This window comes from Phalacrocorax carbo, chromosome 7 (assembly GCF_963921805.1).
Source record: "Phalacrocorax carbo chromosome 7, bPhaCar2.1, whole genome shotgun sequence".
Taxonomy (NCBI): domain Eukaryota; kingdom Metazoa; phylum Chordata; class Aves; order Suliformes; family Phalacrocoracidae; genus Phalacrocorax; species Phalacrocorax carbo.
The window spans coordinates 15,346,527-15,603,313 of NC_087519.1; the positions used below are offsets into that span (position 1 = coordinate 15,346,527).

Genomic DNA, 256,787 nt, shown 5'->3' on the forward strand with positions numbered 1-256,787 from the left:
AATCAGTATAACTCAAAAGACATGCTCAAAATGGATGTGAAAAACAACATCAAGAATTTCTTATTTATCAGTTTGTCAACATTAAGGCAAAAATGTTTTAAATACCAGCATCTTTCAAACACTCTGCTTCCTTCATATCAGCCTACATGAAATTATGCCTTTGGTTCTTGAACTTCTTGATAAACAACCAGTATACCATGACAGATGAGTACCTAAACACGATGTGAAAGTTTCCCATAAAAACACTAAAAATGCATTACATACTTCAACGCTTAAACCATGCACCAGGTCTCCCCTCTGTCTGGAATTAGTGGCAAAGAGCACCATAGCAATTATTTCACATCTAACTCCTGGGGTGTAGTGTTTGCTGCTGCTGTCTGTCACCATCTGAGAGTGGCATTAAAACACCCAGATCATGCAACAACAGTAAGAAAGTTATCGGGTAGGATTTATTACCTATGCCCCCATAAAGACTTCTGGGATGCCGCTATGTGAGGTAACCAAGTAAGATGGCAAACATAGAAATACAGACAAGTAGAGCATTGTGTCCTTGCCCCCAGGGAAAGCCACACCCTGCCACTTTATGTCATTTTAGCTCATTCAGGAAGTTAGTATGTTTCCTTGGAACAAAAAATTCAAGTCAGGATTCATGGACTTGGGTTTCACTTGAGCACTCTTTATATGGAGCTTTCAAAATGCAGCTGAAGTATCCTGTGTTACTATTTCCCAAGACATGTTTATCGTAACAGCACATATGGACTAAGAAAGGATGAGACACCACCATGAAGGAGACAGAGGACAGGTGTGGAAGGAGCTCCTGTGGGGTAAAACAGCTGCAGGGCAGCAAGAAAGAACAAGGGAAACTTCTTATTTATTGAAAGCTCTTTCTCTAGCTGTTACGCAGCCTGCACAAAAGCCAGTCTAAGTTGAATTAGGGTCAGTCTAACTTGAATTAGGGATGCCCCCAGATCCAGTTTACTTCTTTCTAGCCCAAGGCACAAAACATCCAAGACAGACTGGGTGTTACCTTTGCAAATATTTAGCTTTAATTTTACAGATAGAAAAACAACAGCAGCAAGGAAGCCCCGTTGCACAGAAACTCTGCAGCTCTAGTGCTCAGGGTATCAAACAGTGTTTCCTCCCCTCTCCATGGCTCAGCATCCACACAAGCCCACTGATTCCACCCAAGATTACTACTGGTCTTCAGGATCTTGAAATTAGTTTCTGAAAACTGATGGTGCCCTTGAGGTAGTGTGATTAACCAGGCTACTCTGGCTTTCTCCTTAGGTCCATGCACTCTGAAGGATTTGGGTAAATTACCTTATACCTCCCCTGACCCCCCCGTCCAGATTCCTTCCATTCCCTCCCCAGGAAAGCCAACTGTCCCCAAAGGATCCTTCTAGAGTACTGTAAACTCAGTTAAACTGCAGGAGAACAAGTAATTGAAACAGATTCTGCACAGCATTAATTAAAAAAAAAAAAATAAAAAATCGATCCTTAATTACAAATTGGCAAGCTCAAAAAGGTCAGACTGAGGTAGGTAAAATAGCCTCACCAAAAACCCATAAAAATGGATTAAAAATTTGAAGGGTAAAAAAAAGATGGTTTAGTTCTCTTTCAACAGAACCTCTTCCACTCCCCCATCACATAAAATATAGGACAATTGGTGCTATAACTGTCTCAAGTTTACCAGGTACAATTTACTTTTTGGAGCTCTTCATCCCTACACCCACCCACACTATCTCCAGAATTAAATTTTTTTCTGTAAGCTCTAAATCCATAGAACAAAAGCTTTTTCAGGGCATTATCCCCAATGTATCATAGAGGTGTTTCGCATCCTCTCCCCAGCAGAAGCTGTAGAATATTACAGAGGAAAAACAACAGCAAAAAATAAATGTGACACTGATGAAAAAAAGGAGTAGAGTTCTTTGTTAACTCCCAAATTCAACAAAGCACCTAAATGTGTGTCTAACTTCAGGGAGGAAGAGGGATGTGAGTAGCTATTCCAAGCCTTTGCTGAATTGAGATCCTACATACAGATTTAGCTGTCTAGGACTTTAAGAGATTTTTCTGAAGTTACATGAGCATCTTTAAATAAGTATTCAGCAGAAAAGACTCAGATCACAAGATAACCTGAAATAGCATCAGTAAATTCAAGCTTTGGATAATATTTACCTCTATTTCATTTTCAAAGCACACAGAATGCTAAATCCTACTTCCTTTTCATATGCAATTAATTCCACCAAAATCCTGTGGGACTACTTCTGAAAGTAAAATGAGCAGGATTTAGTTTATAATCCAACAACGACAGGAACAGAAAATATTATATAGTGTTTTATCCCTAGCAAAGAACCCTGGCACTAAATCCTCATGAGTAAAGCGAGAGTGCATATTCTGCAGCTAATCTGGCAACGGGGCAATTTCCTGCTTGTAATTTATATTTTTGCCCAAATGACTGTATAGAGACAGATGGTCACACCAAAGGAGGACAGTTCTGGAACAAAATCTCCTTCCCTCAGGAATACTTCACAAGATCAGTCTGCGGACTGCCAAAGCAAGATTTTTTGCCAGGCAGCCAGATCACAGAACCTGAAGGTGATCAGTGTATTATCTTCTGTATCAAATTCTTACCATCTAATAAAAATAATGCTGAGCACAGAACAAAGACATTTCTGTGACAGGTTAGGGCTTTGAATGCTAATGACTGGATGTCGAGACTTACTTCAAGTTTTTATCATCCAAGAAAGGAAAGGTTTTCTGACTGCATTTTCTGCATCCTTAGAAGTATGCCCTAGGTTACTGATTATCTGGGATGCCATCATCAAGTTTTCAAGAAAGATACTTATTTCCTTTAGGCTGCAATGGTTCAAGCAGATCAAGTTTCTAAAACACAGGCCATACAAATATAATTTCAGCCAAGGTCTTTATTCTCCCTCATAATTTTCCACTGTTTTCTGACACCAATTAACGGGGCCTTCTTTGCTTTGTCTTAAAGAGAAAATGAGGAATTTTAAGAATTATCTACGAAAATACATTATATAGTTAGAATAGCAACCCATGTATTCTGTATTTGAATACTGAATTTGCCTTTCTCTGAATTTTCAACATGCCAGAAAGAATTTGATCATCACCAACAATTTCAGCTCAAAAACCTTCAGCATTGTCAGGTAGTAAGAGTGATTTTTGGACAGCAAGATGAAACCAAATGCTCCTGTGATCAACAAGCTGAAAAGTTGCCAGTTTTGATTTTGATCAACCCAAGTTTCAGAATTAAAACTGGATTTAGAATAGTGGAAATCTGCCTCAACTTTTATCTGTTTTGCTTGCCTGCAGACTAAGACATCACTTCTTTAAGGCATTCATACTTGGCTGAGATACATTCTTCATAAGCTTGAGGGCCAAGGAAAAAAGTTTTAAATTACATTTTAAAATACTGGATTACATTTCATGCTATAAATCATAAGATCTGCAACCTTGGAATCACTAAATACATGTGACTATATCCTACGTGAATAGTTTAGGAACATTTCAGCTCTTTTGTCCAGTCTCCCTAGTGGTAATAAATGTAGAGATTTCAGTACTAAATTTGGTTGCTTACTAGACCAGTAGGATTAGGATTTCCAAATTGTATAAGCAGAGTTTCTGAAGCACGGTTTAAGGGAAAAATCATATAGAATACAAAGTGTTGCTAGATATAAGATCTACTAGAATTTCCAATTATTTAATTTCAGCAGAAGAAGCAGAAATAACTAAGATGTCCCACACCCTAGGCATTCATCCAGTAAAACAACAGTAAACTTCTTGTTTGCACGGAAGCTTCTTTATTCCCAGTCGGGTGTTGGGGGTCAGTTCTACAGAGTCATTACTGAATGGCAACATGTCTGATTTCTGTTATGCTGATTTGTATCAGGCATGTACATTAACAGTCCCATCTGACCTCCACTGCAACCAGTAAAACTGTATCATGGCTGAACCTGACCCTAGAGGCCCCAGCTGGTGACACAAAGCTATCAAAAGAAAAGATGGAAAGGACTAATGAAAGGAACTCTGTTTCAGAACTGGGAAAGTAACACTGAAATGACATTTTTTAAAAAGTCTGTAGGCTTCTAAAATAAAATTAAGATTAATTGCTGGGGTAAGACCCACTTCAGTCCCTTACAATGCATGGAAAAGTTGGAAAAGAGGGAATGTACTCCTTGGCTTCAGGTAGACCATTTTAGACAAGACTCAGAAAAGCTGAGCAACTTGAATCGAGGAAAGCAGAGCCATGAATAAAATTCAGATCTGCTGACTTGTATCCATCTACTCACCACTCAGCTATTGCATGTAATGCATGGGAAGGGAGATGGCATACTGTATTTAGGATGTCAGAATTTACATCTAAAGAGGTAAATGATTCAAAAAACTCCATACCAGTGAACAATTCCCTGCCTCTATGATCAACTATGCTCAAGCATTTAAGCCAAGAGTACCACTCACTTCCAAGTCACAGTTCTCATGAACAAATAACATTCCTGGTGATATTCTTGGCTTGTTAAAAGCAGCAGATTCCCCTATGTTATGTTTTGACAGATTTTAATCCCTTTGCAGTTCTTTTTTGTGTGTCTCTATTTTTTTATCATGTTGTCTCTCTCACTTCTCTGAAAAGCAAAATCCTAACCATGATGTCTGACGCATTCAGGTAGTCATGGACTTGTCTGTTCACTAAAGATTTAGAAACAGAAAACATAGTGAATGACCTGGAGAATTCTAAATCAAATTAAATATTAACAAAGTTAGTTTCTTTCTGCAAAACCTGCAGGAAAAAGCTTGGGGTATTGGTTGAAAAGATAATTACAAAAGAAACAAAGAACAAAGGGGAAACAGTATAGAAGTCCAGGGCACATCCCTATCTTGAATGTTGTGAGAATTTCTCATCATTCCATCCTACAAACCAGAGAAGGAGAGTAGATGTAAGAAAGAGCAACAAAGATGCCTTCCTACAGAACAGGATAACACATTAGGACCTCTTGTTTAGAAAATAGATAACTGGAGATCCACAACTCTGGAAATGCTGCAGAGAGGGTGATAAGAGAATGATTATTCAGCTTCTTGCAATACCAGAACTACAGAAAACCCAGTGGTATCAAACCCAAATCACAAATAAGTTCTTCCTCACAATAAGCAATTAAACGGGAGTATTCATCACCACATTACTTTTGAGAAAAGAAAGTATAGAGGGGTTCAAAATTAGGTTACATGCAGTTGTAGAAGACTGGTTCACCAGCAATTTCCAAAGAAATCCCTAAATTACTGACTGTTTGACCTTGGGAAGATAAACGATGGAAAAAGTCACTCAGATGCATGCTTTTTTATACTTCTCTGAAAGGATCTGCCATACTGGTCACCATTGATAGTACCAGGTTAAATGGACTTTGGATATGAACCAGCACAAAACTTCCTCTATATTCAGTCTAAAGGCTTTAAAGATTTCCACAATTGGACTCAACATGATTGTCATGAAAAGTGCAAAAACTTAACGAATTTTGGACAAACACATGAAACCCATGTAATTAAAGCAGATTTAAATGACTGCCAAAAAACTACACAGTGTAGAAGTAGTTGTTCAGCAACAGTTGGCAAAGCCTTAGAAAATAGGGACAGTACAGTCTAGATGTTCCTCATATGACCGGGTTCCTGTAGATCATTACATATGATACAATAAGAAAACAAATAGAACAGAGTGAAGTGCAGATCATGATGATCACTGGAAAGGCTTGCAATATTGCTGTGTGCAGATACTATTTTACTATCAACAGAGGAAGTGAATAGATTTGTTATTAGAGGCCTACAGGTTTTTACACTGCTCAAGCACCTTTAGTTTGACCTAAGAATGCCTGCTGTGTTCACAGCTGTATGTTTTTAGGCAGAACCTGAAATGTATATATCTGCTGTAGAAAACCTTCAACAGCCAGTAAAAGCAATTTTCAGAGCGCCATCTCCTTCCCTTTTGAAACCAATGAATCTACATCAGCTGTGAAAAGTGAAGAATGCTTCCTGTCACTTTTTTATTACAGCTTTCTGACAGTGCCAGTGACAAAATCTGACACACAATCTCCTCCCAGGTCAACCCCAGACATGGAGGTAGACATCTATGGAGAAAAAGCAAAAGTTCTTTAAAAGCAGCATCACAGTATTCCCCAGATATTCTGGGGATCCTCTGTATGACGCATCCCAAGCAGTAGCAAGGCCATACCCTGAAGAAACCTGAATTAGAGCATGCTTTGTGCATAGATTGTTCTAAATTTATTCCTAGCTCAAGGATAAACACTATTTCTTTCTAAATATCACACATGACTTCAGATCACATTATGATATCTGTATCTTTTATTTCAAAAGATAGATTCTCCCCAGAGATTATTCACAAGCTGGGTAGAGCTAATCAAATTAACCTTGAACGACTTTCCATCTGTACCCAGGCACAACAAACCAAACAGAGAAGCTGGGAGCAGGCCAGGGGACCAGCCTGGCTGGTTCTTTCTGACTTCCAAACCCATCATCAATTTGTTAGGCTTGTTAGAAGAAAAAGCTGTCTTCACAGCTGCATCTGAAGACTGCTGGGTTCAGGTCTGTCACACTTATAAATCAAGCTAAACGTGTACAGCCTGCACTACTCCGTCCCCGAGTTTTGGGTCATGGAGTAGTATGTTAAGCCTGAATACATGAAGATTTGAAGCGCATTCTGAATTTGCTCAACGCTCAGTGGGAATGGCAAGCAATGGTTGTTTTATGAGAGAAAACCATTTGGTTTTTCCACTACTCACCTTACCCAGTACTGCTATTTAGAGTCCGTTTCTGCACTGAGGCTAGAAGAATGAAAACATTTCTTTTGGCAACATCTTGCATAAACAGAGATACTGTAACCAATGTTACCTTCAACACAAGAGAGAATTTCTGACAGCTTTTTATTTTGTTGAGTACTAAGAAATCTCTCAATTTCTCCACTCAGGAATCACTTCAGTCAAACTGGATTACCAAAGCAATTCTCTTAATCAGCAAGTTTAGTGTACAGTGGAGCTTTACAGAAAACAGCTTATATAACTGTAAATAAGAATTTCTTTTCAGTTATGCAGAGACCCCTGCCTTGATTCCAGGTGATAAATTACAGATGCACAGTATTATTGCCTTATAAATAACACATCTATATCCATTCAGGAGTCAGTAACCTGTACTGAAACAATGTCACTAATAAATCACACTGCTTGTAGAGCTAGAGCTGATATCCCCCTTTTCTCAGTACATACCTTTACTGCCATATGTATGTGTCTAAGATAAAATGTTCTCTAAGTACTTTTTAAAAGGTAAAGCAACAGCAGTTTAAGAAACAACAGTGACTTTACCAAGGTAAATATAATATGAAAAACCTGGGGGTATGGGGGTAGAACCCGAAAAAAACCCCAAACCCAAACAACCAAAACCAGCAAAGTATGTCTTCCAACTCAGCTATCTCCACAACTCCTTATTTCTCCCTCTATTCCTACCTGGTCTTAAGTAACGCTGCTTTTTCAAAACACTATGGTATAATCAGGTAAATTAGATCATAATTAGGAAAAAAACTTCTTTGTATTTATCAAACAACGAAAACTAACTATTACTGATGCCAATAAGGAAGTTATCCTATGCATTTCTCTGCATAAGGCCTTTTAAAATTGAGATCTAAAAATAGGCAGATGACAAGCAGACTTAATTTTATCAGTAGTTGATTTATTTTGGCTTTCTGCTCTCCCTGGTTGCGGTTCAGTGCAACCCATAAATAAGTTAGGCTGGTGAAGTAGATTGAATTTTTGAGACCAGAACAGTAATTGAGGAATTGAACAGCCTGCAGGTTGAAATATCGTCTCCTGGGACATGAGCCTCTGGACCTATTCACAGCTGTCTATTTTGCTTTTCCAGCCATTGACACATATGACCATATCAACGTATTGAACCAATTTATGTTTCTTTGTGTCGCAAAAGGACAGATCTTGTACACGTTCTGGGCTCCATCATGCTGTTACTCTACGAGTAGGAACATCTCAAGTCAGTTAGCTACATAAATTACAACACATGCCAACGTTTTCCTGCAAACTAAGTTTCCAGTCACCACCAAGTTTCTCTCAGGAACTGTTTTTCAATATTTAAAAGGCATCCAACCAAATCTAGTATTTAGGAGGTTAGAAAAAAAGGTCAAACAAAGTTTTTAAGCTGTGTGCTTTCACAGTATAGCTACAGGGAAAAAAATTTCTTCTTTCCAAAATGTGTTTACTGTATCTAACACCTTTTGTTTCTCAGCTAGTTTGCAAGATTACCGTTATCCACAGAATGTCGAAAGATTTTTCCCTTGCCATGTACTAACAAGTCAGATCTTTGAAAAAGATGGGAAAGCCCAATTTCTTATGAAGAAAATCTGCACCAATTCAGCACAATTTGATTATACAGAAGGCACTGTATTCTGTCAGCCCTTACAACAGAAAGACTAAAAGGGAAACCTGAGAATGTTTTTGCTTTTTTTCTTAAAAAACAAAACAAACAAGCAAAACAAAAAAACCCACCACATCGTTTTTCCAGTCATTCTCCCAGGATCAAAATTTCACAAAAGAACAAGAAACTCCACAGACAACCGAAGCAACAAGTGATAGATTGCAAAACCAACCCACAACCAAAGGCAAAAATAATTATCTTCAGGTCTTACTTTGTATGAAAACATGGAAGTGGCCTCAGCAAACGCACAGGCCCACAGATGACACCTGAGCAATCTGTGGGGCACCGCAGCTGTTTTGGGGAAGCCTCAGAGGCTTTTTTACCTCAGGAACACGCCTGCCCCACCCGCTGCCTGCCCAGCAGCTTGCTTGGTACTGTCACCACACCACTGCTCCTCTACCTTTGGCAGTTGATGGACATTTGATTCACAGCTCAATACACAGAAATATTTCTTTCTCTCTCTTACTAACTTAGCATCCCACAAAACCTAAAGCAAATGTTATTTCTAAGATGGCGTCATTGAGCATGGGCTGCAAGCTTCTCAGGCATGACAGAAATGGTTCCCCACACAGCACTCCTGAACTGTGCAGGTTTCCGATAGTTATGACAACAATCACATACTGAAAAAGAATGAAACTTGATACAAGATTCTAAAAGGCATCTCTGGGGTCTCAGGGCAGTGCTGTAAACCCCACAGGGGCCCCAGGCCTGCTCAATGCTCTGCAGCACAAGGAAGTGAGGCAGTAGCCAAAATGTGTTAGCACGAGGTTAGCCTTCTCTGGAAAACAAAGCCAGTGTTTAACTTGAAATCATTAAAGTGATGGATTAAAGAAGGAAAAGGGGAAATATGAGGAAAAAGTCACTTCATAAGTCACTATTAAAATCCACATTTCCACCTTTTGCACAGTCAAATCTGTAAAAACAAACATACATCTACTTTTGTTTTCTAAGATGACAGCAACTGAAACTAAAAAGCATTTCTTAAAAATAGAGTATCACATTTGTTCTGATCGAGCCCATCATACTTTGCAGAAAGGCTCCCAATGGCATAAAGTACAAACAAAAGCCAGCAAGAGTTTGGTGGATCTAGTAAATGCCAAGCAAGACAGAATGTACACTGGAATTAAGCACTACCAATTATTCATAAATTATTCCTCTGATTAAATATTCAATCAAATGGACACATCATCATCACCTGTCTTTAACAGACTGCACTCACAGCACCTTGTGCTCCGCTCCTACTAGATCCCAACACAGGCAGGATCAGCGATTTGGACACTACACTAAAACAGATATCTCTAATGAATAACTATGTGTGCTCATAAAATACCATCTCTCTAACTTGCTACTGATGGCAGGTTCTGCCTCCCCAAAGGATTGGGCACTGCTCAGCCCCACAGGCAGGAGGCAGACAAGGACTCCCCACTTGTACATCACCGCGCTCCTTTGCAAGCCAGCATCTGATCAAGAGCTGTTCAAGTGGAAAGAGGAATGCAATATTTCTCCACGATGACCAGAACAGTGCTCAGTTTGACATTTTCTCTCCAAGTCTTGTAAACAACATCCAAAAGCTAAAGGAATTTTCAGTCAGCTTTGGCTTAGTTGAAAATTTTCATCCTAAGCAAGCAAAGAAAATAACAGCTCTTCACCAAAATGTCTTTGAATAAGAAAAATTCCTATTAGAAACGTGGTTTGACAGCCAGCCCCCTAAAAGAAAGAAAAAGAAAACCCACCACTCCTCTGCAGCTCAGCAGCTCCTCAGGAAGGTCTCTGCATGCAGTTATGCAGAGATGTGCAGGATGGAGAATCAATAGCCCCATGTTCTTCAGCTACAGTTGTTCCCCCCTCACCATGTGCTGTCTCAGCAGCATCCTGCTCCAATTGACCCAGACAAGAGAACAGGACACCATAGCAATTAAATAAAAAAAAAGAAAAAAAAAATCACAGGTACACTTTCAGAATGGGTATAACTCATGATAGATTTTTAAACTCAACTACCTCCTATGTACTCACATGCTATACACAGCAGGCTACAAGTCCCTGCTTCTCAGGGAAACAGCACACCTGCACAATGATGGACAACTTAAGTATTAACTTTCAAAGCCCTTCCTTGCAGTTATACTATTATACAGGCTGTAATGAGGTACACAGGCAAAGCAACTCATACAACTGGCAGGATTTTTAGGCTTTATGGTTGTAGTGTACTCCCCAAACTGCTCTTCTCAGCTGCTGCACAATGATTACTTCACTTACAGGTCTTCACAGGAAAGGGTTAACAACCCCACAGAGACACTTTTATAGAGTACACAAGAATAAGTATTGCAGTTCATTTAAAGATATGTGGGCAGAAAAACTAGAGATTATGTAATATAAATAATTTAATGCTAAAAAAACCTCATATGAAGTAAAAGATTATATATAAATACTATATAACATTCAATGTGATTCATCGCCTTTCTCTGCTTTGCACAGATTTTCTATTTTTGGAGAATATTAAAACCTGACACTCACTGAACATCATACCTTTAAAACTCAGTAAAAAAAAATCTGCAATAAGATTTTTAAATAAAGTATCCCACTTCAAGGATTAAGGACATCAAATACTACACTAAAACAGGCCATGCAAAAAACACATTTCCCAAGCTAAAATATTAACTCGTATAGTCACACATAAACATACTAATTAACATTCTGTGAAGGTCTCCCTTCACTATGTCCAAGGATTACATTGTAGCATCTTAGTGATTTCACCCCATCGACACGTTTTCCAGCCAACTTACCATATGCTTTTCAGATGTTACAATTTACAGGGGAAATACTAATATTGTACATCTAAAACACTTACCATCTATTACCTTATCAGCAAATTTTGATTTATAACAAAATTTTAATTCCATGAAAATATGAAGGAATTACATGTTCTTATTACTAGAGTTCAGTTATTTTTATCTCACTAAAATACACCAGTTTTCTAAATATCTAAACATAAATCAAGAGATAAAAAAACCCATGTACGATGCCTGTTTATTTCACACACTCCCCATTGCCCCTTTTCATATTTTCAGATAAGATTCTTTTCTGAACTACACAATACACATGTAGGTGGTAAGGTTGAAGAAGTTTTCCAGTGCTTGATATAGCACATATTCAAGTCTGGAATAGAACTACAAATTACTATTTTTCAGGATAACTAGCACTGACAAGAAAGTAAATACTATTTTAAATGCCTTTAAAAGGCTTCTCTGATCACATCATTGTAGATAAACTGCTGACAGTTTAAAAAACAGAGTATTTATCTCTGTACTGATTACACACTGAGTAAATACCACCACGATATGCAAAATACCTACACTTCAACAATATCTTCTATCACAACAATCCTGAGTTTTAGGTAAAAACAGTCAAAAGTGTGATTTATTGAGCATCTCAATCAGCCTGATTACATGTCAGATTTGAATTTCAGTAGGTCAGGAGGATGGCAGGTCCAACTTCAGACTGGATGCTATCACCACTACTATTTTCCAAACAGCGGTTAAGTCCTACATCAGTGTTAGCTTTACCAGGCTTAGGTGTCAACTGCAATGTAATCCTGGGGAAGGTGACTTAAAAAGGAGATAAAACAAACACTATATGCATTCATAATAAACTGAAAAATTTTCCCAATGACAAGACTGAAAGCAAGTCTGGACTGCAATGGACTGATGAAAAGATAATACATCCTGCGTCACCTTGTAACCATTAAGATAGATCTTTACCTCCTTTTATCACTTCGAAAGAATAACAAACAAAATAAGGAAAGCCCAGAGCCAACATCATTTATTCCTTGAATTATTACGGAAAAGTTATCCAGAAAGAAAGTGTAACTGTCTAAAGAGCACATTGTATCCTCAAACAATATGCCTTATTCTCCATCCTGCTGACAAGGTTTTCTCAAACTACACAATTGTAAGTACTGCCCAAACCCATATCCATCTTATTTTATATATATATATATAAAAAAATCATTCAAACCATAACTGACTCATTAAAATGTATTTTTCTTCAACTGTAAGCACAGTTCTGAATTATATCAGGTGAGGCAATAAGGAACTGTTAACTGCTGAAGAGATATAAATAGAAAATAAAAGCATCTTAAGAGTCTTCTTCCATAGCCACATCCTCTTGTAGCCTCTGCGCCATTTTGTCCTCCAGCTGTTTCAGTGTGCCTTCAAAGCAAAGAAAAAATTAAACGCAAGATATGTCTCTAAAACCAAATAACTGTTCTTCGTTGAATAATATATGTGCTCATTCTTTGTTAAACAGCCTAAATATACTGCTTAAAGAGTTGTTTAGGAGTAAACCCATCAAGTTTACAAGTATTTCTTGCTAACCTCCATCACCACCTAAAACTACTGAAGAGCTGTTCTAACAGAAAAAGGCTGATGCTGTTTTTATTCAAACTCCACAATGCAGTCAAATATGTGTGTTCATCTAGTATGACAAACTTTGATATAGTTGGCAATACCTAGCAGAACGTTGCAAAGGACTATAAAAATGCACTACTTTAACAGAACGATGGCCTTCACACATTAGTTTTTATATAGATTTAAGCCATCCTGAATACTGTGTTAGATGGGAACAGTGTTAACTCTCAATAATACTACAAAAAACAGAAAAAAACCACAAGGCTGACATTTGATTCTGCTCTCTTTAAGGCCCAGCAGTAATTGCAAAACACTGCTGCTGTTTGACAAACAGATATACTACACCCTATTGTGCATCATTCATTTAACATAAGCAAAGCCAAACAAAAGAAATAAACACTCAGGTTTTATTCTTCTGAATTCAGATCTTTTTCTTCCCTCAAAAAACAAGGGACAGATTAAACCGAAGTTTAAATATATCCTGACTAGACTATAGTTAGTGCGAACTGGAAGAAAAAAAACACAGAACAGACTTCTACTTAACATCTAATATGTCACACCTACATCCGTGGAGACAAAATCACTGGTAATTTTTGTAAAACAATAACTAATGGAAATGCTTTTAACTACTCTCCATTACCCTAATCCATTAACTGTATTTTAAAAAATAGAAGTGGATTGTAAAAATTATTTATAAACATCTAACACCAGCTAGTACTTGCAATAGTTTAGAACCAGAAAATTGTTTAGGAGATACAGGTTTCTCCAACTGAAAAACTCACTTCACTAACTAAGAATATACATTATTATATCTGAACTAGGCATAGATTTTAGTGAAAATTTGTAAAATTACCATGATATTTTAATAAAATGTTAGGCTTACACTGAAGGAACAGTATTTTCATGTAAGTTTTTTTATATGCGGTGAACTACAAAAAAACCTACTCTCACAATTAGCTAACAATTTCAAAAAGCAGAGTTTAACTACTTTATTTTATATCAATCAGTGGTATAGTCTGTGGAGTTCAAATAATCAATTCAAAGGGAAGACTTAGATAAATGTATTAGTTAACAAACATGCAGTTCATAGAGCACCAGGTATTGAGTACAGTTTAAAATACTCAAATAAGAAAAAGAAAGAATGAATGAATGCAGGACTAGGTAAGTAAAAAGGTATGTTTGATTCAGAACAAAAATACTATTTGTATTTGGTGGCAAGAGCTATTCTCCATATTCAACAGTCAAATTAATTGTAAGAAAAATGCACAGGATTATTGATCTGTAGAATTAGTCATACCAAAAAAACCCACAATACTCATCACAAAATTGTGTATACAAGTTAACCTAAGCAAGCAAGGTAAAGCAAGTTCTCACCTGCATGTGGAGCACGAAGAAGGTGGATATTCTGTTTGACTTCTTTGATGTCTTCCGCCTTCTGCAACTCTTTGCTCTTCTTTAATCTGAGGAGGGGGAAAATTACATTTGCTTTCAAAGAGGAGACTTTTTTTTTGTTTTAACACATGACACATCTTTAGCTACATATATGTAAACTGTAAATAACTATGCTTATGCAGAAATACAGGTAAAAAGTATTTGAAAACCAATTCAAGCATATACTGGATACAAAACCAGAATAAAAAAGCCAGCACTGTATCAACTCTTCTAAGAAATTTGTTTAAATGTAAGACTCCATATTACAAACCAGGAAATACAACTATTATCACCAAGTGTCCAGAAGTTACATTTCACTGGACAGCCAGTAAAGTGTTTGGTAGTGCAGTAGCGCCCAATTGAACTATTTTACCCCATCACTTGGATGACTGAGTACGTACAAAGCAAATAACCATTTAAAACTTTTGATCATCATTTCTCTGGAAAGACTGTCTAACACAGATTTACAAGAGCTACCATAATACAAATACTTCTCACCTGTTTATAATAAATCTAGCTTGGCGTTTTTGCTTTATTTCCTCCACTCTCTTCATTGCATCAACTGAAACAAAGCAAAAGTTGTTTTATATGGGCTAACATACCTACAGTTGAAAACACATGCTATTTTGCAGAGCAGCACTACCAGTATTCCGTAATACCCCTGTATCATAGGCAACTCTTATACTATATAGAGGAAGTTATGCATTCTTCAAAGAGCAGGATAGGGGAATATTCTCTGTACTAACTATGATGAACTGTATTTTAAAACTTATTTATTCTTCCACTTTTGTGCCTACACACACCTTCTACAACTACCCACCACTACAAAAGACTCTTACTCTACTTGAAATCAGATGTAAGTTACCTCCTTCTCTTTTGTGGCGTTCATTCATGGCATAAGTAACTCTTCCATTTTATAGCAATTGATTTATTGAACAAACTGAAGCAGAACGAGGGAACAAAGAAACAACTGCATCAGTATAAAAGGCTTAGACTGGGATTCTCTTAAAAAGCTGGAGAACCACTAAGGTTTTTTGAAAATAATAATACAAAATAGAGGAAACTGCACCTCATTTTCTAATCAGTTGCTGAAAAAAAATCAAATCAAGTGAAATGCTACACCTCTTCACAACTCAAACTTCCTCCACACCTAAGAATTTGGTCATGATTCCAGTAATTTCAAACACAATCACTACAAAGTGTCAATAGTTTATGAAGTCTTCTGAAAATATGTTCATGTAGAGTAAAAGTTCAATCCCCATAGCTCATATTTTGTTTTTTTCTAAAATGACTCACCAGTCTTGTTCCACAACTCTCTCTGGTATTTCACTGGTTCATTTCTACGTTTTTCAAACTCAAATGAATTATCCTATATTAAGAAAAAGTAAACAGAGATTATATACAAAAGCATATTTAGATCAATATATTCTAACTATAGCATTCACTCATACAACAATATTGTATGTGGTATTTTTTTCCCTTTCAGAATCTCAGATCCTACCCTTTAGAAAATAGAGTGGAGTGTTTAACCTCAAAGTGTCAGAAGCCACAGTGGTTTGTCTGAAGAGAACTATTTACCAAAACATCTCCCTCAGCCATTTTATTTTAGCAAGACAAAAAGTAACAGAGAACACCACTGTGCAGTAGGAAATAGACTAGCCTAGACAGGCGGAAGGCAAAACTGAAAACATGGGGAGTCAAAAGCATTTCATGCAGGTCAAATAAATTCTACTCAATAGCCTGTAATTTTGGAAAGGTTACTACAAAAAAGGCAAACAAACACACACAACAAAGCCCCCAACTACACCCCAAACAAACAAAAAACCACACACTATTTCATTTTAAGAATACCAAAGCAATATAAAATAATTTGAAATTGTGAAATATTTCAATTGATGACATTGTGGTGTTTGGGGCAGCTGTGGGGTTTCTTTTTGCTGTTTTGTTTGGGGTTTTTTTCCCCCTCCAAGAGTTTAAGATGGAAAAACAGCTTCCTTTTTTTTTTTTTTTTTTGCCAGGCATACTTAGCTTTTCCTTGCCCAAAGGTTCTTTTTTGTAGTGGTAAAGCAGAGTTATTAGACCAGCTGCTAATCTTGACTTGAGCTAAAGACAGCGCCAATGAGAGAAAAACTACACAGAATAGCAACAAATGGCACATACACACACTCACAAGCCACACTCCACTGGCAGACAAATGTTAGTTTTCACCATGGGATAGCATCATGTAAAATATCCAAAATACAAGCTGTAGAGCACACCACACGCTAACATCTACAGGCCATTCTTATTCTCAAAAGGGTTTTTTTTAAATTACCTAAAATTCGTTTTTAGACAAGCGTGACACAGTACCATGTCAATTCACTGCAGTTTATCCTAAATTGTGTCAGCTTTTACATATTTATAATATACATCGCTTTGTATCATGAGAACACACCACAAAGTCAAAAGAAGTCTTATAAGAGTACAGATATTCAAAGGGCCATGGTCTTCTAACGTACATGCGCAGAGGTCAACTACAGCAAAAAGAGCATTCCTAAAAAGGAATTTTAAATTCTTTTCAAAAGGTAATTCAACTTAGCCAGAAAAAACCTGAAAGCAAGAAATACAATTAAAGAGGATGCTAATTAATCATGGCTTCTCAGAGTCACATTAAAAAAAAAAAAAAAAAAATCACGCTCTTCCCCTTGGAAGGTCCACAGAAGGCAGCAAATCACTATGTCAAAATACTTAATAAAGTATTCTGTCAAAAAACAGGTAATTAAGTCACAGTAAATCTTGACTTATTTAAGGACTCTCCCACCAAATATGAGTGTTTATTATTTTTACCGCTGAAGTAACTTTGTTTTGAAATGATTTTTAAGATTTCATATGCTGTTTTTGAAACATTCCTATCTATGCAAAAACTTATGTATTGTATGCTTTAAGGGGACTTCAAAAGGTAATCTTATCTGTCTACACAGAGAGACTTCCTGCAGTACCCAGTAACCCAGATCACTTGATTGTACAGAAACACAACTACCAAATGTATATGTACAGAGAGTAGGAGATTTAAAGATGGAACCAAAATGCCCTGGGCTTGAGAACCACAATGTGTTACTGACACAGACACCATACATGCTAGCTTCCACACTGACACTGAAACAGGAAGTTCCAAGCTCTACTCAAGCTAAATGAATAGTTCACTCTCAAGAAAACTCTCACATCCTCTTCCACAAACCCTCTTTTCTCCACTTGCTCCACTCCTTTTGTTCATCTCATTAAATGATAATGCATCAAGCTAGCTAAGCTAACCTGTTTGCAGCTGAAGAAGCCAGATTTCTGCCCTTTCAGTGAGCTAACGTAAAGTGTGAACCAGTTCAGCTTCTTACCACTGTCAATTCTTTGCCAGCTGCTTTCCGGAATGCTTTGGTCCATCTCATCTTTCTGGGATTTCGCTTCTTTTTAAAGTTTCTGTGGCATTTTGATTTGCAGAATCTAAATATCTTAAAGAAGAAAGGAAAGATGGGGAAGCTTACAGTCAAATCATATTATTCATGCCACACTGCAAGTCTGATATCAAACATTGAAGTTTCTCTAACAATACCGCTCATTGGAAATTACATTTATCTTTCAAATTTCAATATTTTTAGTTCAAATATAGCTATTAACAAAAAGAAGTTCAAGCACTATTCTTGTTTTTCATTCTAGTCATTTTCACAGCTGTCAGGGACATGCACAAATACTTACAATTAAGTTGACTCTAAATAAAATATACTGGAGTTGTGGGAATTATCATCTGCAAAAACAACTATAAAAACAAACCTGTACTATGAATAAACGATTTCCTTTACCTGTCAGCACTTTTCAGATACAGTCCCATGCTGACAACAACAGAAAATCCTCACACCTCACACTTTTGAATGCAATACACATACACACATATCACAAAAAAAGTCTGCCTTCTGGAATGTAGCTTTAAGCCTTAAAGATCGCCCTGCAGTAGGAGTTCTAATTAAGTCCTGGACTGAATTTACTGAAAGCTGTTAAAGTATATGCCAAAACATTCTTACTGACCTTCCCCTCCTCCCCGCTCCATTTTCTCTACAGAATGCTACACTCATTTTAGGCGCTAGCCACAGAAGCACCTTATAGTCATTCAGGTGATGTTTTCAGGCCCATTAAAGATGCATAGAATAAACTTCACTATCCATACCTGAAATTTCCCTTTTATTACTATTGAAACTATGTAGGTAATGCCCAAGATGAAAAACAATCCTCCATCTTAAACTGTACCAAATCCAACAGACATTTTCCAGTCAAAAAGAGTACACAGCAAGATGGATGTAAGATTGGGGGGGGAAGATATGAACCACATAATCATATCCATATTTACAGTTCTTAATCTCCCCTAAAATTGTAAAAATTGTACTTCACTTTGAGCTATCTACTCTATGTACTTCACTTTGATGCTGTCTAGCATCCAGAGCAGAGCTGAAATTTTACTTAGGAATACTCAAAATGACATGTTTTATTAATGAGTTTTTGAAAACCCTGTTTTTCTTCAGCTGTGCTCTTCTTCCCATCTAATAGCCACTTCTAAAGCAAACTAATAGAAAATATGAATAGAAATAGAAAGTATTAAAAAAAAAACAAACCCAAACACACACCTTGTGGCTATTTTCTACTAAATGGGACTGTGTCAATCCACATCTACCTCTAAATTCCCAAAAGCTGTGACTCAGATGAGCAATACAGTTGAGCCAGTATCTGTCTGGACATCTGCGCATGAGAAAAAAGTTATTTTCATAAGCTTCATTTTACACTGGGGTCTCCAACGCCCTATAGGAGCAATAAGGAGCACAGCAGAGGCCATGAAACTATACATGGTGTTTTATATACAGAATTCTCACCATAAAGTAAAGCCCAAAGCGCTATGCACATCCTGTTATGACAGCCTCAACTGCGTAAGTCACACCAGATATCGAGTGAGTTACAACTTCGAGTGCCATAAGAGAGACACAAACCACTAGCTTTAGTGCACATTCTCTGTCATCTGGATTGTCCAAAGCTTCAGAACCACCGGCTATTAATCTGAAGCCTCCACTTCTCCAAAATCAGAAAATAAACGGATAAAGATTTTTTTGTATTGCTCTGCAAAGTACATATCTTCTTAGTAAAAACTGAAAACAAGTAATTCAGCCCCCACTCTTCTGACAACCACAAAAGCTGCTGAATTGCAGCACCGCTCCACGTGACGGCTCACGAATCGCACGTGAACCCGGGCGGCGGGTGATGCCACCTAGCACCACCGAACCATCGCCAGCACGGAGGGTGCTGCCGGGGGCAGAGACTGGGTGGGGCACCGGCACGGAGAGGGAAACGCTGCCTGCCGTCCCCGGGACTCTCCGCATGGCGGGTGAGGCTCGGCAGAGGCGCAAGCAGCCGCACCCCGCGCCAGGAGAGGGGCACCCGGAGCGCCTGGAGCGGACACGGCGGGGGGGGGGAGGGCCCCCCACCCCCGGCCCAGGCCCCGCCGGGCAGCCTGCGAGGCGGAGGGGGCCCTGCCCCGGGAGACACCGCTGACAGGCAGCAGGCGCGCCCTCCCCGCGGCGGGCGGTACCTTGCAGTCGTTGCGCACGAACATGACGCCGTGGCCCGGGTAGATGGGCCCCGAGCAGAAGTAGCACTTCTCGATCCGCATCGCCGGGCCGGGCCCTACCGCACCGCTCCGTTCCGCGCGCAGGCCCCGCCGGAAGGGCGCACGCAGCTGACCGGAGGCGGCGGGGCGCCACCCCCGAGAGTGGACACAGCGTCCCCTGACGGCCCCGGGCCGTCACAGCGCCGCCTGCGGGAGCACGCGCATGCGCAGACGCTGCCCGCCCCCCACAAGCCCCGGAGTGCGGGAACGGCACTTGGTCCGCGGTGTTTTACCGTTAAACCACGCAGCCGCTGCTCGTCAGGAGCTTTAACAGCCCCGATGGTACCTCAAACGTGTGTGTGTATATATATGTATTATTCTTGGATGAAATGGAAATAGCATAGGAGTTAAGAAAGGGTCACAGGAGTAGAAACTAGCACCTGAAAAATTTAATAAGGTAGTAAATAATGCTTAGGCCAAATAAGAGGGTATTAGCAATGCATGCCTCACAAAAGGCTACCTCCTCAAAAGAATACAAATCAGTAGAACTTCAAGGACTGACGGGAGACAACCTGCTGTGGAGATAAGGATCGGACAATTGCTAAAGCACTCCCACACACTCCTCTTGAGCATGCACAGTGAATTAAAATCAGAGCGTAGCTTAAAAATTAAGTGGAAAAGATACCAATGGAAGATGAGGATGCTTAGTCAGGTCAATGATTATGTATTAGATAGGTGTGGTGTGGTAACTGTCATGCATAAACGTCAAAACAAACTCTGGTGGGTGTGCTTCATTTGTAGAAATATTCCACTTTGTTTTATTCTGCGCAGGGTGCAATGTCTCCTCTCTAAACATACTTCATTTGGTTCAGGAGTTATTTTAAATTACAGGTAACACCGACACAGGCACCTGGCTGGGAACAAGCAAGTGCTCACTCTGGGTTTCCAGCCAAGCCAGACGACAGGAGTTACTGGGGGTGACAGAGCGACAGCCGGCCATGATGCGGGCAGTGACAACCGCAAACTGTGTCCTCAGCAGGCACAGGCACAACCCACCACAGAGCCACCAGAATATGAAATACAAGGAGGACCGTGAGACTTATATGTCTTAGCAAGATCTCTTAATAAAACAGATCAGTCATATATAAAATGTGGTAGAGATCATTGCTCCAAAGATGAGAAATGGCCACAAGGCCACCACACGAACAACGCTGAGACTATGCTGATCTCCAGAGGTCCCTTCCAACCCCTATCATTCTGTGATTCTGTGATAGTTTGTGTGGAAGTTCTCATTACTGTGCTTTCTTTGAAAGCTCCATTCATTGGCTGATTGGAGCCAATTCTAAATCCACTTCTAAAGCCAATTTCTAAACCATTACACTAAGGTTACTGGGGGGAAAAGGGTGAGAAAAGTATCTACCAAAGCAGCAATATTCACTCACCAGATATACACATCAGCCACATGCATGCCAACCACAATCCATTACATCAAGAGTGTGGTCCGTCCTTTGATTTCACCAGGGAGAATCCTGTTGAAAGCTGAGAGTTACTTGTCCTAATTAAAGTATTAAAAAACCAACCAAACAAAACACCCCTCATACACAGAAACAAAGTTGGGATTAACTATGAAACAATACTGCATCTTGAAAGCAAGCTAACTTTTCTCTTTCCCAGTGACTCTCTGTAGGAGATGAATTTGCAAGTAACTTAGCACTGTTTGACATGTCCTTGGGCTGAAGCAGCGCAGCAGTAAAAAACAGAGACAGGAGTGTGGGAATGTCAAGAAAGAATTAAGTAAGCTAAAACAAATGAGGTAACGCGAATAGAACAGCCTATTAGAATGTAGCATAAGGCGCATGCTTAGAGCTAGAGATAATAGAACAGCCTATTAGAATATAGTATAAGGCGCATGCTTAGAGCTAGCTGACGAATAACAAACTGTGCGCATGATCGCATGGAGAATGTGTCAAGAAAATATATAAGCAGTGAAAAGCTGGCAATAAAGGTCTTCTGTGGACCATCTGTCAGGAGTCCGTGACATTCATCCCTGCAAATGGTGACCCTTGATGTGGGAGAGCAATGCTGAGGAGCAGTGTCCACAGGGACCCCAGCCGGACGAATCAAGCTGACGGTGGGACCACAGCTTTAATCCCGGGACATCACCTTAATATTACAGGTGAGCAGCTGGGGCAGTAACCATGGGAGCTAATCTCTCTGCCAAAGAAGAGGCGATTGTTAAATTACCGATTCAGTTATTGAGCAAACGAGGCATTAAATATGATACTTTTAAAGTAAAGTTATTACTGAAATTCCTGCAACAGCATGGGGCTCCATCAACAGTCTCAGCAGTGTTCGATGTTAAAACCTGGGAAGAAGCAGGGACAATAGTATGGGAGGCCGCCTCCCGGGGGATGAGACTGCCAAGGAGGTGATGACCACCTGGTGGCTCGTGTTGGAAACATTAAAGTCCTGGCAAGCAGAGAAAAGGGTAGAAACCATAGCTGCACAGACAGTGACCGGAGGCATGGACAGGGGTGGTGAGACTCCCTGTAGGGAGTCCCTGCCAGAAAATGATGCAGTAGATTTAGACGCAGACACCCAGCTGTTGCCGTCGCCCCTGTTAAAGCTGACGGCGCTGCCATCCATACCGCCCGTGACAGCTGTTTTACAGCTGCCAGCATCCTTTGATCCTTGGGACCAATGGAAACAACTGCAACGAGATGCAATAAAGGAGGAAGGGGCAGCAGGACTAGTCTTTCCAGTATTGATCAGAGATGGAGGACCCGATGACTGGGGCCCTTTTCAATGGGATCTAATAAAAGAATTAAGAAAAAACAGTAACTACATAGGGGCTTGCAGCTCCATTTTCCCAATCTTTGCTTGAAAATGTGATGACAGGGCAGTTATTGTGTCCCTATGATTTATGCACAATAGCGGCTACGATATTAACCCCAACGCAGAAGTTGTTGCAGGAGCAAAAATGGAGGGAACTTTGTGAACAAGCTGCCCTTCAAAATTTAGAACGATGGCAAGGAGACCCTCTTTTAGGGGCAGGCATATCACAGTTAATGGGCACGGATCCCATAGCAGACCCGTGCCTACAGGCGCAGTTGGATGACAATATACTCCGACAGTCTACCACTCTCGCTCTTCAAGCTATGTTAAAAATTCCGGAAGCCAGAAAGCCATCTCTATCATTTACTCGAGTCCAACAGCAGCCAACCGAACCCTATATGCAGTTTGTGGATCACTTGCAGGATGCATTAGACAAGCAGGTAGACAACAGAGAAGCAAAAGCAGCATTGCTGTTGAAATTAGCGGTAAAAAATGCAAATACCAATCGTAAAAAGATATTACAAACGCTGCCAATCAATGCTAACCTAGTGCAAATGATAGAGGCTTGCAACCATGTAGGCTCTATTGCTCAAACGGAGTCCTTAGCATCAGCCTTTGCAGCAGCTTTAACAATGAAGAGGGACACAAAGAAGCAGTGCTACCACTGTGGAAGCCCAGACCACTTAGTTATTGAGCGCCCTCAACAAAGACGAGGAGGAGCCCATTAGCACACCCGCCATACCATCCACGCTTTGCCAAAGGACACTATTGGGTGAGCCAGTGCAGATCCAAATATGATGCAGATGGACAGCCCCTACCAGCAGGGAAACGGGAGGTGGAGCACAGGGTGAGGTCGTGCAATGACACAAGCTCCCTCGTCACAAGAACCAAAGCAGGGCCCCCCGATGGGAACAGTGTCACATGTGATGGTTGCACAATCTCCAACTCCACCTGGAATACAACCACTCCGCTTACCACCTTGGGCACCCTCCCCGCCAGCACCTGAGGGAGTGCCAGCCTGCATGTCGCCACAGTAGAAGACTCAACTCTCTGGGGCACACGTATACATCGCATTCCATTGAATGTGAAGGGCCCAATTGGGGGAGGCTGCAGTGCACGGTTGCTAGGTCGTTCCAGTACCACCATGACAGGCCTGTTTGTCCTCCCCGGAGTAATTGATGCTGATTATAGCGGCCAAATACAAGCTATGGTCTGGACACTGGCCCGACTGCTGTCAGTTCCAAAAGGAACCCAGATTGTGCAATTAATACTTTTTTGAGCAATAGTACTGACAGCCAGTGAAACAAGCCGCGGCTCTGCTGGGTTTGGATTGACAAGGCAACCACCTGTTTTTTGGACATCAGATATCACGCAACATCGTCCAACCATACATGTAACCCTGTGGAATCCTACCAAGCAGACACAGACGAGCCAATGCACAATGCTAGTAGATACAGGCGCAGATGTTACAGTTATCACGGCCAAAGATTGGCCTTCCACGTGGCCTACAACATCCCAGCTAGCAGATTAGTAGGAGTCGGAGGCCTGTCCAGCACATTTCAAAGTCCTACAATCCTCACGATAAAGACCCAAGAGGGAATGACACGTTCTGTTCGTCCTTACATCACACCGATTCCCATTAGCCTGCTGGGACGTGATGTGATGGGACAGTGCAGATTTACCATCTCCACCCCTGAATATTTTCGGTAGCAGCCATTGAGGCGTGACCACCACTCCACCTCAAATGGACAAGAGAGACCCCCGTATGGGTGGATCAATGGCCGCTCACCCAGGAAAAGGTCGCAGCCCTACAGGAGCTAGTCCAGGACCAGCTTGTGCAAGGACACATAGTACCAACCAACAGTCCATGGAATTCCCCAGTATTTGTAATCAAAAAGAAAAGTGGAAAAAGGAGATTGTTGCATGATTTACGGCAAATAAATGCAGTCATAGAGGATATGGGCTCGTTACAACCCGGCCTACCATCACCTACAATGATTCCATCCAATTGGAATATAATCACTGTCAATCTGAAAGACTGCTTTTTTACCATCCCGTTGCACCCAGACGATGCTCCAAAATTTGCTTTTTCAGGGCCAAATCTTAATAAGGGGGAGCCAATGGATTGGTATCACTGGACTGTACTCCCTCAGGGAATTAAAAACTCCCCAACAATGTGTCAGTCATATGTTGCAAAGGCAATTCACCAATTAGACAATGTTATCCAAAAGTTTACATTTACCATTACATGGATGATCTATTGTTAGCAGGGCCAACTCGTACTGTGCTCAAAGAGGCCCTTCAGGCCTTAAAGCAAGCACTGCAGGATGCAGGACTTCAGATAGCCCCTGAAAAGATACATACAGAATCTCCACGGAGGTATTTAGGATGGAAAATTTTGGAACAAACCATCCAGCCTCAAAACTTGGGAATAACCACCAATATTTGGACCTTAAATGATGTACAGAAACTATTAGGTAATATTAACTGGATTCAAACCCAATGCGGCATTGACAACGCCACTCTTACTCCTGTTTGACCTGGTAAAAGGAGACACCAATATAAACGCACCACAAAGTTGGACACCAGAGGCACAACAAGCACTACAGATAATCAACCACAAACTGTCGAATCAACAATGCCATCGTCACAGTGAAGACATCCCACTCACACTGTTTGTTTGTAACCAAGAAGAGCAGCCTCTTGCTATAATTGGACAGTGGGATCCACAACGTAATGACCCTTTTGTTATTCTAGAATGGGTCTTTTTACCCCACTAACCTACCAAGACCATTGCCACACAAATAGAAATGTTTGTCGACCTTATTAAAAAGGGACAGGAGAGAATAGTAGAGCTTGCAGGGGAAGAACCAACACTTATTGTGTTACCTATCATAAAAACTCATCTGAATTGGAGTATTTAAAATAGCCTTGAACTACACTTAGCCTTAGTGGGTTTTAGCGGAAAGCTAGATACCCATCTTCCCCCACACAAGATGTTTACCTTTTATTATAATGTTAAAATAGAAAATCGACCATTGTTTCAAAGAGCGGCCGTACGGTATTTACTGATGGATCAGGGAAGTCAGGCAAAGCAGTGGTAACATGGGAAGAGAACGGAGTCTGAAAGCATGAAGTCAAGATTCTCCACGGCTCACCACAAATAGCGGAGTTGCACGCAGTCATAATGGCCTTTTGATTCTGGCCTACTGCCCCTCTTTATATAATTTCTGACTCCCAATACGTAGTAGGCGTGGTTCAACAAATAGAAAGAGCTGCTCTTAAACATAACAAAGCAAACCCTGTTTTTAAAATTTAAAGAACTACTTTTTTTAATTGAACAGCGGAAACACCCCTATTGTTTAATTCATATTCAGAGTCACACACAATTACCGGGTTTTCTTACACACGGTAATGCCCGTGCTGACATTTTAACTAATGTAACCCTTGCTGCTCCCATACCAAATGTATTGGAGCAAGCATGACACTCTCACGATTTTTTCCACCAATCAGCAAAGGCTTTAGCGAAACAATTCTGTATCACCATTGCTGACGCCAAGTTAATCGTGCAAACTTGCCCAGACTGTCAGGCCTGTGTATCTACCCCTGCCTTAGTGGTGAACCCTCGAGGTTTACATTCCCTCCACCTGTGGCAAACAGATGTCACTCACATTCCTGAGTTTGGACTACTTAAATATGTTCACGTATCCGTTGATACGTTCTCTCATGCAATATGGGCAATGGCCACCACTGGTGAAACTAGCAGACATGTACAGGCCCATTTCTGAGTTGCTTTTGCTGCACTCAGAATCCCAAGTGAAGTTAAAACTGACAATGGCCCAGCCTATAGCAGTAGCTCACTTAAAACCTTTTTTCACAAATGGGGTATTTGCCACGTTACTGTCATTCCCCACTCCCCTACCAGTCAAGCTATAGTAGAATGAACCCACCACACAGTCAAACAACTGCTCCAAAAACAAAAAGGGGGAGAGAGCCAAGAAACCCCGCAAAAATATTATACGTGATGAACCACTTGTCATTACCATTTCAAAACAATGATACCCCACCTATAGTAAAACATTATAAATCCATGAGCAAAGCCCTAACGTCTATTGAACATTCAGAACAGCCCTTAGTAATGGTAAAAGATCTAAACACGGGCCTGTGGGAAGGCCCTCATCCGTTAATAACTTGGGGGAGAGGGTATGCTTGTGTCTCCGCAGGTTGTGGTCCCAAATGGATTCCGGCAAAAGGAGTGAAACCATGGCTTGTGCCTTCATCACCTTCCTCGCCATCGTCAACCTCTGCCATTCGTGGGTCTCCATCCAACCATGAAGAAATGTGTGGGCTACCCTCGCAAGCTTATCGGGACAGGAGTCGACACGCCTGTCCTCAGCCAGCGCGGATAATCCCTTTACAACATGTCTTGTGGGGACTCATGGTTGACTGGATGGGGAATCACAGGATGGTTCAAGGAAATAACAAAAACGGCTATAGTATTTCTAATAATATTCCTAATTTTACTTTTAATTTTGCCATTCTTTTGTCAGTGCTTGCAGCGATTAATAGAGAGAACAGTAAAAAATGTCTAGCTAATACAAAATAAAAACTGGGGAGATGTAGGAGATGAATTTGCAAGTAACTTAGCACTGTTTGACATGTCCTTGGGCTGAAGCAGCGCAGCAGTAAAAAACAGAGACAGGAGTGTGGGAATGTCAAGAAAGAATTAAGTAAGCTAAAACAAATGAGGTAACGCGAATAGAACAGCCTATTAGAATGTAGCATAAGGCGCATGCTTAGAGCTAGCTGACAAATAACAAACTGTGCGCGTGATCGCGTGGAGAATGTGTCAAGAAAATATATAAGCAGTGAAAAGCTGGCAATAAAGGTCTTCTGTGGACCATCTGTCAGGAGTCCGTGACATTCATCCCTGCAACTCTCTACTTCCCTGAAACATACATTCATATCTTAGCACGGAAATTAAATACAAATTAAAAGATTTAGTGACCAGCTTGTGGTTGAGGCCCTCTGGCTTCTCACTATAAATGTGAAATTTTGTTCTAAGTGTGAAAAATGAATGAAGCTGAAATTGCTCAGTATTAACATAAGGATAGAGACAGTAACCCAAGGAAAGTAAAGGGAATCAGACATAAATTTTAACATCTACAGTTGATTTACTCTAGAATTCAGGCAAATCACTTTCTGCTCCATTTCAAGATTTGTAAGATCCAAGTCTTCTACAGGGGAATTAATTTTTAAAGCAAAATTTGAAGTACTGTCTAAAATCGATGGCTATGCATGCATTGCTCTAAGGAACCTATTACTCCTCCTCTTCCCCCTCCTTCAGAGTTGCCTGTTTATTGTGAAAGGACCTAAATGTTAGGCCCTGTACCTTCCTAAATTGTTTGGAATTGGAGATGATCTCTGTTCTTCAATCTTAGGATGCCATCCCAGCTCAGAGTCTGAAATCTTCCTCACTGTGTAACACACTACCACCACAATCCTGCTCCTCCATTTAAAAGAAATTAACCATCAGAGTATGTTAATGATAAATCCACGTGTTGAATTGCACATACCTTTAGGGCATTTGTTGCTTTCTGGTTTCTAGGACAACAAAAAAAGGCAGTCAACCTGAGGCTATATTAAGAAAGATGGAAGGAAGAAAAAAAAATGCTTTAGCACAGTACAGTCACTAACCTTATCAGCACAGAGCTTGTCTCCAATCTTTTTCAAAACCAGACCTCAGCCATATCCTATTGCAGGAGACACAGGCTAGAGCATATGACTGGTGACTAGTACACACCCTCAGTCTTAAGGAACAATAGCTCTGAACTGACTCACAGAGAGCAAGATAGGACTGTACAGGATATTAGTCGCATGCTGCACGCCAGAGGGAAGGCTCTGTGGCTGTGACAGAAGATGGCTGATAAGAGGAAGTAGTAGAGACACATACACAAAGCAACTTTATGAGGGAAACTATGAAGACACGAAGTTTACATGTAAAGGCAAAACCAAATAATAATCAAGTTTGCTCACGTCTAAGGCTGCTGTGCTTTCGCATATGCAATTGCAATCCTTTTTCAGTTTGATTACTTTGAGTCTCCTGCCCATGTGACTTTTTTTTTCCCCCATGGCTGTATTTATTTCACTGAAGACAGCTTTTTCCAGGCAGAGTACTCTATTGTGAAGTCTTTGGTGGCTTCTACAATTTAAACACTGTGGATTACAGACAGTCACCAACACCTCCAGCAGACAGATGGGATGTGACAGCACAGTGATAATACAATGATTTACAATTGAATTTTCCCCCCCTCCTTTTTTCATATCAAGGCACTGATATTCTCTTCAAGTACAAGTAACTATGTTGTGGATTGGAAGTGCTTACTCCTGATATAAAGACTGGAGGTTGCTGGAGCAAGAATTCAGATTAATTATTAAAAAAATACAAAATGCATACTTCTACTCCATTAAGAGTTACGCACAGACAGAATTAGAGATCCAGCTGAAAAAGAGCCTCACTGGAAGAGGTTTTGCAGCAAACTGAGTGGCTCATTTGTTTGATTTTTGACACAGATTACCAGAACAAGGCTTTTTTCACTAAACATCTCAATACCTTAAACTCATATCAAAGCTCTGGTCTGCAAATATTTACATACTTGTCCAAGTTTCCTAATACAAATAAAAGAACTGTCATATACAGTCATATAAAAGAACTAACAACTGTCAGGCACATCTACTTGTAGAATGAGGTTCATAGAGCACATAATCACGTCAGCTGGAAGACACTTTTGGAGCTCATCTAGGCCAAAGTCCTACTCAAAGCAGGAAAAATTACACCAGGGCCACATCCAGTTGAGCTTTTAGTATCTTCAAGGATGGAGATTCTGTTACATCCCTCAGCTCCTGTTCCAATTTCTGACTACTTGTATGGCGACAATTTTTTCCTAATGTCTAATGAGAATTTTCTATATACCAACTTTTCTCTATTGCCTCTTTCCTGTCCCTGTGCCCTCTGAGAAGGGTCTGGCTCCATCTTCTGTATACCTTCCCATTAGATAGTTCAAGACAGTAGAAAGGTCTGCCTTAGCTTTCTCTTCTCAACACTAAGCAAACCCAGTTCTCTCTCTTCCTACCCCATGTGCTCCAGCCCCCAATACTGGTGGTATCTGCTGGGACTCACCCCAGTGTGTCAGTGTCTTTCTTCTACTGGGGTGTCCAATACAGGACACAGAACTCCAAATGCAGTCTTATAATTACTGACTATAAGGTCAGTATACTGACCTTATATATATATATATATATATATATATAGTATACTGACTATAAAGTCAGCCGGCTGGCTTCATTTTACTAATGCAGGCCCAGGTGCAGTTGGTTGCCTTTGCCACAAGGGCACACTTGTGGCTCCTGGTCAACCTGCTTTTTAACAGAATGCCCATCACCTTTTCTACAGAATGTTTTTTCAGCCAGTACTACGGCACGGGGTTATTCCAACCCAGATGGAATACCCAGTCACACTTGCCCTTGTTAAACTTAACGAGGCTTAGTTCAGCTCATTTCTCTTGCCTGTCAAAGAAGCTCTGAATAGCAGCTATACCCTCCCAGCTATCATAACCTACCTGGTAATCTACACTGCTGTTGATGGAAACAGCTATTCTGAAATATCAAGCTCCTTACCTTTGTAGAAGCAGTAGATTTTACAAAATGTATGGCTTGATTCCCTGTGCTCTCAACATGCTACATGCTCACATTAGCAGCTTTCTGAATGTCTTATGAATATAGAATTGTTGCCTCTATTTTCTTCTATGGGTTTGAGCTCCTTCTGGCATCACCCAGGATGCATCAGCCCCCAATCCAACTGGTTCAGTCAGTGCCAGAGGGTAACATCAAGAAGTACCTAGGCCACAGAAGAGAACTTAGATGCATTTGAACTAAAAAAAACCAAAACCAAACGTAATGCAACGTCCTTCTGCATGGTCCCTAATGCGGAAGGACACAGACTGATATTGAACTGAGATAACAGGAAATATTACAATTCAGCTCAACAAATGCTGACAAGGTTCAAATCAGGAATGTTCAGCTATTTTATATTAATAAGAAAATCCCAAGACAAAGCATCATAGTGGAAATCCTTTCCAGAACTTTGTTCCACTACAGATCAACATTTTTGCCTGACACTGGATGGAAACAACTTTTCTTGAAATAACAGTTTCTAAACACATCAGAATTCTTCTTTGTTTGGTTGAGTTTTTTTTTTAAAACCAGTACTAGACTGATAAGTAAGAATAGTGTAATTCACTGTCAAGAAACATTTACCATGATTTCTTATGAGAGCTAAAAAGGGGACAAAAGTTTTGTCACAGAATAATTCAAACAGATAAATCTTATGGCACATTTCAAAGGCTGACATCAAAGCAATTTTATGTAGGCTCTCTTTACACAGTAAATAGTTACATATAATATGCATGACAAAAATATGACAGTTTCAGTATTTAAGATTCAATCTCCAATCTAAACATAAGCATTCAAAATAAAGTATTTTTACGCCATTTCAGTAGTCACTTAGCTCAGCAGTTGGCTGCAATAATCCTTCAAGTTTTCACAAACTGGATGGAGCTATAAGCACAAAAACCCCCATTAAAGTTAATGCATGGCAAAGTTCCACCGCAACCCTCTGAAAAGCAGAGAATTACATGAAAAGAAATTCAGACACTGAAGTGCATTGAAATGTATTGTGTCCTACAGTAGAGTTTGATACTCTACTAGTCAGAAACATGATGGTAACTTCAAAAGGCACTCTGACTTAAGCTATAGTAACTCTGGTCCACAAGCATTTCAGAATCTTGGTATTGTATAGTAGAAAAAAACCCTATATTTATTCAATATAAATTGCTTTAATCTCTGTCCTAGCCCCAGAGCAGTCAAATTTTATTGCACTTTTAAAATATTCTGTGTAGGCTGTGATAAAAATCTAATATTTACACATTGTGTGTGTTAAAGAACAATGCATTACTTTGTAAAATATTTTAAGAACCAAGTTTTAGCACTTATTCTTGCATTATTAATATAACCAGAGGCTACACCAAATATATATATATTTTTAATTAGGTCCTGTTCTAGAAACATTTTTGGTCCTTCAAAAAATTTGTTATGATGCCAGCTGTGAACATGAATTGCAGCAATGTTCACCTGAAATTGCAGTAGTTAGAACACTTAAATAAATAAATACATAATTCCTAAACAAGCAATAGTTTTGGAGTTTTGTAAATAAACTGCTGTGGAAAGTCTGTAAAAAGACTCAATTTGGCATGTTATGACTTAATTAGCAATAACTTCAGAGAGTTATACAACCTCTGCCAGGGTAGAAAACAGTTTGGTAGGCACATCTTATAAATCAGCCTGGAAAAAAGACCCAAAAAATACTGATTATTCCTTAGGTTGTATTAATAAATAAAAATTATCAAAAAGTAACATGATTCACTGAAACCAAAACTGATATTCATGTGATTCATGAGGGGGGGAAAAGCAACTCTACTCTTTTTTAAATAAAACCTAAAGGAAATTAACAAGCCATAAATGAATATATGATAACCAAGATGTACAAGATACAAAGGTTGGCAGAATAAAATGAGCGTTATAAATTTATAGAAATACTGATCTAGACAGAAAAAAATCATCTTTCATTTTTCAATTCAAATTTGAAGAAACGTTCAGAATCTGTGGTTGGTAAAACAAATTCAGTGCAAAGCACTAGCTCTGATGAAATTTTGCTGACATCTAGGTTGCCCTACATTCCTATTAAAACATGAGTGGTAACATAAACAAAACATAACAATAGATGTACAGTTATGTCATTTACATATAAATATATGTATATGCATGTTCTAGAAATTCAAATTATGAGGAGGCCTCATAGGCTGTGTTGGATATATTTTATATAGTACAGTTGTAGTTTCCATGTTCATGGCATACGCAAAGTGCTCTACGTATGCAGCCCTGTGTTCCTCTGCAGTTTTTTATTCTCTATAGAATAGCTTTCTTTTGGTTTTCTTCACTAAAAACTTTTGGTTTGAGAGAGCAAGGAGAGGCTACTCACAGGCTTTTGTGGAAAACACAGGATATGCTCTTTAAGATTGCTATTGATTGATAAAGTGATTACATGTTTCTGTTCAAAACCAAGAACCATGTTGGTAAGCTTGCTGTTAGTACAGACAAAGAGCTGTCACAATATCTAATGTAAATGCCTAGTCTATGTAGTTCATGGAGCCTTCAAAGGGTAATTGAAACTCTTTCAATTCAGAAGCCTACTCTTTCTCATTGCCCACACAGAGAGATGTTTCTGAATTTGGTAATGAAAATTCCACTCCTTCCCTCCAAAATAGAGAGAGTAATATCCAGTGCTACACCAAATTTAAACCTCTGTCCCATCACTAATAAACTGTATACCTTGCAAGTAAAGGTCAATGTTGTTTGAGAGGAAAAAGACAAAACTTAGTATCAAGAATTAATATAGCTCATTAAATAACTACATAATGTGATTTTTCCATAAGTTAAACAGTTAAGCTGCAACTGTACTATATTCTAGCATATACATTAAACTTAATTGTAACTAGGTTAACAGCCACATTTGCCTTTTTCTTGCTCCTCATTCAGGTGTTCTGTAGAGCTGTGCCCATTGGAGCGCACTACCCCTTCTGGGATCCAGGATTTATCCACACACCGTTCCATGCGCTTCATAATGAGGTCAAGCAGAGTTTCAATGGCTTTGCTTACATTATTCCCATTAGCTGCACTGGTTTCAAAATATGGTATTCTGCAGAAGACAAAACCCACAAACTTACATCACACAGTTTATATTCATAGGAGCAAAAGCAATACATGACTACTGCCACGTACTTAGAAATCACACACTGTTACTGCTACTCCATAGCAGAAAGACACTAAGTAGACAGTGGTCTGAAATACAAAATTAATGAAATGGCTGCAACTGTAAGTAGGGCAGAAGAATAAGCTTTAATCTACATCATGGAGTCCACAATTTTACAGAGGCACTGGTCAGTATGAGTTCCCAAAGTTATGCTCCCAAGGTCTGTTTTTTTCAGTTCTGTTCCCCACAAAAGATGCAATTGCTTTGTATGGCCTCGTGTGCATAAGTGGTCTCCTTACTGATTTCCATCTACGTCAGCTAGGGTGTCATTTCAAGAGGGAAAGCTAGTACAGGCATTCCCCTGCAGGCAAGGCAGTAAAGACTCCTAATGTGGTACTCTAATCACTACAAGTCGTTTGTTCTGTTGACATCTCTCTTACAGACAAAAAAAAACCCAAACCCATAAAATCCCTCTGCTCAGACCACCTGTGACTTTGTGGGTGGGGAACTGGCTGACAGGCTGCACCCAAAGAGTGGTGATAAATAGCTCCTTTTCCAAGTGGCAACCTGTCGTAAGTGGAGTCCCCCAGGGATCAATATTGGGCCCAATGTTATTCAGTATCTTTAGAAGTGATCTGGATAACGGCATCAACTGTAGCCTGATGAAGCTTGCTGATGGCACCAAGTTGAGTGGGGAAGTAGACACTCCAGAAGGGAGAGCTGCTCTGCAGGAAGATCTGGATAGGCTGGAGGAGTGGGCCAACAAGAAGCTTATGAAGTTTAACAAGGACAAGTGTAAGGTCATGCACCTGGGAAAACATAATCTGGGAGTGCAGCACAGACTGGGATCCACCTGGCTGGAGAGCAGCTCTGTGGAAAGGGACCTGGGGGTCCTGGTGGACAGAAAGCTCAACATGAGCGAACAGTGTGCTGCTGCGGCCAAGAAGGCCAACAGGATGCTGGGTTGCATCAAAAAGGGCATCGCCAGCAGAGAGAAAGAAGTCATTATACTGCTCTACTCAGCGCTTGCCAGGCCACACCTGGAGTACTGTGTAATGTTCTGGTCCCCACTATACAAAAAGGATGTGGACAGGCTGGAAGGGGTCCAGAGAAGGGCCACCAAGATGATCAAAGGATTAGGCAGCCTGCCATATGAGGATAGGCTGGGAGAACTGGGTTTGTTCACCCTTGAGAAAAGGAGGCTTAGAGGGGATCTCATCACCGTGTACCAGTACTTCAGGGGTACCTACAAAGAAGATGGAGACTCCCTTTTTACAAGGAGTCACATGGAGAGGACAAGGGGGAATGGACACAAGTTGCTCTTGGGGAGATTCCAATTGGACTCCAGAGGGAAATTTTTCACAGTGAGGACAGTCAACCATTGGAATAATCGCCCCAGGGAAGTGGCTGACTTGCCATGTTGGATACCTTCAAGAATTGCCTGGAGAGGGTGCTGGGCCATCTTGTCTAGACTCTGCTCTTCCCAGAAAGGTTGGACTAGATGATCTCTGAGGTCCCTTCCAACCTCTGATTCTGTGATTTGTTAAAAAGGGTTTCTGGGCATTTTAGTTCATTATCATTGTGGGCCAGGATGTTTCAGTGGCAGGTCTGTAGGCTTTTGACTTTCTGTACTCAGTGCTCCCTACAGGGTGGTGCTGGGTGGCTACATTAGCATACTCCCCAATAATGACTGAAACAATCACTTTGTAATTTTAAGTCTTTCTTAACTTGCAAGATTCCATGAGTGGTCAAAAACAATAAATTACTGTCTCAGCATGTAGGCCTCCTGCAGTTGTTTTCAAAATACATCACTTAGAAGTACATGAACTTCCCACAGAAAGAGGATATTCACTATCTCACATTTTTGTTACCAGAAGACTGGTGCAGCAGGATTTATCTTGCTTCCCCTCAGGAGCATTTGGGAAACTGACTCCTAGCAGCTATCCTGTCTCACTTCTACAGGACAGAGAACTTTGTAACTATCTACAGATTAGACATGATCTACAACTTTGACTTAGTTCCCTATTCCTAAATTAAGTTGACATTTTCAGCCACAAAGATAAACGTTTCATAAATTATTTCCAGAAGGTGAAGTCTCATCCAAAGAGATCTCTTTCAAATCTTTAAGGAATGGCTACATGCCACCTGCTGCTGTTAAAAAGTTCTTGCTCCTTCATAAGCAGCTGGTTAAAGTACCAAATGCACTTGCTGTTGCATGTGACATGGACTTCAACCAAGCATTTTCACAGAAGAAAAAACTAAGAAAGTAATATTGCACTAAACCCATTTGTCTCTAATAGACAGTTTCTTCTGATTTGCCTCCAATGACTCTTCAAGGCCAAGGAAAGCTAATTTGTGACTATGTGATAGGAAACACAACAGGACTTGACCTGCAGAACAAGGCAGGTAGCACTGAGGACCTAGCATTCACACTATGCATGTTTTGCAGGCTTTGCTTTGGACCAGCTCTAATCTAGTCCCTCAGACTGAATACAGATTACTGGTTGGAGCACATCATCTAGTTAAGTTTTCAACTGAGAAGAAATCCAGTTCACATGCTAGAAAGCTGCTCCACTGTGTGACTCAAACCACAATAAAAGGACCAGAAGATTTGCTGCAGAAGTGCACTTCTGATCCACACTGAAATGCAAATGTAATCCAGAGATGAGACCCATGGAAGAGTTAGGGGAGTATAAGAGTGCTATGGGATTAATTAGTATCCAATAGGAACAAAGATTTCACATAGTTCCTTTAGGAACACATGACCTGTACCTGTAGGGAAGGGGAAGAGCAATGCTACCCTGTCTTCCTGCTGGTCTGACTTGATTTTTAGACTCTTTGGGAGTCTCAGAGTGCAGATGCCTGCAGAAAGACACTGCTGTCCCCTTTGAGGCTAAGTGACCAAGGATTCAACCAAGGTACAGTCCTAACAAAATTGCTTGAACAGTTGGAATATTGAATGGGGAGGAGATAGAGTACAGAACCATGGTCTGGACCAGAACTACTCTTCTGTGGGCACCCAGCACTCTGTAAGCAGACTGTCCAAATGCCAATGAGTGGGTCCTGAGGCTCTCAGAGAAACTGAAGCTGCTTGTTTCCATGGCCATGCCAGAGACAATGGCTAACCTACAACAAACTTCTGTAAAACAAATCGGCTTGTAAATTAGGATACCATCGCTAGGTATTATTTTTGTTTTCCTTAACATCTGACGTGACTCTCATCACCTCACCAAATGCTCTTTCAGATTTCACTTTGTAAGAGACCTCAGTTTTCTGTGCCCAATAGAAAGCCTCAGCACAGGCAAGAGCAAAGAATTAGACCCCCATCGTTTACCTGCCTCTCCAGCTAAATTCTATCTCTTTTCCAGAACGTTGGTGAAAATTTACTTTGTTTACTGCCAAGGAAATAAGATTAACTAATCTCCAATGCAAGATTTTTGCAATACTAAGTAGGTAACGCAGAAATCATTAATCTCTGACAGAAAAAAAAAAAAACATACCAGTGAATTAAGCATTCCAAAATGCTTATTCTTTCAGTAACCTTTCAGTATACAGAAAAGGCATTACAGAAAACATTTCATTCTGCTTTAAACACGGCAATAACTGGAAGGAAGTTACTTACTCATATTTTTCTGCAAGTTCCTTAGCCTCCTCTTCTTTCACCATTCTCTGGTCTTCCAGATCGCTCTTGTTTCCACATAATACAATGTCAGGGTTTTCACAATATGCATGCATTTGTAGCTGACCTAACAGCAACAACACGAATAGGGGTCACAACTTACCATCACACATAAAGCTCACTAAGAACACTACTACATTTCAACAAGGACAAAAAGTCCTTCAGGAACATTACTCTGAAAGACAGAAAACAAGTATGTTCTCTGTTATCTCACAGGACTTCTGCTATTGCACTGAGGAGCTGGAGAACAGGTGGATATCCACTGTAATGTACTCAGTGAAAAAGCCAGGGAACAAGCCAGGGGAGCAGAAGCCTGACAAAGTCAGCATAGAGGCTGCGTATTCGTAGCTTAGGGAGTTATGCTCACCAAGCATCTTCAGTGAGCTGCCAGGAGATGATATACTTCCCTCTCCTGATGGATGACACAGTTTGGGAGCTCCTTCACCTACATACACCAGCCTAGTAATTTGCCTTCCATTAAGTTTTACTGACAAAGCTTCAGGTGAGTCAGAAAGAGTTTTGCATAGGCTTTCTACCTATACACCAGAGTCAGGGATACGACATTCTCTCAGCTTGCTTTTATATAGGTTTAAGATTCAAGTTCAGTAGGTAAAGCTGAATTTCAGGTAAGCGCTAGAAGCCACCACTAGCAGCTATTACAGTTATGAATGCAACATTTACTTTCCCTTACTGAGACTGCTATAAAAACCAGGTTTTTGATAGTATTTTTCAGCTCTATTTCTCCGTGAGACTCCATATTCACAAAGATATCTCCCTCCCCACCTGTGCAAAGAAAAAAAGAAGGAATAAAGAAAAGCCATACTTATCCAGTTCCTGACATTGAGAAAGCTTTGCTCATTTGTCATATCAAAGAGTAGAAGAAACCCCATGGCATCTCTGAAGAAAGCCGTTGTCAAGCTACGAAACCTAGACCAGCAAAGTGAAATTAGTTGGCTCATCTGACAAGTTACTTTGAAAATATAACTGCATACAGTCATAAAACTGAGGTAACTTAAGACTGAATTAACTAGGATGAAGTATTAATCATAATTGTTTTGCTGATGTAGAGACGGGATAACAAGAATTACTAACATTACTACAGCTTAATCAAGGCCTAAGGAAGTCAAAGAGACATTTCACTCGAGCATGAGAACTTTAGATAGTGTCTTCTACTATAAAGCACAATTGATCCAGATTCAGAAATTAAAATAAGAATGAAATTCAACCTCTGGACAGGAATTTGTCTCCTATACACACCAGTTCTTGATTTTAAGACTATCAACCACTAGGATGCTAGTCTATTGAAAGACAAATAGAAAATAATCTTTTGAGGTGATTTCACCTGACTTTCCCAAGACCTCAACATATTTACAGAAATTTAAGGAAAACTGAAAAAATAAAAGCTTTAAAAATATCTATATGCATTGGCCATGAAAAAATAAACAGAATGTTTCCAAAAGACAAGAAGCAACAATTACAGTTTTAATGTTCTACAGTTGTAAGTTACAGTTGCAATTTAATGAGTATTCATAGGAAACTTTCCATCAATGTTAAAATTAAAGTAAGTACACTTTCCCATCTTGAGTCATACAACTAAAATGTAACAATCAATAAAGAGAATTCATGTACTCAGTTCCATTTGCATCTAGCTTGATGACAGTTGCCTTACTTGCTAGGTGGGGGAACAGTACATACCTTTCCTGCCCTGCAGTATCCCAGAGCTGAAGATGTATCCTCTGTCCTCTGCCACCAACGCCATCTGGCCCATTGGGTCTATACACCTGTAGAAGGTAGATTTGCAAGACTGAGTGTTAGTGGCCCAGCCTCTACAGAACACAAAATAACTGACATTTAAAGTCATTAAATGCAGCAAAACTAGCACTGCTGATACAAAGATCCCAACTACAACTCAATCCCTCTGCATTATAAGGCAAAACTAACATGGGTTGCATTTTAATTTTGCATCCAATTGAATATTTAAAAATAAGGGTAAAAAGTGAAACTGAAAAAACAGTATCCAATAAACTATGGACTCCAAAAGCTATTTAGAACAGCCATTAAGTTTCATTAGGCAAGCTTAATTTAGTATTTTGATTTTCTGGTTTTTGCTATTATCTTGCATCATGTTCAAATTAAAATGTAATTTTAAGAAAGCAAGTAATCATGTAAGACCAAAAAAGCAAGATCATGTAAGCTGGCAATAAATTTCTACTGCTAACAGAACCTCACTAGCAAACAGAATATACTCATAAACACATCTTTTGTTAGCTGCCAAAAGATTGCTGAAAAAGACCTGAAGGTAGACCTTACCATATCACAGCTTAAAAGAAATTGGATTATAATAATAAAAGCTGAGAGTTTACTCAGCATGGAAGTATAAATAAGGGCATCTGTTAGCTTTGGAAGGATCAGATAAGAATAGATTCATTTCTTGTTTAGAACACTTCATGTTAGGTCATCTTCTTTACCTTCAACTGTCATCATACCTAAGATCACCAGAGTTACAAACATTACCTTTAGAGACACATAAACTTGCTGAATTTGTGGATTATATGACCCAGGTTGCAAAACCTAAATCTTATCCTGAGTTATCAAATATGGTGATCAATTAAACATACCATGTTTACTATCCCACAAAAGGAATACTAATTTATGCAAGAGACCAGTTTTGCATTTCACCAAGATATTTACTCCTTCTGCTACCATGGTGCGTATCATCCATCAAAAGCCGGTCTGCACAATGCCCGTTAAAACATCCAGATTTCTGGACACTTGGGAAATCATCAGACTCCACTGAAAGGCATTTAATACTTCTACAATAAGGAGGAAAAAAACTTGTGCCAACTCAATTTCTCAGTGCAGTAAAGACTAGCATCCAAATGGTCATCATAATGCAGCACTCGGCTTCACGTCAAAAGTATGTTTGCCTAGTTTAATAACAATTCAGGGGGTAAAAAAAAAACCAAACCAACCAACCAAAACAAAACAGCAAAAAACCTAACGTATTTTTCACAATTCTCTGGTAGCAGTAACTGCTTAGGAAGCCAGATCAGCTCCATTATCAGGTTATGTCATTCCATTCACATGCTTTAAAGCAGTTTAAAAAGCATCATTGCAGTCATTATTCAGTAGCCATTTCAGTTCACAAACAGCAAAAACATTTTTACTACAGCCCGATCCTTCCTCATGAAGTGAGTTCAACAGTAAAAGTGCTACTCCAGGTACTACGTGCACAACTCACGGAGTAAATACGCTCATCAACACTTGCTGAGCAGTAAGAAGGGGTTGCTTAGAATCAGCTCTTCTTACTTTAAGGAAAATGACAAAATAACCCAACAATGACAAAAATAACCAGGTAAAATGAGATCATTCCTTGTCACAAGATTAAGTACACAGTAACTGTTGATTGCATGCCTACGCATAAGGATCGGTAGGTTAGATTTTTATAAAATAGATTCTAGCCATCACCAAGACAGATACCATTTTAAAGTAGCACGTGGTTTGTGAAAACTCACCACTCTCTTTTCCCGAAAGTCAATGCCCACTGTTGTGATAAATTTGGAATTAAATTTGCCATCTGTATATTGGTAAAGAAGGCTGGTCTTTCCTACTCCAGAATCACCAAGTGCTAGAAATTTTATGAGGTAATCATAGTCCCCATCAGACATAGTGAGAATTCAGGAGGCACCTTAAAAACAAAGCAAAAAGGATTAGGTTAGTAAACAACTCTGCTAAGGCTTCTTTTGACAAATGTTTAAAATACAAATCATTATTTGAACTACAAAGCATCCAGCAGTGAGACCAGTTCTGTATTCTTTTACACTGGTTTCACTTTAAACCCTGAGTTATGCCAATTTTCAATATCAAATTCAGCTGAGACTGAAAAAAAAGCATAGTTAATTTTATTGCATTCCTCTTATTACAAAGATAAGGCAACACAATTTTAACTTCTTGAGGAAAGACTGAAAAATCAAGGTCAACGAATTCAATATATCTGGAACATGAACTGCAGAACTGTTTTTGATCCGTATGGAAGCTAGCAAAAGCTACTTAAGCATGCCAGCAATGCAATTCTGACCTCACGTTCACTGTGACATTATAAACGTATGCAAAAAAAAATCCGGACCGCCCACTATAATTAAGTAAAACTGTCAATCATTTTCTATTAATAGTTACTTTTCAGTCTTGAAAAGTATTTTCATACCAGGAGGAAAAATAACGAAGCAATATTTTGTTGTTGTTTGGTTTTGGGGGTTTTTTGTTTTGTTTAGAGGACCAATTTTCAAAGGTTTTAAAGTTTTTATCATAATGATAGTTAATCATTTAAACTAAATCTTGATACTGAATTGCCATTAAACATCACACACACTTTCTCATGGCCCATACACTTGTAAGAAATTTCTCTCTATCATTTTTGTGCCTTTGAAAAAATAACCATATTAGATATAGTCTGATCAAACTGCAGCAACAGCTAGAACATACAACAAAAATCACTGGCAAATTTCATATATCTAGAAAGACCGATGTCAGCACACTAGTACTTTCCTGTTGAGTAGCTACTGAGCCTCTCTTCCCCCAAAACAAACAGCAGAGAGCTGCCTTATGTTGTTTTCAGAAAAATTAACATGAAATGATAAGCCCAAAATAACTATTCTAAAAGCAACATAAAACTGGCATTAAATTGCCTCTTATCAAGGAGGGAAATAGATACCAAAATAAAAATAATAAGAGAGATGATGAAATAAAATACAAAACAAACAAAAAATCTGTTTCAACTGTAAATAAGTATTTTTGGAACTATCTGTAGCTTGAACTAGATAAAATTATACATTTCAAGTCAAACACTGCAGTAGTTTGCATCAATGGCAAAAACCAATTCATTTCTTGAATAGCAGCTCACAGCTTGAGGTTTGGAACAAACTCCATGTCTCAAGTATGTGGGCACCAATTGCCATCATTGACCTAAACCACAACTATCTTTAAAGCTTCAACTTTGCATTAGTACTGCTCTTGGTTACAAGACAGAACTAGAATTAGTCGACTTTGCCATGACTGGACTTACCATGATCAAATGCAGAGACAACAGTCAGATTCACACGCAGATACTCTCCAACTGAAGAGTCAGTGGAAAGCATCTGACACCTTTTTGCTGTTTCCAGTTTTGAAGTCTCCCTTCCCCCAGCCAAGGCATATTTTACATTATGCTCTCAATGACAGTAAAACCTTGCAGGAAAGGGATATTAAGGGACAGAGTTCACACTCACTACCACACCACAGCCAGCTAATTCACTTTCCACTGCTGTGTTTTAACACAAAGTTTTGCAATAGAGTTTACAAAAAAAAAAACCTCACAGTAATAGTTATCAGTGAACTTTTTACGTAAATACACCGCAACTGGAGGCCTGCATCCACCACACAGGTCTGAAGGAGTGGCATGTTCAAGTGAGCAAGTGGAACATGCAGCTACACAACAACATAAGAACATTTTGAGAAGAATTTAAAAGCCATGATCCATTAGACACACTCACACACACCAGCAAAAGGGGGGTTTGGGTTTGGTTTTGATTTTTAAATCCTGGCCCTTGTTGGGGAAGGAAAAAAAGTGTAAAGTCAGATCACCTACCTTGTAGCTCTGCAAAGGGTCTTTTCATTCAAATGCTCTAGAAGAAAGGGAAGAGTATTTTAAAAAGCAGACAAGAAGGTTTACTAAAGACTGGATTTCATTTAGACTTCCATCTCTTACATGGTGTTTCTTTTGCCCTCAAATGTCTTCCAAGGGCAAAGGGCTGTGTAAGCTCCCCCTCTATGCAAGTGTATGTTCTTTCAGCTTCAATATCCCTAAATTAATTGTTACTTAAAATGGCTTGAATGCAAAGCTTTGGACCAGTGTGTTATACGAAGACAAGCTAGCTTCATGTCTTTTACTATGCTATCCCACTTGTACAGTATTTGCCTTGACTTCTTGGTATTTTGATAGCTAGCTATCGGGATACAGAACATGCTTTTAATAAAAGATACAAATGGTAGTATCACCTAATCACTGCTAATTTATGTTGTAAGAAAGCTAATTTAGCTTGCGCCCTGCACAATGCCTTTCAGAGGAAGAAAGGGAGCTACAGCTCTTACCTGGAGCTGTATGAAACTGTTATGGTTCAGCTGCACCCTTCCACTGGACAGAGCTGGGTGAAAGCTCTGGTTAAAACAGAAAGGTCAAGGTTAGACCTTGGGGAAGTAAAACCTAAAGGTATTCCTAGTGTCACATCTGATTTGTAGAGTATCTGTTCGGACAAACACACCACACCGTTTGGACCACTTAAACCTCAATTCTCCATACAGCTGGTAACAAAAACAATTTGTGAATGACTGATAGAGGACTAGAAGCTCTTCAGAGGAAGGGCATAAAAATGGATTTGCTTGAGAAGGAAATTTTCTCCTTAGTCTTTTGAAATGCACACACCTTTCACTGCACCCCATAATGTCACTCTATTATTCAAGTATCTCCAGGGAGTGGTTCTTGTGAAACCCTGCGCAGTTAACCTATCCCTGGAGACATGCAAAGAGCTATTTTCATAAAAGTTTCAAGCCTTGTCCTCCTCCCTGTACAAATATTTAAAAAGTGATCTCCACCCTCTACTTCTGAGACCTGCAGTCTCAGGGCCCAGACACAACCAGCTCCTCACAACAGAAATAAGAATATTTTCACAGCAAAATATATTCATAGCAAAAACTGCTGTGGAGTTTTTAAAAGTCATGGCCCTGTTACTATAAACCCATCCCATATTTTCCTTCCAGTTTTGCTTCTTTTTTTAAATTAGGCTTTATAGCTTCACACCTTCCAGTCTTTTCTTCCACATTTCCATACTTTGTATATCAAGACAGTGGGAGGTAGAAAAGGAAGAATCAGAAAAAAATGATAATACAGTTATATCGGGTCACCAAAAAAAAAAAACTGAACAAAAAAAACAACCCAACTTAATTCGTTTTAGAATGATCCATTCCAAATCTCGCTTCTAAGAGTAAGAACTCCTTGGCTGAAAAAAACTCACTGATGGACACAGTTTTAGACTCCACATCAAGCTCTCCAGGATTTTTGCGTTTTGTAAACCCCTCCTTGCATCCCATTCAGCTCTGGCTTTGCACTTTGCCTAGCATGCAGATGGGTAGGGGCTATGAACAAATGCTGCGAAAACTCCACTGGCCTTTTCCATTGCTGAGAGGACCCCCACAGCCATCCCTTTAGCTGTGCCCATACATACAGCTGCCACTCTGAAGCCTATACACACATCCAGATCGTGACTTGCCAAGAAGGCATGCTCTGCAAAGCAAGTACTGCTTTTGTTCAGTGGATTTCCTAGTCCAAGGTAGTTTCATATTAACAGGCATTGCTGTTAACAGGCTCGTACTTTTGCCTCCAGGACACGAATATCACAACGCTATTGGGTGATAAAACATCCAAGGCTATGGCAGTGTTGTTCCTGAACAAATTAAGGAAATTTGCTTGGCATGCAGGATTCCCCCTGTGCAGTATGGTGACAGGGAATATGCTTTCTGAACAAACTGGCCTTGCACAAAACATGCAACTCCCGTGCTGCTACAGAGCTGATGGAGGGAAGAAGGAATACTGCAAAAAGGCACAAAGTGATGAATAAATAAACACTGAGCTGCAAACAAAAATGTGTATACACATACACACAGTGTAAAATTTGGGAAATCTGAACATGCTCTTAATTAGACAGTCCTCAAGCACATCAATTTAAAGTAAAGTATACCACTTACCCCAAACTCTGGTAAAGGAACAGTTAGGGCACACTGGAGATAGTACTTCCAGTAGAAGTATTTTTCTAGCACCACCTCTTTAGCACACAGCCAAGAGGCTTACGTCACCTGTTTGCATTCACATTGATGAGTGCTGAGATAAAGAGGTGTGCCTCATGTCTCCCTGTCTAAGGAAGGTGCTGCCCGACAGCATGGCTGGGAAGCAATTACACAGTTCACATGTCCTGCTTATTCCTAGAGGCAAACAGCATTTCAGAAGAGTTTGGCCATGACCTACCTAGAAGCAGATGTAAAGTACCTGCTAAATCACCTACACACCTTAATACAATTACATTGCTCCTAACGAGTGTTTACATGGAAAAAGGAAGTAACAATGGAGTATATAGATCACAGCTGTTCAGTTCCATTCACAGCTTTACCTCCTTCTCTCTCAGGTGCGAGGAGGATACAGTAGTCTCTAATGCAACCTGCTGTTTTCTTTCTTGCTCTTGTACAGACTCAAGGACACTGTGCTACCCCATGGATACCATGGTGAAAGCCATCTTTACCAATGAAGAGAAAAAATTTTCTTTGGTAAAGACTAGAACATAAGGTATTACATCTGACATGACTTCAGACCACAACTGAAGCACCACCCCGTTTCACAGAGAAGCAATACATATTTACCAGAGGAAGCTGTTTGGCGTTGGGGGAAAGGTCCTCCCCACACTATACCACCTAGCCAGCCCTCCCAAGAGCAAAAATGCCACTGTTCTGTATGAAACTATTCAAATAAAACCATTTGTTTGAGTCAACCCACTCTTCCCCATAATACTAAGAGAAATGACTCTCTGTACACAGGCTCACACATCACCCCAGCAGCCCAGATCTGCAGTGCAGCCAGACACTAACATGGTAGGATATACCACACAACTATACAGAGACAAACTATTTCAAATTTGCCAAAACACAGCTATTAGACCAATAATTAATTCATATTTTAAGATAACACACATCACATTATCCATTTGGGGATGGACAGCAGACACTCAAGAGGTACAGTTAACTTTTAACAGTGTCACCTTCTGCAAGCACCACTCAGCTTTCTGGTCGATCTTACAGGCAAAGACAGGCAAGTTGTGTCTTGGCCTTCCCTTCTTTGTTTGGGAGAACCAGACCCCACTGGAACAGTGGGACATTCACTAGGCTGCGTCCTAGAGGTAGAAGCCAAACTGCAGTGAAGTCTGCATATTCCCCCTGCAATGGAGATCCAGCCCTTGATGGACAGAGGGAGCACAGCAAAGGTTTATATCCCTTGGCATCTATCACAGCAAGAGCACTGTGCTATAGGCAAAAAAGCTGGAGTCTGCTGAAGAAGGTTCCACTGTATTCATATATAATCAAGTAATATTTGTAAATATACCATGGAAAAGTCAACACTACTTAGAGTTCAAAATGCTTTGCAAATGAAGCTTTCCCCAAATACAGCTTTATTCTTAAAAAGCAGTTGAGGCTGCTTGCTTATGATTAGAGTTGACATGGGCATTGGGGGAAGAAAAGTCCAAATCCCACAGAGACAGGAAAACACTGCAGGTGTCTCAATGGACAATGTGGAAATAAAATACATGGTAATAATGCATTTCTACAGGTTTGATCATTCTGCGAGTACGAGTAAATTCATACTGGAAAAGCTTCTCACCCAGGCACTACACAGAGTTAAACTTCAATAGCTGTTTTATGCATCACCTGATCTGTTACAGCAGAAGCAATGAGAAAGTGATCTGGACCTCAAAGGAATACATTCGTTAATCCTGTCATACCAGCACTTCCATCACACTACAGCAAAGCAATAACCAAATTCTCGCCTAGTGTGGGTGAAGCATAGCCAACAGCCTCACCCTGCTATAAGGCTTCAGTAACACCTTAATGCTTGCAAAACTCGTCACCATCAGACACTTGGCAGCTCTGTCGAAACAAGGGACAGTGTCAAACAATGTTCCTACTTAATCAACACTATTAGAAGTGCCTTTGGCTAAAAGCTGCCAGATAAGTTCAAATGTAATATAAACAAATTATGACAACAATTATTTATAACTGCTGAGCTGGGGGAAGAGAGTTAATAAACACTTTACTGAAATATTCTGAGCTATTTTTTTCTTAGGAAAGCATATGACTGGCTTGCTTTAATTTTGACCAAAATGACAATTTCTGTGACTTCTGCGACTTTTCTGTAAAATAAATACGAAAAAGGAAAACACCCCTTCTCACAAATGAAGGGAAGAGAATCAGTTGCTCTGAGCATTTATCTTTCAGTTACTCTCAATTGCTTTACTTGACATTTCACTGTTATGACCTTTTTAGTTTCAACTATAGAGCAATTCTAAGGAATTGTAGGATCAATGTCTAAGAATTGTCTCTTTTTTTTGAAGAACCTAAGTAATTTTAAGGGTGCTTAGGTTACACATAGAAGTCTGCAAAAATACATGCAAACAAATAGGCTACGAGGCTTTAGCTCCCAAATGCTGTTGTCACTTCTGTCTCAGCTGAAGATGCTCTAGGACACTTGGTCAGCTATCAGCATTGCTATAACTGCTGAATTCTGCAGAGCAAGAACTGAGAGGCACACAAAACACTCTGAGAATGAGCTATAAGAGATGCCAAGCATAAAATCATGATCCTACCCAGAAAGGGGGCATAAAAGGGGTAAGTGAAATAACAGGTCTGCAGATGTGGTGAGAACCTTGCACAACAGGCTGTGCAAAGAAACAGCAGGTTCTGGATTTCATTTCCAGGCAGCCAAGGGAAACTGGGAATAGAGAAGCCAGGAAAGGAAACAACAGTTAGTTTTGCAACTACATCTGCATTTCAGCATAACCAAACCAACGAAAAGGTGGCTGAATTTCAAAGAATGGCTCAGTTACATAAAGGAATGAAAGGCAGCATGGAACTGGCAACAATGGAAAATAAAACCAGGAATGTTACAGGTGATAACTCCAACATTACCCACACAGAAGGATGTCTGTCCAGTTTCAACTTCTCTGCAAAAAGTACAGCACCATCTCTCTTCCCTAATCAGTTTCTAAATTTTTATGCTTCATGGTGAGAAAACACTATAGATAAATAAAGATTTGCAAGAGTATCTGATGAAGACAGTTGAACTCCCTGAGAGGACCTGTCCCTCTCCTGGGAACAAGAGCTGTTCCCTCCCAAGTTCCATCTTTGAACTCTCATCAGAAGTTGCTTTCAAGTTGTAGCAATGAAGCAAACAGCTTTACCATGTGAATAAACCCCAGACTAGACTGAGAAAAATAAAGCAAATAATTTTTTTTGTTTAAAACAGCTCCATACTACTTGCTCCTTCCTCAACCATTCAGCCGTTCCTCTAATAAATACATTAAGCCACAATGCCTTACAAGTTAACACGCCATTCTTTTTCACTAACTTACAAACAGGAAATTCAGAGTGATGCCCAGCATCCTTCCTTGATGTGACAATTCTGACCGCTTTGGGACCCAGCTCATAGCTTACCCACAGCCTAACCTTAACATTTGTAATGCATCACTACACTGTACCTGCTCTTGACAGTATCAAGGAATTATGAATGACAGTCTTACATAAATTTATACAGTTTCGAACTCTTTCAGTCAACACAGGAACCACCATGATATCACCCACAAAGGTAGTCATATTCACAGAAGGAGAGAAGTATCCAGAATTTTGCCCACCCAGCCATTCAGCAACAATTCCAACTCCAGAAAGGCAAGGAAAAAGACAACACTAATTCTGCCCTCAGAAACAGCCACTGAAAGATAAAGGAGAATACAATATGAATCACACAGGACCATAAGAATTAAGCATTTCTTTAAGGAGTGGTTGGGTTTTCCTGGAGACAACAAAAATCTCCAGCAGCCAGCTAGAATAAGCAGACAAATGAAAAAGCAGAATAAAAGGCAAAAGAAAGGGTAAAAAAATCTAAAAGCTGAAAAAGGAAGCAGTTTCCTCTGTGCAATTAGAATATGAATGAAGCAGCATCTCAGGGAAAACATGTGCAAATGCTCATGCTAAAGGAAGTACTATCTTTTATCCTCTGTCTATGCGGGTGATTCAGTAGGCTGCAATACATAACAGTCAGGCCAGGTTCTTCATTTAAGCCTGTTAAAGCACATACAGTAAACAGCCAGAGGAAAATACTTGCATCTTTTTTAAAAAGATACATTTTTTTTTTCCTCCTCCAGAGCAGGAAAGTTCTCAGCTGCCTTCCACCTTGTTTTGTAGGACAGATAGCTGGAATACAGATAATGCTTCTCCAAAAGTCACACCACCAAGCTCATGAAGGACACAAGACACACGCTGCAGTAGAGGAAAATAATCTGGCAAAAATAAATTATCATGATTAGGTCATTTAAAAGTCTATGAGGAAGGTCAGGCAACAGACAACCTGAAGATACCTCCTAGTCACTCTTAGATAACAGTGAAACCCACACAAATATGATACAAATGGGACTATAAAATAAAACTGCATCATTCATCTAACATAACATGGGGAATTGTTCAAAGGGATGAGGCAGGACAATTTAATCCACCTTTTCATTCTTTGGATTGGGAAATATCTGCTTCTCTTGTTTTTCATAGGAGGTAAACTCTGTTCCTTGCTAACTCTGTTTTTTTATTGGAAGATGCAACAAAAGTTACTCTTTTTTGCAGCTGCTACCATTCTTTAGCATTATTGCTTTTCTACAATATTGTGATCTGTTCTTATTTTTGGTGCAAGTTACTTGATTTACTTCAGCAATAAATAACGGGGGGCACGGTATCTAACACTTCCTAAATTTTGTTCTGGCTATTCCTCGGGAAGTTAAAAGTTTAATGATTACTTAGATGTCATGGAAAAGGGAAACTGGCAGTGGAGAAAAACCCTGTCTAGTAACTAGAAAAGGTTATTCCTTCTATTCCTTCATCTCAAATCCAATGCAGTTGGACTTGAAACACATGGGACAGTCAGAGATGCTAAGCAGGGAAGTGGTGCACGTGGACAGAGATGGAAAGACATATCTAGATTGATAAAACTGAGGCTCACAGCTAGCATTCACTTCTCCCAAACTTTTAAAAATCATAAAATCTTGACAGAAGCATCCCTCCAGGTGCCAAGCTCACTGGGTCTTCTCCAGATCATATTGGCAACCACTGCAATGTGGAGACAGTCAGAGCACTGCAGGCTGGCAGCATGACACTTCAAAGAAATGGAGAGATGGGTCAGTCGTGAATAATCTGCTCTTAAGAGATCTCAGAAAGAAACTGAGCCTTTGATTTCAGCATCTGTAATAGCTACAGTCTGAGAGAGATATTTTCAGCTAGTCTTGGGCAGAATTTTTAGTAAACATGTCCGGAAATGATGCTTCCATGTTTCATAAATGCTATGAAAAGGTTAGAAATAACTTCCTGAGGATACTCTGGGCATAATTTAACTTGTCCATTACATAACAAAACACCACTTCTGCCCGAAACAGAGCCAGGCAGCATTCAGTGGGCCACAACCTGTTCTTTTCAGGAAGTTACTAAAGTGCAACAGCAAAGCAGAAATCTCGATCTGTGACAGTAAGACAGCCATTTTGGAGCATGCTTGTGGCTCAGAAGTATCACTCTTAAACTCTTCTAAAAAAGCAAAGCTAAAACTACAGGTTTGTTTGTTGGGTTTTGTTTGAGTTTTTTTGTCCCACAAGAATTGAAAAATAAGCTCATACTTTCAACAAGTCACTGAATCTTCCACTTGAACAGCTCCAGAACTGCAGCATGTATTAACACTGTTCAAGCTTTCTATTGGGGCTCTGCAGTCTGCCAAAACATTCAGACAGTGCTTTGGCAAAATGTTTGCTTCAATTCATATCCTAGCATAGTTTCTTTTCTAGAGCCTCAGGGAAGGGATAATTCAAAAGAAGTGCTGATTAAGTGGGCTGAACTGCACAACACAGTTTCCATTCAAAAAGCCTACTGTTTTTCAACCTAGGTTGCCAACACTATTTATATCTTGCTACTCTGATGAGAATTCTGTATTATGGCATGAATGATGGTTAAATCTTGATATACAGCAAAGACCACTCAGATAAATGGCACAGCAAACTAGAATTTCTTACGCTAATTCTTGTCATGGAGGTATGCATGAGCCCTGCAAGGAAAGCAAAAAAATAACAAGTCTAATGCCACAGTTTGCCCACACTGTTAATTTTATTTATTTGTAGATTGAGGGAGGGCCCCCAGATGGCTGTAGAGTATCACCCCTGGCTGAAAACTGGCAGCTGTTGTCAGCTTTTCATGCTGTAGATGCCTTCCTGCAGAATTCTTTAACATTTCAGACAGACATACAGTGTACTCAAGTTTCACTTTAACCAACCTACAATAACAGGCAATCTCCTACCTCTTCCCTCAGAAGTCTTCAATTAAGATTATTATTCAGAATGTTTCTGCTATAGCTAAGAAATGGCTTAGCAGCAGCAAGCTTACAGAACAATCACCTCTATAACCCAAGTTCCAGAATATATAAAGTTATTCTAAGAAAATAAATTGCCAGTCAAACTTCTCTAATTGATCCAAGCAGTGCAAGTTCCCTCTAGAAAACTGCACCAAGAAAATGCATATGTAGTTTTCATACCACAGTGGATTCCAACTGCTCTCTTAACTTAACACTAAGTATAAAACTTTGCATACTTATGAAGAATCCAAAAATCTCATGCAAACTGACAAACCAACTTCATGTAACAATTTGCAATTTTTCACATTCTACACTGTGACTGAGAACGGCATCAAGCCTCTGAAATGAAAAACAGGATATAAAGGGTAAGTAGATATGAAAGAATCTATTCAGCTACACACTTCTGTGCAGAAGTCACAAGAAACTGGGAGCATGCAGTGGTACAGTCCAACAGGAGTTTCTGTTTGAAAAGACTCACTAAAGTAGGCGCTGCTGTTTCACCTTCTATTAAAAGACTGATTTTGGCTTGCAGTGTTTGGTTTGATTTTAAACCAGTGCATATGATTTCCTATAGAAGAAAATAAAAATAGTAATAGTAAAAAAATAGTAATGAGATTCCAGTAAAAACAAATTCAGTATGTGAAAAGTACTATGTAACAATAAATTACAACAAAGCAACTACAACCACCAATCCATCCAGCACAGCACAGGAAAATACCACTAGGTCAAGTATTAATGTTTACAAAAATCCCTTCTCCCAGTTATTTTATATAAGCTTTTTCATGCACTGAGGATGTCTATAAGGAAACAGCATGTAAACATATTTATTTAACTACATTTATGAATTTGTCACTCCTTTCTCATAAACACAAGTCAAGGGGTGATAATCAGGACTAGAAAAATCATCTTAAGATACCCTATGCTAGAAATCAATTAAAACCCTGGGAAATACTTGTGACCTTCCCACACAACTGGAGGAGAATACTGTTTTCTATTCCCTCAACAACTCCTCCTCAGTTACTTACAGTCTGCAAAAACTGGAGGTTTGGTCCATGATTAGAAAAACGCTGGCAAACACATTGGCTAGAAAAGATGCCTGATTACAAATTCATGTTTGGGGTGGCAAGTAATGACCTAGTAAGATGGACACATATATTCTGAGCTTCTTCCAGAGAAGAAACAAAACACAGTAATAACATCCCACTCCCACACTGCCTTTACCATAATTAATTTTAAGGTTGAAACCATTACTATAGGATTGAACAAGGAATGTGAACTAAATGAGCTCTCATGGTTCCTTACAGTCCAATTTCTTTTGCTAATTAAAAATAACAGACTGTGCAACACACCATTTTTATACCTTTTATCATCAATACATTTAGTATACACAAGGTCAAACATGTTGGTGTGCGACCCAGTTAAAAAACCACCATTCTAAAGGACTGTTTTATTAAGTATAATTTATCTTTATATGTTAGGGAGAACACAGGAATAAATAGAGAAGGAAAAAGTTCAAGCAGCGCAGCATGTAACAATACTGAGTTATTTTGTTCTGTATTATGTAAGGTTATTTGCGCAGTACACTTTACTATCAAAGGTCTAATTCCACCTTCTAGCTGTAGAACAAGTTTGACTTAATGCAGAAGGAAATGTAGGCTGATGACTTGGGAATAAAAAGGGCATTTTATGGTTACTGAATCCAGACACTGGTCAGTACAGTCATTTATTTTAATCTTACTGATAAACTCACCCATGTTTGTCTTTAAATCTGACTGATTTCTTTGCAAAAAGTAATTACCAAAGAAGTACCAAACAGCTGAAGTTTTGTCATTTAAACCCAAAGCCTATGTTTTACATAAGCCAGTATACTTCCCAGTTTTAAGATTACGTTCCTCTCTAAGAACATAAGGATGCAGCAATGCTGAACTGCCTCTCAAAATCAAAATATTTCGGAGTGTTTGTCAAAAGTACAGCAACATTGTTTCAAAGCTCTTAACAGAGGAACAGTTGGCATGCAACAACTGTCAGCTCAAGGAAAACAATATAATAAATCTAGTTAAAACAAATAAAAAAGAGAAAGTGTTTACATACCGAGCCTTAACAGCTGCAAATGGATTTGTAGTTTTCCAAATGTACTTCAGCAACGAGTTTCCTGACACAGTTCAGATCTCTTGAATACCACAGTCATGCAAAAAGAGCCATTTCTCATCTACAGGTGCTATCAGCAGAGAAAGAAAATAAAACCAAAATAGTGTAGTTAAGAATAATAGCTCTAAAATACACACTGACATGCAAAGCTGCCAGCCCCACACAACCACCCCACCCACCTAATTACATTCAGCTGCTTGTCATGTGGTCTTGCTGACGGATCAAGCGATCCCTTTTCCTCCTTTTAAAACTAAGCAAGATAGTTACCTAGATCTCCCTAAACCAAGTAACAAACATTGGGCCTTTGCTTGAACTACTGACCCTCCCCCTCCTTGTCATAGTTAGGGGAAGTTGCAGTACTTTTCATTAAAAAAATAAATAGAATAAAATACAGCAAACACGGTAGCCTACTATAATGAAACGCAGTGAGCACCAAATGCTCATTTAATGGAAAATTTCAGGTTTGAGCCTGCTTTAATTTTATGCCTTTACAGATGGCAGAAAAAAGTTATGGATAACAAAACTGACCAAGACACTTAGTGAGACCACGTGAGAAGGTGTTGGAAGGATTCAGGTGGGTAGTGGCAGCAGTACCCATGGCTTTGTGGGCATCCACATCCAGCCCCTTCTGCTGAACCACTTCTGACAGCAACAAGCTCCAACAGAAGACCAGAGTTAAAATGTTGCCAGAAACTTTCTGAACCACTGCAGCTAAATCTGCAAGCCCTCCCTCAATCCTAAGAGACATATGAGGACATTTTACACATCTACATAATTTCAAGGAAATAAAGTTACTGATTTAACATGTAAGCCAACTCTTCCTCAACAATGAGTCCATTCATCAGGGCCTGTTAACACAGACACCCAACAAGCAAGATTAATCCATCTGGCCACATTATGGCACTGGTGTCTGCACCAAGGCACTCACTAGACAGAGGTCCCTGTGCTGGGTCCAAGGGATAAGAGAGAAACTACACAGCCACCTGCGGTCACCACAAGGCCTCATCCCCTCTCACAAACACTCTTGGCATTACAGGTGCTAACAGAAGAGGACTGAAAGGTGTGGACAAAGTGAGTTTTGCACTCACCATGTAAGATTCAGCAGATGTGAGCTTTTACAGAAGATGGGTCACCTTGCACAACCCTTTCTTGTCTCAGTTTCTTTCCTCACAGTGTTTCAAAAGCAGAGAAATAAGAAAGCAAATTAAGGTTTCTAAGACCACTCTCCAGTGTTATAATTTAAGAAGTGTTGTAGACAGCTTGCTACAACATTTAATGTATCCTTAATGCATTTGCCTACCAGTAACAAAAACAGATCCACAAGCTCCTTAATTCATTTGTCTCAACTATCCTGCCTTTGCTCCTGCAAATCATGGTTTAATGGTGGACTTGGCAGTGCCAGGTTAACAGTTGGACTTGATGATCTTAAATGTCGTTTCCAAACTAAACGATTTTGTGATTCTAAATCAAGACAACTTTTATTTCCCTTTCCCCGGTGAACACCTAAGTTCTGTTACACAGAACTGCCATCCAACTATCTGTGGTGGAACACTTTTTCATGCCGTGCCTTACCGTTCTTCCAGATTTATGGAAAGCCCATTTATCTGACATTTTGTTAAAGGTTATACTTTATAAAACTCTACCCATTCTTGACTCATTCCAATATTCTATAAATTTCACCACAGTTTCAGAAGAATACAGAAGTCCCTTTTTTGCTCCCACATGCAATAAAAAAGTTTGGTTCACTTTTCAGTAACAAGAACATTTTTAATCTTTAACTGCTTCCCTGATCAATACCAGCACATTTGCTTACTGTGAAGAAATATTCAGACCACAAGCACCCGAGAATTTCTGGTAACTGCTGTATAGCACAAAAGGAGGAACAGGATAAGGAGTGTTGACAGACAAAGCAACAACTTTTTTGCCATGTTGCAAACAGCCCTGGCGGGTGGTGACACATGCTGAACACAAACTGCTGTCTGGAAGTCTCAACCAGCAATGTAAACAGAGTTCAAGCTCTGCAACGCAGTAAGATTTTTGCCATCTTTGAGGGGAAAGCAATTCATAAATAATTTCCAGACTTCAACTTTTGGTTCCAGGACAAAACGAGGCTTCTTAACTTTCCTCTTACCAACCTGGTGTGAGGAATACCAACCAATTTCCACTTCCCTCTTCCACGAAAGGGATAAAACCAAACCAGTAAGATTTGCTAGGAAGGTACAGCTGAAATAAAGCTTATTTTCTGAGGGTGAAGTAACATTGATTTCAAACTGCAGAGTTGGTACCAAAATAGGGCCCCAGTTATGAGCTGGGAGGACATCAATGTTTGGTTATTTAAAGTATGGTTTTAAACAAATACATTTGCAGCAAAATACTGCACAAACAGCTGAGCCAACTCTACTGTGGTGGCAGGAAGTGCACGCAAATGGTACAGCAGCAGCTGGAACAGGAACCACTGCAGCCAGCCCACGGTAAGCTGCCTCTCACTGCTACAAAAATCTTAGGGGGTTATAAGAGCTTGAACCTTTTCTAAGTTTATGTAGGGGATCAAAATTATACCAGCAATGTCCTGAAAATGTGAAAGGTAGTTTAAAGCTACAGCTTTATCTAGTTATTAAATATTCCCACCATTTTTATGAAGAAGTTTTATGAATGGGTTGTATGAACAAGATGACCTGAACGCATGGCATTTATGGCCTTCTTTTAAAAATGATCTATGCTATACAGGCCTAGGAATTTAGGAAGAAATTTGGGAGTCAAACACAGTGGACAGTTTGGAGTATTCTTCAAGAGAAGCATCAGAATATCTGCCTTCATACATTCCATGCTCTTAAGACAAGCTGCAAGTGTCTGAACTGTCCTGCAGCACATGTTTCTTCTAGAAGAAAATGCTGGATTGCTACCTGTCTGACCATGGTTCATGCAGGAATTAAAACAACTGCCACTGGAGACAGAAATAGGGGAAGAAGATGATCTAGCAACAGTCCATTTCAGATAATGGTCCAGAATAACTCATCTCTGTTTTCAAAATCAAAAGCTGTGAACTTGCCTAACATCAGCGTCAACCACCTCCACTCTCACCACCCCCCAGTTAACCAATTCTCTTGGCAGTCTCCTCTTCAGCACTCTGATGAGTTAATGGCTTTTTCCAACACGCACTAAAAATTCACCATGCTCTTACCAACAGCCATAGTTTTTACACATGCATTCAACAGAAGATCTGCAAGACTATGGAATGAAAACCAACCAGCAGGCAGCCAAGGGTAACATTATTTGTTAGCATCCACAAATCTTATCTGTGCCACAAAACCTCTACTGGCAATCAGAGAAGAAACTTAAAAAGTGCAAGAGGGTAAAAGTAGCCACTGGGACACACTGCCTATGAACTGATTCATATATATGCCGGCAAACTTAAAGAAGAGCCAGAGCACAGGCTATACATCAATTACTTCACAGGAGAGAAACACCCCACAAAACACAAAAAGAAGATATGAGAAAAAAGTAAATAGGCAAAATAAAAACATATTAATTGGTACAGGCAGATTCCTACAACTGTAAAACAGAATTATAGTTGTTTCCTTGGAAGAAAGTCAGCTTCTCATGAAAAGACACTCTGCAACAAATTAGAGGGGCTGATGGGATGCACTGCAAAGGAAAACAGACCAGCCGTCACGTGAACGAGCTTGCTAGTTATTGCCACAGCAGCCCATAAATGCAATAACATGCCAATACCTCAAGACAGAACTAAAAAGACCTGAAAGGAGGACACAAAATCCTTTATATTGAATTTTTTCTGCTTTCCTCCCACCAATATCCCTCCAAGAAAAAAAGAAAGGCAACCCACACTCAGAAGATCAGCTTTCACACCAGAAATGTAATAGCTGACCTTTGCTAGCATCAAATCATGAAACACCCCTTTAGTGATTAAAATGAAAGCAGGTCAGGCAGGCCTTCCTGCTATCCAGAAGGCACATCTGCTAAATATTTAGTAATACTATATATTAAATTAAAACTTCAATGTTTTGTTCTTTCACCTATAGGCAAATCTAGGCAGTTTCTAGTAATGGTGATGGAGCTTTCTTTTAGCATTGCAAGAGAAAAAGTATTAGTATATTTAAGGTCAGTAGCATTTTACACAGAAAAAAGCTTCTTAAAAATAGTCCCCTCCAAGAGAGGCTCTAGATGACTAACTCCCAGAGTAACCAGGGTCTCTTCAAGAATAAAAAAAAAAGTTAAGACTAAAATAATTGACAAATTAAAAGCACCAGTTTTGTTTTCAAGGAACATAATACTGCCTAAAGATAAGAATCCTTCCCAGCAATTGGGCACGCAACATCAGCACTTCGGAAAACTTTAGACCAAACTCTGTAATCTTTTTCACAGGAAAAACATCAAAAGATTGCTTCCCAAAATAAAATTTGCTTATTTTTGAAGAACCCGTTAGTATCTCAGAAAAGACTAGTAAAATTATCCCAAACAAGCAGATCTAATTTATTTGTCAATTCTGTGAACTACAAGTTTACTGCCTCCACATCACTTTCTATTAATGTCAGTGTAGGCACAGCTTATCATGAGGCAAAGCGAAGAGTGTAGGTGCTTGCTCCAGACCTGAAAGACAAGGGAAAGAGAAAAAAGATTTTTAATTCCTGGATCAGGTTCTCTCTTTCCTATTAGAGTTCTGAAATATTATAAAGAAAATAATAGAAAACAGTACAGTGTCCATGTACAAGGTGGTAAGACACCATAAAATGGTGAATAAAAAGTTCCATATTTAAAATAAAATGTACTGATTTAAGAATGAACATGATTATTCATTTTGACTGAAATGAACAAATTTGATCCTTTTGCATGTAGGAAACGATATTTTGGCAACATTCACGCTATTCAAATTGCATCATCTGTACTCAAAAGAAGAATACTTAACCTAACAATGGATTAGTTACTCAACATGCTACAGCACTTCTGTGAGACTTACGTTGGTTCCACATTTTGTAGGACTTAGGAGGTGAGTGCCTGATCGCATGAAGAGGGCACCTAATACAGTAATGCACACAGACAGAAGCGTCCCTGCATTTTGGTAAGAAGCTATAAAAGCAGGCTAATAATCTGATGTCTCTACCTTCAGACTGAAGCGTTACAAATCTCATTTTAGATCAATTATCTTTATCTACATATTAAAAGGGTTGATGACTAAGTGTATTTTTTTAATTAGAAAAACACAGTAGCTTTACAGGAAGATGATGTTCCAACGTAAAGAAACAAGTGCACTACAGCTTCCTTAGAAATGATTTTCAATGTTTTACAATCCTATAATATTAATGCAGTTCTGAAAGTTGCTTTGATATTTTTTTTCTCATGCTTAACCTCAATCGATATGCATTTGTTCTAGCGCTACATCATCCAGTATGTCATTAACAAGTTAAAAACACTGCTTTTTAAAACTGATCTCAGCAGAGTTCCAGTTTGGACACAGCTGGGCTTTCTTTCCAGCACAAGACGACTCTGTTCACATCTTTTGCAAATCCACTTTGTAGGACAAGTGGCCTTCATTCTTCCCATAAGCTGACAACAGTGTCTTTTCTACTTTAAATTTGCTCACAGGAAGAAAATTTCAAAGTGTAGTTATTTGCACTGTTTGACAGATATAAAGCATGCCTCTTCTGAGCTACAGAAAAGTATTCCTTTTATCCTATATTATTGTTTGATCTTCCATGCAATGAAGCACATGAAACCTAACTAAACACCTGTGATGCCTACTTTTCTTCTCTACCCTTCCTTAAACCATGCATGTTATTAATGTTAGAGCTCCTTCATTTCCACATCTGTCCAGTGACTCTCTCAGTTAAGTACGACTAACCTGACTGGTTGATCTTATTTCCTTCAGAGACTGCAAGAGGAATGGGTGGGCTTGTAAAGGTGATGCTTCTGGATTACATTAGCAAAGTAGGTCTTTCAGTTCCACTGGCCCTATTCCACCCCCTGTGCAACTCCCAATTAACAAGAATGTTAGTGCTCCCATTCCTTGTGATCCCCTCAGGATAGTAGGCTGAAGATAAATTCCCTAAGGCTCAAAACACCACAGTGGAGACTGTGAATGCAATAAGGACTTCTTGGAACAAAGCTCCACACTTGCAACATGAAAAACAAAGCTGCAATGAGGACATGGCTCAGCCTGGTTTCCTAAGGAGACAAAGCTTATTAGAGAAAGGGGCAGAGACATTGAATTTCTCTCATTTCTGCCTTCTCCCCCAACACTTGAATCTGTTGATCAGTTTTAACACTCCTTCACAGAGGGGAAGAAGGCACAAAAATAAGAAATTCCTGTACACTCTATGGAAAATTAGCAGCTGGACAAAGGGAAGAGTCAGATGCATGCCTCCACTGAAAGCTGGCAGTTACAGTTTTTCAGTTCTAAAAGGGGCACCCACTAGCTGGCCAAGTTATGCCCACATTGCTTCAGACTAGCTGCAGCACATACTGCCACAATCATTCAATTTTATATTTACTTTCAATGTGGATTAAAAGACATTTTCTATTTAAAAGCAAACTAAATTTAAGCACTTCTGTTAATAAAAAGTTAATAGAATAAAACTAGTTGAGTTTCACTGTATTAGCAATTCACATTTTTTGGATCTTTTGTGGTTTATTTTGTTTTTAAACCTACTAGAAGGCATGATTCTACTTTTGCAGCACGGTCTTTTCATAGGTCTTCAATGCCTGCTTCTACCACACACAGCAGAATCTCAGGCCCTGTCCTGTGCATTGGGTGCTATATTCAAACTGACAACTACAGAAAACTATCAAATAAAGATTTATAGTGACCTCTTCTACTTCATAGGTAAAGAACATTTAAAAAACTACTACTTTAACTACTCCAGCTTAGGGCTACATTTATCCAAACTAAAATTATGAGAGTTTTACTATCAAATTCAGAAGAAGTACAATCAGACAGCACTCTCTTCAAATTTGGAGGACACCATCTCTGTACAGAGATGTCTATCCTGACACTATTCTGATGCAAGAAAGAATATGGAAAAATTAAGTACAGCCAGATAGTTCATGCCCCAGCAGAAAAGACCTGTCAAGTCGAATCATTGTTAGAGGAGAAAGTCAGTGAACCATGTGCTGTTACATGCACAGATCTTAAAAGTGCTGATGAGAAACAATCTGTTGAAAATGGATGACACCAGCAGGGCTGGAATCTAACCGGATACTTGTAGTTTGGGTCACATTCAGTCATGCATAAAGTCTGGTCTCGAACCAAACAAATAGGGGGAGAGGAATTATGATTAACATTTGCAATTTAAAAAACAAACAAACAAAAAAACCCAACCACAACTATCACACTTTCTGCTATCATCCACATTCTGAATGTCAGCTAGGCTTCTAAGTAAACTTGGAAAGCACTACCCATTGGCACTAACTGTAACAGCGATTCATCTCTTGTGTAAACCTTGCATAAAACAGTTTCACAGTACAAGCAATTCCCACAACTGCTAGCTTTGAATGATATCCTGAAGTTCTCAAAATGCATTAAACTCCACATTAGTCATGCAATTATCAGCAGGGATTTGGAAGAGGAATGTAATTTCCCTCAGCAGCTACTAGTGTGAAACATTATACTGGCAGAGACACACAAGGAAACCAGAAAACTCGCATTTTTATCATAAAATGAACTTTTCTTTTCCTCCTACCCAACATATATGCTTTATTAGTCCTTATCACTGATAGCAGCCTTCAGCCTAGTCCAAATATTCCTAACCCCCAAGGATGTTATTGAAAAGAATTGTTTTCTTCCTTTTCAGTTCATAGAGCAACCTGTTTCCTTATAGCTCTTTGAGCAGCTAACAGAACCAAATGAAATATCCAACAGTTATGAAAATAATGAGATAGGCCCTCAAAGTGATACTTGGTTGACTTTGGAGAGCACATGCTGTTCACTTTCATGCAGCTACTGTGACAGCACTGCCATTTTGAAGTGTTTAATTAGAAATGAGAGGATGCTTTTAAAGCTGTAGTACTGCTGTAAGAGAACATTCATCACCACCTAATGACATATGCTGCCCCATGGGTTAATATGCTTAACAGAAGTACTATAAAAATAGTGTATCAATTGTTCTCAATTTTGTTTTGTATTCTGCTGTTTCTAATTCAAACCTGAAAGAGGCTTATATACCTCAAAACTCACCTAGACCCTTCCAATGCCATAAGCTGGTTTAATAAAAGGCATTACTTCTACCCATGGAGCTCACCTTACCTGAAAGGCAAAATCTGAATCTTGAGTAATACTTAACTCTTTTGCTATTTATTCCTTTATCCTTTTATCACCTTTTCAACTAATAGCTGTATACTCAAGCAGTAAGATGTCCAGCTGCAAATCTGCAATCGCAAACTCCAAAATTAATCTAGAATCAGCTGCTTGATTTGTGTAGCAGTTGTCCTTATATCCACCCACTGTTTTATTTGCACATAAAATATTTCAGCTAGGTATACTCCTTACAGTCCTTTCATTCACATAACTTTTGCACAAAGAATCACTGCAGAAGCATAGAGTGATTTTCAAAATACTATTTACAAGTGCCCACAACTTAACTTTTAATATAAAAACACTGTTCATATATCTACCAACTCCTTTTTTCCACTGCAAACCACAAATTTGTAGAAAAGCTGTATTCCTCCTATTAAGCCTGTATCTTCATTGCTGCTTCCTGTCCCTTTCCTACCTTAGTACCAATCTTCACATTGTCTTCCAGAAGCGCCTTTATCTAATATGGTTTAGTCTTACCCATTTCTCATCAGCAAAAGTATCAGACACAGAGAAAGAAAACAGCTATGGGAAATGGGTTTGCAAACCCAGGAAAATAGCACTGCATTGGTTTATACTTTGATATTATCTTCACAGCTATAAAAGCAAGGACACTTCCTTTCCGCCCCTGCAGTAGTTGAAAATACTGAAGAACTTGTCAGGTCAGCTCCAAGGTGCTGGCCAGTACGTGAAAAGGATTCCAATGCCTGGTACTATGCAAAACAGTTATATATATACCAGAGTATTTTCAAGCCCTTGAAGCCACAGCAACATCACAGGAAAAATTATTCTGATTACGTCATATTTTAATCTATATGCCATAACTTAATCTTTGGAGTTCATTAGATTGGAAAATAAACCACAGATGTTGAGAGTACTTACTACAATAATCAAAAGTAAATTCTGTTGTATTATGTATGGAAACAAAACAATACAAGGACGTTCCAGGAAACAAATTAGGGGCTAGGACTTCTCACTCACTATGGTTGTACCTCCACTGGAGATAAAAGGGTATGATCTCAGTCGATTTAATGTGGTTCAAGTTAGCCTTGCCTCCGGATAGGGGTGCAGTTTTCAGACTAAGACAACCAAAAAAGAAATGAGGAAAAGAAATCTCATAACAAGTGCTATTCCCAGAGGAAGACTGGTTGGAAATATATTTATATAACTACAAAAAAAAGTGTTTCTGCTCTAAAAAAGCTGCCTTTTAGGTAAGTATTTCTTAAACCATGCTGTACTTAAACAACTTTTCAGCCATGTTTGAAGTCAGTTCTGTAAACATGATTGTATCTCCAGCATAAGTGGTATTTGCAAGACAAGAGGAGCAAAAGCAAGTCCTTGAGCACTTGACACACCCAGCCCAGCAAATGCTTAGCCATAAATATGGCTAAGATCAGATCACATGTGCAATGGAGACAGTAACATAGCTTTAATACAGAAAAGATTATTTGATGATTAACTATTTAAATCATAAGGTTAGTACATTTAAAATACGTACCTTGTTATAATTACTTGCTGAGACATTAACAGGAGAGAAAAGAATTGTCATTCCTGACTTCCATCTCTAGTGCTAATTTTGCCTCTTCCTACACTAAATTCTTACTAGTCCTCTGTTGACTATGACAGACTGCTCTTAGTAATGGCTTTGGTCTACAAGTCCAGGGTTATGCTGAAAACTGACAGACTAATGAGTGGTCATTATGCCAGCACAGCAGACACCTGGCAGCAACAGAACAAGTAGGAATCCAAAGAAGACATACAAGGATTACTGCTCATAATACTTGTTTCTGTAAATGCCAAAAGCTACGTAAAAATTCTTTTATCTCACCAATCTTCTCTTTGAAAGAAAAGGAAATGTGTAGTCAAGTGATAAAATAATGTGTTCCCATGTTTAATGATAGTGATGAAAACAAACTTACAGTCTGGTTTTAGATATCTGGTTGCAGATGAGGATTTTTATTAAGTAAGTGTAAAACTAAAGCAGTGTAAGTTGCAGCACACTTCCCCCACCCAGAACTCCTTTGCGCAAGAGATTAAGTAGATGTAAAATTAGAACCCTGAACTAGAAACACAGGAACATGATGGTTTTTTTCCCATCTTTTTAACAATGTTTTTGAGACATCCATTTAGTATTACAAATACTATGCCTACAACTACGTATGAACATTTGAAATGCATATTTTATTATATGCATTTCCCTGGCTGAAAAATACTTGGAACAGTCACAAAAGTAGTACAAGTCTATGAAAAGAAACAAGGGCTGAGAAGACAAGTCTACATAAGAATAAATTTCCAAGAAACAGCAGGCAGAATACATTTCGGAGACTGATTAGTCCTGCTAATGCATTTTATGTATGGAAATCAATAAACATTTTGTAGCGTTTCAATAAAAACTGTAAGTATAGAGAAACATCACCTTGCCAATAACACCTAGCAAAACTCCTAATTCCAAGCACACATGTGTTTTCCTGATGAAAAACTCATAAGCACTAATCATTAGGGAAAGTGAGGAGTCACATGATCACAAAGTGCAAATTACATCTGATGCATCTCTAAGGTGAGGTAAAAATTAAAGTTGGGTGTTTTCGACAGTTCTAGGCATGTCCTTTATAGTCTGTTACCACCATAAAAAAATACTACTTATATATTAATATAATCTGGTTACTTACAGAGAGAAAAACCAAGATGTTGTTCTGATGGATTTAGCTTTCTTTAGATCCAAGATGATCAAAGCGTTAGTTTAGCCCAAGCATTGCAAATCAGGTTGAAGAGACCTCCTGAACCCTCTCAGCAAGCAGACTCTGTCAGGCAAACATGCAGTGTTCAGAAAGAAGCAGCAGATCTGTTGATGCTCAAATACAAGATTTAAGTTCTGACTAAACAAATAAAACACACTTATATTGCTTCCTCAACAATTTACCATTTTTAAAGGCTTTTTTTTTTCTTTTAATCAGACATGCAATCCACTTCAATTTTTTTACAAAGGAAACGCACGTCTTGATCTGTGGGAAAACTTGCAGGTCCTAGAGCTGCTACATGTGAAGGCCTGAGAGAATTATTTGTGCAGTTGTGTGCACGGCAGCAGTTGTAAAGTTAAGCACACACACGGGCAGTCGAAAGGCCGAGGCTTCAGAGTTCTTCCTTTAATCTAACGAATGAGGGCCCCTTGTTAAAATCCCACGCGGCTAGTTTCGAGAAGCGGCCAGCCCCACCGGTCGAAGATGCATAGCTAGACGGGTATGCTTCGCTCCCCAGGCTCTGCAGCAGCGGGAAATCACTGTTTTCCCTCCAGTATTTCGAGTTCCCTGCCCAAAATCACGTGCCCTGAGATTATTTATTAACTCTTTTTGCAGCAGAGGCGTTTCTCTGAAGCCCCCCCCCGCGTTCCCTGACGCTGCAGCGACACCGTCGGACAGTGACCGGCCGGCGAAAGCCCCGCGCCCCCCAGCCCAGCCCCGCCGCCCCCCTACCTGCTCGCCGCCACCGGGGCTCCCGCAGCGCCGCGTCCCTCCGCACCTGCCCTTTTTTGGGCTGCAAGCGTGCGTTTTCCGTCAAGGCAACATCACTTCCCGTAAGGCCCGACGTAGGGGCGGGAACGGCCCCTCCCGACCGCGAGGCAGCCGCGGGAAGGGCAGGGCAGGGCAGCCCCGGCGTTGATCGGCTCGGACCCCCGCCCCCGGCACGCACCGAAACGGGCGGCCGCTCCAGGGAAGCGCCCGGCGCGCAGGGCCCGGCCGAGAGCAGCACCGCCCGGCAGGGATGCGATGGCTCCGGCGCTGCCGCCCGCCCCTCGCTCTGCCTCGATTGCCGAGGCCATCGCTAAACAAACAGGCTGGCTCTTCTGTCGCACGCCTCCTCACCTTCCTGAAAGATCGCACGGCGTTTAATAAAAATACATGAGAGACAAAAAAAGGTTTCGAAGAGAAAATACGTGGAGCCAGGTAATGTCCACCGCTGTGGATTTACTGAGTTGTTCCTACCGCCTGCTGGCAAGAGGAACGTCCTTCCTCTTTGCTCTCTCGACAGCTGCTCGATACACCCACTTTAAATCCAGCGGCCTCCAGAATTCAGCAAGCACAGCCTGAAGCTCGGTTGCACCAATAACACTCTCTGTTTCCATCAGTTCAGACGTCCTCTTTCTGGAGACTTTTTAAAACTAACTGCCATCTTTATGGGCAAACTTCCTTGCTTACAAAGAAAGTGCCTACTCGACTTCAGTTATGCTTTTTTTTTTAAAAAGCCTTTCAACATATAACAGTCTTGTATACAAAGGAAGCTGCTGGAGTTACCACAGCAGTTCTCCATGTTTACACTCATCACAGACTTGTGGCATTTCCTCACGTCCAAACTAGATTTATTGTACACTCAACTGTGCCTCCCAGCCCACCTTCTACTGCCGCCCTCTCATCCTAGCTTCTGTAAAGGCCATCCGCTGCCTCCAGCTGTTACATCATTCCTGGCTTTAAATAAAAGCATATCCAGGGAAAAGATTTCTTCCCTCATGCTGTCCAAACAGGAAACTGTGTTAAAACAAAAATCTGAAAGAAGTTCCTCCCAAGATCTGCAGATTTTGGTTTCTTTTTAGATTTACTGAAGTCTTGAAATATCTAGTGACCTCGTTTTCTTGAGTCTCAGATTCTGTTCCCTTCGCCAGACTGAGCCACACCTATTGCAAGATTAATGCTGTCCCACTGAGCTACATGCTGAAGTACTTCTCCAAGTGCAACCTTATCTGTCAAATAGCCACTCTAGCCTCATTCCTTCAGGGATGAAAGATACGTATATACACGTGTAGTACATGTGTGTATGTAGAGATATACAGGTGTGAATATAAGCCAGGACACCGATGTCGGGCGCAGGTCCCTTCTCAGCCCTCAGTACAACTCCATTCCCAACAGAACTGAAGCATTAAGAACTGAAACCATGACAAGTATATTAAAATAGTATTTATCGCTTGGAGGATCAGATCAGAGGCAAGCCAAAAAAAAAACCATTAAGTGTAACCGTACAACAGTGACTTTCTTTTTCCAGTTCTCTGGTAGTTATTTAAACTCAGACATGAAGGCACAGCTTTAAACATTCAGAATTTTACACAGATGTCCACATGCACGTCCCTACAGGCCGGTACCGAACAGACACGTATGCGGCAACATCTTCTGGTGGCGGACTGCCTCAGAGCACGGCCAGGCTGCAGAGGAGGCCGCTCGGCACCGCCACGGCTGGCGCGGGGCGCAGAAGGGACGTTCCCCAGCAGGCGACGAACTGCTCCGGCTGGGTGAGGGGCTTGGGCGCCATTTCCTCGGACGGGAGGCTGCCGGGCGGCGCCGGGGAAGGGCGCCAGGGTGGCGGCGCGGCTCGCACGACTTCTTCAGGGCCTCTTCTCCAGTGGGGCGTCCGACGGCGGCTCCGCCGTGCCCTCAGGGGGCTGCCGGGGCACGGGGGGCTGGAAGAGGGGCCAGTAGATGTAGAGCCCGCTGGCCACGCCGAGCGCCACGGCCAGCGCCACCTGGGGCAGCGGGAGCCGCCCCCACATGCCGGCAGGGGGCGTTGCAACACCCGCGCCCACACACCCAGACACGCGCGGGAGGCGCCTCGGCCTCTCCGCGCTCCTCGGCAGCACCTTCGGCCCCCGGAGGGGAGAGAAAAGGTGAGGGCGGCAGGACGCTCGGCGCTCCCCGCCCCGGACTGCCTCGCCCCACAGCCTCGAGCGGCGCCTGCCGGACCCGGTGCCCCTCACCTGAAGGACGGGGAAACCACAGAGCGGAAGGCCTCCCTTCGCTAGAGTGACCGGAAGGGTGTACCGGCGTGTCGTGAGCTGACGCATGCGCCGCCGCCGGTGGAGGCCCGCCCCCACGGATGGAGGCGGCAGGTGGTCTGTTGGCGCGAGCTCGGGCGCGGCGGACTGAGGCGGTGCGGCTCCGCCAGCGGCGGTCGGTGCTGTACGGCGCTCCCGGCGGGCAGCGAGGCACCGGTAAGCCGGGCGGGGTGGCTCCGCCAGCGGCGGTCGGTGCTGTATGGCGTACGGCGTCCCCGGCGAGCAGCGAGGCACCGGTAAGCAGGGACGGGGTGCGGCGTCCCGCTGACGGCCACCTTGCCTCCCACAGGCCCTGCCAGCGGTCCGGCCCCGCCGCCGCTGCTGGCGCTGACGGTGACGCTGCGGATACTGAACTGCTTCCTGGTGCGGACCAGCTTCGTCCCGGACGAGTACTGGCAGTCGCTGGAAGTAGCGCATCGCATGGTCTTCAAATATCCTTGGCGGTACCGGCCTCGCGGGGCACGGCCCAGCTCCCCGGGCGCCCCACCGCCCCTGCCCGACCGAGGGATACGGCCGAGCGCCCCAAGGGGCAGCGGCGCTCGGGAGAGAGACTTCTATGGCAGTAAGGCGCTAGCCTGACCGGTCACAGAACCCCGCTGCTTTTGGCCACGAGGGTATTGTCTCGGCCCGGGCACGTCGGGGAGTAACATAGCTCGAATGAAGCGCCTTGTTTCAGTTGATCATGATCTATCCTTAATATTAATAATTATGGCTACCTGACTTGGGAGTGGGCCAACGGCTTAAGAGGCTATTCCTACCCACTGATCTTTGCGATCATCTACAAAGCGTTGCAGCTACTGGCCAAGGATGATGTCCAACTGCTGGTGAGTATTGTCAAAACACACATCCGCTACTAAAATTCAATTTAAAAGTATTGTATTCAAATTCAGTGTGTTTTTATCACTGTCTAGGAGAAATACAAAGCCTTGAATCTGGCAATTAGAGATGTATGAGCACAGACATCTCACTGAAGTGTTTCACGTGGGTGCATAACTTGTTCATAGATCTCCAGTCACAGTACTGATGCCTGTGACTGCAGAGTATTATTCTTGGCCTCCATCACTCTCCTTGAGTTTCATACTGATACGAAACCGTATGCCACTACAGCATATTTGCTCAGTTTTCCAAAGTGTTTAATAATATATATATTTGTACTAAATTCAGTAACAACAGCCCCTTTTGACTTATATTGGAGATGAATGGCAAAGAATTCTACTTTCAATTTCTGAATACTTACAGTTGGACTTTAGACTGTGTTTTAGCAGAAATACTAGTCTTAACAAAGGACCTTACTTTCTCTTTAAAAAAAAAAACACATTAAAAGCTGTAGAGAATATAACACTAATTCACTATTTTCACACCTGAAGAGTCATTCACTAATTCAGTAGTAATCTCTTCGAACTTGGAATTTAACAGGTTTGTTATAAGTAAAACTTTCTCTCTGCTTACACAGATATGGGTCCCTAGAGTTGTACAGGCAGTCCTGGCTGCTTTTGCTGATGTGAAGCTTTACTCATTAGTGCGACACCTTGAAAATGCAGAAACAGCAAAGTGCGTGGTAAGTCTCAGCCTTTAAAACCATTTTATGCATGTTAATAACGACCATTTGTCACAGTGTAAATGACAGCAAAAAGATAAGTCATACCTTGAACTATTATCACCTTCATTTAAAACTACAGAAACTGTTTTAACATTTCTCTCTGTGCATCCTGTTGTTCCTAATTATTTTCAGTGCTTCTGCCAGCTGTGTTCCTGGTTTACATGGTATTCCTGTACCAGAACCCTAACAAATACCATGGAAACTCTTCTTACCATGTTTGCTCTTTCCTACTATCCGATCAAAGGTTCCAAGACAGGGAGCAGGTGAGAAACCTTCTACTAAGAGTACTCATAATTTTTGGCTTGGGATAACAATCTACTGATACTGTATAAAATGATAATGCTTATCTTAAAATATAAGGCAACCAAAACCACCTGATTCATGTAGCAGGAGCTCTAGATCACAGAAGGAACAGCAATTGCAGTATTTCCTCTAAAATTTTTTTAAGCGGTGATATAGCTGGTATGTAAAATTCTCCAGTGTCTGTATGCAAAGTATCACTTTATGGGAAATTTTCATTTAAACTTTAGAAGACTGGAGTTTGATAAACTTTTTTCTTATGTTCCCTCATTCTAGTTGCAAATATTTAGCTTTGATAGCATTTGCAGTTGTTATTCGTCCCACTGCTATTATCCCATGGATACCTTTGGTCTTCAGTCATTTTTTGCAAGAACAGAGGAAAGCAGACTTTATCCTACACAACTGCATTCCAGTTGGGTAAGTTCTTTCTGAATTTAAACTATGACTGTGCACAGCTATATCTTGATTGATTTTACCACTGCAAAGGCAGACAACCAAAAAAGTGGATTTTGGGGGGGGGGGGGAAGTCCTTTTGAAAAAGTGTAAAGAAGGGGCAATCTTCCTTTAAATTAATGTATATACTGCAAGGAAGCACTAGGAGAGATTTCATGAGTATGAGACACACACAGCATTCCAGCTTAATCTGGGATTGTGCCAAGGATACCAGGTGACAGCAACTGGCCACGAGTATGGATCATCTCAAAAAAGATAAGGAACCAGGGAGCTTTCACAGCTATTTGGAGAACAGTAGAATCTGATACAAAAGCAATTCAGGCAGTATCAGTGCAACCAACTTTCCATTTTTGCAGATTGGTCACAATAGGAACCTCTTTAATAATTGACCGTGTGTTTTTTGGTGAGGTAAGTTGTTTTAAACTTATAAGATTGGGGTTTAGCATTTTAATGCGGATGGCTGTTTCAGACTCCCCTAGCTTCTGTTATTTCTGTGACTGTGTCTAGCCTATGATCTCTAAATATATCCTAAACCGTAAACCCTTGAACACTGACTTCTCAGTTATTTTAAATGACAGACTGTTACTTAAAATCAGTATCATCAGCCCTCAATAAATCAATAGTTACCAAAAAACTACAAAACTTAGAACTATTTGTAAGTATAACTTACACAGAAGTGTGTAAGTTAACTGCTTAAGAGAGGAAGACTGTGACAAGTCTTAATAGGAAAAAACCCCGAAAGTAAAAATGAAAACGCTGTATCATTTAAGGCCTGTGATGACTGTAATTCAATTTAGATGTTGGTTTTCACTTTGGATTTGTATCTAACTCTTCACGCTGCCCCAAATCTCCCAGTGGGTACTGGTTCAGCTGAACTTCCTGAAATTCAACGTGCTACAGAATTTGGGAACATTTTACGGATCTCAACCTTGGCACTGGTACTTCACTCAGGGACTACCAGTCATCTTGGGTACCCATCTGCCTTTCTTTATTCATGGCTGTGTGGTGGCACCACAACGGTATCGCATCCTTCTAATGGCAGTGATTTGGACAGTGTTGGTATACAGGTAATTTCTCCTAAGTGTAACTACTAACTTTCACTGGTTGTGTTCTTTTCAAAGCTCATGTCCTCTAGAACAAAAAAAGCATAGTAATCAGGTTAAGTGATAGGAAGCTTTGAACTATTCAAACATTCCAAGAAATGCCATCAATTATACGATAGTTTCTAGAATTTTATGTAATACTACTTCTTGTATCGTTACTGAACACGTATTTTTAGAATTGCTTAGACCCTTAAAGAATAAAATAATTCAGCATGAAATTCAATGGAAAATAGGGAAAAAAGAAAACACACCACCCCAATGCTCTATCACCTAACAGCGTTTAGGCAACAACAGAACTAGTTAGAAAACTGTTTAATAGAAGCCTGTTAACAAAAATACAATTTCATTTGGTTCTTTAATACATCCCCAGTGAGATGAGATGTTCTCAGCCTATAAAACTTAGTCCATTCACAACTCTACACACAGCTCTTAACATTTATCATAGGACTGTATGTCTCATTTTAAATTGAAAAGTAGAAGAAAAGATAAGCTGTTTCTAAAGCATCAGAATTAAATATAAACGAGAGACACATTTTCAGACAAGAAAAGATACAGCTAAGTAATAAATGGTATTAGACAACAGTAGTAACAGAATACAGCAAAACAGCAGTCAGGCTGCACGTGCCATCTCTTCTTTCAGTCCAGCTCGAAACTGGATGTAGCTCTAGTGGTTTTAGGCCTTTCTTATCTCCCTTAGTCTTGCAAGAACCTGTTTGGTTCCCATGACACTAGTCTTGCAGTAGTCCCCAAAAAAGCCCCAAAGTTGCCATGGGAAATTGTGTAAAGTTGTATTAGCAGAGGTGAATGTTACTTTGTTAGATACAAATGTGTACTCGAATATTAGCTTCTCATCAACACTTTTTATTGTGTTTTATTACAGAAAGTGAATTGGTGAAGTACTAGCTAAGTTATATCTAGTAATCATAGAATGAGACTGCTTAATTGGTAGTGTAGTAGCCAGGTACTTCTATTAGTGCTTGGTTTAAACTGACCAAATAATCTTAATTTGAATGTACTAGTTATGTTCTTAAGAAGTAACAATTTGGATTTTTACTTTAAACTGCTTCAATGCCAAAAGCTTTTTAGTATATGCAAGTGCTTTTCTTCCAGTCTCCCATGCTCTAAAACACATTTTGTCAAAAGAACCAATGTATTTAATTTTCTCGCTGTAGTATTATATCTGTTTTATTACAGCATGCTGAGCCATAAAGAATTCAGATTCATCTATCCAGTACTGCCATTTTGCATGGTCTTTTGCGGTAAGCATTGGTTTCAAATGTCTTGCAACCTATGCTGTACATAATTTTTGCCTAAAGAGAGACTGTTAATAGTCAATTTAGGTATTTGACAAAGGATTCTTAGAACTAGCCTAACCTTTTCTTACAGCTAGGAAAAGAAAAAAAAATGAGGAACACAGCAAGTGACTGAAACACAGATGGAGAATCCTTAGCATGGATAAAAAATTTGAAAAAATATGAAAATTGCCTCAGCAACTCCTAACTTTTTAGCAATGTCACCCTTACAGTGAACTTTGCTCCTTGGCTCCTTTCTAGTACTTTTCCACCTGTTCTCTCAAATATACCCTGACAAATGCCTTTGAGTATGCAACAAAAAGCTGAAGTAATCAAAACCTAAAATTTTCCTTTTCTAGATTCAGGTGTGTTAGTAGATGATGCTAGTTTTCTGTCTGCTCTTGACTAAATACCAGCTGGAGGCTACTTCCCACGGAAGTTCGAGAGCAGTTAATGTGATAGGTTTTTCCTTCAGGCCTAGCAAGGTCAATTTGTTAAAACAGGAATAGGGTCCTTAAACTAATGTGGTTAACTTAAAAATTAATTAAAGAGAATCTGTCCACAATTCACACTGAAAGCATATTGCTTTTGCTATGAAGATTTTGCTGATACTTAAATGGATACTTTATAAGTTACTGTTAGTTTTTTTCCTGTTTTGTGTGTTTTGGTTTGTTTTTTTTTTAAAACACAGAAGAGACCCTTATAAGGAAGTGTTTTATATTTTACAAAAACTAGGTATGAACTACAGTAGTGAATCTGTAGAAGATAAAAGTAACGATGTAAAGTCTAGTATGCTGAAAAGTTACAAAAGGAAGATGAATAGTTCTTTAGTTTAAATACAAGTTCAAAACGGATGAATCAATGAACATTGTCATTTTCTTCAACCTGTTTTGCTAGTCTAAACAAGAATACATCTTATTTCAATAATTTTGCTCTCAGCTGAGATCAGATACATCATAGGTATTGGCTTTGTTCAATAGCATATTTCGGATGACCCAGATATTTCAGATGATGCAGATAAATTCCAATCAGATCACTTTTTTTGTTAATATCCCTCTTAACAATCATGTCTAAAGGCGTGGGATCATTACACAATTTATCAAGAGAGATTTATCATCTGTGTGGATACTTCAGTAAAGAAAAAACTTACAAAAGTTATTTCTGATAACTCAGTGATTACAAAGAGGTCCTTAAATTACTCAAAATAATATAAATAAAAGCAGAAAAACCCCCACATAAATATCATGCTTGGAAATTACTACTTAAAGAGCAATTCACAAAAGCTGTAAAAAAAATGCCTATAATAGAATGTTTTCCACCCATGTTTAAACCAGAGACTAATTAGTGTACTTTGTTTTCCTCTGAGATAATGATCTGCAATTTGTCAGAACAGACCAACTGAAGACTAATATAACTTACTTGTTACTAACTTCTGAAACAGGCCTGTCCAACTTGTTTCTTGTGATTCAGTAAAGGTGGTCACAGAGCTAGGCTGCCTAAAATATTTTTATCTCCTAATACTGGCAAGTACATGACTTAGTAAGGGTTTCCAGACTGGCTGCAACATGAAGCTGTCTTCTGTGCCAGGTTCATTTAAGTTGTGGTTGTGAGATATAGGTTTATACAGCTACCTCCCACCAGGAGAAGTGTCTTTTCCTATTATTAGCTTCTTCAAGGAAAGCAGGGATCGGAGACGGGAAAGATGGAAGAGTGAGCTTTTCCAAGGATAGTAGCTCAAAATGAATAACAGAATGCTGTAGCTTTCAGCATGTTGGAGAAAAAGAATACTAGAGCTGTACCAAAATACATGTAGTTACTGTTTATTCTGGCTCTACTTGGACATGCGTGAATCAGAACACATCAGTAAGTTGCAACATACCATTCATCCAAACTACCAAATGGAGTATTTTTCCCCACAAGAAATTAAAATTAAGCTCTAAAGAGATAAAGCACTGGCTTTGAAATAGTACTTCTGTACTTGAAAAGTCAGGTATGGGCTTAGCATTTACACTGTTAAATCCAAGAGTTTATAGTAAGGGCAATAACGTCTAACCTTTGAATTACCATTCAAAGAGTAAAGACTGGAAGAACACCGTATCAAAATACCTCAAAGCAAGGTGGTGTTATCAGCTGAATAATAGATTTCCAGTAAGCTACAGTACTTTCAGAAATACTGTGTGGAACTGTTAGTGTTTGTGTATATCTAAAACTTACTCAGATGTTTCTTTAGGACAATCTTTGAAACACCTGAAAGCATGGAAGAAATCTGCAGCAAGTTTCCTGCTTCTATCAAACTTATTCCCAGCCCTGTATACAGGCTTGATTCACCAGCGAGGCTCTCTTGATGTTATGAGTCACATACAGCAGCTCTGCAATAGCTCTTACCAGTCACAAGCTTTTGTCTTCATCATGATGCCATGCCACTCTACTCCATTTTACAGGTATTAAAATAGTTAAGTGTGCTACATTAAAATCTATACACTTAAGCAGAAATTAAGATTTGGGGGTTTTGCCCTAAACTTAATAAATTAAGATGGATGAACATTTACAGGAAGAGTTTTGGTTTTTCATACAGTCAGTACAGTATGAATAGGGGAAATAAGCCAAATGCTTATACCAAAGAAAATTCAGCATCTAAGCTTTATTCAGTTTTTGTAATAGCTTTGTATGAGGATATGCACTAAGTCTTACGACTTCTGAAAGTAAGGTTTACTACTTCATTATGGTAACTTCTGTACCAAAACTAAAGACTAATTGTTACAGTCAAACTGTATTAATTTTACTTATATTTCTGCTGAAGAGTAAAGAAATGTAAATACATTGACTGAGGTCACTATTCCAAAAAGGTTGCAATAGATCCTGGCAAGTAAACAAAATGTTGATCTAAACAGTGAAGCCGATATGGAAAAGTACCTTTTAAAGAAACTGATGTTAGGCAGATGGTATTTTTACTAAGATAAATCTGCCTTCTGTAAATGGCTAACATCAGTCACAGCAGTTTGGAGCTGAATCCACTTGTACTACTTCTGCTTTCGTATGAAGTACAGAAGGGAAGGAAATATGCCTCGGGGGGAAAAACCTAATTATTTAAAAATAACTTAATTTTGGTTTTGACTAAGTTATGAGCCATTTCAAATCTTAGATATTGGTCAGTTTATCCTGAAGTGTTTGTTTTGTTTTTCTCCCTAGTCATGTTCACTGTCCTCTAAAAATGAGATTCCTTCAGTGTCCCCCAGACCTAACTGGAAATGAGAGCTATATTGATGAAGCAGATGTATTTTACTCTAATACACTTGCCTGGCTTAATAAGGAGTTTTACAATGATACATTATTACCCAGTCACTTGATCTTCTTCAGTGTGCTAGAACAGGTATGGTAAGTGCAAGACGAAACAAACTAGTTTTGAGATCAAGTTAAAAAATAAATTAGTGGAGAGTTATAGTTAAGATTTTTGAAAATTGTTGTTCTCAACTTTTTAGAACACAGCTTCAATTGAAATTGAACTCTTTGAACTCTGTAGTCCATAATATAGTACAAATACTATTCCAGTGATACATACTTAACATTCACATACACCCTCTCCTCTGCAAATTTTATATGCCATAAAGTAATGTTATATGGAATTCCCCCTCAAGCCATATTAAAAAAAATGTTCCCAGAACGACATACTTTTAAGTAAGCAACAATGACAAGCAAAACTGCCTGCAGTCATAGTACCTTTTCCCCCTCCATTCTTATATGAAGCCCATGTACTTAAGAGTGTCTGGTGAATATCCACTCTGGACAGGATGAAGCAGGATAGGTACCGCTTTTTCTAGCAGTCTTTCCTAAAGTAAAGGATAAAACTTCCAGGGGACAGTTGAATTGATGGTTTTCAGAAGGCTTTGGAACACTGTTCTAATACTCCAAACTACATTTTCTGGCTGTGGAAACTAACGTATGTTCATTTACAGGAAATATCACCATTTCTAGCTTTAAGGGGCTATGAGAAAATGGCTACTGTCTTTCATACTCATGTACCTCAAGGACGAGTTGGAAGCCACATCTATGTCTACAGGAAAAAAACTGAAATTAATTATACCTGAAGATCACTTTCTAGACTTAAGACCTAAGGAGATCACTTTTGCATAGCAGTACTATGCTTAGAAGATCTTGTACTACAGAAAGGAGAGAGTAGTGAGTCTGAAACTGGGTAAGTCAAATGGGGAAGTCTGATTAGGCAGCCATTTGCTGTCTGGAAACACCTAAACCTCTTCCTGAAGGGAACCCCAATAGCAGTATGGCAGGGTGGGGGTGTTGACATATCTTACAATACTAGAAAACATCAGGAAGACCAAACTTGCCATATTACTACTTAAACAATAAGAAATTAGATAAGACAGGACCGTTTTTATAGAAATATACAGCTATGCTAGATTTATTTTATAAAGACAGACTTTTACCCACAGTGTCTCTTTATTTTTCTTCTACAATATGCAGATAGGCAAGACATTTCAAGTACTTAAATCAGCAAGCTGATTAGAATGCAGCACAGCAAATTCCTCACAATTGAACAGGCTCTTGAACACCACCACCCACCACCACCCCCAAAGACAAGAAGCAAGTGTAAGATTACAAAACACTAGCAAATACATAATGTAGACCTATTTTTTGAAGGATGAGATGAAGTTAGTACAGCAAACATTGGAGTTAATTATTGATGCATTATGCATGACTCAAGCTTGAACTACACTACTGGAATGCCAATTAAGCATATTTTTCATACACAAGTCATTGCATGCCTGGTTTCTGCAACAACTCTGCTGGCACCCAAACTATCATCCCTTCCAAAGAACAGTTAAAGCCAAATATGCAAATTAGAAATCTTGACTTCTGTCTTCTAACAAAAATGTGTAAAAATCAAATTATTCACAGAAAAATCTTTCATCTTGCTGCTTTGTTGAAAAAACATTAGTTTCCAGAGGATGCGAATTATTAATTCTAATGTTATTTTTACCATAAATTACTCAATATTTTGGATCAAAGGGTAATTGCCCCAATTCTATTTCAAGATTTGCCATGTGTCTTCCATTAGTGCGACCATGTTTATGCCATTTACCTTCTCGTTTATTACGGTGGTGGTGCTTCTGAGCTTGTTTTTCATGTCTAGAATTTTCAGTTTGTGTAAAAGAAGGCCTTTTAGGTCGACTGCAAGGAGTAAACAAAAGCTTATTACTACTTTTATGAAAGTATTTAAAAACACTCTGAAACACAGTTACATTGTCAATAACAGCTTTTAACATGCCGAGGTTGATAGAAACCAAAATTAGTATTAAGAGGTAGTCCTTTCTCTTGTAATCAAAGTGGGGGTGGCATTTACTTGTTTGTTTAAATCACCAGTAAGTTTGTGTATTTGAAATAAATCCTTTCTAAAAATAAAAGTGCTCTGCAGCTGGTTGCCCAGAATTCTTTTATAGACTGAAGCCATGTAAACAGCTGTTTGATTATCCCTACTGTGATGCTTGAGTGAGGGCTCAAAAATAGATTATTTTTCAGTTATTCTGTTACATTCTGCTCTATAAAAATAGTGAAAACTTTACGGTCCTTTAGGAAGGTATGCTTTGTGGAAACATAGACACTTCAGAGGTTTTCATATACAGAAAGTGCATTAATACAGAGAGGGGGCACTGACAAAACACACTCGCTCACAGTGATGCAAACATCCCCATTATACTACATGGTATTACATGACTAGCCTCTCTAGCCTTCTGCTAAGGCTGTTTTCATCCTCAGTATCATACAAATGTCTGTGTAATACTATCAGGACATGAATTTGAAGTTAATTTTTAAGTACTTCAATTCATTTTGCAGAAAAACAACTATTTAAACCATTTAAAAATTAAAGATAATTTTAGTAATAAATTAGTAATAGTACTTGGACTATAAAAACAAACATAAAACTTATGTCATGCGTTTGCCAAAACTACACATTAAAAGGCTACTCGGTAGCTGATAATAGAAGTATCATCCTCATGGCTCAGCTTTTAATAAGAGATAGTACCTCACATAATATTTAATAACCCTGAAGTAGTTAAGTATTCAGGCTTCCTGCTGCAATAAAACACATGAAATAAACAATACCAGTCCAAAAGAAAAACCTGACTAAAGAACTGCACATTGGTCTAAATACTAAATATGCATTGCACTGAATAGCAGCACAGGAAGAAGTTCTGTTATATCTACAAGGACTTCTTGTGTATTATAAATATATTTTTTCCTTACCTTGTAAGAAAAAAAAATTAGTAAAAGAGACTATATAGCCAAATAGCAATGTATTAAAAGCCACATAAAATATATACATAAGCATTCCAGAAAGAGCAAGTTCCCCACAATATATTAAGGCTGCTTTCTTAATTTTCTTTCACCAAGGTCTATGTGGTAGCAACAGTCCACCATATCTAGCTCCATTGGGCCAGCCAGGCAGCATACCGCAACCGCTCTGTAGAAGCCCTGAGAATACCATTAGATACAGGGAACAATTCACACCAAGGACCTTTGTAAACAAGTCTGAACAAAATGTAGTCAGGGTCAGGATCTGAACTAAAGCCTGCAATTTGAGTAGCTCTGCTCTGGGCATACAGTAGTCTGGGCATACAGACTAACTCAGTACTATACTAAGCTACAAGAGAGTAGTGAAATTCCTGAAAAGCCAGCAGGGAATATACCTGCCAGAACAGGACCTTGAGATTGCTCAAATATATCCAAAAACCTTCTCGTCTGGAGAAAGAACAAGGAAGTCCTAGTTAATGCTTCTGAGATAATTATTAATTCCATCTGACAGGCAGTCTTAGCTGTTCAGTCTAAAGTAATCCTACTTGCAGTTACAGAGTTTTCTAAAGAACTCAGTAGAAATACTAGATTGTGCTATGTACAGTGGATCTGTAGTGCCTTGCAAACTAACATCCCACACACACAAAATTTATATATAAGGTACTACAGATCTACTTCATGTAACACAATCTACTATGTCCATTGAGTCCTTCAGAAAGTCTTCTAGCGTGGATACATGTATATATATACACACTATAAGACCACCTACTGTAACAAGGACAGCAGCTGCCTTACAAAGACTACTTCATTGCATTAACAAGTTCAGGAAATATGGAAACAAACCTGGGTCCATACTGGGGTAAATTATCATAATGAAAGTAGTATCTGTAGATGTATTTGTCCAAATCCTCAAAAACCTTTTCATTATTATTTTGGTATTCCTTCATATCTTCCAGGTAATCCTTGACATCATTAACAAAATCAGTGAACAACATCTGGTCATGTATAAATAGCCCATTATGAAAAAACTGATCGATGAAATTTTCTAGTTCTCTCCAGTGATGAAAGTTACGTACAACTTGTTGCAAATACTTTTTCATTAGCCGATTAAATTCATCCACCCTGATAGGATCTGATACTCTGTTAAAGAGACTAATGAATTCTTGATGAGCACATTCAAAAATACCAGAGCAGCCCTTTAGGACAAAGTGATGTTTTCTATTACACAAAGGATCATTGGGACATTTCTGTGAATCTGTATCTTTTTCAAATGTTGTAAACTGATGTTTTCTTCCATCTTTGAATTCTTTTGGCATGTTAGGTCCCCTGTAATGCATGTGCTTCAGATTCTCGTAAGAGTTATGTTCTCGGTAAAATGAGCGAGCTTTCTTGTTTGCCTCACGTCTTTTATCATCATTTGACTTCTTTTCAAAGATGTTTTTTGTGCTATCTTTGAAGTGTCTGAATGTAGACTTTACAGAATCAGAGAATTTTTTCAGGTTTTCTTTCACTGCTTCTTTAGCCTGCTTAATCTTTTCTTTATGGTGTCTTACAAACTCTTTTGTGGAATTTTTCATTGCATCAAAAGTTTCTTTAACCGAACCAAAAAATGATTCCTTTGATTTCTTTTTAGCCTTAATTTGGCCTTTAGCACCTTTCTTCTGTTGTCCCTTTTCAATAATTTCTTGTTTTTCAGTTTGGTCTTTTGCTTCAACATACAGCTTCTCCCATAAGTCAGAGCGCTGTTGCTCAAAGTTTAGCTTTTTTTCTAGTTCTGCTAGTCTTCCTCGCAGAATTTCTATTTCTTGATTTTCTCTTAATGTATCATCATCAGCATTGTCAGGTGCTTGATGAGAACTTAACTGTTCCAGTTCTTTTTTTAAAGCTTCTGTAACATGACGTTCTTTGTCCAGTTCTCTCCTTAACATCTGTGCCTCTGCAAAGAGTGTTTCCTTTTGCCTAAGAAAATTGTGGTTTCTTTGCTTTTCCTCTTCCAGATGTTCCCTTAGTTTCTGATTTTCCATTACAATAGACTCAGTGCTAGTACCTTTATCTTCTAAGTTTCGAATTTGTTGTCTTAGCTTCCTTAATTCTTCCTGAAGTGAGGCCAAAGCTTTTTCTTCCTTCTCTAGAGATTGTCTTAAGTGCTGATTTTCTGCAGCAAGACTTTTTTTTTGAGATTCAAAGGATTTCTTCTCCACCTCAGTAGAGGTCGAACATGTGACAAGATCTCCGTTGGGTGACTAACGCAAATAAAAAGAAAACAAGCAAAAATATTACAGTTAGAATTGTTACAATTTCAGCTAGAAAGATGGAAGACCAAGGTAGCCCAGACAGAGTTTACTTATTTTGGATGCAGTAACACATGTTGCAGCAAGATGCAAAAATAGAGCTAGTTTGTTTATCTCAGATATACACACAAACACTTTCTTGGCAACAAAGACCATGCAAGCAGCTCCCCCTTCCAACCAGCAGTCATCACCCCTCACTTGTATTGGTTTAACTAGCTGAAGGATAGCAAACTGGGTACGTGAGTTGATCCATCTTAAAAGGAAATTAAAACCTGTGTGTTTGCTGTTGATTTATGTTCAGCAAACTGGGTTTACAGATTATGAAACCAAATATGTAAGCAGAAGCAAGGGCATTCAACAGCTGGGGCAGAAATTCAGGAGCAGATTTTGAACCAAATTTGCTACTGAAAATACGTGTTTATGTAACTATATCCTAACACAAATGGATTTCCCCAGCCTCTTGGCATCCTTGACAAACTCTGTAACTAAACATATTGAATTATGTATAAATGCCGTTATCAGCAACATAAAAGAAAACTTAGGAAAAAAAAAAATACATGGATACACAAAGCATTCCCTAATCTTCTCTCTGAATGGTCTAACAGTAAAAACCTATAAGTACAGGTTAAGTATTTTAAAAAATTAATAACCATTGCCAATTTAGAAAGCAAATTCACAAAACCTGTAGGTTCAACCTGTAATAGGTTTTTACCAGCATGTTCTACTTCAGCTGTCTTCATTAATGACAGCCTGGCATTATGTCATAAGGCAAGAGACAGTCTGTGTCCAGATAACTCCTAAACTATATACATAAAAACCAGTATGTTTAAACATCAAATAACAAATTTGATCAAAATACAAAGTCTTTGTCAAGAATTCAGGGGAAAGAGAAAATTACATTCTCATAAAAAACTTAAAGAAAAAAATGTAATGGATTTGTGTGATAATTTCCCTTTGTGAAAGTTACACACAAAGACAGAATAACCTAATGACTTCCAGCTAAACTCATACCAACCCCCACTTTATGATGCACTTTATCTCCTTGCTCTTGTTGGCACTGGTAAAGGTCATCTTTCATATCCTTTAATTCACGTGTCTTTGTCACCAGCTGCTGACGTTTCTGGATCTGTATTGTACCTACAAAGATAAACTTTTTTTTGATAGTCTGACTTACATTAAGTAGTCAGAGGAACAGATGAGCCTAAACATCATCTTCATTTTCTCTGCAAATTCAAAAGCATTCTTACCTTGCATTTTCTGCCCAGTACTTACTAGTAACTGTTTAGCTGTAACAAAATATAGATTATAAAAACAGACTGTTACATACTGATTCTGTTTCTTCCAATGATAAGCAATTTCTCAAACAGATTAAAAAATATGCTGTCTTTTATTTGATGATAACAAATGAAGGAATTTTGGAACACTACACAGAAATAAGTTAGATACAAACCAACAGAAGTTACGCAGGAAAGGATATGTGTGGGTTTTCGGTCTTTTTTTTTAGTAACATGGAAGCCAATCAGGATAGAAGGGAGACCATTAGCCCATGGTATTATCCATTTCAGAACTACAACTTTTACTGTTAAGTAGTTACACAGTAGTTACACAGGTAAGAGGTTCTTAACACAGTATTTAAATTTTCATGCCCAAACACAGTTATTATACACTGCTCATGAAGCAGCAGGTATGTGCAGGCGCTGCCTTGTCCACGAGTGAAAGCTGAAGAGTAAGCAAATACCCTGTCTTTCAATTTTCAGATAAAGGCTGAGACACACTACTTTTCTGAAAAACATTTTTAATGTACTAGCCAGCAATTTTTTCTGTCAAGTAAAGCTTCTTTACTGGTACTTCCCTACTTACATACACATTCTGTAAGTCCTAACACTCATGTAGTTTTTATTTCTTTGCTTTTGAGATTCTCTTGAATTGACTCTACAGCAGATGGCAACAGCAAGTTTTAGGTACTTCTTTCAAAACCAATGCAGCATATGCAGAGTTCTATTTCTATATTTAAAGGGGGGGGGTGTATTATTGAACAGAAGAAATTCTATAAATACTATTACACTGAGAAATTTTTTGTGCTCTCAATTTCTATTTAACATTGTCAAGTATGAACTTAAAAACAGACAATGTTCTATTAAACCAAGTTGAACTCAGTAGATCGATTCAGCTGAAGTAAAGCAATGTCTTTACAGCAATGGTTTTAAGTTTGCAGAGTCCCAATAAACACTTAGTGGGAGCATAGTTCCCTGTATAAGGGAATTTTAAGTATACTGACAGTATACTTAACAGACAGATTTGTTTTTCTTAGTTATGTTTTATAGATACTTTTGAAGAAGTCCATTCCTAAGAATCTGAGGACTGCCTCTGAAAAATCATTTAATTTAAAGGGTTCACGTTAAGAGGAAGCTGAATTACAGAACAACACAAACTGTTTCTCTCCTTACCAAGAATCATAATTTAGATACAGTAAGCAAAACTGACATTTAGCAGCCAGAAAGGGCAGCAAAGATGCTGAAAATGCACATAATGAGGTAACATTCATCAGTGATTGATTTGTGTTTCCAGCTGGTACTCTGAATCACAGTATCCTTCAGATTAATTAATCTGTCCACATCACTAGAATTACAGCAATATTCCCTTTTGCAGATTCTGGTTAAAGAAAAAAAAAAAATCTGGCTGTCCATAAGGAGACACTCCTCTGGCAAGGGCTTCCTGACTTTAGCTTTTATAGTTACCTATTTTCCTGGAAAGCTTGCCCTCCTCCAGATCTCCTTCACAGAGCATCATAAAGCCAGCTAACTCAGTTTAATACTGATTAGGATACAGTTACCAATTAATACCTAATTCTAGTTGCTTTCTACATCTTTGAAAGTCTTAAAGGAGCGCTGGAGCTCTAGCTAAAGGGAAAACGCTATCGTAATACTGACATCCCATCCCATCCCACCCCCACCACCACCCCCACCCCCCCGCAAAAAAAAAAAGTCATTTCATAAAAAGTAACCCTTTTCAATCCTCTTACACAAATTAGATTAGCATTACAAGACTGCTGTGGAAAACATGCATTCCAAGCTGAATCACAAAAATGCAAAGTAGTCCTCCAGGGAGACGGACTTTTCTTTGCAAGTTTGTGTTCAAAAAAACCCAAACAAAAAAAAAAACACCACCACAAAAAAAAAAAAGGAAGATGGAAAGCAGGGTTTGATTTCCTTTCTAGTGGTAGAAAGATTAGTTATCACATAACTGTGAAGAATTTTCACTTGAAGAAGCAAAAACTAAAGCCACACAGCGTTGCCTTCTTTCTGCTGAGAGTGCTATCAGCACTGTCATCAGTGACAATTTTTATTCAGAAGTACAGATTCAATGAATGAACAAGTCAAAGTGAATCCCTTAAAGATATGACCCTGAGTACATTTCCAAATCCTCATACTTCTATATCTCAAAGTTCTTTAAAAGGATAGTATTTATCATTAACCCCCATTTAAACACAGTAAAATGATTTACAGAAGTGAAACCTCAAGTTACCACCACAAAGCACTACCAAAGATTGGTCTAGCCATTGAGCTCCTCTCTGCTTCCAGCATGCCAATATACATCAGTTTTTACACCAGCTACTGCTAGCTGCAACTGCTAAATAAAAAAATATTTTACACAACTGGATTAGTTATTTCTATAATCCTGCATACACTAGTAATTCTTAAGACCTGATTTTTTTTTTAATATAAGTATGCATACGTATATGGATGTGTGTGTACACATAGGCACAATTTAAAAAGGAAATCTGAATGCAAGCATCCACAACACACCACTCATGACTCTTACCTTCAGGATTACCTAAGAACAAAAAAAGTCAGGGTCAAGTGAAAATAAGTATAAATCTCAAAATAAATGTCAAAATTTAGACCTCTAACAATCAGTCAAAATCAAATCCAGTTAGAATCATATTCCCAGTCTCAAACTGAATCACAAGTCTTCTTATGAAGGCACGTTTTCATATAAAACTAGAACTACTCAGGAAAAATTACTATTAAAAATAAATGCCCTTTATTATTTTTATCATAGCACATGTATCTTAGAAGATCCGGATTGCACTACATAGATTTAGATCTGTAATGAGTTATGCTGTTTTATTAAATGTAGTAACAATCTCTGTAATGCTTAACTTTGGGCAATGCACTGAACACAGAGAAATTGCTGCTGCCCTGGATTCCTTAAACCATTCTGGAATTGCAAGGACAACCACAGTCATTTTTTTTTTTCTCTCCACTGGAGAAAGAAAAATATTGATACTATGAACTCCTGTAAAAAACACACCTTGCTCTTACATTTACCAGATGAGCACATACGGGACAAAAGCCTGAAATAACTCTGTGGATGCTGTTAGGAATGATAAGCACTACCACAAATTTATCGCTAAAGAAAAGATGTGAAATATGAAGGGTACATAAAGAATTATGAGAAGAACAAGAAATTTCTGTCTGGAAGGGCAACCAAAAATCAATTTCTTTTTATCTACTTTAGTTTTAAAGTAGTGTATATTAAACACAATTGCACTGCTGAAGGGCCTCCCTATATTTTACATACATTAGCAGTTGCTTTTTCTCATTCTTAGGTTTAGATTGTTAGCAGAGAACAAGACAAAAAAAAAAATCAGAGTCACAATAAATGCTATTTGTTATATAAGATGTGGATTCTATGTATTTTGTTTTCTATAAACTCACCATAGAAGTGTCCAAAGCCCATGCTGATTGCAATTACCAAAGCTAGTATGATGCATTTGTTAAGGCCACTACTGAACTGGCGTTTGTGCTGTTGTTCTCTGGGAGGTTCAGACTCCAGTTCAGCACGTGACCCACCCTCAGCCTCAGAGCTAGAGGTCAGCCTCTTCTTAGCCCGACGTTTTCGTACTGTGGGACTGGACTGATTGCTAGTTTCATCACTACTTGATTCATCATCGCTAGCCTGAGACGAAAAAACTGAAAACACACACAGAACAGTCTTTAAAACACATTAATTTTTGGAGTTTTTGTTTTGTTTTTGTTAGTACCCACAATCTGAGTATCAAAATCCATCATATTTATGCAAAATGTATTTGGCATTTATCTTAGAGAACATTAATAAAACAAAAATTCTCCATGTGATAGTTTATGCTGGATATCATGCAGGGAATGCTTGATCTCCAAAGTTAAAAATTCATTTTTTAGGAGGAAAAGATAGAGAATCAAGAAATCATCACCAAAACACTGTATGGCACTTCCCCATACTTATCACTCATTCATTAGAAAGTGTTTCTTTCAGACAGACCTGCCTCTTAAAGCACCTACATGTACTGCCTCTGCAAATTCTTGTGAAGTAGAAAGATTATGATTTCAGTTCTCCTCTTCTTACAGATCTTGAGATTGAACTATTTTAAGAAGAAAGCCTTCTAGAAGACACACATAGTTTTACTATATTCTCTGAAAAAAACTTAATTCTGTGACCTACATGTAGCTGTGGACAAAATTCTGTTAAAGTTCCATTAATGTAGGTATTATCCAAGCAAAGCTTTGCATTACAAATTTAAATATGTAATTTTGTTTACTTTTAATATCTACCATACACTACCTACCAACATCTTCACCTACCTTTCAAAAAGGTCATTTTCAACCACTACTGCACAGGAAAAGAACCACTCAGGTCCTTCTGTGTTTGTCCCTCCCTAACACTCAATCTAAAACACTTCCATTACCTGACTGAAGGTTTGGAAGACTGAATCAGCCAAGATTTGAAGAACAAATTCTAACCATAACATTTTTGTCAAACAGTATTTATGATAGCATTTGTATGTCCATGTTCCTATGGCCCAAAACCCATATATGCTAAATGGGGAAATAAAAAACAGAGTTGTAATTGCTTGTTGCTATTAGTGGTACAAATGCTTGCTGCATGTACTGTAAAGAAATTTATATAATCCAGTATATAAGTAATGGTTATTTAATCTCCCTCCTTTGAAAGTATCATTTTTCAAGTGTAAGACAAATACCAAGGGGAAGCAGTAGAAGGGTGAAAAAGAAACTTTCAAATATCTATGTTCATGTACCTAATTCACATGCCTGAAATATCTATGTTCATGTACCTAATTCACATGCCTGAAATAGATTCAATGTGATCAATGAAGCCTCCAGCACATGACAAAGTGCTCCTGCTCGGACAGTTCTAATGCTAATACCCCTTCTGGAAAGATGGTTGTTCATTCTTGTATCAGAAATCATCACTCAAATGTGAAAATATAAATACAGAGTTACTGTCCTTGAACATTTCACAACTGAAAATCATTGTCTGAGCAAAGCCATGCACAAATCACTGAACAGAAAAGAATGCCAAGCAGCGTTAGCCATTACCTATAAAAAGCATTACCAGTTAAGATTCTTCACTGAAAATAAATTCCAACGTCACAGAAGTGATTGCATCAACCTCAGAAAAGATTACCAACTAGTATCTGGAATACATGTCTAATTTCTGACTCATGGTCAGATAATGAAAGATAACTTCCCCTCTTACTAAAAAAAAAAAATCCATTTTAGTCAATTAGTCAAACCAGACTGACCAAACAGACATTGCAATAAAGACCTATCAATTAAACAGCTACTTAACATGCAAATTCTTAAATTACTTTATATAGCTTGGCAGAAGAGGACTCTATTTTAGAATCAGTCGTTTAAGTAGATGCATACTTCCCTAATCCTGGACAATAAAGAGAAGCATTCAGAAATTAGTCAGGAGAGAGGTATTCTTCCTAGAATACAGAGGTCAGACATTATAAAGGATTATACAGGATATATTTAGTAAGGCAGGTGTTGCTGGTTATTGAAAAAAACCTAAAAAACAAATAAGCAAAGAAGTTTACACATATGGAATACAAAAGTGCTTCTAGCCAAATACAAAAGCTGCTTCTAGCCAAATGGGAAATTCTTTGATATACACTGGACAGCAAAGTACAGGAAAGAAAATAGAAAAAAAAGAAAATCAGAAAGCAAAGAGAAAAAGCTGTAAGACACTTAAGAACCATTCATAAGCACTTACTGGCTAGTTGTCAACAGCATTACGCTTTCAGGCATGAATGATGTTGCCTTACAGCTGCACTAAGAATTCAGTACAAAGCTGTACTCTAACACTCACAGGATGAAAAGGAGTAGAAGTGAAACAAAGTGTGACCACAGTAGCAGTCCAAAATTCTAGCTTCTGCTATGATTTTGAAGTGTCAGATCTACACTAGAAACCAGATGAAGTAACAATATCAGTCAACATGATTGTCTTTGACATTTCTGCACAGACTCGTCTCAAGCCTAGATGCAGTTCATTTCAATATACGAGCACTTCTGCTAGTTAACTTCATTCATGAAGCAATACTAAAACATTTCTGTTTGCATGGTGAAGACAGCCTAAACAGGAATTGGTTTGCACATAAAAGTGGCAGAAAATCATTGTAGAACGTTTTAGAATCTACATTAGGAAATTCTGAAGCTCATCCTTTTCCAGCACAGTAGAAAACTCAACAAGAAGTGGACAGCAAAGATTTCCATTGCCAAAAAGTATCATGAAAATTTTGGCTGCTAAAACTTTGGCATTTAAAATAAATGCTAAAGTACTCAGATATTTTCTATAATACTTGGTCAATCAAATGCACAGCACTAAACACCATGCTGAAATCAGCTTAAGTTAGAAGGAAGAAATTCTTTTTGCCAGTCACACACAGATTTGGAATCCAGCAAGAACCATTCATTTAAATGGTCAAGCATACATATTAAAATGTATTACAAAGCTGACTGATGCCCATTCCAAATCTACATGTAAGTTTAACATTTTTTTAAAAAAAGCAAATAAACCAGTGACAGCTTCGCCAAATTCTTCAGTGAGGACTGGCTTTCAGCATCTGATTGGAATATCACTACTATAAGATCAAGTCAGATCGCTACTGATAATTTTAAGAACGCTTCATGCAAGCCATAAGCAATCAGCTTTATACAAGTGGATCAAATTTAATCACACCACCTTGGAAAGGAAGACTGCAAGAGGCATGCTCTTTCACCTCATTTCCCCCTCCCCTTACATAATAAGGAATCTTCCTCAGCTTCTCCAGCCAACTGACTTTTGTGTACAAAAACATGGGAGGGGAGGGGGGACGGGGGACAATTTTAGAACTCAGCCCTAAAAGAAAAAAGAAAGTCAACTAAATTTTAAATTTAAAATTAAGTCATCCAGAAGACTTAAATAAGGTGACAGCTTTGTTATGAATCATCACTGGTCATAATGAGATTTTCTGATTCCAAAGAATACTATACAAATACATGAACCTTTAAGAATGCTTTACTCTACTTCTAAGATAAAACAGTATTTTAAGAAAAAAACTGCTCTTTAAATAAACTTACTTTGAAAGGTAAAACTCAATAACACAAAAATGTTACAGAGAATAAAGAGAGCAGAATCAGTTACAAATAAGAAACCAAAAAGAATTAAAAAGGAAGACTAGAAAACTAGAGAAGAGTAACACAGCAGTAAGTTTTTATGTTTGGGTTTGTTGGGTTTTGTTCCTCCTGAATATCATGCGCTGCATTTCTGACAAGTACTGGGAGTATCTTTAAAGAATATACATATTCTATGTAGCTATGAAGGTAAGCAAAAAGTTTTTGTAGTCATGCTGCTATTAGTCCTCATGGCCCCAAAAATCAATTCTCTCCCAGCTGCTAGTTATTTCTGCCAACTCTATAAAAGCCAAAAAAATTACCAAGAGAAAACCTACAATTCTATGAACTAAAAGTAATTTTAATTCTCCAATATATGCTAGAAATTTACTTTCTATTTAATATAGTGAACACAATGGGAGAGAACACTTTCAAATAAAAAAAACTGCAGACGCACATTTGGACAAAGTTTTAGAATTAGGGCAACTAGAGTTATCCTAGAGACTGCAAATACTTGGATATGTACTCATCAAGAGCAACTTTTTTCCCTCTCCACAGAAAGAAAGTTTCCTAAGCAAAGATGTTTTTCTTCCCCCCCCCCCCCCATGACATTTTTGCACACAGTTGCTTAGTAACTTGTTGCTCTTACCAGTTTCTAGAGGGGAAAATGCATACTGACTACTAGAGGAGGAACCCATGTTAAAATTCTCTGAACTTTGACCTTCTTCACCATCAGCTGGAGCTTCCTCCTGACTTTGAGTTTCATCTGGTTTTGGAGCTTCAAGTGTAACAATGTCAGAATCATCACTAATAGCTCCAAAGCAGGACCCATCATCAGGGATTTTTTCTTTCTTTCCCTAGGGAAATGGGACAATGTAAAAATTATTCAGATACATACAATATATAGTAATTTTTAAAAATATCAAGAATTCTTAATGCTTTAAGAAAGGAAAATTCAGTATCTTTATTTTAATGTCTTCAAAACATTGCTTGGCATTGTTAGATGGGGCTTACAGAACCTTCTGAATAGCATAACATAATTTACCTCTGGAACCATCTGAGTTTCCTCAAAAGCAGGGAGAGTATTATCTACCACTGGTATCTCTCTATCGTTGTTGCACTGAGCTATATAAATAAGAGGAAAAAACAAACAAACATGGGATTAAAACCAGTAACTCCACAAATCATGCACACTCCCATATAATACTAAAATACTTATAATTGTGACAGATTTCTATTATCTACTCATTTCAGGGAAGGTTTTCTAAAAATACACTAAGTCTCATTTTTACTATCTCTCTAACAAACATCAGAATCCAATTTGTCATGATGCAATGTTCGTGTTCCAAAAACATGTAGACGCAGCATTTTCAGGGCATGAGTAAGGAGGCATGGTAGGGTTGGGCTGATGGTTGGACTTGATGGTCCTAGAGGTCTTCCAACCTTAATGATTCTATAATACAATGTTTTGGAGGATACTTGAATTCAAATGATCATACTGATCTTAATGCAGGTAACCTATAAATGAAAAGTACAGTTAGATAAAACCAACTCTACACTGTAAGTTGATACCACAGTACATTTGCACACTAGGATAATGAAAATATTTTCTAGATAGTCATTGGCGTGTGAGTCCTGTTTCTACATGGAGAAGTTATGAATCTGGAAACATGGCCAAGCTCAAATTTAGTCCACTGCACACTGAACCTGTCACATTTGTGTTCTCATACCAACATTAAACAACCTGAGTATTAAATTCAGTAATTAAAATATGTGGAAGGATTTTCATTAATGTGCACCAGACTTACATTTCCCACTCAAGAAGTGCTAGCACAGTGCCATAATGTTATTTTTCAGGTGTAAAAGAATTGATGGTTCCTACCAAATCTATAACATTACTAAGGAATATTTAATACAGTAATTTTATTTTATCAATAGCACTTCTATAAACTATTACGCAGCAACACGAGTGCGTACTATTCTATAACACATCTAAGTATTGACGAAATGAAAGATATTATACGATTTCAGACTGAATATTTTCCATAACACTGATGAAACAACTACTTTGACAGAGGCCCACAAAGCATACAAACTCTATTAAAAATACCAATTTTGTACCAAAGCTACAACAGATACCTATTTTATGGCACTGCTCCTCTTAATATCTTACCTTGCAAATCAATTGGTTGCTCCTCTTCTTGCAAAGAAACGTATTCTTCTGAAACAAGCTCATGGTTATCAGTTGTACTTCCATTTTCTGAAGTCACTGTCTCTATGTCAGAACCCTAGAGGTGAAAAGTTTTAAATGAGCTTACCATTATGGGGGTTTCCATCAGTAAAGCAGAAGGAAAGGGTTACAAAAAAAACAGAACATTAATAATAAAAACAGAAGAGAAGAATAACAACCTTTAAAATTGAAGAATATTTTAAGCAAAGAAAAGCAAGAGAAATACCAAGTAACTAGAGGGAAACAACTGCTAGTGTGTAATACTTACTACCTTGACTGAAAAAAGGCAGAGAGGACAATGGGGGGGTGGGGGTGGTGGAGGTGTGTGTAAGCATCAATTTAGGAATCAATTAACAACCATGCTCATTATTTTAAATAACTATTTTTATTAGCTTTATTAGACCTATTTATTCAATAGAATTTAGAGAAACAGAGGAGGTTGTAAAACAATTTCTGAATATGGGATCTAATTTTTGCACACATATCCATGTGTTTTATGTAAATACCCGCACCCTCCGCAAAATGGAACTTCAAGTGTACCACCATGAACTCTAATAAGTACTATTACCAGGAGAAAAATATGTTTACCTCTACTCCATCTCAATTCCTGTCAGCAAATTTGAATGTGTGTTTTAATAGTACATCCCTGCTACCAGGAAAACAAGTATTTATACGATCTCTAAATTAGATTTCTCTCTTTAAGCCAGAAAGGCGCCCTAGTTATTAGTCAGCTGCCAGTCAGCAACAACCTCAGAGCAAAACAGTAACTGAAGATAAACAATGCCCAGAGACTGCAGGGCATTAAAGGCAAGGAATATGAATGGCAACTCTAAATATTTAATCTTCATATCATAATTTTTGTTTAAAAGAACCGATGAAACACAGTAAGGTTATGTGCTGGTTTTAGATGGGATAGAGTTAATGTTCTTCCTAGTAACCTGTATGGGGCTGTTTCAGATTTGTACTAGAAACAGTGTGATCATACAGGGATGTTTTAGTTACTGCTGAGCAGGGCTTACATAGAGTCAAGGCCTTTTCTGCTCCTCACCCCATCCCACCAGCAAGCGGGCCAGGGGTGCACAAGGAGCTGGGGGGGAACACAAAGATTGGACAGCTAACCCCAACTGACCAAAGGTATGTCCCACACTGTATGATGTCATGCTCAGCATATAACGCTGGGGGAAGAAACGAGGGCGGGGGAGCGATGGCGTTTGTCTTCCCAAGTAACCGTTACATGTGATGGAGCCCTGCTTTCCTAAAGACAGCTGAACACCTCTCTGCAGATGGGAAGTGGTGAATGAATTCCTTGTTTTGCTCTGCTTGCACGTGCAGCTTTTGCTTTACTTATTAAACTGTCTTTATCTCAACCCACGAGTTTTCTCACTTTACTCTTCTGATTCTCTCCTCCATCCCACCAGGGGGGAAGGGTGAGTGAACATCTGTTTGGGGCTTCCTTGCCAGCTGGAGTTAAACCATAACAGGTTGTTAGAAAACTATAAACATGCAAAACATAACTGAAAAATACTAAGTCACTCTGATGCATAAATAACCTGAGCTGTTTTTGTAAACAGAGACAGTTATTTTTGCAACAGCAGGTGTGAAATTACAGTAGTAGTAGTACTTGGAGATCAGTTTCCCTAGATGCCTCGTTTCAGGACTCAAACAAACATATATATTTTTGTTTTTAAAAGGAGACTGTACTTCAAGATTAGATACCTTAAAAAGAGTTGCATAAGATACATTCTACAATCACATTACAAAGTTATGTTCCTCTCTAAAAGACTTCAAAAATTAACTGCTTCAGTAATTCGACAAATACTTTGTATTTTTTTCTTTTGCCTACAAAATTATCAGAATTTTAATCTCAAATGTTTTGCAGAAATTCACCACTCAATTCTAAGTAACTTAATAAAATCTGAGTGAAATATCAGGAAAGAAAATACTAAGTTATTTGGGGCTTTTTGCTTGTTTGGGTTTTATAGATAAGTATATAGATTTATTATGTGAAAATTGTTCTCTGGTGTAATAAAACCATTACTTTCATTTCCCAAGTTGTGAAGAAGAAAAAGAGTAACAAAAAATCTAGTTTGCCCAGGCTCCACAACAAGGCAAACATCAGGAAGACTGCGTAAAACAGATTAAAATTTTAGCTAAAATACCAAGAAACTGGGCTAGCTGAGTACAAGGTAAGCCATCCTTTTTTAAACATGTGCGGTCTGGTGTGGATGTCTGAACCCTCCAATTCACTTAATCTGTTGCTAGGCCACCATCACCATTCCACTGTAACAGCAAAGAGGCTAAGAAGGGATGTCTCCTCACTACAGTCCTTTTCCCACACTCCTACACAAAATCAGCAAGTCCTTTCTTAAGAGTAGTCCGACGATAAACATCATCACTTCTCTGCTCAAAGCAGATATTAAATTCAGCATACACTGCTGTCAGGTCAGCTCTCTGCAACACAATCTAGCCATTTGCCATTTCTTGCCCCTTTTACCTTGGTGTCTTTGTAAATGGCAAAACAAATCCAGAAACTGATTCTGTTGTGTCATCATCAATACAAGTAACAATAATACATGAGGAAGCAATACTGTAGTATTCCAAATTTGTCTAATCCTTCGCTCTAACCCTTTCCTAAATAACCAAATAATTTCTCCAAAGTATACAGTAGTCCACATCCCACCCCTTCCCTGATAACTAGTGTGTAAAGGGTATCTAGCCACCCCATTCATTCTACTTTCTTCATGCTCAGATTCAAAGCTGTCTTGCTGGGAGAATGCCAATAAGGGAGCTCTTAAACATGAGTGTTTTCCCACCCTGAACAGAATGATTTTATGCCTGTTAATCAGGGAAAAATAACCGGGAACACAAAATTTCTACATCACAGAAATCTGTTCTGCTTTGGCTAGACAAATCCCTGCCTTCCAATTAAGGTTGGAACCTTGTATTATGTTAATTTATTCAGACTGCATAATTAGTTTTCAGTTACAGGGTAAAATAACCACTCCAAGTATGAAAATACAGCCTGTAATTCACAGCTGAGTAACCCAACTGTTGTAGCCAACTCCTAAATCCTTTCACTTTCATTAGTAGTCTGTAAAGTCCAGCAGCCGATGCACTCCTGCATGCCACATGGTCTTGAGAACTGGAGTGAATGAGTTTTCCGTTTCTCTTTTGGTGAGAGGCTTCCCAACTTGTCATCCAACCCAAAACAAGGAAAAGATGTTTCAACCATCTCTTAAATAGCACCTGGCTGCCAACAGAAATGAAACCATGGCCCAACATTTATAAGCCACAAACCTCATCTCTTGCTTTTGAAACTGAACTAAGTTTTTAAAACTTGAGTACAGTCACAAGCTTGTAGTGGCTTGCCTTTCGTACTACCCAGATTTTCATTATAATCTGCAAATAGGGGAGTTTGAAGTAAAGGAGAAACAGCTGATCATCACCCATGATCTCTTCCCATTGTTTCTTATTTTCGTCCTATGAATGAAATATCTCAAGTACTGTTCCTTGAAAATGTTTGGAGGCAGGCAAAAGAAGATACAGACAATATATAAGTGTCATTCCAGGAAAACAGTTAACCCATTTGCTCTGAGGATTTTGGCTCTAAACTGAGCAGGTTATAGAAGACAATACTAAGTACTGAAAAAAAACAAAACCAAAACCCTCTACTACACCCACACACCAGCCAAGATCTGAAGAGATCTCAGGACTAAATGAGAGAAGTATCTTGGAGGTCCACATATCAGAGGTAGGGCCTCTCAAAGTTTCTGAGCAAGTTAGGCCTGCCTTGTTCACTGCTAGGAGAAAGTAAGATAAAACATTAATTTTACCTAACTTCAATTGTCTACATGTGAGCAAATTGTTGAAGGCACCCTTGACAATCAATACAGCCAGTGGAGTCAAGATAGCAAGTCATTTGATCAAATATAAGTGTTGACCTTAGCATAAGACTTACCACTCTCTAAACTCCACTGATTGTATTGATTTAATCTATACAAGGCAAACTAAAACACCAACATCAGATTGAGATGCCTACCCTGTAGACACACGGGCAACAGTGAATCCCATCCCAACAGACCTTTAATTGCTTCACTTTTTTGTCTCAAGCTTTATTCCACCAGGAATTAAAAATTACTTTTGTTTTAATAAAGCCACTGTGTATTTTACAATTTATACTATACACTGTATACTATATACTTTATACAACTAGTCAAACATCAGGACATAGGAAACAAACACACAAATTAAACCAGGGCTACACAGATATACTAGCAATTTTACAAATAGCTATACCCCAAGACTTGATCAAAGAATGAGGGAATTCTAGATTTAATCCCAAATAAAAGTATTCCTAATAAATTAAGATATAGCAGATATCAAAAGATGGACAGCTGAAGCCATACAAATTTGACAGAGCTCCACACATCAACTGAATAGGTCTTAAAAGACAACAAGTATTTTGAACCAAGAACAGTTCTTTGCCTTGTGCAGTCTGTTAGCTCTTTCCACCTGCTGCCACACGATCTACCATCGCAACTTCCTTACACAATAATTAGATTGCTTTTGGGAATTTCCTCATGGAAGATACCTCTTCAGTGACAGTTTGCCTAATGGGGGGGGGAAAGAAGAAAGAAAAAGAAAAAAACCACCCAACACCATTCTTATAGCTGCTGTCACTAGCTCAGTCCTGCACTGCTATATGAAGTCCTCCTCCACAAGGTGCCAACATCATTTCTACGTATTTTATGCCTTGCACTCTCCTGCCTGAATAACAGGGCCAAGGAAACCCAGAATTCCAACATGAATTGCAAAGAACTTGTGCTAAAAGCTGCTGTGAGTCCCTGGAAAACACAAAGGAAAGCTACTTCGCAACTCAATCCTCCTCACAGAATTTCTTACTATCTCCAAGACTTGTAGGCTGTTACAAGTTTTCAAGACACTCCAAGAGTAGGTACGGCACACCCTCAGCAGTCATCATATGAGGCTCTGAGAAGGCTATACTTCTCATTTTTGACCTTAAAGTACAGATGTAAGGACAGCTGCCCTGCCCTCCCATCACCTTTATTTCCCAATAAATGTAATAAAATGTTAGCATTCACTGTAGCTTCCCCTAGGTTCCACTTGCGGCAAGAAAGCCTGTGAAAATTTCACCATCTTTGGTATGGAATAAATAATTACATACTCCCTGTAACGTAACCCTCTCCAAGGGATTTCCAACCAGTCTTTGCAATATTGTTGATTTCGAGACCCCAGACCCTCCAAACTCCCGACACATTTCCTTCTCAACACAGAACAGCATTCCACACACATGAAACTGCTTAAAATTGTGCAAATAAGATCCAACAGGCCTATGCGCATCTTTCTCCAAACTGCCTATGCATTCTGTAAGCAGAGTGAGGCAATACAAAAGATTAGAGGCAGCACATCTCACAGAAGTCTTTATGACAGTCCTCGACTTCCTGAGCTCAGAAGCTCAAGTCAAAGACAGAGACTGTTTCACTCAGGAACAAAAGCAGTGAGTGATGCAAAAAACTTTAACATTCACATGAGCCTTGAAAATGCCTTCTTCTAAAATTCTAGTCATTGAGCATAAGCTTGTTTCTATCCTGTTTTTCCATAATAGGAAAGATAGTATGTTAGGACAGAGGGCTGTTCCTAAACAGCAAATGTTGAAGCTAGGATCAGATACCTTAGTGGTAGAAAAGACTTGGAGAAATCATGGAATCATTCCCTTCGGCATGAGATTTTTCCAGCCCATTATTTCCCTCCCCACCTTTTTTTTTTTTTTTTTGGGGGGGGGGTGGGGGGTGGGGGGGGCGGAGTCGGAGGGAACAGCACACAGAGAGCAGATTTGGAAGGAAAAGAAGTATGTTAGTAACATCAGACAAGTTACAGAGAATTACAATGTTTTCAGGAAAGATAGAACAGAGGAGAGCACCTCACTAAAATTCTAGCAATTCTTCGTAGCAAAACTTTGGCAGAAAAAAAATTATTATTTCAAATATCAAAATTTACATCAGCTCTAGAGCTGCAGTAAAAGTATACACATTTTAAACAGTAGTTTTGTGTTTCCTAACTTATAAGTCTCTCTCCTATGTTCTCTGTTGATATGCAAGATCCATGCAAAACAAAACCTACAAAGTTGAAATAATATTTTACTGCATATAGCTAGTCTTAAACTGACAGAACTTTATTAATTTGACATTGGGTACCTCATGATTGATGACAGTCCAGCCACAAGATGAATCACTGTCACTGGAATTTTCAGACATTTTCAAAGCACACTGCAAGTAAAAGTAGATTCTTTTAACACGCAAGACACATAATTTCACTGCTCTCTTAAAAAAAGAGACAGACAACAGAAGAATCCAAATCATGATGTTACAGAACAGTACACTAACTCAAAAATTGTTATTCCAGAATTGAAAAGAAAATAGAATAAAAGTTCAGAAAGAAAATATAGTCTTTTGTACATATTTCCTACTATCTTTTTTATACTTGGAGAAAATATGACTTTCCTAGGTACATACCTACTTTAGCCATCCAAAAAGCTCTTAGACTAGCTAAAAACTCATATAAGGCTAGCCAATAAATCAATGATCAAATTTAAAATTTGTCTGTAAAATCATTGTTTAAGGCATGTTTCACTTAAGGTGAAGTAATTTTTGAATTGTTAAATGGACAGTAACTACAGTTTATTCAAGAAAAAACATGGGGGTTTTGAGAAGACTCAAATTAGGATCTTTTGGAACCAATGCTCTTCAACTACTGGGCAAAACAATGTTTCATGTTTCTTTCACTCCTTTCAAGTACTCTCAAATATCCTGATTCTGAGGAAAGTTGAGAGAGTTCCTGGAGAGTACAAAAACAGAACATAAAACCTCAAGTACAAATTTTATTTGTTACAATATCACCAGATAACTGTGGTATTTATTTTCAGAAGAGAGCTGTCTGGCTGCAGCTGCCTGTTTATTTTCTCTCCTGTACCAGGAACACATAGTATTCATTATTGTTACATATTCGGATTTTTTTTCAAAGTTCTTTACAGAAAGACTTTAAAAGGAAATTTAATGCATTTCTTGTTCCTTAAAAATATATCAAGCTGTTAAATAAAATTTACTACAGATTTATCTTGGGGGAAAAAAACCCAAACTTCCCAAAACCAAAACAATTTCCAATCAACTGCATATAATGTTAGGCATCCAATGTAATAAAACAGCAAAAGAAATCTTGGTTCAATAAAGCTTCTATAAAGTGACGATTATATTGACAGAGCAGAGAGTTCTGAGAACTTGAGATTTGCTTAATTTCCCACACCTATTTATTCTGGTAAGAAAACAAAGAAAAGCACCTGTTTGTTTATATTTATTTTCTCTGTACTTTATTATCAATCCTGTCTTTCCTCCCAGTTTGTTAACACAGAAAAGATACACAAACCTTGAATTAGAATATCTAAATATGCCAGTGTGGCTAGAAATTTGCACAATAAAGTAAGAAACTTCCAATTCCATTTAGGTTTCTTACAAAACACAGCAAACATTTGTCTCATATCTCTGCAATACAGTAGTTATCATACTTTTTTTAATATAACACTTTTTCCTCATGAACTTCAACTAATATATTTGAGGTTTCTCTGTAAAAAAGGCAATGGTAACAATCGCAATTACAGTTTATAAAGCAAAAATATTCACCAACAATCAACTTGGGTATCAAACTTTGTTGTTGTTTTTTAAATCATACTGTATTCAATCAACAACATTTTAGTTGTCTTTTCTTTTTTTAAAGTCATACTACTTCAATCGTCAAAATAACAAATGCCCAAATGGCAAAGACCGCGTTCCAGAGTTCTCATGAAACAATAAGATCTGTTTGCTGTCATTAAATTATTTCGAATTTGACCAAGCATTCAGTAGCAGCATTCCTTTCAGAGGAAGGTAACTACCAGCACCAGAACTTGCCACCCATCAGAAACACTGGTGGCTATGATGCAAAAACTGTACTGATGATCTGAAATTATCTTTTAAGAATTCTCCTCAGTACAAAAACATTCTCATTTAATTATTCTACAGTTCAGTGAATAGCACGATCATAAGAGTACCAAATTTACTGTCACCAAAAACCAAGCCCTTTACATAACCACAAAACACACTGATCAGGGCAAATATAGTTCAGGCAGCTACCCAGTCCTCACTAGTGATCTGACCTCCACTGCAGAAGAAATTCAGGCTGTGTTTTCATAACACGGCAATTCGTTTCAGTGCATCTCGGTGACAGATGAAAAACAATGAAGTCACATAATGCAAATCCTTAAATAGACAAAAAAAAATCTGCTGATACAAGTGCATTTACAAATTTTCAACGAGCAAGTTTTAACAGCAGACTGTGCTGGGCATTGTAATGTCTGTCTTCCTCTAGCTAACTCAGCATGTTATCATGGGCCCTGGCTAACTCAACATAAATGCTATCCCTGTTCCCTTTTCCTTCCAGATCACACATGGACAGGTAATTGAGCACTACATAAAACCAGTTCTACTGAATATACAACCATGGCCTCAGGCTCCACAGAGCATTAAACATCTGTCTTCCCTTCCCAAACAAACGCTTCAGGACCTAACTATGTGGGTATTGGCATAATCAAAAACAAAGAGAGGAACAAGCAGACAAACAATCATCATTTTCTATTACTTGCTGGCCTTGAGCTACTAGTTATTTATCTTGTATTCAACCAGAATATGTTACTAATACTGCATATTTAATTGCATACAGGTGATCAATCTGTAAAACAAAAAAAGTTTTTGGAATCAAGTAAAAGAATGGAACAGAAAAGAATAATTACTATATCTTTGAGGTTTATAGGTAGAACTACTAAATTTATCAAAATGGTGACAGATAGATAGATAGCATGACATCAGACTGAAGGGCACCTCCAGAGTTGCTACAGTCCTATAAGCACATTCAGCAAACATACATGACTAAAACAGTTATCAAAAGTAAATAATTTTATTAATTAAAATTAGTTAGCTCTGAAAGAGCAAAACAGCCTAAAAAGCTTTAATAAAAATGTACCCAAGTACAGTGTTCCTAAACTTCAATCAACAGCTAGAGTAAACAGCTTACTTCTATAAAAGATTAAAAAAAACACACACAGTCATAACTAAATCTGAGGTCAAATCCAGTCCCTTAAGGAAACTGAACGCCAGAAGACTAATCTGACCCCAATGGCTAAACTGACCTACTCATAAAATCGTCACCAGCTTGTATTCTCCACCACCAAATGACAAAGACCCACTAAGAACCAGGAGGCCCTTCCTACCCACCGAAAGGTGCTGGATATGGTTAGCACTTTCCTCCTGAATGCAAGCTATTAAAAAAAAAAAAAATAATAGAAGTAGCTTTGGGAGGAATTAAACAGACACAAAGCCTGCAAACTTCCTAACAAACCAAGATGATGCCAATAACAGCGGAGGTAACTGGAGGATACAGTAGAGTATTCCACATCTCCTGTATGTCAGGCCAAGCCAGAAGGAAAGACTGAAAAACTCACTGCCCACACACAGCTTCACTGGTTTGGCTTCTCATTAAGTACCTTCATTGCCACTATTCTTCAAAAGACAGTTATAGTTCAAGTTCTTCTATACTCCAGTTTAAACTGCAAAGCTGATTCTAGGCTACAGGTGTCCTATGCTCTCAGTGACATTGCTCTTAAAACTTCTATCTAGACAAAATAAATATCCGTTATATTCAGAGTTCAACCTCTATGTATTTTTGTTGGGGGAAAGGGGAGGGAAAGGGGAAAAGGGGTGGGAAATCCAAAGCATGAACCACTTCCTTAACCTTAGCAAAATGCAAACAGGAAGCATAAGGTGTAAAAGTTTACAGCCATATGTATTGTTGCTAATGTAATACCAAGTTATCCCACGTATCTCTATAAAAATAAGAGATACCACAGCCTACTTATCCACTGTAAAGCAAAACAAATACCAGTCTTAGAAAGAATAACCATTCCAGTCTAAACAAACCCCTGGTCTTCTTCCATCTTAAAAGAGGATTTCCTAGACTGAAAAAAAACTCAATAAGGGTTGACAAAGATTAATAATAAGGCATTGATAGGAATCGCTGTTCTTTAGAGTTTGCTGTGCTGACATTCCAAGTAAAAACTTGTGGTTCTCTTCTACAGTAGCTTCTTTGCTGCACAGCAGAAATAAAAACATGTTACAGTGGTATTATACTGCAGGGTTTTCATGCAAGTTTATTATTTCCATCAAGTGGTGAAACTTCTTCCCCAAAGTAACGTTCTTTGCGAGTGTATCTGACAGCCCATAAAGGCTATTTCCTTGCTAAGATTTCCCGCAAGAAAAACGGGGCTTCTACAAGCCAGCCCCGCCAGGGTCGGGCGCTCCCTGCTCTGCACCCGCTGCTGCCCTCCCACAGGTGCTGCATCACACCTGCAACAGGATGCGGCACCGTGCCTGAACGGTTACGGCAACAATAACACGGTTTATAAACAGGACACCTTGCATCAGCCGGAGAGACACAGGCAGATGATGAAAGAGAAGGAAGTTAGCAAACGCCGGCGGGCCGGGCCGGGGCCACCGCCCACGGGGCCCGCTCGGCCGCCCCGCATCGCCGCGGGTACTCGCCCCCTGCGACCGACTGCGGCCGCCCCAGCGCCCACGGGCTTCGCCCCGCTCCGGGCAGCCCCTCCGCGCCGCCGGCCGGCCGCCGCGCTCCCCAGCAGGCTGCGCCCCGCAGCCGGGCCGGGAGGAGGCAGCCCAGCCCCCAGCAGGTCCCGCCGCCTACCTGAGAGCGACCCCGCGCAGGGGCCCGGCAGGGACGAGGGGCCGCCACCGCCAGTGACGCCGTCAAAAACACCGACCGCGCGGGCTGGGCCGCGCCTGCGCAGGGGCGGCGGCGCCCCGCGGCACCCTGGCGAGTGTAGTCCGCGCCCCACTGCGGCCCCTCGGCCTGCGCTCCGCACCAACAGCGGCGCCCAGCGTGCACCGCGCGGGCCACTGCCCCGCCCCGCCCGGCGCCGCTGCTATGGCAACGCCGCGCCGCGGAGCTGCCGGACAGCGGCGGCGGGCAGGGCCGGGGCCTGGCAGAGCCGGGCGGGAACTCCATGCCGAGGAGGCTCGGGAGGGCCTGCGGACTGCCCGGGAACGGCGCTTGTCCCTGGTGGGGGAGCTGTTCCTTAGGTGTCATGGCAGGATAACCAGGCAAAGGGACAAGCGGCTCTGAAGGGACGCGCTCCATTACATGCGAATAACGATTGTACTAAGGGAACGAAAAAAAAAAAACACCAAAGAGCACACCCACCCCCAATCAAATCAAAAGTGCAGTAAATGAAGGATCAAGTGTTTCTAGTCCTAGTCTTGGACAGATGGAAAAACTGTGTTGACTGTGAATTAACCCATCTGGAACATCTCCCAGGAGCACAGACTTGGAACCAGGCTTCTGCAGCCATGCTGCTTCAGGAAAAGCTGTCCTTCTCTGAGAGCCACTCGTGACAGGGGTATGGCAGATCCTACACCCACCACACACCTGGACCACATCTCATCAATGTGCACAGCACAAGCAGAGTAGATCTTAAAGCCCAGAGATTTAGGCCTCAGCAGTGCTCTAACACTGGTGCAAAGAATAAACAGGAGACAAAACCAGGCCTCACTGATACACAAAGTAAAAGTCAGAGTTTCTTACCTGAGTTTTACCTAAGCTAGCAACGTAAATGTTTCTTTCCTCGCTTACATGATTGAGAAACAAAGAAAAAAATATTTCATTGCACCTCTGAAGAACAGCATGTTTTTGAGTGGCTTGCTCAGCAGAACTAGGGGAGGTACCTTCTTCAGTGCAGTTTAACTGCATGCTCATCAACATCTATGTTCATAGAGTGCTTTCCATTAACATACTAAGAAGTATCTGTTAATTTGCTCCCTACAGAGAAAAAAAATGCATGTACGTGAACATGAGTGAGGAAGTACAGTCATTTACAGGTTTGATTAGGGCTCTATTTTAGCATACATATTTCTACAGAAAAGTCAAAACCAAAACAAACCATCCATAAAGCTTCACTCTATTCTTATTCTCATTCATATTTTTATTGTCCATACTAATTATTTCTGCGACACATACTATTTTCTATGCTCAAGATCCCTCATGCAGAAATTGACACAAATTCCATTTTTTACTACACTTCAGAGTCAGCATGAGTCCATTTATCACTGTCCACAGTTTACTAAATAAGGTCAAAAGTCAGCAGTGTTAAGTTCCTCACTCTCCACCATGCACATATTTCAATACACATCTTGAGCAACATTTGCTTTGACCACAAACATTTAACAAATTTGAAATACTTTGCCCTGTTATTTGAAAGACTGAATTAAAACCTGTCTCCTTAGTAAGGAAAGATGAATTCTGCCAAGAAACTGCCATCAAGTCTGAACATCGAGCAAAAACAATCTCCTCATCTGTCTCTCTGTGCAAATCCTGGCAATCTGGTGTTTTGCTGTATGCCAGACCCCAAAATACTCATGACCAATAGTTCTTTGGCAAAGCCTGAGGTTCTGCTGTTCAAAACAACTTCAAGTGAACACAGTGCTATACCACCTGTCTCACAGATGGTACCCTGTAGTTATCATCCAGTGGATCAAACCTTTCCAAAACACTTACTTGTGGGTCATTTCAAGATAGTTATATAAACAGCACCACTGACAGAAGTAGAGTGGATGACCATCCCAATTTACAGCATACTCTGTAAAAATGCATCTCCATCTTTTTGTCATAGACTTAGACTAGACATTTAGCTTTAAGAAAACAAATCTGATTTATTTCAGTCATGCTGGGAATAACTGTCAATATCTTATTTTGGTTTTGCTGGGTTGGGTAAGATGTATCAAAAAGGACATAGCCCATTTGATGATACACTTCTCTCAATCAGACCTAAACCCATAAAAATAAAACTTTCTAAACTGGTATCGTAAATGTGGAACGATAATTTTACAGAAAGTGTTAAGTGCAAGAGACGATGACCTGAAGGTTTATTTGCTTTAATGAAAGCATTTTCTGTTTTTAAAACTTGAAAGTCAGTTTCAATGTTCCTACATCTCAGGACACCAATACCAATGTAACGCATGTGATTTTGACCTGGTGTATACACCGTCAGCTCAGGTATTGAAGTCAGAAGTTTAATGTCCATTTGGCTCCCAATACAATGAGATGAAACAGGCAGATATTGTTTACGCCACCAAGCACATTTGCTTCCCTAACTTTTAAAGAGGGCACTATTTCTATTTCATAGCAGTAGAAAAAGGTGCCTGTCTACATCAAAAATAGCCTTGAGCAGCTGTAACAGATCACTGCAATACAAATAGCCTGTACAGGTGTATACTGGTTGTTCTGATAGGCTCTGTAACTAAAAAGAAAATGAAGAACTTTGAACCAGTGTCTGCTCCTTGGCATTTTTTTTTCCCATTGCCAGTGTCTCTCTTCCTTAGCCCCCGCTTCCCCCAGAACACAGCTGTATTTTGGCCATTACACTCAACTGAGGCACTAAAACTCCTCCACTGCCCTCCTTCCAACTGCTATAAGTAAAGTATTCTCACCCCCTTCCTTCTGTAGGAAAGAAGGAACAGCAGCTACCCTGGACATTTCTGACTTGCCTCAGCACTGCTCTCAAGGCTCTAAGTAAAGCAACTGGAAGCAACATCTGCCACCTTCTCCCTGTTCCAAGAGTATAAAATTCACACAGAGTAACATATATCTGCATAATAAATATTTTGTTCTAAAGGCAGAAATCAGTCATAAATGGTATTCAGGAAACAGACTGATGTGGAAAATTCAGAAGTCTGCTAAAACTGCTACTGAAAGGAGCATAGTTGAATGGTCACAATTTGGGTAGAATGCCGAACAGAACAGAACCACTTCAAGTCCAGTGTTTCAGGTTGCCACAGTAATACAAATGCTAACATAAATATATATAAACACAATACAATTCTATATTACATTCTTCCACTACCTAAAACAACAGGTGCAGGACTTCAAAGCACAGCGTCACACTTCATGTAATTTTACAACACTTGTAACCTCACCAGGATGGTCCCTTTTTTGAGAATCTTTAATCACACCAATATTCCTGAGATACTGGCCAATGTCAACAGAGTACAAATTAAAATACCAGCTCAAGAAATACATGTATTCTCACATAAATAACAATGTTTCTGATTTAGAATATGCTTTACAGCTACACTGTAAGTTACTAATTGTAGTAGGATGGAGGAAGTAAGTCATATTCATTGATAGGACAATTTATCACAGGATTAATTTACCACTACACTACAATACCACACTACAGGTTTATAATTTTTCCAATTACCTTGTTTGTTCAGCCCAAACAAATATTTCAAAATAGTCTGAAAATATTCAATGTACACATGTAATGTTAAAAAGAGTGTAAAAAGAGTGTTCTACATGACATAAAATCTACCTCTGTGCATCCAGGTGGAGGTTTTCCAAAACAGATGCCTGACAGAGTATCTAAATTCACTGTCTTAGTTTCAGATGTGCCAAACACTATGAAGAATAAGAAAAGAGGAAAGCACATAACCATAACCATGTAACACAACCATTTCAGCTTTGATGGAGAACAGAAAGATAAGAAGTTAACAGATGTTGACCATATGGAGCTACTGAAGTTGTTTAAAAACCCATCTTCTAGATTCAGTAGGTACTTCCAGACAAATATTTCATTTAGTTAGGAGTAACTTTAAATCAAGTACCAAAAGCATGTTTTAACATTCAGGCCACCAATATTTCACAGAAAGCAAAAATGACAACTTGTATCAAAATGATATAAAAATATATCTAATCATATTTGTTGTAATACTATCAAAAAATAATAATTCATATATCCAATCTTTTAGCAATTCCATAGATGTTCTGAGTGAAACAGAAAAATGTCTGGTTAATAATATATTGAAGAGAACTAAGATTCCTGCTGATGCCCTCAAAACACATCCCTCTGAGGAAGTTCTGAAAAAGTTCCTTTTTTTTTTGTTAAGAATCTTGCATTGTTCCTTGCACCAGGTGTCGAATCTTCTCAGCATCTTTTTCTATAGTTTTATTTTTAGGATCAATCTTGAGAGCTGCTTCATAATCCTGGAGACCTAATATAGATACATTAATAAGAATGTCAATCAGTAATGCAAGAGCATCCTCTTTAGCAACTCACTGGAAATAACAGCTCCCTAGTCATATGCATAAAGTATTCATCTTGAGTTTTGCTATTGAGCAAGACGGAATCAGAACATTATATTTAACTTTTGTCAGTAAATAAATTTATATTTTGTTTATATTATTTTAAAAAACATTTTAGTGGAAACACTCTACCACATAAACATTTTTAGGTATTGAAACATGAAAACAGAGCCTCTTTGTTCACATAAATACACATACTTGCGCATGTGCATGAGGGGAGTGTTCAAAACTGTTCTGCTGAAGAGAGAAAAATTGAATGAAAGAGCATGAAAACAAAAACAAACAAATGAAGAGAGACATGAACTGTGAATACTGGAGCTTGGGGACAAAAAAGCGAACCATGAGTCAGCAAGTAAAATAAAATCTTGTTTAATTCTCTTTTTTGTAAGGTTTCCACATGCAAATGAAGCTGTAAGGAAATGACAAGGTAGAAAAAGGTAACCAATGTGAAAAAATTAGTATCAACATTTTGAATATTCTTGACTTTCTATTATCGACTTCCACTTGTAAATTTGCCTTACAAAGCTAAACTGATTCTCTTAGACAACTCCATAGGGACACTTAATTCAGATATTTTCACAAAAATCACACGTACTTGATGAAACATTTTGCTTATCAATATGGGTTTCCTACAGCATTGTACAAAGATATGTTACTAAGCGCTTCTCAAGCAAATATTTTAGAACTATTTCAGGTTATTTTAAGTTCATTTGTCCTATAGTTGAAAATACTGTAAATATAATCTCAAAACCAATAAAACATCTGCTTCATGAACAGCAAAACTAGTGCAACCTAGTTTCATGTCAATTTGCATCCTACATTTGAATGCTTCCCAATGCAAATACCTCGTCTCTGACATCTCATTTGTTACTCACTAATACCTTCCATGGCCACCAAGCTGCTATGGCCATTACGCACAGAAAGACACATTACCCAATAGACCAAACAGAGGATACACAACTCACTAAAGCCTTTTCTTCAAAGGAGAAACTGATTTGTACTCCTTAAATTAGGAGTACAATCAATTTGCTTAAAACTCGTAAAGATTTTTCAAGTGCAATTGCAATTATCCAGTAAATTAAAAAAAAAATATCCCAAATGTAAGGAATGTGATATAAAGGTTCATAACAAAAAGTGACATAGATTGTATAGGCCTCCTTTAAAGTCCCTCCTGAAAAAATATAGGTGTGGGCAGTCTCACTGAGCTAAACAGAAGTACTTGCATGTCACTATAAATCCATGTGCATGTTTTCACAAAATCAAGGTCTCACCTTCAGTATATAATTCCAGCTGACAAAACGCTGTGCCACGTCTCACATACGCTTTTACTCGAGCATTCTCATTATCAGGAACAGGCGGTGTCAGCAGTTCTAGTGCCTTTAAAATTAAAACACGGAAAATATTTATAAGTAGATTTTCCATCATTTGGGGATTTTTTTCCTCACTTCAACACACTTCTCCCACCTAATTACTATTATTATACGGTAACAAAACTATTCAAATAGAAATAGAAAATAACTATTCAAATTTAACTATATTACTTGTGAATCCAGTCATTAAGATTTGTATCTGTCACCCTACAGTTTGCTAAATACAGTTTCATTGCCATGGCTAAACACTGACAAATAGCGTGTTAAATGTTTATTACATTTAAATAATGTCTTCTATTTTCATACATAATATTACATACCATACTACTAAAAAAAAAGCACATGTGTTAAAGCAGAAAAAAGAAGTTTCAAGCCTCAAGTAATTATTAGTTCAAAAAATAACAACTCTGGGACAACTGTCTTCAAATTATTCAGGTGTCATTTGATATCACTCCCCTTTCATTGCGCAAATAATGGCTGCTAAAACATCGAGATGATACAGCCCTTCTTTAAAAATGTCTTGTTTGTTGCGGGTTTTTTTGAGGTATCCTCCTCATCACCACCACCTTTTTTTTTCTTCCCGCCAAAAGAAGAAAACCACAACATAATACCAAAGGTATTGTTGTGGTTCAGCCTCAGTCGGCAACTAAACACCACGCAGCCGCTCGCTCACTCCCCCCACCCCTGTGGGACGGGGGAGAGAATCGGAAGAGCAAAAGCACCAAAAAAAACCCACTTGTGGGTTGAGAGAAGAACAGTTTAATAATTACAATAAAATAATAAATATAATAATAATGATTATGATAATAATAACAATAATGATAATATAATAAAAAGGAAAAGGGAAAAAGGGAAAGAAACAGAAACACAAACGATACAACTGCTCACCACCTGCCGACCACTGCTGCCTGTCCTGAAGCTGCGATTGCCGCCTCCCTCCCCCTGCCAGCTCTCCCCAGTTAACATACTGGGCATGACGTTATATGATATGGAATACCCCTTTGGCTAGTTTGAATCGCTCTCTTAGCTGTGCCACCTCCTCTCCCGGCTTCTTGTGGACCCAGCAGAGCATGGGAAGCTGGGAAAGTCCTTGACTAGTACAAGCACTACCAGCAACAATGAAAATATCGGTGTGTTATCAACATTGTTTTCATACTAAGTCCAAAGCACAGCACTATGCCAGCTGCAGTGAAGAAAATTAACACTATCCCAGCTAAAACCATGACAGGTATCTTCTTTTTTCTGCTCAAAGTTGTCCCTTTTTTCAAGTGTATATGTTGCTACAATATTTTACCTGTAAATAAACATGTACTGAGTCAACACATGGCCATTCAGCCCAAACATGTGGAAGTACAGTTTCAGGATTTTTCTTTGTTGTTGCTTTGTTTTAAATTTCTGAAAGTTCATTAATCAACCACTATCAAATTGTAATATTTCACCATGGCTTCATTATATCCATTTTGAATCACACTAATAAGTATTTACAGGTCTGCTTGGAAAAGAAGCATCACAGTAATAGATCACAGTCATGTATAAGATGGCAGTCTGAGAACCTATATATTTATACCTTAGAGGAATCTTCAATAGCTTTATGTAAATTACTCAGTTTCAGGTGGCAAGCAGCACGATTCAGGTACAGTAGGGGAAGCTTATTATTTAGTCGCACTGCGAAGTTATATGCATTTACAGCTGCAAGATAGTTTCCCGTTGCAAACATTTTGCTAAGTATAAAACAAAAGGTGAAACATGCACTTTAAACAAGGTGATACATCACAAAATAAATACCTACTTATTGTTAACAATCTGCTTTCAAAAATTTGAAGTTTTAGCAGCTTTTCCTTGGAAATGGCCATTTACAGCCTTTCCTGAGAACAACATAGGTGAAGTTCAGTCAAACTTGATGCTGACAATATAGCATATAGACACATAACAAAAATAGTCACTGCTTAAAAGCAATGACGAACAGTAAGAGGTAGACACATCTATGCAGACACAGGATTAATTCTGAATGCTATGTATCTGATTATGATTGCCTAATCAAACAGTTCTGTATAACACAGAGCTATAAAACATTCCAATTTTTTTATCTAATTCCAGGAGTTTGTTTTAGACAGATGTTTAACCTCTCAATAAAAAGTACAAATGAAAGGAAATCCACCAAGGTATAATATTGCACTGACTTCACTGTCCTCATAGAAAAATACACATTATGTGTCCACAATGATTTTGATCATCATGAGCTTCAGGAATTGCATCTTGTTACTTTATCAGATTCAAACCCCATAAGCTGTCAATAAATTCGCTACTATGTAGACATTCACCATCTGTGCCTAGGATAAATAGAAAATAGCAAAACTAAACAATAGACACACACTATAAAACTAATATTTCACTTTAAATACATGTTCAAATGGAATCTAACTTACTTTCCTTTGTCCTTTAACCAGTCTGCATTCTTCTCCTCTTCTTTTAAATCGTCCAGCTCAGACAAATCAGCACTTACTGTTCTTCGAGCTTCTGCTTGTTTACGTAGCCACTGTAAATATACAATGTGCAAATATTATTTCTGAAGGCAAATTCTAATCCACAAAAGGATTTTGCTTTCGTCTATTCACTCAATGCTATCAAAAGAATTCTATTTGCCACATATTTTGGACAGAGAGAAATATTTAGTAATGTCAGGTATGAAACACTTCCAAGTTTCCCTAAATATTTTATTACTATGTGAGAAGTAAGGTTACTGCATCACTAATACATTTTTGTTTGCTTGTTTGTTTTGGAACTTCCAAAATTACTCTTTGTGTTCATTCAATAGAGCTCAAAAGGGCTAACTGTGACCTTCTTTTTAGGAAGGCAGAACTTAAAGAATCTTAAATATAAGAGTAAAGACATTTCAGATTTTGTATTTCAAGGAATTCATTAATATTGCTGCCTTTTTCCTCCCAAAAGAAGGAACATGCTATTTATTAATCTGCACAATCATGTTTGGTGAAAATAATTTTTATATTAAAGTGTTTCTTTAAATCTAAGTGTCATGGTTTTAGCTGGGATATAATTAATTTTCTTCACTGTAGCTGGCATAGTGCTGTGCTTTGGACTTAGTATGAAAACGATGTTGATAACACACCGATGTTTTCATTGTTGCTGGTAGTACTTATGCTAGTCAAGGACTTTCCCAGCTTCCCATGCTCTGCCGGGTGCACAAGAGGCTGGGAGGGGAGGGGGCACAGCTAAGAGAGCGATTCAAACGGGCCAAAGGGATATTCCATATCATGTGATGTCATGCCCAGTGTGTTAACTGGGGGCAGCTGGCTGGGGGGGGCAGTTATCACGACTCAGGGACTGGTGGCATCAGTCGGCAGGTGGTGAGTGGTTGCATCATTTGTTGTTTGGGTTTTTTCCTTCCTCCCGATGTTTCATATATATATCTCTCTCTCTCTCTCATCATTTTCTTTTTCATTATATTACTATTGTTGTTATTACTTTTTTACTTTAATTATTAAACTGTTCTTATCTCAACCCATGAGTTTTCTTACTTCAGTCCTTCCAATTCTCTATCCTATTTAACAGGGGTGAGGGGAGTGAGCGAGTGGCTGTGTGGTGTTTAGTTGCCGACTGAGGCTAAACCACAACAGTAAGAGTGCCTTCCTTGGAAGATAAGAATATTGCACATGTAACATTCCTTGGAACAGGTAACATTTTTGTCAACTTACTGAATAAATGGTAAATAATTGAACACCTTGGAAGACAGGAGAAGCACCATACTAAAACGGAGAGCAATCCTTACCTCCTCCTCTTCTGCGACATGAGATTCTCGCAGAGCTGTGGGAAAAACTCGTGATGTAAAGTTGATTTTAATTGTAGCAGCAGATCGAGGAGCTGGTAACTGTTCTTCCTTTAGGTTTTCTGAAAACATACTATAGGAACCATGACCTATGAAGAGAATTGGAGTACTGGAAATAAAAAATTAAGCAAACGAGACCTTTTCTGGTCTTCTACCAAAGGCCAAAGTACACCTAATTTAAAAATTCTGCACATTAGAACTAAACCTCTAATAGCTTAAGAAAGGTTTAGACTTGTTCTTTTGAAGGGAAGGTTCATAAATGTTTGTTCTTCATGTATCATGCCATCTAGCTCCATTATCTGTCACAAATGAACTTAAACTCCTCTTACACCACTATCTCTGTCCCTTATATACTTCTCTGACAGGGCAATTGCAAGAGCTAAAACTAACCTTACCAAAACAAACACACAAACAAAACAAAAATGAAATATTTTCTGTTGGTTTAGTTACCTGCATTGGCTGTCTGTGAGGCCAAGACATGGGATAGAGAGAGTGAAAGGAGACTGCCTATTTCTATGAAAACCAGCAGTTAGGTAACTTAAGGTTACATGAACTCCACCCTCAGAAAGTCTGCATTACACTGTCAGAAAAGCTTTCTGGTTTACTTTTTTAAAGCTTAGAACAAAACCTGCCTTTGTATTTCCAAAGACTTAAACAAGAGCTAAGAACTCATATGCTTTAGCTCAAAAAATAGCCTGAACATAGAGACACTGAAATAGCTGCAAACTGAAAGAATTAGTTCAGTATGGTAGAGACAGAGATAAATGATGAATTAGAAATATCTAGGAATAAAGTTATACCCACACTGTAAAGAATGATAAAATACACTTCAAATAATACAACCTTTAGTAGGTTTGAGTCTGGTCTTAGAAGTTCCTTCGTTAGGAATCCTAGTTTTGTCCATTTTTTCCTTTTCATTCTCCTTTAATTGCTCTGCTTGATGTAGTTCCCCTTCTTTTTGTACTCTGTTTTGTTTCTCAGCGTCTTTTTGCTGCTTTTTCCATAACTGCAACTCTTCAGTGACCTTCCACCGCTCCTTTTGTTTCAGATCTTCAATTCTTCTTCTTTCTGCTTCTTCTAGCTGTTTGAATGATAAACTTATGAGATACGTAACATCTGATAATAGTAAGATGATTTATTAAAAGTTACCATTATTTTCCCAGTTTCATATCCCAAGCATAGTGTCATCATTATCTCTGATAGTACAAGCAGAGTTATGAAAGATGCTTAAAAATTACTGGGAGAGTAAAGATTTCTGATTAGCTTTTAAAAGTAATATATTTTAACTATTTTACTACCAATACTAAGGTATGATCAGAAACATCCAGAAGTAAGTTTTACTTTTAAACAATGAAAATCCTAGCCATATTCCAACATAAATCTCTGGATTATACAGAAGTGTAAAGTATATGGCTTCATTTTAATACATTATTTCTTATTTCTTCTCTTCTCTTTGAGATCATTACATAGGCAGAATAGGTACAACATTGCTACTGAGAAAGTCACTAACTTCAGTTCATGTTGGTCAAAATTGCATACACTATCTTAAAATTTTGTTGTATACTTTAAAAAAATCCTTTTAAAAACAAATGAAGTGACCAGACTTTTTATATACATAAAAATGTTGAAGAACATAGCTTAAAATACACATAAAACACAGAATGACAGATGCACACACACAAAATGCAATGAACAGCAAGTCTGATATAAAAAAGTAACAATGAATAAATAAGATTTTTTTTTAAATCAGTATTTTTGACAGTGCTAAATGACTAAACACTTGTGCTGATGCAGAGGCCACAAAAATTACAGTTTTGCCACATTACTGTAGTCTCCTTTCAATTGACAAAAACCTGAGCACCTCACCAATTTTTTTCATTTGCATTACAAATGGAAAATGGCAACTTCTAAGTTTTTTTCTGTATCATTTCAATATTTGATAATAGTTATGTTTTTAAGTACAAAGAAATAACAAGATTCACCATCACTATAATAAAAATGAGACCTTTTCATACATTTTAATGTTTATTTAACCAAACAACTGCCAGATTAGTTGGTAACTGTTTACATGTGTCTTGTAGAGTTCCTTTTAAGCTTACCTTCATTGTGGCCTCCAAAGCATGTTTTTTGTGTTTCTGTTTTGTAACTTTTTTTGTGTCTGTCTCCTCTTTTGCCTTTTCATGGGCTTTTAAAACAGCATTCTCTCTTAGGTATTGCAGTTTCTCCTTGCTAGCTTAAAAAACAAATAAAAACTATTTTAGTAATTTAGGCCTTAAGTTTTACTGTTATGTACCATATTTATAAAACCAGGATTCCTTTTGCTACTTGGTCTGGGAAGACACAACATGGTTCATATTCCACAAAGCAGTCTCTATCAAGCCCAGCTCTAAAAATGAAAAACTAAGATTTGCTTACACACAAAATATGTTTTACATGAAACATTGTTTTGTCTTGCATGCACTAGAGTCAGATGATGTCCTTTGTCTGTTTTCCTATACTTTGTATTTTTAACAATGAACAACAAGGTTTAACTTAGTTGATATCTAGCAGCAGAAGTTTCACATTGCTTATTATAGTCTCTAAAATTCTGGCATAGTTTGGTTTTCTTACATGCTATCCACTTTTCACAGAAAATAACTTACCATTTTCTAGAGTTAGGGAATCCCACATGGCCACCTCTTTTTTATACAAAGTGAAGAAAATGATTCCATTTCCAATCTTTGCTGTGCTATTTGTGTCATCAATAGGAGCATACAAAATGGCTTCAAATAAGAAGGGAGGGATGCTAACCTATAAAAATATAATTCATATCTACTAATATTTACAATCTTTAATTAAATCTCACATATTCAACATACTCAGTAGAAGCATACAGTAAACCACAAGAAACACGTTATTGACAAAACTAATTTGCCTGGTATCCAGTATGGAGGTTAAATATTTTACTAGATCAGATAAAAGAGGTTGAAAAAGTTGGTTCTTCAGCACTGCAACAGAAGCCGTGGACCTCAAATTTAGAATTATTATTACTCCCGGTATAAGCAGTTTTGCATAATTCAGGCCATTTGTGAGAGAAAAAGCAGCTGGCACCTACTGAGTAGCAAGATCAGAGAAGAATGAAAAGTGGCAAAGCCATTATCTCTAGGGGGACTGGTATTTAACAGCCTGCAGCATACAAAGGGGGATTATAGGTTAAATACAATAAAAGATTGTAAACTTGACAGCGCTGCGGTGGTACATTAAGCGTGTGCTTTTTAACAGCGCTACAAAGTAAGGCCAGGCCCTAGGCAGTGGGAGTGCAGTGCATTTCAAGGCGGCGAGGCTGCACGACTGTCAGACAAGCGAGGGCGCGGCCGCCCCACCTTCAAGTACTGGTCAGTGCAGAAGATGTTGGCGGCGGTGGCCCGAACGCCGCTCAACGGCAAGGAGAGGTAGACGGCGGCGGCTGTCTGCCGCCAGATGTACTCCCGCAGCCACACCGGCATGGCGGCGCTCGTTGCTAGGGGCCGGAGGGCTTCCGGTGCTCTCCAACACTTCCGGTCCCCTCCGCGCTGCCCCCGGAAGGCGGTGGCAGACCCAACCCCCGGCCATCGCCAATGGCGCCCCGCGCGGGGCACGCTGGGAGTTGTGGTCCCCAGGGGCGGCCGGGCCTACCGCGAGCCGGGCCTAGCCTACCGCGAGTCCTCCCCCGACACCACCGCCCCGGAGGGGCGTCCCCGGGGCCTCTGCGGCTCACCTTCCGCGCTCCTGCCGAGGAACGCGGGGCGGTGGAGCGGGGCAGGCCGCCCAGGCGAAGCACTCTTTCTGCAAGCCCTGCACGCAGCTTAAAACACAAAAACCGTCCCTGGGGCTCACGGTAACACTGCAGAAGTCAAGCAAACGTCGAGTGCCTCCGACTTCCTAAAGCTTGGCGAGCTCAGCTGACAAAACCCCACTGGAGATACCGGCCCACTGACTGACCGAGGGGCAGCCAACACAAGGCTCTGTCCTGGTTTTTGTCACTCACACCGAAGCAGAGTAGGAAGGAATGCAGCTGTGATTATCCAAATACATTTCCATGAAGAAACAAACTGCTGTTAGTTTGAGAATTTCTGGTAACAACTATTAAAAGCTGAGGGCTGATTTAGCAATACACTGAAACTTCCAGATGTCCTCAAAAAATAATTAGGTCATACTGGCTGCTCTGTGCTGTTGCCTTGTAATACTGCCTATTGTGCTGTCTTTGCCAAAAGCTCAGGAGGCAATTTGCACATTGTTGCTCAACCTTCCTCAAACAAACAGTAACGCTGTATCTGCCAAAATAAAGTCTACTACTTACAAAGCAACTGCTTGGGAATATGGGTTGAAAGGCAAGCCAAACACATTTGGATAAGCATTCAGGTATGTTTAAGTTCCTGAAAAGTATACAACTACTTAGAACTATTTGGAAGAAAATCCAGAACCAAAAAGTCTAGTTTCCCCCCTTTTCTTTATTTTAAGATATGACCATGAAAAATTGAGTTCCACATTGCACACATTAGCTGTGTATTACTGAACACTTAATTTTTATGTTCTACTATCTATATTCCAAAGCAATGTTCAAATGGTAGTGGTTACTATGTAGAGAGTGTGTATATATATATATATATATATATATATATATATATAAAGTAGATATCTGAGAGGTTTAAAACTGCTTCAGAGCAAGAAATCCATCCTAATTTATATGATTTCTGGGTTATTCTCCACCCTTACCCACATCAATATCATCTGGATGAATGCTTGCATGGACTGGAATCCAAGAACTGAACTAAATTCCTCATTCCAGCAGCATTCAAAAGTTCAAGAGGAAAGAGAATTAACTGAAAGTCAAAATGCTTTAGGTATTTTTGGCACATGTGACTTTTTCTTTATTTAAACCTTGCATGACATATTTTCAGACTTACTGTCAGGTCTGTACCATGGCATAAAGAGCCTTGCTGTCAGCTGCAGCAGCAGAAAGTGAGACTTCTGTAGTTTACAGTTCCAAACCTAGACTTAAACCATGACATGTCCATAAACACACATTCAGTCTAAGAAACTGTAAGAGAAAATAAATAAGCAAATAAAAGCTGAGGAAAGATTCCTCCTGTGTGAAGAAAACTCCTCCTGTTTGTTTTAAACCTGTCTCGTGTTACCATTTAATATCTCTTAGTTGTCTGTATTGCAAGACAAACTTCAGGCAAGTGCATACAAGGATGAAACAAGGAAGATCTAAACACCCCTTCTGTGCCATGCATTTTTTATAGACCTTACTCCATTCTAAGAGATGTTCTTTTTTTCTAGAAAGATTCTTAGCTTATTTACATTTCTTTTACATAGCTTTATCTTCCTTGCTGACCTCTGAAGCTTTCCCAGTTCTACTAGACTGAAAATAGATAGGTCAGAACTGCACACAGTAGCCAAAATCCTATTTCCCTGCTTCCTAGATGAAGTAATGGAAGAGTTGGGGGTTACAGGGGATGGTGTTTTCTTTTGAATCAGGGTGTTCCAATAGCAGCATTGGCTAAAATGATTGTAACGTCATAATAACTCAAGATCTCCTACCACTCCAGAACGCAGCTGTAGTCATCCAGAATGCATCCTTCACTTCTGGAGAGTTCGCTCACAGTCTTAGATTTGCTGAGTGCTGGTCTTCTGCCGTGTCATCCAGATGTCATTTTTAGTTTGATCACAGACAATATACTGAAATGAAGTAGCTTATTATCTATCCCTGCCAGGAACAATATACTGTGTATACACACTTCACATAGTTATGGTTACCTGTATTTGGTGTTCTCAAGTTACACAAAATAGCTCCAATACAAAAAAGTCTATTTACTTAAAAGCTAGATCTCCAACGCAAAGCTATGTATTTCACTCATAGAAGACACAGGAAACGTCACTAACACATTTCTAAGCCAAAGCAGTAGGTTTAGCTGCTAAAAGACACAAAAGGGACTGAGCAAGGTCTTGGATCAACCTTAGAAGACTTGTATTGATGTGTATCTGCAGAAACACCACCCATGTTATACACGTTCCACATTGCTAGCTTACTTGGACAAATGACTGAGCTCTCGCTATGATGCTATTGTGAAACAAACCAAAAAAGAGGTCCATTCAGGATCTTTCTTCTCTTGGTACTAATCAGATAAAAGTGCAAGGAGATAAAATTTTCCCTGGAAAATTTATATTCCAGTCAAATTTTAATACCATTACTAATACTCTGGACCTTCCAGTTGCCAATACATGCACACATCTCTCCCAGGGGTTATTTCACTTCTAATGGCTTCAGAGGCTTTAATTATTGGGGGGGGATAATGTAAGTATTTTATATTTTCTTATATTTAATAACTAACCTTTTCTTCTCCCATCCTATCTAAATTCTCTCTCATTTCTGTCACCCCATCATATTTTTATAAGAGGAGCATGAACATTTTATGAGATGCTATTTATTCCAACAAACTGTTTTGCACGTGTGCCTTGGGACCACCCATATCAGTTGCTTTTAAAGATTATTGGTAAGGTACTGGTTTGGTATGTGTTAGTTCTGGCATTTCAACAAACAGGAATATCTTAGTAATATTTTTATTAATTAGGATAAATAATTCTTTGCATAACCTCTTCAAAAGCACAGAAAGCTCTAGAAAAAAACTATTCAGCCAAATGGTGTCTGAGCCTTCCCCCCACCCTGTAAGAAAGAAATGGGGCTTATGGTGCAAGACCTCTTCTAATCTGCTTTGAAGTTACCTCAGATCAATGCCTCTACAGAACAGCAGACCTCTCCAAGAGAGGCAGGCACTGTTTTTTCTGATCAATAGACCTCATACTGTTTCTTGCAGGATTATGCCTAATCCAAATGCATTCTCACAGGCAAAACATTAGAAGACTTAATCTAGGCATTATATCATCTTCATAAAAATCAACAGCCAACTTCCCCGCAAAAATTATCTTTATTTTAAAAGAAACTGAAACCAGACAACAGAAAGGAACAAAGTTACATACAGTGCTAGACAAAAACTACTATATACATCTTCCAAGAACGCTTGAATCAGATTCTGATATATGTTCTTCTAAAAGGTAAAATATCACATCATTATTAACAAAAAAAATTAAATGTCAACAATCTTTATAAGCTTATATTTTGCACTGTTTGGATGGCATTAGATTGGTAACTCGCCTTTTTCAACTCATCTTTAACACTGAAAGGAGAATGTGGACAAAAAAATTCCAAGTCAGAAGGCCCTAAAGAACGCAATGTCTGCTTTAAGGGCCACTATCAAAAGCTTGGAGGAAAGGCCGTCTTTTAAGTAAAAATCCCTCAACAACTCCCTGTTATTTCACTTTTCGGAAAAAAAAACTATGAAGGCAGGCAAAAAAAAAAAAAAAAAAGGAAGAAATATATTAAAAGGTTGCCCTCCTTAAGTTACATGGAAGTTCAGATTAAATAATCCTTTAGAAGATGAGTGTCTAGGAGTAGACACTATCTCATGACTCCAATCCCAAACTGTCTCCCACACAGCAATTCCTGAAGTACAGTGCACAAACCTCCGAGTAAAAAGGTGCGGTTGGATCAAAAATTATTCTGAGGCAGTTTGTTTAGCATGAGAAGGAAAATTAATCATATATGGCAAACAATACAAAAATGGGTATTCCTTATGATGTTGGGGTAAGCCATTTCTGAACCAGGAAACTAAGGGTGACGTTGAATACTTTAAGCTATAGACAGCACCTCTAAGGAGCTGAACACCATTCAGAATTAATTACCTCAGAACTGATGACACACAACACTAGGGCACTAAAGGGACCCTTTATTTCCATATAAAGCATAAACCAACAAGAAATCAGAGGAGTTCCATACAAAGAAGTGAATGTGCATAACTCATAGTGTAGTGTAGGATAGTTCTATTGCCTTAAAAGTTCTGCTAAGTACACTTTATTTTCCAATTTTAAGGAAGAGTCTATTCTAATATAGAAAGCTTCAGACAGAACTGAGTAGTTGCAGAGTAACTTCAAAATACATCCAGTCCTACATCCTCCTGCATATATCTAATCACACAACAGATTAAAAAATTACATGTTTTGTAAACCAAGTAGAGTGTTAGAATTTTTGCACCTGTGAGCTTATTACCAAATGTTCACCCATTTGTCAGTGGATAATATTAAGAAATCCATACTAACATTTACGGCAATAAGATGACAATGCACGTAAGTGCTGCATGTTCTGAAAGGTAGTCAGTTTTAATTACCATGAATTGCTACCATCTATCATACCTCATCCTATGCAAGATACCACACCAGCTACCAATCCATAAACAATAATGTTTCACATACTTCATAGAGTAGCTTAAAACACATCATGATATGAAATAATTTGTATTACATAGTAATTTAATCCCTGGCCACAGGGTTAATGTTGGACAAAGTCTGGAAACTTTTTTCCAATTTGAATTACATACATTAACTTTGCCACACACCACAGCACTAATGCATGTATTACTTCAGACATGCTCTAATTTAAAATTGAAACAAAAAAGTTGTTGCAAAAATACATGTCACCAATGTGGAACACATTCAAGATTGTATCAAAAGTACTGAACTGATATCCCAAAACAGGTATATTTAAGCAGTACATAAGGAAAGATTAGTTTTAATATGAAACAGTCATTTAAGTCACATACAACATGATAAGAAGCATGACTTCCTTTCTTTAAAAATGTTACACCAATACTTTTACTGCCAGGCAATGTTTATTTATAAAATGAAAGGGATATATTTAATGCAGATGTGTTATTGTGTTAAGTTGGAATAAAGACAAACGTTTAAAAGGTGCTACATTTGAACACCACTGATTTTGTGAAAATCTCAAACCATAAAGAGCATTTCACTTGCAAATATCATAGGCCCTGAACTCCAAACACTTTGAAACATTCTTGACTGCATACATGCAGTTCCACTGACTTTGAAGTTCAGCCTGAAAGATGTGATTATAAAGCCAGTTCTTAGATTAAAAACTTCAGAAGTCACAAAGTATACTATTCTTTGAGCAGCCCCCAAAATTATATTTTTCTTTAAGTAGAGCAAACTTTATTACTTTTCTGTAGTCTCTTTCATCTGAAGATCTCAAATAATAAATAGGCTTCTGAACACCCTTTTGGATGTAAGCATTAGCCCGATCTTCTGAAAGAAGAGATTGAAGCACAAACAGTTAACCTGCTTGTCTCAAATTGTAGAATGGATTAGTAAAACAGCCAGAAACAGGATTTTTTTTATATCTGCCCTCTAGCTTATATGCAGCACTGTTACTTACCCTGACACCAATAAAACAAATATTTTAAAGAGCAAATGATATATTTTCTCATTTAAAACTGGTCTCTGACAAAAAATCTAAGTGTTAAGGACAGTTCAATCCAGTTTACACCTGTTTACTTCAGCCAGGTTGGCGGGGGGCACAGGGGACACGGGACACCCCATGACACATTTTGGGCAATATAGGCTGCATTTCTGACCATGACAAGGAGCTATTTAAAAAGGACACAGGCATTTCCCACAAAAATGTTAAGGTTTGTAAGATTTACAAAATCTCTGCAATATTTTTGGTGTACAGCACCAGTACAGTCTAAATCACTAGTAATGAAAGAAGCACATGATAGTTCAATACAAATTGTTTTGTGTAGAGTATTACAAAAAACCTCACCTATTCTAACCAGCCCTCCCTCCCACCCACCCTTCTATAACTAATTTCTAATTCTAATCAGCTGACATTTTCCTAGTACCTTACTAACAAAACATGATTGTTGTTTTTCCTGTGCATACTTGAATGACTACTAGTCAATACGCGCAGAGAAAAACAAAGTAGAACCCTCTCTCTAGATAAAGAGCCCAGGTATGCCAAGAGAGTATCAGCAGGGCAGCATATTGGCTGGATGACTTTTGGAGATCCTAATCAGTCGTATCTCTATGATCAGCATGATAACAAGTTTGGTTTTGTTGCTCATTCATTTTTATTTGAAACAATTGAATTTGCAAGTTAAGGAATGCAGAAAATTTACTGGGTTACAAACCCAACATAGTACCACTTCAGAAAAACTGAATTAAATTGTTAGAATAAGTTTCACAAATATCCAATTTAAGGCCTTATAAGATGATACTTCAGTTGATTTTAAGTTTGTAAGAACACTATATTTAAATTCTAATGTTTTGCTAGCTAATATAGAAAACACTTGCCAAACTTCTTGTAGGGTTGAAGAAGAGGTTAAGAAATACATGGCTATTTTAAATACAATGTCTGCTCAAAAATGTTAAAACTTTAATTGGACTTCTGAGAACAAATGCCCCAAACACCTTCTCACAACAGGAATGGGGTATGGGAGTGGGAAAGCTATGGTGAGCAGCATGCTTGGGTAACAATATCATCACTGGAGCTTTTGCTGAATTTTTCACGGAGCAAAATTTTTTATTTCATTTACATTGCTGTAGGTCTGAACCAGCTCCACTACCTTCACAGTGCAAATTGTAGCAGAGATTAAATAGACTCCCAGAGGAACAAATCTATCTAAACAAGGTTTGGTTTAATTTCTGCTTTAGATACCAAAAGCAAGTTCTAGCATTCAGTCAGTCATTAGGAAAACTACTGAAGAATAAATCTCCCTAATAACCATTGTGCTTGGTTGTTTTTTTTTAAATATGACACGACTAACAAAATAAGATAACATTTAGTCTCTGTACTAAATAAAGAAAATAGTGATAAATACAGAAGTTCTGGATCTGCCTTACACTTTCTTTACATCTCCATACAGGAAATCCTCAATATATGAATTGTGTCATTTACACTTTAGACATTATTTCCTTTTTCCTGATGTGAGGCAAGACAAAAAAGGAGGGCAATACTGCACGTTCCCCGTAAAACAGTATATAAAACTTAGCACTTTTAAAATAAAACAAGGACAGTTATGTAGATCTGCACAGTATCTTCCAGGAAGGTACCACAGTAGAGCCCATTTAAAAATCAAACACAATGGTGACTTTAGCAAACAGGCCTTACTTTTCACTCATTAGCATAGCTTACCATAAAAACTACCTCTATATATAGATGGCTGTATTCTATATAGGCTCCTACATCACTCATCACCACAGACCTGAACAATTGATCACATTAAGGAACACGACTAGTACCTGTAATGCATGACATATTATTTAATTGCTGACTGTTTAAAGACCAAGTTTCCAGCACAGTGGTGAGTATTAAAGGCAGTCTGTTATTACAGTGCCACCTTTTATTAAGTTAAAACACCACTCTACAGAAACACTCATGTTTCAGCTGCATATCCAACTTTATCACACTGCTAAGGCTGAAGTCTTCAAGGTTAGATGTTTCCCCCCATTATAAAAATAAAGCGGGGGGTATTTTTGTGATCAAGAATAAAATCAAATTACCCATATTAAAACAGAATTCTTAGCACCACACACGAAGCTCTAATGCCATTCACACTTGTCAGTAGGATATCAAGTTTAGCTAAGAAGCTCCCAATGTGAGCTAAACTCACCTGATGTGAAAGCTGTATTTTTCTTCACCCTAGATTTCCCACCCCCTCACTGCAAGACTGCCTGAGGCAGTGGTGGGAATTCAGTTTTAACACTTTGCTGGCCAAATTATCTTGTGATTCAGAGCCTGTGCTGAGCACACCCCATTGCCTTGCACCCTCCTTCAATGCCAAGTGGACTGTGTAAGCTCAGGATGATTGAGCAGGCTCTAGCTGAAAGCCGTAGAAGACAGGCAGGACTTTTCCTGCACTAGTTCATTCACATTTCTCAGGCAGTACTGTGGTGGGATACTAGAACCGTCAATGAGAAAGGATGAGAGAGAGGTGCTTGACTGCACAACTGTGACAGATGCAGAGACTGTATCCTTATGTATGTGCTTAAGATAAATGAATTGAGGTTACATATGCAACCCTAGTTTTGGTATTCTCTAGCTTTAAAGCACTGGATGTCATAAACTTGATATGCTCTTTTTCTGACGTAATCATATTTTGTAACTATTTCCAAATACTGCAAGACCTAGCAAGAGTCTTCAGCAAGTATTTGCTGAGAAGTCAAAAGAGATCATTGCCTCTTCAAGGAAATATAAATGTGTAAGAGTTAGCAGATTTCGTTGTGTTACTAAGCACAAAGCCACAAATTTCTATATAGTGTGTTAATACTTTACTTCAAAAATAGGAAAAAGCACATACAAAATTCTCTGTATTTACCCTAAAATAAAAACTATTAGTACTGCACATTCATTCCTCCATGTCATCTCCACTATATTCAAAGAAATAAAATCTATGGTTACTTGCAAATAAAGTACCACTAAAACCAAGCAATAAATGCTAGTGTTAGTTAACACATTAACGCTAGCAAATTAGGGGCTATTCATACAGGCACATTTTTGCCTCTGATAAAATTGCCAATGCACATCTTACTTCTGATCAGTTGTCAGTTATGTTTTACAGTTTAATCAGAAACAAAAAAATACTCCATCCTGTAAAATATTTGTACACATAAAACTAAGAGTACAAAAGCTGAGATGGAAGTTTATGAATGAAAACAATTACGGAAAAAAAGATGACAGCAATCAACTACAACTGATTGTCTGCAAAAAGTGAAATACCCAATTTGTAACCAAATCTTCATAGCAAGTATTTCAACCACTACCACCAATTCACATGATTAGCCATCTGTATTCAATGCAGGTGGACCTGCGGTCTCTCTTGTACGCATTAACTGGACATCTTTGTCAGCCATGCAAGTATCACAACCCCACACTGCTGATGCTTCTGCTGTAAGAAGGCCGTAAGCTGACTCAGTCATACCTGTACAGATCCGATGAAACCATTTTTGACAAGAGGCTTCACACAGGATGGCATCCTGGTCATCATTAACTTCATGTGTACAAATTCCACATGGATAGACAGGTTCAGAGGATGAGTGACCATGACGACTGGGATGAAGGGGTGTTTTGCTGCTTTTTTCAGAGTTGCATCCTTCAGCAGTACCTCGAGGCTGGCGGGACTTACTCTGAGTCCCATTTGAATGACCAGCATTAGTGTTATCAGCACTATTAGAATGGCTATTATCCTGATTTACCACATTGTTTCGAGTAACATTTTTTAAGTCGCTGTTACCTTGACTTACAATGTCCTCTGTCCTGTGATGATGCTGATGAGCAGCGGTGTTCTGGATGGATGCTTTGCTTGCACCTTGACTCAATTCTTGCTTTTGTGCTGATGATTTTGTCTGGTTGTATGTGTTTGGTGGAGGAACAAAAGAATGGTTTGACTCTAGCTGAGAATTTGGGAAATTTGGATTGTTTCCAGGACCAAAGTTAGATGGCATATCAGGGTGAGGTATCTGACCAGAATGGCCAAAGTTCTCACCAGGATTTGGTCTGAAATGCTGACCAGGTATACTGACATTTTGATTTATCTGACCACTACTATAAGGTGGTTGATTCCCAAAACCTGGGTTATCATGTGGACCAAAGCTGAAAGAATGGGGTCGACTAAAACCCATTCCCACAGGGTTTTGAGGAAGGGGATGTGGTTGGTTTCTGAGGGAGTAAGAACCACCATACGGCGAGGACACTCTGGGCAGCACATGAGGTGGCATTCTGAAAGTGTTATAGCCTCCAAAGCCAGGATAACCAGGATTACTGAAATACGGATTTCCTGAAGGAAGTGGTTTATAAGACACAGTATTGTAGTTGTCATCAAATGGATTTGCAGCTACAAGGTGGTCTGAGCTTGGATTCGGCGGTGGAGCATATTCAGATGGAGGAGGAAATGATGATCCCTAAAAATATTTTAAATACAATATTTAAATTAGTTTTAGTATTTCCCTGCAAGACAGACCAATCACAAAGGTCCTGGATTAGCAGCACTACTGCTAAAAGAACTGTTCAGCTATTCTGTAAAGCTCACCCACTGTACCCTGCCAGTCTGTCTGAAATTTCAGTACAGAGGCAAGAAAGGGGTTTGGGCTCCAAATAACATGGTGATTTGCAGTAATCTCAGTGTTTTAAGAATTATGCAGTTGCACAATCATGCTTCTGAAAATACTACTTGATATGACTTCTATTTCTTAATCTTTTAGATAAGAAAAGCAACAATACAGAAAGCCATCTGTCACTTAAACACATGCACAAAATATTTCCAAATTTGAAAAGCATATTTGAAGCATTTCCTGAGTTTTATTTTGGGTTCGTTCTACTGAAAAGACACCCTGCTTCTGTGAGGATATACAAACCTGATGTTACTATAACCCTAAAAAAAGGTGTATAGAGGTCTGCACATAGAATATAGAATATTTCTATATACTGAACAGAGGTGTCCCTTTTGAGCATTCAGTGATTGTGGACAGTCTACAAAGCCTAGTCAGTAGGTATAAAATACAAGGATTTCTGGTTGCAGAGCATAATCAATTGTTTAATGGAGCCCAGAGGCTGTTTAGATGTCACCAGAGTGGCTATACAATTGAATTTCATTCTAGACTAGCCTATGGGGAATGTCTAGCTGATTCACCCTCACGCTAACTGTGCTCACAGAAAGCATTTCCTCCTAAATACTAATAAACTAAGACTGAACATCTTACACCCCCACTCCCCCCCTAAAAAAAAATAATTCTACTGCACTGCAAAATTTGAACCTGGTAAGAAGAGAGGAAACTAATCTGCACGCCCTCTACAGTTATCACTGTTCCAGAACACAAGGAAGGCTCCAGCAAGAAAAGAGTCTGAAATCCTTACATTAACTGAACATTTCTCAGAGCAGGTTTCGCCATGACTACTTTAAAACAAAACAAAAATTGAGAAAACAGATCCACATCTCAATGGAATCTGGACAGACCTAACAGAAAGTGGTTGGTTTTTGACCTACATAAACAAAATCACTCTCACTAGGCAGTACCAAATTAACAGATACTCTCACTCAAAGCTGAATGAACACACAAAGGAAAATTCTGCACTACAGATATCTAATTGCTTTAGATGTTTTGTATTCAGGCTTCCTTTTCTGGAAACAGAAACTTTATAGAAATGCCAAATTGCAGGGATTCACTGGAAAGGAGCTGAACCCGCCTCACAGCTTTTGCTTGAAAATCACTTGGGGAATATGCCAAGAGTTTGGTCAAAGCATTAACAAACTGTACTGATCGATTAGCTCACAAACCTACAAATATAAGGAATAAAGGTAAGAAGAAAAGTAGTCTCACAGCAACTACTCATGTTCTACAGATTTCCAGCAATGGCTACAAAGTAATTAAAAGCAAGTCTGTCTCAGAATCAAATACATATGGTAAAATACAAGTTGTTGCAGTCTCACTGTGCTTCTCTCTTTATAGGTCTTTGGAAACCTACAGAGATTAAAATAACTTCAGTAAGAATAACTAGTATTATGAAGATTTCGACTTCACAGAATGAGTGAAATATTTTGTATGTAACTGCTATTTCAGAGAAGAGGCTTATATTCTGAACAATGTGAGATAGTCATACCAGCAAACAACATCTCAGTGCGCTCTTTATTAAAGAAGAAGAACCAAAGGGAATTTACCTGTGTATTTGCTTTGCGCTTTTTCTTATCAGGGCTTCCAAGTTGCACTCCTGGTCCTCCTAGCCCATCCAATCCACTGTCACCACCTACAAAATTTCAATCAGTGCAGTACTGCATTAGTTTTATTACAGACTGTATTTTAAGTTTGCTTCTGTCTGTCATAGCAACAGATAGATATCTGTTACAAATACTGAACTTGCATTAATTCTGGTGCCTTATGTTGCAAGTCCTTAAGGAGCAAACATCTGGAGGTAAAAGTCAGCATACCTTGTATACAGCTATCTTGCTCTATTACCACTTCAATGACCAATTCATGCTAATTACAGTTGGAATAAACATCTCCATTTATTATATGTTTATCTGTCCCTTGGTTCTTAACATCTCTACCAGTTAGAAGTATTTCTTGTTTGCATAACGTATAACACTTAAAAGGACTGCTTAAAACCATGCCTAAGATTCACCTATTTAACTTACACAGAGACAGCATTTATCAAACTCACTATACCAACATACAACAGTACATTACAATATGCCATGAAAGAAAAAGCAAACAGTAGTATATCAACAAATGAAAACCACTGAAAACCTGCCGTGTTGTTTAGACAGATCTCCAAATTTCCCTAAATGCAAGACTTGATCAAACAAAAAGACACCTGCCAAAAATGACAGGGGCTCTAAATGAACCTGCCCTACTCTGCAGAAACCTCATAGAATAATTGAGTGTGGCTGCTCTGGCACAAAAAGAAGTAAAGAACATTCATTTCACTGATGACTCGGACAACTCTGAGCAATAAAAAAAAAGGTACTTCACCTGGGATTCTTCTCCTTTCATAACAGTGGGAGAAGTTATCAGTCGTACAAATCGTGGGTTTCATTTTTAAGACTCTAGTTAGACCATAGGCAAAAAAAAAAAAATCTAGCACATTCCTTATGATGCCAGTCAGGCTGACTTTATGGGGCTCAAGTGGATTTGCCATCATATGGGAATGCAACCCTGAGCTGAGGTATGAAAATCACTTTTGGGTGACATGAGACCAACACATGCTAAGATGCTACCATCATTACATTAAGAAACTGTACGTTAATTCATTTTTTTCCCAGGCCCATTAAGATAATAGCTTATTTGCTCTTTAAAATTAAAAAAACCCCAACATATATACATAGTAACTGTAGAGAACAGTAAGAAGTGGGCAATCCAACCTAAAAATTTTACTGTTGTAGCAAGGTGGGGGTTGGTCTCTTCTCCCTAGTAACAAGCGATAGGGTGAGAGGAAATGACCTCAAGCTGCGCATGGGGAAGTTTAGGTTGGGTATTAGGAAAAAATTCTTCACCGAAAGGGTTGCCAGGCATTGGAATAGGCTGCCCAGGGAGGTGGTTGAGTCTCCATCCCTGAAGGTATTTAAAAGAAGGGTAGACGTGGTGCTTGAGGATATGGTTTAATGGTGGACTTGGCAGTGATAGGTTAGCAGCTGGACTCAATGATCTTAAGGGTCTTTTCCAACCTTAACGATTCTGTGATTCTATGATTTGTTTAAAACTTAAATTCAGTATACAAGTCAAAGTTTATCAAGATGGAAGCATAGAGCTGAACACACAGGTTTGTCTTTATTACCAAAGGCAACGTGAAGGTAACTGTGAATTATCAATAGTATTATGCAACAAAGCAAATGTATGACATTACACCACTCTATGTTAGACAAGTATTCCCAGCAGACAGCTAAACCAGCTTTAGGACTATTCAGTAAAGTAACACAAAATCTCTTCTCACACTGAAGAAATAGACCTGCTGTATACAGACTGAAATATCCAACAGGTATTTCAAATACTCCTCATCAAAGGAGGCCTGACAAATTTTCACTCCTAGCACTTCCTTCCTCCCCCTCCAACCCTTTTTTGAGGTTTCAGGGAATCTACCTCAAGTAAGAATCCAGTTCTGCCTCTGCTTTAATAAGTTCCTTTTGGCTTTGGCTGTCATTGTTGACATTTAGTTTTATTTTTCATTATACATAAGGAAGATAGGTGGACACCCCCAATCAACACCTATCAAGTTTTAAATCTGTGAATTTCAAAGACTAGGGCATGAAGTCATGATCACATTCTCAAAATAAACTCATGCTTGAGCATAGCATATCACAGTATAACCTACCATCAGAGTAACTAGGGATTACTCTTAAAAAAAAAAAAAAAAGCCCTTTTTGCCCTGATTTAGAATATAAAATCCTGCCAATACTTAATGTGCTACGAAGCACTGCCACTGCCGTGTAGATACTAAATAATTACAGCACAAAATTTTACATAAAGGATGACAAATCTCCATTAAATTCCAGCTCTATAAATCATCATCTTGATAAACCATTTACTCAAAACTGTCCCTGCACTTTCCGTTAGCTTCTTCTCCAGCATTCCTAGACATTTATCATAAATTCAGTGGGAGATTGTACTGTGAACACCATTCCTCAAAGCTTCATAAAATACATTCCTGCTCACGGTCCTTTACTCTTAATACATAAATGACATTAACCACTGATAGCAAAATATTACAAATATCCAGATTTCTTTTAATAAATTCAACAACTAGCAGCACAGATATTAGTAAATCTGTGATCAAGTAGAATAGTGAGGATCGCATGCAAGTGCTGTTTTACAGTAGCATAAGATAAAACGTTATAAAATGTGTTGGTCTCTTCTCCCAAGTAACAAGCGATAGGACAAGAGGAAACAGCCTCAAGTTGTGCCAGGGGAGGTTTAGATTGGATATTAGGAAAAATTTCTTCACCAAAAGGGTTGTAGAGCACTAGAACAGGCTGCCCAGGGAAGTGGTTGAGTCACCATCCCTGGAGGTATTTAAAAGTCACATAGATGTAGTGCTTAGGGACATGGTTTAGTCATGGACCGGGCAGTGCTAGGTTAATGGTTGGACTTGATGATCTTAAGGGTCTTTTCCAACCTAAATGATTATATGAAAATAATGTACAAATTCCCACTTTGGGATATCATTATTCAGAGCATACACATATTCTTCATAAGCATACGAATATTAGAATTCCGGTGACAACTTCCACCAATTTCTACATTAACTACTTATATGGGTGAAGCCATTCATATGCCTAAGTTTGCAGAACCGAGTCCGACATCTTGGAAAGGTACAAACCTTTTGTATTTTCAGCTCTCACTGTGTGAGGCCAATGATTTAGTTTAGCCATATGACTTTATATTCTCCATGTGGATCTTATAATGATTTAATTTATACATGAAAGGAAACAGAATGTTAGTCCTAGCATACCTCCAAAAAAAAAAAAAAAAGAGTGAATAAGGGTCATTTTCATGCAGCCAAAATAAACTTTCCAGAAAGTCACTTTTGGTACCTACCACATAGACTTTCATTAAAAGGTCTACCAAGCATTTTGGAATATTGCACTAAGGGTGCAAAAAATTATTTTATCATCTGAGACTAATTTGCCAGGACAAAATACAATCCTTTTGACTGGGACATCATATATGTAATGGATCTAGAGATGTAAATACACATCTGATAACTATTCCGTTAATAAATAATGGATAAAATGTATTTCAGCCATTTACATTTGGGAAAAGGAGAAGAGATAAGTCCTGTATTCTTTTTTACTTCGCACATACACAAGACAGACATTTTCAGTGTTAGTCCGGAGAACTGCAACTTGTAGTTTTGTTTACATATTAAGAGATTGTAACTTTGGATGTAACTTATGCCATACTTCGCATACTGCAAATACACTATGGAGTATTTTCATACTCACTGACACATCTCTGCCTAGGTTTTTACAGGATGGATGCCAAACTCTTTTTAAACAGCGTTTTATCTCAGTAAGAATGTTTTCCCAGGAAACATAAATGGCTGAAAAAACTTTTCATTATAGACAGAAAACTAAAGAGAGTCTAAGTTCAACCAGATTAGGTGAGCCTATGCTGTGGTCCTGACACTGTAAACAGTTTTGATATTAAGCGGTAATCGCATGGACTTCGGTGGGTAACTCAGGCACGTGAAACTGTATGCGCTTAAATATTTGCAGATTCAGGGCCTGAGAGTAGAGGGGTCTAATGAATCCCAGTCTCCTTTGTATCATTCCTGCATATTTTCATTCTCAAGGTTACAATCCAGCTGTTACTAGAATAGTCTTAGAAAAGCAAACTGTAAATCAATGACAATATGCATAGCAGAATCCACACCTTCCCCCACTTACCCAACCATAAAACAACACTTAAAACATCAAGAACAATAGAATTCCAGGGGCAAAACAGGAGGCGAGGAAAAGAGGAGGAAATGAGAAGCAATAAATTGCAGATCTTATCATTTTGCCATGATTTGCACGCAACTCAGTCACCTTACTGCCTTTCATTATTTCATTCAGAAACGCATTTCTGTTTTTACGGACTACAGGGACACAACTACCGCTATGTAGGCTGATGTGCTATTGCCATTGAAGTCAGTTGCACAACCGGAGTCGGAAGAGATACCGTATTTCTAGCCTTCTTACACATTTCAAAGAAATGCATGCTTCAAACCTCACTAGAGCAATTCGACACTGCGATTAACAAAGAACAATATTTCGAGAAATTTTTCGTTTCCCGAAAAGAGAAAAAAAAAAACCCAACTAGAATCAAGCACAAGAGCAAGAGCAGGGTTAGAAGAGCGAACACTTAAGTGTAATTTATGGGCTCTGCATCAACACTAACTCGGACATGTGGCACTGCCGACGTATTCCCTTGCACCAACAGTATGCACGCTGCATACTAATGGGCAGCACACACAGAAAAACACAACAGACACGACCACGTACCCGCACGCCTCCACTCGCGGGTGACATCCGCGCGCAGAGCGAGCCCCGAATTTTGTATTTCCAGGCCCGGAGGCTGCGGAAGCCCGCGGGGCCCGCCCGGGCCCGACGTGCAAACTTAGCGCGGCTCCCTGAGCTCCCGCGGCTACCGGCCCCGCCGGCAGCCGCAAAGAGGGACCGCGGCGAGGGCGCGAGGGGTCCGACCCGGCTCGGCGTCCAGCGGGCAGCGGCGGTCGACTCCGGCGGTCGGCTCCGGCCGGTGCGCACATCCCTCAGCACCTCCAACTCTCCTCGCGGGAGTTAGGCCCCGGCTGCGGCCCCCATCCCGGCCCAGCTCCCCCACGTACCTCGAGATCTCTTCAGCGCGATGGGGTCCTTCTCCTGTTCCGCTGACATTACAGACAGCAGCGCATGGCTCCCAGGGCGGCAAGAATCGGAGCTCTTTGATGCTGATGCTGCCGCCGCCGCCGGCGGCCCGCACCCCGCCCCCTCTACCCCCGCCTCCTCCGCCGCCGCCCCCGCCCGCTGCTGCCGTAGCCGCCGCCGCCCCAGCGGCGGAGCTGCCAGACTTTGCAAAGTTTGGGAGCGGGAGGGCTCTGCGGCAGCCCGCGGTGGGGGCCCGACGAGGCGAGCCCCGGTCAGCGGAAGGCCGCTGGCCGGGAGCTGCGCGTGGGTCTGCGGAGCGCCGAGCCGCGCCGAGCAGGGCCCCTGCGGGCGCTCGCCTCGCCTGGTCCCTGCCGCTGGGGCTGCCAGGCCTCGCGGCCCCGCGCAGCGCCCCCGCCGGCCACCGGCGCCGCTCACCGCGCCGTGCCCCAGCCGCCGCTGCCGACCGGCTCCCGGGCCCTCAGGGGCAGCAGCGGCGGCAGCTCCCGCAGCGGCGGAGGGTCGCTCCGCGGGGCTCCCCTCGCTCCTGCCATGAGCGCGGCAGCGCGCGGCCCTTTCCGCGGGGCTGCCGGCCCCGGCCCGCGCCTCCGCCCGGGAGGCTGCCGCTTAGAACAAAGGCGCCGCGCCGGGGCTGGCTCCGCCGTCGCCGGCACCGCCACCCTCCGCTCAGCCGCCGCGGGCTTACGGCCGCCGGGACGCGCTGGGCTCGGCTGGGGCCGGCCCCGGGGCATCGGCTAGTGGGGTGGTGAGGCCGGCGCGCTGCCGTGCGGGCCGTTGGTGCGCGTGAGGGCGGGTGCCGGGGCACGAGCCGCCGCTGCCCTCACAGGAGCGGGCGGAACGGACGGGCGGGCGCGGCCACCCCAGGCAAGCGGCACAGGGTGACCGCCGCTGGGATGCGGGTGTGGGCGATGCGCTCCGCGTTTGTAACGGTTGCAACGCGTGCCTCTCACGCGGCGCGTGCTTAACGCGTTCTTCTGGCCTTCGGGCCCGCTGCCGGGGGGGTCCCTCCACGCAGGTATCGCCCTCCAGCCCAGCCTCTGGCCTGAGGGTAGTGCAGAGGAGGCGTGACCCACTGGGCCCAACTGGTGGCCCTCAGACTGACAGGAAACCCTTGATCATCTGTTAATCAACTGCATTAAAATAATTATCGTTTGTATAAGGATTTATCCTCCCTTAACCGGGATAAAGTTGTCCAGCTGAAAAATATGGGGTTTGTGTTGTTTCATGTTTCAATGTGCCTTATTTCACAATACCTAGCAGTGCTTTTTCTTTATACACCACCTTCTTAGATGGATAGTTGGGACTTATCCAGCATTTAGAACACTTTTTCTGAGGGGAAAAAAGTGATGTTGTTGTAAAGGTTAAAGTACTACTATGTCTTTGCTTTTATGTCTTTTGCATGTCTAACTAAATAAAATGGAGAAAGTAATTCCATTCTTTATGTTGATTTCTATCCTTCCCTAGACATCGTGTTATTTGTCCCCAGTCTTTTTCTTACTTTGCAGCAATCCCAGAATGTGTGTACCTCAAAGTATAGCATATTGCTGGTATTCCTGTGGATCTGCTGGTTAATTTTGTGTAATCTTGCTGAGAAGTATAGCCTGTTATTAGCAAGGTGGGTGTGAGCTAGTCCATATTTGGAGGAAGATGTGTCGTGTCTGTGAAGAGATTTGCATTTGCTGTGATGGAGCTCACTGTAGGCCGAGATGATTCTCCCAGGACTGCATGAGCTTTTGTGCAAGGCTGTCTTGAAACAGCACGTAGACTGTAATTATGGATGCTCAGATTGAAGTCATTGAGTCTATAAAGGTTCCTAGGGGGAGACTGTCTGCATTAGAAATGTGAGCAGGGAATTCAGATTTAACCCAGTGCTCTAGTTGCAAAAAATTATGTCTGGCTTTTTTGCTCATCCAAATTCAGCTTTAATGTGTACTCAGGTCTTTAGTGAGTGGTCTCTGAGAATCCTGTTGGACCAAGTTTGCACTTCTAAACCTACATTGGAAATGGCTGACTCAGTGTCTGAAGGGAATTAATTCACTTGCTTGGGTGCCTACACGAGCATCTCAAATATTCCCAAAAAGCCTATGAAAGTTCTCATCACACACCATTCATCACCTGAGAGCCTCACTGCTCATTGGTTGCACTTAAAATTACTCTCGTTTTCTTCCTTTCAAAAATTGGCCTTAATTAAGAAAGCTTATGGGTATGTAGTAGCAACCTTCCAACACCTAAGTGGAAGTTACCAAGGAGAGAGAGACAGGCTCTTTACTGAAGCACAGAACAGGAAAATGAGACTCACTGGTCATAATTTGAAACAAGGTTCCAACCTGCTATGGGGTGTCAGGAATTGTTTTGAGGCTAAGGAACCATTGGAACAAGAAACTAAAGAAATTGTAGAATCTCCATCCTGGGAGGTTTTCAAGACCTAACAGGGCAAAGCCCAGAATAGCCTGGCCCAAGTTCAGCGTTAACTCTGCTTTGTGCAGGAGGTTGGGCTCAAAGTCAAAACCTCCGAAGTTCCCTTTGAACTGTAATGATTCTGTAACTCTGAAATTTTTTTCTTTTTAACAATAACCAACCACACAGAAAGCTCTTGCTCCCTGCCAGAGTGCTCAGTTGTGAACAAATACTATTTAAGTTTAATACTTTATAAATCACTCAGAGTGTTGAGAAGGGTGGCTTTGGTGAGATAACAGTAACTTCAATCACATGCGACACATCAAGCCTAAAAATGTGAAGTATAGAAGAGCTGGTTTTGGTAACTTCTGGGTTCCTTCCCTTCTGAATTCAGGCTAAAACAAAGGCTACTGAAAGAGCCTTTCTGTACAAACTACCAGTAGGTAAAGGCAGTTCTTTTGCTAATCATTGTCATAGCACCTGAACATTTAACAATGCATTATAATATCAGGAGAGAAGTATCAATGAGACATGGGTCCACAACAGGGCATTAACATTTAAAGGGTTTTCACTGCATCCTTTCACATGTATCACACTATCTCAGGAGCAGAGAGTAGCATAGAAGCCCATTCTGACAACATATGAACGTGGGCAAATGTGCTAATGGAAAAAATATAAGCACCTCAGAGAAATTTATAGACATTTAAGGACTTCAGAAAAGGAAGAAGTGAAAGATTTGCCTGTTTGCTTTTGATGGGGCTAAGATTTCATCCCAGAGGAATAGAATTAGGAAAGAAAAAAGAAAGCATGACATGAGAAGGAAAAAAGCTGAAAGCTGGCTGAACTGTAACTCTGCCATGTCCAGTACCAGGGAAAAATGCAAAAGTTTTCCTCTCATGCAAAGCATCTATGTTCTAAAATAAAGCACACCGATTTAACCTATCAAGTTACTGTGATTTATCAACACATTACAGAGCAAGACATAAATGGACTCCTGTGCAACAGACATGGCCCTGGGAATCCAGCAGGCTCACACAGAAGAGCAGTATGTCCACCCTGCATCAGCAGTGTCAAGGTATGGCATGTGCATGGCAAGATCTGGCAGCACCTGCACAGGTTTTTGTGCACATGGACACAGAAGCCAAGCAACCAGTAGCCTTTCTCACACCTGGACAGAAAGTGTTGAGCTGAAAAAAAGGGGCACATTTAAGGAAATTTGGATTGTGATAGCCTTAGCTTGTAATAGTCTTCCAGCATCAGTAGATTTGATTCCCCACCTACTATGAGGAAAAAAAATAAAATCAATATTTCATTTTCCTAAAAGGTCCTTTTTCATGTTATACAAATTGAAGTGCTAGTTTTACAAACTTGTACATGTTTCGCAACACCACTGTGATAAATAGGACTATTTATCAAGGCTGGTGGGAGTTTCTGTCAGACTTAAGACCACACTAAAAATGTTATTAACGCTGGAGTTACACCTCTCCCTCCAGACTTATCTGTTCTCCTCCTCCACATCTCCCTTTTACAGGGTAGTAAGACTAAACACATGCACATTTGTAAGTTATACGAAGATGTGCTTTTTACACCTGTTTAGTCTAGCCAGTTATGCAGCTGGTATTGCCCTGGAAAAATGTGTTAACCAGGTCCCTCCTGGGTCTATCAGATGTAGAGCATCTCTCTGCCAGTCTCAGGGATTGTAACTGTAGCTGAAACAGTTTGAACATAAGTCATTGAAGCTATTTTAGTGCAAATTGCTCACCTACTGGTGAATGTTACATCTGTTTGTAGGGAAAAAGTGCAGAACAGATAGCTTTACGAGTTGGTCCATGAAAGAATGTAAGAGTTTTTCAGTAGTCCATTGCATTAGTTTTCTTCCATATAATGCATGATATATCTTGAAGTCAAGTAAAAAGCCTGAGAATGATCACACCTTTGTATAATCACATAGCAAATCAGTGGCTGATGAAACACATTTTTCTAAGCTTTGCAAAACAAGTTACTAGGGGATGGATCAAAAAATGTCTCAGGAATGTGTACAAAGGGTACTCTAGAGTCATATCTATACTGGAACAAAATTTTTAAAATTCAAAGCAAGCTCTTAGTCCTGAAACACAGCAAGACTAATTGATTTCTTCTTTTGAGTGCACACTTACCTTTTCAACTTACAGTTAAAATATAGCCACACTCAGGTATTTCAGGAAGAAAAAACTTTTATGCACTCATACTCTTGCCAACGATGCTTATGACATATAAAGTTAAAATCTACAATTTACCAACAGTTTTAAATGATAAAATTTTATAGCCAATATGTAAAAATTAGTAATTATAGTATCTAAACACATAAAATATGAAGATGTTGATTATCTAGGAACTTAAGTTTCATTATTGTATTTATTTATGTATCAAAGTACAAAAGCTTTGACAAGAAATACAGTGTGTGTGTGTGTATATATATGAATTAAGAAACACTCATTTGATCTTCAAGTCACCAAGGAACATAAGATTTCTTTCCCTTTTACCTCTAGGATAAATGAAAGGGAACTTTCAGTTTGCCATGTTAACTTTATCAATATAATAAATTTTAATAAGGGACAAATAGGTGTTTAACAAACCTTTGTGGGCTCCTCTGCAAGATGGAGTACTGCCTACTCAAATTAGTGGTCGCCTGTTGAGCAATGAATAGTGAAACGGGGACACTCTGTGGGGAAGTGAAAGAAATGCAATTTCTTATGCTTTCTGGATTATCATCTTTAATCGTTTACATTTTGCTATTTATAATGATTTGATGAAAAGAGAGGCAAGCATTTAATTCCTGCACTTATTCAGTTCTCTCAAGAGGCCTTGCTAGTTTCCTGCTAAGGCCACGCTGATCTTTGCAATAATTGGTTATGAATCTGCTCTTGGATCCAAACTCTATTGATGACTTTGCTGAGAGTCAAAGTTATAGAGTTTGTGTGCTGTAAAAACCTGAAGAAACCCTGTCCTAGTCCATCAGTGCATTTGGAATTAATTAAATTTAGGCAACGACTCTTCTGGGATTTGCATTGCAGAATTGCCAAAGTGAAATCTTTGCCATAAAACTAAGAGTGGTAACACTAACTCTAGAGGTAGCAGAGCCTCTTGCATAAGAAGCTCTCCAGCCTTAGCACAGTTGGGTGGGTATTCTGTCATCTCAGCCCTCTGCCTCAGTGAGAGCCCTGGACAGGCACAGTGCTTCCCAACCCATGGATATCTGTCTGCTTGCACTGGAGAGAACCCTCCTGGATATGCTGCCTCTTTTTTCTTACACACCAACAACTTCTTTAAAGTTTTGCAAGTTATATTCATTTGACAAGATCTATGTATTACAGAAACTTCCATGCACAAAATGCATTTGTTTTGGTTTATGGCCTGCTTTTGTGGTTTTGGAGAGTGCAGTTCACAGGGCGCTGCGTCTGGGATGGATCAGACCCACTGAACATTGCTGACTGAAATCCTTGAATTTCAAGCATAGGACTGCTTGTCCAGTCAGAGTTAAGTACATACAGAAACTGCAGCTCAGAATATCAGGCAGAGTCACTGAGAGAATAGCAGAGCTTCCTCTCAGTACCTCTGTAGACTGTTCTGGATTATGTGATACCACTATAATCAACTTCTAGCCACACCACGGTTGCTCTAACCCTAGTTACAGATGAGTAAATATTGGCTTTCTGCACTGAGGAAGAGAATCAGCACCTCACTGCTATGGTCAAAGAAAACACGAATGAATAGATTTAATCCATGCATTTGTGATTCACTGTCTTGAGTTAAAACTGACATGTATTAGTAGTGAGACAAAATACCAATGCTCAGCTCATGGTTACAAAACTCCAAGTCAGATTTAGAGGCCAGCTGTTTTTGATGTTACTGTACTAGTTTCTCTTTTGAGGACTCTACTGGCGCTTATGGGGTACATCTGATCTCTCTGGGAAGGACGTGGATAGTCAAGAATGGGAACAGATTTTAGCAAGAACACGTGTGTCAAGAGGAACAATTAATTTTACAGCCACTTCAGTTAAATTATATCACTTGCCCTTCCCTCCATCCAGATCAGTAGTTGAATTTTTCAACTACAAATATGTTTCTTTGAAATTAAGAGCAGAATGTTCAGAAGCCAGCTCTATATTAAACAGCACATGGGACCAAAATCTTAGTACAAAAATATGATTAATGTTTGTATTGGGTGTAGGTGGCATGATTTTGGTAGCAAGGGGCTGTTGTGGCCTTGTAAGTAGAGACCAGGAGCAATAAATAAATCTTCCCCAAGTCAAGTCTGTTTTGCCTGTGATGGTAATTGGTAGGCAATCTCCCTGTCTTTATCTTGACCCCTGTGCTTTTTCATTTTATTTTCTCCCCATTCTGTTGAGGAGTGAGAGAGCAGCTTGGTGGGTTTCTAGCAATCAGCCAAGGTTGACCCATCATAATGGTACAGACCTTCTTGTGGTAAGACCTCATGTAGTTGCAGTAATTACCAAATATTCCCACAATTAGCAAGTAACACAAATGTAGTTAGTAGACAATCAAGGGGACTGGAGACTGCTACATGATAGCATGTGCTGTGGCTTTTTTTTTTTGGCAACTATAGCTTAGTCTTAATTTTTAAGGAAAATATTTACTGGAATGCAGTAACAAAACCTCTGTTTTGAACAAGTAGCTATGTCTGATTAATAGAAGATCTGCCGGGAAGCAGGAACCAACTAGTGTCTGAATTTGGGGGTTTGTAGACTACAAAAGGAAAATGTAGCTAAAGCAGAAAAAAAAAGGTATCACAAACATACCATTGTTAGAAAAATGCAGTAAAAAAACCCCACTATGAAATCTCAGAATTCTGCCACCCTTTAAAAGGAGATTATGAATCAAACTTAACTACCTCTTTTATTTATTGTGCAACAAAAGTAGGGAAGAACACAAGAACAGGTAACTAAATATGCCTAAGTACACTGTGACCTAGTTACATTGATGCTGTACTCACCCATTTATATCTGAGAGCAGCTTCCCTAATCCCCAGGCTAAAATTCACATTTCAATCCAGGATTTCAAGAAAAGAATGTGGAACTAATTATTTAAAATATATGCACTATCTGTAAGCAAACACTAAACTGGATTACATTGCTTGACATGTATTTTGGCTGTGGGTACAATTCAAAATCTGAAATTTACAGACAGATGCTTTAGGGTGCTATGAATCTGTTCCTATGGGAATCCTGTCATTTAGTTATCTGCAACTGCAGGGCTGGGCTGTAAGTTTTGGCCCAGCTGAGCTACAGAAGAGAAACATCATCACAAACCCTTAAAACCTTGTTGAACGCTAAACCAGCTTGTGGAGTGCTCCTATTAAAAGGTTGTTCCCAGTCAACCCCACTACAAATGGCAACCTCGGCATTCGGGCTGAGGCTTCTAAATCAAAGAATACGATACAAGCTAGCACACTCTGCTGGGTGCCAGAGTGCTTATCCCACCTCTAGCCAGTGCTCAAAAGCTAATCACAGAGGTAGCCCAGGCTCATGTAAATCTCTGAGCCTTTACAATGGCAGAACTGGACTCTTGGGTATTTGCGATTCTAAGGCTGTGCTACGATGGCTTCTAATACACAGATATTCTTCACTGATTTTATCTTACCATAAAGCTAGAGATGCAGTATATAAAAAAAATGAGCGTGCTTTCCTCTTTAACAGTCATTTTTCTGTAGTGTTGTAAAAGCCAGTATCAGCATTCCTTCCTATTATGAACTACAGGCTGTCTTGCTTTTGATTTTGCGGAATAATTTTAATGGAAATACTTAGAACTCAAGTCTGGAGTTCACTTATCCTTTGAAGCTGGAAATCTTGATCTCAGGGGATTCATTCTGCCTTGACTGGGTTTTGTGTAAAGCAAAGCCATATTGTTTTATTTGGTAGAGACTGAGCAAGCTGTTACTGACTTTTAAATATTCAGGATCTGTTCCAAAGCAGGATGATTGCTAACGTGAATGATATAATTTTTAATGGAAATTAATAATATTTTTATTTTACAGTCTGTGCTGTAAACTATCTTACTTCCAACTTCAGTTGCATGACCTAATACAGGGAAGGCTATAAGCAAGTAGTTCAGTTGCATTGTTTTAAGCTAGTAGGACTGTAAACTGCAAAAAGTGAGGAGGCAGCATATATTAAGTCTGCCACTTACCCCCTGGTCATAGCTTTCAGCAAACCAGAGCAGTTAATTTCCTAGACCAGGACACCAAAATGCAAGTTGTTAAAGGCTGTAGTGAGAGTAACATTTTTCCTGCTTTAATGTGGTGCGACTGCCTGGTAGCCTAGCCAGAAATCTGCTGCTTTACTCATGAAAATCTTTTTTCCCCGAGAGTATTGCCATGCAGATAAAAGGAAATTCAAAACCATTCTATTAGCATGACCTCTGGCCAGTCCCCAGTCTATTTGCAGCTAAAGCAGAATCCAGTGTTTTGGGTACTCATTTAAAACTTCCCATGGAGCAGTATAACAGGAAATGTATCTTCAGTCACCCACAGAAATTCACTTTCATCCTTCAAAACTGCAGGTAATTACAGTATCGCATCCCCCGGACCCACCTGGAATTTTGGGCAACTTCCAGTCATTCTTGATCCATCTCTGCAGAGAAACCCTGAGGAACTTGGACCACTTTGCAGCACTGCCAGAAAACCATCTCAGCTGGTTCTTGCAGGCCAAATGGGGATTCACACCTGACAGAAAGGGCACAAGTCTCTCAGAGTAGCTGGCATCCCAACGATTGCCAATCCCCAGACCTCAGTTGCCAGCCAAGGAAGATCCTACGGACTAGGGATAGCCGTACATGATATACCTTTTAGTGAGGCACAGCTAGATTAATTAGCTGCATTTTCTGTATGTCTGAGTGGTGCACTCCTGTGTAAATAGAATTTAAATTATGGGATTTAAATAAAGCTTACACTCCACTTTCAGGTAGAAACAATATGGTATCTCTGTCAAATCTGCACCACTTTACCTGGGGCTCTAGCATGCAGATATGTGCAGAAAGGAGGGTTCAAATCCCATACTCTTCACTGTGTGGGGAGGAAAAGGTGAAGCCAAGTCTTTCTTTAATTAAGAGTAGGGCACTGCAACATGGACAGCAACAGCATTAGCACCTACAGCTTCCCTCTTACTGACAGAGGATATGCTTTACTGTCCAGCATGAAGCAAAAAGGGGAGACAGGCTGGGCTGCACAGTGCCAACACGTTAGAAGTAGGATACTGCATAGGTTAATCCCACTGATAACAAATGCTTATGCATCCCTAAGCAGAAAACCCAGCGGGATATACTTGTAAATATTCATGGAATAACTTAAGGAAGACATGAAAGGAAAGCAGATGTCTTTTTTTTCATATATAACAAAAATGCACAGTCTATCTTTAGGTGCAAAGGAGGTTACAAACCTGCAGTCACCAGAGCTCCAGATTTGGTGGAGAACTGGGCTGGTTTTCAAGATATATGTACCCAATTTAGACCTTGGGGCAGCTAGTTCCATTAACGTGTGGTGCTCTGCACAATATTAGCAGCCAAATACAGGCAGAGACTCTGCTTCTTAACAGAGGTGCCAATTTTACCTGCTAAGTGAAAAGATAAGCACATGGAGAAGAATCAATCCATAAAGAACTGCTGCTCACCTGTTGTAGTGCAAGGGATGTTTCACAAAGCGCAATCTGGAGGTGTAGCCACAATTGCAGGTAGAGGCCTGTCCCTCCCTATTCCCTGCTTTCCTGCTTGCTGGGTGTAGAGCAACCTGCAAAGCATGGCAGAAAGCTAGCCTCTGTATTCCAAGGTATTGGTCCTTTCGTCCAAAAACCAAGTAAGCAAAGGCTGTAGACTGGTGTCACTGATAAACTAAACAAAGAAACAGCAATGTTGTCGTTTCAATTAATGTGGCCGTTCAATGTGAGAGGCCCACAGAGCTCACCTGTCTGAAGCTTGGATGTTCAGGTCGGTGGCAGACTGCAGGCAGGTAGCACAGCATTCCATCACAAACCAGGGCTGTTTTAAAGCTTTCTTTTGCAATAATAACTCCTTGAAAGATGGGGCCTTAATATTTATTTATTGCTATTGAGAATGAGGATTCTGGACTGTAAAATGCACCTATACTAACCAGCAGTAACATGATCAGGGACTGCAGATGGTTCCTGCTCTCACCTAGAGAAAGAACAGCATCTCTGGTGGGCTACACTGGACAGTTCAAGACTGACTGCTCCCTAGCTATTCAAAATTCTTTGTTATCTTTTAAAATTTAATTTATTTACTGTATTTTAAGGTTTATTCATTCTTTACAAATACTCTTTTAAAATATTTTATTATTTTTTCACCATTGGTCTAATTTTCTCAATTACTTCTGAATAACAATATTTCAGTGTTCCTATATTTGAACATAAAGAATAAAGAATTTTGGACTAGAGTTTGTTTTATAAATAGTCACCACAGCTGCTGCTTTAATACTCCCAGCAATAAACATCATATAAGCTACCTAGCTAGGCAGAACTGCTCTATAAGCAGACTCTGCAGGTAAGAACAGCTGTGATTCATAAAGAAGCATGATAAGGCTTTTTGGGTTTTGTTTGTTTTCTGAGAATTCAAAAGGAAAGACAGACATAATGCTTCTGCTGTAGAATCCAAGCAGCCCAACTCATCAGCACAAGATGCTGGCACAGCATAAAGGCTCTGTCTCCTAGGGGCGCCCGTAAGTGACAGGGCATGTGCCTCTTAGAGAGTGTCAAACTAAGTGAAAATAAATGTATTCAGAAGCAGTCATTTCCTGGACATAGAAGAAAGTTAGTGAGCATTTATTTCAAATCTTCAACTCCCAACCCTGTGATTTCAAAGCTTTGAAATACCTGTGAAATGTCTTTTCTTTCCCATTAAGTATATCCAGTGCCAGTGAACAGTTCCAGTCATAGGGAGCAATATAGATGAACAACAAAAGTCAAACCTACCTAAGTATTGCAAGAGTTCAGATTCCATTGCTGTTGTGTTTTTATTCTCCCTAGAGACCCTGTAAATAACAGCAGTAATTACTGTGGTTTCATTTCCAGTAGTTTAAGGTTTGCCTGGGCACTGCTACTCTAAATCCAACTCTGTACCTAACTCTCTAAACCACGTGGCCAATTCTTCAGTTGCTTTCAAGTGCCAATCAGTAATCAACCTGTTAGCAATAGAAACCTTTTAATCCCTACAGAACATAATCTCCTTGCTCATTTAACTTGACCGACCTCCATCTAGAACGTAGTCCTTTGGAAAAAATACCAGTTTGCCTTTTGACAAACAGCATCGACTCCATGTTCATAGTCACGTCATACATTGAAATACCAGGTTCAGCAGTTAGCCGGTATCAAAATGCTGGGAAAAACTCAGTAGCGCACCTTTGTCAGCAGCTTTCCAGACTTTTGAGAACAACTGCACTGAGAACCACATCTTCCATGCCCATTGAAAATAAACTAAAACAGAGATCTTGCATGGGAGTTTGACACTAGTGGGACACAGAGGCAGTTTTTAGGTGGGAAATAATTCCAGGTACATAAATGATACATGAGTACATGTTTGGGAAAGTTCTATGAATTTCAGTGATAAGGCATGTGCAGTTTGTTGTCTACCTCTTCTTATGACTTTAAGCACCAATATCTCCCTAGGTGCTCTGCCTAAAATGAGGCACTGTATTTACATCTTCCTTGTTTTGAGCCACTCAGAGACACTGAAGATAAAATATTTATCAAATAGCATTTTTACTAAGGAAAACTTTTATTTCAACTGTGCAATCAATCAGTATTTAGACAGCAGTTTCATAAACATTTGGCATTTAAACCTCTATTACTTTTTTGGCATGACCTTGGGTAGTATATAAACAACCCTGGAAGGGAAAAATGAACCAACACACTAGGTAACATTTACTAGAATGCTAGAAAAAGAAAAACAAATCCACATTATTAAACAAAATAGTTTTAAAAAGACATTAAAAAGTTACATTCAAATCAGGGCAAACATTAGCTTCCCTCATGCAATGGAATTCACAGAGCTGATCCCCTGAGACAAATATAAAATGAATACAATTCAGCTCCGTCCTCCATTAGCCAGTCAGCCATTGCTGCCCTTAGAAGAAAATGGCACACAGTGAAAGGATCCAGAACACCACAATATGAGATACATACCTGGCTCCTACACTGGCAATTCATTCACGACTTTAAAAAAAACCCAAAAGCCAAACAATCAAAAAGCAACATTTGTATAAGTCAGTTTTTCATATACAGTCAGTCTTTACTGAAAACACACCAGGCAGATGCAACGTGGGTATTTGCAACCATGAAAAGCTGAAAACTTCCAGAAGAAGCACAGCTTGCAATGGAACCAGAGGGCCCAATGCCACAAAACCTTAAGCATGTATTTACATGCCTTTTCAGTCAATTAGGACCAGTCTCAGTGTAAATCTAGAGGGATTCAAAGAAATAAGCTTACTCACATTTGAGCCAAATCAAATTTGTGTTCTTTTCATATGGGCCTCTATTAACAGAAAGTGATTTGGTTTTGGACTTGTACTAAAGACTAGTATTTTTTGAAACACATGTTCCAAAATATACCGTTACAGAAATAATATATTTTTAACTTATGTTATTAAATAAAGGCTCTCAGTACTTCCTGCAGACAGGCAAATTCCTCCGCTTTAGAAACTCTTGCTATTAGCAGAGCTGCGGTTGCAGCAACAAGCGTTCAACAATTTTTCAAGCTAAGAATTACCTCTTTAGCAATTACTAGGTGTAATTCTGCTTTCAGTTTTACCAAAATAACTTCAGTAAATTGATTTCTGTGAAATACCACCAGAGTTTACGCCTGTGCAGCTCTCTTCAGTTGGTGTGAATGAGATTTTTGGCTAAATATGGATTGCTCTAGAAAACCTACCAACATTCCCCATGGTAGGAGATGGGACTTTTCCCTGCGTGAACTTCATTCTGTAACAAATAAAATCAGCAAGAGCTCCTGGACTTAGGGCTTACAAATCTGCGCAGAGTAACATGTTACTGAGACCCAGCAGCCCATGGTAACTATTCTTGTGCACACTCAGGTTGCAACAAAGGGTACATCATTCCACTGGACTTAGTTTGCAATGAAAAAGAGGTAAACTGACTTGAAATACTCAGTCTTCACTGCAGGCTGAGACCAGATGCATGGAGACTTACAGTGGGCCTCTTGTACATGGTAATTTGTTATCTTACAAAAATCCATTTGCCAATGGGAGTTTTAACCACAAAGGAATTCTGTCCTTTAAAAATAATAATACTGTGATGGTTTAAAAAACAAACAAAGAGCTGATTTTGTCTCTCCCAGACCATGCAAACTTAAATCAAAATCAATTCTCCCATTGGCTTAAAAAGAAACAGGGTAAGGACCATGATTTGAATAAGGCAAACAAGACTTAGCTCATAGTCTAAAGCAAGGGGATATAACCACAGAGGGAATGAGCTATGAAAAATAATTAAAAACAGGTAAAGAACTCTTTTGATAGTCTTTTCTGTTAAAATCTCCTAAGTTACAGAGAAGATGCACAGCTAATACAGGAAATGAGTAAAAGTATATGGAGACTTTTCGCGTTTCTCTTACAAAAGCAGAGATATTTAAAAAAAAATCAACTGATAGGCCCTATTCTACATAGCATACACATTCCCAGTTCTCATTAGATAACATATAAAAAGTATTCTCATCATTCAGGAGTTAAATATGAAGAAACTACACAGTTGTAACTGTGGGCAGATTGAGGGTTAGGTTTTGGATCCAGGTCCTGCAGAACAGGCATTGCTGTTGCAATTGAAGGGCAGAGTCCTCACTTGGAAACACAATTAGCACAGTAAGCCAGTTTCAAGATGCTTTTCAAGTCACAGCAACTTTAAACATTTTTGCTTTCTTTTTAAAGTACAAGGGTTGCATATACACTCATTACACCAGCCATGGCTCTTTAGTTCTTAATATACTTAAACAAAATCAATTAGCATAGTGTAACACTAAATTCCACATTTATGTTCATCTTCCAGAACATATTTAGTAAAATTCATAATTAAACAATGATTTTTTTTTCCCTCCAGGACCCAGTTTCTACAGACATAACCAAGGAAAAAAATACTGGAAAACCTGAAACCATTCTGCCTGCAAATGGATTGAACAAAATCTGCGTATGAAAAATTGATTTCCTTAGACAGCCACAGGTATAAACATTTAAGAAAATTACTATCTGTAATATCATATCTGTAATTACATGCCTTGGTTTCAAGGATATGAAGCATTTCAACTTTGAGCCCAATTTTGCACTGTTCCAATCACAAAGGATTGAGTCTGCTATTGAGTTCAATAGAGAAAGTATCAACTTCTGCACAATTTTTCTGGAGACTCCTTTGCTTACATTGGTGGAGCTTCCAATCATAGGACAAATTTTCCCTCACAAAATCTTGTGCTATATTAGTAATAGGTCATGATTTTTGAGGATAACATTTTTTGTTCTGTGGTAATCATGACTTTGTGACAAAGTAAAGGGAAGCACATGAATGTAGACTGGGTTCTGGAGAAACTTATTCTATTTGGTTAACATAAAAATAAGGAAAAAGACAGAATAATTAACATCTAACTAAGCTTGCCTATATGCTGAGGTAACCTTAAATATCTTTGGTTTTCTTTATTTGCTGATAAAAAGTACCTTAATAAAACCTTAAGTGATGAACAGAGGTCTGGATGGACTGCTTTCTAATCACTGAATACTTTCACCTCTGGCTATTGAAGTTAGAGCATCTATATTAGACTGACAAGTTTTATAAGTCTCTTTTTCTCATATTATCCATGGGTTAAACTACACAGTGGATGTCTGGAAGAAAAAGTTTAGGACTTAAAGTATTTACCTCTAATGAAGGTCATAAAATTACATCCGATTATCAATACTTACAGCAAACAAGTCTTTGGAGGAGCAAACAGTTACCATCTGCATATCAACTCTTTCTGAATGAAACTAACAAAAGAGGCTACTCTGAAAGATGGAGCGTGAAACTTCATGCTACAGTTACACATTCTTAATCTAGTTTTGATTAATTCACACTTTTCCTAACTAAAAAGAGTACTCTGCTGTACACTAAACATTCTGCCTGACAAGACCAAAAATAAATCTTTGGTGAAAACGTTTTCTTTTTCTTCAGCAAGTAGATTAAACAACTATTTAAAAATTTTTTTTTTACTACTGTATTGTTGATCAACTACATGCTGGAGAAAAAAAAATTACACTAGGAAGTCTTTGGAGATATCTGCTGGTATTATAATAACTTTCTTTAAAGGCTCTTGTTTCAACAAGGTAGTTAAAATTGTAGAAGAATACAACTCATCTATGCAATCAACTACTACACTCAAGAAGCCCTATTGTTTTTTGTTAGTAACTACTTATACAATAAGATGTATTCAGCTCTTCAAACCTACAGCTTTTAACTAGTTCAATTATTTTTGGACAATATGTGGCTTCCTTCTCTTCTACAGAAAAGTCTTTGGTACAAGATTAGTTTTAAAGCATTTGAATCACACTGTTATAAAAAGGTGAATGTGTACTGTCTGGTTCAGAACTAGCAAACAGTTACAACGTAAAGAACTACAGTAACTAGAGGCCAATTCATCAACACAAAACAGACATAAGAGTAGGGCTTATTGACGACTTCTGACCACCTTTTGATACATGAGGAATGATACAAAAGTCAGCCTGGCCTACTGTAAGGGTGACACCTTACTTGGCCCCAGTGAAGTCAATGGGAGTTCTGACAGACTTAAATAGAGCCAGGAGTTCCTATGGTTGCTTTCTCACAACATTACATTTTAAACTTTTTTATTTTTTAAGTAAAAACATATGCTTTTTTTTTTTTTTTTTTTCTAAAGTAAAACATGTAAAGAGGAGGACTGGAGAAGAGGACTGGATATAGATACAGGCAAGTTCATAACATTGGATGATTCCAACCTCCTCCTTCTCTCTCCCTCTCTCCTATTAAAAAACAAAACATGATACCCTGTCAGTTTGCTCCACGTTTCTGTGAGGCAGCTCAAAAGTAACAAACTGTTCCCTGAGTACAGGAAAAAACAACAACAAACAACCCCAAAAAATACTAGAAGAACTCTTAATAGAGGTAGTATAAAACAGGAATTGCATGGGTTCAAGGCAGTAGCAGTACTCACCTCTTCCAACAGACTCTTCAGCTAAAGCTCTGGCTTTTTTTTCTCTCTCATGGTAGCCTAATCAGAGTTTTAGACTGGCATGTGGGTAAAGTCACTCCCTGAGCTAAAATTCCTGGCTAACAGCACACTAGGTGAAGGCAAGGAGCAGGGTTGCGTTCTAACAGCAGCTCATACTATGATCCCAGCAGTGCTTTTCAGCACTCAAAGCTGGGTAAAAAGAACTACTAACTCATGATACAGTTTACTTAAAACATCCAAGAAGGATTTAAGGCATCTTTCTGTACTCAAAGCAACTTTATGAATACTAAAAAGGCATAAGGCAAATCAGTAATTTCATAATATATAATGCAAGGCACCATTACTAAGAAGTACTGCAATACTCAGCATTATTGTCTATTCCATGATGCACAGGCAGAGCCAAACTGTTTAGAAATGCTGAATATGTTTTCATCTTGCCATGCTTTTTAGCATTAACTGTCAATAAAGGGGCAACATCTGTCACTGTGGGGAACCTACCACATCCCAGAGCCTACATCCTGTCAGCAGTTGTTGGCACAAATTTCTGGGGGAAAGGCACTGTCCTAGGCATACTGGGGTCATAAGAAATCAAGAGGTACAAAAGATGTCATGTGGCTGTATACGTGGAAGCACCAACTCCAGTTTTCCCCGTTTTTAACATCCTCTATGTCAACCACATTAAATACTACATTTTATACTCTGAGGCTTCCTTCTTTTTAAAGACAGAGCTTCAGCTAAACAATCTTGTTCACCTACCTATACAACTCCCTGATCACTGAGTGCACACGTGTGCATGCACACACACACACACTCTACACACAACTGAAAACAACAAAAAAAGAAACAAAAAATAAAACAAGACTATTAGGAAGTATCATCAGTTCCATAGCTGAGACCAGCTAGAACACAAATGAGGTAAAGCAGTCATCATTCAGAGTTCACCTCTCGGCAAACTGAGGTAGATAGTCAGCAAAAGGGCCAAGCCTTCCCTTTGCTCCAGTGACATATTTTTTAACTTTACTCAGAAATCTTCACTGTCCTTTCACATTTGTTAACCACTAAACATTCAAAATGAGTGAGTTTTAAAAAACAAACAGAAACCCAAAACAAACAAAAAAAGAAAAAAAAGAGAAAAAACATTCAACAGAAATATGGGATCACCTGCTAGGTTAGTCAGGCTTTCCACAGTAGAACTTTGGCTCCCTGTTCATTGTCCTTCGAACAGACAAACACTGCATACGCTGTGTGGCCCTAAGGATGTCAGTTTTGCACCGCAGAGTGTATCTGAAGAGGTGAGGTAGGAGTCTGGTCAGTAGCAAATGGCAGAGGAGACTTTGTGCAGTTATTTATGACAGGGCTCATTATGCTTGTACCCAAGTCACTGCTTACAAAAGGGCTGGTAGTGGGAGGGGTGGCACTTGTCACAGAGGAGAGATGTATCTCGTTGTTGGACTCATGAGAAAATCTTCCAGAGTCACCAGTCTCGTGGCTTCCTTCACTGTTGGCTGAATGCTCCGTATCAGCAACAATACTGAATGGCACCTGGAAATTACACTGCTGGCCAGGAGAGCTGGGGGAGTCATCCTCACTGATCAGCACAGTGGTGCCTGGCTGATACAGACACACCGCCTGGACAAATCTTCTCTGAGGCTACACAGAAAGCAGAGAGAAAAAGGTTGATCAGCCTCTGAAAAGCTGAGCCATAATTCAACTTTTTACCACATTTCCTATCTCCTATTCCGCTGGAGTGCCTCTAACAACATTGGCTCTAACAATCTGGGCTTTCCTACAGGAGGTTAAAAAGACTCAATCTCAAGTCTTGCTCATATTTTTCCATAATAGATGTAATAATCCCTTCTAGCTAAGCATGGCTTCTCAAGAATGATTTAACTGGAGAGACCTGAATGGTATTTTAAAAACATACTTGAAAGAGTTCTTTCCTATCTCTTCATGCATATTCTTTAAGAATTACTCCTTGGGTGGTAGCAAATATTTTGCTTAGAGACATCAGAAATATGCAGCTGCTTCTGGAAAAGTTTTGGAATACGAATTTACCACACAGATATCAATACTTCCTATTCCTTAAACATACAAGAGCACAATACAAGTTACAATTCCATGAACATTAGTTAGATGCCCCATAGGTGTGAATTTGCATTATAATGTTCAGGATTTGGTTTAACACTTCAGTTTTAAACTGTTACTTTTCTCATCCGAAGAGCAAATGTGTCCAGAGCAACAATTTCAGAAGGCGGATCATTCTACTCAGATTCTCAATTTCTTCAGTACTTTGGGTAAATAATTTCATTTCCTTCCTTTGGCTTCTCTTCAGCAAACAAAGTTTTAGCTGCCAAGGTAGGAGGGGATTTCTTTATATTTTTATATTTTTTCATTTATAAATACATATTTAATTTGTATTTATATGAAGCCTCTGCAGATGTAGTACTGTAGATGCTATGCACAGACCCAGTACACAGGAATCCTTCTGCTCACAGATATGAGAACACAGGCAAAGCAAGAAAGCAACCAATTACAATATCTGACAACTTGGGCCAGGAAATGAAACTTCTATAAGACTTTACTACAAGGTAGAACACTACCAACCTTAACACAACTGAAACTATCCAATTAGAACTTAGACCTCTAATTATGCTTTTCCATAAATGGTAAACTACATATCTTTGCAAACACAGGATCTTACAGTAAAGATTGCGCATCTCAACCCATTAGACCAATTACCTCCTCAGTCTTCACCTTCTTAGTGTCTTGGAAGAACAGCCACCTTTTCTTGCAGTTAGCCTTTGTGACAGGCCCATAGCTGTTAATAATCAGATCAGATCCCCCCTACAATAGAGGGAGACACACAGACATTTATTTTGGCAAACTAAATTTCTAAGATATTTGAAAATATTTTTCTATACCTACCTATTGGCTCCATACTGAAAAGGAAGACAAATGAAGTCTCTGTGCTCAGTCCTATGTTTGTGGTCTGGTACTCATCTACTGTGCGAGACAAGTCAAGACCAGATCCACTCTGATCTGGCAAGCACAGAGGCCAGACCCAACAGCTATAATACTCCAAACACACAGCAAAATATTCCAGCCACTCCTCTTGCTCTACTATTTTGAGTGTGACCATTCATAGAAAACATGTCTGTGCCTGTACTGGGGTCCATATCCATTTCCTGGCTCTTGCATATATCCTCAGCAAGCAGCTCCATTCGAGTCTGCAGTGTGTACAGACCAAGCCTTAAATCAGCATGTCTGCATGCAAAAGTAAGGCCAATGTGGTTTTGTCACACTAGACTCCTGGACTGTAAGATCCTACATATCCACTAATACACCCTGCCATCTAGATTAATTTATATTTTGACCAAATATGAGTTCATAATATGTAACATTGTCTTACCAGTAAATACACAGAAAGATAATATTTTCTTTAATACCTCCTTAGTGCCATATTCGACTAGATCATGCACAGGCACTTGCTGAGCTAGGTGCTGACAAGGACTCTCTCAACTATCTCCTTGGACTAGCAGAGGCCATCTATCAGTCCTAAGTCTATGGAGCTTTTATCCTTGGATGCTGTGCCACAGCCAAACTCTGCAGTCTGCAGAGTACAGTATAAGACAAGCGTATCGAATCAGATCTCTAGCTGAACTTTAAGAGGAGTCTTGAAAATTTTACCCTGGATTGCCAAACTTGTGCTTACCCCATTTAAAAAAAATCCTGCTGTGGATTTGTAGTGTACATATTTTACTTCTGATAAGGACTCAGATGTTATAGCAGTGAATTCTAAAGAAAGGTCTCTGGTCTGAGAGTGAGTAAAGCTCACAGTACCTTAGCATCAATGAAGCTGTTTCCCACTATCATCGGCAATAGGGATTCTTCATTCTCTGCCATTCCTTCAATACTCTTCTCCACCTCATTAGCACTGGCTAATGAGATGCTGGTATGTGACAGCTGGTCAGTGCTTTGCTGCACAGGTTTAGGAGCAGATGTTTTCCTACACAATGTTAAGCAGGAATAAAATTGACCCACAGGAAGGAAATACAAAAAAATCAAGGATGAACTTCACAGCTATTATTAATCAGGTAACACTGGTATATTCTTGGCATTTACATTTTGCTATATGATACTCTTAACTCTCATGGAATTTAAATGTTATTGCTTGTGACAAAATAACATCTGCTTCCAGTTAATCATACACAGTACAAGCAGACAGAAATTGCCATGATTAGTAATATTACTTGGAGGAAGTAACCACTAATGATATTAAGACCTTTCTACCATGCTATACAGAGACTATCTCCCAATCCATATTTTTTCCTGTATGTATGCTAAAAAGCCCTTGTTACTAAAACACACTTTCAGACAGTTTTTTAATTTGTTATTCCAATTAACTTATATTTGTTCCAATCCCAAAGTTACAGGCAGAGCCACTGGGACAGTTTATGCCCCATAGCAGCCGATAACAAGACCAACAGATGGTGGCTTGCACTACTGCAAAGAAATTGCATTACGGAACTGCTTTATGTCAGAGTTCCTCTTGTCCAGCAACACCAGAGGGATAAAGCCTTGCAAACCAGGTCTGGGCAGGCTGGAGTGTTAAGCAGGAGGAGCAGATGATGTAAAGCAGCATGCTTATCTGACTCAAAAGGGTTTTCTAATTTGGAAACATGCCTCAGCTAGTTGTCAAAGCACCACTGACTCACTCTGTGGGTTCTCCCTTCTTTACATAGGAGAAGGGACTCAGGTAGAGTAGGAAGAGCCAACAAAGTGCTTTGTTTCCACTGCAGGTAAGAATAGGTGAAGAGGCAGAATATTTCCGAGAACTTAGCACTTGTGGAGAAGGTGGCATGTCCCAAGAATCAGTGCACTGAGAAAGAGCTCAGTCTTCAAGAATAAAAACATACCTGGCTTTACTGCGATAAATTAAGATCAGGATGCAGATAAGGATGCAGGTCAAGGCTATACAAACCCCAACAACAATGCCAGTCATTGATTTCTGGTCCAGATGGTAATAGTCAGAATATGCTATAGCAGAAAAGATAGAAAGGCTGAGTAAATAAGAAGACTCACCCTCTGCTCCCTGTCAGGAAATTAATAGGGTTACAGTCACAACCACAGAGACAAATGCTTCCTTTTAATCAGATTTCCAGACCTTCTCTGTCATACATTTTTGACACTTTTGAAAATAAAACTTGTAGACCAAAGAGAAGTATATGCTGTCCTGGTGTGGGAAGGGACAGCCTCTTTGGTGACCTACAACATAGACCAGAGGAGCTCTCTCCAACCCCTTCCTTACAGGGTGCTACTGTAAGGGAAGCTTACAAAGGCAAAAGGCTTGGAGAATTCCACCTATTGTCACCTAGGAGGGTTCACTTTGGTTTATGCTTTGATGTGTACCATATGTCTATACCATATGTCTATTAATGTAATCCTGAGGGCATGACTCTATTTGCTTATTCAGGCCTAAAATAAAACTGAATTCCAGGAAAAAAGAAAACCCAAGCAAGAAAAATCCCTGTGTTTTAATCATAATCCAATGTGTAGCAATCAAGGAAAGGTTAAAAGGTTCATTTACCTGCATAATTACTAGCCCTTGTCTCCCCAAATAGCTTTAAAATCTGTAACAAGTCAGCAAGATAAATGCTCTTCTATGTCAAAGGCAATGTGCTCTTCTATACTTGTATGGAGAAACCACTGATGTTACCTTAATTTCCACAAGGTAACGCGTAGTTTTCGCCAAAAAGCTGCAGGTGGGGCTGACTGCTTTGGTGAAAACAGATGCTGGTATATTCCTGATTGACAGGTTGATTTGTGTTGCTGGAATACCAGGAACCAGCAAATTTCAACATTTTTATCTGAGATGCCATCTTATCTCTGCTGGGCTGTCTGATTCTATCTGACCCATTACTACTGGTATCTCAAGCCAATAAAGGACTTAAAGGAAGTGCCTTAAAAGAGTGGGTGCAAAGTTGACATTGATGTAAAATTCAAAACAGTAATGTATTCTCATTTGAAAGGCAAGCTTACAACTTCCGAGCAAAAGAATTAAACTAGTTCTGAGGTGAACTGAGATAAAAATTACAACTGCCTCACATAAAACACAACAGTTTACCCAGAAAGCAGTTACAAGCTAAAACAAACAGGGATCTTTTTTCCTGATACTTGTGACAGCAGTAATCAAAACATTGCTACTGACTTGTGGAATCTCCCAAATCCAAGCGTTTGGGTCTCTGATTGGACTCTGATGTCTCCTTTGGCAGGACAGCAAGTTCTACTGCATTTGAGAAGGGACCTTCTCCCACTTCATTGGAGGCTGCTATTTTGACCAAGTAGATGTTTCCCGCTACAAGGTTTTCCAGCAAAGCCATGGTCATTGCTCCTATAAAAAGATTTGATACACAGTTCCAGTTAGACAAAATCTATTGGAACAGACTGAGGTTTAGGCAGTAGGACTGACACTTCCTTTCCAATACCACCTCCAAGTTTTGTTTGAGGACTGTGATCACCTTCATACATTCTACCCTGCACATACAGGGTACAGAATGAATGCTGGGGTTTCCTGCTGGCCCATTCTATCCTTTCCCTCCATACTACTTGAACACAGCACACTGTGAAGAGCCAGTATAGTTTAAAACCAAGAGTCAAGTATTGTCTACAATACACAGCATACTAACCCTAAATCTAGCGCTAGCTGCATGTCAGTGTGACAGCGTGTACGTTGTGATCCTACCTTTGAGGAGATGCTCCAAGCATTAACCAGACTTTCAGGCAGAGAAAGCAAAATGTTAGACATCTCTCATACACTTACCTATGTGCCTCTCCTAGATCCACATACCTAGATCCTAGTACCATGAATGTGAATGAAAATTGTCATAACAAAATAATTCAGGTTCAGTTTATCAAGTTTCAGGTCTAGTTGGTAAAATGAACAGGACAGATTTGGAAGAGTACGTTATACCATGCTTTATAAAATAAAATTAAATCCTATTGAGATGTGTGTAGGCTTCCTTGATTACTGGGCACCTAAGCTGTGCTACCAAAAATATTACAGAAAATCTCTCTCTCACATGTTAAGGATTCACTTCCTAAAATCCCTAAAGGTAGGAAAAACAGATTAAGAACATAAATAGGATTCACTTGCATTGTCCTTAGACAGGCAAAACTCCTATCGAAGTCACTAAGAGCTTTGCAGACTGCAGTCTGCTGCTTAAAATTCCGATTCCTTTCAAAAATGCCTGTGCTTCTTCCTACCATAGAAATATATTGCTTTTCTTTCCCTAAATAGTGGCAATTACAGGACCAAGTCTATCACTTGTTCTCTTTCATATATTCTGTTCACTCTCTCAGACTTAAGTCTAAATTTCAACCTTTCAAGTCTGTTTCTGAAGTCAGAATTTAGAATATCATGGGAGTATACAAAATATAAGGTTGTTTTGTTGAGAGAAAAGATTATACATTTGGCAAAAAGGGAAGCTACTTCAAAAGCTGTTTCAGCTCTTCCATAAAAACCACCCATTAGCTGAAAGTATTTGAAGTAAAATGTAAGGTATCTGTAACCAAAGGAGCTGTAATACTTAGCACCAGCAAGGGCGAAAGGTCACATCTCAATATTACAGGCTCTTTCCCACCAAATCCTTTCAAATCTACTGCATTGCTAAAGCAAGTAAGCACTTTGTACTGATTTACTGCACACCAAGTGCATAAAGGCTGTAACTTCTGATCCACTTTAAGAGAAGGAAGAAAAAGGGAGGAGGTGGCTGGAAGATAACTCACATCATGAATCAGCAACAAACTGCAGTTACATTTTCTAATTCTGCCATGCCTAACACAAGCTCAGTCAAATTAGAGGGATTTGGTTTTTAAGTTGGTGGATTGGTAGAAATTTTAATGCATAAACTAAAACCCATGCTAGGACTTTTATAGGTGGTAGGGCTGGTTTGTGGGATTTTTATTTTGTTTTGGTCGGGTTTTAAATTTTTTTTTGGGGGTGGGGGGTTGTCTTTGGAGGTATGGGAAAGGAATGGGGTTAAAATTTCACAAATAATCTGCAGAACAAGTTTAGCATCAAGACAAAGCAATGCTATTTATTGTATAGAGTTAGCTGATCTTATCAGAATAAATGCAATAAAAAACCCAAACCCTGCTTCTACTACCTATGAAGGGACTGTCACGGGACTATCACAATATTAGCCCAATTTACTTCTACATACTAATTTTCTTCCACAAACTTTTTCATCTGCACTTTAACTAAGAGCATTATAGATTGTCCTAAGGTGTCAAGATGCCCAAATTCCATGCCATGCCTCAAACCCTAATATATCTGTCAAAATACAAAATTAGCTACTCTAACATTGATGGACATAGTAATACACCAAGATTTATAGCTCTCCATTTGCTCATTCCCTCCAGCACTTTCAGTATGGGAACACAAGAAAATGTTTATTGCTGTTGCCACCCCCTTATCCAAAATATCCAGGATAAAATCCTATCTGAGATGCCATTCAGTTTCACAGCCACAGCTGAGCTGAAGTATGTACCTGAAAGCAATTCAGCCACTTTGCTGCACAGAACAAATACAGCATATCATCACCAGAATTACAAGATTTATTCTTCAAATATATGCTCTCTGTGAATTTAAGTCTACTGGGCTTTTTACTGAGTAAAAATAATATTAAATTGGTCCTTTAACATGGCAACTTTACATCACTGTTTCTTTCAACAATTTAATGGGACAACTTTATATCACTGTTTCTTTGAACAATTTTAATAGTGAAAAACCATGGGCTTCATCTTCCACCATAGTTAGACCTCACTGATATTTCAAAGACTAGTTCTTTTTCACAAGTTTTGCTTAAGATTAATAGTAATTTTACTGTTATTCTTCACAGCTGACCATTCTATTGGAGGCCAGCCTGACAAACACCATTCTGCTCCAGCAAAGACAAAGCGGCCCTGCCACCTTGCAAAACAGCTGTTGGTCCTTCATCCTCTCTTCAGGAGCGGCGCAAAGGGCAACCATCACCTTTGAAATAAAACAGTTCACTCTCACTGATGGCAAAACCAATTGTCCTCTGTGAGTGTATACTCATTAAGTTTTATGAATTTTCTTCACAGAGAATGTAAAGCCTTACTCTGCTGACAACCAAGGTTTCAACCATGAAACAGCACAGAACAACAAAATGACGACTCTTCCTGGACAATCCTTTTAAATAAGCTACTCAAGCACATGACATTACTCTGTAACACTGGGCCTCCCTCTCAGTTTAATATGTTATTAGAATATTACCTATTCTGAACTGCATCTGTCTATTTTGAATACCAACTGAACAGTAAACGCCTTTTTCTTTTTTTTCTGCCAATAGCAGAAATCTATTCTTGGTGCAGCTCTTCAAATTGTAGTATTGTTCTGGAAAGTGCCTATAAAAATTTAGACTGTATCTACATCTAATCACACAGATGTGACTGCAGTTCATATACACCCTACCTGAGTTACTGTCTGATTAGCTAGCTGGGGCTCAGCAGCAGAATAGAGCCAGAGAGTTCAACTGAATTTGTAGAGCAATTTACTGGGAGTAGGGGACAGTTCATTAAGCAAACTGAGCTAACTGGATTGGCAGTGATCAAGAGAAACATAAACCCGCACGGCCGCATTTATAAGTTTATTTCTGGAGAGTAAGGCATCTCAGAGACTTCAAATTTGAAAGAATGAGTTTACCATCACAATCACGGTTACAACAGAACTAAGATGGATGTAATAGGATTTATGAGACTTTTTGGTTCACATGCACACACTGAGCTCTGAAGCAACACAGACAGCCCCTCTCCCCTCACCTTCTGAGTATTAATTGGTTTTTAATAGTTTCATCACAGCCATAGGAATAATTCTAAACTAATTATAATTTTTATGTGAACATTTACATTAATTCCTTTCTTATTGCAGTCCAAGGGACCTGAAAGCAACAAAGCATTTTATAAGTAGCATCATTGTTTGTCCAGTTCATATGTTTATGATTTTAGTTTACCTTCTCTGTGCAACACTTGCCATTCCCCAGCAATCCAAGACTTCCTGGATGCATAGAGGATAGTATATCGTGTAACAACTGTTTCAGGATCATCAGGTGGCTTCCAGGAAACCAAAGCAGTATCATCCTCTATCAAAGTCACCTTCACTCCTATTGGAGGGCCAGATGGTGCTGTGAGAACAGTAACACAATGCTATTAGGCTAACTGTCCTGGTTTCAACTGGGATAGAGTTAAATTTCTTCGTAGTAGCTAGTATGGGGCTATGTTTTGGAGTTTTGCTGGAAACAGCAGTGATAATGTGGAGATGTTTTAGTTGTTGCTAAGTAGCAGTTACACTGGTCAAGGACTTTTTCAGCTCCCCGTGCTCTGCCAGGTGCACAAGAAGCTGGGAGGGGACACAGATGGGACAGGTGACCCAAACTGACCAATGGGATATTCCATACCATATGACGTCATGCTCAGTATATAAAGCTGGGGAAGAAGAAGGAAGGGGGGACATTGGGAGTGATGGTGGTTGTCTTCCCAAGCAACCGTTATGTGTGATGGAGGCCTGTTTTCCTGGAGATGGCTGAACTCCTGCCTACCCATGGGAAGGAGTGAATGAATTCCTTGTTTTGCTTTGCTTCTGCGTGCAGTTTTTGCTTTACCTATTAAACTGTCCTTATCTCAAACCATGAGTTACCTCACTTTTACTCTTCCAATTCTCTCCCCAGTCCCACCAGGGGGGAGTGAGCAAGCGGCTGCGTGGTGCTTGGTTGCTGACTGGGGCTAAACCACGACACTAACCTAATCTACATGCAATTAAATTGCTCAGAGAGAAACTGATGTGTAGACCTAATGGCTACTGCTACATCCCAGATAAACAACATACAAAAAACCCCACATACTGCTCCTCAAAAGAAACTCTCCCATTACCTCTGATCTGGTCAACAGCTTAGATTTTGTAACAGCAAATTTCATACTTTTCCTTCAACTCCAGAAGGAAACAAGTTACTGACAAACATATCATTACCCTGTGAACAGCTACATCCCAAACATTGCAGTGCTGAGAACATCAAACCGAAGTTTTTGATTTTCACTGACCAAGGTGACAGAAAAGCAAGCCAGCAGCTAGGGTAGGAGATGTGTAATATTCTTAGTTTCTAAAACTTCTGGGGTTTAAAATACATTTTCCATAATGCCTATGAATCAGCCATGCCTCTTAAATTTTTTCTTCGAGTTATTCCCATTCAGTGGTTGATAATGGTGTAAGTATATCACATTCTATATAAAAATTGTTGCTGATTTAGGTAGATTTTGAAAAATAATTTCACAGTTCCAAAACAAGGATTTTCCTGACAGCATTTTTCTCTCTCTCACTGAGAAGAGCAATCTCAGAGGAAAGTATTTCTCTCTCCTACAGACAGCTTAAAATTAATAGGTAATTTTTCAGGCCATTTGGTTTACAGAGTTTTCTTTTTAGAGCCATGTGGCCCCCTCCTAGTGCCTTACCTTCTGGAAGGGTAGTATGGTAGACTACTGGACTCCAGGGACTGGAGAGCTGGTCCACATGCAGCCGAACTGCAAATTCATACATGGTTTTTGGCTCAAGACCTTGAACTAACATATGAGTCTCTGACCTGTACAGATGAAGGAAAAAAATAAATTTAACAACAGCAGTTGACTCAAAGATCCCAAACTCATATGATATCTCTTAGTTATTTTGAGTAGATTCTCACTGTCAGTTCAACAGAGGACAAACCAGTTCAAGTCCAGACATGCGGTCCATCTGCACTGTCTAGCTGAAAGTGTAATTGTACTAACCCTGGAGGTCTCTGGAGGATATTATGTCTGCTGTCAGTTGACTTGAGCTCAAGTTTTTATAAAGGTTGTTTGGACAGCTGATACACAAGCAAGTCCAAGAATACTGTTGCCCAGATCACCAGTAGGTATCCCAAACCTAGCTCTTTCCCCATTTGTCCATACGACACCATGCTTCAAGCTGGAGTAACTCAAACTACAATCAGCACCACAGCTGAAAAGCCACATGCTGTTGGCTCCATCAGCTATTCCTGGATCTGCTTCTCAGTTCACACGGCAGACATAGGCTATGTGTGCAACTTCCCCTTCCACTTATGGCCTCTATCACCTCATGTTTAGAGGATCTCTGTAGAATATGAATGTTCCCTACTTATCTTGTAGTCATATTTGGTAATTTCTTAACTGTAAAATTGATTATATTAATTGTAATATTGCAGTTTAATATTTGATCACACAGTCAATTGTAGACATTCTGCTTCATTTTGATTCTGGGTGCGGGGGGAAATCTTTCATATACACCAGGGTTATTCTGGGTGTTAATATCCAAGTCAAGACTAAATCTCAATTTAAAATGTTGTTACTCTACAGATATTGCTTTATCTCATTTAGTATTTTCACCTTCCATACTGCAAAGGCAGTCACTGATATTTGCAATAGTCTCATCCTATCACAAAAAGCAGCATTCATTGCTATGCTCCATATTACTCCCTAAGAATTTTACATGGTGATTATACATGGTGTCTAATTGTCAAGTACAGAATTATACAGCAGGGGATGTGCTCTTTGAAGGGAAAACCATCAACATTAGGATGGAAACTATCTTTTAAGACAGCATTTTTCTTATTTAGAAGGCTTGAGTGAACCCAAGTATCCAGGGAACTGTGCACATATGGATTCCCTCAACAGCACCATGGTGCCCAGTACAGGCAGTCCCAATGGAGCAAAGACTTATGCTCTCACATCACCTGGGCAAAGAGTTGAACACCAAGCCTAGGCAGAATTTCTTCCCCATTCTACCTTTCTGTGGCTCATGCATTGCTCCTCTGAAAAGCAAGCTGTAGCTTCTACTCAGCATTCTCCTGGCAGGGTGCCACACACTCAGGGATGTGGCGTTCCCACAATAACATGATCAACCGCTCAAAACTCAAAAAATCTTGTTTCTAGTCTTAAAATCAGCCACTGGACTAAGTCCCATCTTTACCCAGACAAGCTACCTACAAAATAGGTATTCTCTTTTGTTTGGTTGAAGAAGAGCTTAAAATTAAATTCAACTTGGACAGCTATTAAAAATTCAAGAGCTCATCCAGGGATCCAACACAAGGATCACAGGTAGAGAATTAAGCTGTTCTACAAACACACCTTAAATAACCCAAGAAACAGAACTAGCAGCCACTAGGCAAACACACAGTCCTCTAAGGGAGATAAAAGTTATTAGAGTAAAAGGTAGTTAAGAGAGAGCAGGAAGAGTAGAATTCGAGTGGGAAGGATCTGGAAATGGGAAACCAAGACTTATTAGTAGCACTGCACTTACGTTTGAAGGTAGAGAACCAGAGAAGCGTTCTGCAGCCCCACTGGGTTGCAGCGGATTGTGTAGTTAATGACCTGTGCAGATGTAAAGGCAGGCTTTCCCCAGTGAAGGTAGATAGAAGATGAAGTGTTAGCTTTGGCATAGAGGTGGTGAGGAGGTGGTGGCGGTGGCACCATACGATCACGGACAGCTGTTTAAACAAAAAAAGACCATGAATTATTTAATGAACTTGATACAGATACTGGTAAGCTTAAGAAACAGGTCTGAGTCCACAGGTTTTGATTCAAATCTGCCGCTACCCAGTACTACCTGGTATTCAGAGCCACGAATCTGGTTCAAGCTATTAAGGATCCCTTCTAACCCAATACATGTTGCATATTACTTCTATAGTCCCACTTGTTTAGTCAAAAAAAAGTCAAAACTATAAACAGAGACAAGGGAGAGAGGGAAATCTCTCATAAGATACATGATACGTCACTGGCTAGTTGGATTATCTGGATCACCAGGGGAGGAAATGGTGCTTAGTAGCTATCTTGTTTCCTCCTGAACACAGAAGACTGTCTCAGGTGCAGGATGACTAGGACAGTATTTGTCACAGATATGATCTTTCTGGTTCTCTGTTTGACACTGATTGATTATTTATAGGTTAAAAAACACAGAGCTGCTGGGACCTTGACACAGCTCAGCTCTTAATAAATTCTTCATGCACCTACAACACTTACAGACACATCCTGGAGTGCTGACTGTTTGATCTGCTTGATAACCTTCTTCCATAATGTTATATGCCAGCAGCCTTACATGATACTTTCTTCTAGGATCTGCACAAAGAAAAGGAATAATTAGACTCAAGAAAAAAAAAAAGGAATTTCAGATTTCTACAGATAGTGAGATAATTCCATTCTCCTGCAAGTTTGGTTCAAAACTTGCCTGCTACAATCAGCAGACTAATGAACTGGCTGGATGCCTGGAAGCCTGTCTTTTCTCCAGCTCTGCAAATTTCACTGAATCTTTGCCCAGACTGTGCTAGAATCAGTCACATATCTCCCAGTCTTGCTTCCAACAGCCTGAAACCAAAGTTTGTAACAGAAATCAGCAGGAGTAGGATATATATCACGTTTCTATCTGTAACAAAATCATACCTTCACAGCTACAGAGCTAGATTTAATAGTATTATTCAGCATATTGAAAGTGCTTTCAGTCTATAATAAAAATTTGTTAAAACAAATAGCATGAGATCCACAGAAACCAACATTTATTTCTGGATAAGCAGGCTGTAATGAAAAAGGGCAATGAAAGCAAAGGCAGGAAGACAGGACCCAGCAAAGAAATGGGACATGTTTTGGTTCCAGGTTCTGAGAGAAGATACACTGAAACAGAAGTGACTGTTAATAATGCCTTTGACCCACAACTTCCTCTTCCATGTGTTTGCTTGAAAGCTGCTTCTGGCATTCTTAAAGGGTCACTGTTCCGAGTTTGAAGGGTCTCCCTGTTTCCCTTTCTCTGGCCATGTCTTTGGGTACCCATATTGCAGTTTGCTGCTTCTCTCAGTTTTGTTAGTGATACACTCGCCTTGATGCAAGTGAAAGTTACTACAGAGAAATGAGTTTGAAAGGGCCCTTGAGCCTTCTGTAAGTGGAGATGGTGTGGGGTACCCACAGGTGGTTAGGAGTGCAAACCAACAGGATGGCTACACTGCTTCTCTGCAGCATACTCCCTTGTGATGGTATTTGCAAGAAATCCTGTCCATATAATGATGATTTGCAAGGTGGTGGCACCTGCTGCTAGTACATACAAGCTCTTCTGTGTTCAGCTAAACTTCACCCCAGTACTGATGTAGATATTAGGACATCCTCCTCTTCTATTGACATGAACTCTTTCTATTCAGATTTTCAGAAAGTCTAGGCAGATGGTATATAACTGCGCTCATCTTGTTTCTTTCCTCCTTGCCCTAAAATACCATCATATTATTCCTCTCAAAATAACGTCTCCTCTTTCTCATTTTAGCTGAGATTTGACAAGGGTTCTCTTGTGAAGTAAACAGGAACACAAATCCCTGACATTTCTTCACCAGAAATAGGACTTTTGTTTACATCAGATCTTTAGCTCCCTCTGCAGTCTCTGCACCAGCAATACAGTCTTAACAACTTGATTTGACATTTCTGTAAAGACATTGTAGTAATTTCATAAAAATACATTTTGTAAAGTCTTTTCACATTTCTTTTGAAATAGTCAGTCTTTTTGTGCTGTGGTTACCAACATCAGCTTTAAATGAGATATTGCTAGGTAGAGTATCTCTTTATCTCTGTATCTTTATTTTTAAAAGACTATTTTACCAAAATCTAAATATAGGTGCAAAGGAAATGGGGCTCTTAAATTTTAATTACAGTGTTTCTTTCATGTGTTTAACACTAGTGGTAGAATAGGCAAGAGGAGCCCATTCCCATTTTTCAAATACACTTTCACATCACAAGTAGTCAATATAAATAACAGAATGTGAAAAAGTTTTTTTTAAACCAGAGTAAAATTTTCATTTGCTTTGAAGTTGTTTTTTTTTCAGTTTACAGTATCACTTTAGCAACTGACAACATCAGTTGTTCCTAGCCAACAAATTACAGTCAGAGAAAAGATGGACAAAAACACATTGAATAACCTTAAGCATGTGATAAAAGAAAATACCTAATTTTAATATTGAAAATTCAGAAAGATAGTGAGATATTATATGTAAATCATTGCAATCTCTGCAAAATTTGTAATAAACAAAGACATGTGAAGGGAAGGTGCATTTAAAAACATTCAGCCCAACCAAAAGGGTAACTGCACTTCAAAAGTACCAAGTGATTTGAATACACCAAAATCAAGATGTAGTGACTTATTGAGGCTAATTACAGCATGCTTCTCAGAAAAGGTGAAATATATATAACCTGTGGTAGGAAGACATATTTAGCCCATAACTGAAATATTCAGAAACAAAGCCAAAATTAAAAAGAGGCCATCAAGACCTCTTTAAGACCTCATTAGGATTACACTTCGGAGGTTGTTACTATAATTGATTCTCCTATCCATTCTTAGAAAGAAAACTGAATTCAGGTACTATTTAGCAGACCCTTGAACAGATTCCACATAAACAGGTGGCACCCAACCTGCCAAGTGTCACACTCTATCTTTTTCTTTACAAAAGTTCCTGCAGAAGAGACACCTGCTGCATTTCCGCAAGACACAGGATGACGGACATGACAATTTATCATCCTGCCAAGCACCTTCAAAAACTGTGTGCCCTTTGAAAATGGTCACCCAGAACTGATCATCTTCACTGTGAAATGAATAGCAGCTAAGGTCTAGTGCCCTGATGAGCTGAATGAGGAGCCTGTGAGGTCTGTTTATTCTCACTGCTTTTAAACAAAAAAAAAAAACCAAACCCTGAATTCCTCATTAACACTTGATTGGGGAGGACAGGAAGAGTAATGGTATGTGGAAGAAACGCAAAAATATAACTCCCACAAAAAAAAATTCAAATGTCTTTGAGAAAAACACATTTTAAAAATCTTATTTTAAGTGTCTTCAACGCTCTACATTAAGAAAAAGCACAATATTGAATACCATTCATCTTACTCTTGTTTGATGCAAGAAGTTTCAAAAAGAATTATCTTTTTATAGAAGAACCTGTTTAAAAATAAAGTCTCTCAACTAGTCTCTGCCATCTACAAAACAAGGTTATTTTCTCTTCAAGACATCATGGTTCAACTGGTAGCAAGCCTAGTTTAACCCAAAAGCGATTATCAGAATTTTTAAGCTGTCACACATTACTGCTTCTTTGGTTGAAAAACCATCTGCTGCTATCTGTAATTGAAACAGCAGCTGAGGAGGGCTGCATTATGTACTGGCCTAGAAAAGCCTAAATGTTACAGTAATCTAAAAAGAAGAATATAAAAGAATTTTAAAGATTACTGAGCAGCGAAAGAAACTGATGTGAAACTTGCTTCACAGATTCCACGTATAACATTCAAAGTGCCTGCTGAGATGCTGTCCCACATTGATCATGATATGGCTTCACCATATGCAAAACAATATAATCGACAGCCAAAGATCTGCCTCCAGTTCCAACAGGTGCTTGCACACCACTTGTTTTATGAAGTGGTGGGAAATATTTTGTCTGAAGTAGCCTCTGTTCAGAATATTTTTGACAATTGTTAGTTTCATTTACAGGCTTATGACGATTTACTCCTCAATGGAAATCCCAGTACAAACTTGGCATGAACACTTCCATCTGTTCATCAGCTGGATCAAACATTCAAAGCCAGACATATCTTCAGAGAGCGAACAAACTTCAGGAGCTTTCTTATCTTTAACCAGCATAGGTATCCTGAATAGTTTACACATAAATCACTGATAAAAGATTGGGGATAGCATGGCCACCTGGGGGGCTAACAGTCTCAAATTTAATATATGCCATCCATGCACATTATACAGCAACAGGAGGCTTGAGAGGGTCAGACAACAGGAAGGCAAGTATTGAGGCCATCAGTCATGTTCCTAACAGACCCAGGAGCAACACGTCTTTCCACAGATCACCACTGCTATTCAGAAACAAATTAGGTGCAGTGATTTACTCAACCCATTCAACACACAAATTCAGTTTAAGTAAAAACACCTCACATCAAGATTTCACCTCCGCATTTTCAATATTTCTCTGAACAGCTGGTAACACTGAGTTAACTGAAATTAATTCTCTTGCAATTGCCAGCATTTGTGTAGTGGTTGAAGGCTTGTTCCCAGACCTAAGGTGAACAGGAACAATTCTGTAGCCTACTTACCAACTGGCTGAATTTTTCAAGTTAATTTGTTTCTGTTGAATCAGGTTTGGTTTTTTTAGTGCTGCTGGCATTAAGTTGTTCTAAAATTATGTGTCACAGCACCTGCAGCTTTTTAATAGGCATTTTTATTGTTATTACTTAAATCAGCTGGTGGAAAGGATGCAAAAACTACTATTTGTTTGTACAAATCAAGAGGCCAGCGCTGATGTTGATATAAATATGCTAGATCTAATTGATAAATTTTATTACAAAAGTGCCTCTGAAGCACACACAGGCTGTCTTAAAAGACATTATAGGCTGGATGTGATAAGCTGGCGTAGCTTCACACATTACAATGGATCTGCCTCACACACCCTTTGTACATAACCAAAACCTGTCACTATTAAAAACACATGAATAATAGTTTAACCAGAGGCAGAAATTTTACCTCTGGTAATACCACCTTTAATATAGGTATAAGAGTAAGACATAAAATAAGAGTAGGAAAAAGCTAAATAAGCCTTCTATTGATTAATCTCAAATTATCAAAATAGATACTGTCCCAAAAATCACCGGTTTACAATTTATGTAGGATCAGCCTCATTTTTCTATGGCATTTTTTGGTAGGTAGGTCACTGTTCCCTGGTGATACTCCTCCGGAATCTCATATCCTGTCATTCACTCTCCCATAAAAACCTGCAGTCAGCCCTGCAGATTCAACCCTGATAGGTCTTTCAGCAGCAAGACACTGGGGAGCCTTCTCTTTGTTTTGCGAGCCTATGAATAGGTTCTACTCCCTACAGTAAAACTATGACAAAGCCAAATACTGCAAGTATGAGCAAAAAAATTAAGGTGAACTATCATTTAAAACATGGACTGTAACTTGGAAAGAAAATTAAACATTACAGCTTGGTAAGAGTTCAGACAACAATGATTTACTTGTGTATTTTACTGCCCTACTACATCCCTGAGATATAATCTTAGACATTATGTTTAGCTTCTCAGAAAGCAGATAGGAAGCTCATAGCAGTTACTGGTATTAATCCTGTAAAATCATATTCTTCAAGAAAAATATTACATTGCACTCAGATGTTCCAACCCTGGTTTTGTTACAAGTTATTTCGTTTCCCAGCATGGAGGGAGCTGTTTATCTGTCTGGATGCAAGAAACAGAGAGAAACTGCAAAAATATCATGAAGAATTGAGACGTGATTTATTAGCAGTTCTATTGCTCTACAGTTCATTGGTACATCCATGTTTTATTTCATCAGCTCAAAGTTATTCAGTGTTCTTTACTACTGCCATCAGCCTTGCTTCTGTGTAGATCTTCTATTTCTCTTATAGTAAGGGGACAAGTTGCTACTCCAAAGCAGCTGTCAGTCAGAACTACTCACATTCAGATTTTCCCATTTTCTTTTCCAAAACTTAAGGTTTTAACGTGCTCAAATTATATCTATTTCTTAGCTAAACATAGATTAAACATAGACAGCCCAGTTTTCAAAGCTTAGGAAAACATAAATGGAATTCCACTGAGTTACTGTCTCAAACTTAGTTCTTCAGTTCTTCTAAAATATTGAGACAAATACACAAAAACATATAAACCAATCTGGCATTGTTCCAAAATAGATTAAATGGTGCTTCTGTTGACCCTAGTGGCCTCTGAAATGTATCCACTGAAAACCTAGGTTTTGCTGGGATGATTGTTGTAGCAGCTACCACTATTTGGAGGAAGGGAGGCCAGGGAAAAGGTCCTCTGTTTTAAAGACATTTCCCTAGCGATAAAGGTGGCATGGGAAGATGAAGGAACACCTCTTCAACCAACGTGGGTTAGTTCCATCTGGTAGAGTTATACCTCACTGCTGCCAGATGGTGTCCTCATGCACTTCCAATGAACACAGATGGAAAAACTAGAGGCATCAAAGATTAAATGCCTGTATTAGCAGTTAAACAACTAAAACCAAAAATGTGCTTCTAATCACTTTGCAGCTGGTGAAGTACTTTTAATGCAACTACCTCATTCTTAAGTGGCCAAGATTTCACAGACTGAACTTTTAGGAAAAGGTACTAAAAACAAGAAAGTCACTTCCATATTCACGATGGAACAAAAATTCCATTCTCAATGCATTCTATTACATAATTTAAACCCTTTAAGCTTAAAGCAACACAACACTAACAACACAGCCAATGAAAAATCCCAATCCATATATACCTGCATCCTCCCTTCTCCAAAGAATACATAGAAATGCAAATGTCCTGATTACATTTTAACACTATTTTCAAATCAGTTTTCTGCAAAAGCCCAAACTGCATTTATCTCATTCCAATTTTGATAATCTGTCTTCATATAATTCTTCCATTCCAGGTCAATGCATAGCATTAAAGATAAATATGAAACCTGTAACAGCAGGTTCCACAACCACACTGAACAGAGACACACTGGGTAACTGCTCATTCAGCTAAAGCTTATCCTGAATACAAAATGAAGAGTCCTAAACCAAGAGTGTTACAAAGCCATGTTTGCTGATACCAACACAGCCAGAATTTTGGATTTCTGGCAAATGCTTCATAGAAAGCATCTGTTTACAGGCTACTTAGCCAGGGTTATAAGAGAGTGTAATATTGCAACCCCTAAAAGCCCTGTCATTGTTTCCTTCAGCTGCTGCATGTTTGTGAAGCATCGAAGGCCTTGAAAGGAGCCAGAGCAGAGCCAACAGGTCAGGGCTAGATAAAATTAAGAAAGAATCCGAGGTCAGACCATGAAAGAACTTCTTTTTTTTTTTCCCCACCCCTCCAGAAGAGTGAGTCCACCTCCAGCAGCCTTTCATTCAGTCCTGATAAGAAAAGACAGCACTCCACAATCTGGATTTCATACTTTTTAAGTCCTCTTTGGGGAGAAGAAAAAGTAAGTAAGCCCAAAGAAAATGGACGTTTTACTATCATTTACTGTTGACTCAAAGTCTGGATACTGAACATACTTTCATACCTGTTTTGAACATCCCTGGGCTCAGCACTTTAAAAGGAAAATATGGATAGAAATAAAAGTATTGGGGTCTTTGTTCTTGTTTCTAAAATAATTAGGATTGCACAGAATTTCTAGAGAAAAAACCAAAACAGTTAGTGGCTTGATGTTCTGAGTCAAGTTCAGCAACCAGAAACCTAGAAACAACTTCTTAAGCTATATCCAATATAGCAATTCTAACATTTGGGGAAGGGGATAAGAAAAATATTTCAGTTTTATTCTAGCTTACACACAAAATTAGAATAATACTTTTTTCCTTTCAATTAAAGGTATCAAAACCACACTACATTCAGAAGGCTGAAAAAATTGTTGTTCTAAGGACAAAACTTCTGTGGCCAAATGTCCATTTTTAATTTAATCTTTTGTGCTGCTGGATTTTTTGTGTAACCTACAGGTCCATTTGTTGTGTAGTGGTCCGGCTGGATAGCTCATTGGTCTGGTTTGCCAGGGTGACTGCACTGCCCCTAAGCCTGTCCCTTCAACACAATAAACTCCAGATAATTATTCAAAGAAGAGGCCAGCAGCATGGGCTGCTCTGACATCGGGTCATGGCCTTTGACATCGAATCTGGGGCTAGCCAAAGTCTGCTCCAAGCAACAGAGGTCCAGGGGAATTATTAAGGGGGAAGGGTGGGAAAGGAAGAACACTGAGAAATACTATCCTTAAAAACGTTCTTTTGAAGCAAAGTAATGTAAATACAGCAGAAACTTGTTAGGAAAATAAGCAAATACATTTCAAATATACTAGACGAAAGTGACAGAGAGAAGTGCATCAAGCCAAACAGTAACATAAAGCCGGGAAGTAGAAGGATGATACAGATTCAGGTCTCTTCCTCTCAAAATCAGGTATTCCTTCTCAGATTTTCAGTATTGGATTTTATTTCTCTCATCTAAAAAATGCCCTTTTGCCTTGCTTGGGTACATAAGATTAAACAAATAAATACAGTTTAGCAATCCAGTTCTATTATGTTTTTTAAAATCTTGTCGAGGCTCTGGGTATGTAATTTCTAAGCATTATTACCAGCTTCAGATAATAATATTTATTTACTTCTATTTTTAAAGGCGGTAGAATTTCAACTGATCACACATTTTAAATAACTTTTTAATATCAGACTAAAATAGCTTGAGAGGTTACAAATCACCAACATTTTATATCTCATGGTTTCTTTTTCAATTTAAAGGTAACTTTAAACAGTTAGGTGGAACAAAGACTGTCTGTGATACTCATGTTTTCCTTTGCAAACCAAATAACTGAAGTAGAAACTAAGCAATTTGTTCTTTGTACAACACTGTAAAAGTTTATTTTGGTAGAAACTAGAATATATGACATATGTGAGTTGATCCAGCTCAATGGTCTGGCTTTCCACGGCTTTGGATGGCTCTCGCTTATTTGTCTAAATCTGAAAAGGGTCTGTATCCCTTTTGTAGCTTTGCGCTACCCCCTTAGAGGGCCCCAGGACAAACACCACCTCACGCCCCCTTGCAGTAAAAACATCACCTCTCCTACTGCCCACATTCAGCAATAGCAGCCTTATACAAAAAAAGTGGGGGGGGAGGGCTAGTGGGGCAGGATGAATTCCCAGCATACAACATTTTGGCCTTTTGGAGACTACAGAAACAAGACAACTATCTAAAGGTCTCTAATCTTTCTAAAAGAAGTGAAAAAAATCTCAAGGATTTTATGTTTGCTTGATTTCCTAATGGGTGTAGCACATTACCACTCTGCCTACAATATTTTCAATCACCCCCTATGTTTCTCTTGCACTTTAGAGAACTGTTAAATTGCACAAAAAGCAAAAAGCTCTCTTCCAATATTATTCTAACACACAAAAACTACCAGACACACTTATGTTAACTAGCCTGGCTCACCATTTTCAAAGTGAGCCCTCAAAAGCTAACTTGAAAGCAATACCAGAGGCCTGGACAAACACCTAATTTTGATCTTTTTGTCTTTTCTTCTGAGAGACCTTTTCTTTTGTTGCTGCCCAGTGGAAATCACATAGCTCATCAGTCCTGCTTTGAAAGATGAGAGCACTGCCCCTCAGTCCACCCCTCAGAGCACAATCACTTTAATGGAATTATGTAGAGAGGCCATCTCTGGAAGAAGAAAGAGAGAGCGAGGGGGGAGGGAAAGTGTCCGAAGGAGCCAGCAGAGCTTTAATTACCCCCAGTTACTAACACAGATATGTCCACTGAGAATTTACACCGAGGTCTAAATAGGATGTGCCCCCCTCCCATACAACAGGTTCCCTTACATACAGCAAGTGACCCATGCATGAGTGACAGAAAACAGCCAGTGAATTAAACATTACAGTAGAGAGTCAGGAAAAAAAATTTAAAAAACTCAAACCAGACTAATGCTGCTGCAAGGACTCCTCAAAACAGGAGTGTGCTGTAGGAGATTCTTTTCCGTAAGACCGAAGAGACTGAAAAGATCATCTCCACAGTGAAGACCAACATTTCTGGGTTGCAGATAGGAAGGAAATTCAGACAATTTGCCTGACCTGCATGCTAAGAGCTTCCAGAAAATACATCTAAACACAACGCAATAAGCGTTCTATCAGGTTTGGTTTAACATCTATTTAGGTACCAAGCTCTATCATACATATGCACTGACTGCCTGACATCCAGCATCACCTTAAAAACAACACATTTTTAGACAATGACGAAAGCAATCTGTTCACAGCACCCAAACTTCCCCCTGAAGCTATGAAATAAATTTTCTTTCAGAACTAACATTCTCTGCCGGTCTGTCATGGACTCCCCATGCCATTTTGACCCTTTTGTGCAGCAGAATGAAAACAGTATCTATCATTACTTGCACTGCAGTGATTTTCTAGGAGGTGCACAGTTTCATTGCAAAAACATCTGTGGCCTGGTGACTATTCTCAGATCTCAAGTTTTAGGAGCCGTGCTATTGCAAGCATGACTGCAAGATGCAAAAGTTTCAGATAGGGCAACTAACAATCAGTCTGGCGCTCTCCTCCTTGAGAGGGCAACAAGGAACTGCACTAAAAACCATTCAAATTGCTAGGTGCAAAACAAGTCAGTAACAAAAGGAAAACAAACAAAACATGCAAGTAAAAACCATCATTATATTTTTCTTAAGGTAAGTATTGGCTACATAGCTTATATACAGCTGCATCTGTAATTAAGGTCCAAACTTCAGTGGGACATTCTGTTACTGCACGTGTCAAGGGCCGTGCGTGCTCTCGCTTACACAGCGCTCCCATTTATTTGTCAGACACCAGGTTGTGGTCATGCACCTACTAGACAGATACCTGATCCACACTGTGTCCTTGGGCTTGCTGGCACGCACAGTTGTGTGAGCACTGAACTATTATTATACAGACTCTTTGCAGATGTAAATAAAAATGCTTAAAGAAGCTCAATATTTGGCACTTATTTGTTGAATACAGGAGGGAGTTAACCTAGAAGGCTGACAAGTTTTATAGTGAATTTGCTAAACTGTCACATTTGTCACAGACTGCCAGTTAGTCTGAATACACAATTACCACTTCCAATATAACAAGTTTCAGACTTCATTTGCTGCATTTAAGTCCAGATGTATTAAAAAGGCTTAAAAAAGAATGCTGGCATCAAGCTTCCTTTGTACACTACTTCTAATCCAAAGTATGCATTGAAAACTCAGCATATAATGCTAAGCATTTTCCAATTACACAGGTTAATAAACCAGGAAGCAGGGAAAACAGCTAATAGCACTTGTAAGGAGTTCAACTCAAATGCCTTAACTCAACAGGTAATTTCACCTGAAGTGTGATGGCATGAGGACAGTCTGTTTCCTCAGCCACAAAATGCATTGCAATCTCTCTCCCTCCGTACATGAACATGTCTGTTACTTTTCCCTCAGTATCTTCTTAATGCATCATTCTCCAGAGCCGCTCTGACTAGTTGCATATTTTTGACATTTAGCAAAGGTATTCATTTTAATTACATTTAGATTGTGCTGAACAACCTCCCTAGTGGTTTGGGGCAGCAGTGTTATTTTTAGCCTTTACATTTTCATACAGCACATCCCAGACTTCTAAAACATGCCCTGAAGAAAATTTCAATTTGTAATGACAACAGAAGTGTCCAGGACCCTAGAACACCCTTGGCTCTAATATGCACTGCTGTTATACTCAATGGCACACTGGCATGAGCTATTCAAAATTAGTCTTGTGGTAGGAATTTACATAGAAACGTTTATTAGAACACAGTAAGTAACAGCTTGTCACCAGGCAATGAAGCCTGATTTACTACACTATATTCCTTCTTCAGTGCTTTCAGTGAGCTTACATTTGGTACAAATGCCCATCGAGAAGGCCAGGAGAATTAGCTTCTCTGTAAAAATTATACCAACTTTTCATCTCCACACTGATTCCACCTAAAACCATATTTCAATGACATCTTGTGTTCATCTCTTTTCAGGCCAGGGCTCTGCTCTTGTAAGATAATTCACCACAAGGATTACTCAGACTATATTAGTGGCAGCAGCTGTGCAAGTCAGTGTTGTTGTTGCTTTTAGTCAAATAGATGTTAATGGTTTATTTGAAGACTATTTAATTAAGACCAAATCTCTGGATCAGTATTCTTGAAAGCACCACAGACAGATCTTGTAGGTGGTGTAAAGGGTCAACATGTGCAATCTGAATTTGGACCTAATATTCTCAGGAGCTCAAATCCTTTACTCAGAGTAATTCTTTGAACTATGTTCTGAGTACGAATACCCTTCTACAAAAATGTTATTTAATGTCCACACAAAGAAGCACCTAAACAGGAAGAGTAGCGTGAAAGATTTCAGGCTTCCTGAGACTTCTGAAAATCTTTTGCTCCTCTGACTGACAACACAGCACCTACTATTTTTTACACTTTGTGGTGTTTGTAAAGGCAAAATTGTATTTTTCCCCCCACTTGGAAATTACATGTTTTTAATGTAAATACTACTTACTACAGGTAAATACTACTGTACTTCAAAGGATGCTTGTAATAGCACAGAATAGCAATAAAAACATGGAAAAGTAAATTACAACTTTGCAGAATCCAGAATAGAATTTCACAGATCATGTCCCTTTTTCCAAGAATGCTTTTTATGTCTGTAAAGTATTTTCCTTAATTATATACATGGGAATTTGGTCTGGCTTAAATTTTACCTTCAAAGGGTTTTTCTTTAACTTTAATAAACAAAATCAATTCTCATGGGAAGTAATGCTGTTGTCATCAAAATGTTTGACCATACACCAGTTGTAATTTAAATCTTTTGCCATACCTGCTGTATTTTTTAATTACTTTGGTGAAGAACAAGCACTGAATACATGTACAGAGTAAAAGACTAGGAGACTACTCATAATCAAGGTTATTTTTGTTATCTTTCCTAATGCATTCAAGATTTAAATCCAAGCTACATTACTATTTTGACTGAAAAAGGGAGAACAAAATTATCTTGATGTAATTCCTCTGCGCATGAAATTTATACAACGCTTTGAAAATGGAAAGCAGTATGACTGATTGATTACTTAAGTAAAGTAAACACACAGCTACTTAACTCTTAGCTAGCTATCTTCCTTTGTACAATTAAAAGGGTTACCCATCATTAATTCAGTTTTACAAATGCTAAGTTGAGCCTGCAGTTTGATGAGCATTCTAAACCAGCATTAGCCAACACTGCTTCTGAAAGAAGCCAGCCTGCTTCCCCTCACCCTTCAGCCACTCAGTCCTGCCACAACCTTCGTTTGCACAGTCATTTTTCATGCAAGCCAACTTCCCACCCTGTCCCTGTGCAACCACACCAGTGTTAATGCAAGCACAGAGAGGAGCAACACAAATTAGCACAGACAGGTACAGAAGGAATATGGGGTGTTTTCTTCCAAAAGTGCCAGCTTTTGCTACTTTATTGTATTCCAAGTTGCACTTTAATGAACTCTGAGAACTAAGCAACATCCCAAGGTGACAGAGTGAGCCATTGGCAGAGCCACCTCACTATTCCCAGCTGCGGCCAGCTGGTAAGGATGTAACACAGCCACCATGAGTCTGTTTCATCTCATGCAGCCTGGTGAAATTGTGAACCTCAAACCTATACACACAAAAACTCCAATGATAGAGTAGCTGTATTAAGAATTTATTAATAAAAGAAGTTTCCCTCAAGGGGGAGCTGTTACCTAATAGACTGAATGCAAAGCTGGAAATCTGGAAATTTACAGCACATTTCTGTCACTTATTTTGGGAATATCATATCACAGTCTGTTTAAACCATCAGTACCCAAGCAACTCCACAAAAATGGCCCTTCTATTTCTTGTGTTTCAGGTACCTAGCCTGTAAGATGGGGCATCCACCTGTGAAACTCACTGGAACAGTTACAAAGCGCTGGAAAAACACAGCATGTCTTATTAGTAGAAATTACAAAGAAAAGTGGAAATAGGAGTGGATTTTTGTCACACCACTCCAGGCAGCATGCTTCAGCTACCTTGCATGGGGGCACAAAGGACACACAAACTCTGGGGTCTGACAGGGGAAACTCCTGGCTTTGCCAAGGGGCAAGATGACCCTTCAATGGCAGATCTTCCAACAGGGAGGCTCAAGCAAAAAAAGGAGATGAGGTACTGCTGGGCCAGCCAGAGTACCCTGGACTTCAACCAGAGTACCCTGGACTCGTCTGCACTCTGAATCATGCTAAGCAATCCACTTTTCTGTCCTACAACTTGACTCTGCTTTGGTGCTTTTCTTTAGGTATTTTATTGGGTTGATTGGAAGGATGATCTCGCTGTCATTTCTGAAGGAAAGGGGTGATTATCACTGCATGTATCACAGGGCTCTTCCAGTCACTGCCCATGCATACCTGCCTACTCTGCTGGGATAACATACAAAGACTTAATACATCCAAGCCATCCCTCAGCAAAGTTTTCCAGCACAAATAACTGGTAGGGAGTGCTACAGCTATGGGTTTTCCAAGGCAAGTGGTTGTCACTGAGGCCATAAGGACTGATGGGAAACTAAGAGAAATTAGATAAAGGTAAGTGAGAAGCAGTAAGAAGGTGGCCAAAATACATGAATAGAGAAAAGATACTAGATTAGGCCAATATTAACAATTATTGTGAAAATAAAAACTAATATAAAGGACTTATATAGTAAGAGGTATGCTTCTGATAGAGAGGTGCTGTACTAGACCAAGACAGAGAGGATCAGGAAGCCAGAAGATGTCCTGGTTTTCTCCCAACAGGTTCTATACACACATGCAAATATAGACACACAGATAGACACCTAGGCAACAGGCTGTGAGCACATCCACACCTGTGTCTTAAATATACAAAGGAGAAGGTGGAGAATTGATAGGTAAATGGACACAAGGCACAGCAGTGCAATACCTACCTGTCTGCCTCTCTTCCCCCATAAACATCGTCCTACCCTACTACTTCTAAACATCTGCAGTTCAACTGCCTTAAAAAAAAAGGCCTTGGTATCTGATATGCAGACCACATTTTCAAGATGTATTAGCACACCATATTTTATGTCCTCTCCATTGTCTGAATATACAAATGTGTCAGTCGTACAAAGACCCACAGCATGCACAACTGGATGCACCCAAGAGGCAGAAAACTCAATTTTAACTTATGTACCAAACAGGATAAAGAATGTATTTCCCTCTCCCAGCTTCTACAAACATGGGCAGTAGCAAGTATTTTTGTTTTGTAATGATAATCAGCTTGAGTCAGAGTACAATATTCAGCTATGATAGGGATAAAACACCATGGAAGTCACTGTAAATGCCAAAATACACTTTTTATGCAAAACTTATTTCTACTAAACCTTTTTCCCATATGGGGGGGGGGACGGGAAATCAATCACAGGTTCGGAAGAGAAGTTTCACAGCAAGAGCTGCTTCTTCCACCACAAGATTGGGTTTTTTTCCCCTCTTCCCGCATACCCTCCCTTCATTTGCCACAAAAGTATGACTCCAGGCAGCCTAGGGGGGAATCAGCTTTTCTACAATTGCATCTTTTCCCAAAATAGAAAAATATTTCTGTTAGCAATAATACCTTCATGGCAAATATATAACTCAAGGCAGGAAATCTCCCAGAAAACATACTAGCTTAGCTTTAGAAGTGCATCTACTTATTACTAACACAGAATTCACAAAGAGCCCTACTATTACCTTTCCCATACAACTATCACAAGTGGTGACAGTCAATTAAAAAAAAAAAAAACCCTTACAAGAAATTAAGTTAACATTTGATCACAACATCTGGATTGTTGTTAAACAAAAAAAGAAAATAATAAAAAACCAGGCAAAAAAAATTAAGAAATGTAACTAGCCCTGTACAGCAAATGTTTCCTTCTGTCCACTCTGAAGTCTTTCATGTGCTAATGGTGGCATTTTTTTAAACTCTTCCCCTTTGACTTACTCAGACCTTTACGGACCTCACACATCTAATGGTTCCTCACATTCACCAAGAACAATCAAGAGAGGTCTGGGGGTTGACATGCAGTATGATTAATGGACAATGTTGATTTAATTTCCTATAACAGGGGTTTTCTCTAAGCTTTCTCCAAGGAGCAGTTTCTTTGCAATCCAGGACTTAAGTATTTTACTAATGAAGTCCAATAAATAGCAAATTAAGTAATGCTGTCTCCTAGAGACAAATCCTCCCATTTCAGGGAAAAGAAAAAAAAAAAAAAAAAACACAAACAACCCACCCAACACCATATTTAAAGTTCTGTTTAAATCTAAAAAAGGTTGCATAGCAGGAACATACACAGTTGTTTGGGAAATTTTTTTTTGTTTGGTTTATTTTGTTGTTTTGTTTAAGGAACCTGAGCAATTATCTGGTCATTCCTGCCACTGTTAAATGTTTGCTTTTTTCTCTTTAAACAGGGGTACACATTTAACTTGATTTCCACTTCCAAGAAATCAGTCTTTATTTATTGCTCACTTTGACATTATAGCTATTAAATGTATATTATTGTGTATTCATTGTAATACTTAGAAACATTCCAAAAGCAACCTTGAGGCTTTTTATTTGAAATAATTTTCAACTTTCTCAATGTAAAGTGTGATCAATATGTCTTTTTCATGAAGCAAATTTTAACCTTCAGCTCCAGCAAACGAACAATGAAACAGTATTTGCATACATCCTAACTGTTACTCAACACGACACAATTTCCCAGCTGAAATCCCACACAGGTTTAGCTTTAAATGGTGGAATTTCTACCCCAAGAACACAGAGCAGCAGAGAGCATTTCCTGCAAGATTCTAATCACTTTCCCACCACTGAAAATTCTACCTTTAAATACCTTGAAGGTGACACATTTTGCTTTACTACAGGTTGGCAAGTTACCTTGCCAGAGCACAAAAAAAATCTCCCCCTCTTATTTCCAAGGCTCTGCAGCACCCTTGTTTCCAGTTCTTCAAGTTGTGACACAATTTGTCTGATGTCCTGAGAGAAACAACTGCGTCTGACTCAGTTACAGGGACAGCTGATAGAGAAAGAAAGTCTCTCAAAAACAGGCAACAACCCTCTACACTACTGGAGCGGGCCCATGGAACATAACCTCTCCTGTTGCCTTAGTTAAGCCTGTATCTTTATATTGTTACCTTTAAAATTGCTACAAGGCATTGTCCCATGAAATAATGAAACTTCCCTTACCCTGACAGCTCGCACTATCTCTTCAGAGACCCAGGCTTAACTGGTTTTAGCTCACTCTTCTGTTTTTTGAAGTACAGTACATTAAATCTTTATTCCACACTTGGGTACCTCCTCCCCCACCATGCCCTTCTCCTTTAAAGAGCCACTAGCTTGGGAAATTAAAATTAATTACTGCAGAATTCAAGGCATGTTTAAATGAGGATGTCAGGACTATTTTTGCAGATAAATGGGTTCAACTAGATCAGTTCAGAGAGCACGTTCAAGAAGGTTACATAAAATATAGTGGGCAATCCTTCCAACACAGTCTACCTGTTTCTGAAAGATCTTAACTGTCTAGTTAAGAGAGATGTTTCTTGCTAGAGAGCAAGAATTCATCTTTCTGACCCAAGATTAAGCATTTAGCATGTACACAAATTCATAATTTTCCACAAGTTTTAGAGCCATTTCATGACTCTGCAGTTAATTCAAAGAAAGCCTAGAGATTCCTCTAGCATCTGTCATATGCAAGATTTTAATCAACACCAAAACCAGTTATGCTGCTAATGCAGATATTACAAATTTCAGTATTCCAGCACCCACTGAATTTGATTACTGGCTAAATCAGTAACCTACTAAAAAGTTTGATGGTGTAATTTAAAATTACAAGTAATTAAAGCTTTCCATTTCAAATTAACTGTATGAAAATAACATTTACTTTCAAAAAACAAAAAAATGTGGGCAGAAGTAACTGTGATGTGATTTAAAAAAAAAGAATTGATAAATCCAATTTCTTTAAGAAATAGGATAAGAAATAGCAGCAAACTTAAATGCTGTCAGAAAGAATACATGACGAATCTTCTTTTAAGAACAAAACTTAGTGAAAATATGTAATTATGATACAAATCTGCAATAGCTCACAGTGCAAGAGAAATAACTGCAGAACTACACAGGAAGGAAGGCACTACATTTTTACAGATGTGGCACTTGAACTGCATAGTAAGTATGCAGCATTAGCAGCTTATACCTAACTGGCCTCTCCTCAGCCAATGTGCTCAGAACAAGCCGATATTTATCTAGGATTCCCACTCAGTCATGTGTAAGAGTGCTTAAATAAAGCAGAGCGAAAGACACTGCTGTTGTAACGGATGCCATGCCAATCAGCTCCAACAAAGGACCGCATAGTTAAACAGGAGCTTCAGTTTTGCTCACTAAGAATTACGTTTACAACCCGAGTGAACAAATTTTTCATCTGAACAGATTAGTTCAGTATTTTTCTTCCATAAGGGAGGCATGAACCAAGTAGGTGAGTCTGTGAATCAGTTTGTCTGGTCACATCAACTCAGTATATTTGCACTGCGCGACCTCCTGATATTCCCTGCTTGCTTGTCATAGTACTTGTCAAGCTGCTCATGGACCAACAAATACATAATCAGAAATGTGGCACAAGACAGGTTTGATTCCTTCCCTGCCTCTGCCACCCAACCTAGTTCTTGCACAAGTAAGAATAGTAAATCTGAATCTAAAAGGAGCTCTTTGCTACAAACGTCTAGAGAAATTACTGGCACTGACATACATTTGAAACAAAATATGATGCAACAGTTTGTTAATTCCAACAAGAAAACAGAACAAAACCCAGTTTGATCTCTATTTCCACTTACAGCCTTACAGTAAAATGCAATATGGTTCCTTATATAAAAGAGGTAAAAGCTTATCAAAGCAGCATTTGCTTTGATATTTTGCAGGGGAAAAAAGTTACATGGTAATAAAGCCCCCTCCGTTCTCTCTTTTAATATGTAAGGGTTTCTCCCCCCTCCCCTTTTAAACTCTGAAAGAAAAAAAAAAAACCAAGGAAAAAAGATCATATGCAGACATGCCATGTCTGCATTTGGAAGACAGGCTCATTTAGAGTGGTGACAGGTCTGCCTTTTATGATTCTGAAGTAGGCAGTGTGTGTCTCTTGTTCATACCAGGATCATGCAAGACCTCAGGTTTGTTAAGTACAAATATACATAAACTGCCCTGTCTGCGAAGGAGGAAGAGGTCACAGCTGAGGAAGAGGTTACTTTTAAACAGGCCCAGTCTACTTCTTGGGCTTTTGGTTTTATTACTGTGCAATATGACAAATTCCTCCCCCCTCCCCAGCAAATCCCTTATGTTTTAGCTGATAAGTAGTAGTAGCAAGCCTGTTACACAAAATCAGAACTGACAGATAAGAGGTTTAGTTTAAGGATGTAATCAGCATGAGTAAACACTAGACTGACCCTGGTGTAAACAGTGGAAATAAATGATAGTATTTGTCCTGGTCACCTACTGAGCTATTAGACACTTTTCACTATGTAACAATGTAAATATAATGGCTACAGTATATACAGCATACAGTGCTATAATCTGATCTTCCAAGCAAGAAAACTGAGCTTTTAGTTGAGTTTTATTAAGACCTAAATTTCTGATCTTATTTTTTTAAGTAGAGCTGTAGTTTGTTCAAATCAACATTCCATTAACTGTGAGTGTCTGATCTGATATCACAGAATCACAGAATGGTAGGGGTTGGAAGGGACCTCTGGAGATCATCTTGTCCAACCCCCCTGCTTGAGCAGGTACACACAGAGCAGGGGGCACAGGAACTCATCCAGACAGGTTTTGAATGTCTCCAGGGAAGGAGACTCCACAACCTCTCTGGGCAGCCTGTTCTACTACTCTGTCAATACCTCAAGCAGAGGTATATATAGATATAAAATATCTCAAGCATAAATAAAGAATATCTGTAATACTGGATTATATTTTATTGAATGGCATTTGAGAACAGTTAACTATGAAATTAAAAAAAAAAATTTGAGAGTTGAGGGAGAAGAGCTGTTTCTTTCAAATCATTTCAGGAAACTATAGGAACGCCTGGCTCCTTGAATTTGTATGAGAATCCCAAGCTAAATTTCCATAGTAACTTATAATCAAAAAGCAATATCAATTCCCACATACACAATTTTGGATATCCCAGAATTTTCAGATACAAGTATGTGAGACTACATTTTTACACCAACAAAACCAGGGATAAAACTGAAATTGTAGCCCTAGCTACCAGAAATAACTACATGAACACATGTGATGCTCTTATTCTTTCTCAATATTATAGCATTTGCAGTTCTTTATGAGAAAGATGTCAAAGCTGTCAGAGATGTAATTTTAAAAACTTATATTTTTCTAGCACAACCACTTGCAATATGGTGCAAATGAAACCACCAGGTCATATCTGACCATCATATCAACTGCTTTAAATAACTTCATAAGCACTTTTACAGAATTATTACAAGACACACTTGGTTGACATGAATCAGGCAGTTTAATTGGAGAACTTCTTTGTATTGACTCTTCTTACACACTTTATTCAATTTCTATAGAATGTAGAATCACCTTGTCATCTTGGCTGCCCTAGACTAAAGCTTAGCTATAATCATGGTTGTAACATGATACAAATAGATCCAGGTGAAATTAAACAACTGGAGGCCACATCTCTTGGGAAATGCTAAGCATTGTAGGTAGTTGGCTAATTCTTTGGCACAAGCCCCCTTTTCAAAGGAGAGTGCCATGCAGGGTCACAAAATGTCTTTGCATCATTTAGACTTTGACAAATTCTTCCCTTGGAAATTTTGTCCAAGTTGAGGGGAGGTGGGTAGGGGTGCACTTTCCCATATTTCTCCTCTCTGCAGTTGGAAAGAGGTAGGCCGTGGAAAAACTTCCATGTCTCAAAGTTCTTCTAACTTAGACCAAACTTTTTGGAGTAAATCTCACAAGTGAGTCTGACAGAATCTGGTTATTTTTCCAAAAGAACTAGATTGAGGCAGGTGAAAATGTCACTGAGTAATGTAAAACTGGAGTACCAGGAAAAACAGTAAGGGATTGTCATGCCCCTCATGTTAAACAGCTCAGATGACCCCAGTCAGTGCAGATGGTTTCCCAGAGAGAGAGCTTGCAGTTTTTCCAAGCCTCAGAGGAATCACCAACCAATTTTTTTAAAAAAAAAAAAAAGCAAATGCACTCCATCTCATAGCTGTCAAATCACTTGGCAATTTCTGCCCAGTCCCCTGCAGCCTGCAAGTGCCCCAAGCCCTGTGGTGGCAGCAGCTCCCAGCATGGGACACTCCACTCCACAAGCTCTCCTGGGGAGGGGCCTTCACCAGGGAAAGGCCAAGGTATGTGGGCTCCCACGCTCAAGGCGTTTTCACCAAAGCTAACAGACCAGTTTTTCCATCCCCTAAGGTATCTGCCTGAAAACCATTATTTACTGCAATATCATCTTGTATGCAACAGAAAGAAAAAGAGTACCCAAGGTGCACACATCTCTGCCACAACCTGCTTGCCTCAGGGTTTCGTGTGCATTTCATGAGACTCTACGTTAGCCTTATCACCGAAGTGCAACTTTATGAAATCCTCACTGTAACTACCATCACTCAAGGTGGTGTAGCTCCCAGACAGCAACTACAGAAGGATTAATTAGCAGAGTGAATTCTTGCTTTCCTCTCTCCCTCCCTCCAAGCATAGAAGGCATTAATGGCACAAGAACATGTTGCATTCCCCATCACGAGCAGCACTCATTTAGTTAATTACTAGCATGGTAAGAACTGAAAAATTAAAAATGGTTCAGAAAGGGAGACTTCCAGGCAGCTTGAAGAACAGCATTCTTGTGTTACAGCATCAGAATTGATCATGCCTTCTTGAGCTTGTTAACCAAGAAGCTAAATTTTATTTTATTCTCCCTAGATGTAGGTTCCAGGATGAGATTCCTATCAGCATTACAACCTGATTGTGAATGGCTCCTGGCTCCAATAAACCAGATGAGCTTAAAATGGGTTCTTCTGAGTCACTGCCCTTCTTGTATAGGTTATACCTTCCTACCAGTCATACAGCTGCAAACAGTGAGCTGTTTAACAGGCAAACAGTCCACCTAGGTCAGTAGTGAGTACCAACATCATTGAGGCAGAGATGCATATGCACATGCTTAAAATACTCTTTGAAAAAAATAATTTTAAGACATTTACAGGGGGAGATGAGCTTCTCTGGACACTCCCTTTATTTTAACTTCGAAGTTTTGCCAACCTCTCTCCTGTTGTACAGCAAGAAAGTTCCCAAACAAACTCTTCCATCAACAAAACTCACTTCAACTTCTGAACATGCATATTCTGAAACATTACAGAGACAGAACCTGTACCAGCAGGCTCATCAAGTCTCATAATGAAAGACTTTCTGTTAGGGAGAACTTTCTAGAGCAGGAGGAAGCAAAGGAGGAATTAAAAATAGAGGCAAAAATGCATGGTATGCACCCAAGGGTCTGCTTCTGTGGCAAATTCAAGTGATAATGGAATTTACACTGGACTAGGAAATGGCCTGCTATTGAAAAATAAACGCCAAAACCTTTAACACAAATAAATGCCTGTGAAACTGTGGAGATTTGTTTTGAGAATGGCAGCCCTGACTCTGATCAGGGCTTCTATTTACTTGCCAAATAATCCAATTTAAAAATACACAGAAGTAACTGGGTAGACCTACACTGGAGTAAGAGAGATCAGTTCTCAAAAAACAAGGTAGGAACCAACAAGAGGTTAAAACATACAGCATAATATTCATATTACTATATTTCACGTTCAATCATTGTAACCTGGTTTACACTAGCATTGCTGATTCTGCTTTACCTATCACACTTGTCCGTCCATCAAAAGTCCTATAGATATTTGCAAATAATTTACAGTAGTTATATCAATGCTATCAACAACCAATGCAATCAACAGTGCTTATAATGTCAATGCTAATGTTCTCTTTGATTAGAGAGTATTATGAATTCTGATTTTGTGATGCACTTCAATTTTCACAGAAGTGAACTGCCTTCTTCAAATACACAGATTTTGCACAATAGGCAGTTGTACCAACATCTGCAGAAAGTTCCAAGGAGAGACATATTGATGTGCTCCAAATATCACTAGAAGTCTACCTGCAGTTTGTTAACTACGCAAGAGAACAGGGAATGGTAGAGCAGCCTTAGGTCATGACAAAGACAGACATGAAGAGGGAATGTCTGAAAACCACATAACTTCACTGGCAATAGATAATGCATGAGAAACTACTCCATCTTTGCCAAAGAGAAGCACCTAATACTATTAGCATATTCTTCCAAATTAGGAATAACCTTTTCTTTTGACTATGTTATCCAACATATATGAAACCAAAAATCTTAAAGCACATCTTTCCTGTTCAGATTTCACACTTGCAGTATTCTACTAATTCCTGTAGCTCATAATGAAGACACTTATTTTAAAGAGGCTGTCAATAAATCAGTAGTTCAGTGTCCTCAGGAGAGGCAAATGGATGACAGAACATTAGTTCTCAAAGTCTCTGTCCAGTTCACAAAGATTCAGTTTACCATAGTCACAAAACCTAGAGTGGTGGCTTACCTTGTTTTATCTTAAATTCTACCAGGTAGGACCACTTTCTAATAAGTAATATTTTAAATTTGAAATGCATAAATAAAATAACCTGTCCAAATGATTTAAATTATTCACAAGAAATAAAAAGAAAAGCAAATCAGTCCCTCCTTCATGCTTGGATGTTGCTACAGTCTTTGTGGCTTTATATATTGCATATAGTTCTACCTACTATATTGTCCACATGTGCAGCAGCCACAGGCAGAAAAACGTTGGTTGAGTACTGTTTTCTAAGAAATAATTTAGAGTACACCAATATTTCAAACCAGCAGCTTCTCAATGGGCAAATACAGTAATCATAGAGACACTGTCACTGTGAGAAGTCCATGTGAACTTTCCAGGCTTCAAAATATGTAATCATCTTAGCAGTGGAAAATCATAACCTAATAGAATTTCCTGTGCCAAGTGAGTCTTTTGTAGCTGTAGCAATAAGTACATTTTTCTGTAAATGCTACAGAGCAAACAAAAATAAGAAACCAGCAAAGAAATTTACACAGGAAAACCTCCCATATTTGACATACACTTCAAATAACTCAGTACATTCTATTAAAAAAAGATTACCTCTACTAAAGTTATTTGAAAAAATACTCTTCAGTAGATCTATGACAGCATAAATTATGCATATGTGAAAAATATTAATTACAGCAATTAGATTATACAGAATGTATCATATTTTGATCACCATATTTAGATACTCAGAACTATGAAAAGAAATAAACACTCAACACACCGCACACATCATGACTGAACAGTTAACTCAAGCACATGAATTCTTCTGTGTCCACACTTCTCATAATTCAGTTAACAATGTGACCACATGAAAGTTGTAATTTCCCAAACTCACTTTGCTTTTGTTTTCTCTTCTGTCTACATGCTTACTGGAAAGAAAAAACCAGTAAAATTACACAGATAATATACATTCTAACATAATTCTGTAAAATAATATTTTAATCTGAGGAGGGTTATGGTACTGTGAAAATCCATATGATGTGGATCACATAGATAAGAAATTTGCATGTGTCTGAAATTACCGCTTTGTAACTGCATAATGAGGAAAAAAAAAAAAGCATTTATATCCTAGGACACAGACACCACAGCCTTTCAACGCACTGCTCTTTTGTCTCACAGTTCTGTTAAATAGTCAGCTGCTGCCAGACGCTCTGGGTAGAAATGGTCACAGATGGTCAGTTGTCCAGTTAACAGAGCAGAATGCTCTCCTCAAATCTTTCCTAAAATATTATCTCAACTGTATGCAGCAGATGAGAATATTTGAGTATGGTCAAGAGGCCATTTGACCTAGTTAAGGCTGCAGGTCAATTGTGATATTTAGTCAAAATTAATTCTCCACACTACCCCTAAGCGAACTATCTCAACACACTTCAAACAGTAAGTGTCAAATTCCTGTTTAACTCATCTGATTACATTATAGGTCACATCTTTTTACAAGAGAAATTCTCAGTTATACATGCAAATGGAAGCGCCTTCTACCTAGGGATAATACCAACACATCTGTACTAATATACATCGCAAGAGCTATAGGAGGAAACAGGGTCAGATGATTAATAGGAAGACTCCAGTGGGACTCAGCAAGCTTTGTGCCCTAATCTTTGTTCTCAGTCCTGCAAATATTTACCAGTACTCCTTAAAAATATTAAAAGGATAATAACATGCACAAGGCCTACTTGCTACTGTGGTGAGCAAGCAGTGCTTGTTGTGCAGTATAGCTGTGACAAAGGCTACAAATAACAGAGAAATAGACTAGAAATATCTTTAGATGTTTAGAAGTCTCTTCTTTTAGAAAAGTCTTTAGTATTGTGTCTTAATCTTTCACTGCTACTAGATCAGGTGTAAATACACAAAAGCTGAAAAAAATTAGGATAAATTGAATATTAAAAAGATACTTCATTTAATAGCAGGATTTACTAACTGTAAGTTCTGTATCTTGTGATAAGTAGTTGAATGACCCTCTTCCAACTTACACAAGATTTACAAGATCTCATTCCCTAAGTATTGCGCAACACGTATTTTGGGAGAGGATTATTCCATCAGCAGCATAACTCAACCTTGCAAAACTTATGGCTGGGGAAATAAATGGCCAAACCTAACATCGTTGCCTTACTGGCCTAATGATTTAAGCTCCCTAAGATGTCCTTTGACTTTGCTGACTTCCAGAACAGTTAAGAAATATTTTACATACTCACCTAAACCACTGACAGTATACTCAAGATCACTGGCGTCCAACAGAATCGGTCCATTCTCCTGTTGGCCTTCTTCCTTGTAATACAGCTTGTACCCTTGAATAGCTGCAGTATCCTCAGAGTCCTGCTGCCACTGTACTGTAATGGTTGTACAGTTCATCGGCTCCAAACGCAGCTCAGGAGACTTTGGTGCTTGTTTCAGAGAAATATATAATATTCTTATCTTCTACAAACACCTATTTTTCACACAAAAACCTGGATGCCCAAAGTTCGCTCATGACTCTGATTCTAGTTAATTTGTGTACTCACATAACTATTTCTTTATTATGATGTCTGACTTCCTGTAAGCTAATCTAACAATTTAATTTAGGATAAATCAGAACAGAAACATTTTTTAATTCTGTATCTTAATAAATAAATAAATTTATAAGGTAGTATTTTTCAAAGAAAAATTAAAACACTCCAAAGACAGTTATAACATTACCTCCTTTTTAAAGTGAGCCAGAGCAAATATGATTAACTATAACATCACAGTTCATCAAGTGCTAATAATTTGCTATAGTCAAAACTCAACGAAATCCAAAGTGGATGGATTTGGATTACAGCTAAGAAATAAAGCTACAAATTCAAATCTACATCTTTTTCAAGCCATTCATGCAACGCTGAATGCTCTTCTGCATGACATTACTAAATAATAATGTAATCCAAATCTCAGTTAGAACAATATAAATTGGGCTTCAAATATCAGGTCAATTTGCATAATCAAAACATAGATGCATTTTGTTTGTAATACAGACATACATGTATCAACTCAGATCTTTTAAGTATCTGTGCACGCTGCTATTGCGTAATGCCCCAATTTGCTGAAAAGTATTTTACACCAACCAAAAATTGGGTTTGGGATTGTTGGAGTTTTTAATTTAAATTATAGAGAAGTGAAGCAAACTGTGTCATCATTGGAAATGAGTCCACAAGCTAAAACATTTGAGCAGCTCACAAACATGAATTAAAGTTTCCTGCCACCATGTCAAATATGTGAGTATCAACATGTGGAAATAATCAAAGATTGACACCAAAAAAAAAAAATATCAGCTTTTCCTTCTCCTGTCACATATAAGGCCTTTCATAAGACAGATTAGTTCCTTTTCAGCTTTTGATCCTGAAACTATGTATTAACTTTATTTAATTTCTTAAAGGAATCATAAGTTTTTGCAGCTGATACACATAATCATAGAACACTATTTTCTAGATCACCAGAACAAGAACATGTAATGGGAAAACCTATTTCACATCCTTGCACTACCTGTCAGAAAAATTTGTAGCCTTCAGATAAAGCCTGCAATTGACCCCATCTCCAGACTGCCGGTAATGTTAAGAATTACCTTTCACACTTGTAGCTTTGGGAGTTCTGTGAGAAGTCCACAATGATGCCTCTCCCCAGCCAATCCTTGTTGCAGCAGTGATACGGACCAAGTAGACACTGTCAGGCCTCAAGCCTTCGAGGAGATATTCATCTGAAGTCCCTGGAAGCTCCAAGACTTGGATTTTAGTCTCTGTGCTAAGGCGGAAAGACAGACGGTACAGGACCACATGACCTCTCCTGTATTTTGGAGGAATTGGCAGCCAAGAGATGAGAATATCTGTAGGACTCCTGCTTGTCAAACTAATTTCAGGAGCTCTCAAGGGAACTAAAAAGGAAAAGACAGAGCTTTTGAACTCAGGGAAATGAGAGACGAAAAATTCTCATCTCACACCTTAGCCTATGATAAGATGCCAGTAATATAAGAGTAAATAATCCAAGAAGTATTGTAGATTATTGTTTGTTTTAAGGATATCTTGACAATGCTCATACTTCTCACCTTCCGTATGCAGTATAGCCTTAGCAAACTCCTTTCTGCAAGGCCCTCAACATTTTCTTCCCTTACTGCTGCCATCAGTAATCAAAGGCAATCAGTACCTTACTGTTCAGACAAACTGACTGTCAAGGTTAGATGCAGCAGCTTAAACTGAGAATCTAGACAACCACCTGTACTGTTGAAGGCTCAGTAGATGTTCTCTTCCACCAACCATGTAATTAGGGTAGTAACTCCTGGCAAAGAGACAGGTGGACAACTGGAACTGACAATGTTCCATGCTGCCAAAGCTTAACCCTGTCACGATTTATTAGTCAGTTCTAATGAACTATACTAAACAGTTTGTTGTCATGACGTTCAGATTTAGTTAAATCACTGCACAGAAGTCTGTCAGTAGGGTCTTTTATGAAATTCTGATTCTACTAATAAGCACATAGGCAAAAAAACCCAAACAAAAAAAGTTCAATTTTTTTGGTATAGCAAATTTTTATTCCAAGTTTTCCTTCAAAATTAGCAAAAGATGCAGTGGGTATACAGTTTGAGTCATGTTTCAGATGCCCAAAAGTGAGTCACAGAGACTAAATCCTAGGCTATCATCAAATGCTCAACACTGAGGGAGTTCTTAAAGATCTAGAATAGTAATTTACATGATTTAATGAAATGTTTTTCAACATAGAAAATGACACTGTGCAATATACAATGTTGCCCTGTCAGAATGTTATTTGATTCTTATTCTTTTCACTAGCTGGCTCAGTTTTACACTGCATGTATCCAGAAATCTCACCGAGATCAATGGAAATTTGGGTTCCTCAACAGCTGTTAACACTGGACTGCACGTTTTTGTTCAGTGCAAATAAAAATGTTCACCTAAATCAGTGGTATTTGTCTTACCATCTTCAAGGGTGTGTTGAGTCACATGATCTGACATCTGACTGGCTCCCAGAGGCATGTAAGCTACAATATAGAAGGTGTAGTTGCTGGCTGGTTCCAAGTCATCAATAATGTAATGCGTTGTGTCATTTCCAATGACCACTTGGTACTCTTCATTATTTAAACCTGGCATAAAACAAGGGTTCAACAAACAAAAATTCCTGACAATCCCTAAACATCACAGTGTCTTGGATTTAAGATCTTACAAAGTTAATTCATGTTCTCCCCCAGCCTACCTCTATTTTTTTTCAACCCTACTAAGTAAAAGCTCTTTTATGCACAGGAGTAACTGTGTCTTGCTGTGGTGTACATTATGGTGTTTCAGAATTTTCCTGAATAAGAGATGCTGAATGTAACTTTAAACCCTATTTAGAATTAGTCACAACTGTGACCAATGTACAGTAACACAACAGACAAGCTCTAACAGCCTTATAATTCATACCAAGCTTCTAAATCTATTTGTTTAGAGTCAGTGTGATTTTTTTCAAAATCTATTTACAAAGCCTTTCTATAGCAGACTGCAAGGAATGCAAGGGCTCCACTCCATCAAAAACAAAACAAACACACGCCCCCCCAAAAGAAACAAACAGAAGGAATTTATTCAGCAAAAGGACCTCATTTTAGCCCTGTGAATTCTATTACATTTGATTGACACTTTTTTCTTTAATTTGGAAAAATGCCAATAAGAACAGACCAGAATGTGCTTCAAAAATGTTTGGCTCCTTAGTGAGTTGTTTAAAAAAAAATTCTCAGCAATTCACATTGAAATATGCATAGCAATGCATACAGCAGTCCTTATCTTTGTTGGGCTTTATTCCTATAGAGGAAGGCTATAAAGTGGAATAAGTGTGGTGAAAGCTGCTGTGTTAACTAACAATTCACGCCAAGTGCATGTCAACTTAATCAAACCTCTGTAAGACCCAGCTCCTCCTCTTCACAACTGAATTTATAAACAAAACGAAAGGCAAATTCCACCATTAAGTTTTCCCACATTTATGAATTAACTTGATAGCATTTTAATTAGACAAGATTACGAGCATCTCACAACAGACTAGTTAATGGATTATTAATTAGGAATTGCAAGGCACGATTTCTGACCTCCTAAACAAGAACCTTGAGCTCAAATTAAAAGGACTTGTTCTCTCATTGAATGGATTGCTAGGCCTCATGCAGAGGCCCTAATGAAACAGCCATAATAGAGAACAAGGCTTGCCTTCCACTACAATCAGTGTTCCCTTTGTGCCTTTGCTAAATCACTAACGAGGAATTAACACACTCCAACATGCACGCTCATCAGACCCTTATTCTTCTTGCTACTATGACCCCAATTTGAATGTAGAATATTCTGCTTAAAGAAACAAAAAAGAAAACCACAAAAATCCACTTGTTAGTTTTTCCAACTAACTTGATTAAAACACTATCTTTTCTTTTTTTTTTTAATATAGGGAAGAGGACCTGAACCTGTTTTTACAGTGAAACATTGGAATACTCGAGTTGCGACATCAAATGAGTGATGGTATCTTTTGTATTCAGAGCACCTACCACATTGTGAAGTCTACAGAAAAAACTCCACAGAACTGCATATGATTAATCCAGTTTTCCCTTCTGTTTAAAGTTTATGGAATCGTACGCATCAGTACAACTTGGGAGACTTAGCTAGCACTGTTTTTCTTTGGCAATAAAATGTTCTTTATTCACACTGACAAATGTGGTTCCTAACTAAAACAAGAGAGCAATATGTGAACATAATAAATGCATAAAGTAAGAGTTCCACGTGAGAAGCTTTAAGCAAGTAAGATATACTCTAGTTAAGTCAGATACATCTGAGAGAATTTTTAATCTTCACTAGGGTCTGCAACAGGGTGTGAGAGCAGACTGAAGAAAGACAGGCTGAAAGGAATAATGAAAGCAATACATTCATACAAACTATTTACATTAATACATAATTTACCAGAAGTCTTACAGAGTAAATAAGGTGTGGATAATGTGAGTCTATGTTAGACCTCTATGGCCTGGTATAGTTTGAATGTAATCGAAAGATTTTCATTATTACTTAATTTGCATTTCTTTAAACATAGTTGCTTCTAAATTTACATTTGAGAGATGGCTGATGTGATACTTTGTCACAAATGCAGTTTCTAGGTTTTTAATAACACCTCTGATATGTGGGCAACATCCTCAGAAAGGTTTACAGATTATCAAGTTAGAAAGCAATTATTTTTAGAGAAGTGCACTCTACTAACATTTGAAGGTCAACATTCTTTCTACAAAATGAGACAAAAGTGGGTTTTATGTCCTGACGCAGACCTTCTGGTACTACCTAATCAAGTTACCAAAGGAAAAACACATGGAGGTCACCTACATTTTGATTCCCACCACGGTAATTACTGCTCTTAACACATCCCTCCCCACTCTCCCTGTGTGGATTTCTTTACTAATGTGAAAGGATGCACAAAAGCATTATATTAGATAAAGTAAATATCACAAGACAATCTGGAAAGATGGCAAAAAAAAAAGGGTATTTGAGAAAGCAAGTTCAAATAAATCAGAGGTTTTTGGTTGCTTGCTTGCTTTTGTTTGGAGGGGTTGTTTTTTTCCTTTTAAACCAAGACATGCTACAATCTCATTTCACAGAAATATTGCCTTTGGATAAGCAAGCAAATGAAGGAGGGATTGCAAAATGATTTTGCAGAAAATACATTTCAGAAGACACCTCCTTTCACTGCTGTGCAAGAATATTTCCTACACAAATACACACTTCCCTAAGGACAGTTTTCCAATTTTCTTTGAAGAAGAAAAACTGGTCTCTGCTCTCTAAACTGGCACTGGACATACAATTACCCAGATAACTTTCCTAGCACGACTTTATTCATAGTAGCTTTAAGAGGGGGTTGTGAGCACAATACATCAGTGACTGAAAGTGTAGGGGGTAATTTCCCGCACCTCTTGTCCTCATTATCTTTTAAAATTCTTTCCTTTCTTCCTTCCTTCAGACAAAATTCTCTTGTGCCCTGAAATATCCCACTTGCAAAAGCAAAGGCAGCTATTCCTGCATCAGCATTAGAGTAATTAAGCTGTCCTTCCTGTCCTCTGCTTAGCAGATGGCAGGCTGGTATTCTACACAGAGCTGAGCATCTGCAATCCTGTCCTTGAATAAACCACTTACTGAATAGAAATGGAAGAAGAAATCACTCCCAGAAAACAGAGCCGCACTGCAGCTTAGTTTAAGCCATGCACCTAAAATTTTCAAGTCATTTGGCAATCAATTCTCCTGCTCATGAAAAATGCCTGTTTTCTGTCACCTTAAAGATTACCTTAACTTAAAGCAATTACATAATACTAACTAGACATTTTAAAACCCCTTACTCATCTTTATTCCAACTACCAATTCCCTTTTACATAGGAATTTTTATATCATTCCAGAGACTAGGATAAACCATTCTTGGCTACTGCACCATATTTTAGAGTCTGAGTGTATTTTCCCCATTATAGGAGACAAAGAGGTGAAAATGGAGTGTATTTTACCATTCAGCCAATATTTGTTCTAAGAGAAGATAGTTAAGCCAATAAAGTATCAATTAATCTACTCCAAAATATATGAAATCCACTAAAGTCACTAGAATTTGGGAATCCAGACAGAAGAGCTGTCTCTCATGAGAAGTTCAACTCTGTAAGCCTCCAGGATTCTGCTGCATGCTCTGTCCTTCCCTGCCAAGCACACACATGTGCGAGTTAGCAGAAGCTCCTGCCAAGGACAGAGGGAAACCCAAATACTAGTATGGAGACCCCAGGTTTTAAAGCCCATTCCTAACTTCAAAATCTGCTCACTGGAGCAATGAGACAGGTGTGAGTTGAAAGAACACCAGGTCCCACAAATGAAATAAGGCAAAAGCATTTTTCCCCAAGCATTCCAGTTGATTACAATATGCATTTATATGCCAGTATGCTGTGATGCAGTCCTGGTTAAAAGCCATTAAAATTTGACAGTCTTTGCAAGGATCTTCAAGTTCTTACCACAAATAAATAGTTAAAGAGTATTTAAATCAAACTGCTTACCTTCTGCTTTCATGTAATGCACAGAGTATGCAATCACTTTGTCTGAATTATACAGTGGCCTCTCCCATGCTAGCAAGATTGCTGAGCTTGACATCGTTTCAGCATGGACATTGTAAGGTGCACTGGGTCTGTCTTCTGACATAACTACAGTAAGCCTGGCCCTGGAGAGAATAGATCCCTGGCTATTCTCAGCCATGCACTGATAAATGGCATCATCTTCAGGAATGATCTGGTTAATCACCAATTTACTGAATCCAAAAGGAAGAAAAAGGAGGGAAAAAAGCTCACATCATGGATAAACTTAGCTCTACATAATGCAACAACAGTTACATTTGCCTCTGCTTCATGAGTTTAGTATAACTGATTTATGCGCTACAAACTCTTCTGTTAGAAATGGATGTGCAGCTGGGAAATTTAGCAACTTGAAGTGTTCCTCAAAACATGTCATGTTTAAGTTTATGCCTGCAAAGCCAGGTACAGTGAAAACAAGCCTGTAAATCTATTTCCCATGTGCAAAAAGCACCACCTTAGGGTTGTCATCCTTAACTAACTCTTTAACATGAGCTGCTCACTATACAGAAATAGTGAAATGGAGCCTCAAAACCCTAGTGAGATTCTGGTCTCTGCTATACGACTATAAATCTAGAGCAACTTTGTGGTGAAATCACTTCAGTTCTTCCCCTCCCCCCCTCGTTAAGGCAGCAGTCACAAAACCTTTGCTGAGGATTTTAGATATTGACTAATCTGCATTCCTTCTGCCAAGGAAATATCCATAGCTACATTTTATGTCCAATGTCATGTTTATTTGAGTTATATCTTCCTTACTGGAGTTATATCTTGCTTGGCTATATTTAGTTACTGGAATTTCATCCTTTGGTAGCACATCACTAGCACAGCTCTCATACAGCAATTGTAACCTTACCTGTTGTACATTTTTATTCTACCATTGGAATGTATTCTCCTTCCATTTTTTAACCATGAAATTTTGGGGTCAGGATTTCCTTCTGCCTGACAAGCAAAACGAGCAGTACCAGCTCTAGGCCTTGTTAAACTTTCTGGCCATTCCACAAATGAAGGTGGAGCTACAGATAAGGGGAAAAAAAACAAATTCAAGCCCCCAAAAATGCAAGGACAATCAGAATAATAATAAATTTTCCACACATAAACCTCTCTCCTCAGGCCACTCAGATACACATATACCCATGCAGAAAGCACGTCGCATGTAAACTAAGTACATTTGTTTAAAGATACATACTGTCTGCACAGATAGCAACATTTCTACACATTTTTGTTCATGCATTTACGAATACAAACAAATCAAACTCCAGCCTATGACACATTGCTCACAAAGCATACATATATATTACATATTTCTGCTTTGTTATGGGATTCTTTTTAGTGTTGAAAGCCTGTCTTCCCAGAGCAAACATTGCACCTGGGTATCTCCAAGTGCAAATGAACTGCTAGTTTATAACTCAAACGGTGAGTCTCTGACCTTCTCATCTAAGTCAACAGACAGAAGAAGGCAGCCACAGTTCTGTGATCTGTTTCATCTCTGCAGTCTCCCTACAGCCCTTGGCATGCTATGTTTGAGATGAAAATTCAGCCCAGTACATAGCGCAGCTCAATTCAGACACCCATTGTTAAAATACACTGTGGAAGTCAAAGCAGACTCACCCAGCACAGTGAGAGTTGCCATTGCTACTGTGAAGTTTCGTGTGCCTGGAATAGTGGCTCGACATGCATACACGCCTGCATGCTGCACCTTTACATCAGAGATCATGAGGTTCCCATTTCCAAGGACACGGGTATTGAAGACATCAATGGACTTATGGTCTGTTTGAGAGAGTGAGAGAAGAGTGGTTACAAGACTGTTCAATGTATCTAAATAACTTACCTATCTAGGGTTGTCTAGGCAGTAATGGCATAGAGTTTAAAAGTCAAAAGATGCATAGGGAAATCACAGATGAGCTTCCAGAGGTTCCCGTTTTGCATTTGCTTTGCTCTTCGCTCTAGTTATCTGACTGTTCAGATGGCTGGGTCTCACCACTTGGTAAGTGGTTTGTATCTGAAATTTACCATCACAGCTGAAAAACTAATGCCATTTTCCCAGTTAGCCTCCCCAACTGCCTTGCATGATGATTCAGTTCATTACTACCAACATCCACATCATCTTTACAAACAGGGATGATCTACCTCCTTCTGAATTATACTGGGCATAAAATTGAGTATATTTGATTACCATATATTTTCTTCTATTTTCACAGCAAATGCTCTATGACTGTTAGGCAACTGTTTTTCTTACTTGTTTGGCTATAAGAACCACTGAAACAAATAGGAAACATGTTTATTCCTCCCACTTTTAGAAATAAAAACAGGAAAACTTTTCATGCTTCTACAGGTACAGTCCTGACTTTCACATTTAAGTACATCAGAATAAAAAAAGCCGTAGTTTCAATGGAAAAATGTGATGTGCTGATGAATGTTATTATTCTTATTGCATTCTCTCTGTTCTCCCCTTCCAGGCAGACTACCTGGGCTTTGACTATACCTATCCATAGTCTATTTAGTCTATTAGGCCCATTAACACAAGGTCCAAATCACATTCACATACTCTAAGAAGGGAATAAATATTTACAGGATTGTTTCAGAAGACGCAACCACTCCAACCTGCCCTAACTCACCATTGATTCTACTCCAAGTCACAGATCACTGGAGGTCACCACCCTACCCAGCACTTTGCCCACATTGCGCTGGAGGCAGTGCAGGATTGACAGCAGAACTGGGGAGTCCAAAGCCTCAGAAAACCTCAGGGCTTATTAACAACAGTATGGAACTGTTGCATACATACTAAACAGTATGCAACTAAAAGTGTTTCACTTATCCTACCCTAACCTACTACCCTAACCTACTAATCATTACGCACTACATGAAGCCTTAGAACAGTAACCTAATTGCTGAAATCCTTTCTTTCCAGTTTCACTTCCCCTGCACAGGCTGAAAGTTGCATGCTGTAATTTTAAGACCTACCTAACCGGCTCCATGAGATGATTGGCTTTGGATTCCCTGTGGCTACACACTCCAGTATGACAGTTTGATGAAGAGAAGCCGTAATGTTTTGAGGACCAGCTATTATAGATGGCTTGTGAATAGGCTTCAAGTCTGAGGCTTTGGGGGGGAAAGAAGGTGAGAACAATTAAACAAAAACTCAATAAATATGAAATAAAGCATGACTTTTTAAAAGGATGCTTAAAATTAAATTTACACCTAAGCCTTATTTCAGTAATTGTGGAAACTTACACTGAACAATATTTTAGTCACAAGATACAAGTAAGCAAAATTATTTGGGTGACTGTTTCAGAGGACTGTTCAGTTACAGCTCTTCAATGCATGTAAATGTTTTTGTCATAATGTAAAAAAGAACATCATGCCATTGAAAAAAATCCCACGTGGTGAGTACCTGGAATAACACTCAGCACTGCCTCAGTGCTTTTACGTCTATTGGCTATTGTTGTGGCAACGCATCGATAATTCCCAGCATCCTTCTGTTCAACACCATAGATTTGCAGAACTCCTGTAGGTAGAGAAGTTATCCTGTCAAAGAAACAAAAAAAAGAAAAGCAGATAAATGTTCAGCCAGTGAACACCATCACAGAATTAACAACTTGATTTACAAACAGCCATTGCTACACTGATCTGGGGAGAGCAGGCTGGAGACTCAAAAACATTCTCTCTACATGACTCACTTCCCACATTTCTGAATTACAAGTGAGATTCCCCCCAGCACCACAATTACAGGCAAAGGAATTTACTTTCAACAAGCAGATCTTTCTCACCCTCAGAAGCAACCATCCCAACTGTTAGCCAGTAACTACATTCATACCATTCAGGTTGGCTGTTTTTTAGCAGCAATTTCTGATATACTGGCATAACTGGTATATGGTTCCCAGAAACCCACCTATGCTTTCAATTTCTATGTTTCTTTTTTCACTTTCCTTTACATGTTAGATATCTTAGACATGTTCAACAAAAGTTACACGTCAAGGATGGAAACAGGCTCAATGAATACGATCTGAACAGGGAAAGAACCTAGCAGGGAGCAGGCTGTATGCTTCAAGTTAATCAATTCAAAATAATTCCCCCTGCACTGAATTCCCCTAGCAAAAAGTGTTTTAACTCAATTTTCTGTACATATAATTCTTTATTGGACCTCTAAAGAAAAACAGGTTCAGCATCAATTCTTCTGTGAAAGCAATCCCATTAGTTCAAACCATCCCCACAGTCAAAGTCCATCTATGCTGTATCCCAACAGCAATTCCCATTCCAGAGGATGACTAGCATACAAAATTCTCCTATGACAAATCATAGGTCAATGATTACTGTGTAGACCATAGCAGGTGATTCTGGTCTGCAGTCATAATACCTATTTAAAATTCAGTAACAACATAACTATTACTAGCTATTTTAATAGTTGCCATACTATACATGTGGAATCTTTTTTATGTAATGGCACTGAAACTATTCAGATTTTCTTCCTGAGGCAGGCTCAAAACTATCAGATAAAATTAATGACATGCTAAAATGTGTAAGTCTACATACCTGTCCATGACTAAAGGTAAAGTTGTTCGATTCACTTCCCATGTCACAGTGGCAGGAGGGTTTGCTGTTATTTTACAGGCAAATCGAGCTACTCCACCTTCTTGGACCTCAGTTGAAAGTGGCTGGACTTCAAATGCAGAAATGGCTAAGAATGAGAGAACATCGAATTTAAAAGACAAAAGTGAGAAAAAAATCCTAGCTAAACCAAACTCCAGATCATAGACCAACTTGCAAAAATACACAGAAATACTTCAAATAGTCCTCTTTTCTACATGCAAAGAAAGATAGGTCTAATTACCTTGTCAACTTTGTTCGATAGCATGGTTTCTTTGGTTGAAGGTTTACTTAAAACAACTTTGCTTTAACCTAATTCAGTAAAAAAATGTTTCAATGAAAATGACACTCTCAAATAGAATTAAGCATACAAATTGACTGGCATGCAGCTGGAAAGCATATCAATTATTACACTACTGAAGTTCATGTAAATTCAACGAGTTTGGGACTGACCCCACTTTACTAAAAAAGAATTATTTGACTGTGTGAGAAACTGAACTAAGGTATTGTTTATTAAGACTTATGTTAAGCTCAATGTAAAGCATGCGAAGAATACCTCCCAGGCGTGCTTATGCAAGATAACCATCAGAGATAAGACAAGCAACCCCATATCACCAGGAAGCAGGAAACGACCCCCTAACAACAACTGAAGCATGCGAAAAGTACCTCCACTATCTCATTGAACATGGAAGTAAAGATGTATAAAGAGAGACTGTTTGAACTGCTCAGTACGGCAGTTGGCGGAGCGCAGACTCCCCTGCCGTCCAGCGCTGTATTTGCTCATATTCTACTTGCTACAATTAATAAAATTCTAATTGGATTATGATCCATTGTGGTCTCAATTTATGACAATTTGGTGCCGTGACTCGGATAAGGAACGGTGAGCTTCTGTCCTCCGGGGAGGCGCCCCGCGGCAATCCGCGGCCCCGCGACCGACAGCTTACCTCAACCTTACCGACGAACCTAAATTCTAGAATGATGAGCAAAGGAGAAACCGGTAAAATCCCATAAAAATTCTGTGCACGGGAGTCCGGACGAAGACGCAGGGCGCGTAAGTATATGGCGAATTTGTTCGCGGGTTTACCGTTCGGGCGGGATTGGGTTTCCTGGAATATAACGAGTGAGAGGTTCGCTATATTGAACCAGGCGAGTGCGGACCCTTAAGTACTGCGTTTCCCATCTCCCGCGAGGGACTGGGCCAGGAACAAGGGGAACGAGTGAGTGCGCGCTTGTGGATATTCCAGAAGATGGGGGCGAAGGGCAGCAAGCCTTCGACTCCCATGGGAAAGGTACCCACTGTACCTAAGAATACCCCTCTGGCATATATCCTAGACAATTGGAGATATTTCCCTGGAACCCTAGGGAAAGATAAACAGAAAATGATAAAATATTGTACTAGGATATGGGGAGGGAAGAAGATTTCTAAAGATGACGTTTGGCCAGTCTATGGGTCAGAAGAGGATTGGGTCAGACAACAATTAAACCTCTGGGTTAACAATAAAAAACCTCTTAACCCAGAAGAGAGTCAGTATGCGGAAGTGTGGCTAGAAAGACCGAGAGCTAGACTTTATCCACTGAATGAAGTAAAAACTGAACAAAAGAAAAAGAAGGAAGAGTTAGACGAAACCCTTCTAAGCCCCCCTCCTTATATTTCTTCTCCTGCTCCCGCAGCCCCTTCAGAGGTCCCCAGAGTGCCCACTCCCCCACCAGAATCGGAACAAGGGTCTCCCCCTCCTCCTAGACGCGTAACTAGGAGTCAAAAAGGGGCAGCTCAGATGTATCCTTTAAGGGAAATGCCCATGGGGGGACCCCAACCTGTGATTGGATATATTTTTGTGCCCCTAAGTTCGGCTGACCTACGAGATTTTAAAAGAACCGAGATGGGAAACCTAATTGAAGACCCACTCGGAGTGGCAGAAAGATTAGATCAATTTTTGGGACCAAACCTTTATACTTGAGATGAGATGCAATCTATCCTTGGTCAATTATTTACTACCGAGGAAAGAGATATGATTAGACGAGCAGGAATGAGACTGTGGAATGCTCAGCATGCCCAGGGACCCCAAGCAGATATTAAATGGCCACTCCAAAGACCTAATTGGGATAATCAGGATCCGGTGCATAGAACTCATATGCAGGACCTGAGAACTATAGTAATTCAAGGGATTAGAGAAGCAGTACCCCGTGGCCAGAATATCAATAAAGCATTTAATGAAATACAAAAGAAAGATGAGAGCCCTACTGAGTGGCTGGAACGACTGAGGAAAGCCCTTCAGCTGTACTCTGGGGTAAATCCAGACGACCCTTTAGGGCAAGCGCTCCTCAAAACTCAGTTTGTGGCAAAATCATGGGAAGATATCAGAAAGAAGATTGAAAAGTTAGAGGACTGGCAGAATAGAGGGTTGGATGAATTATTGAGGGAAGCTCAGAAAGTCTACGTAAGGCGGGAAGAAGAGAGCAGCAAGCGACAAGTAAAAATGATGGTAGCAGCAGTCAGAGAGGATCGCAAAGGGCGGACTGGTGAACACAGATCTGCTGGAACGAAACAAGGGAATGTGCTAGTAAAGAAGGAACAGAGATGTTGTTTTTACTGTGGAAAGAAGGGACATATAAAGACGAATTGCAGAGAAAGGATCAGGGATGAGGAAATATTAAAAACGGAATAGGAGAGTCAGGGGCTCTATATCTTAGGGGACCGGAGTCATCATGAGCCCTTGATAAAATTAAAAATAGGTCCCCATAAACAAGAGTTCACCTTTTTAGTAGACACTGGGGCTGAGAAATCGACTATTAGGCAAATACCTGAGGGATGTAAAGTTTCCCCTGAAAAAGTACAAGTAATTGGGGCAAAAGGAGAATTTAAGACAATAGAATCGGGCCCCCTGAGTGCCAGCTGGTCGGCTCAAGCCTGTGAGCTGTACGCATTGTGGAAAGCCTTAGTGTCACTGAAGGGAAAGGATGGAACTATATATACAGACTCACGCTATGCGTTCGGAGTAGTACATACCTTTGGGAAAATATGGGAGGAGAGAGGATTTGTTAACTCACAGGGAAAAGAACTGATACACCCAGAATTAATTCGGCGAGTTCTGGGGGCATTGAAAATACCAAATAAAATAGCAGTTGTACATATAAAGGGACACCAGCGAGGCACGAGTTATCAAGTTAGAGGAAATAATGCAGCTGATACAGAAGCAAAACGAGTAGCAGGCAATTATAGTACGATTTTGACTATGCAACAAGTACCTGTTAGTAATAATTTGAGTTTTGAGTCTGCAGAAAAGGAAAAACTAGAACAAATGGGAGCTAAGGAACAAGATGAAACAGCTGTCCGGACTGCTGAGCGTGGATGGACTCATGCTAGTCGCATTAAAGGCCCAGTGACGAGACCCCACTGGAAAGTAATCAGTACTCCAGGTGACACCAAGATAACTCTGAAAAGATAACGTAATGATAAGAACTTTAGTTGATTATTTTGCCGCATTACCTTTTGGTATAAAGTGTATATTGCTGTTTATATTTGCTATAATTATCTTTTTTTAATCTATTATATATGGAAGCGTACAAAGTGTGTTGAAGGAAATTGCTAAACTTATGTAGTAACACAATATTGAATATAGAGGAAAAGCTAATAAGCACTTTAGATATACAAATTAGATGCAATCATTTGAACTGCGATTGTTATCCATTTGCTCGTTGCAAGTGTAAGGTATGCCAGGATAAATGGTGGACACACTGTGAATATGGATACCCTCCGATAGGAGTTTGCACACAGTGTTGGAAAACCCAAAGAACTCTCACTGAGTGGAAATTAAAAACAATTAGAGTCGGAACAAGAAATTATTCGAGGATCCCATGAATGGTGGAAAGTTTTGCCAAAGGAATAAACCCTTAGTATTATTGTTACCATTCCAACGAATCAATCCCCTTTGTGGTTGAAATTTTGGCTACAAAGTGCAGAAGGGAAGTACTAGCTGTGTCTTGCTTAGTCCCATTAGTTAAAGCTGCAAAGTGGGAGGCCTATATAAACAGGCAGAAAGCCTGAAACAGCTGTTCTCCTGAAGATTTCCCTTGCTGCCAAGAAGATGGTACACCCCGTGGCTCGAAGCAACCGAGTCGACGGGCGAGGCAGAGGAGGAACAAACTGTGGAGAAAAGAACCAGAACAATGAGACGCAAAAGCAGCTATGGTCGAACTTCCCCAAGACTGGTAAAAGTGTACTTAAATTGGAAAAATTGACAGACACCCTTTTTCCTGGTATATCGTTAGTTTTATTATCGATAATAGCCCAAACTCCGGAAAAGGTTAGATCAACGTAAAAAAAGATCGTGAAGCGGGCAAGTTATGGTATGAAAGCTGGTTTAATGTTTCACCTTGGCTAACCACTTTGTTGTCTGCTTTAGCAGGACCGCTTATTATGTTGATTCTGGGACTTATATTTGGACCTTGTATATTACGCTGTATTTTACATTTTATTAAAGAACAGTTTGACCCAGCTAAATTGCTTATTTTGACTACAAGGTCTGAAGCAAAATATAAGAGTGTATCTATTAATGAAGATGACGATTGTTGTGAATGCATTATGCCACATAAGAACTATGATTGTAATTGTGAGATATTACCTTGTGAGTGTTATGATAAATGTCGGAATTGTGGAAGAAGATTTGCCTGCAGTGCCGAAAATGAAAGTAGTGTCTAATAAACAATAATAGGATAAAAAGAAAAAGGGGGGATTGTGAGAAACTGAACTAAGGTATTGTTTATTAAGACTTATGTTAAGCTCAATGTAAAGCATGCGAAGAATACCTCCCAGGCGTGCTTATGCAAGATAACCATCAGAGATAAGACAAGCAACCCCATATCACCAGGAAGCAGGAAACGACCCCCTAACAACAACTGAAGCATGCGAAAAGTACCTCCACTATCTCATTGAACATGGAAGTAAAGATGTATAAAGAGAGACTGTTTGAACTGCTCAGTACGGCAGTTGGCGGAGCGCAGACTCCCCTGCCGTCCAGCGCTGTATTTGCTCATATTCTACTTGCTACAATTAATAAAATTCTAATTGGATTATGATCCATTGTGGTCTCAATTTATGACAACTGTAATAGAAAATTTCCAAAACAACATTCGGTTCCTGACAGTCATATTTTAGTCCTTTAATAATACTCACTTTAGTAAAAGCGATTGGAGAATTGGACATGTTCATGCTTGATAGGAAAAATAAACCAAAACCAAAAATTAACTCAAAATAAGTTTAATCACGTAAGAACACTTTCATCCCAACAGTGAGTGATCACTGATCAGATGTCTGATACACAAAGCATCAATATAATTTCAAGCATTTAGAACTTAAGGAGTTCACAAAATCGAGCCAATCGAAGCAGCAGGTCAATAAATACCTTCCAGCTAACAGACACTTCAGAAGTTTATCAGTAGCTGGATTTCTTTGCTCAGAAGATAAAAGCCAAAAGGGAAAGGAATACAAAACCTTCTAATTAATTGCTCTATTTACTGCTACTTACAACATAATTAACAGAAAGAACAACTCTTCAGAGGCAACTCCTTTTGGATAAACAAATAATTCCACACACATTTACTATTTACTTTAACACGTTCTCAATAATACCCTTCTGCATGGAGGACACACACAGTACTGATGCACACCAAGCATTCTAACGAATGCTCCCTGCCCTGTCATTTTAATACTATGGCATAGCATCAATAGATTAATATTGGAGTGTGAAGGAAATGAGACATGACCTGATTGTTTTCCCCTCCACACACAAGTTAACTCCTAACATGAGCCTACCTACATAACTTAAAGATTCCTATAACTAGTATACCTATTTCACTTTCCAGCTCAGAATAAATCCTGGGTTTTTTTGCACTGCATTCTTGTAGTTGCATCAGCACTGCAGGAACGAGCACTCCTAATCATACCAGCAGAGTTAAAGTGTCACAGCTTCGTGAACAGACCTCCCAAAGATTGTCATTAACAAGACAAGCAAACTACTTTGTACAGCAAAAATCACCTGAAAGCAGTTGTGGCCACATGATGCAAACACCGTGGTGTTGGAGAACAGGTCTGGCACCTCAAATGTGATTCAGGCTCCGAGGACACAAGCAGAGATGCTCCTGGTATCCATTTTTATGACCAGTCCCCTGCTTTTGGCAGCAGGTCTCCACAACCCCACCACACTGGAGTCTGTTCCCTACACACCTTCACCGCAGACAGAACTAGCCTATCTCACCAGCAGAATTTATCCCAGTTCCCTATGTTCTACTTTTTATTCTTTCACTTCTGAGCAATATGAGTTTCAAGACCAAACAAACAAAAAGAACCCCGCAACTTGCATAAAGATGTTACAGCACAAGTCTTACATTTCAAGTCTGCTGGGATAGACATGAAAAGAGTTCTCTCCTTAAACAGATTTTCTTTTGATTGCTAAGGAATTATCAGAAGAAGAAAAAAATACCTAACAGTTCTTTGCCTACCTACAGAAGTTCAGCTTCACAGAACAGGACTCAGTGCAAGCCAAATAACCTGCACATACACCAGGTTGTTCCCATAACTCTAAACTTTCCAGATTTGCTTTCTGCTAAATTTGACACAGTCCAACTCTCCTGTAGTTTTCCACCACAGAAGGGGGGATGGGGGGAAGCATCCAGGCTTGTCTTACTTCCTCCCTTCCCTTCTCCTCCTCTGTTCTAATTCCTCCCTACACAGAAAACCTGTGTTCGCCTGGAGTCAGAATAATATTTCCCTAGTGCTGTTCTTAACAGATAGCTGCACCACACAGACAGTGGCATAAGAAAGGACCGTTTTAACACAGCAGAAGGGTAATTAGTCTTATCAAAGCAAAGCTCTTACACACCTTTAAAAGTTTTGTCTCCACAGAAACTATAAAGTCACACCCAGAATTTTCTTGTATCAGCACAATTATTTAAAGGGACAGAGCGAGGCTACAGAAACACAATATTTGGTTTTCATTGATGTATATAAAAAGAATGATTTATTTCCATGCATCTGGTACGTTACAGCTGAAGGTTAAAGACAGAAGTGAGACTCTCAAGAACTACAAAAGAAACTGAGGAAAATTAGTATTTCACAGAACACAAAATGTCATCATAGTAGCAAGCAAGAACAGATTCAGCTATACTGTTTAGAAAATCCAATTCAAGTTGTTAATTGAAGCTGGTATTTAAAGAACATTTTTCCACCTGAGCAGGAACAACACATTTCCTCAGAAAATTAATCTTTAAAGATAACAAAATTCAGAACTATGGAGAATGGCACAAAATCTTCAGAAAAACTCATTAATCACACTAAATGTAGTTTTAGAAACAAAAAATGCCCACTTATCTCTCATCTGAGTTTATACATTGTTTATCAGTTTAGCTTAGTACTTGCTTCTTCTGTATCTTGTTTCTTTACACAAATCTCTGGTTTCTTCTTAATTCTGACTTCATTTGTTCCAGTAAAATCTGTTTTTACAAGTCTATCGCTGTCTCATGAAACCTGACCTCTCTTTAACAGGCTTATTTTCATGGCAAGTGCTGCTACCAACTCAGAACCCCAAGAAAAAGTCATTGAAGCGGTGCTGTTAAGAGGCCAGAGCTCTATAAAATGGATAAGAAACAAAGTCTCAAGAGACACGTTGCTCCTGAAAACAACCCAGCAAAATGCAATAAATTTAAGTGCCGCCTTATTTGAGTTTCCCCCCTCTTTTCCAGTCTGTTTAATAATTTTGTTCCTAGATTTACAGCCAAAAGAAAACAATTAATGTTACTCTGAGAACCTGATGCTCCCACCCTTTTTAACTTGCAAGATACCAAATGCTGCTTACAGAAGAAGAAAACAATAGCTAGAAACTCGACTTACTTTTATAAATTCCTGCAATTAATGTGATGGGAACATGTGTTTGCACTCATACTTCTGAGTATTAATGTCTTTCATGGCATAAAACACACAGTTCTGTCCAATAAAATTATCTATGCAGAGAGAAATCAGAGTTCAGTTCTGGCATGAGTTCCCTCATTTTCCATGGAGGCAAATATCCACAGGCTCAAAAATCAAGTGATTGCTTGCTGTCACACACTGATTAAATACTAGAGGAACACTGCTTGTGTCTCCTGCACCATACATGGATTGGATACTATCCTGCATGCAAAAAAAAAAATATTCTGTGTACCTAAACAGGTTTACGAAGATTTACTATTAAAGTATGAAAAAATAAAACTTACACAACTCATCCCTCACGTCTTTTCTGTTTGTTTAAATACAGCAGCAGTCCTTCATTCAGAGAGAGAGCACGCACCTGAACACCACACACCTACTTCATTCATTCCTGAAATGAAGTCCTGAAGCTTGTTCAAACACAAGTCCAGGTGACTTGTTCCCTTACATGCTGCCCTTTCTACTCACACACTTTGTGTTATTAAGTGTTATTTTCTGAATGAGCTTTCTTAAGAGGCAAAAGAAATTCCAACAACCTACATGTTTATTATTGTTAAAGCTTGCTGGTTTCATCACAGCTGACAGTAGCCCAAGACTGGACTGCAATTGCATAATAAAGAAACTTAAAGCATGAAAGATAAACCCCTGAACTGAAATTAGTCCCTGAACTGAAACAGTAGCACAGAATTGGGTTTCATGTAATCAGAATGCAGCAAATATTGAGAAACTCTCCAGCACATGACACCGACCACTTAAGCGTGTCTCAAGAAACACACAGATGAACTGCTCAGGTGGAAAGAACAGAAGTATATAATACCATTTGTAGAACTTACATGTTAATGCTATTGAGAATTATGCAATAGCCCTAACCCTTCAAATGAAACCAAGAATCTTCTCTTTTTTTTTTTTTTTCTTTTTTTTAATTCTCAGGCAAAGAGGTTTCACTTGAGAAGAAAGAACTTGCATGTTAAAGAAAAACTTTTTCAAAACAAATGGATTTCAGAACAGCACATGAGAAATTTAATATCAATTTTTCTCTTTTTGATCAAGTTTTCATGATGCTCTCTCTGAAAGAGTGTTTAAAAATGCAACAAATATACATGTGTATTACATTTCAGTAATGAAGCCAACTTGCACATATTTCTCTCGAGTTTAGTGCAATTCCTCAGTCCTTGCAGGAGTGAGGCTTAAGACAGATTATGCCATGCCTTTTGGTATATAGACACGTTTCCAAATGATTTGGTGTTCAAATAGCACACTCTGTTCTGGACCTGGATCGAAAATAACCTTTACATGACTACTGTCAGATCCAGACACACGGCAAGACTATGGACACATTGCTATTCTCCCCATTTCTGATGAAGCAGTTGGAGTACACAGAGCTGGAGCTGTTGTCAAGTGACCCAATGGGTGGATCTTTGCCGAGTTTCCCAGGAGATGCTAGTAAAAATCAAATAAAGTATTTAGGAGCTCAAGTTCTGCTTACTACATACAGTTCAGAGGTGAAAGTCACACAAATGGAGCAATACGGGTAAAGTTTTTCATAATTGTAAGTGAAAAGGGATTACTGTGAAAGAGCATTCTGTTTGTGCTACAACAAGCACAGTGATTTTTTACATTCACCCTTAAAATTTTAATCAAGTGTTGCTTGACCTAGAATTATTATTTCTAAAATATGGGGCATAAAAATGGATATTTCAGGAGAAAACAGAACCTGGCCTGTAAGTAAAGAATAAAAGCACTGGGACCTGATTAGCCCCAGGAAGGAAAACTGAAGAGAGAAGTCTTACAAATATACAAAGGAGATATTAGAGAGAAGAAGGAGCAATAACTGTCATTTATCAGGAAGAACAGAAAAGCAGGAAGAGGCTTTAGCTCTAGCAGGAGAAGTTTAGGTGAGGCTGCTAAAGGAAAATATATTAGCAAGGAACAGACAAGTAAGGGAGGCAACCCAACTGCTAGCACAAGGGGTACCTGGGCTGTTACCTACCTGCCCGAGGGCTGTGGTAACAAGTGGCACTGCTCCTGCCACTTGCCACGCACCAAATGCTACAGTAAAGATCCTTTCACAAAGAAAATAAATTTGTCCTTCAGAAACATCCAGAATCTATTAGCTTCCCCCCTGCCCCCAGGCATAAAGACAATTCAGAGTAGATTTGTATGAAGAGGCTCTTCTGTTTTGCAGCCCTCTGCCTTGCCTCCCCCCCCCGCACCCCGCCCCAGCCTTTTCTTTCATTCTTCTTGCTCTTCAGAGCTTTATCAGTGTAGTATATTTTACATCAATAGGCCCTTAAATCTGTGGAGATAAGATAATAAAGCTAGTACATAAACAACAGGATATCTAAGAAAGAGTCAGTGCCAGAAGAACCCCTCAGTAGAACACGAGTGTCAGTCAGCAGATGATCACCTAAGGTATAATAGACAGCTGAGGTGTGCTACCACTCAACCTCACCTGGAACCACTATTGCTGGACAACAGTTTACACACTTGCTGTTCAACAGCTGATGCACCTGAATAGCTTTATCACTATCCTTACACGTCTCCATTCTTTTCAAGCCAAGTGAGTCACTAAACTTATTTCAGAGAAAAAAGTTGCAAGACAATCAACAGGTACAAGCGGTAGGCTCTGGTGCTTCAACAGCTGTTCAACTATGTTGGAAAGAGGATAGCCCAACGGATTTAAAAACATAAAACCAAACAAATCATCAACCAACTTATTTAAAATTATATATTCAGGATTTGAAAACAAGTTGAATTGGAGATAAGTTTTTACAGCAACACAAACCTAAACTGTTCAGTCTAAAAAAACCCTGACCATCTTTAATCAGTATAGGCTGCAGTCTACAAATGAATGCTGCTTTTTTAGAAACACACCTGTGCAAAGAGAACAAACACAAAGTGCATGGGGAAATACAAACCTTTCAAAGGAAGATATTATTGGGTTTTTTATTAATTATGAAGCAGGTTATAACCTCTTGAGTGTCAATTTAAAATCAATAGTTTTAATTTAAAAAATCCTAAAGCTAACTTTGGCATAACACATACAATGATTCTACTTCCATACTGATATATGGAACCCAAAACACACAAGGAAAATGTCTCCAGATAACTGTAAAGTCTTATAATATAGGATTTCTAGGATGCAGGTAGATGACAGGTCTTACGGTATATAAAATACCATGTTTTTAATTAGCTGCTAAGGAAGAAGCTTACACATCAATTCATGCAGAAGCACATAGTATGCCATCTAAGAGGATGCTCATGGTGTTGGGAACATGCTACTCTTACTTCACTAAGAAATGTGGCTACAGACCTGATTTAAATTATAACTTACCTTCCATGACACATACAGATACAAGACAAACATCTCATTTGTGCTATTATTTAAAGGCAATATAATATTCTTCCAATGAAGTCACTGAAGTACCAAGAATCTCCCAACTGATTCTGAAATTCTTCAGTTACCACTAAATATGAATAAAAAATAGTGGGCATGCTCATATAAAGTATGAATATCAGAGAACTCCAAATTCAAGTCGGCACTGCTTTGAGGTTCTTGACCTAACCTGTCCTTACAATTCACTGTGTCATGATGCACTCAAAAAACTTCCAGTATCTGTTAGGCTGTAGACCAAGACCAAATACATGAACCAGTACAATTCCTTGCAGACTCCTGTCTGAATTTCTTTGCCTCTTTTTTCCTACTTAAATTGTGAATTTCTTGGCACAGGGACTACATTTTTTTTCCTGCATTTGCTAAGTTACAAGCAAATGCTGTCTTCTGCCTGTATGAGGCTATATCTCAGTTTACAACAATCTTAAATCCATTAACAAGGAAGCTGGATTTTTCCTTCCCTCAGGTTCTCTTCCCTTTGGTTTTTTTTTTCTCTCCAGGTATTGTTTTCAGTTTCTCTTAATTAATGCATGTGTTATTCAGCAAGACTACCATATTGAACACAGGTGCTACAGTTGATGAAAGGTATTATAATGCTCAGCTTTTCCTTATAGATTCCTGTTGACCTTTTTTGGTCGAAATTATATCTATTTTCAGCAAAACATCATGGACAATTCAAGTAACTCCACATCACTGGCACTGTGCACTGCAAAAACTCAGAATCTGCAGTGTTGTGGGTCAGTGGAGGCATGAGTAAGACCAAGACTGTAAGAGAAAATTTGCAAAGTGTCAGCCCGACTGCACCCAATGAATAAATTTTCTCCATTTAAAGAAAATAAATTTTTTAAAAACAGAAAAGAAAAAAGAGGAGAATTAATTAAAAGAAGTATTACAACTATGTTGAAGTCCCTGTTTGGATCACTGTAGTTAATTGGACCATTTACAGAGAAAAAGTACTTACTTTGCAAGTAAAAGTAGATCCAAAACTGCAAGTTATTCCGGACAGCAAACTGAAAACAACCTACTGTTGTCACAGTGGAGGCACTGCTAAAGCTGCAGCAGCACAGATAATATCAAGAGGAACTTGAATTTCACCGGTTACTGTGATCAGATGAAGAGAGCAGCACCATACTAAAGAATATGTCTTCATATAATTATGATCTAAACATTTGAGCAACAAACCATCTGACATCAAGCTGGATAAAATCCAACATAATTGGAAGAAAACCAAAGACAAAATAGTAAAAAAACCAAATGCACCAACACACAATGGAAAAGGAGACTACTTATTGGATTTTGCTTCTTGCAAAGTATTCTCCTTTAAGTGGTCCTTCTCTAACTCCAAGGATCAGACTTAATTTTATCTTATCTCACTTTTCTTTGAAATGCAACAGTATATGTTAACTTGGGACCAAAACATTAGTTCTCCAGTCATCTTGACCACTCCAGGCATCAGAAAGATTGGCTTCTGAACTATGGACCTCTGGTAGTTTAGCTCATAAATGCATATGTCTGCAAAGACTTTATCTTCCTTCAGCCTCACTTATTGTCTGCACAGCCTCACTTATTGTCTGCACAGATATTTCCCTCCTCTTAATGGCTATTATTTAAGGCAAACAACTGAGTTTGAGACACAACTGGGTTCTGTGTGTACGAGGAAGTGATATCATCCAGAACACTTTTGATTCTTTCAGGCACAAAGGAAAAGACTCAGTTGATTCTGACTGTTATAAAAGACTAAAGAGGAAAAGGTTGTAATTCAAACAACATACTAGTAATGCCATTCTTGTAAATTACCAAAGATTTAACTCTTCTGATAAATTGGAAGCATGACTTTTTCCCTAAAGTCAGCTGTTATTTTTAATTTCTGCCAGTGTGGTTGTAAAAATAAGTGCCTAACTAAAACACCCTTTTTCTATACCTTGGCATTTTAAAGAAATATTCTGAAACTCCATGGTTTTGTACTACTATTGCTTAAAACTTCAGTTTAATATACTTATTTTTAATTAATAACCAAAGATGCATACAGTGACAAAAGCATGATAGTTAAACTCAGTTGGAACAAAATTAGTCTTTTTGTTTTTAAAAAAAATCAGAAACACCACAAAATAAATAAATAAGTAAAATCTTCCACAAAATCACACAGGCTGCTGACATCATTGCCAAGTTGTAAAGAATACAAAATAAAAATTCTGGATAACACTGTATCAGGTGCTTACCTTTTTACACTAGAATTCTAAAATTGTCTTTTTTTCCTCTGTATTAATCCCTGGCAGTAAATGCCATCACACATTGACATATTAATGAGCTGAGATAGCCTAACAAAAAGCAACTGATAGCAATAAAACAACCAACCTATCATCCTCTCCTTCTCCCCAAAATTTTCTAAAAACAGGGAGTGGACTGTAGTGTTCATTAGCTCATCCTATGCCTCTCCTCAAATTAATTAATTCATAAATTAGGGCTCTCAAGATGGTGGTTGTTCTCACTCGCTTGCTTAGAAACACCGATAGTACAAAAGGGAGAATAACAACTAATTCTGTTCCAACTACTCACACACACTGCACATGCTACACAGAATCCCACACAGAATCCCACACAGAATCCCACACAGAATCACAGGTTGGAAGGGACCTCTGCGATCATCTAGCCCAACCTTTCTAGGAAGAGCACAGTCTAGACAAGGTGGCCCAGCACCTTGTCCAGACAACTCTTAAAGGTGTCCAATGTGGCCGAGTCAACCACTTCCCTGAGGAGATTATTCCAATGGTTGACTGTCCTCACTGTGAAAAATTTCCCTCTCATGTCCAATCAGAATCTCCCCAAGAGCAATTTGTGTCCATTCCCCCTTGTCCTCTCCATGGGACTCCGTGTGAAAAGGGAGTCTCCATCTTCTTTGTAGCTACCCCTTAAGTACTGGTACACGGTGATGAGATCCCCTCTAAGCCTCCTTCTCTCAAGGGTGAACAAACCCAGTTCTCCCAGACTATCCTCATATGGCAGGCTGCCCAATCCTTTGATCATCTTGGTGGCCCTTCTCTGGACCTCTTCCAGCCTGTCCACATCCTTTTTGTATAGCGGGGACCAGAACATTATGCAGTACTCCAGGTGTGGCCTGGCAAGCGCTGAGTAGAGCAGTATAATGACTTCTTTCTCTCTGCTGGCGATGCCCTTTTTGATGCAACCCAGCATCCTGTTGGCCTTCTTGGCCGCAGCAGCACACTGTTCACTCATGTTGAGCTTTCTCTCCAACAGGACCCCCAGGTCCCTTTCCACAGAGCTGCTCTCCAGCCAGGTGGATCCCAGTCTGTACTGCACTTTCCTGCATACTTGCAGGAAAGAACAACTTAATATTGCACATTTTCCTTATCTAATACACAAGAATTCTTGTTTACAGGTTGACTCTCCAACACCAGTATTCACAGATTTAATGTCCTTGAACTCACTTGAGCCCATCCACACCTCCAGTCCCAGAAAGGCAGTATGGACCTGAAACGCCAACTGCCTTTCTTAACATTTCAAACAAGCTTTTCCAGACAATTTCACTTCCAAAGGTAACATACTTTATAAAGGATTATCGAACCAGTTCATCACAATTTTCAAATCCATACAGGTATATACATAAACATGTACTATAACTGGGACAGTTAGAGAAACAACAGTCTTTAAGCCATTCCACTTCTCATTGATTCCTTGGGAACAGCTTTACTAAAATGGCACCTTGTACCATCTGATCTCAAATTAAACTAAATCCTTTTCATGTGCAACAAGGAGATTGCTGCTATTAATCCCTGGATTTTAATGAGGTACTAACACTAAACTGTTAGACATGACTTTAAAAAACAGTATTCACTTGGATTGCCTGGATTGTCATCCCTGTTAAAGAATATTCATTTCACCTTTCCGTTTTGTTTTCCAGCTTTGTATTTTAGCTTTAATTTCTGCCTCTCTTTTGTTTGATCAAGCTGGTTACTAAGAACTCACTCTTAGAAAGAAGACAGGATACAGACCTAAGATTACATGACAGAAACATTTGATTTCCTGATATGAAAAATAAAATAATTTTTCTGGAAAACCTAGAGGTTGAACATCAAAAATGACAAAAAACAAAGGTGGAGGGGGGCGGGGGACAGGAATGGGATGGGACGACGACACGACACACATCCAATTCAGGCATTACATAACAAAATAAGTATTTTAAGGAAGAAAGAAAAAAAACAAGAGAGATATGGAATCAAGCAAACAGTAGTGTTAGATAAATAAAAGGACTCCTCAAATCACAGTACCCTGTCAGTTTAAAAACTCTTATAGCCAGGTATACAGTCTTTACTACTAACATTGTTCAAACCATGGCTTGGTTGGAACCTAAGTTACTGTTTCTACATACAGAAATCTTTCAGTACTTTTCAGATTCTTTGTTAATATCTTTCTCCAGAAACATCTGAACATGCAGGTCAATAGTCAGCAGAGAGTCTTTTCACAAGACAAAAAGCCCACGTATCTTCAGAACTACCACCGTGCTGGCAGAAAGAAAATTCTACAGAAAAATCTAACTGTACATTTAGCCCTAAATCTATACTTCCAATACCTCAGAAAAATTAGGACGTTTTTCCTCACAAATAGTTTTGAAAACACCTCTATAATTACTCCAAGTGGCAGGGAAACTTCCTTAAAAGAAATGTTTATACCTTGGTTTACTGAAATCACATCTGAGGAAGAAAAACCTTCCCTTTAGTCACTAAGCAAAATGTTTAAGTTTAAATTCATCAAAAATTTTCCATGCAAAATACTAGTTCAAGACAAAACTGTAATTCTGGATATGGTAATGAGTCATGTTTCCTTTAGTCTACACTGAAATGAAAAGTAGTCACAGAAGTGCAAATTATGCTCCCTTTTTAAATAATATCTCCCTACATTGTTCAGGAACATACAGAACAAGACCCCACAGCCTGCTCTGTATACTGGAAATATCAGCAAGCAGAAAAACATTTACCCTATCACCATGCTATTTGTGAAACCGATTACACTGTGTGTTTTCACAGATATTTCTTGAGTTAAACATATTTCCAGGATAAACCTAATACACCAATTTTCTCTTCCTTAAATGAAAATAAAAGGATAAAGAAATGCTCCTCTATGACTTCACCAATATTAAGAAATACTTGGATTGTGACAGTATAAACACCATAGCAGCAGTTTTGAAGACAATAGTTCAGAACTGTATTGAAAAGGAGTCCAGTCTCAGGCAATTACCTTAGAGCATTACAATTAAATAATAGGGAGGCTAAATGAGACTGAAACTGCTGCATCGATTTGACACTATCAATAATTTATATGGGATACCTATTAATCTGTCTATTGCAAAGATTTTTCTTAACCATTTGCCATTTAGAATCTCCTAGCAGGCATTTTAACCTTTTAAAGAAGGTAGATTGGAATTACAGCTTGTACAGAATACAATCATAGTCTACAGTGATTGTTACTATTCTGATGCTTTGGAAAACCCTGCTGAGTGGGAAATGACAGAGCTGCATTTTTAGGAGCCACTAGCTTAGCACTACAACTTGGGTTTCTCTTCCCTTGCTACCATTTTTTTTTTTCCTAAGCCAAAGAACAGATTTTATCAAATGGGATGACATTTTGGGAGCTACTGACATAGCTTATTGGCATCCGTGCACTTTATGTTCACAAATCTAGAAAGTTTGAGAGCCAGATGTTTAAGACTGCTGACACGTATTTAAGTTTTTCCAACCTGTTGATCAGTAGGAGTCTTATCCTTGATTTCAATAGGCTTTCAGTCAGGGCCTTACCTTAGAGAGATAGAGACCCTTTATTGAGAAAACACTGTGCCTCCTCAATTCTCTAGGTGAACTGTGTATTACTCCAGAACTCTGGCACATATTGCTTTGTTGGGGAAGAAGAAAGGAGGGAAGAAGAAAGACTGGAAGGGAGGGGACTTGTTCTGGTTTGTTTTACAAATCTTTACAAAGATTTTTTTTTCCAAATGAGTGTGAAATATGCCAATACTTCAACTGAAAACACAAACTTAAACAACGAAAAAAAATTTTAAAAAAGGTTCAAATATTGCAAAAAATTAACAAGATTAGAAACCTCATTTCTACAGTGTGAAAGATGTAAGCACACAGAATGAGCCAGGTTTGACCATGAAATTTGACATTCCCTATAGGCAAAACTGATCCTTCACAGCATGTGTGTCTCACGTTTCAGTTCACAGAATAGTATTGGCAGATTGTAGGCAAGGAGCAAATCTTTCCAAGGTATTAGTCTGTGTGACCCTCTCAAACTCACATTTTGAGTTTTGGAGGGACCAGAAACTGCTCTGCACATAGAGGTAATTACAGAAAGCTTTCACTGATAAATCCAAGGACACCCCAGATGAGGTAGTGAGTGAGGATTTGGGCCATCTGCCCTTTCTGCTGCTCTCAGTTCACTACCTCTGCTCTGGACAAATCTTCTCCAGTGCCCTGACTGCTAAACTAAAGGGTGAGCTCCTTTGCAGAGCTTATTGCAGTTTCATCTCCAACAAACTGCCAGTCAATCACATCTGGGAAACAGTCTGCTCTGCTAAAACTTATCATCATCTTATTGCAAACACATTTACTTCTAGCCTACCATATAGTTAGTTCTGCCACTGAAACTGAACAGAGAGAGGTGCAATAGAGAAAGGAACAGAAAAAGGAAGAAACAACGGTATGTTTTAATTTTTCTTTTCCTCTCTCATATCCTTGCCAACCTGCTGACAGATAACTAAGTAGTGTAATTTTTAGACAATGATTGCCAAACTAAGATGTAAATTACTAGGAATTACTCTCCAATCTCTATAAGAAGGGAGAAAAGGAAATTAATCATTAGCTTCATATATAAAAACCACACTTTTAAAATACAATGCAAGACTGTTTCTTTGTGCATTAAAATCTTTGCACATTAAGGTCCATGATTGCCTCCATTACCCAAAAAAAAAAAAAAGGTAGCGCTTGCCTAGTCACAAACTAGCTACTGGTACTGAAGAATGCTATAATCTGAAGGCAATGAAATGGAGAAGCAAAGAGGTCAACAGTCTGAGCACCCTTGAACAAAAGTTCCCTTGGAGATGCCAGCTGCAATCTCATTTGTTTCCTCTAACACTTTCAGGTTTCCCTGCTCCTTTCTTTAAAGCTCCTAATTCAGTGGCTGACAAATGATCACTTAAAAAAATCTCTGTACAGGAGTAAACAAGTCTGAATATGTCCACTGAAGATCACTAAGCTCTCCATCATTTGGGATGGGACTAGATTCTGTAAAGTGTTTCTGGCCACACACAGGCAGACAGAGGCACAGACACACAGTTTTCACCACCAGCTTCTCAAAGTTCAGACCAGACTGAAGTTTCATATGTAGTATTTTCTCTTCCTGAAAACTTGGAAGTCAAGTAGACTATTCTGGACAAGGTTTTTACAGAAATGTACTAATTTATTAATTCTTTCTTTCCTACTGTGTCCTGTTATTCCTTATTTCTTACAGTATCCTCAGAAAGTAAGAAAGTAAATTGTCTTCTCCACATACAGAACGGAAACTGCTGTGAGCAAGTTTCTGATAAATCCCAGTGCAGAAAGTCAAGAGAAGAGGAGGACTCAAATGGATGCACATTGAAGACAGTTGAAAGGAAAGGAAAATATAAGGAAAAATTCTGTATCCCCCCGAGAATAACCAAAAATAGCCTCTTCCTTGTATGTCCTTACTTCCCCAAGTTTGGTTTTCTTTCATTAATAACAAAACAAAGCTTCTTTCCCCTCTTGCAAGAGCTCTTTAGAAGTGCAACATGTGGAGACAGGATCTGAAAGACAGAGTATCATCTTTGGCTGCTCCAGAGAAGAAAACAGCAGAAAATAAGAACAAATAAGGCATGTGATTCTGGAACAGCCTCCCTTTGGTGAGGCAGTTTTGGAAATGCAACCCCTTCCTACACACATGGACATCACTGAAGGCAGATGCAAGCCCTACCACTGCCATTTAACTATTGTCTCAGAAGCTTTCAGCCCTGTAAAAGTTTGTTTTCTGGGCACAGGACACATCAAATGGCACACCAGGCTCTCAAGATTTTAACATCTGGCTGGCTGTCCAAGCTCTCCTTCTTGGATAAAACTCTGAATTCAAAATTATTATCATAAGCATCAGAATACTCCTGGTGTCTCTATGATACTGATCCATTTTTCAAGGATAAAAGCAATCATTTAATCTCAGGATACATTGTACTTTATGAAAGATTCTCTTTGCTTTTACTAAAGAGGCAGCATATGTTCACTGTAAATTTTGGAAAGCGTTAACCTTAGCAACAGAAAGTTCATAACCAGCATGTCTACTGTATGTTAAGAAAAAACATCAAAACAGTTGAAAAAAACTGGCTCATCAGAAGTGAATAATCACCCTTCAAAAAGTTCTCTTCAATGCTGAAACATGCATGCAGGAACAGAAAAGTATGATTTCACAGGGTGACTATTAGACTGCACTGTTTCTTCTCCACTTGTTCAGACCACTGGAACAGACACACAACTCGTTATTCATGACATATTAACATAACTGTGACAATAAATGGGATCCTAAGCAGCACCAATGTGCTACAGAAATTAACAGGAGGATCCTAACTGACATACTACCAACCCATGAGCACCTCATTCTGTTAATTCTCCAGCCCATCAGGTGCTCCTAGAGCCACACTGAGGTGATGATCTGGAATTGCAACACAGGGACATGCATCAAAACTCCCAGTCTATGAAGGAAGAAAGTACAGGATAATATACCCAAGTCTTTCTATTTTACCTTGGTCAAAGCAGCTAATGATATTGCAACAACAGCACTTTCCACCTCTTGCAGCTATGTGTAAGCTATTCACATAACCACACATATTGCCTTACTACACCTCAATCATTACATAAGAGGCAAAAACCAAAAAATGTACCACTTCCACCCTTCCCAATGAAACCAGGCATACATACACCTCAGGAGTTACCACTAGCACTGTTTTAAAGGAAAGAGAAGATTGAGGCTTAGAAATATGTGGTCCTATATATTCAACAGTTTATTGATGGTGTAACTGATATACCCTACTGAATCATATAAACAAGCATGAGAGATTTGATCTTTTCACTTCTGAAGGTATCCCAGCTGGGGTTTTCCCTTCTCAGTCTATCTATGCAACAGTGTGTGACCACAGAAGTGCACAATAAATGCTAATGCACTTATCAAGGAATTCCCCTCTGCTCTTCTGCAGCAAGAAATGTAGGAAATAGTACAGAAGAGGCACACAGTAAGCCACATTAATCAGCTTCAAAGATGCTCTATTTGTGTGGCTGCATGCACTCAGGAGAAAGAACACACTACTTTCTCCATTGCAAGGACTGCTTTCCTTCAGCAGTTTGCCAAGTAACTGCCTTCTAGTATCTATGCTTAACCCTACAGATGCCTTTCTTTGGAGTTCTTGCCATTCTGTGAAGAAGTTCTGTTCAATAGCCCAACTGTTACCTGCAGAACATCCAGCACAGTTTTACACTTGATGACACAAAGAGAAATATCAGAACACAAGCAGGACTGTGCAACAAAAGACGTATCCCTTCACAACTGTCTTAATTTGGCATCCAAACAAAAAAAAAAAACCCAAACAAAAAGAAACTCTCACCCCAAAGAAAATTAAAGATTGACTGCCATTATTCTAATGTTCCTCAAAGAACAAGCCCAAAAAGAACAATGAAAATGTAACAATCAGTCAGTGCAACACAGAAAAGAGAATTCCTGCACTAGGCAATGAAAGCCTCCAGTACTGTAAGCGCTAAAGCTGCCCCATCCTGACCAATGAATTTCACTGCAGATGCTGGCTGAAAGGTAAGACCTCTATTTATCAGTCATGCACCTTTAAAAATAAATAAATGCTATTCCTGGCTAAACTAAAACAAGACCGTAAGTAGAATGCAGTACCCCCTCTTCACCTCACCCTGCCCAGCTCATCAATCAGAAGAAGCACCGCAGAGCACATCCCAGGACAGGAGCTGAGCCCCACACATTCCTCTGCCATGTGACCCACCACTGAGCCTTCCCTTACATCTGGGGGGAGGCAGAGGAAAAGGTTTCATTTCATAGGGTGACAAACAGACACCATCCACGTATGAACGAGCATAAGCTGATATGGTGGTGCTGTAAGTCTTCAGACCACCAGAAATGCTATCCCTGAGAGATAACAGCACTCTCAATTTTTTGCTTACAGTGTTTCAGAAACAGCATCCTAGGATGAAAGACACAATTTCACTGCAACACACTGAGGAGAGGTGCTCTTCAGCCCCGTCTCCAAATGTCAATGTTGCAGTATTCCCATGGGGAAAGAAGAGATGCCTCCACTCTCAAGGGCCAAACACCTGCAGCTCATTTCCCTGTCACCAAATGCCCCCCTTACTGCATTACATAGCCCAAAGATCTCTCCCCAATCATGGCCTTCCTACGCGACATAGTAAGTAACAGCAAAATACTGAATATCTTAAAGTTTCAGAGCAGCAGGAAGAAAACCAGAAACAAACTTCACACAAAACACCTCAAATAACAAAAGGCATTGTCAGTACTGCTTATTTATTGAAGTTACTTAAATCCTCTAATTAGATGTTATCTGAAAATTTCTAGAGGTAGGGGAGGGGAAGGGTTTAAAATTCTTGCCATTGTCACATAAAACAAATAGGAGTGTGGCTTCCAGATAAAAATTGTATTGCCTTCTATGACATTGAAGTCCCTCTATTTTTCCCCAAGTATATTTCTCTCGCTCCCTTCTGTGTCTGGAAAATATCCTGCAAGTATATTTTGAATGCAACATAAAAGCCCTCATATCAAAGGCAAACAGAAGAAACCAAAAAATTTTGTCTTTAGAGGAAGTCACATTGCTATGGCTGTTGACTCCTTGAGTGGGAGGCAATAGCTGGATTGCCAGTTTGCCTAGTCATTGTGCAAGCAAATAACCATGTTCTACTGAGCAGGTAATAGCTCTGGTTATTAGATTACTTATCTTCTCTAACACCCAATGACAACCCACTTTCATTTTCCATGATTTTCAGAACTTCATGATTTATCACCAAATCGAGGCCATGAATAAAGCCATCAGGAATGCACCGAGGGAAGTGTTTTCTTGAGCACAGAGAAGCCAGTACCCGCACCACGGACATCATGCTCCAGCCTGAAACAAGCAAACTCTGAGAAAGGGGACTGATCCCTGGGAAATGCAACTGCAGGCATGAAAAGAATACCACCAGGCCTCCATGAAAGGAGGAGGCCTATTCAACAGGTATTGTACTTATGCTAGATTTCTGACACATACACAGAGGTGTATAACAGAGAAGAGTTCAGCAAGGTTAGATTGTCTCAGACTTCCTTCCTCTCTTGTGCTCTTAAGATAGTTAAGCCTCTCATTTATCTCAACAAATCCAAAATTGTCCCTTTTTCCTCAAAAAGAGGGAGAGAAAAATAATACAACACACCAAGCCTCACTGTATTTTCTTCTAAATTATGCACTTGTACTTCTATCAGCAGAAGTGTAATACCTTGGCCTGAAGCCGATCAGAAATCCCTCATAATGCATTCAGTAGGCCAAATCAAAACAATACATAGCTTATGACTGTGGGGTAAAGAAACTTGAAGGTCATATTTAATCTGCTGCAGCTCATCATGTTCCTTCAAATGGAGGCAGAAGGTTAACTGGCAGGATCTGCTCTTCAATTCCTGTTATTTCCAGTGGAAAGAGCTAAGCAACAATGTTCTTTTCTCAGTACTTCATGAAGAGGATCAGAAAAAAAAAATCCTAATGTTAAGGGAACACAGCTCAGTTGAAGGGAAGATGAGCAGAAGAGCCTTGCAACACAATGAAGAGGAAACACACCTCCTTAGTGCAACTCAAAGTTGGGTTTTGGGTGTATTAAATTATGAAACTGAAAACACAATTCAAGTTTCATAAAGCATGGAAACACCTTCCTCTTGTTTCAAAAAGGGATTCTAAACCAGCAGACCAATGGACAGGTAGCACTGTTGCACATTTGGAAAACTGCTGGGTTTGCACAACAAACTTTTGTTCATCAGGTAAAAAGGGGGATTGGATAGAAAATACTAGGTTCTACCCTCAGCTTTACAACTGCCTGTATGTATGTAGGAAAGTAATTTATTAGTTTGATCCTGTAGAATTTATTCTCTTCTCAGTTTTTCTCCACACCTAAAACAGAGGTAACACACTTATCTTTTACTTACTCTAGTCTTTTCTGGGTTTCTTAGCACCATATATAAGAGGTAGTAGGAACATTAATATTCACATCCACTACACATTAAAACTAAGAGTAAGATTAATAGGAATTAATATTCTTAACCTTCTGCCATATAAACTAATCACAAAAAAATCTATGGATTTGTTAGCAAAAAAGAGGGGGGGCAGGGTGGACACAAGGATCATAGAAAGGAAGGGGGGAACCAACAACAAAACCCTCAAAACCAAAACAGTCCTATTGCACTGATGGAATTGAAACGATCTGTCCCTCTTCACAAGCACCACACTGAGCTGACAAACTAAATCTCTCTCTTTGGTTGAAGGCCAAATTAAAATGGAGCAATGTAAGAACTCTTCTGACCCAAAAGTAATCCACTCAATCATATAATGCTTCCCTTTCCTTCTAGTAAAATGAATAGACCTCCTTAGAACCTTCTTCCTTGACAAGTCCTTGACAGAAGAATGTGAATCTGGACAGTTAAATGAATCAATCACCAGCTGCTAGTCTAGGGCCAAGATGGTGAGCCAAGGGGCCTGCCAGAGTTCACTGACCACTGGTCAAAGCAGGACAAAGGCTTTGCCTCTATGAATAGCCCGCTCCGGGGATCCAAAGGTCACTTAGCTGCCTTGGAAACGGTCCCCTTTGGTTATTTAAAGTTCTCAGGCTATTCTGCCACAGATATTATTGTTTCAGGTGGTCACCATCTTTCCTCTTCATAAGTTCAAGAAAGGCCAGGCAACCATTATTTAGGTAAACACAAGAAAAAGACAAACACGGCACCAACTAACTAGTGAGGAAAGGAACAATTAAAATAAGCCCAAATAGTGCTTTACATTTCCACCCATTTCCAGCTTCTGAACATGCCTGTGAAAAACATCCTCAGAGAAGGACGGTCCCTGTACACAAAGGGCAAGATCCCCAACAGGAGCCAGGCGCATACCTTGCAGTGAAGGCACAAGGTGTTGAATACTTCACTGCCTTTGAGATTTCTTACATAAATGTGTCAAGAACAAAAAAACCCACCCAGTATCAGGGCTTTTCTCTAGTCATGACTGCTGTGCTGTATTTCCAGAAAGCTGTCCTATGGCTCAAGGTAAGGCCTGTAGCCTAACAAGTAGGTGGTACTCTAGGCTATGCACTGGAATAAATACTTGAGAAAAGAGACAGACCAGATGAAAGAGAAGGTGAAGCCCACAGGTGCTAACTCTGCCACAGCACTGGAGCCCCCAGTCCTCCCTGGCACCTACCTAACACTGTGCACCGCAAAAAAAGCTCTTCTTCCATAAACCAGCAATAAACCAGATTTCCTCTCAGTCAGGTCACAGAGAGAGTAAAGGTTGCACTGACAACCACCAGAGAGTGTACAGGTAAGCACTCACCTAAGCCCTGTCCACACACAAGCTGAAACTGTAATCAAAATTATAAGTTAAATGTGGGTTTTGTTAGTACTGTGCTAAAATGGTTTCCTAAATCAGATTACGATCTGATAAACCATACTACCGACAGGTTTATAAATGTTGCTGCAGACCTCTACAGTGTCTTCGTTGGTCAGTAAACCTTTATACAGATATATTTTTTAAAATTTTCTGAGGATTATTATTATCAAGTTAAAGCTATTACTAAATACATGCTTAAACATCAACCTGTGTTTTGGTTGAATCAAAAGGTTCTGATAAACTTACTTAATTTGCCTCAGAAGTTGTCACAGTGCCCCCTGTTATGAGTCTTTTTTTCCTGACACCCTGCCTATGTAAAATTCTAATACTTTCAAGCATATTTATTTCATTTTTTGCTGCATTATATACATCATTAGATAAACGAAGCTAACCCCTAAACTTTTCCACTAACATAGCATTCAGTATATCTGCCTCTTACATGTGTGTATACACACACACAGAGATCAATATTTCCAAACCCAAATGCTCAGAAGTTAGGAAACCGAAGAAATTAAGCTGCTTATGTAACTGATTTGCTCTGTTTATATACATGCTGTAGGAAATAATCCAACTGCACAATCCCACTTCCCCCACTATTCACAGCACCAAATGAATGGCACTCACATAATGAGCATCTATTCAATATTTTGTTTTCTCTTCTCTGTTCAGTGTGTGGCCTCATTCCTTATTTAGTAGACTTTACTAAGCACTGCCCTGAAGACAGTTATTAACTTCCCTATGGCCTTTTCCGCAGGGCTCTGCACTACAGTTCCTCACAAATGTTAATGCATCTACTCTCACAACCTCAAGATGACATTCTATTATTATTTTAATTTTACTGTTGGGTATGGAAAAACAGGTGGATGGTGGCCCAAAATACTCACTAAATTTAGGTGTCCAAGACAAGACACTGATCCTTCGCAGCACTCCATGTGTTGCAACCACAGCTCCCCCAACTTGTTGCAGCTCCAACTGATCAAACCTCAGGACCTTGTATCAAACGCTGAGACCATAAGAAACATGTAATCACAGACTTCCCATAAAAAGTAGGGACAAGCTGACATGCATCACATTGTAGAAGCTTCTGGATGAAGCAGTGATGCAATTTAAATCCTCCAAAGCTCCCCTGACTGGGAGGTTTTTCTTTGTCTTTCTGAAGTTCCCAAGGGAAGTCCAGGACTTGTGGGTCCACATTCCACGTCCTGAAAGATCAGCTTCTCCAATGGGCTCACTCTCTTGGGTCAGTCTTTGCCAGCCCCTCGGTCCTCTCCCACTCCCAACTTCCACCCATGGTAATCTCCAAACCGAACCAACCCTAGGTCTCACTCCACAAGCTTTTCCTTAATACTAGACTCTTCCCACAAATGCATTTCTCTTCCCTTTCCCAACCTCTAGATACATGAGACCACTTGCACCTCCACTTCACCCACTTCCCCTCTCAAACTTCCTCTCCAGGTAATTAGACCATTGTTTTCACTTCAACTTTCGATGCTAGCTGGTTTCTCCACACAGTGTTAGGTCACACTTTAGCTCCTCGATTCAGAAAAAAGGCAAGCCCACAGCTTCCTAGGGTTGCTTAGAGGGAGAGCCCAGCTCAGTGTTCACAACACTGGGAAAGCAACATGCTCAGCACAAACAGTATCTTCTGTGACTCTAGCTAGCCAAACGGAGTAAGTCTGCACTGAACATTTAAGAAAAAAAAAAAGAAAAAAGTTTGAGATTTTTCCTCAAAACTTACAGAGCAACCGAATTTAGAAATAGCAACAACAAAACCTACTTCCAGACACAAAGACGGCTGCCCCAACAAATCCCATGTCTCAGTTCCTTAAGTAGACTTTCCCATGCTATCCTAGTGAAAAACAAAACAAAACAAACCAGAAAAAGCAGTTTCATCTTGAGTTTGTTCTAGGGAACAGGATAAACAGTCCTGCAGAAGTACACTGTGTTGAAAGAAAAAGAATTAAAGCAGTGATTGATAACTGACATGACAAACTTCTATCCAAATGGTTAACATGTCAGAAACTTAGCAACTACAGTCCTGCAATATAAATATTTGGTAAATTTAACAGCAGGGTGCCACCAGCCCCCTTAGGATAAGATCATCATTTGCACAAAACAACGTAGCAGAAGAAAAGTCTACCACCAGTGTTTTTTGCAAGAGTCATGATTAAAAGCATCAACAGACTCCATCCCTACTATGTAAAAATAAAGTTTCGCAGCCAATTCTCTTTCTTGGGGTAGCATTTACATCTCCTTAGAAAATCATGGGGGTTTTCCCACTGATACAACTCCAGTCTCTGCTATTCCTTCGGAAACTGTCCTGCTAGGAAGACTACAGCCAGGCCCCTCTAAAAATTCAAACCTACTTCACCTTACCTACCACAAAAATTTTGACGATTTTGAATCAGAACACCTGAGTGAAGTTATCTTCTCAGTGCTGTTTCTTGAGATGGTCAGAGCTAATCTACCAGTTCGTAGCTGCTAAAAAGTGAAGACAGACTCTTCCCAGGTGGTCCCAAATCCCCGCTACTCTTGCCTACTTACCTCCAGCCAGCTCTAGCACTTGTTAGGTAACAGAGAAAGACAGTTCAAATCATCACAGCTAACCACATTAGTCATATAACTATGTAGTAAAAAAAAAAAACAACAAACCAAACAAAACCCAAACACAAACCACCAAACCAAACCCAAAACAAACAAACACAAACCACATTAAGAGTGTTTGATAACCTGGCAGAAAAAAATCAGATGAGCACCACAGACTGCACAAGTGATATGGCATTAACTGCATCCTAATCTACATTTCCAAAATTTCAGAACTACTGTTAGCTGCTTTATCTTTAAAGCGCGATCTATTTTTCCCTTTTTACAAACTAGTGGACTGATTAACCTTCTTTATATTCCACTGCAGTTTCTTTTTTAATAGCTTAATATTTATGTCATCAGTAGACTTTCATACCTAATACACACCAAAAATCCCACAGGCTACTACTAATGAAAGGCATTAAAGAAAATGTCAATATTACAAACGTTCATCTAAACACAAAGCACAGATTTTGAATGTGCTTTATTCTCTCAGTAGGAACTACTCCCAGTATCACCTCTGGTGCACAAAGCATAATATGCCTTTGACACAGCTCTAAAATGAAAGAAATACTGTTTCTGAAGTGTAATAAAACTAATGAGAAATGTTTATGATATTCTTAAAATTGACGGCTTTCAGTAAAACCTCTGACCATAAATGAGCCTAATTCACTACCGTGTATCTCACAATGATACCTATTAGCAGATTAGATATCTTGCCCTTTGTGCAGAAAAATAGTTTCCTGAAGTTATTTTATGATAGATAAGTATAAGGGTTTTTCTAGTGTGCATATTTTTTATTATTATTGCTTATTTATCTTAAATAAAGTCATACTAAAACAGTAATTATATGGGGGGGAGGAATAAAGCACTGTAGATTTCAGGGATTCACCATCTGAAAGCTTTTATTCTTCCACAGCGAATGAAAGTTATGACCTTTGACATGTGGCCATGGTGCCAAAGAAACTGCTCATAACTGTGTGTCAGTAAAGAAGCAGAAATCAATAAATTCATTTAATCCAGTGAACTATTATGTAGCAAGACACGATTTATTTTAAAGAGCCAACTGCTCTATTTTTTCTCTCGAAAGACAAAAATTGTATGTAATTTTTTTGGATATTCAATTTTTGGAAGGTTTTACAATATGAACATTATCTTCGATCCATTAATAAATATTTTAGTTATGCCAAAATTTGTTAGTACATTCATTCCTGTTTGAAAGATCCCTGATACAGTTGAATTCAGGTAGCACAATAGGAACACTAGCAGGTGGGCAAATACCCTATTAACAACCTCTACCATTATTAGAGATAGGTATCCACCAGAATCAAACACAAGCAGGTGCATATTTTTTTCCTACACTGGGTGCTCAAGAGCAGAACAAATGAGACATTGTTCATCAGTCCAAACACAGTAATTTTAAAAGACCAAATGAAGCACTGGTCTACAATGTATATTATAAAGGCTTTCAACAAAGCATTTGGTCATCTACCATATATTTTATGTGGGTCAGCAATAAGGTACATCAGTTAAAGATGACGACCATTGAAAACAAGTACTAAATGTCACAAAACTCCCATCAATGCTACCAAGAATTCCATAGTTAATTTCTTGTACACTGTATCAATGCTTATGTATTCTAGTGTTTAGTATATCGAAGAATTCCAAACAGTAGAAAACATAATTATTTCTAGAAATAAAGTTCACACGGGGGGGCGGCGGGGGAAGAAGAAAAAAATGAAAATAAAATTTACTAACTGGTATAAACATTAAAAAAAAAATCTACTAATGAGAAACAAAAACAAAACAAAAAAAATCCCCACACCAAATTATGTCTCCACTTCCAAAATAAATGAAATACTAATACTAATTTTGAAAGCATAGGTTAATGCATCTGAATACAAATTCACATGTACCAGTTCCATGAGCCACCGTGGATTTGTATTATGATCATTTTTACAATAGTTTGATCATGTGACAAAATTGAGCTGCCTTCCTGGCACAGACTAGCTTAACAAATAAAAGCAGTATCTACCTTCAACCTCTATTGAAGATCAACAATAAATCTGCTTGCAAACTGTGGGCCACAGGGTTGTCTGCATAAATAAGCATTAAAAGCAAGATGAAAAAAAGACCTGGTCATATGCTCACATATGCTTTCGGGGAGGGGGTTGGGCGAAGAAAGTTTCACCCTTGTAATTTGGGACACGCTGTGTACAAAGTTTCTCTCTCCTCAGGCAAAATGACAGAGTCATGCCAGAACTCCCAGAGAATATTTCCAGTTAACATCAATTTGCCAGATGTCACAGACAAGTTTAATGAACAAAATGATAAATTTCGATCAATGGCTTCATAAAGTCAATGAATTCTCATTACGAAGAACATATATAATGAACAGCTCTGCCTGAGGCATGTTACAGTTATTAGAGGTTTACTAGACATCTTGATGTGGACAGTGAAATGGTAATTTAACAATTTACACAAGTTAATTGGCTGATAAGTTACCTAAACAATTATTAATATGTTGAAGATTGTACAAGCATGAATAAGCAAAAAAAATATTTAAAACTCCTCTGCACGCTCAAAGACCTTAAGACTAATTTTAAAGTTTCGTTGAAAAGATAATGGCTTATTTGATAACTTCCACTTGCCACAAGTTCTAAAACAAAAAACAATACTGTGTAACACTGAACTGTTTTTATTGTACATTGTATTGGCTACCAAAACAGCTTTTTCTTAATCATAATTACCAACTGATTCTGAAGTGACGGCCAAACCACTTGAGAGAGGATATTATACTTCTGTCAAATCATTTTTTACCTCATCTAAATTTGGGGTCAAGACTGACCTCAAAGTATCTTATGACACTTCCCTCCTCTGTCACAGCTGTGAAAATAAAGCTCCACTGGAAAACAGTACCTCCTTCCAGTCATCAGACAGGAATAAGAAACAAGAGGTCACCAGAAAAAGTTTTGAAAATCCAAAACAATGATACAGAATATATGTGACAATTTATAAAGAGAAAAGGGGGGAAAAAACCCAAACCTGACTACAAGCAGCAAAATCAGCCCACATCTGATACAAGAAAGAGAAAAGATTGGGAACATGGGAGAGGACACAAATTATGAGAATTTTGAATATTTGACCATATCAGCAAATAAATATAAAGTTTTTTTCTATTTGAAACTTTTTCCTCTCTGTTTGAAGATGTACAGGAAGCGAGTGTCTCTCAATACAGCCTGAAAGAACTGACAATCCCCCTTTGTAAACAGGCTGATAGATGACTTCCAGGATTTTAATGGGAGAAGAGAAGGCTGGTCATTGCTATTTTGCATAAGAAATGCATGCTGCAAATGTTGAGGAGATACAGAAGAGTAAGTTATTTTTCTAATCCTATTTTAATTTGTTTTGTCTTAATCTGAAATGGCTCAAAAAAAATCAAAACTCAATCTTTGCTGGAAGATTCCGAAAGATAGTTGGTATAATGCAAGATTTTCTTCACTCTGAGGGCAGTGAGGCACTAGAACAAGTTGCCCAGAGAAGTGTTGAATGTGCCATCCCTGGAAGTGTTGAAGGCCAGGCTGGATGGGGCTTTGAGCAACCTGGTCTAGTGGAAGGTGTCCCTGCCCACAGCAGACCAGTTGGAACTAGGTGATCTTTAAGGTCGCTTCAACCCAAATCATTCCATGATTCTAAAGTTTTATAAGTGAGTCCTGTATCTATGAGGGTGTCCAAAGATGAGCTAGTACACATGTGGTAAAATTACACAGTTCAATTAAAAATCCAACATTTTTTCTACTTTCAAGAATTCTATCAATTTGTCAGTGATACCATTAAGATATGAGGGTTTTGCATGAGAAATTCTGATCTACTGAAACAAGAACAATGTAATCAATCCACGTGCACAGGATTATTATCTGAAGATGTTAAAAATCAAATCTGAAGATAGAGTTGCTTCTGTTCACAGAATCCCCTTCAGTTTCCAACATTCATGCATCACTCCATGCAACATATACATCACAAGCTGTAAAGACTTAGTTTAACTGCCCCCTAGCTATGTATTAAAAGAATACCAGGTTACATGTTTAATGCTTGCAGTAACTTTTACAAAGCCCTTACCCTGGTCAGTCAGGTGATTATTTCTTTCAAAAATGTCTCTCATACGCAAATAATTTCAAAATGGAACGACTGCACCTCAGAGCTAAAGGGCAAGTTTCCATTACACATACTTCTAAGACAAGGCATATCATTGCTATTATTAAATTCAAAAAAATAATTTTAGCCTGTTCTGAGGTTAGAGGACTAGGATGAGGTAAGTTTTGCTGCTTGGCCATCGATATACCACTCAGTGCAGCGTGTAACTAGAGACAAACTCTTTTCTCCTTTCTAAAATACTCTATTCGTCCTACCTAAAGCTGTGATTCAGAAAGGTCTGCCAATTTTGGACAGAACTGGAAACAGAATAGAATCTGTTGCCCGTTCCAGCATCTACTTAAACATGAGCTTGGCAAAGATGTTCCATATCTGAATACAGATTTAGTGAATTGCCATGTTTTGAGACAAACTCCATCCTACCACCAGTCCTTTAATATCAGCCAGTACGTAGGAAGCTTTAGTCCTAAGATTCTGTAGGTGGGAAAGGATATCGAAGACTCTCTCTGCAGTTAGATTCATGCTTTTCACAACAGATTTCTGTTATAATTCAGGAAAAACAAAAATCTTACTCCTTGCTGTCCAGGAGAATTTTACCAGGATTCTTAGGGCAGACGCCACTTTTAAACACAGTTCTTGTCAAAGGCTGAAGATGTAATTTACTCAGTGGTATTTTACCATTGAAAAATTGGTAAAATAGAAGTCAAAGTATAACTGTAAGGTTTTTAGAGGAAAAATGTCAATTATTATTGTCTACCGAAGGGACTGCTGAGATTTTTATTATTTTTTTTTTAATACTGACTTAACTGAGCAGATGGTTCAGCTGTATTTTCTCATGTAGCAACGCCCCTTAAAAACTGCCATTGAGAAAATCGTTTAGTGTCTACTGAGGTATCCAAAGGCAAGACTTCCACACTTGCAGATTATTAAATATTTTTGATGTTTTTATAACAGAGAAGCCCTGCTCTTTGGATTTTCAGTTTTCCAAGGGTTTTTTGGGTTGTGGGGTTTTTCTGGGTTTTTTTGGTTGTTTGGTTGGTTTTGGTTGTTTGGTTGGGTTTGGGTTTTTTTTCTTTTTTAGAAAAACAATTCCTTGGTCTATGTTATACAAGGTAAAATTACATGACCTGGCTGTTTCTTGTACACTCATTATTTTAAACCAATGCCCAGATTTAGTGACAGGAAGAAATATCCCAAGTGAAAACAATACAGTTGCATTACTTTTCTACTTTCCTTTCATTTCTCAAGATCACCTGACATCCTTTTTTTATCCAACAAATCCCCTACAACCACAGAGATGTAGGATATGGGTGGCAGCCTTGCGCCTTCATGCTCTTTTCCTGTATTAACAACCCTAGACACTAAGGACAGGTTTCTAGAAGGAGCTGGGACAGAGTGCATCACATGCTCTATGAGCCTGGCAAGCCTCCATGCCCATGACTGCAGGAAACTACTTAGTGAGGGTTCTACCTGTTTCCTAGTTGTATAAGAAAAGTTCTTGTCTGTTCTCAGTTTTGCTAGAACTTTGCAATCAGCACATTTCCATTTGTTTCCTATTCCAGAAGTCATTCCTTTCCTCAAAACTTTGCCTATGTGCAGAAGCAACTTCATGAGGTCATTTTCAAATAATTTATGGGAATAAGTGTGTATTCTTACTACTTTAGTCAGAAGATGAAATGAGTTTATACAGGTATAAACCCAAGAACCATAATTACAGAAGATGAAATAACTGCACTCCTTGCTGACTTTCTCCCTCCCCAGTAGTTAGGTCCCCAGTAACCGTTCCAGAGATGGTGAAGTAGTATCTTGGTACATTGCAACTTTTACCTCATATTAATGATTAAATTCTGATAATAGATTTCGATATAAAGCTTGTTGTCAGTATTCTTATGTCTTTTATAACATGTTCATTTTCAGTATTTCATTTCTCATGTTGCATTCTACTGCCCTGACATGCAGTAAGTGAGAAGGTACTCAATGAATACTATCACAATTCCTACCATTGAAGTGTTCAGACTAGAAGCAAACATAACTTCCTCAAGCTTAACTACTGAAAAATCTACAGAGTTTTCCTATCAGCCAAACTCAGGCAATACCCTCACCACAGCAGGAGCTTTAAAAGCTGTTTAGTGTAACAGTGGCACAGAAAGACTCGGTACCCTGAAACCTTTACTGCATAAAATACAAAGATTGCACATTCTGTGATTTTGGGGTTATGATAATAAGACCTAAAGTGAACTTCATGAGCACACAGCAGACCTATGTGCATCTGGGGGCAATGATACCTAGTTCTTATCCCCCTAAGTTGCAGATGCACTGATGTATGAGAAACCTCCTACCAGAAGCCAAACAGGGAGGGACAATTGAGAAACAAGCACTTTGGAACAAGGCCTTGAGAGGGTAACTCTATTATCCAGATGCCACTTAGTTTACTTTGCCTTCATAAGTGTTCATGTTGTTAAAAACAAAAAAAACTTCCACTCACCTAAGGAGATCAAATTCGTTTTCATTCTAAAAATAACTAATCAGAATTACTGTTAAGAGTTATGAAACAAAGTAAAAGCAGTAAAGAAAATCTGTCCAGTACTTCTTATTTACATTTTCCTCAAATATATTAGGAAAGCCACCTCCCTCCAAAACTTTTATATACAGAAAAAAAAAAAACACAGAAGAGGAAGTTACAATAATTTTATAAAGTAAGTCACAGACAAACCCTCCACGCTTCAGTGGTTTCACAACCATCTGCTGTTTCTCTCCAGCTACTACAAAAGTAACAATTTCATCCACACAAACAAAAAAAGTGTAGGTTTTGGAAGGCTGCCAGATGGATTTCTAACTCCCAACACAGATCATCTAATGCAACTTTTTTTTCCTCCTCTAACTCAATTGTGGAGACAATCTACTTCAAAATGTAGATGCTGCTTAAAATGCTGCTGCTGCTGCTGCTTAAAAGCTACATAGGGGTTGACCCTAGTAACTAATGTTGACCATACAACCCACACTTACTCAACAAAATGTGGATACTTGACATTGTTGATTACTTTTTCACTTAGGTGGTGATTACCAGTTATAAAGACTGGAAGTAATCAATCCCAATTTAACAGCTGGGCCTATTGATGAAACAACAAAAAAAAAAAAAAACAATGCAAAACTAAACAAATGATTACGTCCACAATTTTGGAGATAAGATGTGGAAAAATACAAAATCCTGAGGAAAACGCACAAAAACTAAGCACAAATTTATATAACAATGGAAATGACCATATTTCTGTAAGGAAAATGCTTAGTAACTTTTAAATTCTTCCTCCAAGATTCTCTTTTGTCATTGTCTTAAATTGCTCTGCACACCATCAATAGCCACAGCTGTTAAATTGTGAGGATGTGACAAAAAGTCTTTAGGAAAACAACTGCTCAGAGTGAGATCTTTTCTTTAGGATAATCAGAGCTGGCTGACAAAAGGGGGCCTTAATAAATGCCCTTTCAACAATTTCTACACCAAGAAATGCAGAGGGAGAGGGAGGGGGAAGAAAAGGAGCGGGGCGGGGGAGCACCACACTGCAAGAACAGAACAGCATCCTTTGCTGGTGTACATTGCTTTGCAAGTAGAAGAGAAATCTCAGTAGTTTAGTGCATGTATCACAGGTAGAACTTGCACCAGGTAAGAACCGAGTTCCTCTGGTCACAGCCCTGAACAACTTCTAGTATGGTACCATGTTTTCCTTCAACATTTCTCACGTAGGTGAAGGTTGTATTTAGCTACAGGGTATACAATGCCAATAAGACGGAGCATTCCTTTAAAAAAGCAGCTGGTAAAAACTTTATACATTTTAAAGTTACAGTGACAAAAACTAGTAAAAGCCGTAACAGCTTTGGCCTTACTAGGTAGGAAGAAAAGCAAATGCATGAAATGCCTCAGTTTGGCATTATGCTTCACACAAATTTGAAACTGAGGTGTTGAGGAAACCCATAAAAAGCTCACTTCTCTAGTGACACAGTAGTAGAAACAAACACTGTTCATGTGCACTAAGTAAAGTTTCATACATTTTTTTTCCTGGCAACAACATTAAAGCCCATCCCTTAGTCTGTGGAAGTGTTCTTATGAGTACAAACCAGTCACTGCTGAAAGAATAGGGGATGCCCTAGCACCAAGAGAAAAAAAAATAACTAGTGGTTACGTCTTAAAAGGATGTTGAAGGTTTCTTCTGTGAAGGTGGTGTAGGAGTTCAGGTCAAAAGATGTCTGGGGGAGTTCTAGAAGACAATCCTATAAGAAAAAGTTAAGAAGGAAAAGATTTCCCAGTTTTCTTATTTCTTCAGTGTATCCCAGTTAAAGAACAAAAATCTTACTGCACTTTATCACCGTTATCAACTGACATTGCCCACCAAGGCATTAAATGTCCTCTTCCTGCCTTAAATACTGGCATATAAATGCACTAAGGCTCAGCCTTGCGCACTCTCAGCTTAAAAACTGATCCTCCTCTCAAGACATTCAAAGGAACTAATCAAAGCAATAGCAATAAGACAGCACTTGTAAAGACGTAGAAGAGGAGCTTCCTCAAACTGTCTGCAACCACACCAGTTCTACAGCATTAAGAGTTTGCCATCTCTTTTAATACAAGACCATTGTCTACAACAGCCATTTACCATTTTACTTCCACCTCTGTCAAAAACCACTTCTGCTTCCCAGCCCCACCCTTCCATCTCAGAATTTGTTCCTCTCTCCATTACTATTTAAAATTAAACATACCTTTGAGGTCTAGATGCATTTGGAAGATACCTGAAATGACAGGTTCCATACAAAATGAAAACTATATTGTTAGACCACAATTATTAATCCCTTCATTTAAGGCAAAATACTAACATTAATTTAAAAATTAGTAGCAGAAGGGCAAAGTTTTTGCCTACACACATCCCATAAAGGCCGCAGTTTAACACTTACTTTTGCAATGGTCTAAGTTTCAGTAGCCTTCCTCTGTCCCCACTAAGCCTTCCCATGTCCACATCATTCCCCTCAGTTACGTCAGTGCGACCACTGTGAGCAGCTCCATGACAAATCATATCAAGGAACTCATTTGGGTTAAACACCATCTTTTGTTTTAATTCTACTATTTTAACCCAGACCAGTTCCCTGTTCAGTTAGCCACACGTGCAGCTGTCCCCACACAAGGAAGGGCACAATGCAAAAGTGGGAAGAAACAGCTGGAACTGCTAAGAAAACATGATTGTCACAGTACAGAATAAGGCTCAGCTGGATGCACTCTTAAGTGCAAATATTTAAAAGCAGAGCAAAAGGTGTTCATAGGATATGAAAACATAAATATTACCAATTATAGGCATGATGGTGGGACCAGAAGTCACATCACTGCCACAGCAGGTAAGCAAAACTACAAACTCCTCATAAAGTATAGCCTGCTATGTGTAAGAGGCCCAGCATTTCACAAACCATAGTGCAGACGACACACAGTTTCCCTCCAGGAGCATTTTCCCAGAAACCTTCTGTTTGCAAAACCTTTCATTCTTGTGAAATGTAGAAAACTGTACACTAAGTATGGGCTTACGTTTCCTGTAATTCACAAAGATTAATATCAGTTCAGCCAAGTTACAAGAAAAGAAAGGGATATCCTGGGAATGCTCCTACCCAGCTGTATGCATCCCATCCAACCATCTTAAACTTCAATTTCCACATTTTGTGGAATGGAAATAATGAATGAACATCCTGTCCAATCACTGCCCAAAGCCCATGTTACTAGCTTCAGAACATGATCCACCTTCTCCATTTTTTTCTTAATACTATCTTAGCAGAAGTCTAGCTTTATAAAAATAAAGACAGAATCTTAGTTAACTGTGGTTAAATAGTTGTAATTTAAAATGTAGGAATACAAAAATCTCAGCTTGTTTATTTTTGGCTGATTTGAAGTTGTACCAAAAGTTCTTAGACTTTCTCCACAGACTACATTCCTTTCATATTCTGTTAAAAGAGACTTCTCTTAGCATCAGCAGCAGCAGGCAGTTGAAGTTTGAGTAAGTCATACTCTTCACTATTAGCATTTTACCCCCACATTGCCTCACACAGAACCACACAGGAACCTCCTCCTCTCCCCCCCACCTCAATTAGCCTGCTTTGGAAGCAACTACAAGCACATACTGAAACTAGTATTTATTTTTACCGAAGCGATACCTCAGCCCCACAGTTTCCTTTAAAAAAGTAGGGGGATCTCACCGAAAAAAAGCCCTAAATTAGTCAAATTCTTTTGTGCATGGATGAACAACAGGAAAGCAAAGCCTTGGGGCCTCTGGGGAGGAACCCTGTCCCTGCAGACCTACTCTGATGTGCTCGGGAGATAAGGCTCCATAGTGACACTTAAGGAAAGGCCTGCTCACATTTGAATTTCTGCATTCCTCAAGAACAATTCATGGCAATCACTAACTTTGCAGAGGAGCTACATGAAAGCTTTGGCCAATGAATGAGGGTCATCTGCTCTTTATCACAAGGGTAAACCTCATCCTGGCCAGTTTCTAACCTTTTAACCCTGTGAATTCTTAATTTGCACATGAATAATGGAATTCTTGCCAAGAGTGCAACCTTCAGCTTCCAGTTCCTAACTTTAGAAACTAAGAACTTGATCTCCTTGTGTGTTCAAATCTTAAACTCTCGGACAGATTAAAATTTTTTATTTCAAAATGCAACACTAAACATTACAATTATGAAGCAAAAGATAAGATTATCAGCAAAACCTCTGACTAGGCAAAGTAAAAGAACATCCTCGCACCCTGCTGCTACCAGAGACTGAAGAGAGCATTTGGTTTTTTCCTCCCAAGAAAGAATGCCCATTTAATGCCTATTCTCCACCTGTTTAATATGTGTAGTTCCTTCTGTACTCTGGCCACAAGGTAATTTGCCTTCGCAGCAATGGACAACTGCTTCTAAACAAAATTATAAGCCTACAAAATGCCCCACAAGACTTCAGTTCACTTAAAATATCTGCAAAGTTCAATCAACTCACAACAGCAGGCAGGAACATTATAAAAGTGAGATATAAAAACTAATTTTGCACGTATTTGATGGGCTTCAAAATGTAATGATAAATAATTACTGCCTTATTTCACAGCTTTACAGTAAAAGTGACATTCTGAAACAAGTCAGATTGAAATATGACTAAAAAGAAGGGACTGCTACATAGGATAACTTCATGTTTGGCCGCTAGTTAATCACTAACTCAGCAACACCTACTGTGGTCATTATGGATCCACGATCTCTTCCACTTTTCTCCAAAAGCCATAGGAAACCTTTCAAGTTTTCAAATAAAAAGAAAACTTTTGTCATAGTCTTACAGGGGAGGGGAAGAGATAAAGAGGGAGGGGGAGAGGGAGGAGGAGAGGGAGGCAAGCAGGGGGAAGGGGAAGGAGAAAGGGGAGGAGAGGCTGAAAAACAAGTGTTTTACTCCACAGCATGCAATCTATTGGTTCACAGCTCTTGTCTAGACTGTGCTCTTCCTAGAAAGGTTGGACTAGATGATCCCTGAGGTCCCTTCCAACCTGTGATTCTGTGATTCTTCTTTGGCAAAAATCCTTCATTATAAAAAAAAATTAAAAATTAAACCATCTTTCTAGTGAAATAACGTGCATGTAAGAATCATTTATAAATGTTCAGTACTGTCTGAATAAAACCAGATACTACAAGTGTATTACTATGCTGTACTAATATGGTCCTCTGTACTATTCCAGAAGTTCTCCGATACTGAGCACGGAGCTCATCCTGTAATGTCTCAAACCTAAAATGGCCCTGAATTTTCCACAGTCCTACACACAGAATCCATCAGCCACCACTATGCTTTATATTTATTAACAACAAGGAAAGGTTCCTCTTAAGAAAGGTTTTCTTCAGCCTGTTTATTAGCAGTGCTGATGCTCAGAAACCTAATGATGTGAATTTAAGTGTCAACAATATTAATACTTCATTTTTCATCATTTTATCAAAAGTATTCAAGAACTGCATGGTCTATGAATCCTCTATGTGAGTACGATGCCATGACACAAAGTAGCATGTAGCCAGGTTTTTGAAATTGAGAGTTTGCAGATCAGCCTCTTAAAACAGGTGAAAAACCAGCTTCGAAGCAGGTAGCTCCAAGTGATGAGTTTTCAACTGCCCAGCGCTCTAGCTCACTGAACAAGGTATTTCACACCTTCCTGGGGCATCTTATGGATAGTTTTCATAATCAGTTCAGAAGCACACACACACAAGAAAACCTAACAAATGTTAATATGATTCAGACATTTTTTAATATAAGCTAATACACCAATTGTATTAACTAGTTGCAGACTGAATTTGGTAAAACTTGCAATTTACAGCTAATACCAAGTTTCCATATAGGTATCAGCACCACAGTTTTGTGCAACTTGCTACTAAGGACAGGGTTGAAGAGGTCAAAGGAAGCCTTTTCCCATTAGATTAAGTTCATCAGTTAAGTCCTGTTATAGAAGGAACTTGAGAAGACTACATAAACTGTGTACTCTCTGTTGTTATACTTTCTTTGAAGTGACTCCATGTACTTTTGGAAAGCAAAAAAAGATAGTGTTGTAGAAGCAGCCTACTGGCAAAGCTTTGCAGTGGCACAGAAAAAGGCATGGCACTCAGTTCCTAACACACATCTCTTACATGCTCAATAAATGCTCAATACATTTAAAGATGCTAAGAAAACAGAGGGCAACACACTATCAGGGTCAGACTGTTAAAGCCATAAAGGCACTTACACACAACTGCTTCCTTCAGCATTCATCTAGTAGTAGGGAGTCACCCTAGAAACACATCTCTCGCTTCCTAGTGGAACCATGTAACAAGCCCTTATGGTTGGTTCCAGAGGAGCCTGAAACAGTTCCAAAAGGGACAGCACCTGCATCTGCTTGGCAGAACACACATGTCAGAAAAGAAAGGGCTTGGTAATTTAACCCTCACAGTTGCCCAGAAAATCATTCCCCTCTTTCCCCTCCCAAAGACAGCCATCTCTTTTATCGTTCTGCCCTGCCCCAAGATGGTACAACACATCAAGCTATTGAACAAGGAATAATAATTCTTTTATCAGATTTGTAGATAACCCTTGTAAGGCTGCCTGAAGAGCACTTGAGAAACAAGACCCAGGACTTCTGTAGCAGGTTGCCAGCACAGCTCTGCATCACCACCTGCTCTGGAGACCAGTGACCCACACGAGCCACCAACACAAGGCACCACTGCCCAAGAGGTCTCACAGGTGGCTGTGCTGCTCCCTCTACATCAGGGACTCAACAAGGGGTCACCACAAGTCTTGCTCATAATCTTTACACATGTGAAAATAAACAAAGGTTCTGCAGAATTGACTTGCTCTTTACTTTTATAATTTGTCTTTTCAGGCACACAATCAAAATGACAGGTTGTTGCACACTGTTCAGGGAGATGCTGTCACCAACTCAGGAGCAGGTTACTAGACAAGAGCTGGAACTTACTTGCTAGTGTGAGGTGGCTTTTTTGACTGAGAATAGCCCCGTATTTGTTCAGAGCTAAGCACTGGTAAAATCCTTCATCAGACAGCTCTCCTTTCTTTCCTTCCACCTCACTGATATATAACGAGCCATTGGATAAAGTGTAGATCCGTTCATTTTCAGATACTTTGCCTCCATTTTTCAGCCATGTAATAGTTATAGGAGCTTCACCACGGGCCTGGCAGTCTAAAACCACCGGATCCTTCCTTGAGACAGTAATGTCCTGAGGCTCTTTCACAAAAAACAGCTCACTAAAGCACCACAGTCCTAAGAGAGAGAAAAAAATATTTTGCCTGTTAAGTATAGACGTGCAAGTTACCAAGTGCACTCGCGAGCTGCGAGTCATCACGCTGAACCCACAGCACGAGGTGAAACTATAGCTATTGCAGGCTCCGAGATCTCCAAGTCCTCCAAACTCAGAAAGTTCTGGGAAAACCGCAGTACTGACTTCAAGTGGAGCAAAGCCATCGGGCTATAAACTACCCAGGCGTTTGCCTTCCCGTTTTCAAGCGCCCTGTGCCAAAGGAGCGAGAGAACAGCAGCCTCACACACCCGCGCAGCCACGGCCGCGGCACAGCACGGGCGGCCCGGGTGTCGAGGGAAGCGGCGGTGACCTGGCGGGGCGGCGGGCGCGGGGGCCGCCCGGTGCCGCCACCGACCCCACACAGGTGCTGCCGTCACCGCTGCCGAGGCAGCGCCGCCCAGGCAGCCGCGACCGCTCGCTAATTTTACAAGCCCGCCGAAGGAGCCGGAGCGGGACCGGTCGTAAAAGGCTAATTTTACAAGAAATCGTTATCGGAGCCCCGGTCGCCGACCCGCGGAGGGGCGGCAAACCACCCCTCACAGTCCCGTGTCGTCGCCCGCCCGACCGCCAAGCGCATGGCTAATTAACGGTCGCCGATCGCGGTGGTGGGCAGCGGCCCGCCGCGCGCGCGCAGGAGCGATACCCCACACACACACGGCGGCCCGCTGGCACCCCCTGCCGGCGGGGCACCCGGCAGCCACCTCAGCGCCTCCCGCCCCGTCGCGGCGCGAACAAAGCGCGGTCCCGGTTCCCGCTCCGGCCACTCCCGGGTAAATAAAGCCACGTGCAGCGGAGTGGGGGAGGGACCGGGGCGCGGGTGGACAATGGGCTGTTGGGGCGCGGGGCGGGCGGACTCACCTGGCAGCGGGAGCAGCAGCGCCCGCAGCAGCGCCCGGCGGCGGAGCGGCGCCATTTAGCGGGAGGTGGCTGGCATGCCCCGCCGGCCGCCGGGAGAGAGACCGGTCAGCGGGCGAGGGGAGGAGACAGGGGACGGACGGAGCGGCCCCGGCGCGCCCGTCCCGGCCCTACTCTCTGCATCTCCTCTCCATTGGCCTTTGGAGAGGAGAGGGGTGAGGGGCAGGGCCGGGCGGGGGGCGGAGGGAGGGACGCCGCTGGACGGGGCGTGTCGTGGTGGACAATACGCCGGGGGGGGGCGGTTGCGGGGGGAGCAGGACGGGACCCTACAGCCGTGCGCGCGAGGGGCGGTGGGCTCCGGCGCCATCTGGGCCGGTCACGGCACGGCACGGGGGCCCGGCCCGACCCCCGCCCGGGTGAGCGCCGGCGCTACCCCGGAGACGGGGCCTCTCCTGGTCGGCGACGCCTCGGACAGCACCGGCACGCGACGGCAGATCCCTACGGGCCCACCGGGACGGCCCCGAACCGGCCCGGCTCTGCCAGCTCCGGCGCTTTGCGGGCGGGGGCTGAACCCCTCCGGCCGGGGCAGGAGCTGCGGCCGTGCCTCGCCCCAGGGCGCGGGGTGCCTCTGAGCACCACAACTGCAGCGCTCTCCTCGCCGGCATGGCGAGCATCTGCAAAACGTGCGCTTGGCCAGAGCCGGCTTTACCAAAGGTCTGTGCCAAAACGAGAGCTGCCCAGCTATGGCATCCAGCCGGTGGAGGTGCCCAGCCTGAGCCCCTTGCAGCGGCTGCTGCAGTGCCCCACGCAGGTGCAACGAGGGCCAGGTTCAGCAGAGCACCCCCCGCCCGGGTGGAACTGGCTTTCCCACAAATGTGGACCAATTTTCGAATGCAAAGATGGGAACTGATCAGAAGTGGAATGCCATTTTGTCAGTGGTTCTCACTGACCCCTTCTCACAGCATCGATAAAACCACTTCGAGATGGCCATGCGGGGCAGTGCTCTGCTGCTGAGGATGAGCTGCCCCTTACTTGTCTCCACCAGGAAGCAGCCATTAAGTTTACATCTGCCTCGAGTCCAAAATGTAGCTTGCCAAAATACAACCTGAACCGCAAACATATGGCTTGAGAATCATGCTATCACCACCCTATAGACGATTTGTATGGGTGGTATCATCAAATCAAATGCTGCCACTGTCATTCAAGCTTTCAGCTTCACCCATGATTTTATTCTGTGCTTGCAGCCAGTGATTTCTAAGCTCTTTTTTGTCTGTTCAGAGTTCTGTGTAGGAAAGCATCCTCTTGCTCAGCAAATTTGCCCACTTTGCATTCATTGTGAGAGCGGCTGACTTCAGTGACAGGCAAGTGTTTACTGCTTTTTGTTCCTGCCAGCATTGCAAAGCTCACTGAGCTGGGAGCCAGCAGCCAAACTTGGTCTCTTCTGCTGCATCATCACTGGGACTGGCTGCAGCCTCAGTCAGTGACTCCTCTGAAAGCCTTCAGGAGAAAATCAGAGCTATCTAAACACAACATAAGCCATAGTTTGACCTATATCACCTTCCTTACTTGTCAAAAATACACGAGCAGAATTCAGCTTGACCTGATCTTAGCACAAGTTTTCAGGAAAGGTAATTAGGAAAGATTTGCTTTACGTACAAATTAGTTACCCAAAAAGCATCAAGGCAGTTTCAGAGTCACTTTGCAGAGCAGAACTGCACATTCACCACTTTGGTGTCCAAATAGGAGTAAATACAGCAGCAGAATCCACTTGACCCAGTATTTTTGAGTTTTCCTCTGTTTTACTTGATCAAGTCATAAAAGTGTGAACTATGAAAAAAAATGTATCACTTGCAAATTTGTTTATATTATTTTTGAGTATTAATGATTAAACGTTCATGCTTTATTGTGGCAAGCTCAGGACTTCCATCTGCAGCTCACGCAGGGACTGTACGCTCTCCTGCTAAACTCTGGTTGATAAGAGTTAACTGAATTTGAGATTTCCTAGATGACCTCAGCATGTGTAGAAGACAAACACACCAACAGGGGATGCATTATCCAGTAACATTTCTGTGCCATGTGCTTTGGTCGGTTGGTGGAGGGGCTGAAACCCCTGGTTAGATATAATATTATTTCCCTGCAACCCTTTGCTCTGTGCAGCAGGGCCCTGCTTCCCATAGGCGCCAGTGGGTGGCTGTGCTGGCTGTACCGCCCAGTGCTGGACACTATCCCACCCATCCCAGGAGGGATACCTCCTTGCTCAGTTCACCAGCCCTTATTGAGGCAGGAGTTGGTCCTAGTGGACCAGGGGACAAAAAAAGCTGACAGAGAGAGAGAGCGAATTGCAGTCCTACTTGTGAGCTGGTTTCCATTAGCTGTGTCATTTATGCTCACTGCTGTATTCTGCTGTGGTGGGGAAACTGCTTTAACATCTCCCTGGACTATGCTGTGCTGGAAGGAGGTTTTGACTTGTGAGATCAAATGCAGTATTTGTCTTAAATGGGTTAAAGAAAAATGCTTCCTGCTGGAGTGTTCCTTGTGCCGGGGTATGGCAGCTGCAAACACCAATATTTTCATTTCCACATTTCTGTTGAGCAAAAAAAATAATAAATTCCTTACTAGAAATAAGTGGTCCTATAACTAGATAAGCATAAACTCTCCCTCCTTAATTTGTCAGAAGTCATTATTTTAACACATTTTCCAGTAATTAGACTTGCCATAACATATCTAAATTTATACTTCACTAAAAGCTGATAGACCCATTGAACCACAGTTTAAAGGCACTGCCAGCCGTAACTTTGTCAAATACACCACGTTAGTAAATCTGGAGTCAATAAACGCAGTTATCTACTTGGCTAACTGTCTCACAGAAGCATTATTTTGAGAAAGCCAGAACACCAGTCCAGGATGAGGACAAGATACTGCCAGCCAACATAAACAAAGCTATGCCCACTTTGCTGCAGGGCAGCAATTTTTCTTCTGTGACCAACAAAGACTTTTTTGCTTGACTTGATCTGTATTTTTGGTGTATGTAAGAAATGATGAAAACTTCCCTAGTTTTTGTAGTTCTTTTCAGACCCATATAAACCCTTTTTTATGGTTTCTCTTAGATTTTGGGGTCTGCAAACAAGCTGCACACATCTTTGAAAGAAATAATAACTCGTAATACTTCAACAGTCAGCTCCTCAATACCTTAAAACCCAAGTCAGTAGTAAGAGCTCTCTTTGAAGTACTACCAACAGCTGCAATAACAATATGCTGTCCAGGTTGCTATCTGCAGAGAACCTGATTTACCTTATGCTGCATTTCATCCTCCACCTCAGCCCTGGCAAGCCCAGTTTATATGTTTCCTGAAAAGAAAGGTTTTAAAAATTAGATTGACATGAACAGATCTAGCTCAGAGCTTTGCTCCACTGATCTCTGTGTGAGGCCAGCTGTCAACCTGTCCAGGACTGCTAAACTGGGCTGGGGCCATAAAATCCAGAATTTTAGTCCCATTATGAATCAGCAAGGAGAGAGAGGGACTTTCCAAAGGTGAATGAAGTGTCATGACCATGGTGTTTATACACTTTGTCTGAAGTGTTACCAACATCTTTGGACAGGGTACTAATAAGCAGGACTCTTCCCTAGGATGAAACGTAGCAGCCTCAGGAAAAGGTAAGAAGCTGAAAATTCACCTGTAACTGGAGCTTCCCAAGGTGAACTCTTTATGAGATCTCTGCAGCCACAAGCCCAGGGTGGAAAATGTGGTTTCTTTCCAGGTTAGAATAAGATTTTTCTGGTGTTAGACCATTTACATTTCTTTCAGCTTAAACCAGAAATAGTTTAGTTTGGTCTGTATTCAGTTTTGCACTAAGCATTCTGGCTCTACCTGAGAAAGAGAATACCATCACATTAGCTCTCTCATCCTTGTGGTCTGGGAAAAACCATCACAGCAGTACAGATGGTGTTTGGCATGCCCACAGACTGCCCAAGATAGGTGCCCACATGCTGCTGCATCCTGCCTGACCCAACAAGCTCAGAGATGGGAAAGTGTCTTTGTCCACATGATCCATTTTCCAGTTTGGCTTTGCATGGTTCACTCTAACACTGCAACATTGTGGGTCGGAAATGGATAGCAATGAGCATCCATAGGTGGGAAAGAGTAGAGGTGTGGAGAGAGCTGCTTACACCAGTTTAAGTGTCCCCATTGCCACATGGGCAATCACAACGCTATCCTCAATTAGCTGCAGCCTAAAAGAGGCAGTAGTAGCATCCTGAAGCTCAAATCTATTTTCAAACCAACACATAATCATCATCCCAGTCCCCCCACTGCTCCCAGCCCCACAGGCTCAACCCTTCCCTGCTACTAGTGCCAGGTCCCAGCTCATTCTCTGTCAGCAGGTCACCACAGGAGCTGATGGGTGTCACTGCTGGTGTGAGGAAGGGTGTAACTATAGGCACCCAGGGCAGAGGAGAGGGTACAATCACCATGGGCAGCTTAGCACAGCCAAGGCGGTATTGGAGCTGCAGTCATTTTTCAGGGCAGTCTGAGAGCAGTGGTAATTGCTGCAGCCCTATTAACTGCAGGGGAATTACGGCAATTTGCACCAGCTCAGCTCTGCCTTCAGCCAGTGGAGTCCTCAAAACCTGGCTAACAGGCTGCCACGTAGCTACACTCCCAGCAGGGTGTCATTAACCCTTCTTCTCAGAGAAGCCCCTTTTTTCTTTACAGCTGTTGCTCTGAGTGTTTTTGATCTGGTGTCACTGTAGGAATGTTTAGACACTTTCTCTCATGCCAAACTCTTGACCCAATTACAACTGTATTCACAGATTTACAATATGTTAAGCTAACTCTATGAAGACCCACCATACAAATTTTTACTTTTGGCACATTTGGTCACTTAGTGGACTCTTGCTTCATTCTGGACCTGTGTACAGGAATCTCAAAGGAGATTCACTCCTTCCACAAGCAGATGGGCAAACACACCTTGAGCTGAGCCTTCAGGATGCTAATGAACTTTCTCTCCAGGTAGCCTTCCTGTACAGGAAAAGCATACTTCCCTGACAAAGGGATTTTAACACAGATCTCATCTGGTTATAAACAAACACCAAAGTGGAAAGAGTACAATTATTTGCCACACTAGCATTTTTGTTGTTTTGCTTTGTTTTTTCCTTCCAGCCACCTTCCACAATAGTGCTTCACTGGCCCCAATCGGTGGGTGCACCTCGGCTGGGTTCTTTCACAATGCCCTGGGGGCAGCCTCCAGATATTTTTTACCCACCCCTGAAGGCTCATCACGCCAGAATGAAAAATTTCAGCAGGAGAAGGAGGACACCCCAACATCCTCCCCTGCTGCTGGAGGTAAGTTCAGGCAGTTTGGAGGAATAACCTCACAGGGACCTGGCAAAGTACATTTCCTCACTTTCCCATGCCTGTTCGCTGCTGCTGGAACATGTAGAAAATACTTAAGTAATTTTGGTCAGTCACTCGGCTGTTTCCTAGATGCAAGCCATCAGGTCTTCTTGGTACTTTTAACAAACCACACAGCTATGGCTACAGAAAGAGAGAGTACACACCTGAGGGCATACCTGATCCCAGATACACTCTTTCCCTTACACACAGTGTAAAGCTCTTGTGGTGTGGAGTTTGGGTTTACTGCAGCTCCATGCTCTCTCTTCTAGCCCTCATGCCAGAGCTGATGCTCCTCTGCCTGCAGTGAGCTCCTCTGGACACCTAACCTGCCAGAAAACTCTCCCTTTATTTTTCAATAGAGCTTGTTTTCTCCTGGTTTATCTCCCTAACCCAGCTTTTTGTAGTGTAAAATGAATGGTGAAACACCATGGGCTGCAACATGCAGCTGAAGATATCGCAATATCTCAGGACAGCTCAGATCAGCCAAACCACTGTGAATGTTTCCCAGGCCAGGGCAGCCTCCATGCCTCTGCCGTGCCATCTTGGGCTCTCACACAAGGTGCTGAGCACCATTTACATCCTTTGAGCTCAGGGGTGCTCAGTACTCCTGGGAAGTAAGCCCTTGATGCTCGGCTGGCTTGGGACCAAAGTGACAGCAGATGGGCAGCTGCAGCTGGAATCTGCACACTGAAACACATGGAATAACTTCATTAAGGGTTTATGCATATGTGGAAATCACAGTGAGGGAGCAGGAACAGCCAGCAAGTGGAGAAGAGCTGCCCCATAAACTGCATTTGCAACGTATGTATTTTTAATTGGCTCAGTACAGTCCCCTCTCTCAACCCTTTCCCCAGTAAAAAAAAAAAACAAACCACAAAATCCCAGAAACGCTGCAGTATCATACCCTGTTATTCAAAGTGTTAATACACTGGGTCGATACAATAAGTATCAGACCAATAATAACTGAACAGAAAGAAAATATCTCCAAGGTTACCACTTTCTATGTTTGAACCTACAAAGGAATCTCTCAAACCTTCCAGACAGAGGCAGCTTTTTGTTAGTGCCTTTCTTGCTTATCATGACAACCTACTGTTCTGCAGCTATTTGTTTAGCAACAGGCATGAAATATGGTCTCCTTTCATCCCTGTATTACCCTCATTCTGCTGTTACAACAGGAAATATGCAAATAATTTCTGCCTCTTTTCCTCTATATGTTTGCAATCAAGAAACAATTACTTGAAATAAAATAAATTAAAAACAAGGCAAGTTAGAGGCTGACTAGCAGTTGTACGTACTGCTGAATATACCATGCTACAGATACTATTTATTTTTGCTGTGAAAGATTGCAGCCCTTTCATTTGTCTTTGCATTCTCAGCTTGTTAACAATGCAGTCTCTCCTTTTTTCTACAATTTTTCCCAAGGAACTATTAAAAAGAAGGATTGGAGGAGGCTTCCTGCTGCTCTTGTCCCATTTCATCTCACAGAGACATAAGGAATTGCTGGTTAGGGAGAGGCCACTTGGCCAAAGCAGCCTGTGCCCCACAGGTTTATCTCCTCGCTGCCAGCCCAGCTCCCTCCAGCAAAACTTCCCTGTCACAGGAGAGCGATCGTCTTTCAGGAGTGTGAAGATAAACAGATTTGAAGTCTTCAAGGCGTGTTCCCGGCGCCTCCTCCCCTTCACATGCACACAGGCTCATCCTGCAAATGCCCCCACACAAAACACAGCTTTGGGGATGGATACAGAGATGTTTGAAGGGCCACACAAAGCTGTGACTTATACCAGAACGGCTTTACCAAGCATTCGGGCTGAACTGCTAAAGGCAACACCCTGGTGCAAGGAGCGAGCCAAGGCAGGACAAACTGAGGGGAACCAAAAGCTGGGTAGCACACAGGTGATTTGTTTTGATGCTGAAATTACTGCCTCCATTAGTTGCAGTTGCTGGGATTTTATCTCAGCCAGGCTGCATGAGTCACTTGGGTGCCCATAGGGATTTCTCATTTTTTTTAGAGGCTCTGGAAGAGCTGTCTGCCCAGTGCTGGACAGGAGCTGAAGGCAAGAGTCATTGCAAGATCACAGGGTCCTGCACAGCCCAGGGGACTGAGGGGAAACAGAGCAGCCCACCCCAATTCCTCTTCCTCCTGCACTGTTACTAACCTGGCTCAGGTCTCTATTGGGTCCCTGCCCAGATGCAGCAGGGCAGGAGGAGGAGATCAGAGGCTCTGCTGGCAGCACATCCACAGGCACCCTCAGTTTGCCTGGTGCAATTCAGTGCTTTGCAACTTGCAGTGCCTACATTGGTTTGGTGTAAGAGCTTGCATGGCCAAGCAAGGAATCAGATCAGAGAACTGATCCTGATGGAAATAACTTGGGGGGAGAAATACAAGTATGTTTTTGCTGGAGTCGTGTCCCTGGTTGTGTTTAGGATGTGGCATACACAGATGTGCCTGCATAGTGCATCAACTTCACCTCGTTTTTATTTTTAAAAGATCATAGACATTTATATAAGTGACAATTTGATCTTAGAATGGTTTACAGTCAGACTTTGAATTCTCAGTGTGTAGAATAGTAAAAATGAATCATTTTGAAAAAAGGCATAATTTTTAGCTACATGTTAATAGAGCTCAACTATATTATTTTTCCCTTGGATGAAGCACCACTGCTTATGTTTTGATAGCTAACTTCTAATTCCACTAAGAGAAAAGCAGTTGTAACATTCTGATAAAGCACAGAGAATTATTTTTTATTAACCTGTGAAGTAATTATTCTGTGAGTCTTCAGCACAGGATATATATAATTGCTTAATACTTTTTACACAGCATGCCTATAATTATTGGACTGAGATCCAACATATGAATGAACAGCTTCTCAGTCCCTTGGTTTTTGATCCATTTATGTAAGCCTACATAGAAAGGAAGGCATTTGTTTAAAACTCTGCATTACAGCAAGCAATGGTGCACGAACAACTAATTAGGAATAAATCTATTAAGGATGGACAACTAATTGCTGGGCAGCAATTCATAGAAGGAGGGGGATGGGACACACACCTCATAACTCCAACAAACACATTCTGCACTCCATTTATTATATAATGTATCATGACTAGAAAAAAAAAGGCTTACAGCTATTCGAAGTAAAGAAAATATATTCACAGAAACCACAGCTTCAGCTAGAGAATAATTTCTAAGCTCTTCTATATAGCAACCTCCCAGAAACTCTATTACCTGGGCAAAAGAAGAAAGCAGGTTTTCAGGACAAAGGGATGGCATGGCATGGCGAGGGTAACCTCTATTAAAGTGGCATGGTTTGTCATAACTGACAGCCCACTGAAGAAAGTTATCAGTAGTTAAGGGCCTGACCCTGCATTCCTTAAGTAGACAAAAATCCCTTTGAAGTCAATGAAGCATCTTGCTCAGATAACTATATCAGGATTTGGCAATTAATGAAAACTTCTAATTTCTTAGGTAGATTATAAAAGGTTTTCCCTGAAAAACAACTATAACATTACTTACAACAACTCCTCAGCAGTGTGGGTTTGTTTCCGGGAACTCTTGCAGCACAATAACTGTTTCTCACTAACTAGGAATCTCCCAAAGTCAGAACCACATTGTTTTTTATTTGCATTGATCTGCCTTAAGTGTTCTCCAGCTGATGTCTAGTTGAAGGTTTTGACAGCTTTGCATTCAAAAGGTCAGTAAGCAGTCCTCAGGGCAATTTGATTTAAACCTTTAGCATTTTGCATACTCCCAAGCAGCAGTGCATAGTAGACATGTGTGTTCACAGCCTGCGAAAGGTCATACTTCCCAGTCTTCAAAACAAAATCTGAGTCAGAAATATTTCAGCTTGCAGAAAATATCAGAAAAGCTATCACACAATTATGAAAACATTTTCCATTAAATTAAACTCAAAAGGGCTTAAGAAAAATAAATTGTGATGTATGTTTTTAGACTGCGGTGTATTTCAACAGGAAGTTTTACATTTTGTCACATTTCGGAAGGCTGACTTATCTTTCTTTCCTCAAGAAGCATGCTCACTCACTTAATATCTGTTCGGGTTTTCCAAGCCGCTTTGCCTCCCCCTTTCCTGAAATCCCAAGCCTCTGTCTGGGATGAAAACCTGAAACTGACAATGCAGAATTTGTTTGAAGTCTCATTAAGCGAGAAACCTCAAATTAAGGACAGCTCAGCAAAATAAAATATTTTTCTGCAGAGTCAGGTGGATGTAAACCAAGCATTACATGGAAGTTGTCCCTCATTATCCCCTTTGTGAGCTGTTTGTATTCTGATTAGCATGCTAATGATACACGTTCCACATAGAAAAAGCAATTAAGTCTCCACTTCAAAGAAAAATTATTTAGTATAAGAGTACCAAAGCTTGTTCTTGCACTGCCTACTGATTTTGTGATGATGCAGAACAATAGGGCAGCTGTTAAAATCATAATTCCCATTTGTAACAACAGAAGATGGTAGGTGTTGGTTGCCTTTTAAATGTACAGACGTTTCAATAAGGTGCTTCTGTGGCACCAGAAGCACGGATTCCTGGTGGTAGTGGTCTAACTGCAGATAAATAAGTGAGCTCCTCCCAGTTCACACCAAAAGAACTGCACGTTGATTCCTTTAAAGAAATTGTTCATTAAAAACAGGAGATATTAAAATAAACACACTGGGTTTTTAAAGCAGAATCTCAAAGAAAAATAATTTGATAAAACCCTACGTGAAGAACCCAAGTACCACGACAGACTAATTAATAAGAAACAGAAAGGAAAGCACAAATGAACAGGCAGCATGAAGAATGACAGACAGAAGAGCCTGGTCTCCCAACAATCAACATTCTTTTTACTAATTTCTTGTGTGGTCAAATTGAAAACAGTATTAAAACTACACATCATCAGTTTTAATTACTTCATATGTCTTTTAGCATGTTATCATTGCTATTATGGAATTCCCACTCTCGGGAATTGGTAAGAGCATCATGTATTTGCTAAGTAACATTGAAGTTGCACTTAAAAAGGTACACCAGGAAAAAAAAAAAAGGAAATTTGTGCTGATGCAGGACACATTTTGCATTGACAGTATGCCAGAGGTATCTGTGGATTTCAATGCGACACATGCAGATTTTTGTAAAGACAACATCAATTAGTGAAACAGCACCAAACTGTGCTATGGATTTACAGATCAAATCAAATGCCAAGGCACTAGCTAGCTTGCAAAGTAAGTTTATGTATGGAACAATGAGATCAAGAAGGGAAAAATAGGATAGAGAAGGAAAATGAGTAGCCTATGCTCATACATTTTGCCTAGGCTTGATGTGCAAGTACTCAACTGTCTCCAGTAAAAAATAATCTAATATGCTGCAGGTGTGACCTATTAAGTGATTAAAAATAATTGAAGTCATGTGTTATTTGAGCAGCATAAGTGAAGCCTCAGTGGCACTTAAAAGAAATTATTGTTTTAGCTTCCTACCAACTCACAGCTCTGCCTCATGATGCAACAAGAATGCTCAAGAATCACCCATACCACCCTGAGAAGTGAAAGATTAGATAGAAATAATGCCCAGCCTAAAAATCTGTCAATTGAGAAAAATGAATTTTGCAGAAAAAAAAGGTATAGCTTCCAGTGCCCCAGACCTCCAAGTTATTGTTGAATGCTTCTTGTTCATACTAAAGCCTCATTTCTGTAACATCAGGCTGCAAAGCATTTCCACATACATGATAACCTTTGGAGTAAATGAGAAAATTTAGAGAAAAACAATTTCAGACCAAAACCCTTTAAGTCAATACAAATTAAATTATTGACAGCGATTGAAAAAATCTAAGAAAACCTCGCTCACAGGAGTCTAAACAGACCTTTTTATTATAAACAGTTAATGCTGCAAGCTTTCAGTGATGTTGATCTATATACTCTATCTTTTTTAGGCTAAATGAATTCACTTTGACAGCATCATATTTATTTATTCGATAAAACCATTCTCTACATAATGGTCAAATAAAAGCCACCACCATCCATATTAAACATGAAACAGTCCAACTTCACCAAAAAAGTTACAGCCCTGAGACGTCCCAGAGGTTCCCTGCTGCCCCTGGACGATCCAGCCGCACCTCGTAAGCAGCCTGCTGCAGAGATCACATCCCTATACTCCCCGCTGGGCCGCAGTCGAGGGCAGGCTCCTCGCGCGGCACACCCGGGACCCCAGTGTCACCCGTGGGCGGCGAGTGAGCAGCGCCCGGCGCCCCCTGGCGGCCATCTCCGGCGCTCGCAGCGGAGTGCGCGCTGAGGGGGGCCACCGGTACCGCACCGAAAGACCCGAGATCCGGTAGCGGGAAGGTTCGGTACCGGACAGATCCGCGGTGGTACTTTACAGGTTCTGTTCAAGCCTGTTTGAATCGGCATTTAGCTGCAGAAGTCATAACCAAGAGTAGAGAACCGTTTTGCTTACGGCGCTCCAGCTTTGGGGCAGCCCAGAAAACTGCTACCAAAAACACATGTGAAGTTTCAGTGCAGTGTTTTTAAAGCTGAGAAAAATGAAACTGTTCTTGTTGCAGCCATCTTCTCCCTCATGTTATGGCCCAGCCCCTGCTCTAGAATTAGCATCTTATTCAAGTCTCCCCTTAAAGGCTAGTTTCTTCACATATGTATGCTTTATAACCAGACCTGCAAAAACAATCTCTTACCAAACGTCAACCCTATACACTCTTTTTTCCCAATAGATTGGTACATTTAGCTCTTATGTACCTGGGAAATTTTTCTGCCTTACCCCTCATCTGGCACTGCTGGCTGTTAAGAGTCATGAAATTAAAGTGTAACAGCCAAGGAAGCAGCTGTTACATTTGCCTCTGTTAACGCCACAGAAATGGTCTGCAGCTGGTACAGAGAGCCAAACTAGGAAAAGTGCTCTTGGCAAAAAGAAAAGGCAAGTGTTCATAGTAGCACCATTGGAGTTGCCCCCCAGAATCTAAGTGTATATGTTTCAGCAAATACAGTGGTGTGATGTGCAGAAAATACAAGTACACAGGGATGCGCAGCAGATCCAGGACAGCACCACCCTGGGTGGCCAAGCTAGCACCCTTATTTAGCTGTTCATGACTTCCTCCAGAAACCTCCCAGATTGCCTCCTGTCGCACTTCCCTTCTCGCAGATGTCAGGGCATTTAGTGTCCTGTAAGAGCCAGGGTTTTCAATTTCAGGATTCCTTGAGATGCTTCAAGACCACTCTGCCCACTTCCTCACGACACACAGGTGGCCTAGGACAAGTCCTCACCAGTATGTTTCCCATTCTGGTGTCTCCTCTCACCCAGACCCACAAAGCCTATCACCCCTTCCACAGATCTCCATCTGAGTGGCTCCAGCTGTATAAGCCATGTCATTTGTTCCTCCTGGTCTTCCCCTGGCTGCCTGTGAGTTCAGGCACACAAAGTGGGCCCCCTTCAGCCTGTGACATCCTCCACAAGGGCTGCATCGCTCCCATCACCCTGCCCCAGTACTTAGCACCACTGACCTCTCTTCTCTTACTTAACCACAAGCTGTTATCACCATTCCTCAACAAATCTAGTTTAAAGCCCAGAGGAGGGATCCCTGCACTCTGTCACCCACCGTTTCTCAGTGCGAGTACTTGATTCAGGCCCATCTGGTTCTGAATGCTTCCCTTAATGCAACTTGTTCCTTTCTTTGTCTACTACAGCACCATAGCAATTTTGTAAATTCATACCCAAGGGTGGGGAAAAAAGCCTTTCTTCTGATGCCAGAAGTCACAAGGTTTCAGCTTTACCCATCTTGGAAATCTCCATCCACCACCTGCCCTAGTAGGGCCTCCAGCTGCCCCTTCTTACTCCCACTGCATGGTTTGGTCTTTTGCATCTACAAGGTCTCTGTGAAGACCCTTATGACCTCTTGCTGTTCATCTTCCCCGATACTGCAAGCCTGCTCACTTCTCCTGTGGCTCTCTCATGGGGCAACTCAGTGCCTTGCCCACAGCAGAGCTCCTGCAGGCAAGGCCAGCCCTGCCCTGGATCAGGGGAGAGGCAACAGGCACTCCCTGCAGCCTGAGACCTGCCAGCAGCATCCTTCTCCATCCTTCCCCCCCACTGGCACTGGGGACCAAGCCCTGCAGTGCATCCCCATCACTGCTAGGCAGGCCATTCTGCCTAGAGCAGAGTTTCAGGGCCCCTTTTGCACCCCTGCCACACTCACCACTTAAGTCTGTCAGCTGCGCCTGCTGACCAGCTGAGAAGGGTGGTTCTGCAGCAGGAG

General features: G+C 39.5%; 8 protein-coding genes across 18 annotated transcripts; 2 read left to right on the forward strand and 6 right to left on the reverse strand.

Moving 5' to 3' along the window:
• Positions 1 to 12,289: 12,289 nt before the first annotated feature.
• On the reverse strand, positions 12,290 to 20,092 carry RSL24D1 (ribosomal L24 domain containing 1). Its single transcript, XM_064456460.1, has 6 exons — positions 19,933 to 20,092; positions 17,702 to 17,815; positions 15,630 to 15,702; positions 14,832 to 14,895; positions 14,277 to 14,362; positions 12,290 to 12,704 (listed from the first exon to the last, which is right to left on the reverse strand). The coding sequence occupies exons 1-6, from the start codon at positions 20,011 to 20,013 to the stop codon at positions 12,631 to 12,633; spliced, it is 492 nt and encodes a 163-aa protein (XP_064312530.1). The 5' UTR covers positions 20,014 to 20,092; the 3' UTR covers positions 12,290 to 12,630.
• RAB27A (RAB27A, member RAS oncogene family) lies at positions 17,744 to 66,846 on the reverse strand. 3 transcript variants are annotated; one of them, XM_064456457.1, is made up of 12 exons: positions 65,476 to 66,846; positions 64,675 to 64,806; positions 53,644 to 53,770; positions 43,458 to 43,523; positions 42,955 to 42,991; positions 40,847 to 41,019; positions 39,027 to 39,112; positions 38,155 to 38,258; positions 37,275 to 37,398; positions 30,463 to 33,598; positions 28,362 to 28,422; positions 17,744 to 17,815 (listed from the first exon to the last, which is right to left on the reverse strand). In XM_064456457.1, exons 6-10 carry the CDS (start codon positions 40,997 to 40,999, stop codon positions 33,400 to 33,402), a joined length of 666 nt encoding a protein of 221 aa, XP_064312527.1. In that variant the 5' UTR covers positions 41,000 to 41,019; positions 42,955 to 42,991; positions 43,458 to 43,523; positions 53,644 to 53,770; positions 64,675 to 64,806; positions 65,476 to 66,846; the 3' UTR covers positions 17,744 to 17,815; positions 28,362 to 28,422; positions 30,463 to 33,399. The 3 variants fall into 3 exon arrangements, with proteins under 3 accessions (XP_064312527.1, XP_064312529.1, XP_064312528.1); XM_064456459.1 differs by lacking the exon at positions 65,476 to 66,846 and adding an exon at positions 65,218 to 65,303; XM_064456458.1 differs by lacking the exon at positions 43,458 to 43,523.
• A 1,001-nt stretch (positions 66,847 to 67,847) lies between these two features.
• On the forward strand, positions 67,848 to 77,988 carry PIGB (phosphatidylinositol glycan anchor biosynthesis class B). Of its 3 annotated transcripts, none has more exons than XM_064456451.1 (12): positions 67,848 to 67,976; positions 68,110 to 68,249; positions 68,525 to 68,644; positions 69,274 to 69,378; positions 69,553 to 69,683; positions 69,997 to 70,137; positions 70,530 to 70,581; positions 71,029 to 71,240; positions 72,471 to 72,535; positions 74,799 to 75,009; positions 75,758 to 75,943; positions 76,522 to 77,988. In XM_064456451.1, the coding sequence occupies exons 1-12, from the start codon at positions 67,862 to 67,864 to the stop codon at positions 76,538 to 76,540; spliced, it is 1,497 nt and encodes a 498-aa protein (XP_064312521.1). In that variant the 5' UTR covers positions 67,848 to 67,861; the 3' UTR covers positions 76,541 to 77,988. The 3 variants fall into 3 exon arrangements, with proteins under 3 accessions (XP_064312521.1, XP_064312519.1, XP_064312520.1); XM_064456449.1 differs by having other exon boundaries at positions 75,758 to 75,938; XM_064456450.1 differs by lacking the exon at positions 67,848 to 67,976 and adding an exon at positions 68,001 to 68,056 and having other exon boundaries at positions 75,758 to 75,938.
• CCPG1 (cell cycle progression 1) lies at positions 77,005 to 102,849 on the reverse strand. 5 transcript variants are annotated; one of them, XM_064456448.1, is made up of 12 exons: positions 102,643 to 102,709; positions 100,046 to 100,148; positions 98,055 to 98,126; positions 91,783 to 91,897; positions 90,655 to 90,734; positions 90,259 to 90,466; positions 89,200 to 89,355; positions 85,890 to 86,144; positions 84,991 to 85,002; positions 82,184 to 82,305; positions 79,721 to 81,120; positions 77,005 to 77,755 (listed from the first exon to the last, which is right to left on the reverse strand). In XM_064456448.1, exons 3-12 carry the CDS (start codon positions 98,112 to 98,114, stop codon positions 77,575 to 77,577), a joined length of 2,589 nt encoding a protein of 862 aa, XP_064312518.1. In that variant the 5' UTR covers positions 98,115 to 98,126; positions 100,046 to 100,148; positions 102,643 to 102,709; the 3' UTR covers positions 77,005 to 77,574. The 5 variants fall into 5 exon arrangements, with proteins under 5 accessions (XP_064312518.1, XP_064312514.1, XP_064312515.1 ...); XM_064456444.1 differs by lacking the exon at positions 100,046 to 100,148 and having other exon boundaries at positions 102,643 to 102,849; XM_064456445.1 differs by lacking the exons at positions 84,991 to 85,002; positions 100,046 to 100,148 and having other exon boundaries at positions 102,643 to 102,849.
• Positions 102,850 to 103,825: 976 nt separating this feature from the next.
• DNAAF4 (dynein axonemal assembly factor 4) lies at positions 103,826 to 116,537 on the reverse strand. Of its 3 annotated transcripts, none has more exons than XM_064456453.1 (9): positions 115,668 to 115,960; positions 114,948 to 115,095; positions 114,405 to 114,538; positions 113,149 to 113,386; positions 112,249 to 112,394; positions 110,888 to 110,997; positions 110,029 to 110,182; positions 108,363 to 108,468; positions 103,826 to 107,000 (listed from the first exon to the last, which is right to left on the reverse strand). In XM_064456453.1, exons 1-9 carry the CDS (start codon positions 115,788 to 115,790, stop codon positions 106,891 to 106,893), a joined length of 1,269 nt encoding a protein of 422 aa, XP_064312523.1. In that variant the 5' UTR covers positions 115,791 to 115,960; the 3' UTR covers positions 103,826 to 106,890. The 3 variants fall into 3 exon arrangements, with proteins under 3 accessions (XP_064312523.1, XP_064312524.1, XP_064312522.1); XM_064456454.1 differs by lacking the exons at positions 103,826 to 107,000; positions 115,668 to 115,960 and adding exons at positions 107,039 to 107,500; positions 116,161 to 116,537; XM_064456452.1 differs by lacking the exon at positions 103,826 to 107,000 and adding an exon at positions 107,039 to 107,500 and having other exon boundaries at positions 115,668 to 115,974.
• On the forward strand, positions 104,247 to 104,596 carry PIERCE2 (piercer of microtubule wall 2). Its single transcript, XM_009514609.2, is given in 2 exon segments — positions 104,247 to 104,505; positions 104,508 to 104,596. Coding segments are annotated over 2 exon segments (348 nt in total).
• Positions 116,538 to 119,236: 2,699 nt separating the features above from the next.
• PYGO1 (pygopus family PHD finger 1) lies at positions 119,237 to 133,162 on the reverse strand. The gene is made up of 3 exons (XM_064456455.1): positions 133,052 to 133,162; positions 127,890 to 127,975; positions 119,237 to 126,135 (listed from the first exon to the last, which is right to left on the reverse strand). The coding sequence occupies exons 1-3, from the start codon at positions 133,098 to 133,100 to the stop codon at positions 125,014 to 125,016; spliced, it is 1,257 nt and encodes a 418-aa protein (XP_064312525.1). The 5' UTR covers positions 133,101 to 133,162; the 3' UTR covers positions 119,237 to 125,013.
• Positions 133,163 to 147,232: 14,070 nt separating this feature from the next.
• Positions 147,233 to 243,230, reverse strand: PRTG (protogenin). The gene is given in 20 exon segments (XM_064456461.1): positions 147,233 to 151,373; positions 152,463 to 152,567; positions 153,564 to 153,729; positions 154,640 to 154,760; positions 155,932 to 156,114; positions 159,758 to 159,928; positions 161,250 to 161,377; positions 163,090 to 163,276; positions 163,809 to 163,904; positions 189,186 to 189,374; positions 190,565 to 190,870; positions 191,927 to 192,091; positions 196,022 to 196,269; positions 196,944 to 197,103; positions 197,699 to 197,857; positions 199,052 to 199,189; positions 199,482 to 199,615; positions 200,621 to 200,765; positions 241,957 to 242,259; positions 243,155 to 243,230. Coding segments are annotated over 20 exon segments (3,570 nt in total). The 3' UTR covers positions 147,233 to 150,983.
• Between the last annotated feature and the right edge of the window lie 13,557 nt (positions 243,231 to 256,787).

Coding starts and splice junctions, on each gene's coding strand:
- RSL24D1 (XM_064456460.1), bottom strand. CDS start 20,013: ATGCGGATCGAGAAGTGCTACTTCTGCTCGGGGCCCATCTACCCGGGC. Junction 14,363..14,831: donor GCTAGATTTATTATAAACAG/GTGAGAAGTATT, acceptor CCCCCTCCTCAG/ATTAAAGAAGAGCAAAGAGT. Junction 12,705..14,276: donor TCTTCGTGCTCCACATGCAG/GTGAGAACTTGC, acceptor TTTGCTTTGAAG/GCACACTGAAACAGCTGGAG.
- RAB27A (XM_064456458.1), bottom strand. CDS start 40,999: ATGTCTGATGGGGACTATGATTACCTCATAAAATTTCTAGCACTTGGT. Junction 38,259..39,026: donor GATACTGCAGGGCAGGAAAG/GTATGTACTGTT, acceptor TTGCTGGTCTAG/GTTTCGTAGCTTGACAACGG. Junction 33,599..37,274: donor GAACTTGCAGAAAAATATGA/GTAAGTAACTTC, acceptor TGTCTTCTGCAG/AATACCATATTTTGAAACCA.
- PIGB (XM_064456449.1), top strand. CDS start 67,862: ATGGAGGCGGCAGGTGGTCTGTTGGCGCGAGCTCGGGCGCGGCGGACT. Junction 69,379..69,552: donor CAGAAACAGCAAAGTGCGTG/GTAAGTCTCAGC, acceptor AATTATTTTCAG/TGCTTCTGCCAGCTGTGTTC. Junction 75,010..75,757: donor CACTCTACTCCATTTTACAG/GTATTAAAATAG, acceptor TTTTCTCCCTAG/TCATGTTCACTGTCCTCTAA.
- CCPG1 (XM_064456444.1), bottom strand. CDS start 98,114: ATGTCTGAAAATTCCAGTGACAGTGATTCATCTTGTGGCTGGACTGTC. Junction 90,467..90,654: donor AAACTCAGATGGTTCCAGAG/GTAAATTATGTT, acceptor CCATTTCCCTAG/GGAAAGAAAGAAAAAATCCC. Junction 86,145..89,199: donor TTGCAGTCTTCCTTTCCAAG/GTGGTGTGATTA, acceptor GTGTGTTTTCAG/TTTTTTCGTCTCAGGCTAGC.
- DNAAF4 (XM_064456452.1), bottom strand. CDS start 115,790: ATGCCGGTGTGGCTGCGGGAGTACATCTGGCGGCAGACAGCCGCCGCC. Junction 115,096..115,667: donor GCACTGACCAGTACTTGAAG/GTGGGGCGGCCG, acceptor ATATTTTTATAG/GTTAGCATCCCTCCCTTCTT. Junction 110,998..112,248: donor ATGTCGCAGAAGAGGAGGAG/GTAAGGATTGCT, acceptor GTATATTTACAG/TGGCTACGTAAACAAGCAGA.
- PYGO1 (XM_064456455.1), bottom strand. CDS start 133,100: ATGTCAGCGGAACAGGAGAAGGACCCCATCGCGCTGAAGAGATCTCGA. Junction 127,976..133,051: donor CGCGCTGAAGAGATCTCGAG/GTACGTGGGGGA, acceptor GAAATTTTGTAG/GTGGTGACAGTGGATTGGAT. Junction 126,136..127,889: donor AGCGCAAAGCAAATACACAG/GTAAATTCCCTT, acceptor AAATATTTTTAG/GGATCATCATTTCCTCCTCC.